This window comes from Copadichromis virginalis, linkage group LG2 (assembly GCF_057382275.1).
Source record: "Copadichromis virginalis isolate Kocher_CV1m ecotype Utaka linkage group LG2, C_Virginalis_male_GT1.1, whole genome shotgun sequence".
NCBI classification, from domain to species: Eukaryota; Metazoa; Chordata; class Actinopteri; order Cichliformes; family Cichlidae; genus Copadichromis; species Copadichromis virginalis.
This window is the reverse complement of record NC_140619.1, coordinates 22,341,957-22,630,314: the sequence shown is the minus strand read 5'-3', so window position 1 is coordinate 22,630,314 and position 288,358 is coordinate 22,341,957. Positions and strand designations below refer to the sequence as shown.

At 42.1% G+C, this 288,358-nt stretch overlaps 10 protein-coding genes and 1 long non-coding RNA gene across 19 annotated transcripts in view; 4 read left to right on the top strand and 7 right to left on the bottom strand.

The window, feature by feature from the left end:
* Positions 1 to 2,120, bottom strand: part of pabir2 (PABIR family member 2) — an 8,763-nt gene extending 6,643 nt beyond the window's left edge. Inside the window, exons 1-5 of one of the 2 annotated variants that reach the window (XM_085473909.1) lie at positions 1,206 to 2,120; positions 932 to 1,100; positions 735 to 813; positions 586 to 639; positions 17 to 60 (exon numbers count right to left, since the gene is read on the bottom strand). In XM_085473909.1, the coding sequence (XP_085330035.1) occupies positions 17 to 60; positions 586 to 639; positions 735 to 813; positions 932 to 1,056 (302 nt within the window). In that variant the 5' untranslated portion in view covers positions 1,057 to 1,100; positions 1,206 to 2,120. Of the gene's footprint in view, positions 1 to 16; positions 61 to 585; positions 640 to 734; positions 814 to 931 lie in introns of both variants that reach the window. The other variant, XM_085473900.1, reaches the window with a different exon arrangement.
* A 1,394-nt stretch (positions 2,121 to 3,514) lies between these two features.
* On the bottom strand, positions 3,515 to 12,645 carry hprt1 (hypoxanthine phosphoribosyltransferase 1). The gene is made up of 9 exons (XM_085473887.1): positions 12,412 to 12,645; positions 9,064 to 9,170; positions 8,640 to 8,823; positions 7,423 to 7,488; positions 7,034 to 7,051; positions 6,867 to 6,949; positions 6,693 to 6,739; positions 6,484 to 6,560; positions 3,515 to 4,520 (listed from the first exon to the last, which is right to left on the bottom strand). The coding sequence occupies exons 1-9, from the start codon at positions 12,436 to 12,438 to the stop codon at positions 4,473 to 4,475; spliced, it is 657 nt and encodes a 218-aa protein (XP_085330013.1). The 5' UTR covers positions 12,439 to 12,645; the 3' UTR covers positions 3,515 to 4,472.
* A 5,585-nt stretch (positions 12,646 to 18,230) lies between these two features.
* phf6 (PHD finger protein 6) lies at positions 18,231 to 28,984 on the bottom strand. 3 transcript variants are annotated; one of them, XM_085473834.1, is made up of 11 exons: positions 28,747 to 28,851; positions 23,636 to 23,799; positions 23,221 to 23,322; positions 21,745 to 21,878; positions 21,531 to 21,577; positions 21,158 to 21,318; positions 20,913 to 21,056; positions 20,725 to 20,829; positions 20,500 to 20,633; positions 19,175 to 19,301; positions 18,231 to 19,077 (listed from the first exon to the last, which is right to left on the bottom strand). In XM_085473834.1, the coding sequence occupies exons 1-10, from the start codon at positions 28,787 to 28,789 to the stop codon at positions 19,175 to 19,177; spliced, it is 1,161 nt and encodes a 386-aa protein (XP_085329960.1). In that variant the 5' UTR covers positions 28,790 to 28,851; the 3' UTR covers positions 18,231 to 19,077. The 3 variants fall into 3 exon arrangements, with proteins under 3 accessions (XP_085329960.1, XP_085329944.1, XP_085329953.1); XM_085473818.1 differs by lacking the exons at positions 18,231 to 19,077; positions 19,175 to 19,301 and adding an exon at positions 19,636 to 20,017 and having other exon boundaries at positions 28,747 to 28,984; XM_085473827.1 differs by lacking the exons at positions 18,231 to 19,077; positions 19,175 to 19,301; positions 28,747 to 28,851 and adding exons at positions 19,636 to 20,017; positions 25,648 to 25,815.
* cab39l1 (calcium binding protein 39, like 1) lies at positions 28,355 to 37,421 on the top strand. 4 transcript variants are annotated; one of them, XM_085473855.1, is made up of 9 exons: positions 28,355 to 28,792; positions 29,353 to 29,500; positions 29,601 to 29,765; positions 29,947 to 30,065; positions 33,155 to 33,323; positions 33,460 to 33,519; positions 33,602 to 33,667; positions 33,749 to 33,892; positions 34,416 to 37,421. In XM_085473855.1, the coding sequence occupies exons 2-9, from the start codon at positions 29,384 to 29,386 to the stop codon at positions 34,605 to 34,607; spliced, it is 1,032 nt and encodes a 343-aa protein (XP_085329981.1). In that variant the 5' UTR covers positions 28,355 to 28,792; positions 29,353 to 29,383; the 3' UTR covers positions 34,608 to 37,421. The 4 variants fall into 4 exon arrangements, with proteins under 4 accessions (XP_085329981.1, XP_085330000.1, XP_085329991.1 ...); XM_085473874.1 differs by lacking the exon at positions 28,355 to 28,792 and adding an exon at positions 29,030 to 29,110; XM_085473865.1 differs by lacking the exon at positions 28,355 to 28,792 and adding an exon at positions 29,048 to 29,157.
* A 9,874-nt stretch (positions 37,422 to 47,295) lies between these two features.
* On the top strand, positions 47,296 to 202,830 carry gpc3 (glypican 3). Its single transcript, XM_085473790.1, has 8 exons — positions 47,296 to 47,766; positions 57,056 to 57,217; positions 137,000 to 137,685; positions 157,905 to 158,044; positions 158,525 to 158,650; positions 170,292 to 170,403; positions 186,157 to 186,343; positions 201,163 to 202,830. Exons 1-8 carry the CDS (start codon positions 47,610 to 47,612, stop codon positions 201,336 to 201,338), a joined length of 1,746 nt encoding a protein of 581 aa, XP_085329916.1. The 5' UTR covers positions 47,296 to 47,609; the 3' UTR covers positions 201,339 to 202,830.
* LOC146717267 (uncharacterized) lies at positions 159,937 to 166,429 on the bottom strand. 2 transcript variants are annotated; one of them, XR_014923038.1, is made up of 2 exons: positions 160,138 to 166,429; positions 159,937 to 160,036 (listed from the first exon to the last, which is right to left on the bottom strand). XR_014923038.1 is itself a non-coding variant. In XM_085473774.1 (2 exons), the coding sequence occupies exon 2, from the start codon at positions 165,386 to 165,388 to the stop codon at positions 160,541 to 160,543; it is 4,848 nt and encodes a 1,615-aa protein (XP_085329900.1). In that variant the 5' UTR covers positions 165,389 to 166,009; positions 166,111 to 166,429; the 3' UTR covers positions 159,937 to 160,540. The 2 variants fall into 2 exon arrangements, 1 of the variants encoding a protein (XP_085329900.1); XM_085473774.1 differs by having other exon boundaries at positions 159,937 to 166,009; positions 166,111 to 166,429.
* A 2,089-nt stretch (positions 202,831 to 204,919) lies between the features above and the next one.
* Positions 204,920 to 207,444, bottom strand: LOC146717265 (uncharacterized). Its single transcript, XR_014923043.1, has 3 exons — positions 207,380 to 207,444; positions 206,860 to 207,133; positions 204,920 to 205,141 (listed from the first exon to the last, which is right to left on the bottom strand). It is a non-coding gene; the product is annotated as an uncharacterized LOC146717265 (long non-coding RNA).
* Positions 206,946 to 239,314, top strand: gpc4 (glypican 4). Its single transcript, XM_085473801.1, has 9 exons — positions 206,946 to 207,776; positions 227,927 to 228,085; positions 232,452 to 232,849; positions 233,180 to 233,345; positions 234,162 to 234,292; positions 235,546 to 235,692; positions 235,780 to 235,904; positions 236,003 to 236,175; positions 236,261 to 239,314. The coding sequence occupies exons 1-9, from the start codon at positions 207,626 to 207,628 to the stop codon at positions 236,506 to 236,508; spliced, it is 1,698 nt and encodes a 565-aa protein (XP_085329927.1). The 5' UTR covers positions 206,946 to 207,625; the 3' UTR covers positions 236,509 to 239,314.
* A 5,811-nt stretch (positions 239,315 to 245,125) lies between these two features.
* brd8b (bromodomain containing 8b) lies at positions 245,126 to 260,790 on the top strand. Of its 2 annotated transcripts, XM_085473737.1 has the most exons (19): positions 245,126 to 245,207; positions 246,862 to 246,958; positions 247,558 to 247,627; positions 247,774 to 247,823; positions 247,940 to 248,062; positions 248,151 to 248,231; positions 248,781 to 248,845; positions 249,852 to 250,021; positions 250,307 to 250,498; positions 250,888 to 250,981; positions 251,406 to 251,548; positions 252,837 to 253,272; positions 253,361 to 253,398; positions 253,484 to 253,683; positions 253,970 to 254,062; positions 254,386 to 254,454; positions 254,573 to 254,858; positions 256,942 to 256,986; positions 259,006 to 260,790. In XM_085473737.1, the coding sequence occupies exons 1-19, from the start codon at positions 245,189 to 245,191 to the stop codon at positions 259,063 to 259,065; spliced, it is 2,331 nt and encodes a 776-aa protein (XP_085329863.1). In that variant the 5' UTR covers positions 245,126 to 245,188; the 3' UTR covers positions 259,066 to 260,790. The 2 variants fall into 2 exon arrangements, with proteins under 2 accessions (XP_085329863.1, XP_085329873.1); XM_085473747.1 differs by lacking the exon at positions 256,942 to 256,986.
* On the bottom strand, positions 260,583 to 262,180 carry LOC146717262 (DNA damage-inducible transcript 4-like protein). Its single transcript, XM_085473760.1, has 2 exons — positions 261,912 to 262,180; positions 260,583 to 261,366 (listed from the first exon to the last, which is right to left on the bottom strand). Exons 1-2 carry the CDS (start codon positions 262,078 to 262,080, stop codon positions 260,924 to 260,926), a joined length of 612 nt encoding a protein of 203 aa, XP_085329886.1. The 5' UTR covers positions 262,081 to 262,180; the 3' UTR covers positions 260,583 to 260,923.
* Positions 262,181 to 277,472: 15,292 nt separating this feature from the next.
* On the bottom strand, positions 277,473 to 286,207 carry sting1 (stimulator of interferon response cGAMP interactor 1). The gene is made up of 7 exons (XM_085465655.1): positions 285,976 to 286,207; positions 285,076 to 285,302; positions 284,400 to 284,592; positions 280,237 to 280,345; positions 279,570 to 279,814; positions 278,253 to 278,439; positions 277,473 to 277,888 (listed from the first exon to the last, which is right to left on the bottom strand). The coding sequence occupies exons 2-7, from the start codon at positions 285,300 to 285,302 to the stop codon at positions 277,659 to 277,661; spliced, it is 1,191 nt and encodes a 396-aa protein (XP_085321781.1). The 5' UTR covers positions 285,976 to 286,207; the 3' UTR covers positions 277,473 to 277,658.
* Positions 286,208 to 288,358: the final 2,151 nt, after the last annotated feature.

Genomic DNA, 288,358 nt, shown 5'->3' with positions numbered 1-288,358 from the left:
TAAATGGATAGCTTACCGTTCATGTGCAGTTTCTCTGTTCATCACATCTATGCCCTCTTCCTGCAAGAGAACAAAAGAGACCCAAAGGTTTAAAAAATAAATAAATAAATTTAAAAAAAAAAAATCACATTAGCTACCATCACATCATTTTAACTTTTCTGAGTTATGTTCTTTAAAGTGGACCCATTACATTTTCCCCCTGGATAAAAATGATATGTACTCTTATTAAAATATTATTAAATATGGCAGAGAGAGAGAAAGACATCTTTTTTTGATGGGGGTCAAGAAGAAGCGCTTCAGTTCACAGTACAAGATTAACAAGCCCATTTCAGGCTCAGTCTTATCTCAGATGCTACAACTGAACCACTCCCCACCACCAACATCCATGTGTTTTCTTATGGAAATCAAGACTTGCTCTGCAGGAGTGTGATACTAAGAGTTGATTGGCTTGTTAAGATCAAGGACCCTGTGAATGCCTAAAGAGGTTGCTCTTGCATGTCTCTTACTACAGCCGACGTAGACATTGGTCTGAAGAGCTCAACTTCCACAGGAATTACTTTTACTGCAACCACCTCAATTCCTTACTTGTTTAATTTGATGAAGTCTGGTACTCGGGACCCGAATGGGCGATGAAGGAACCTGTAAGAGGAGGACATGGCTGATAATGAGTAAACACTCATTACAGTAACTCAGGCATCTCAATCAAGTTAGAATATGTTTATGAACCACTATACCATGTTGGGCCTGTTCACAACTGTAGTGCTATTTCTCCGGCACCGTAGGACCTCCTTCTGGAACACCTGGGAGTTATCACTGCAAAGACGAATTATGAACGCCTTTAACCATCATGTCAATGCAAATGAACTTATTTCAATGTGTGAATAAGGAAAGAGTTTTAACTTTGCAGTAAATTAAAGTCAGATTGCCCTACCTTAATCCATTTATCATGGGTGCACTGTTGGATCTTCTCAGGTGTCCATCACTTGGAAGTATGGAAGCTGGGATTTCCAGATCCAGTTCCATCTTTTCTTGTGGCATGACTCCTGAGCTGTTCATTTCGCTAAACAACGCTTCACCACCACCCCTCACCGATTCAGCAACTTAAAATGGCGAACCGACTCAGTAAAGTTACATTACTGATCTTCAACCTGTGCAAACTTTACATGTTCTTGAAGCAATATGAGTAAACAGGCAGTTGAGCTCACCTAAGACAAGCCAACACAGTGTAGGTAACTCTCGGCAATCTGCAAGGCCCCGTGCCCAGGGTGACTCCGGTGCTGAAGCAAACTAACGCTGTATATGTACCATAACGGCGTCCAGTCCACAAAGCAGCCGTGTGTTCACCGAAGCTGCCCCTCATCAACCCTGTCTGTAACCGGTCACCAACTTTCCTGATGGATTGTTAGAGAGCCATGGCTATACACACCGCACAATGCCTACTAACAGTTGGTCTGCTGGTGCAAGGCAGCAGTTTGTGACGAGTGGATCCAAACTACCGCTGCATGTTAGCGCCTTAAATGAGCTAGCCGTAGTTAAACTAGCCAAATGGTCGCTCTGTCCACCAACTGAACGCTCGTCTTTCAGTCTACTACAAACGACATTAAAATAGCAGAGCTACATGTAGTGATGCTGATCAGCATACCCCGTAGCTAACACCGCACAGCTAGCTAATGGAAGCCAGTTGGCTCAGCGACAACAAGAGTCCAGCTACCTAGCCCGATAAGCTAACTAGCTAAGTTAACCACAATGCCATTTTCAGAAAGAGAGAGGCCGGGTCACCGTCTCACTTCACGTTTTGTCCATCAGCCCGACAGCTACAACTGCACGCAAGACGAATTAATCCGTGTCAGCTTGAAATATTGTCCACAGACTATCAAAAAAAGAAACGCTTCTGCTGGGCACCGCCAAGAATGAACCAGATCCCCCAGATGATCACACAAGAGCGAAAAGCTAGCAGCGAAGTTCACGCCCCCTTTTTTTTAGCATTAGCAGGCCTGTCCAATAAAAGCGCTCCATTAGCCGGCGTGCTCAGGCGGAAAGTATTATGCTCCATCCGTGCGTTTGTTCCCCTCCAATTTCCATACATGCAAACGGTTTCACGGCAAGCCCCGGTATTCACCAGTTCCACAAAGAAATCAAAATTTACTCTGGCACACAAAGACGGCTAACGACGCGATAGTTTGTTAGAGACAGCTATGTTTGTCTTATTCCGGATATTGTTTATATCCTTCCTTGCGATCAAAAAAGATTAATTGAAAAAGAAAGGCATACAATTTATGAAGTATAGTCTCAATGTTTTCTGTAAGGACACTTTTTTTCAGATCTATAAAATAATTATGGCTAAAAGATTTCAGTAAGGTTTTACGGCAGTAAAATTTTACTGGAAAACAAACACCTCAACAGGTCTTGAGACAACGACAAGAGGCCCTGTACAGGATGGACTGGCCTTACTGTTTTCACGGGTTGCTTACTACCTGCAGATAACCATGTTTATTATGGTGCCAGTTTTGTGGTCATAAATGAAGTGAAGCTTGCAGTGAGGAGGCGAACTAGGCAGAGAAAAGTGGTTAATTTAAGGCTGGGTCTTGATAAGCATCATGAAACACAGCTGGTTATGGTTAAGATTAGTCTCAGTTTGAGGTAAGAGGAAACACACAGTTTCCATTAGACTTGACACATGAAATTGGAATATAATCTAGTGCCTAGAGTTAAATAACATCCAGTCAGTATGAAAACAAATGTGAGCGGTGCATCTGCAAACATGAGTGGCTTTTCATCAACAGCACAAATTAAAAACCACAGTAATTATTAATTAGTGGTTGGCACTCTTGCCTCAGAGCAAGAAGGTTGCTGGTTAGCTGGAGCCTTCCTGTGTAGGCTTCCCCCCACAGTCTAAAGACACCGAGGTGTAATGTCCAGGGGGGTTATGACCCCCCCCCCAATAATCAGACCCAACCAATATAACCCCCTCAATAAAATTATGAATTATCTTGCATAAATAGGCTGTTGATTTTCTTTACTCATTTCAGGTATTACCAGCAAAATAGTTGCATGTTTAATGATCTGGGAATTTACCCAGATTTATTTATTTACATAGGCAGGGGTTTCTCCACCAAATACTGAGTCATCAAATGCTTATTTCAGTCAGTGACATGGAAACAGTGTATGACTTTTAGGTAACGTGTTGGGCTTTTTCTGGATATTTGGTTAATATTCTGTCTCTCTCCATTAAAATGCAACTGCTATAAAATTACAGATTTTTTGCAAGAGAGCAAACTTAAAAATCTTACAAATCATCAGGGGACCAAATAATTATCCCCCAATGTTAGCTTCAATTTCCAAATGACGATCAGACAACAGGAGCTCAAATGTTCATGATCTTAACGAGCAAAGATGGAAGACCAAATCTTGGCAGCATCATTCTGTCTCTGTCACTATTTATATTTTTTGGCACTTCGTGTTTCAATATATCAATAACTTGCTGTAATAGTAAAATGAAAAACTTTCTTTCAGGTTTGGTGTGGAAAATTTTAATGGCTGGTGCTGCAACACTGACGATTACAGAACATTTAATTTAGCGAAACTGCAAACAAAAAGGATATTTTTTAAAAAGGGGCCTTTAATTAAATTATGTGTGAATAAAACATGTAGATACAGATTAGGAATTTCAAATATTCAAATGAAAGATTCTTAACCATTAACAGTTTGTGATTGAATATCTGCAGCGTTAAAAGGATCACCTTTTATGTTACACAAAGGAAGTGCATGTCTAAAGCTTTGATTTCATTCATTTTCATAAATTTCTTCTCAGGTTTACCAATGTCTACATAATTTAATCAGGGACAGCAGCAATTTACTTTTCTACCTAATGTTTCTTCAGCGTTACAAAACAGTACCGTAGAAAAGTGAAGTATTCTTCCAAAATATACACACACTTCAATAAAATTTTACTTCCTCTTAAGGTGTCCCATAAAACAAAAAAACAAGCACATTTTAATAGTTTCAGGTAGAATTACACAAACACAAAATAATAATATTAATAATAATAACAATAATCATTTTACACAAAATACAAAATATGAAAGAGGAGGTTGTAAATCTTATGGCAGCACAACAATTACGCGACTGCACTTGAAGCTAGCAGCATTTCCCTAAAATGCTCTCAATTAAAAAATAAAAAAGGAATAAAAGTGGGGACCATAAAAGCAATATTCTAATTCAAGGTGAAGCTGGGATCCATTCTATTAAACCCAGACGTGATTCTTTCTCAAGCAATCGAATGCAAAAAAATTGAAACCTTTGCGTGTCCATGCGTGGTGATTCAAACACGGGATTATCACGTTGGGTGTATCCTCAGGGACCCTGAGCAAGCCGATTATATTCTCATGACACAATACAAAGCAATGAAATATAACATCAATGCTAAATGGAAATGAAATAACCAAATGTTGAAAACTGTTACGAGGTGCTCTTCATGCTTTGTACTTCTCCTTCCCTGTTTCACTAATGACGCAGATATGCTGGAACAGAAAAGAAAAGAAAAAAAAATACACTTAATTCTGTCAGAGATGTATAAAGAGAAAAATAGTTTTAAAATATGAGTTACAGTACTAGGAAAAAGTCTTGAGCCACTTCTTATATTTTGCTAGGAAATTAGGAAACGGCTGTAGCGATTGACAGAAACGAAAACAGAAATGGAACTACAGAGAGCAAAAACAGAGTTTGTACAAATGCAACAAACTTGAAAGTCAATATTTGTTATGACCACGTTTGTTCTTCCACACAGCCTGAATTCTTATGCTGAAAAGTTAAGCTATTCTTGGTATTGTATACTGGATCAAAATCTGACTTTTCTAGGTTCATAATAATGTCCATTAGTTTCCCATCCCCCTGAGCCATGGATTGCATTTATATAGCGCTTTTCAAGGCACCCAAAGCGCTTTACAATTCCACTTCATTCACACACTAGTGGAGACAGCTACAGTTGTAGCCACAGCTGCCCTGGGGCAGACTGACAGAAGCGAGGCTGCCATATCACGCCATCGGCCCCTCTGGCCAACACCAGTAGGCGGTAGGGTAAAGTGTCTTGCCCAAGGACACAACGACCAGGACAGAGAGCCCGGGGATCGAACCGTTGACCTTCCGGTTACAGGTTCCCATCCCCCTGAGCCACGGGGCGACCTTTTCAATATACAGATCAACTACCTGGGAACTGGGCAACACGGTGGTTAGCACTGTTGCCGCACAGCAAGAAGGTCCTGAGTTCAATTCCACCATCAGGCCGGGATCTTTCTGTGTGGAGTTTGTTCTCCCCGTGTTTGCGTGGGTTCCCTCCGGGCACTCCGGCTTCCTCCCACCGTCCAAAGACATGCAGTTTGTGGGGATAGGTTAATTGATTAGTCTAAATTGCCCACAGGTGTGAATGTGAGCGCTAATGGTTGTCTGTCTCTCTGTGTTAGCCCTGCAACAGACTGGCGACCTGCCCAGGGTGTACCCTGCCTCTCGCCCTATGACAGCTGGGATAGGCTCCAACACCCCCGGCGACCCTGAAAAGGACAAGCGGAAGCGAATGGATGGATAGATGGATGAACTGCCTGGGAAATGGAATCAGTTCTTGACCCTGACAGGCCGGTCAGCTCTGACTACCAGATGATCTGTTTCGTGTATGTACAACACATACGCACACGCACACAGTGGTGCTGGGAAATAGTTGTGCAAAATCTTACTGCCACATGCTAATATGTTGCTTAAGCTCTTCACTGTGAGATCAATTGAAACAAAAGCATCAATAGAATTCATAACAAATCCAATAATACACTTAAAATCACCCAGCTGAACGTGGACATTTTAAAGAATCTGACAAAGTCAAAGTGCCTAAAGCTCAAACCATCCAGAACTCAGAGCCAGCCACAAGCCAGCGGCCTCAGTATGAGCACAGGGCCGAGGCAGTTATGAAGAAAATTATAAAGACAAGTGGAAAAAACAAAGACTTGAAACTGATATAAGAACAAAACTGATATTTGTTTTGTTCCCGTTTTGTTTGGTAAGGTAAAATGTGTCAGGTGTTTCTGCGACAGGTTCCCATAAAGATATAATTTAAAATCAGTTCTTTGCCAAGTCGCCTGCAATGTGAAGAGTCAGCACTGGTTCATCCCTTGAGTTGGGTGCGTTTTTATGCTTGATTTATTCATAGGTTAGTGTTAAATGGCTGGTTAAACTGGGTCAAACTGTTAATGAATACCTTTTGAGACAGGCTGCTAGTAACAAAGTGTCTAAAGACAACCTCTGGAATGAAAATGAGTGAAAAAGAAGCCAATGTCTAAAGAAAATCTTTGAGAGACCTTCAGAAAACCTGGAGAACTATGGCCCAAGACCATTTTAAAAACTTACAATAAAGTCTAAAAGGCTTGCAAGCAAAAGAAATGAAATATTAGAGGGCTCAAGACTTTTACACGATACTGTTTATCTCTTTCAAATACTTACGTTTAGATCTCTAAAGTACTCGTTGTAGTCTAGTGCATAACCCACCACAAATTTGTCAGGGACCTCAAACCCTACATCTGGGAGAAAAAGAAAAAGAACACGTGAAGCTTTTCTTACATCTTCATTGTTGCAGTTTAACAAACTGTTCTATGAGCTGAACTTCAACCAAAGTCTGTTAGGAATTCACAAGTTACAAATAATCAACTCACAATCCGGTCGGTAGCCAACACTTCTTGGTGTTCTCTTCACCAGCAAACTGAAGACACAAACCAAAATGACAATAAAAATCTGCTCTAGCTGCTTAAAACCCCTCAGCCTGAAACATACCAGTCTGAAGCAGCTTTCCAGTAAAACTCCAGCAGTTCAGTGAAGCCATGAATTACCTCGCTACTTTGACCATTTTAGGATTGTACTGTTTGAGGAGCTGCAATAGCGTCTTCATCGTCTTCCCTGTGTCGATAATATCCTAGAAGCACAAAAGAGGAGCACAGATAAGCACTACTGGAAATAACAGCTGCCTACTTTAATACAGATGAAAAACAGTACGTACCTCCACAATCAAGACATTCTGTGTGCAAGAAAAAAGAAAAAGCCATTAATCAAGTGAAAAACAAGTCATCTTAAAATGCAACTGAGCTGAGTAGGAGAGCTGTGGTCTCCTGATTACACAGGGAATGCTTGCAACAGTGCAAAAGGCTGTAACTATGTGGGAGCTGTTTTACTTACAACCACATAAACAGGCCTGTTTTAAATTAATGTAAGATATTTGGGAAATGATTACATGAAAACAATAGCTTTGCTTAAATGTGGATATATTTCTTTCAAATATCTGCTCATCCTGACTGCTAGCAACTTTAGATTGGAGAAAAAACAAGGGGGTAAAAACCAGCCTTTAATATTTTTAATCATGTCAGTAGCGTTTTAGCTAGCTGTCTTTACCTTGCCTGTCAGAGTAGACAGGTCGTCTCCACCGATTACTTTGATTTCACCCGTCGACTGGTCATTCTGTGCAGACAAAAATAGGAAAAGAATAAAGGAAACCTTCAGACTGGCAAGAAAGAGTCTTTCACAGGGCGGCACAGAGTCGTGCAAAAGACCAGACAAAAGCCTGTTCTAACGTTTGAGTCTAAGGTTTATTTTTTAGCATCTGGCGGCTCTTTTTTACTTCTCATCCGTAATATAATCTGCTCTTTCACGTGGTTCAGTTTATTTTGAAAAGTCTAAACAGGATCTTGAGCTTTATTGTGAAAGGTTTATGTGGAACATAAACAAGTGGACACACAATGGTGTTACCGTCGTTATTGCTAACCACAACGCATAAAAACAGGCGCTTGTCTGTCCGTAGTGTGGTTATATAAACTATAAGAGAAATAGAGAACTTTAAGAAATTAATATAGCCACTACAGTGACCATCAAAACAGTGAAAAAATATTGTCGTAAACAGTTTATTTTGCGACACCACGAAACAAACGATAGCGTAAAATGAAACGATAGACGTTTTTATATCGTCATCCGATATATATCGTTATATCGAACAGTATTCTGGAGTCAAATATGAGCCCAACTGTATGACAGCTAAAGCTTGCATGATGCAATGGGACAATGATTCCAAGCACAGCAGCAAAACTACAACAGAATGGCTGAAAAAGAAAAATCAACGGCTCAGTCAAAGTGCAGACCTCAACCTGACTGCAATGCTGTGGCAGGAGCCTAAGAGAGCTGTGCATAAACAAATGGACTGATGCAACAAGAAGGTCAAAGACAGAAAGTCCAACCATGAAGTCTGAGGCTGAAAATGATTAGAAACAACATTTATGGGTTGTTTTGCGTTCATGCAGTTTCTTCATTGCTCTAGACAGACTTCATATTTTTTGTTTATTTTATTTTAATAATTTAATTGATGTTAAGGCTTTATATTTCCAGGCATCCCCAGTGGGCTGACTGAAAGACACCAGCATGGCCTCATACGACCATCATTTATTTGCCGAATCCTTTCCCTACTGTGCTGTTTTGCATTTTACTTTTATAATTTAAGCAACTTTTAATCATCAGCCAAACTTTTTAGTTTATTTCCACTTTTTTTAAGTGTATACTCTAAGAAAAAGTTCCAAGAGGCTTTGGTGATTTAAAGAAAAACTATAAGACAGATCAATTACATAGTAGCTCTTGAGGCGTATGAAGTCGACCGTCATTGGGATGGAGCGGTCGCTGTTCCTGTTCAGAGCCTTGATGTAGTCGAGCAGGTCTGCGAAAAACTTGTAGCCCCCTTTCAGCACACAGAGAGCCACGATGTGGTGTCCACCCATTTCCTTCATGATCTCTCTGGCCAGCCTCTCAGTCCTGATATCACACAGTTTGGGGAGCAAGAAATAGAGGATAGTGACCTCAGTGTTCTGCAACAGTCAGCAGAAGTTGTCATTTCTTTTCAGTTTGTGTCAGCAAGCAAATGTTTCTGAAAGATTTCTGATTGCTGTAAGTTTGTCTGCATTAATCAGTGAATCCAGGTTTAACAGAGCACTTTCATCCACCACTTGCAGGAAATCTCTGGCAAGTCATAGCTGTATGAATGGGACCACCCACCTGTCCAAAATGAGTCCATGTGGGATATAGACCCTCTCCAGGTCAGCAGCATAATGCTTTGGTATGCAGAAAAGGTCCAAGTCATAACCCTGCTCCTCATCACTGATCTGAAAATAATAATAAGAAAAAACATTAGCACAAAAGAATTGAAAGAAAAATCTCAGGGGGGGATTACCAAACAAGGAGCATGGGGGGGGGGGCTCACCTGACACAGGGCAACCAAGGTGAAAGAGATCAGGTTAATGGAAGTCTACTTTCCCACGAATTTTGCTGCCACACTAGTTTATCTGCCTCATTTTACCACCTAGGGCCACACTGAGCCGTCTCAAGAAAAAAACCCTGGATTCTCAGAAAGAGGAAGTTTTCCAATTTGGACATCATTAAAGCATCAATGAATCATTCCTTTGTTGCTGCTGAAGGTCTCCTCACAAACATTTTGTCCAGCAAGATACTGCCATCTGATCTCCTTCCAGAAGTGTATGCCTCTTCCTAAGGAGGTACTTGGTAATTTGTAAAATTACATTTTATGCTGCAGGTCAAACAGCAGACCACAGGAAACCAAACAACATGACTGGCATCATGTGACAGCCGCAGCACAGAGTTCGAGGAGTCGTGGGAGGGATGAGAAAAACTGAGAAAGGGACGGTGCAGAATTTGAATCAAATACAGGAATGAACGCACCAAAACTCTGGATAACACGGTTCCCATTCTCGTGCCACATGCAGCTACACTGAAATAAAGCCTTTCCCTTTAGTCCTGCTGACATGTGGGTCAGTTTGTGAACTCTTGATAAAGGCTGATACAAAGCAGATGTCATCACAGTCACATGATTAGAAAGAGTATGTTCCACTGTTACTCACAGACTTGCCGTTTGTTTTAAAGACGTATTCGGTTCATTTCCTGCTTCGTATATTCAAGAACTCAGAAATCTATCATACCAAACAAAAACAATAGAACAAGGAAAAACAAATCAAGAAAACATAGTTGTATTTGCTTTATTTGTGGGCATTTTACCCTTTATTGGAATGGGCGGTGGAGAGAAGAGACAGGAAAGTATGGAGAGAGGAATGGGGATGAAATGCAGGAAATAAGTCAGCAGCAGGCTTGAAACCAGTACTCTAAAAGTACTCTAGCCTTCAGTAGGAGTCTCCTAGTCAACCATAATTTCCCTCTTGATTAGAAATGGCAGCTATTTTAAAACCCATATACATTTAAAGCCCAAAAATAATTCAGAAAATGACAGCAGACAGCACAATTATGTGCAACAAATAGTATTATCAGATATTCTAAAACAGTCATAGAAACACCTTAATAAATACGTACCCCTGTAAACACACAATGATTTGGAAATGTGCTTACAGACTAGCCCTGGTCAGGAACAAAGGTAATACAACTAGCAAAATGTCACTCTGCTGGTGCAACATCCTTTATCTATAGAGGACAAGGAGCAGATAACAGTGAAAAGAAACAAACTTCTTTCACATACATTTACCTAATATTTTAAACTTAAGCTATGTCTCATATAACTGCTGTTATAAAGCATCAACATTTATCAAAACGCAGAAAAACAAATCCAGTGATCCAGACTGTGGTCAAAGGAATGATGACCTTTGTGCTTGCATATTGGTCTATGTTTGACAACTTGTCAATTTTTCTTTCAATGTGATTAAGACAACAGCACAGTAAAAAGATACATTTTAGCCAAATGGACACTTTGCTTTATTATCTGTGTCTGCAAATGTTTTGGGAAATCTGTTTCCCAGAAAGGATCACAAGTACACTGGGCTTAAAATGCTGGCAACAGCCTGAAAAACAGCACACCGGTTATCTATTTACTGATCCTAGTGTAGGGGCCAGGGTAGCCTGTAGTACAGTGCACAACACAAAACACACACCAACAGATCCAGTAAGGTAGGACCTTGTATTTTGACTCAGAATGATGTAAGAAAAAGTAAATGTTACTTATCTTTTGTTAACAGCTATTTCAGTCCATCTGTGTGTCTTTTCTTTAATCTTAAAAAAGCTTAAAATTCAGTACAGCTTGGGACTTTTTCCAGAAGCAGAAGAGAACTTTTTCCATCTGTGACATCAGCTCTGCAGCGCAGACATCCACACCAACATATTTGATGTAATGTCACACATACTGGTGGTGAAATCGAATTTATTTCATTGCTGGGCCAATTTAATTTTCCACAATGCAATCACTGTACACCACCAAGCAGCTCTTCTACAGTTAGCTACTTTATATTTCAGACTGAAGTGGGCAAATCGAGCCAAATATCAGTAGCAATACTAGTATTGGTATGGGCTCAATACTAGCACAAAAGGATCTATACTTTGACTTGTGCTAAATTCATTGTTTATTTGGAAATGGGTATAAAATATTTATTTATAGCCTATAATACATTTAAACAACAGAACTACTTATGACGTTGATTACTTATGATGGAAGGTAAAAATCACAGTGATTTGGTTGTCATTAAAATGTATTTAGAATTGTCAAATTAATGATGACATCTCCACTACTCTCCTCTCCATCAGCTGCCTTTACGAGTGAAAAGTATCGGTATGTGTACTGGCCCTGTATTTACTTGGTGTCGGACCGATACCAAACTGCACGCACACTCGGGATCCTAAAGGGTTTAAAGACACCACATTCTCATACAAGTGTGGAAGCAAGATTTATACAGAGGTCTAAAGCCGCCCTAACATATTCGTATAGTACAGAAATACCACAATAGACCCATTTCTGTAATATACTTACATATCTATATTATTGCTAATATATATTGTAATATATCTATATCATGGCTAAAGCACTTCTGGATGGATGAAAACTGCATTTCGTTGCCCTGTACCTGTGACATGTGCAATGACAATAAAGTTGAATTCTATTCTATTCTATTCTACACCAACATAAACACAGTGCCGTGCACCGTTACTTAGGAGCCACACTTAAAGGGCGCGTGCTCTAACACGCCCCCTTCTTTACCCCCTCGTTCGTTTCGAGCACTTTGTTATTTTGTATAATGGTTCTGCTGACAGACGCATACACCCACACGTTAGTGGGTCCACCGCTTGCGTCACGTACGTAAGGCATATGTGGAGCGCGTGTCTATAGAGCGCCACAGGCCAAGCTGTATTGAATACAATATCCATGCAAAATAAATAAAGTAAAATACAACAAAAAGTTACCGATGTGTGAGTGGTGAAGAGTACTCAGTCCACACAGGTAGCTATCATCTAATAACTGCGGCTAACAGCCCGTCCACACACAGCGTGTTTGGCTGCATGCAGAGGTAACCTCCAACCACCTTCTGTCTCTTATTTCACTTGGGAAGAACTTACCACCACACAGGAGCTGGAAGTCGCCATGTCCGTGTCAGTCCCTGCCGTTAACAACGTGTGTACTCCAAGGTGCGGACTTCAGACAGAAAACGCTACAGCGTATCCTCAGCTTGATCTCGCGGACTCTTCACCCTCGCGACAGCGTACACATGGAGCAGATAGCTCCGCTGCTACCAGAGGTGTCTGTCTTCTTCCGGGTTCGCGCCTCTGCTGCTGTCCCGTTGCAAGCACGTGATCGTACGCACAAGGGCGGCGGGCAAATCGAAAAATGCGGAGAGGGGTCAACTCCTCCCATCGTACATAGGCTGTTGGAGAGCTGCCAATCAAAGAACAAAGCTCCGTCGAAATCCAGCGAACCCGAGTTTAAGAAGATTCTATTGGTCATAGATACACGATGTTGCACACACCCACCCAACACTTCAACCAATGACCTCGCTTAAAGTTGCACTAATGAAAGAGGCTACCTTTTTAGGCGAAGCTGATCATCATTCAGGACAGGGTGTTAACCGTTAACTTCTTCATCATCTTCTTTCGGCTGCTCCCCTTCTTCCATCTCACTCATCTCACTCCATCTCTAGCATCCTCATACCAGCCCTCTGCAAGTTCTCCTCCACTACATAATCTTCTCTGTGGTCTTCCTCTTTTCCTCCTGCCTGTCAGCTCCATCTTCAGCATCCTTTGTACAGTGTATCCACTATCTCTCCTCTGCACATGTCCAAACTGCCTCAGTTTTTCCTCTCTAACTTTGTCTCCAACCTAAGCTGTGCCTCTGATGTACTAAATTCTAATCCTGTGCATTCTGGTCACTCTCAATGAAAGTCTTAACACCTACAGCTCACTCTCCTGTCTTTAAGTCGGTGCCACCTTCTCCAAACCATAATTCAATTTTCAATTCAATTTTATTTATATAGCGCCACATCACAACAAAAGTCACCTCAAGGCGCTTCATAGATACAGAGAAAAACCCAACAATCATATGACCCCCTATGAGCAAGCACTTTGGCGACAGTGGGAAGGAAAAACTCCCTTTTAACAGGAAGAAACCTCCAGCAGAACCAGGCTCAGGGAGGAGCGGGGCCATCTGCTGCAACCGGTTGGGGTGAGAGAAGGAAAACAGGATGAAAGACATGCTGTGGAAGAGAGACAGAGGTTAATAACAGATATGATTCAATGCAGAGAGGTCTATTAACACATAGTGAGTGAGAAAGGTGACTGGAAAGGAAAAACTCAATGCATCATGGGAATCCTCCGGCAGCCTACGTCTATTGCAGTATAACTAAGGGAGGATTCAGGGTCACCTGGTCCAGCCCTAACTATATGCTTTAGCAAAAAGGAAAGTTTTAAGCCTAATCTTGAAAGTAGAGATAGTGTCTGACTCCCGAATCCAAACTGGAATCTGGTTCCACAGAAGAGGGGCCTGAAAACTGAAGGCTCTCCCTCCCATTCTACTTTTAAATACTCTAGGAACAACAAGTAGGCCTGCAGTGCAAGAGCGAAGTGCTCTAATAGGGTGATATGGTACTACAAGGTCATTAAGATAAGATGGGGCCTGATTATTTAAGACCTTGTGAGGAGCAGGATTTTGAATTCTGGATTTAACAGGAAGCCAATGAAGGGAAGCCAATACAGGAGAAATATGCTCTCTCTTTCTAGTCCCTGTCAGCACTCTTGCTGCAGCATTTTGGATTAGCTGAAGGCTTTTCAGGGAGTTTTTAGGACTTCCTGATAATAATGAATTGCAGTAGTCCAGCCTGGAAGTAATAAATGCATGAACTAGTTTTTCAGCGTCACTCTGAGACAGGATATTTCTAACTTTAGAGATGTTGCACAAATGGAAGAAAGCAGTCTTACATATTTGTTTAATATGTTCGTTGAAGGACATGTCCTGGTCAAAAATTACTCCAAGGTTCCTCACAGCATTACTGGAGGCCAATGTAATGCCATCCAGAGTAAGAATCTGGTTAGATACCATATTTCTAAGATTTTCAGGGCCGAGTACAATAACCTCAGTTTGATCTGAATTAAGAAGCAGGTTTCACAAATCACCTCTAACACTCGACTCCACCCACTCCTACCCTGCATGCACTCTGTTCTTCACCTCTTCTCTGCATGAGTGGGAGGCAGGTATAAACACGTGCATTGCTTTGACTTACGTTCATTCTTCTCCTCTCCAGTACAAACCTGCACCTCTTCAGGCTCTCCTCCACCCACCTTCTACTCTCACTATGGATTTGTATTCTCTGTGAAAATCATAGTCCGTGCAGACTCCTGCCTGACTGCATCTGTCTTCAGTACAAACAAGTAGGGGTCAGAGCTGATAATTGATTTAATCTCACCTCCCCACCTTGAACCCATCTGTCCTACTGCACATCTCACAACCGTCTTACTGTCCTCATACATGCCCTGCACCAGCCCTACATACTTCTCTGCCACTCTGGAATTCCTCACTGCACGCAGCAGTTCTATACTAAGAAAAAATGCAGTTTTATGCTGCAACTCCCCAAATGCACCCCCTGAAAGACATCTTTACCTAAGAATTATTTATTGGTGGCACTGCACTTAATTGGTTTAGGTCTTATTTGTCAAATAGAACTTTCTCTGTCAGCCTTCTTGGTTACGAATCGTCTTCTGCTCCTCTGTCATGCGGTGTCCCACAGGGCTCAATTTTAGGGCCACTGCTCTTTTTACTGTATCTATTGCCTCTGGGTTCCATCCTTAGAAGGCATGGGATCTCATTTCATTGTTATGCCGATGACTACCAAATTTATTTGCCATTAAAGTACAAGGATGGCATCTCCATAAAACCTCTTTTGACATGTCTAGATGACATTAAAGCTTGGTCGGCTCTAAACTTTTTAAATTTTAATTAAAAGAAAACAGAAGTGTTGGTGTTTGGACCCAGTGGTCCTTGCGAGTCGTCCTCTGTAGATTTGGGACTCCTGGAAGTCTATTTTAAACCTTACTGACCTTGGTTTTAAGTTGGACAGTGATTTTAAATTGGACAACCAAATCAGAGCAGTGGTGAAGTCCAGTTTTTATCATTTAAGGCGACTGGCAAGAGTAAAATCTTTTCTTTCGAGGCAGCACCTTGAAACAGTGATCCATGCTTTTATTTCTTCCTGCCTGGACTACTGTAACTCACTTTATGTGGGGGTCAGTCAGTCATTGCTCTCATGTCTGCAGCTTGTTCAAAATGCTGTTGTGATTTATGGTGACAACCGAACAAAACACCCATTGTTGTGTTACATTATTGTGAAACCTGTTTTTATGTGTAAGTCACAATGTCTGCACACCCTAAAATTCTGTATATAAGAATATAATGACAGGTCAAAATGTAAGTGGGAAGTAGTTGAGAATTACAGACATATTAAAACCGTTTCTTTCCGTGGTCATTTTGTCACAATGATGGAAGAAATCCTATAGTCACTTGTTGACTTTCACTATAATACTACAACTCAGTTTATTAAAGACCCATCAATGATTTTCTTAGGAACAAGTGTACATGACTGTTCTTCTGAATTAACTAGATCTTATAGTAAAGTAGTACAGCCACAAACTGAGAGAATACAACTGTGTTCATTTTTCATACAATTATGTCTGATGGTATATGGAGGGTGATGTGACTTTGGCTCTGTACGCGAACGTAATAGATTTTCCAATGAAGGAACTGAGATGCATTGGAAGCATAGCCTTTGGCTAAAACGTATTACATTTACCACAGTCCTCAATCAGCAGTGTCTGGAAATTCTGACCACCATCAAAGAACGTGTGCAGCCTTTACTGAAGCTGTGTTCAGTTGTTTGTTTCAGCGTTTAGTTTCAAGTGAACTACAGCTGGATTGGGCTGAGATTCATTGCAGAAATTCTTGTGTTGCTTTTTCATGATATTTTAAGTCACTGTCCATCTTTTCTGCAAACTACTGCCCAATAACCTTTGCTGAATTTGTCTATATTTGAGCAGACAGCTCAGGACTGATCAGGCTGCTTCTAACTTCTGTCAGATCATCAGTAAACACCACAGACCCAATCCATTAGAAGCCATCATGCTCATTCCTCACACTGCCATCATTTCTCTGTCCATTCCCTTACAGGCTGATTTGAGTTTCATTTGTGCTGTTTCAGAGCTGTTTGGGCGTCTTTAGTTGTTGTTTTTTTAGCCAAGTTTAATCTGGCTTTTCTAATCCTCAGACTGATGATTTGTTTGTAACTTGTGGCGAACACTGTGGATTTCCACTCATGGCAGTCTGTCTTTATGATACACTTTCCTCGTAGACACCGTTCTTTACTTGGCTTCCTATCAGGGGTTTTTATTTTCCATGGAAATGATCTTGTAATCACTCATTACTGGGTTCTTCAACAAGATTCAACAAGCAGCTGGAAACATTTCTTGAGAGATTTTGGTCCATGTTGACATGACGACAACACTGCTGCTGCAAATTTGTCAGTGGTGAATCTCTGAATGGTGTGAATCTCTGTTCCATCACACCCCAAAGGTGCTCTACTGGATTGATATCTGACTGCTATGGAGGCCATTTGCCTACAGTGAGCTCATTTTCATGTTCAAGAAACCAGTTAAAGCTTTGAGTTTTGTGACACGGTGTAATATCCTGCTGGAAACAGCCATCAGAAAAAGGCTACACTGTGCTCATAAAGAGATGCACAAGGTCTGCAATAATAGTAAGGTGGGCTGTGGCATTTAAATGATGCTCAGTTGGTACTAAGATGCCCACATTGTTACACCCTTACCCTGAACCGCTGTTACAAGGCAGGATGAATTCATGTTGGTTACACTAAACTCGGACCCTTCCAACAGATCGTCACAGCAGAAATCAACTCATCAGATCAGGCAACATTTTTCCCAAACTTCAGTCCAATTTTGGCGAGTCCATGTGAAGTGTAACGTCAGATTTGTGTTCTTAGCTGGTGTGGGATTCTGCTGCTGTAGCACATCTGCAATCAGCTCAAAGTAGTCTGACCTCTTGCATCAACACAGCATTTTTGCCAAGAGAACTGACTTTTTTTTCTTCCCCTTTTATGTCCTATTCACTGTAAACCTGAGAGATGCTTGTGTGAGAAAGTCCCAATAAATGAGCAGATTTTGAAAATACTCGGATCAGCCTGTCTGGCACTGAGAACCACACCATGTTTCAAGTCACTTTAATCACTTTTCTTCTGATAATTAGTTTGAACATCAGCAGATTGTCTCAACCATGTTGGCATGCCTAAATACACTGGCAAAGTTACTGCCTGTGATTGGTGATCTAGATATTTATGTTGAGCAGTCGAACAGGGGTACCTGTTGGCCTGTGAGTAATAGGCTATTGTAGCATAATGATGGCTATATTTCACTTGCACTGATGACTTTTTCAGCTCATGTTGATCCCAGAAACAACTCCAAATACAACAGCCCTTTCAGCAGCCTAACCTATGTAATCAGGGGACAGTCTGTGGAACAGCTTTGAATCAACAGTACAATAACTTTTGGCCTTTTGAAAAAGAGTGCACATCAATACAGCGTTTTTGGCAAATAGCTAAAGCAACAAATGTTGCATCACTCTGTAACAACATACAGGCCTGACTGTACCTGCATGTTCTCACAGCTAGCGTGTCACATTTAAACTTTTAAAACTCACTTTTGTATTTCTCTTGCCTCCTTTCTGGGTTGTTTTTGTTTTTTTCCTTTTTTCTCGTTGCTTGTTTGGTAAATAATAAGAGAGGAAAACCCTCACTTTTAATACTCTAACAGGCCACGTGTAGGGCTTCTAGTCTCTACTACCCTTAAGACTCACTTTTAAAACAAAAACTCGATTCACTCAGTAAAAGTGTAAAATAAAAATATTTTCTATTCCAATCATTCATGGATACATTTGTAGAGATACAAGTAACAGTACATCAAACAAAGTCAAGCCAACTCCTCTAAAGGGCTCTACTTGGCCCTTTAGCAGCTAAATAAAAAATGCCACCTTTAACAGTGGGAAAATCCAAGTGCATGCTGGCAAAACTTGTAATTGTGACTGTCTGAAATCCAGATATTCAAAAGTACTCATGATGATAATACAGTAGCAAAATATTACATATCAAGAAAGAAAGGCTAACATGAAAAGAGTATTCTTAAGACGCGATTACAGAAACAAGGTAATCAAACTGCACAACGTCATCGACACTAGTAACAAACAGACCCCTCTTAAAAGTGAGTCCTTTAGAAGCTAGGGAAGAGGAAACAACGCTTTGACGTTTAACAAGTGTGGGTCATGTCATTTGTGGCAACATGGGCAGTGAGTGACAATCAGAAGATCAGTTCATCATCTCCTTTCCCCGACATTAACATGTAGTTTTCAAAATTGGTTCAATAGCTGAAACTTGGGGAAGTCTTGGCTTGTTATGATGCTTTTGCAGTCCAGTGCACTGCCGAGTACCACCGGTCATCCTGTTCAACTCTTAAAAAAAGGGTTTCATGAAGAAGACATCTGGTGCACACTGGGGGCATCCTGTCCACGTGAAACACTTTGGGAGCTTGTAGACCACAACTTTGTGAGTAGGCTAAGGTTTAGTATAAAGAAAGGAAAAAAAAGAAAAGAAAAAGAATCTCTCTCCGAGGTCTTGCGCTCTTCGGGTTTTCTTCCTACGTCACACCGACTGGGCCAAACCTGTTAAAACTGAACCCACCCTAAAAAGCAAAAATCATAAGGAAAGTTTGGTTAATGATGGCAATCGGACATTTTTACACTAATTCTTTGTGCACAACCAGAGGAGCAGTTACGTACTTAGTTGCCATTCACTTGTGTTGGTGTTCCTGCGTGGTGGATTGCTGCCCTCTCTCTACTGCGATTCTCTCGTTCCTCATCCTCTTCATCTCTCTCCTCATTGCCACTGTGGTTCTTACAGTATAGCCTTAAAAAACAAAAAACACAAACAGTGTTTGTAAGTTATGGAAATGTGTTTGTTTTTTTAAGTGATGAATAACTCAGGAAAGTGGAAAACCACAGAGTGAGTGCTGAACACGCCGCCAACACTATGCTGATTTCATTACTGCAGAGCTCCAAACTTCCTCTCCCATTAACATCATCACAAACACTGTGGACACAAACACTGGGAGCTTCATAGCAGCTCCTGTAGGTGTAATGTGTAGATAGAGCAGTGCTTTGGTCCATATAATGTAGCAATCTCAGCTGCAAACCATGCACACCATTTATCAAACCTTAAAAAAGGACCATGTTGCTGCCTTAAGTCTTTAGTGTTTAATGGTTTGCAACCTCCGTCATGCTAACACTGCACTCTTCACCTCTGCTGGAGAGGAGAAAAATGAGGAGTCATTCAAAACAGCATGTGAATGGTGTTTATCAGAACAACCTGCATGAGCTCCAAAAAAACTGTAATGAATCATATTAACATTTTGTTTTCCAGGCTGACTGATAACAAACTCAGAAATTAGCCACCTGGCAACAGCCGCTTTGCTAACTGCATTGCAGAACCGGGGCAGCCTGCCAGCAGCTGACTGTCGTGGCTTGTTGCTCCTCAAATCGACCCTAACACAACTATCAAGGCACTCCGTCTGGCAGACCATCGGGTATGTACTGAACATCGTGAAAGAGGTGACTGTGTGCATCCTGCTGGATCAAAAGATGCATCTTCCTGAAACACACACACTTGTACTGAACGAGCAACAAAAACACTTTAAGGAGAAATAAGCAAGGAAGGAATTCTCCTTTCACGATACACTCGATGCTTTGTGACAACACTAAAAAATTAATAAAAAGTCTTAAGAGCACAATTTTTCTACCTCACTTCCATAGTCGTGATCACAAAATTGGGGCCGGGATTACGATAAACATAATATATACCAGAAGGTGTTCTTATTCAAATCCCTGCACATCACTGAGACAACCATTAATTATCTTTGTGATCCAGTATTCACGTCAGTAACTGAGTTACAAAATAATTGCAATGCTCTTGATGATCACACATAAAAACAAGTAATTGTGTGTTAACAATTACTGTCACTATAATGAGACCACAACTGTGCAATAAATATATAATTAAGCAGTTTAGGACACAAAAACAGAAGATAAAATAGAGAAGTTTTGCTCACTTGTAAATGCCACGCGCCATGTTTTCAATATACTTGGCTTTGTCCTGCAGGCCGCAGTGGTAGTGGTAGGTCTTCACACATGCTTTGATTTCACACCCAATGGTAGCACCCAACTGAGTACACAGCGTGCATTTCTGGGGGGGAAAAACCCAACACAATCCACAACTCTGTCAAAACGAATTTTAGATGCAAAACTTTAAACTGCTATTTGTTTCGTGTCCCCACCATTCTTTTGCCTCTTTTGATTTCCTGGATGACAGTTTTCACATCAAAGTTTCCAAATTCGGCCCGTGACGTGGTGGTCAGCTGTACCGTCCCCGATGAAAAAAGCTGAAACAGATCAGAGATTAAATGCAGGCCGGCGGTACTTTAAAAGCACATCCACAGATTACCCTCCGAACGGGAATTCTCACCATGCACTTGTAGTGTGCGGCCACTTTTTTGGAGTTATCCGTATGAAGCATGCCTCTTGTTTCATTCTCTTCCTCACCAGCATGGCAAAAGCCGCAGCGCTGGCCGCTGTCTCCAGGGCTGGTCCGGAGAGGTGACCTGTCCCGCTAAATAAACAAAAAGGGCACATCAGCTAAAATTCACACCCAGCACAGACACCATTCAAGGGAATCTCGTATTGTTTTATGGACTCTGAGCGCTGCCGTACGTGAGAGGAGCTCTCCTCATCTGCAGCCTGTGACGAGGTAGAGCGTGTGTCTTCTGACTGGCCGCGAGATCCCGCCTTGGCTCTCCCCTTCTCGAACCTTCCCCTGCCCCTGCTTTGTGGAGGCGACGAGTCTGAATCCTCGGCCACAGCTCCCTCTTCATCTAATGACAAAGAAATAAATCGGGTTTCACAAATTTCAGCTTCACAACAACACAAAGACACATGCAAGTGGAAGTGTTTTGACAATAAAACAGATTACAGTTTTAAATCAGAATACTGCTAACAATGGCTGTTGTTGCACAGGTTCAATGATAAATGTCACAGGCTTGTGGTTAAGTAGTAGCAGTGTAACTGATGTTAAAGTAAACTTTACCTTGAATGCCATCCTGGGAAGCATCCCTGTGTTTGCGGCAGTAAACGCTACAATCAGAAATAAAAGAGTTCAGTTAAAAGACGCCAGGACTGAATATGAGTGACAAATGGTTGAGATTAATGACCAGCTGTGCAGCTATAGTTAATAAATGCCTGGGTGTATGACTGTTTATTGTACAGTAATGCTCAGCAGAATCCAAATGTAAGAGTCTTACAGGTAAATCCCTTGCGAGGGATTCTCTTTGATCTGGGCTTTGTCCTTAACAGCACAGTAATAGTGATACGTCCTCCGGCACGTCTTCACATCGCAACCGATGGTCGCACCCGGTCGGTGACAAGAAGAACACATCTACAACAACAGCAGATGCAGCGACATTATTTTGTACGCCGATTCAAAACAGTCATCCATTAGTAACGCATTCATACGTGGATCTGAGAAATGATCGCTCCAAGTATTATGGGTCTGGTGTGTCATATGAAAATATTAAAAACATGTCCCAGTGGGACACCGCTGATTGATTCAAGAGAAGAACAAATTAAAATCAGCAGGGAAGGTTAAACCAAAAGGAAAACAATGTGATACAATTTAAAAGAAAACCAGCACAGGAAGCTTAGAGCGGCTGATAACATACCGTCTGTAGATGAACACTGAACTGATCAGAGAGCGTTATTTTTAAAAACTGATGAATATTTTTAATTATTTTTTCCCCAAAATGTAAGGATGCTTTGTTGTTTATGATCATACACCAAACGTGTAGTTACTGGTCAAATAGGACCTGCCTTTTAAAGGAAGGGATTTAACGTTTTATAGGCAGAAATATGAGCCGATTCATCAACATAATATCCAAAAGATGAATCAGTGACAATCTGCAGAAAGGTTTGGGAAACAAATTAAAATGTTTGCAAACGCACAACTTTAAAGGCTACATTTTTTACTCTTTACTAAGTAATGATGTAACAAAAACAATTATTAAATAAGTCAAATACAACATGTGCAACTTATTAATGCACAGCTCTGCAGATCAATTCTCATTTTGAAATAAGCTGCATTTCAGTGTGACACCCCTCTCACACTTATATACAGGAAATACAGAATAGTGCAAGCACACACTTACAGACCACTGCAGTGCATCCCATTAGCATTCAGTGGCACACTGACACACACACAACCAGTTTTGAAAGCATCCTGGAAAAGCCATCTTTTTATTTAACAGTGTGTCAGATTGAGGCAAGAAGAACCAGCAGCTTTAGATCTTTTATTGGATGAGAACAGCTGACATTTCCCACTTAAAGATGCCAAGAAAGAGGATATAATGTAATAATAGTAGCTGGTATCAACCCCAGTCCTCTGTAGCAAACTTGCATAGTTACATAAACACACACACACAGCTTAAAAGGTGAGACACCATTATTATAATGATGATGATGATTATAGCAAAAGCAGTAAAAACTATGAGTACATTTTGGCATTAGTAACTATTACTTAGAAGCAGGCATTGTACAGCCACAGATGTGCAATTTCCTCAAAGAGAAATGCGCTCAGGGTCATTCCCTTGAATGATTCCACGACTGCTTTCAGATGCTAAACAGTCTCTGAACTGAAAATTTGGGCCTTTAACACTAATTTGGCAGCGGTGCTAACCCATGGATGCAGCCTATCTGCTGACCTGAGCACAACAGTAGGTACTCACCAGTTTATTTCCCCTCTTGATCTCTTTTTTCACATCCTCAATGGAAAATCCTCCAATGTTTTCACTGTCTGAATGTGATGTGACGAGGGCTGAAGAGAAAAGCTGAAGAGGACAGAAAAAGAAGCAATAAAATAATGAGAAATTTATTTACGTAGCATTAATATAAGGATGAATTTGATATACAGAACATCTCTGGGATTATTTCTCTTAACTATTGCTGATGTACAGTTTTCCACAAAGGCATTAGATCATTTATGGGAGAAGAATCATTTCATTTCACAACTGCATGAAGAAATAAAAACAAAAACAGACGTGAGCTGTTCACTATTCTGCTCATGTGGCAGAGGGCTGCAAAGTAGGCAGCTTGGATGACGGATCCCGGGCTGAAAAACTGAGAACAACGCGGCTTCCTCACCATGCACTTATGGTGGGCTGCCACCTTCTGGCTGTCAGACATCAGCAGCTGCCCACACTCCTTGTCCCGGTTGGTTCTGCAGAAGGCACATTTGGGTAGCCGTGCTGCTGCTGCGGCTCCTTTCCTCTGTCCTGACATGGCCAAAGGCTTTTTTGTTTGTGAATCTAATTTAGAAAAGGAAAAAAAAAAAAAAAAAGTAAGAAAAACAAGATAAATTTCACTTGCAAAAGCTTGTAGACTCTTTTAGCAGGGATGGAATCAAAGGAAATGTTCACTATGATGCATTGGTCTACATGGAGTTTAATCACCGCTCATAAACTAGAAACTACAAGACAGTACTCACCGCTAACGTAGGCAAAGAGTGAGTGATGAATAGAAACATCACTTACAGTTTGGATATTTAAGCATAAACCACGTTCTTGGACTCACACACCCCCAACCCCACGCCCTCACTTAAGTGAAATAACACATAAGTTGCTTTGGAAAGGAGCCACGAGAAACTCTTTTCCAGAAACAGCAGGAAACAAAAACTTTCAACTACTCGCAGACAAGTAACTTCAAAACAGAGGGGGAAAGTCACAACAGAGCAGCTCGTGCCTGCTTTAAGTGCTGCTTGGCAAAGCCAGGAATGGATCACACTTTTTTTTTTTTTTTTTGGGGGGGGGGATTTCCCATTTCACTTCAGTTTTTCCAACTTCAGAATCTCATAAAGTTTATTCTAACAGAGCATGTGGGGTTTTTTTTTCTAGATGCTGAATGGAGAGGGAAAAAAAGTAACAACCACCTACAGTTTTTGTGTGAAGAAGGCAGTCAAATATAAAATCCTGTTGTAAAGTGTCATGGCTGAAGGCCATATTGTGAGGATACAGGGAACCTTTACCAGTCATCCAAAGCCTAGATAAGATTAAAAAGGAAGGGAAATCAGCAGAAGCTGGTGGAGCACATCTGATGCAACCCGGAGTACTTTTAATTATAATGTCCTCCATAGCAGTTTTATTTGTGATGACTAGTTAGTACACAGGCATTACCTGGAGTTTGAATGATTTCAAGTTTCATATTGTTTTTGATTCAATGCCAGCTAAATTTTAAATGCACATCTTATTTATGTATTAATCTAAATTTTATTAAAATTCAAACAAATCCGTTAGTGTATTCTTCAGAGTGCATAGGTGGATCAAACCCCCAAACGCGTGCTGTTATTCTCACATAGTCCGCTGTCATAGTGCTCTGCACACATTCTTTAAAGGAAAATAACCCAAAAAGCAAAGGAAAACTTAAAAGATATAATCAATCCACAAACGAAACTGGGTGATTTTATGTAGATATTAGAGAAAGAAAGAAAAAGAATCACAATAGCAGTGCGCTGCGACGCCTTGATAGAGCCATTACAGCCATGACAGCAGGGCCAGGATTTCACTGCGGCGGCTCCAGCAACAGAGCTCAGCGTGCAAACACACAATACTGGCCGAGCAAATAACACCAAAAAGACTATATTTCAACATCTGCTGCTCTCTGAATCGCTCTCACATCACAATCTTGCACTACAAGACGATAGTTGTGGGGGGATTTTTGACGAGAAGGGGCGAAACATAAGAAGCGACTGAAATTGCTCCCACAAACTTTTGAATTAAAGGGGGTGTGTGACTCTTTCTCCACCAAACTAGTTATAACTGAAAACATTTTTACTACGAACATCTCAGCGCCGCGAAATGTTCCTCCCAAGGCCTTTTCATGCAGAGAAATAAAGGTCGGTTGCAGGAAAATGTGACTCTTCGACATTATGATTTCACTGGAAGTCGAAAAACTGCGAATATTTCCCTTTAAATGTGGGAAATTATCATGACAGGCGCGGGTCTTTGCGAACCGTTTCGAAGTAAAGAGCGCCATACGTGATGTATCCCTGTGAAAAGCGAGCAGCTCGGCTTGTACGCAAGCAATACGGCCTGAAACGACAACAGGCCATAAAACACAGCGGGTATCATCCAGCCGTGGATTCACAGCTCGTAGCTTACCTGTTAATGTAATCTTATCGCGCCGAAACGCTACAAAAGAAGGAAAAGTGCTCCGGCCAGCGGCTGTGTTTCTTTCCGTCCTTCAGAAGTGATCGTGTGCTTTTCGCAATAGCACCAAGCTAGCTAAAATGTCCACGGCGCTAGGACTTCCGGGTCTGGCTTTCACAATAAAAGTCATGACGACAAACTTACGTGTCAGGCGTAAAAAAAAAGTAAAACTGTTTTTTAAAAAAGACCTAAATGAAATGGCTTTAATGAAGTGTATCTTTCCTAAAAGCAGAGCAGAACAATGGCCGGACATGCAGGTTTAGTAAAAGCTAGTACTGATTTTAATTTAAATATAAGTTGTTGCTGCTGTTATAGCTAAAATCAGCCCATGTTGTCATGTTTTGGGGATTTTTGTTTTAAATTATCAAAAATAAAGGTCTCTTCTAAGAAAAAATCCATTTGATTTAATTTATTTTCTTTCATGTTGTAATATTGCTACAAAGATAAGTGTGTCTAAACCTTGTACGTTATCACATTTTTATCACATATCATCGGGCCACATGAGACCATCAAAGAAGGACTTGTAAATAAATGCCATTTACACTGTGTAATGTAATGTAATTACAGATGGATCTAAGTTTGGTCCCCGTGACACACATTAAAAGATAGATAGATAGATCAACCTCCTCATCATACAAAACAGTTGTCTTAATAATACTGTCTGTTTTGTGGCCCGTTTGAGTTTGCTGGGTATATGCAGAGTCAGGTATTTGACTATGGTCACCACAGCTTTTCCTCTAATGAGGAGGGATTGAAGGATGTGAGGTCTCCTCCTACCACCACAATCTCTTTTATGTTCCCCAAATTTCCCACAAATTGTTTGCATCACACCAGCCAACAAGTTCTTCCACGTCTCTCCTCTACATTGACTCATCATTAATTGCAACAGCTGCATCATCTGTAAAAGTCACAATATGATTGCCCGGATACTTTGCTGAGCAATCACGTGTGAGTAGTGTGCACAGTAAGGGGCTCAATACAAGCTTAATCACAGCTGAGTTTTTATGCACTGGGACAATAATGGACCTCTAAGGCACCACAGTCTGGGATATGTTAAAAAATGCATGTCAACACCATGGTGGGGCCCTGAGTAGGAAAAGTTTAAACCAGTGATGTCAAACTTATTTTATGTCATGAGACACGTGCATCCTACTTTGATCTTAAGCCGGGCGGTCCTGTAAAACACCCCTTTCTGTCACTCTAAAGAAATGTAACTTGCATTTAAACCCTGAGATATCTTAATATAAAAAAGTACAATTTCAAGAGAATGCCTCAGTTTTTCTACATGACCTGAACGGTGATAAACAAAATAATGAAGTAATAAATGTGTAAAATTACAGAAAAAGTTCTATAAAAAATCCCAGAAATTTCCACAGTATTTCATTTAATTACTTACGTATTACTTTATTATTTTAGTGTGATATGAATGTCAAGGACACCCTTATCAGTAGGAAAAGTAAAACTTACACTTGCATGGTCTAAATTTATGCCCTTCATTTACTGTTTTCAAAGCCATCCAGTGGGCTGAATTTGGAGTCTTTGCCAGCTCAATTCTGGATCCCCTCATGTTTGACACCTGTGGTTTAAACTATTCTAAAAACATACAGCATTGTGCAAAAGTCTTGAGCTGCCACTCCGTTCTTTGTATTTTGCTTCCAAGGAGCCAGACTTTCTTTTAGTAATAGTTTTGCATGCTTTCATCGTTCTCTTTCAGCTAATTCCTTTATGGATCTCTTCCATTATCCCACCCTATACCTAGAATCCACCTCTCTCACTCCAACCATCTTTCCTTTTTCTCTCTCTCCTCTGTTCGTGTGTGTGGGTTCCTGCCTGTGTTCCAGAGGTGGAGTGTTTCCTGGGCGTCGGCCCTGCCCACACACCTGAAATTCAGAAGCAGTTGTGTTGATTATTACATGGACTGTTAATCCAGTCATGAATTGGCCTCCGCAAAGCCTGGACGTCAACAATATTATTATATAACATTACTAAGACAATGTGGGATCACCCCGGCAGAGCATGGAGCAAAACGCAGCCACCTCCCGAAGAAGAGCTTTGAAGGTGAAGTGTCCATATGTTCCCTTAAATGACATTCAAAGTTTCACTAATGCAAGTAAAAAGCTTATATGCAGGGTTTGTTAATGTAGTGTGGTTATTATCGCAAATTTGGACAACATGTAGTTGGAGAATACAGAGGAGAGTCAACTCATTATGCCTGTCATCCGTTATTAAGTGATGGTAAGTGGACATACATTAAAGAAAGACTTTGGTAACTATTCACGTTGAGGAACTTTTTGTGGTCCATATGTGTTCTAGAAATTGCTTGCTTTGATAATATCTAGTGAAATGTGTTTTATAGATGTTGCTATTGGATACTGAATTTTCTTGTGACTCAACAAAGAAATCACCAAAAGGCGATTAGATGAAAGAAAGAAAAAAAAACAACTAATCCTGTTTCTTATTCTGGCCGATTTTTACAACGTTTAGATTTCATAACCACAGATAAAACACGAGCTATTTCTCAACTAATGGCTCATCTCTTCCCGAGAATTTAGATGCACTTGATTTCTATTAACGGGATGTCCGGTAGAGTGGCTTCCTCTGCAACATACTCCCCCTCATTAGTATGTAACTTTGTGAAACATGCGCTCCCATAGTGGGGTAGAGGGCGTGCCCACATCACGCAAAAGTGATAGGATAAAATTGGTGTCAGTCATATTACATAGCAAAACATGACCGCCCATTGTCCCCGGGATGAGAAGAGGACGGGTGTTTCGGCAGAAAAGAACAGGGAAATGAAGTTGACAGACGGGCAAGCCCAGCAGCAAGTCACTCTGTAATAACTAGGAAGCTAGCAAGTTCGATGACAGGGGTCACTAGAAGTGAAATTTACGTCAAATATCACTGCTATGAATGTCTCTAGTTTGAGGAAGTTGTAGCTACAGTTAGGGGACGTTAGGTAGCTACAGCTGTCAGACAACGTTACAGACTTTTTCAAAGTAACGTTACAGTGGATATTGAAAGTGGAGACGACTCGCTAGCCCGCTAGCTCACCTTTGGTCACCGAGCGTCTTTGAAGTTCAAAGCTACCCTTCATTCGGTGAGTGTACACAGCCTGAAGTAAATATTTCAGCAGGGTGTTTTGTGCGTGTGTGCTTCCCCACAACCGTCCTTCTCTAACTGCGTCCTGTTGGTAGTTGCCTTGTTTCTAGCTATAGCTAACTAGGTCACAAGCTAGCTCAACTTTTCCGATGAGCATGCTGCAACGTTGACATTTTGACGTCCTGTTCTCCGTTACATCCTTGTTTTGGTTTGAAAGCTTGGCTTCTACTGTTCAGCTGACCCCGCTTAGTTTGAAAGTGGACTAATATAGACTAATATAATGAATACACCCTAAACTCGACGTAAGAAACGTTAAGTACGAAAAGTTGCTAGCCTTTTTTTCGACTAACGTGAAGTAGCGTTGTGAGTTACTTTAAACTTTAGTCTCTTCCTTATGAGCTTCTGTCTTTAGCCAAACGCCATAACTCACTCATGTCTAGCTCATCAGGTGAAGTTTTTTTTGTTGTTTTTTTGTTAGCGATTTCCTGATGCAAAGCGGTGCAGGAAGTCGAATAGGTTTATTTGCACAATTTAAAAACCCGTGTTATGTTTCATCAGCGATCTGGTCTTAGATTACCTGTCTTCAGCCATGCCTTTTCCTTTTGGAAAGTCTCAGAAGAACCCAGCTGAGATAGTGAAGAGTCTGAAGGACCATGTTGCATATATGGAAAAGCTGGATGCTGGTGACAGCAAGAAGTGTGAAAAGGTCAGCTGTGGATTTCTCTGAGGATGGCATGAATGTTAAAAATTACAGTAACGCTGAGCAGCAGCTGATCATACTCTTTTTACCCCCTCATGTTATTAAGGTTGCAGAGGAGGTGTCCAAAAATCTTGCCTCACTGAAGGAAGTACTTTGTGGAACAGGTGACAAGGAGCCCCAAACTGAAGCAGTGGCTCAGCTTGCACAGGAGCTGTACAACACCAACCTTCTAATTTCTCTCATTGCAAACCTACAGAAGATTGATTTTGAGGTAGGAGAAAAAATGCCTTCTTTCTGCACTGACTTTATGAGTTTAAAGTATTGATTGCTTGGTGCACACATTGAATGATCAGGGGGAGTGCGTGTTTGCATGCCTGATTTGAACGTCTATGCCCAAAGCAAAAAAACCCTGTGTATATCAGCACCCAGTCTGAGTGGTTGTTACTGTGCAGGGGAAGAAGGATGTGGTCCATTTGTTCAGCAATATCGTGAGACGTCAGATTGGCACCCGCACGCCCACGGTAGAATACATTTCTACACACCCACAGATCCTCTTCATGCTTCTCAAAGGGTAAGTTCATATTTTCAGTGTACAGAAACTCAGTGTTTGGTCATTTGATCTTCAATCTGACTGCTCGTTGTCCATTTATATGCATTAACAACAAATCCACCCTCAGAGCCTCATAAACAAACAAACAAATCCTTAGCATGAAATAAAAAGCATTTGGTTTTTGCTTTTTAGGTACAAATACCTTCCTTTAACATGCCTTGCAGTCTTCTGCATTAGCCAGTATGAGTTTCAACAACTCCCAAAGGAACAAGCATGAACTTGCTCACATGTGGGCTACACATGTAGATGATGGATAAAGCAAAAAGTACAGTGCTAGTTTTACAGCTCTGAAAAACTGAGTCATCCTGCTCACTCACTCAGAGACCAGCTGCATGCTCCGGCTGCTGTTTGGTGGATCGAATGCCATCTTATCCGGTTAAATGTCACAACTATAAAGTGGAAGATTTGGTTTGTTTATGAGAGGCAGACATCAAAACCTGACATTTAACGTTGATGTCTCGGTTTGTTACACTGCTAATGAACTCCCTTGTTGTGCGTGGGGAAATTGTGTACTTTTTTGCACAGGAAAAAAATACCTCTCTGTGGAAAATGAGATCTAGAAATGGCACGTTCAACCCAAAATTATACCAAACAACTTCATTGATCCCACTAGGAGCGATTTGTTGTACACAAAACAGGAACATTCATACAAACGGATGGGCAATAATGTGGAAGGAGATGGATTAAAATAGAAATGTATATGAATTAAAAAAATACTAATAGAATATAAACTACACAGAGCATTTTGTACTATGATTGCAGAGGGAAAGATTGTCCAAAGAGGTAAAACATTACGACACTCTGATGGCTGCAGAGGCAGCTCACTTACAAGACCACATTCAGCCAAAACACTTCCTGCTTTCATTAAAAAAAAAAAAAAAAATCTTTTTTTGGTTCACTGTTGAGCTTGTGAACAACTTTTATTAATAATGCTGTTCAGGCTGTTTCTACTATTTACCATTAAACCAATAGATAAAAGGAAAAAACTGTGTAGACTCACAAAAAGTGGACAGTGGGTAACAGGACTGGCAAAAAAAAAAAATTAGGTGTGGAGAAACTGATTTTTTTTTTTTGTTGTTGTTGTTGCCCTCTGTGGTCATAATAAACCTGGGGATCATGAAAAATGCCACCAAAATATTTGTATAACGGTTCCCACACATCACCTTTTCAAAGCCTCTTTCAGACGTCCAGTCCTCTCTGCTCATCAGAGACATCTGAATATGTCAGCTGAATGGCCCCCCGGCTACTTTTCCATGGAAAAAGTCACAGCTTTTAATACTGCAAGAATCTGAATGCAGATAGGCTCACATGTCTCGCGCCAGTATCTTGCGTTGCCCTGCTTTTGTTAAGAAACATGAGAATGCTTTAAAGAGCAACAACATGAGGGGGCGAAGAAAAAGAAGTTTGTATGAGACACCTGCTTTCCTTCTGTTTCACAGTCTTGCGCTGCCCAAGCTCATTAAGACCTCAAAACAGATTGTTCTTTAAATAAATTGTTGTACATGTCACAGAGGACAAAGCATGAACATCTAGGTTGTTCCACATTTTAGCACAAAATTCGAAAGGCACATTTTGTGTACATTTAATGGCCCGATGAGTGCACAGACCTCTCGAAAATCACAAAATGCCTTTCACATCTGTGTTAACGTTGTTCACTTTGCGTCATTTGTATCATTTCACATCTATTACAGATTGAAATGTTTATAAAATCCAAGTTTACGTAAGTTTCTGCCAGGTCTCTGTCTGAAGAAGTCTGCGACAGGTTGGATTAATCAAAGTCAGCAGTGACGGTAGTTTGTGTTCCAGCTGTTTGTACAAGTCTTCTGAGTTCATAACTAACCTGCAGCAGCAGAGAGCAGTGCGATAACATATGCTATTACAGGGTCCATCGTGATCGAACTACAAAATCCTTACCTTCAGACTGGTAGGTGTTTTTTATAAACTGGACTTTAACGTTTTCTCAGCTCCATATGGGACGTTGCGTTTCTAATTATCAAAGCGACCAGAAGCTTTTGACGTTTCTTGATGTGCTGTCAAATATCTGGCAGAGCTTAAGGGACACTGTCTAGCATAAGAGGGTTATGGCTCATTCTGTCATAGTTGTGAGGATATAGGGATGAAACCTGGATGGGCATTAACTTAATTGACCTTTATCTGAATACTGTCTCTTTAAAAGATTGATGAGAGGGCTTATAATGCATTCTTTGCAGCTCCTTGATTTAAGCCAAAGAATATATCACACTAAGAAATAGTACAGCGTCCACTACTGTAAATAATAAAGACTGAGAGTGTTAATGAGACCCTTTGAAAGCAAACGGCAGCCTTTTTATTAAAAGTTACTATTGTGACGTTGTATAAACAGTTCTCAAACAAAAGCTTGGTGTACTCCTTGCCATTTTTCTACCTGCTTGAATGAGTATAACAAGCTTTGCATCCTGTGCTCCTCTCCCTGCCAAGTAAGCAAATTTCATTGGTTCAGACTTTCCATTCACACTTAACAAAACATAGTTTTCTCCCAAAGTTTTTCATAATTAATGAGCACAACTGATCTAAAATCACTGCTTATTGGTCATCTTTAGATGAGTACATAAGTGCTCCAAAATGCGAAGATCTGGTTTCAGGGTAGTGACCTATGGAGGATGCTGCCATTCAGCAGACTTGTTTTGGACCAGATGTAACACTTTTTATTTATGTATTTGTTTTAAGGATCGCTTACACATTCTTCAGGCTCTTTGAAAAATATAAAAAATATTTTGGCGATTTACAGAATCTGTTCCATAAGTTTTACCCTAGTTTAAATTCTCAGCGTCACTGAGTGATTGACGACTTCTCTGCGTGTAGATTGCTGCTGCTGTACTCACGTTCTGCCTTAGTTTAATCCATTTGTTTATTTTTTGCGAGGATCTCGTTCCTTCGTCATTGGAAACACAGAGTTGATGTCAAACTAAGAGTGACAGTGTTTAGGATGTGATTATACATCTCGAGTGAAAATTGTATAACTTGTGATGAGTTCACCATCACTTGGACCTGACATGTATGAACCTGTGCAGATACGAGGCTCCAGAAGTGGCTCTTAACTGTGGGATGATGCTGAGAGAGTGCCTGCGTCACGAGCCTTTGGCCAGGATAGTGCTCTTCTCTGAAGACTTCTTCTGCTTCTTCCATTATGTGGAGCTGTCAACCTTTGACATCGCCTCAGATGCTTTTGCCTCGTTCAAGGTACACTTTTATTTATATATATATATATATATATATATATATATATATATATATATATATATAATTTTTTTAAATGGCAAGATTAACATCCTGACTGTTCCTAGTTGATATCTTGACCTCTTCTATTCCCCATCAGGATCTTCTCACGAGACACAAGATTATGTGTGCAGACTTCCTGGAGAATAATTATGACAGGGTGAGCTTTCTTGAGTGGTTTTGATATTTAATTGGAAAAACTGCTCATTCTTTACCCAACTTACTTTTGACATTTTTATCAGGTGTTTACAGAGTATGAAAAACTTCTGCACTCTGAGAACTACGTCACAAAACGGCAGTCTTTGAAGGTACATCCTCCTGCTCAGTCTTAAGTTTAACTGACAAGTTTGTGGACTGATTCTGTAAACTCATGTATATTTATTTGTTAGCTGCTAGGTGAACTTCTCCTGGATAGGCACAACTTCACTGTCATGACGAGGTACATCAGTCGGGCAGAGAACTTGAAGCTGATGATGAACCTGCTGAGAGATAACAGCCGAAACATCCAGTTTGAAGCATTCCACGTCTTCAAGGTGCGCAAAAAATTTCTCAAAATCCACTCTTAAATCTGAATTGTGTCATGAAAACCCCACATACCTGCTACCTTAAGTTGGTCTAATATTGAATGTGGGTTTTTGTTTAGTCAGGCTGAGTCATTGTGATTTCTCTTATTTAAAAGTTTGGTTGCTGCTAACAGCTTCACCTCTCGTTTTTACTGCTAGCTGGATATTTGTCCAGCTTTCTGTTATGCCAGTCTTTAGTATCATTCAGCTGCTTCTCCTTGGAGTCCTCCTGTCTAGCAGTTGGTCAGTCAGGAGGACTCAAACTCCGTCTTGTTGGACTACAGCTGGCGAAGGTGTCCTTGATCTGCTCTGAAGATGGGATCACTGAACCTAATCAGAACCTGCAGCAGGAAGAGAACTGGTTCATGATCAAAGCAGAACAAGAACTACCATCACAGCTGCAGTGCAAGACTTTGGCTAAAAGTAGATTCACTGGACTCTGTGCATTGCATCCACAAATGGTACTTAAACTTTTTACATAATCTTTCCAAAGGTATTTGTTGCAAACCCCAACAAGACTCAGCCCGTGATGGACATCCTTCTGAAGAACCAGACCAAGCTCGTGGAGTTCCTTGGCAACTTCCAGACGGATAGATCTGAGGACGAGCAGTTCTGCGATGAGAAAAACTATCTGATCAAGCAAATCAAAGACCTGAAGAGACCCACAGCGTCCGAGGAAGCTTAATGCAGTCGTCCCATTCTAATAATGGGACGACTGCTCTGTCAGGTGGTAGATTTTAGAGGTGGTGGTTCAAGAGGAAAAAACAAAACAAAATAAAAACATGCATAATTAAAAGTTCATACTAAGTATAAAAAATAGGAAACGTTAAGTTTACTTCCTTCACTTTCTGGCTTAGTGTGGATGTGGAGGTTCTTTCCATCCAGCAACCTGAGTGGGCCAAGAACTGTTATTTAAACCGCAGTGCTTCTTATTTAGTTATAACCAAATGCCTTTTGGTTCCTTCTTCTAATGTTGGACCTTACGCTGTTACTTTTCCATATACATGGAAATTCGCAACCAGCTCGAGCACTGAGGTCATTTTCCAGAACTTGTACATGCTTTAGAGATTGAAAGGTTGAGAGGTAAATATATTATTTTTCTAATGTATCTTTTATGCTAAAACATTTAAAGCCTCCAGTAACTCTTCTTTCTGAATGATGCTTATTCTCATTGCTTAGGTTTGGTTTGTTGCGTCTTTTGTTTTTTGGAAAGCTGTTCTTTGTACAGGGACTGTCTTTAGAAATCCAGCTTTAGAAGAGTGGCACGTCGGCTCATATTGGGCAGGTCAGCTCGTAGTAGTAACATTTGGCAATTATTGCGCAGTTTTCAGGCTTTCGTTGGAGTGCACGCGATTATGCTGGTCAGAAACGACTCCGCAGTGCTGCACTAGCCAATGCATTAGCTGTCACAGGAAGAGAAAATCAAAACTATAGAGGAATCAATTAATTGTACTGTGATTTTTCAGGCTGTGCTCAGCGATGCTTACATGACTGAAATAGAAACAAGGCATCAGATAACGCTGCAGGCTACCAGCCCATCCGTTCACAGCTAACGCGGACAGCCAGGATACACCGATTGATCTCGCTGGATGCGCTTCATTTCTTCTTCACGTTCTAAAACTGATGGCAACAAATTAACAAAAAATCATAAAAATGTTACACTGTTATATTCATATCGGAGCACGGTGTGTTATTGAACCACAGACTTTTATAATAATTTTAATCAGGGTCGTGTTTTTCCCCTGATTAATTTCACTGCTACACTGGACTTGATTAGTCTGAAGACTGAAATATTACTAAAACAAAATGACATTTCACCTCAGAAACCACACAAATGCAAACTCCTAACCACACCATCATTCACTTTAATACAGAAGAGACAAACTGCTTAAGGAAAAGGTAAATTGTTAGGTTAGCTCTCTTTTCTGATATGATTATAACAGTGACACAGTGCAACAACATGCCTGCAAAGCATCAGAACAGTAGGTCCCATCTCATGTCACAATATTGTCAGGATAACCACATGCACTGTTCCACATGAGATTTTTGGATGATGAGCACTGACTTTACTCCTCACGTGCATCACCAGAGCTCAGTTGAAATAATTACCCTATTTCTGCTGTTGTTGTTGTTATAGTGGCTGAAATTACAGCGTTTCAGAATGCGTTGTCTGTGCAGACTGTTAGTGTATATACCTCATGGGATTTGAGTTTGCGGATGCTGGTTTTTATTTTTTTTATTTTATTTCCTTGACAAGATATTTAATTTGACATTTGACCAAAACAAAAGCACACAGCAGTGGTTTGAATGGATGCCGACATGTGATACATTTGTTCCGACTTGAGCAGGAACCGCAGCCTGGTTTTCACAATGGAAAACTGGATCCTTTTTTAAAACTTAAACTTTTCATTGTGTGGTACCTCATAAATGTTAATTCATAATGAATTGCAGTGTGGTACCTTGTAATGAATTTTTGCCTTATTTAAAGACATTTCATGGATCATGATTGATTCTTTCAATTTCTAATTTGTTTTAAACCAAAGCTGATATGAAAAAAGGGTTTAAAAATGTAAAAAATTAATTTAAAAAAATGTTAATTTCAGGTCCCAAATACATTAGCAGTTAATTTCTCATGTTCATGCGTAGACCAGGTTTATTACTAACTGCGATACTTGCTTATATGTAAACCCTGGGAGTGTAAATATATTTTAAGAGATCTGTAGTAGGCATCACACAGTGTAGTTTTCAGTTGGGTTGATTTGGCTTGATCATTCTTTGGTCCACTTCATGAGACCGTCACAAAGAGTGAGGACTTTCAGGAGCCATTAAATAATTTGATAAACTTGCTGTGAATGTGGTACACGATGCATAGATAAACTGAAGTCCTACACACCGTGCATTGTCATGTCATCAGTTTAGAAACTATAAAACAAATGAAAACTGTGAGAATACGTTGGGAATAATCCGTATACACAGTGGTCATTACTGATGTCTCCATGCAGCTGACTATAGATTTACTGAGGACAAAAAGTCTGTTATCAGTAATAATTAATGGAAGGAGGAAAAAAAATTATTGCCCGTATGAATTTGTATGCAGACTTTGAAATTTGGCCCCAGTCTTGACATGCACTTTTAGAAGGATGTGTTGTGCGCAGCCATCCCACTAGGGGGTGCTGTTAGCAACAGTGTTAGCACTTGTGTTAGTTGTACAAACAAAGCATTTCAAGTTTCTTTAACCCTACCTCCTGTTATGAATATACGAGTCACTGGCAATATGTAGTCACAAATTTAAATTCCTTAAAATCAATAATATGTATGAAATGAATTTAACTTTTCTGGGTTATTGTGCTTTACGTTTTTTGACTCTGTTGCCTTCTTTTCTTTCTTTACCTTTCCACACTGGATATTTTATTTTCTTCGGGAGGAAATTATGTGTACATAACTTTATAAAGGATAAGTGAAGTGTGAGAGCATTCATGAAAATAAAATGTCATTGCAATGTTTTGTTTTGCATTGTTTTTGTTGCCTAAACAATTATTACACATGAACGTGTAGGGTGATACAGAGTGTGGTAGTCACTTATTAGTTTATCTCTCACAGCAAAGCTTTAATCATCTTAGTAAATAAATAAATAAAACTCATGAAATTACGCCAGACTTTTAGGAAACTACCACAAATGAATGTATGATATTTATAATAAGGGTGCAAATCAATAAAACCTCAGGACTAATAACTTTGTAGCAAACAGTTAATTATTTATGCATAAAGTTAAGGAGCAGCCTCATAATAAATTTTTGCTGATGTCTCAGAACACAGAGAATGCTTGAGTGATATGGCCTCCAGTTTTGTGATAATGTTTGAAGGAAACTGGTTATTGACACAAATTTCTAATCACCCAATCACATGAGAGCAACTCATTAGCATATTGACATGGTCAAGACAACCTGCTGAAGTTCAAAGTGGGAAAGGAACTCTGAACATGGCAATGTTGTGGTACCAAACAGGGTGGTCTGAGTATTTCAGAAATTGGTGATCTGCTGGAATCTTCCTACAAACATTGTTAGGGTTCAGAGAGAATGTCCTGAAAAAGAGGAAATATCCAGTGGGCAGCAGTTCTCTGTGTGAAAATGTCTTGTTGACACCAGAGGTCAGCAGAGATTGGACAGGCTGCTCTGAGCTGATTGGAGGGCAACAGTAACTAAACCAATGGATCATTACATACCAACATATGCAGAAGAGCATCTCTAAATGCGCAAAGCAAGCAGATGGGCTACAGCAGCAGAAGACCGCACTGGGTGTCACTCCTCTCAGCTCCTAGGACAAAAGAGGGCAGCTTCCACCCAGAGCTTGTTGCCTGTTTTGTATTAGTATTTCTCAAGTGCTGCTACACAGAGCAAATTTTTAACACAGCTTTTCAAAACATCGTATCCTGAACAATTCCAGCTCATTCTCCTTCAAAGAATCTCTCAAGCTCCTCCAGATTTCATGATCTTCCAGCATAGATCCTGGTCTTCAGTTCAACACAGAGATTTTCAGTGGGATTCAAGTCAGGGATTTGTGCCGGCCAGTCAGGAATTTTACTTTGGTCTTCTGGAGGTAGTTCTTCACCAGGAGCGACAGATTTTGGGTCGTTGTTGTGTTTGAAAATAAAGAGACGACCCAGACCCAGGATTGTTTCTGACTCCTTGAGGTTTCCTTCCACCTTGATGAGATAAAGAAAAGAAAACTAGTTTGTTTCAAAATGCTATTTTCTGTTTTTCTGTTTTTCTGTTCTTTGATAAAAACTTTAAAATTCATAGCAGGGCTAATAATTTTGTCCACGTCTGCATGCGTTCTTCAAGCTGGCTCTAAGTAAAAGAGCAGGGTGTATCGCAAGCGGAGTGGGCAGTAGTATCGTGATTTATGAGATGAATCATCATCAGTTTGCAAATTCTGATTCAGAATGACTGACACTGATTCTGAGGATAGAAACAAAGTATGTATCCGATACCAATACCATCGTTGGTATCAATACTATCGATATTTTGATTGATCCTCTCATGTGTAGCAGGCAGTGCGACGGCAGGAGGAGCAACTTGATCTGTGCTGGAGTTGGGCGCAGTTTCGATGGCGGGGGTAACCCCGAGCCACCTACAGGCACCAATGTAAACCACTGAGCCACCCTGCTGCTGCCACCAATGCACACAATGGACTCTGCATTTTTTTTTCACTGGTGTCAAGCCAGCCTCCAATTCGAGACTTGCAGTCAAGCCAGCCTCCAGTTTGTTTTACGTTCCCTGTGTATTCAAAGTATTACGGGAATGGATGTGGAAACCGGATTTCAAAATAAAAGCCAACTTCGAGTGAATTAACAGATATGTTAAGAACATAATAACATATAATTTAGGCTTTTTTTTTTTTACAAACTCTAATGTTAGATCTATATGACACAGCCTTGTACCCTAATTGTGCCCTGTCACTATCAAGGCCATCTTATTTTGGATTTCAAAGTAAAAGCCCTGTGAATCTTCATTTTTGAACTACTCTTTCAATGACTTAATAATGCTCTTAAAAGCAAAAGTCGTATTTCCAAATACTATTTGAACTTTATATCAACACTTTCCAACCACAGTCTTTTTACAGTGATACCATATCAATATCAAGTCAGTCTGATTTTGCCTTTCATAGTAATGGCCCTTTGAAATTGTCCATAATTGACTTAATCTTCTAACGATTCAAAATGCTCTAGAATGAAAAATTCTTGTTTCCACAGGGTAATTCCACCTTAGATCAACAGTATACAGCCCCACAGTGATACCATATCAATATCAAGTCATTCTGATTTTGCTCTCAAAAATAAAAGCCTTTTCAAATTGTCCATAATTGACCTAACTTTCAGTGATTTCAAAATGCTCTAAAAAGGAAAATTCCTGTTTCCACAGGGTAATTCCACCTTAGATCAACTGTATACAGCCCCACAGTGATACCATATCAATATCAAGTCATTCTGATTATGCCTTCCAAAATAAAAGCCTTTTTAAATTGTCCATAATTGACCTAACTTTCAGTGATTTCAAAATGCTCTAAAATGGAAATTTCCTGTTTCCACAGGGTAATTCCACTTTAGATCAACAGTATACAGCCCCACAGTGATACCATATCAATGTCAAGTCATTCTGATTTTGCCTTCCAAAGTAAAAGCCTTTTCAAATTGTCCACAATTGACCTAACTTTCAGTGATTTCAAAATGCTCTAAAATGGAAATTTCCTGTTTCCACAGGGTAATTCCACCTTAGATCAACAGTATACAACCTCACGATGTTACCATATCAATATCAAGTCATTCTGATTTTGCTTTCAAAAATAAAAGCATTTTCAAACTGCCCATATCTGACTTGATCCTGGAACAATTTCAAAATGCTCTAAAATGGAAAATTCCTGTTTCCACAGGGTAATTCCACCTTAGATCAACAGTATACAGCCCCACAGTGATATCATATCAATATCAAGTCATTCTGATTATGCCTTCCAAAATAAATGCCCTTTCAAATTGAGCATATATACGACCTACTTTTTTAACGATTTCAAAATGTTCTTAAAAAGAATTTTGCTGTTTCCACAGGATAATTTCACTTTAGGTCAACAGTATACAACCTCACGATGTTACCATATCAATATCAAGTCATTCTGATTATGCCTTCCAAAATAAAAGACTTTTTAAATTGCCAAGATACGACCTACTCTTTTAAAGATTTCAAAATGCTCTAAAAGTGAAAATTGCTGTTTCCACAGGATAATTTCACTTTAGGTCAACAGTATACAACCTCACGATGTTACCATATCAATTTCAAGTCATTCTGATTATGCCTTCCAAAATAATGGCCTGTTGAAAATGCCCATAATTTACCTAACTTTCAGTGATTTCAGAATGCTCTAAAAAGGAAGATTTCAGTTTCCACAGGGTAATTCCACTTTAGATCAACAGTATACAACCTCACGATGTTACCATGTCAATTTCAAGTCAGTCTGATTTTGCTTTTCAAAATAAAAGTATTTTCAATTTGCCCATATATGACTTACTCTTGGAGCGAATTCAAAATGCTCTAAGATGGAAAATTGCTGTTTCCACAGCATAATTCCACTTTAGATCAATAGTATCCAACCCCACAGTGATACCATATCAATATCAAATCAGTCTGATGTTGCCTTCCAAAATAAAAGACTTTTCAAATTGCTGATATACGACCTACTCTTTTAAAGAATTCAGAACGCTCTAAAAATGAAACTTGCTCTTTCCACAGGATGAATCCATGTTAGATCAAAAGTGTACATCCACACCATGGTACTACTTCAATTTCAAGTCATTCTGATTTTGCCTTCCAAAATAATGGCCTGTTGAAAATGCCAATAACTTACCTAACTTTCAGTGATTTCGGAATGCTCTAAAAAGGAAATTTTCTGTTTCCACAGAATAATTTCACTTTAAATCAACAGTATACAACCCCACAGAGATACGATGTTAAGATCAAGTCACTCTGATTTTGCCTTCCAAAATAAAAGTATTTTCAAATTGCCCGTAGACGACCTACTCGTTTAACGATTTCAAAATGCTCTTAAATTGAAAGATGCTGTTTCCACAGGATAATTCCACTTTAGATCAACAGTATCCAACCCGACAGTAAAACCATGTAAATTTCATGTTGGTCTGATTTTGCCTTTCAAATTAATGGCCCGTCGAATTTGTCCATATGTGATATACTCTTTCAATTATTTCAGAATGTTTTAAAAATGAAAATTGCTGTTTCAACACATATTGGGTTTTCATTTTGAAAAGCAAAATCAGACTCAATTGATTATGACAGAATTGAATCATAAAGATGATGTAAAAGGAAGCTGAAATTGCCACTAGGTTGTAATTGATAGTACGTTTATATTTTAAGTCTGTGGAAAGATGTCATTCTAAATAAAGAAATTACAAAACAGCTTGCAAACCAACCATGACATCTTTCCACAGACTTAAAATATAAACGTACTATCAATTACAACCTAGTGGCAATTTCAGCTTCCTTTTACATCATCTTTATGATTCAATTCTGTCATAATCAATTGAGTCTGATTTTGCTTTTCAAAATGAAAACCCAATATGTGTTGAAACAGCAATTTTCATTTTTAAAACATTCTGAAATAATTGAAAGAGTATATCACATATGGACAAATTCGACGGGCCATTAATTTGAAAGGCAAAATCAGACCAACATGAAATTTACATGGTTTTACTGTCGGGTTGGATACTGTTGATCTAAAGTGGAATTATCCTGTGGAAACAGCATCTTTCAATTTAAGAGCATTTTGAAATCGTTAAACGAGTAGGTCGTCTACGGGCAATTTGAAAATACTTTTATTTTGAAAAGCAAAATCAGACTGACTTGAAATTGACATGGTAACATCGTGAGGTTGTATACTGTTGATCTAAAGTGGAATTACCCTGTGGAAACTGAAATCTTCCTTTTTAGAGCATTCTGAAATCACTGAAAGTTAGGTAAATTATGGGCATTTTCAACAGGCCATTATTTTGGAAGGCATAATCAGAATGACTTGAAATTGATATGGTAACATCGTGAGGTTGTATACTGTTGACCTAAAGTGAAATTATCCTGTGGAAACAGCAAAATTCTTTTTAAGAACATTTTGAAATCGTTAAAAAAGTAGGTCGTATATATGCTCAATTTGAAAGGGCATTTATTTTGGAAGGCATAATCAGAATGACTTGATATTGATATGGTATCACTATGGGGCTGTATACTGTTGATCTAAGGTGGAATTACCCTGTGGAAACAGGAAATTTCCATTTTAGAGCATTTTGAAATCACTGAAAGTTAGGTCAATTATGGACAATTTGAAAAGGCTTTTATTTTTGAGAGCAAAATCAGAATGACTTGATATTGATATGGTATCACTGTGGGGCTGTATACTGTTGATCTAAAGTGGAATTACCCTGTGGAAACAGGAATGTGCCATTTTAGAGCATTTTGAAATTGTTCCAGGAGCAACTCAGATATGGGCAGTTTGAAAATGCTTTTATTTTTTAAAGCAATATCAGAATGTTTTGATATTTATATGGTAACATCGTGAGGTTGTATACTGTTGATCTGGAGTGGAATTACCCTGTGGAAACAGGAAATTTCCATTTTAAAACATTTTGAAATCACTGAAAGTTAGGTCAATTATGGACAATTTAAAAAGGCTTTTATTTTGGAAGGCATAATCAGAATGACTTGATATTGATATGGTATCACTGTGGGGCTGTATACTGTTGATCTAAGGTGGAATTACCCTGTGGAAACAGCAATTTTCACTTTTAGAGCATTTTGAATCGTTAGAAGATTAAGTCAATTATGGACAATTTCAAAGGGCCATTACTATGAAAGGCAAAATCAGACTGACTTGATATTGATATGGTATCACTGTAAAAAGACTGTGGTTGGAAAGTGTTGATATAAAGTTCAAATAGTATTTGGAAATACGACTTTTGCTTTTAAGAGCATTATTAAGTCATTGAAAGAGTAGTTCAAAAATGAAGATTCACAGGGCTTTTACTTTGAAATCCAAAATAAGATGGCCTTGATAGTGACAGGGCACAATTAGGGTACAAGGCTGTGTCATATAGATCTAACATTAGAGTTTGTAAAAAAAAAAAAGCCTAAATTATATGTTATTATGTTCTTAACATATCTGTTAATTCACTCGAAGTTGGCTTTTATTTTGAAATCCGGTTTCCACATCCATTCCCGTAATACTTTGAATACACAGGGAACGTAAAACAAACTGGAGGCTGGCTTGACTGCAAGTCTCGAATTGGAGGCTGGCTTGACACAAGTTTTTTTTCTGTGTTTCTATGATGATCCCTTTTCTTGTGTCTGTGCAGACATCAATCACGTATTGCAGATGAGTTAAATAAAATGGCAGCTGGGGGCCTTCTTTCTCTTTATGCAGCCAATCACAGGCTTTCTAACACACATACAGCCTGGGAAACTAGGTCAAAGTTCAACCAGAGAAGACGGAAAGTAAGGCAACACTGCAGCTCGGCTCCACGGTGGAGAGGGGAGTGCCGCCGTGCTTTGGAAAGGCCGTGCATCCCTCTGCTTGACAGCTGAAAACAGAGTTTTATTAAATGGTGTTTTGTGTGGGACTGCAGAGGAGGGACATCCTGGCTGCGGACAGCACAGAAGGCTATGTGGGGGCAGGGTTTTACTGGGGTTATAGGTCACAAGCTTCCTGGGTTTCTTTGGCCAGCACGGCAGTGAATGGATGAGTGAGGTGGGTCAATAAAACTGATCTCACTTCAGGTTTCATATTCAGATTGTTTTTTTCTTCCCCAGCGGATGTCGCTTCAGAGGAAAGCTTGTAGATATATGATACCAAATATCTACAAGTGCATTGATTATGAGTGGATTTAAGGACGCACATCCGCCTGCGCTCCTGCCCCCACCCCCACAAAGAGGAAGAAATACAGAAAGAGAAAAAGATGCTGTTACAATTTGATGAATGACAAAAGTTTTTTTGTTGTTGTTGTTGTTTTTTTGCGCTGAAGGGTGGTAAAAGGAATACACTGAGATGGAAAATCCACAGAGATACTGCGAGATTTCTGCTTTATGGGAAGCCCCCGTTGGTTTGACTACACCCATTAAACTGAATGAAGCTCAACACGATCAGAGGTAAGCCGTGTGCTGACAACTGCGCTAATAGAAACGTTTGATTGGCAAGGTCTGGACATAAAGTCTGATGCGGCTGTTGATTAGTTTGTCGGCGCCACCTGCGCATTAATCTGAACGCTGTGTGAGGCAGTATTGAATCTATCGGATTATTCAGTCTTGGTGTAATCTGCACACGAAGGCTGACAATAGCTTGTTAAAGTGCATTTGCTCAGGTCGCAAATGAAGGCCGATCTCTTTATTAATCCGCGAACACCTAAACATGAACCCGCTTACTGCTCAGCAGCCGGCACTGATTGTCTTAATTGCGTCATTAGATTGATTGAGTGCTATTCTTTAATTGAGGGACTCCATGCGCTCATCAGGGCAGCACCAGACGCCGCTGGCGCCGCTTCGTGAAAGCAGAGCAGAGCAGGGCAGGGCTCGGCTCTCCGGCCTTCTGAAACTTTTAGTTCAGGGATAAAAAGCGAACAAAGATGACCTCCGATGTTGTATCCTGAAATATGGTTTTGGAAAATGGAGCGTCGTAAGTTTAAACTTCCTCCTGCTTCTCCAAACTTTAGTGAAACACGTGGGCCGTGCTGATACCGTGGAGAGAAACCTCTAGAACTGGTGTGGCTCGATCGAAGATTAAGGCTTGATTGTAACCTTTGGGTAATGTGGAGTACCAAAGCTGGCCTGCACTCATGCAAAACTCGGGGTACGTCGGATCATTTGTGAGGCGTTTTCACGGTTTTATTTCTGAAAAATGAGACTTCACATTGGTGCAAAGGGAAACTTCTCCATGTTTTCTCCACGCTGCAGAACAGCTTCGGCAGCCCGTTGTAACTCAGTTATAGGATTTCCTCGGTGCATCAGCTGGTTAAATCTGATGCAGTGTTTAATTGCACAGGTTAATCGGATTTTTAAATGAGCAGACGGAATAATTTCCTTTAATGTGAAGGAGTGTGTGCACGTGTAACATATCAGAATCTCTTGGACTGTAACTTTTGCGTGTCAGTGCAGGGCTAATGGCAACGTGACCATCCTTTTTGCAATGTCGTGCCTGTAAACCGCCGTTTATCGTGTTTAACTTCTTTTTAACTCTAATATAGAGCACGTTGGTGTTAATGAGTTTCCTATACCACTTAAAGGCAACACATGTATCCAGTCTTAATATTGGAATCCGTTTAAGTAATTATTCATGTTCTGTTTGATTTCCTTGCAGATCGTGCAGACTGGCGGTGTGTGGAAGTGATCCAGTTTATCACTTCCCTCCATTTTTGCCTCATGGTCCTCCAGCTAAGGTGCATCTAGTGTAGTTGGTGAAGTATTCAAAGTCTACTGCCCTAGTTGCCCCTTCTGTCTGGAGGGCTTGTTTTTCAGTTCACTTCAATTGTGTAGCGCCCAATCAACAAGATGGCGTACGGCGCTTTATATTGCCCCCCCCCCCCCCCCCCCCCCAACGAACACTTGGCGACAGTGGTAAGAAAAAACTCAATGGACAAATATCTAGATTGATAAATGGATGCTTTAAAGTTGCCCAGGGAGTTGTCCCCCCCCACGGCCCACCCATCAATTTGTATTTTTAAAATCGAAAAATATAACACATGCCACTGGAACATAGAAGCAATGGTTGCTGGCCATTTAAAAAAAATTAAAAAAATCATCTTGTATAAGTGTGACAGTAAAAGCAGTCTGTGTCTGTCACATGTGCTTCTTTACAGGTCTTTCCTCTGACATCTTCCCTCATGACTTCTCATTCCTTGAGATGAACACACTGTTGTCCCGGCAGTTCCAAAGTGCTCACAGTGCAGGTAGTAAACGTTCATCTACTGCAGTTTGTGCACTTGGGGTATTGCTGGTCACCTTTCCGCCTGTTCATAGCACTTAAACTCAGCTGGGCTTACAGTGAGTTTTGATGGTTTGTTCTCAGCTTCTGAAAGACTCTGCTGTGCAAATCCATGCAAAGCTCTCTGTTTCTCAGAAATGCGACACGCGTGTGTTTTGTCTGTCCTGAGCAACACTTGAAAGACTGAAAGCCTTTCACAGCAGGCACGAGATGAGCTGCTGCTGTTTCTACTTCTGCTGTGATTCTGGTGTTGTGACACTTGCTGTTTTTAAGATGGATGATTTAAATTTCAACACTTAACATTGTGAATAGATGAGAAATTAAACTCCCAAAACAACTTTTCTGACTTGATGAACTGTTCGGTCTGCGGAGTTTAATATCTTGTCCTTGTCTGTTGGGCAACGTTTTTGCTGTTGACATCCACACTGAACACTAGATGGCACCATCTCAACTTTAATGCTTGTAGATCTGAGTGAAAGTAAGACTCATTTTAAACTGACATGAAGAAATCTGTATAATGTAACAGTGAGTTTTGTGCTTCGTGCACAACCAGCTGTCTGTATGAACAATCTCCATGTGAATGAAAAATAAACTGCCGCTCATACATGTCTTTGGTGTTTTGTGTGCAGCTCCTGGTAAACACGGGTTTAAATGTATAGTGAAACGCACGAGTGATGTGCCCCAGTTAAATCCCGTACGGTTAATCTAAAGCGGCTCGTGCAGCGCATTAAGCCCCTCATATTTCCACTCGAGCGCCCACACAGGGCCACTGTGTCAGCGCATCACTGAGAGGAGCTCTCTGTAAGCGCAGCTAGCTTCACGCCGTGGCGCGCGCTTTTTAATGAGCGCGCACATGGAATCGGGGGGGGGCGTTCATCCATCTGTGCGGAGAGATGACGCTCGCTGCTGCAAATGAACAGGGAGTCATAAGTTCTCGGCATCCGTGTAGCTCCAAGAAGCCCGAGAAAGCAGCTTTGCAGAGTGCACGGACTCTGAGAGGAGGAGAAGAGGAAAGCGGAAGGATGCTGATCCGAGCCGAGCCGGGAGCTGCAGCTTCACCTCATCAGCGCAAACGCTGGCTCCTTCTGTAACTTTTAGCGCGCTGAACTTTACCGCTGCTTCTTCTACTCTGTCCGCTTTGGTTGAGTGCTGCTGCCCGTCAGCCATGGCTTCCTCACCGGTCCACAGTGCGCTCTTTCTGTGCGCCTTCCTCCAGCTGTTCTCCCTTCCCGGCGGACACGTGCCAAACTGCCAGGAGGTGCGCACAGTATTTCAGTCTCTGCACCCGGGCTCCAAGTGGGTCCCCGAAACCCCAGTGTCAGGTAACTGTCATTAATAAAGCTCGTAGATACGGGACGTTAATGTTTTACGTACTCCTGATAATGTTGTGGGATAGAGCACGTTTCTAACAATCGGCACCAACGCATTAAGTCAAATATAGATTTGTAAATATATATTTTTTCCTAGCGGATAGTACCGCTATAGCGCTTCTGTGTTTTGTTTTAAATGCTGACCTTTTCAGTGAGAGCCAACCCACACACTCTCCATCCCTCTGGCTGAACGTTTACTAACCTGCTCTGAGAATTTTATTTTATTTAAAAAAAAAAAAAAAAATAAAATCTGGCCGCATTAAGCGGAATATCCTGTTACAAATACGAAACTGAAACTTGTAAAATTTGTTCTTGTATTGATCTGAACATGGAGTAACCTTGCCTTGCACCTCACTTTGATTCTGTTGGTGCTGAAACATTGCAAGATTTGAGTTAGGATATTGACAGCCTCCTTAAAACACTAACTTTGGTGCTTGTTTAAATACATGACGACGGGGTAAAAGCTGAGGGAATGAAAGAGGATTAATAGTCAAAATGTACACAGCCACTCCTGTTACATTGTCAGCAAATATCAATTATGTGTGTGATCTGAGCTGCAAGCAAACTGGAAGTTATTTTGTAAATGATGCAATGATCCAAACTCATCTTTATTGTTTTTGTTCCATGGAGCTCAACTGTCACTGACTTCTATCTTCTCTAATGAAGAAGGAATAGATCTGGAGAAGTGAGTTGGCAAAAAACAGAAAAGGTTAATGGTGAAATGATTCGGGTCTTTGTGGACAGAAGTCCATATTTTTGTCCTCTTTTGCAGAATGCAGCATGTTGGTGCACTGGAGCCTGTTGCGTGCATTCTGATTCACTATGGAAATGGTAAAAGCCTCTCATGTGTCTGCATCACAGCCAGCCGCAAATGTTAATTAGGTGTTTTAGTGTCATGTCAGCACAGGGAAGTGCTCCAGGTTATCTGTTTTCTCTCCGTTCGCAGCATGCAATACTCCCACCTGATTCAAAGAGGGGTGTTTTTTTTTTTTCTTTCTTTTTTTTCTTTTTGAATAACACTAAATGTTTTGTAAACATGAAAGAGTGTGGCGAATCGCAAAATACTTCAAATCAAACAGCAGGAGAGAGAGAGCGCGATGCACTTTGAAGCATATTTTGTCATGCTCCTTCTGCCATATATTAAGCTCCCATCGTGTAAGGTGCATGCAGCCCTAACCGCTGAGCCCTACATTTCTCCAAGCATCCATGTTTAATCACACACCTTGCACCTAGGCCATCAGGCGTTTTATCTGCCAGCCAAAGGGGAAGCTAAATATTTCTCTTGGCAGGCAATGAGAAATATTTAGCCTTCCCAAATCTGAGGCTAGGCAGACCAGCTGTCTGTGCACCATCTCTAAGGAATCAGTCTGAGCTGGACACTAACAGTTCATAACCATTACTTTCACTGGAATCAATTCACCAATCAGCCATAGAACAATCCATCACGGCCAGCGAAGGCATGGTTTGGTTTACTCATCCTCGCTGCAGGTCTGTTGCAGATTAATTGCTTGGTTTATGGCTTATACAGTTCTGCAGAAAAGGTGTTCACAAGCGTGTTAAACCTAATGTTCTGCTTTGGCTCCCTGAAGTCTGCTGATTGACTAAATGTTATGTCGGATATAAAAAAAAAAATGTTTGTATCCCCTGTATCTATGATAGAGGTTAACAGTACCCTCAGTGATGCTACACACAACTGATGCTCCTGGCAATTTGTTAAAAATACCTTGTGCATGGAGGAAACATCTAGAAGTTTTATTTGGCCTTGAGCATTTTGGCAAATGGAAAAATATACTGTACATTAGGTCCTAAATATTCAATAATACTCTATAAATACCCTCTTCTCAGCAAAACAATAGCACTTTAAGTATTTTCTCCCGTTAATCAACTGTGCAAGCTGAATTTTCTGAATGCGTTCTGCATTATATTGTTTCAATGCAAAACAGCAAGAGATAAAAAAAAAAAAAATAAAAAAAATAAAAATAAAAAAAAAATAAAATAAAAAAAAAGAAATCAATCACTTTCAGCAAAGCAAATATCAGACAAACTCCAGGGTTAATATACCCAGTTAGAGTTCTTTCTCCAACATTTAGATTTAAACGTTAGAAAAATAAGAGTGTACTGTAACACAGCTCCCAATAAAGTATCTATAGTACATCCCTCAAGCTAGATTTACCAGCATGAAACTGTTATTTTGACAGCTACTGTAAACTACAACAACAACAACTGTAAAACATCACTGTACTGATGCAAAGACTGTAACACAGCATTACACTTGCAGCACTTTATTCTGTCTTCATTCTGTCTTCAACATTTAAGCACCGGCCCTGCAGATAAATGTTTGTGATTTATCGCTGTTAACCGCTTGGCCCATTGCTAATCAAACTCTAAATACCATTCTCAGTTTTCAGGAAAACACACCAGTCAAAGTCAGAGTGGAAAATAACTAATAGAACCATCACAAAGCTGCTGAATTAATGATTTCCTCATAAACACCCATGAGTCACTGCTGTAGACAGGTTGGAAATGACCATGCTTCAAGTCTTTGTCACTTACTTCTTCAGTTCTTTAACACTGACTGAGCACGTTGCCGTACATCATTTCATCAGTTTTTACAGCATTTGTATTAAAGAGTAGGCCTCTGTGAGTGCGCCCCAGGGTGGCTGTGGCTACAATGTAGCTTGCCATCACCAGTGTGTGAATGGGTGGATGACTGGATCTTTGGGGTCCTTAGGGACTAGTAAAGCGCTATATAAATACAGGCCATTTACCATTTACTTATGACTAATGAAGAATTATGTAACTGTACCTGTATGGTGACAGGTGTCTCTCACGTTCACTTCATGTCTTTTGAAAAGAAACTGAAGTAATATAGGAAATTAAAAATCCCAGATGTCCTGAAATATCTGCAGTCCCGCTGTATCACAGATACTGGGACGGATGGGATTTGATTTTGGGCTCGCGGTAGTGACGCTGAATGGCCCCACAATGCTTTATGTGCAGTGACCAGTGCTGGTCCTTAACAGATTTTAAGCACTCTGTAAAGATTTCAGAATGAGCGGCTTATTGGGCATGCTCGAGCTTTTGGTGGAATTTCCATAACTCTCAAATCTTCCACTTTTGTCCTAATGAGCTGACTTTATTATTATTAGTATTATTTTTGGGGAGGACATGAAATCGGCAGTCACTTTTCACACATTTAGTACATTTTTGACCTATTTTTTATGCATTTTTGGTCATGTCTCATCTATAATATATACTCACCATTAATTCATGCTGAATAAGTTGGAGTCACAGCTACAGCTGCTTGTCATGCAGGCTGATATAACACGAGTTCTCCGATGAGGCGCACAGTAAATGAAAGATTGATGAAATTACTTGTTGAGGGTGGCTAGTTGTGATCCGACTGAGGGAAGTATAACTTTCTGCGTGCGTGCGTGTGTGTGTGTGTGTGTGTGTGTGTGTATGAGTGAAATGTGAAGTGGACTGTATCGATATTGAGTATAGTGTAGGGGAGGTGGCTGATTCAGAAACATGTCCGCAGGAAGGCAGAGCAGAATTTCTAATAATGCTGCATGTGGTGCCGGAGGGGGCAAAAAAAGCACCAAAAGACTAAAGTTTTTCTTTCCAAAAGTGTGATTCAAAAGAAGTGAGTGCAGAGGAAGATTACAGCAGGCATATAGAGGGGAAAAAATCAAAGCTTGGCACATCTGTAGGAGTAGTACCACTCGTGTCTTTGTTGCGGCTGTTGCTGTGGGTGGTTGGATTGGCTGAAGGTGAAATGGAGGCTGGGTGTCGGTTCACTCCATCGTGTCATCACATATGTGTGAGGCGAGGCGCACAGGCAGCGCTGAACACTCACCCCGGGACATGAGCGAGAAAGCGGCTCCACTAGTGACGGCGCTGGCTTGATGATGGGAAGACCTTTTGGATCTCCGACAGCGGCGGTGGGACCTGATTCATGAGAGCAGCATCAGATACTCACGAAATATAAGAGTAACACTTGTGTGCTGGAGGCTGAGATCCAACTAGTTTCAGCAGAAAATCCTGCAAAGAGGTCCTGCAAAGGAGTTTTTTCCTCCTCCTCCTTTTGCTGTGAGCTAAAACAATTATAGCTTTGTGTTGCTTTATAGTTCTCAGCAGGATGCCATGCAAAAAGGTCCCAAATGCCCCTGTTTTAGAAATGACAGCGAATGACTAATAGGTGGATGAGTCTGATTTGAAGCGAGAAGCCTTTCCAGCTGGTTAAACACCGATTCATACTTGGTTTTATTCAGTTCTTCCTTTTTGAACGGTCCCACTTTAAAGACAGGAGCCTTTTGTTTACTGCCTCATTGTTATGTGCAAAACAAAAAGGAAAAAGCAGAGAACAATGTTGGGCACTTTCACATTCCTGCTTCCAGCTTTCAAACCATTGCTTCGTCAAATGGTTTAAAGTGGAGCAGCTCTAAAAATACTTAAAGCCACTTTAATCCCCAGTAGTTAATGATATTATCACTCCTTAGGTTGGTTGTAAATGGCTCTATCTTTAAAAAGTGACACTGGCTTATTTTGCCCCGGAGAGGTAGCCACGGAGTCCCACGCGCTTCCACTCGAAACTAGCTGTTGTATAATTTATGCTCATAATGAACGGCTTTTAGCATATTCTATATTTTAGTACAACTTGTTTTTTCCCCCATGGTCGCCATCATTAAGCTTGCATAGTGATAGCTTTCTAATTGGTGCCGAGAAACTTAGACACATAATGCACTGTATCTGTTCCCCTGACTCTGATTTCCTGGGCTTGTTAAAGATGTGAGGACTCCTCCAGTGTTTGTGTGTGTTAGTGTGAGGACAGGGCCATCGTTTCCAGCAGTGGCCTTTCAAAGGAAACTTTCTGTGAGGGGTAGAGCAGCGAGGATGGTTAGATGAGGCTGTGACAATCTGAAGGGCGATCAATGTGTTTATAAAAGGCATTCAGAGACACTCATAAAAACAGCAGCTGTCCTGCACGTCGAATTACCCGGCCTCCTTTCACAGTATTGATTGAAAGCACGCAGTAATTTAAAGGCGCCACCTTGGACCGAGATTGCATGCTGGGGAAATTTACATGTAAATTGCTACCTTGTCTTTCTTCATTTTGCGATAGAGAATTGGCCATAAGGACGCCCAAAATTGACCAATTAACCAATAACAGGCTGATTTTAAAGTTGCTCACAGTGCCCAGGAGCTGTTAAGCTCAAGGTAGGTGAAGGAAAACGAGCTCGGAACAAAAGTGCGCGCAGATGAAAAGGAGTAAAAGAGGAAAAATAAGAAAGCAGAGGGGCGAGAAACAGGGATGGAGCCTAAAGCAAAGGGGAGCAGGAGGAAGCTCGTTCCCCAGTGATGTGTCAGTCAGAAAGAAAGCTTTATTTAGACGGTACGATTTTGTTATTTCTGAAACTCTACGGGGGAATCATCTCCCTCCCGAATCCTTCGCTTATTCCCTCAGTGCTGTGGAACTCGTGTAATGAAACACATTTATCATCTGCAAAACGACAAACGGTGCAGATGAATCTGCCTGTTTCGCCGGAGATAATTGCTAAATCCCCGTCTCTTCTCCGCTCAGGCCGCGCTCGCCTCACCTACGGCGCTATTGACAGCTTAATAATTTTGCCCCTGCAGTCTGAAATTAACTTGATCTTATCCGTCAGGAGTCTTTTGTCCGCATTGATTTAAGATATTAAGCCTGTCAGTATGCACACAAAAAGGTGCTGGGTGACAGCTTTATTGCCTCTTTTGCTCATTAGACTGTACACCCTAAACCCTGCTGGGAGTCAGGGGTGAGCTGGGAGTTAGCAGAAGCTGTTCTCTGTTTAATTCTGCAGCGATTCTTAATTATCAAGACTGTCGCTCTGTTGCATCTCCCGGTAGTTTAATGTGCACCGTGTCTGTGTCTGCATTGTTGCAGCCCGAGCCCGCTACTAAAGATCTATTCTTTTGAAGATCTCACAGAGAAAGAGCCCCGATCCAATAGAGACACTCACTTTTGTTATTAAGATAAACCCTCTGCCTCCACAAAAGCCTTTCCTCCGTCTTTTGACACGCCAGCTATCAAGACTTTTCTGATTCGCAATCCTAGCAGCCCCCCCTTCCTCCAAATTAATCTCACTGCTTCCGCCTCCTTATATCCTCGCATCCAAAGCAGCGGCAGCCAAAGCTGGCAGGCTCCCCTGACATTTGTGTACCGTGGCATCAATCAGGCCCTTGTCACCGATGCCTCTCAGGGAGGCAGATCCTGGAGACAACTCCTCAACGAGGCTTTGGCACGTTACCACTGCAGCCTCCACTGAGCTCTCAGCAGCCATGTGGGACAGAGAGGCTGAGAGGGGGAAGCACCGAGGAAAGGGGTTTTCACTGGAGCTGCTCTTTGTATCTAAACACTGGATGGTTGTGTCCTACTTATGTCTGACTGTCCATCATTTTCAAGCAGAGATAAGGTGGAAATCTTTAAACTTTGTAAGTATTTGGACAATTATGCAGATTTGTAATTTTGCAATGTTGCCTCTCTACACGACAACAGGGGATTTTAAACCAGTCAGTTAGTTTCAGCTTTAATTAGGAATTAAAGCCTGTTTTTATACACAATCTCCCATTTTCAGAGGCTCAAAAGTTTTTAGAAAATTGGCGGAAACCGATATTACTCTCCTTTATGTGGACAAACGTTCTGATCTCTACAAATTTTCAACATGAAGGTTTTGGTTTCACATAGGAATCTTAAATTTTATTTAATTTTATGATCAAATTCTAACTTGAAATGGGGTTTCTGCGGCCGAACTAATCTCCTACTCACTCGAACTCCTCCACTGCCTCTTTTTGTCTTTATAATTGTTTATGTTGTTGTTTTTGTCTTGTTCTTACTGTTTTGATTACTATGTAATGTTCTTTAAGTATTTGCAAAAAAAAAGTAATCAGAAAATTGACTGACAGGGAGTTTCATGGCCTGATGAGGCCCTTTCCTTCATTATTTTATGACAAGATAAACAGATACACTTCCAGTGCTGAACTTGCATATGACCGCTGTCGAGAGGCCATCATTTGGTCGAAAGATCAAAAGAAACAAGAGAGATGGCAAAAACATGTCCAAGTCAAAAATCTGGTGCTTTAAAAGAAGGAATTCACCACCCAGCTCAGCAACATCAAACGTGAAGTGAAAAAGGTGAATGATCACAGAATTATTTCTATGATGAACAGCTTCACAACATCTAACCAACTGAAGAACCCTCTCAAGGAGGTGGGTTAACTATTCTCAAAGTTTGCAATCAAGAATGGAGCAAATTATTAGACGACTCAAAATGCAGAGGATTTACAACAAGGTGCAAACCACCGATTACATTCAAGAACATGAAAGCCAGATTAGATTTTATCAGAAAACATTTAAAAGAGTCTGCACAGTCCTGGAAAAACATCTTTGAACAGGTGAAACCAAGATTAAATTGTAGCACAATGAAGGGAAGAGAAAAGTATGGAGACTGACAGGCTCATGATCTGAAACACAACACATCATCTGACAAACACGGTGGAGGCAGTGTTATTGCATGAGTGTGTATGGGTGCCAGTGGAAGCAAGGTCACTAGTGTTTATTGATTATGATACTGCTGATATGACGTATCAGGATGAATCGTAGCGCATGCAGGGCCGTAGTCTCCAATCAGATTCAGCCAAATGCTGCAAAACTGATCAACCAGTGCTTCACAGTTCAAATGGATAACGACCCAAAGCATCCTGCAAATGCAACAGAGCAGCTTTTCAGTTATTAAATGCAAAAGATAGGCAGAAAGACTCACAGACAAACAGCAACTGAAAGACAGTAAAGGTCTGGCAGAGCATTTGGTGATGTTTATGGGTTCTACACTCCAGGCTGTCACTGACTGCACCGGATTTTCATCCAAGCACTAAAAACAGTCCTTATATTTGCTCCTTATGTTGGCTCCACAGTGTGGTGGTTAACACATTTTACTGGCAAGCAAAAGATTGCCGGTTGCAGGTGGAGACACAAATCTACTTTGGGGCTGAATCAGGAAGGCCACCCGGTGTGGAGACCACTTGTGACAGCTGAAAATAGCACGCATCAAAAAGAATCCTTAAATTTAAAACGATGCCACGTTGTCCAGTTACTTTTGAAGCTCTGAAAATGTGGAACTAAAAAAATTAAAAACACTGTAATTCATATAAAAATGTCTGTAATTTCCAAACAGTTATTTCAATATTTTTTAGGCCCTCCCCAAATTAACCCGATCTTCTGTATTTGTGTCACATCTTGACTGTTCAGGCTAAAATCCACTGTGGGTACACTGAACTTTAGCTCAGAAAATATGATGCAAAGCATTTATTTAAAGACACAGATATTGTGTTGTTTCCTCTTTATTAATGTGAACTCTTTTTATCTAAAAAAACAAAAACAAACAAACAGATTTCACACTCCTTTTAGCATGACCATGACTCGAAGTTTACTGAGTTTCACAGTGGCGGCAGGCTCTTGTTTATCTTTCCTGCTTTCCTCCTGTGTGCGATTAATTGAATTAATTTCTTCGACGTGTTTGCTCTTTGATCAGGTCGTGTCTGGCTACATCGCCCCTCTGAAACATCCCTGACACCCCAGTTTTGCTTTCGCAGGCTTGAATGCGTCGCTCAAAAAGGAGCTCGGGGAATCCAATTATTTCTCATAGGTGTAAACAACCTTTAGTGTCCACAGCCAGGTGAACGAATGTTGTTTCACTGCCTTCAATCTTACTCGTGGCTGTTTTTTTTTTATGTGTATCCATAATGAAAGCATGCTGGAACCTAGGTTTATTTGTCTGCATGATGCACTGCTCCTGGCTCTCATCTTAAGTCTAAAAACACAAAAAAAACATACTTTTTTTGATCCTCGGAGTGAAAAGTGTAGCCTTGAGTGGAGGAAAAGTTTCTGTTGACCAAATTGATCTCTGAGGAGAACTACACAGCTTTAGTGTTTTGCGCGAATGTGGATCAAAATGACTTATTTTTAAGCAGCAATTTATTTTTGACTTGAGCCCGGCTACATAACACAGCCTCTACATAATAATCATACGCTCATTAAGGCTGCGGACTCTGCTGGAGATATTTCTTAGTTTTTGCATTCGGAAAATGCTGCTGAATCTATTTGTGTGTCTTTTTTTTCTTGAAAATTAAACACCAGTGGCTTCGCAGCTACTTCCCTCTGTTCATCCAGACTACCATCCTGTCCCTGCTGATTTCCTGCCAGGTGCAGATCTGCAGGTTTGCCAAACCAAAGGCCCGACCTGCTGTTCCAAGAAGATGGAGGAGCGGTATCAGGTAGCGGCGCGCAGCAATATGGAGTCTGGTCTGCAGGTTGTCAGCGCACAACTCAAACGTCTCATCATCCAGAACGCCGCGATATTCCAAGGTAAGCAGTCTGCACAGTTCATCCAAGACCTGCCTCGAAGAAAGACGAGATAATTTCATCTGGCACGCACAACAAAAAAACAACCCAGTGTCACAAATGCACACATTTAAACACATAAATCAACAGTGTTCACTTTCTTGGCTACAATTTTTTTTTCACATCGGCAGCTCACTCCTCCAGGCAGGGAGTCACGTATAAATAAAGCTGTAGCAAAATGCATACAGACAGGAGGCTGCTGTTCAACTAAATGTTGGAATGGCAGCGACGCGTTGTTTAAGTGACTTTAGATGTAGTGTGGTTGTCTGTGCCAGACATGTTGCTCCAGAAAGTGACAGCCTCCTGAGATTTGGCGCACTGCAGTTGGCGATGACTGTTATTCACAGGGAAAGAGAGAGAAAATCCCCCACGACAGTCAGCAGCCTTCCTGGAAACCTGGATGAGAGCGGTCAGAGGAGGCGCGCTGCTAGGACTAACTCAAGCGAACAGTCGCATGCAAAATAACAACTCGGGGAAACGGTGACGCGAAAAAAAGACGTAGATTTTGTCGAAGGTGCAGGAAGCAGGTGAGTGACTGAACAGTGAAATGAAATACCTGGTGTAGCAGGTGCTACTCAGGTGTGCAAAGACTATTACAGTGTCCGAATCATTCTGTTAAAGAAAATGTACGATGCTTCTGTGTTTTCCTGTTGAAAATTAGATGAAAAGAAAAACACTCTTGGAAAGTAAATGCAAAGTTATAACCTGCAGTAGGTAAAGGTGTTTCCTCCTGCTTCTAGTGTATGCATGGTTCAGTAGTCCAAAATAGTCCAAACTATGACATTTGTCATGCTAAAGCCAATATGTACAGATAAGATCTTCACTCTGAGAATAAAGCTTAAAATACGACTGTTATCCAAGTATTCCTCTCAGCCGGACTGGACCAGTGAAATTATGAGTTAAACGGGTAAAATTACAGAAAAGGTTATGATAGTTCACTGTCCAGATTATCCTGTAATTATAAAGTTTTTACTGTGAACTCACTGACCTATTAACCGCCCTCAAAACCCCCCAAACCCAGACATTTTGATATACATGGCAGAAAAACTGAAATTTTTTTGTTATCGTTTAGCTATTATTTAATTACTCTGGTGAAGTATGAATTTTAATGCCTCTTTATGAATAGAATAAGCTGTAAAAGTTACAAAAATACAGGCAAAAATCTATGCACTCCTTCACATTTTCCGGAGCTGCCCAGCTGGCCAGATTGGACTCTTCACTTGGCTGATTCTGGCCCCTGGGCCATATGTTTGACACCACTGCTCTACATGGATGCTTTCAGGTGACCTGGGAGAGAAAAAACAGGCAGTGAAAAGACACTGCTTCTGGTTTGTAAGATCCTGGGCATCGGTTAAGAACTCCTGTCACCAGTCAAAAAGAAGGGAAATTAAAATCTCAATACGGCCACGTCTCAAGAATGACAAGTTTGACAAAGACCACTCTCCAGGGGAGAGGAAGAAAAAGCGGACAGCAAAAGAAGTGGCTGGATAACATCAAAGGAACTATTAGGGCTGATGCAACACAAGTCCAGGCTAAGAAATGAGACAGACATAGAGAGAGCTGGCCGGTCGTGTGACTGCTGTGGTGTCTCCACAGTACGTGGGATCATTGGACACATGCATCGTAAGAATCCTCCAGAAGCCTAGATTATCCACAGCACACTCATTGGCTAATGACTTGTGATTGACAGGTAATCACAATACGTCTTCTAGTAAGGCAATAAAGCAGAGGTGTCAAACTCCAGGCCTCGAGGGCCGGTGTCCTGCAGGTTTTAGATCTCACCCTGGGTCAACACACCTGAATCAAGTGATCAGTTCATTACCAGGCCTCTGGGGAACTTCAGGACATGTTGAGGAGGTAAATCAGCTGTGTTGGATCGGGGAAACATCTAAAACCTGCAGGACACCGGGCCTTGAGGCCTGGAGTTCGACACCAGTGCAATAAAGTAACGTGTTAGTGTACTACATGCAGTAATTACATTACAATTGTAATCAGATAAAAAGGAAAAAAAAACATGAAACATGTTTTTTCTTTAATCAACTGATTTCAGTTGAGTGGAGATGCGGACATTGTTTTTATTTTTATTGCACTGCAGGAAAGAGCACAAAGTTCAATCGGCACCCAGGACAGAAAAAGAACTTGTTGTGCTGCAAACAGACTCTTTGCAAACATCTGCAGAAACAGCATGCTAACACAAAGCTAGCAAAAAAAGCTGAGTGACTCCCAACCCCAGTGACGAGCAGTCAGGCTGTAGGCTCTGTTTCTACCTGCTCATGTTTCTAAAGTAGAGTCTCTGTGATGATTACTTTGAAGTCTCTCTGCGCTGGTTTTCAGCTTTGCTTTGCGTTCATACACGAACAATGAAAGAAAGATCACACGTGTCCTTGGCAGGACGGCGATTTTGATCAGTGTGTGGAACTGTAGCCTAACTGGTAATTAGGTTACAGTGTGTATCAGGTCATTTTACCAGACAGTAATGTACTGAGTAGTGTGATGAATCTTCCAGGGAATAATGAAGTCACGTACTTCGTTACTGTCAAGAAATGTGATGTGTGCTACATAACATTTTCATTTAGTTACAATCCCAACACTGCCAGTGAGCGAGTGGTTTCACAGTCAGAGTTGTTGTTTTAAAAAAAGAAAAAACCAAGATGGCGACGGCAGAAATGACACAATCTCACTTTGAATGAAAACTTTACAAAGTGGTTTCAAATGAGCTGGACGGCAACAAAGAAACACACAGCTCGTTTCTCTCTGTCGCCACGCTATCGACAGCTCTTTCGAAGTATCCCTTTCACTTTTAATGTTGAGCTTTTGTTATCGTGCTATGCAGGCCTTTTCAACCCAGCAAAGCAGCACTGTTTACTGTCTCGGGGTTTCCAGTTGAAGAGGGACTCACTGGGCCAACTTTTTTGAGAGTACACACTTATGGGCTGTGAAATGCGGCACCATCCTGACACGGCAATTAAAACTTGAGGTTTAATGGGGACCGTGGGGTTTGCTTGACTTGGTTGTTTCACACTAACAATGTTAGAGATTGCCGCTGTGGTTTGGCTGCTCTTTCCTAGAAGGGGTTCAATACTAATTGCTTTAGCATAGGGCTGGAGAGAACTCCCCAAACAGCCCACGGACTGAAATCCTTTTAACATCCTGGTCTTATCTGTTTCCCTCAACTTCATTTTCATCCTCTCTGTCTTCTCCTCCTTTCTTCTCTATCTCTCTGCGACCCTGCCATTCTCTTTCGCCCTCTCCTTTCTGTCTCGTTCAATCTGCTCAACTTTTCTCTCTCCTTCTGTCTTCCCCTCTTTTTCTATCTTCCTTTCGCGTTGGTGCGACTATTGGGAATTGAGTGCATGCCTTGTTTGCAGTCTTCTTTGCAGCTCTCTGTCTCTTCTCTTCAGCATCCACTTCTGCCAGAGATCAAAGGGCTCCCCCTCTTCACTCCTCTGTCTCCAATCTCTCCATCCCTGCATCCTCCTCTCCTTCCAGCTCCACCTGCCTGCTCTGCTTTCCCAAGCCTCAGACTACACCAGAGTTTTCACCCTTTTGAAGTGAACTTCTGCAAACAATGGAAAAGTAATGGCTCTGTCTATCTTTGTCTTTTAAGTAGTAAGATGACAGGCCGCCTTAACTTTAGCTTTCTTTAGGATCAATACCAGGAAATAGGTAAGGCATTAGGAATTGTGCTTTGCGCATGTTTCAAATGCCAGTTCACAATCTAATGAGCCTTAGCTGATCTCTTTATAGCATAGCAGGAAAATACAACATAATGGATAAAACACCGTATCCTCTCTAATATGACAGATGATTGGATTTCACTTTGATTCGCATTAGCGCGATCATACGGCCGTGTTCGCCGAGATTGCCTCACGTTCAGCGTCTTGATGATGTCAGTTTAGTTTCAAAATGAGAATCTGTACCCTGCGCAGGATGCACAGCTTTAAATCTAATCTTTGTAACGAGAGTCTGATCTCAGAATTTAATTTGGTAAATAAATCATGGAGTTCAATATTTCTGACGAGTGCATTAGTATGTGATGTTGCACATCGGTGAACATGTTTTTTATTGCAGAGTTTGGAGTGGTGAGAGTAGATGATAGTGATTAGGGTAATTTGAGAGTCTTTAAAGGGGCATTGCATAGATTTTAAACATAGAGCTTGATCTATGCTTTTCACTAGTAATAACACATCTGGTGAAAGTTCTCATATACGGTCCCACGTGGCTTTTTAGCCTGTCCTCAAATAAACATATAAATAAATAAACACGTGACATCACAAGCTTTGGGACCACAGACTGTATATAAAAGATAGACAAGCCTGGACTTCAGCATAGTCGCTATTACAAAATTGGACTTTTGAAACTGGGTGTGATGAATGTAACCACGACTGAAAACATACCCTGCTTTATCATTTCTTGTACTAACTATACTAATAATAATATTAAATAATATTAATAATATTAAAAAAGACTAAACAACAATCAGTGAGATCATAGGTTCGACTGCAAGTCTTTACTTAGGTCATGAGTCGATCAAATGAATAAATCGCATTTATACAATTGGGCTGCTTTTAGTTTTTTGCAACTGCCCCCTGCTGGCCATTAGAAAGAATGCAGGTGTAAGGAACTTACAGGAATTGGCCATGCTTTTTACACAGTGTGCAAAAAAAAATGGTATTTAAATTTTTCAGTTGTATCTTTTTATTAGATTCGATTGAAATAAAGAATTGTATACTGGTAATACTTTTGATAATTTACATTTTAAAAACTTAATTCTAAGACACTCTGCAATTAAGTGAAATGGGCGTGTTCATAGTTTAAAGTAGATACGCCCCAGGAGAAGGAGGAGGGACTCCCAGTTGCTGGGAACTGGGTGATAGTCGGCCACCAGCCAATTGGGACATGTGGAGGCCACACCAATCTTTAATCTACAGTCTGTGTTGAAGACTTCAAATTAAACAGACCACCCATAAGTCGACTATCTGGGTTATAGAGTTACAAAAACGTGGTCTCAAGGTCCTATCTCTATAAGTCTCTCATCAACACAGGCATGTAAACACTAAACTGTTGCATAAGCCCTTTGAGTGCCCTGTTTTCTGACTGCTTGTGCAATCATACAGTCTAGACAATTTTGAAAAATAGTGAGAAGATAATGACGGCTTCTCACAGCTCAAGCTGGCAACCTTTTAATTGCTTGATTTGTGTGACTAACACTCGAAAGCCCCTGGAGTGCTCGAATCACGATTCAAAATAGACAAAAGAAGAGAACCATCAGATTTGAGGAGCTGGAATTAGGAAGAATATCTGAAAAACTAAAACACTTAGTGTGGGTTTGATTTTATAGCATCCAGCTGACAGTGACCAAACACTAATGTTGTGAGTGCTGCCCGGGGCAGTGAATTTATCATTTTGGTTAGCTGCTTCAGCACTAAAGTTCTTAAGTGGACTGTCAGCACTAATTAGAATGAACTTTCAGGTGTGATTTTGAGTTGCACATGTGCGGTAAACGGTCTGCTCTGAAGAACAAGTCCAAAAATGACGTCTTTATGTTGAGGCTTAGCGAAGTAAGCCACAGATTTGTGTTTGTGATGTGATTACACTTCACACCTCATCTCATCCCCTCTGACTCACCCATCCTCCCTGTCGTCTGTGTAACTGCCCGACAAAGCAGAAATTCATCCAAAACTGTCTTCTGGCATTTTGGGTGATTGGCAGCTCTAATTGATGTTATTTCCCCAGTGTTGTCCTTCAGAGCTGCGCTGCCACTGTTGCGACGACACTCAGCCTGAGCCCGCAGATTAAAAATGAAATTATACTTCTCTGTTAATGAGAGACGCGTTTATTTAACTTTAACTAACTTTTATTGGAGTGATCTCTTTTTGCATTAGTGCTGAAAGCCGCTGTAGCTGATTGGCACTGCGGGCTGGATAGGGCTGCTTTCTTGTGCGGCGCTTGTGTAAAAAATGACATATCAGAAAATGACCACAGTGCTGTCTCGCTCAGTTTCAGCACAGCTTGGCGTTCCCGAGGAATAGTCTTCACCCAGAAGGGAGTCAGATTCAAGTCCAAGAGCAAGCCTAATTAATAAACATGAGAGGACAGGATTGGCCCGATTGCTTATAAAGTGGAATGTGTGGGGAGGAAAGTTGTGCAGTGCAAGCGTGCGCGCGCGTAGATATCAGAGAGTCTGTGTGATATCTGTTGAAAAAAGTGGGACAGCCAGCCTGGCGCTCCTGGAATGACTCAATGAGAAGGCTGGCTCAGTGGGGTGTTCGAAAACAGGTCTGACTTGGACTACTTTCAGGCAGCATGAGGGCGATCTGCGTGTGGCTTCACTCGTTGCCGCGAGGCAGGGGAGCTTTCTCCACTTTACTCTGAACTCACAGGGGTGATGCTCTGTAAATTATCAGGAGTTTGGAAAGAGTTTGAAAGGATGCTCGTATCTTTTTATCAAACATAAAGACACCGGGAGTCCTGCCGTGTGTATTGCTCAACAAACTTGGCAAATGTTTTAGTGAAGAAGAAGACACACACACGCACACACCATCATTTTAAAAGGGAATAAATCTTTTGTGTCCTTGAGATCCTCATGCCTCGTTCCTAGCGGGCCAACAAATTAGCATCTCATTAGCAGTCTCAAAAAATTCCATCGACTTCCCCCGCTTCTTCTGGACGAGTTTTAATTACTCTGAGTGTATAAGGAATTACAATGGCAGACCCCCTGTGGCCGTAGTGGAGGTGGTTGTTGACCTTGACAGGAGTTTGCCCTCATTTGTCTCTGATAGTGCTGAATGGACATTTGCTGTGGCAGTAACCCAAACGAGATGTGGCAGGAGGCGGATGATGCAGAAACCTGGCAGACTCGAGCTGCCTCTCCTTCCAGCAGCCAATAATCAAAACCAGACCTCGCTGCCCTCTGTATCCCTTCCCTGTCTCCTGCTTGTTAGCCATCCGCTCGATCCTAAGTGCTCCGGGCGTCTGGCCTGAGCAGGCCTTTCCTCTGCTCTTCCCATCATCTGCTTTCCAATAATCATCCCGTAGCTCGCTCGCTCCATGGAGTCATTTTGTCTTCTGGAAAAGTTTCCCTGAGTAATCCAATAACGGTGAGGGCTGGTGGGATGTATGCCTGCAGTGAGATGTCTGAAGTTGTTTACTTGCTGCCCCGGGCTAATCTAATAACTTAATGATGGGGAGAGGCAGTGTTGCTATGTCCAATGGGCTCCTTCGAGCATCGTTTACCAGACACGATGAGATATACCAGCCATTACCACATCTTCTTTTATCAACTGGTAACTTGGTTTTAAACTAATTGCTGCTGTTTTATCATTGTGCGTCACTTATTAGTTTTCCCGTAATGAGATTTTCAGTACTTTTTTGATCCCTCTGCTGGGCCGGCAAACTGTTGTACAGATTGATACTTAATAAAGCACTGTAATTCTGAAGGGTGTGCTGTCTGTCTGACTTCTGAGGTTTCTCTTGGAGCTCTGGAGCCACAGAGGAAAAAGCGTGTCTCTTTGCTGTGAGCCCGAGAGAACATAGTGAGCTAGATGAAGAAACAGCAGCAGCAGCAGATACAAAGGAGCACCCAAACATCCAGGTACAGCAAATGTACGAAGCCTCCTTATTGTTTCTGTCGCTGTTTTGTGGAGAAAGCCTAATGTGATTTACTAGTGGCAAACGGATGTTTGGGTGCCACTGAAATTAAACTCTAACATGTGTGTTTTTCTTTTGTGTGTCATCCTTTTCTGCACGACAAAGGCAGAAGCTGAGAAGTACTGCAGACAGAAATGTATTAATCTTGCTTCTTCGCATATTCTTTTAGATTGAAGTGGAAAAATTGGAAGAACATACATGAATGTGTTAACAAAGTTGTGTTGTGAATCACATTACCTTTAGTAATGGTGTAAAAACACATTTGCAGTCTTGTAAGAACCAAAAAATCAATATGTGTTTTATGCCAGCAGTGCTTTGAATTCAATGAACTGATGTCAGAATTCTCAGAAACTCTTGTTATTATAACGGCGCTTCAGCTATTTGGAATTCTCTTTTAGTAGGACTTTGAGTACATGTCACCTTTTTTCATTTCCTTGAAAGAAGGCACAAAATAGGCAAACTGAATTGAAAACAGTTTCTCAGAGTGATGAAAAAGTTGTGCAAGTTTGTGGCTTCCTGGACTAAGTAATGTGAGTGAGTATGTGAGTAGTATAGCCTGGTGGTCATTTGTTTGGCCAGCTACACCCTCGCTCGCTGCCTCCACTATCTGAACTTGATCTTTGGCTCAGTGCTGAATTCACCATTTTCCTTTCATGTAGCATAAATGGTCAACACTGTTTCCACAGGAGGTCGGTAAGTCTTTTTTTCCCTAGCCTTTAGGTGGGTACACTTGTGATGTGGCATGGGTCTGAATGTCTTTCATCAGATTTTGCTTTGCTGAGTCACACCATTGGTCACAAATTGCTTTTAGTCATGTCTCAGATTGTTATCATAATTATGCATTTAGGTTCACCCTCTAGTTCTCTCCATATTATATAGAGGAAAATGGTGCAACAGGGGATACAGTATCCTGTCCCACGCTAGGCTACTTAATACACTGAAAATATATTATTAATACAGGCTCTGTCAAAAAGAATTATCCAGTTTCAAAGTGCTTTAATTCCACAGCCATTCACTGGTAACAACTGAAACTACATTAAAAAGAGCGGATTCGTGACTTAAATGTGGTTTCTGGTAGTTAGCATAACAACAGCAATGGCTAAAGTGATTCCAGACATGCTAACAAAAATAAGGGACAAGTCTGACTGTCGTATGGACATGTGCTGTGTGTCCAAGGGGGACCCTTTAGCACGTGTGAGAATTGTAAGTTTTGTATGTAAAACTATATTATAATGACGTCAGATCAACCTCAAACTCTGCAGATGCAGCTAAAAGGTTTGCTGTGTGTTTGGCTTCCATACTGTGTACTTCCATACTTGTGTTATTTTGAGTGTGTTCACACTATCAGGTGTGATCCTGAATACTTTTCTGGATGGTGTGTGGACTATGTGTTGCATACTTTGCTCCCATAATGGTGGGAAATGGAAGGAGAACCAAACAAGGCAATGCTTGATATCTAGCTAACTGTTAGCTAGATTAACAGTGAGGTTGTTATTGTAATTACCTAAAATAAAAAAAGCAAAGCAAAAAGAATTAAGCGTGAAAAAACATTTTTAATTGACCTAAGTAAAACAAAATAAAACAATCCTGTTAAAAAAGTAAAATAAAAAAAATATTTAAATACTAAGTAACAAACAGAAAGAAAAAATACCCATAATGCCTCAAGCAATGTATAAGAATAAAATACTTCATGCAGTTATTTAGGTATATATCAGATTTATTCACCTTATGAACTCCAATGTGCCACATAAATTATCTAGTATATAAAAAGTTCTATAACATTGACACACTATACTATCAAAAGAGAAACATTCTTCAATAAAACTCAATAAAAGGTCTTGTGTAAGACCTTTTATTGAGTTTTTCTTTTCTGGGCATTAAATTTTTATGCTTCTGCCAGGAGGAAATGTAATTTATTTCAACTTTATATCAGCTGTTTGCTCTAAGTATTACTGTCATCATTTGTGGTCATGGGACCAATCATAGGTGATTTAAGGTGGTAGTGCCTGTGTTTCATTCTCTGATGAAGAACAGGTGTGCGCTAAACGTCACACACTACTTAAGATGATACTCATAAAGTAAACTGGAGTTCTGCAGCGTGTGAGCTGTTAATTCCTTTGTTGTAATTATTTGATTTTTTTTGTAACTAAATAAAGGGTAATGATTTGAAAAGTAAAAAATTTTAAATAAATGTCTTTTCATACAACTCAAATATCTAACATAAATTAGCCGTATTAGGCATTAGGATTTGTTTATTGAGATTTAGAGTGTACGCCAGAATCGTGATGTTCTGGAAGAAAAAATTGTATTCATGTTCTCCAGAGGATTTTGATTGTGAGCCATAGGGGGTGTCCAAATTCACAGGCTGCATCCTCCTGAGGCCGCATTTGTAGTCCAATTATGTCACAGTGACGCGATGAAGGCTGTCCAAATTTGTAGACTCCTCCAAATGCGGCCGACAAATGCGTCCTCCTTTTCCCCAGATTTGAAGCATGGGTCAGTGTCACTACCCGATCCGTACCGGAAACCCGATCGGTACCCCGCATGCGCAAATCTTACGTCACTTCCTCTCTTTGCCAACATTGCGACATTCAATATATTTGAATGATACGGTTAGCGCCCAGTTAGCTCCTAGCATTTCTCAACAGCTCTGCCTCCTTTTCGACTGCCCGGGACATTTAAACAATGGATAATCCGTATACAAAGAAATCATGCTTTTCTCCTCAACAGAGAGCGTCCCCGATTGAGCAACAGCGCTGTAAAATAAGAAGAATGGCGCCTAATTACAGAGTTAATAATGCAGACTTTGTAATATCTCACGTGTAGATTCATCAGCCAGATTAAGTGTTTACTGACAATTGACAGTGATAGCGCACATCATCATCACTATTCCAACAATCCTCTCCTCACAGACAAGCATAAACACACTCGACTATCGCTAAATCAGATTTAACACACGTTTGTAATGACGATAATTCAGTTTATAATAGGGTTTATTCGCTCGGTCAGCAGGTGGCGGTATCCTCGTACACTGGGGAGTAAACTGCCATTAAACGAACAGAAGAAGAAGAAAACATCTGCACATGCGCGGTACGGATCGGGTAGACCCGATTTGTACAGTCAGACTTTACACATGCGCAGTAAGGATCGGAGAGTCCTGATCCGTAACTTTCTTTTTATTTTTCGTTTTTGTCTACATTGTACTGAAATGCTTCATTATTGCAAACATTTTAAGATATACTTGTTATTCTTAACATCTTAACTCTTACTCTGACCCAGAACTATCGTAAAACGCTACGACCGGAAGTAGAAACCTTTCGCGCATGCGGGGTACCGATCGGGTTTCCGGTATGGATCGGGTAGTGACAGTCAGGTGTATACTTCGTGGCCCAAAATATCCCAGAATTCATAGCGCGGCCAGTAGGGATGGGTATCAAAAACCGGTTCTTGTTGAGAACTGGTTCCCACTGTTTCAATTCCTTGGAATTGTTTGCCATTTTTGCAAACGATTCCCTTATCGATTCCAGTCGCCCCGAATGACGTCACCACGTTGCGGAGCATCATTTACCTGGCAGGAAACACGGCGCCTAAGCGGCTCAAACGCTCAAAAGTTTGGTTATACTTTACGAGAACGGATGACAACAGGGCAACTTGCAATACTTGCAAAGTAGATATTTCATTTAAGGGAGGAAACGCTACGAATATGCAAAAGCATTTGCTCACAAAACACACGATGACCTTAAATGAATGTCGTGTTTTTAATTCTGCTCCGGACTCGTGAATCTCAACCCAGCAGCAGCGGTAACGTTTGCACGTCCTCTCCCGTTAATGCGGCAGGTAAATAATCAACTAACAGTGCATATTATGTTAGCAGAGTCTGGCCGGCTCAGATGCTGGCAGTTCTCGCTGCAGTCTATCGGTAGCGTCTCCTTTCAGGCCAGGATAGACGAATGTCACCGAGCAGTGACTAAGTTTGTGGTAAAAGGCTTGCACCCATTTGCCACAGCAGATGCCCAAGATTTTCGGAATGTGTTTAATTGTAGGCAGGGACATTACTGGATATTCTTGTGTAATTGCTACAGAATAATTTATGTTATACTTTGTTATTGCTACAGAAGAATATTTATTTTATTATTTTACATTTACAATTTTTTTTCCTGGGGGCCCTGTGACACCCCATTGAAGAGCCGTAGGCTGGATCTCTTAAGATCTCACTGTTGGGTTTGTAAGGCCATGTTACTCCTAAATTTCTACCTTGTTCAAAGAGAAAATGTAAAACAAAGTTCTAAGCTAATCGAACTTAGTGTTCTCCTTTAAAAAAAAAAAAAAAGAATCGATAAGAGAATTGATAAAGAATCGAATCGTTAAACAAAATCGAAAATGGAATCGGAATCGTGAAAATCTTATCAATACCCATCCCTAGCGGCCAGCCAATTCCAGTTTCCAACAATGGCGGCAGCTGCTTAGTTTTAATATTACTCTTATTAATCTTTCTGGATCACAAAATAAACTTTCAAGATGTTTTCAGGTGAGAATATAGCTGTGTAAACTTCAAATATCTGCTCGGTTTATCAAGACATCACATATTTGCAAAAGTGCTCCGACGTTTTCTAAGACATCTGTTACCCACCAGCTCGATAGCTAGCCCGGGGTTCAAGGCTCACTAGAGCCGGCGAGAGCAGCGAACTCCCGGCACATCGTTTTCAAACCCCCCGCAGTCTTTCACTACTCAGGTTAAACATGATTTATAAGTCACTTAGATAACTTAAAGATGTTATTGTTTGTCTTTTTTCAGTGTTTTACTTGTTTGTGAGTAAATCGGTTTGGCTGAGATTACAGCTGAATAAACGTCAAACGGAAAACTGATTAAAGTGTGAGATGATCGAGAATTTACGGCAGTGTCCTGATATATTTTAGATAGCAAGGAGCAGATGCTGAGTTTATTAATCTCCACCGAGACAGCTCAGTGGAGTTTAATAACTGAAGGCTAGAGCATCCCATTTCACAGCCGCTCACTTCGGGCCTACCCAGCCTTCAGAGGACCCGGCCCACGTAGACCGCAAAGGCCGGGTCCTCAGGAGGATGCAGCCTATGAATTTGGACACGGCTATATTCTTATGATTACTATTACTTTCTATGTGCTACAAGATTGTGACATGATGGTACATGCTCCTTTAGAAACTGCAAGTCTGTATGATACCAAACTTATTTCAACAATAAGGTAATTTATTTATGATATGTTGCAAAAGAACTACTGTACCCACAATTCTAAATAGAAATGACAGCGTGTGATCGGTAGAGCTCACTGTGACTACGGAAACGTCACAAACTGCTGAGTGGTTATTGCAGTCAGGAACACATCATTGTGTCATTACAAAACATATTTAAAACTCTTATTATACAACACTATGATGATGAAACGGATTCAACTGGAAAAGGGATTTACAGTGCATTATTCTTAGCAAATTCCAAATAATGATAGAAGAATTGGTTTAACCGCCACTTTCAAACCTCAAACAAGTGGACAGGTGTTCTGTTTGACTTGAAGTAAAGTAAGCCTGTCAAAAACGGGTACAGAGTACATATAGTGGATATAAAATGGTACTGAAAGACATCTATAAATTAGAAACACTTTACTTTTATACAGAGACAACAGCAGGTTTATTGAGGTTTGCTTCACTGGTCCTCTAACCCGGGCTAACTCACATCATACTAACTAATCAATGGCTTTGTTTATTGGTGGAGAGTCTGTAGAAACAATTTCATATCATTCTTTTTATTCCCCCAGATACAGTTTTTTTTTCTTTCTTTTTTTACATTCTTTTATTTTTCCATTGTTTGGCTTTCCAAAGTGTTCGCCTTATCTCTGCAGGCTTTTGTGTTGGCTGCTAGTCGCTCCTGTCTCCACAGGAAGCCTCAGCCTCCTATTCCCAACAGGGTTGGCATCCTGTTTAAAGTGCTCCTGTAGTCTTGTGCGCGTCGCAGTACACCTTTTTAATCGGGCCTCTGTCTTTTGATTTGACCACGCTCAAGCCCCCCTCAAAAAATGCAGCGTCTGTCTCTCTGCTGATAATATGTCAGCCAGTCAGCACCCCATGGGGTACTTATTTGCATATTATTTCAACTGTGACTCTGGAAATCTTCAATAGGAGAATTATCACCCCAGGAAGAAATGAGCCAACTCCCTCAGACAAACTCTTTGGGCTGTTCGTCTTATTCACTCCCACCATTATTTTTTAAACAAAGGCTCATTCCTCCGTTGAGATTAGGAGCCGGTGTAGTATGTTCATATTAAATTTGGAAAAACCTGTGAAAGATTGGTTAGCTTTGCTTCTGAGCTTTTAGAATTAAATCTTTAGAAATAAAAAGAATTTAAAAAAGAAGAAATTGCTTTAAAAGTTGCAGGTCCATTTTTTTTGTTTGTTCCGATCTAGCTTGTGTCCTTGAATGTTTTCTCGTGAAAAGCAACATCTTACTCAACATAAATGAGCCTTTCATGGTTCTGAAGTGAAGCTTTTACTTGTAGTTGCGTCTGCAAATGCACTCATCCTCCTCCTTGAGCTGGGACGCAGGCGTTTGGGCTTCAGCTCCCACCAGATCAGAGACAACACTTAGCTCTGGCAGATCTGCCTCATTAGATTTATTTATTCTAGAGAGTTTTGACTGAGCTTTGGCGTCACCTCAGCGGAGCGTTATCTGTGGGGTGAACGCGTGGTCCCGTTCAGTTCTACGGTTGCGACATCACCTACCCTGTTGTGTTCTGTAAGCCGACGCGGAAAGACAAAATTGTCATGGGTGGTTTCTAGGGACGAGCCTGGCTCTCAGTGTTTGAGCCACGTTTGAATGATGTGCCCTGTTGCACGCCTCTCGAGCCGAATTTCATCATAGAGGAAAAAACAAACAGTGTGGAGTGGGGATCAAAGTGTCATTTGAAATGCTATCATCAAAAAGCGCTGTAGGGACTGACAGCTCCTCCCAGCTCCAACTGAGGGAAGCAGCCTTTGTTTCTTTCCAAGTCTGATGACTAGTGCATCAGCTGGGAAGGGAAAGGGAAGAGCTCGGATTAAAAAAAGGAATAGAGAAAATGAAGAGTAAGTAGCAGAAATGCAAAGTAAAGAGAAAAGGATGAAAAGCAGCATATTGATATGTACACATCGCCTACCGAGCTAATAAGCTCCTTTAAATGAATCACCCAGTGTCTCCATACATCATGTGAGACTTTTTTCTCCCGCTTAATGGATGATACAGATCTGCTTTTCAGAAATGCCTACAGTTCTTTTTAATCAAAGCCTGCTCTGCCAGCGAAATCAATGCAAATGTAAGCTCACATCTGAACAGCCACATCTATTAACAAGGCGCACTTTAGAAGGCACACATTTGTCTTCACATTAACCCAAATGGAGTCTATTTTTAGATGTCACTTTGTTTGCATCCTTGCACCAGGGCGGGCACGTTTGGTCTTGATCTGGAGGCTGAATGATTCTTTATAGCTGATACACTGTGGCTCCAAAAGTTCCCTTTTGCTCAAAGCTCTCACTCCCTCAGTCTGAAGTTATTTGAGCGCAGCTCTGTGGGGGCAACCCAAGCAAGACCTGAAGGTGTTTGCCTGTCAATCTTTTTCTTTGTGCACCACGTTTGGCAGGTCGTGGCATGGGACCCCTGTTCCAGAATTAATCTTCAAGGTTGCGTTGTTTGTGAAAAGCCGCCTCTGCTTTGCCGAAATGCACTCCGCAGTCGGTTCGCGCATGTCTGACATGTTTAAGTGTAATTCAGGTTACTATTTCATGGTATCAGCAAAGCGTTTGCATGAATAGGAAGATTGTAGGACTGTTACGGCAGCCAGGAGTGAGCCATTTATCTCTGCTCATCTATTTTTCCGCAGTTCATACTTCACCTCCCGACCCCACCAGGTTGCCCTGCAATCGTGCACTTATAGTTCAAAGAGATGCATTTTTCATTTCGGCCTATGAAATATTGAAAAACTTACGCAATGTGTGCTCAGCCATGCGAACATAACAAGCATGTCAGGTCAGAGTGGAGCAGGGCAGAGGGGCTTATCTCCCATCTTTGGGATCTCATTGCCTATTTCCAACAATATAACAACATTTATTCAAATTCAACTTCCTCTTGAGGAAGAAGACTCGCTGTTTCTCAACCAACACTATCATGGAGACAGTTCAAATGACTTATGGCTGTTATTGCAGTGAGACTATACGGATTTCTAAGTTGCAAAGATAAAGTAATATGATATTTACAACATGTATAACCTTAGAACTTAGCCCAGATTAGTTGTCTAAACTGATTTTATCTATATGGAGCCAGAGTGAAACTGGGATTTCCTAGTTTTGTTAATTCAAACTACACATGCAGTTATGCAAATGACATAGAAGAATATGAGACTGTGGCTCAGGGAGAAATGCTTTGAGTTTAATTGCTTATGTTAGCATAAAGCCATGTTAGCATATGTTAGCATAAAGCTAAGCAAAATAAAAATGCTATAATGGAAATGTAACTTAATCTCCAAAAATATAGCATAGAGTCCCATGACCAACATGGAACTGGCAAAAACTGCTGCTTCTCTCTGCTTCTCCCAGTACACAGGTTTAATGTTTAAATGTCCACCACTACAGCACTGAAAGCATGTTAAAAGCCCAACAAAGTTAGCTGGAGTAGATCATCTGCTAGGCCTCTTCCACTATTTTTAGTCTTAAACTGTGCTGCTTTGCTGTGTGTGCTGTTAGCTAACATGATTAACACCATGGCTTATTGTGAGGTAGAGACTATCACACAAGCTTGTAGTTGTGTTTTGGGGAATGAAATTCTAGTTTATTTGGCTGTTTCTGTGTGTTGCAACAGTGCGATTAATGAATACAGCTTGCTAACCGAGCTAGCTAGCATTAAGTGATAAATTACCACGCCACCCTTTAATCCATATAGAGGTTTTTTTCAGGTCATTACTTGGCATAGTTTGGGAGTTTTCCCACCATGTTGAGCATTAAACAACCACTGGTTGCTAAGGAAAAATGTGTACTTCCTGTTTGGTTGGTAAATGGTCGCCCTAAAAACTTCCTTGCAATTACTTTGGTAGCTAGCAAATTTCTGTGGCTTCTTGTAGTTTGAAGACTGAAGACAAGACGGTTTTCATTGTGATTGGTGCTTACCAGATGACTGGAGACTGGTGTATAGGCCTGTATGACTGAGGTCTTATTTAGTTGACCCAACATTGTCACACATCCAAAGTGGGAGACAGGTATATGTCATGTGATTAGTGGTCATATGAATGCAAAACCTCATTAAGCTAACATATGTACAATCTCCAAAATGACAAAATAACACTGGACCATATTAGTTAATTTCTCTTTTCATAACAGCAGTGGCAGCCATGCACGCACAGAAACAAGTTAGTGGCATGTTCACTTTAGCTGGATGACAAGCGGCTGTGTGTTGGTTTTAGCTTAGCTAATTTAAGTCAGTGGACTAGACCTCTGGACTGTTTGTGGTAAAGGTGCCTTCTGGAGCATTTTTGATACAGTTGTCTGACAGACATGACCTGCCTTGTGGTTTAATTGTACTAACTGTACTTTTGGCTCTAGGAACGCTCAACTTTAATTGAATCAAAGCAGGACTTTGCACACCAGCGGGTGATAGTACTTCCTAAGCCAATAAAGCAGTTTTTTTGGTCCTACATTAAAACTCTTTTCTTAAGAGAATATCTAGTGTGTAGTCTTCCATACAGTAATGATTGACCCTAGAAATTATTGATGAATTGGAACACTGTGTTCACCCAGCAGGAGTGTGTGAAGAGGGCACTGTAGCCCAAGGACGTGCCAAGACGGAGCAGCTTAACGAAGGAAAGAAAGAGAGGTGGAAGTGATGGTGGTGGGGAGCTGCTGTACACTTCCGTGTCTGTATGGCGTGACTGATGTGAAGAGAAATGTTTGGGTGGTGAAGAGTCTGCTGTGAGTCCCGGTGGAGCTTCATCAGTGGACCCACCCTACCACCCCTCCCATGACTGGACTAGAGGCTAAGTGGTGTGAAGCAGGGAGCTCTCCGACAAGCTCCATTACTCCTCCTCAGCCAATTCCCCTGGTCTGCCTGTCAGTGAAGAGGTGATGGGGTGGGTGCTGGGGAGTGGTGGGTCGATCAAAGGAGGTAGAATGGAGTGGAGTCTTGTTCATTTACCAGCTCCCTCATCAGCTATGTGTGCTTTTTAGCAACTTCCAAATGAAGCCTCTAAAAGTAGTTAATTCTGCCTTGTTAGGCGGACTTTTTAGCATGCACCGAGAGATCGTCTCTCTCCTCCTAAGAGCCAGCGAGACTGAGAAGTGGCGGGAAGAGGGGAGGAACAAACAAAGATGGAGAACTGTGTCACGGCTAACTTGAACCTCGTTAGTATCGATCCTCTCAGATCGAGCACCCTTTCATTTATAATTCATCTCTGCCTGATGGACACAGATGGAGGCTGGAGAGGGTGGGTGCAAGCTGTGTTTTAGTGCGTTTTCATTAGCAGTCTGAGATGTTTGCCTTTGATGGCGGCAATCATAATGAGCCACCAGGGGCCTGTGTTGCAGCTTGGGTGTCCGAGGGTTCAGCCTTGCTCTGTCAGGTCTGATGGGAGCTGCAGGCGACCCTGGTGGCCTCTGGTGCATTACAGGGGGCCGGGATGTTTGCTCTCTACTGGAGTGCTGTTGTCCCAATTCAGGGAACGTCAGTTTGAACAAGGCTAGCGGAGGGGATCGCTCCCTATTAATATTTGAGGAGCTCTCGTCGCTGCAGCTGTTTACTTAACAGAACACGCTCCGGGGCTCCCCTGAAGAGCGCGCCGCAGAGGAGCTGGCAGTGTCACCCTGTCACTCACTCCTCTTGTCCTCACCCTCCCACACCCCTCCTTGTCTCTCATGGGTGCTGCAGTGCTACCTGTCTCTTTTCCCTCGAGCTCCTTCCCTCCACCCTCACCCCCATCCATCACAGCCCTCATCGCGCTGCTTTTCCTACCTGACAGCTTCTGCTGGGACTGTCATTATTTTTCATTTCTGCAGCCATGTCACAAAAGCGTGTGCTCCCTCAGTGAATGCTGCGCCATCTGCGTTCTCCGCTTCAATTTGTAAACACATCCGTACACGTGTGATCTGCTCAGTCGGGATTGTGCCGACGTGTGACGGCGCTCTGAGCAGCCTGGGTGGATTAATGGCTGCTACAGTCAAACTCTGCCCTCCCTCTCTACCAATCTAAAGATAATAACAAGCATTCACCCGTGCAGGCCTTCCTGGTCCCGGCCTCATTTGGCTGAAGTGCATATCACCGCTCTGAAGTCAGACAGAGTTCAGGCTTTCATGCAGCTTTAATAACCGAGATTTTCCTCCCTAATTTCTCTCTGTCCTGCCTGTGCAGATATGACACAGATCACGCTGCTGAAAGGAGCATTCAGGGCTTTATGAATTATGCCCGTTTGCTTTCCTGCGTCCTTCAAAAGTGACGATCAATGCAGCACTTGTGTTTATATGCTAACAATGAAGCTATTATATACGTATAACAGTAATGTGATCTAAAAGTGGTACTGATCTTTACATCTGTCTTATGAGTAAAGCCCTGCCTTTGTGCAGGCTCCAGAACAAATACTACCAAAGTACTAAAAGATGCAGGATTTTAAATGTCCTCTTTCTGCTCTTTTAGGCCCACTGTTCTTTTTTTAAATCTCTGTCTTTGTCATGGTTGCAGCTGTGTGCAGGCTGGATGAGGACCCAATCGCAAACTCACGGAGGCAGGAATTAACTCAAAATTCACAGCTTTATTGCTGGACAGAAAAACCATACAAACTAAACTGGAAACTATAACATGTTACTGTCATGGTCCTGAGTCTGAGGACTCAGTGTTTTGTGTTCCTTATGCTTTTGTTCATTCAGAGTGTGTATTCTGTTGTGATTTTGCCATTTGTTAGGTTTCTGTTCTTTGCCTGCCTGCTTCCACTTCTGTGTTCCCTCTGTCTGTCCATGGTGTTATTGTGTCTGCTCATGAGTCTGCCTGTCAAGTTCAGTGTCCGGTCTGGTTCTCTGTCTGTTAGTTTCCTGTTTTATTCTGAAAGTTCATGTCTCATGTCAGTGTGTTCAGTTTTACCTCTCCCCTGTCTCGTTAGCCTTATTGCTCCCAGCTGTGTCTCCCTCCTGTGGCCCATTCCCTGATTACTCCCCGTGTATTTAAGCCCTGTGTTTTCCTGTGCTCTCTGTCGCGTCGTCTGTTTAACTCCATGTCAGTCTGCATTATTCTGTTACCTGGTATTCATTCTGCGTTTCTCTGTGAACCTCTCGTGTAGTCTGCTCTGTTCCATGTTTCTTCGTGTCTCTCTGCCCCTCGCCTCGTGTCCTCCATTTTGCATTAGTTTTCCCAGTTTAGGTTTATGTTCGGTTCTGTCCACACCTTGGTTTTCTGCACTGTAAATAAAACCCACTTGCACCTCCGCCATTGTCTGCTATTGGATCCTCCTTTCTCACCCTCCACACGACTGCCGCCCCAGCCGTGACAGTACGACGCGACCACAAGATGGATCCAGCAGCTTTGTCCGGAGAGAGTGACCTCGCACGCATCCAACGCCTGATGGACTGGGTAACCCACACCACCAACGCACGGGCAAAAGTGGTGGGGTTAAACGCCATCGAGGCAATTCTGGAGGGAAATCCCTACCTCTGCCAGCTTAAGGGAGTGTCAGCCTTCGTTTGCGACCTGCATAAAGCCCGGGGGGTGGTGCAAGCTCGGGGATCCACAGGCTTTGTCCAGCAGCAGCGGGCTACAGCCGCCCCGGAACGGCCACGTCAGCTTCGCCCGCCGGAGGAGTTACCCGGCCCGCTGGAGGAGACTTTGCCCAGCCCGTCGGAGCCGTCGGCAGGGAGGAGGCGACGATCGCGGCGTCAGCGCGTCACCCCGCAGCCGGATATCAGGACTTCAGAGCCACCGGCTGTGGTTAGTGGGAAGGACCCCTTGTCTGTTTTGGACTGTGGGACAGTTTATTCAGGGGCTTTGTTTGGTGCGGCAGATGACAATGAGAACTGTTTGTTGCCTGTTCATTCTCCTGCTCGGCTGTCTTTGCCTTGTTTAGCTGCACTGCCGCAAGCTCGTGTAGATGCACTACAGCATTCAACTCGGCCCCCGGCATCCCCGCTAGCCCGGTCATCTATGCCGTCTCCGTCTTCACCGACTCCCTCTGTACGGGAGGCTGTGCCTGTGCCTCCCATTTTGGACTCTTTTTCTAGTACGCATTATTCGCAGAGAGTCAAGCACGTTAAAAATGCAATCGTCCCTCAACAGCTGGCTAGTTTAGAGACTGTTACTTGCTCCAGGGCCTCACCAGAAGCTAAGTTACAGCCCTCAGCTGACTCTGGACCCCTGGAGGCTAAGAACCCAGCTCAGGACTGCACCCGGCTGTCGCTGCCTGAGCAGGGTCGGTGCTCCGCGCAGCCACTATCCGATCTGTTCCTGCCAGAGGTCCCCGCGCCTGCTGGTTCTGTTCTGTCCCTGCCAGAGGTCCCCGCGCCTGCTGGTTCTGATCTGTCCCTGCCAGTGGCCCGTGTGCCTGCTGGTTCTGTTGCGTTCCTGCCAGAGGCCCGTGTGCCTGCTGGTTCTGATCTGTCTCTGCCAGAGGTCCCCGCGCCTGCTGGTTCTGTTGCGTTCCTGCCAGAGGCCCGTGTGCCTGCTGGTTCTGTTGCGTTCCTGCCAGAGGCCCGTGTGCCTGCTGGTTCTGTTCAGTCTCTGCCAGAGGTCTCCGCACCTGCTGGTTCTGTTCTGTGTGTGCCAGGGGCTCCAGTGCCCACTGGTTCTGAGACTGTTTTTGCTGGGGGGCCCGAGGAGCCCGTCCAGCCATCCGCCTCGTCAGCTGGGGGGCCCGAGGAGCCCGTCCAGCCTTCTGCCTGGTCAGCTGGGGGGCCCGAGGAGCCCGTCCAGCCCTCAGCTGCAGTCTCATCACCAGCTGCAGTCTCATCACCAGCTGCAGTCTCATTACTCTCGCCTGGTCCAGCTTCCGCTTCCTCATCAGCTGCTTCGTCCGGTCCAGCATCCTCATCAGCTGCTTCGTCCGGTCCAGCATCCTCATCAGCTGCTTCGTCCGGTCCAGCATCCTCATCAGCTGCTTCGTCCGGTCCAGCCTCGCCTGGTCCGGCCTCCGCGTCCTCGTCAGCCTCCGCTTCGCCTGGGGCTGCAGGGGCCACGCAGCCTTCGGGTCCCCTACTACCACCTCCACATCGTCGGTCATCTGCCAGGCCGCTTGTTGGGCATCTCCCCCACCGTGGACGCCCTCCTGAACGTCCTCCTGAACGCCGCCACTGCCTTCCGCGTGGCCGGCCTCCGGACTTGTTTCCACGCCGCTGTTGCCGTCCGCACAGCCGGCCCCCAGAACTGTTTCCGCGCCACTGCCTACTGCGTGGCCAGCCTCCGGACCTGCCCCACTGCTGCTGCCTTTCACGCGGTCGGCCCCCGGAACTGAACTGTTTTGGCCTCCGGGTCGGCCCCCTGACCTTGTCCGTCTGGGCCTTTTCGGACTATGTCCCTCCGTCCTGGACCCCCACCGCCCGCCCTGGTCGGGTCGTTTTCTGTTTTTTGGTTCGTGGAGTTTTTTTTTGGCTTTGGTCCGTTTTTGTGTTTCTGTTGGGCTGTCTGGTGCCAGCCCTTGAGGGGGGGGGTACTGTCATGGTCCTGAGTCTGAGGACTCAGTGTTTTGTGTTCCTTATGCTTTTGTTCATTCAGAGTGTGTATTCTGTTGTGATTTTGCCATTTGTTAGGTTTCTGTTCTTTGCCTGCCTGCTTCCACTTCTGTGTTCCCTCTGTCTGTCCATGGTGTTATTGTGTCTGCTCATGAGTCTGCCTGTCAAGTTCAGTGTCCGGTCTGGTTCTCTGTCTGTTAGTTTCCTGTTTTATTCTGAAAGTTCATGTCTCATGTCAGTGTGTTCAGTTTTACCTCTCCCCTGTCTCGTTAGCCTTATTGCTCCCAGCTGTGTCTCCCTCCTGTGGCCCATTCCCTGATTACTCCCCGTGTATTTAAGCCCTGTGTTTTCCTGTGCTCTCTGTCGCGTCGTCTGTTTAACTCCATGTCAGTCTGCATTATTCTGTTACCTGGTATTCATTCTGCGTTTCTCTGTGAACCTCTCGTGTAGTCTGCTCTGTTCCATGTTTCTTCGTGTCTCTCTGCCCCTCGCCTCGTGTCCTCCATTTTGCATTAGTTTTCCCAGTTTAGGTTTATGTTCGGTTCTGTCCACACCTTGGTTTTCTGCACTGTAAATAAAACCCACTTGCACCTCCGCCATTGTCTGCTATTGGATCCTCCTTTCTCACCCTCCACACGACTGCCGCCCCAGCCGTGACAGTTACACGGAAAAACACACGGCCAATGAATGAGGGAGAACACGACACAGAACTGAGGGAGACGCAGACATACACAGAGGGTTAACGAGGGAAGTGGGAGCACACGGGGAACACAGGTGACACTGATAATCATAACAAGACACGGCGGGAGTAAACGCAACACTGACGTGAGACTGTCAAAGTAAAACAGGAAGTACGCAGAGGTTCAGACAGGATGAGAGAGAGCACGGGGAGAGCACAGACATAACGGGCTGGGGAAAACATGGAATAAAACACAAGGAGGGGAAACGAGGGCTCACAGATACACAGAGGGTAATCAAATAAGGAACATCTTTACAGAACCTAGGAACCACGGCATAAATAAAGAACAAAATACAAAACACACGAAAACCAAGAATACTGGGCCAACATGGCCCAGGACCATGACAGTCTTTGTTTTTCCAGTATTCTTCTCCCAACTGTCTTCCTTTCTGAAGGCTTCCTGTTCTCCTCAGTAGACCAGGATTTGTCACAGGTGTTAGCAGGAAGCTCTCGTTCTCATTATGCCATAAAGTCTTTTCTGTCCTGCTTTGAACTCTGCTTCATTTTGGCGATTTCAGCATCGAAAAGCAGACTCGATACGCCTGAGTAGATTGCATAATCTTAATGACCAGGCCCACATCAGGCTGAGAGAAAAGGTGTGTGTGTGTGTGTGTGTGTGTGTGTGTGTGTGTGTGTGTGTGTGTGTGTGTGTGTGTGTGTGTGTGTGTGTGTGTGAAACGCCCCATTAATTGAAGCAACAAGAGCCTCCCTGAGCCGATGCAGATTTCCCCCTCATGTTGAGCTTTGTCTTTCGCAGCTTAATTTGCACACCTTACACCACGCTGGTATCTCTTATGTTGTGTTATTGTTTGATTCCAGGCCGTGTTTTCTCCTAGTGGGCTTGTTTGTCGAGCAAAACTGCACAGTCAAATGCACCTGGGAAAGTATAGAAGCTGCTCATGTGTCTGTCTGCACGCAACACGTTCACATACTTCTCTACGCTTTTATTTCCTCTCCTTCAACTACAAATACACAGTCATATAAACCACTCTTTGTGTGATGAGGCTTAACATCTTGTATAGGTGTATAAGGGAAAAAATATCTCTTGCTTCTGAAGGTTGGCGGAATTTCTTTAAAAACGAGGTTACTAAAGGATGGAGTATTTTATTTTTCTTTAGAACGGATTCTTTTAATTTGGCGGGGAACACAAAGACAGAAAAATGACTCGATGTATAGTTAATTGATTACTCATCAGTACTTGAGTAACTTTAATTACAGTTACAGTCATGATTAACTCAATCTTTTACTTAACTTTTCTGTCACCTTCACAACTGTCACCATCCATTACATAATGATTTCAATCCCATACTGCTTCTGTATTTGTCTGAACACTAAGCAAAATCTATGCAAAATAACCGATAAATAGCTTCTAACACCTGAAAAACTCTCATATGCTAACGTTGGTCAACAAAGCAGACAGGGGCTGATGCCTATGTTTGTCCCCTATATCAATACCTATTACCATATGATGTTTTATAGATTAGAAAAACCTCAGATTTTATTTTTTCCCCATCTGGATTGACATTATGACACCAAGTGAGCTTCACGTGCTCAAGATAAGCAATTGGTAAAACCCTAAGACTAGTCAGCAAAAGATCGAAGTTAGACTTACTGTATTTTCCACACTATAAGGCGCACTTAAAATCCTTTAATTTTCTCAAAATTAACAGTGCGCTTTATTATCTGGTGCGTCTTATGTATGAATTCTGGTTGTGCTTACTGACCTCGAACCAATTTTATGTGGTACACGGCGCTCAAAACTCTGTCAAAAAATGTTTTAGTACGACTTTGCTAAGCTACGAAGCCGCACCGCTCGATGGATTGTTGGAGCATTACGGCTACCGTAGGCAGGAGCCTCACGGAGGAATCTGGGTCCAAAACTGTGAAGCTGGAGGATGAACGCTAACTTTTTTCCACTGGATAAAAGTTAACATGAGGGTTCCCGATGGTTAGGGACAAATGCAATCACATGGCAGGATGCTGTAAACGGACCAAACTTCAGTCAGGAGAACAACTGAGATAATCCATCCACAATACCAGGTTAAACATTAATATACTGCAACAACATGGGAATAGAGCAGCTGTGAGAGAATTCAACATTAATGAATCAATGTTACGGAAGTGGAGGAAGCAAGAAGAATGAATGACTAAAGTTTGATTTAACTGTTTTGTTTTGCTTAATGCGCCTTATAATCTGGTGCACCTCATGTATGAAAACAGACCCGTTCACCGATGGTGCGCCTTATAGTCCGACAAATACGGTACAAACCTCACTATGTACCTTTTGTATACATTCATATTTCACACTCTTTTATGTGGAAAGGTTACGCACACCTGTGAAAACCTAAAAACACGCTATGATTCAATAGGTTGCAGAACTACTGAATCTTTAGCAGCAATAACCTCAAGTAAGTTTTCTGTATGAATTTATCAGTCTCTCACAGCTCTCTTAAGGTCCTGACAGCATTTCAATCAGGTTGAGGTTCTGGACTTCACAACTCCTGTTGTTTTTCTTGATTACATTAAACATTAAGGGTAAATATCACCATCCTAATTTGAGCATTTCGTGCAGTTACATTAGAGATATTTCAGTATTAATGTTAAAATATCTGCAATGCAGTTATGTGGTTAAAACACTGGTTAGAGGTACACCATGAAAACAGTAGGAGCAGTTTGTTCAGATGACTCACACATGCAGTAAAAGTGTCCAAACCCTGATGAAACCCCAAGAGAGGTGTTGGGTTTAACCGCGACATTTCAGAGCAAACTGTAGACAAGACCCAAGGGTGCACTGATGACTGGATCTCCTTACAACACTCCAGTACGTATACAGATGCCCTCGTGAGGTTAAGAGAGTAAAAATGAGAAGAGAGCCCGTGAAGGCTAATGACCATCTCAGGGGAAAACATGGTCAGCAGCAACGCAGAGAGGAAGAAGAAGCCAGATGGCCCTAAAGGAACAGACAAAATATTATAAGATTTTCCCCTTTGCTTCCAGTTCTAAATATTTATGTTAATTTCATGCAAATCTCTTTCCAAGAAATTTGAATGCCGTGTAAAATGTTAATGAAAACAGAATTCATTGACTTGTAAATCTTTTAAAACCCTATATTATTAGGTGAAAATATACCAAAATAACATATCAAATGTGTCTCTTACGGCGGGGAAAACAAGTGTTGAGCGCATCAACATATTTTTCACTGAATATTCTTTAATAGGAATATTGACATTAAATTTCCACCAAATCCTGAAGGTTCCGGGGGCCTCGTATGCCTCACTCCATGATGTTTCTACCTCCAAACAACACTGCTGGTGTGGTGTTTTGGGGGTGATGTGCAATGACATCCAAGGAGTTCAGTTCTAGTCTGACACGATTTTTCTCCCAGTAGTTTATTGGTCTCTCCAAATGTTGTGCAGCAAACTTTAAGTGAGCTAAACATGGCTTTTCTTCAGCAGAGGAGGTTTGCACGATAGTCCTGATTAGTCTTTTGAATAGTCTGCCAGAAATCTGCTTGTGGCTGGTTTATGGTGGAATTTCCACATTCCTGGATGCCCCCAGCAGTGCTCACGGGTACATTCAGAAGTTAAGAAATATGTCTACAACCACTGACAGCAGTGTGTTTTGCAACACTAAGGTTGCGATGGGCTTGAGAGAGCTCTTTGCTTTTACCCATCATGAGAGGCTTCTTCTGTGAGACCCTGGTTGAAGCCTTTTTTATAAGCCATCAGTTACGACTGAATCAGCTGATACTAAACTGCACTGACAGGGGGAAGGATTGCTTTCAAAACAGACAGATATTTTAGCTGGTTTCTTGGTTTTCCATGTATTTTTGCATCTCCTTTTCATCATATGTTTAACCCACGTTCATTCCGTGTCATTCCGCTTTATTATTATATGGACTTGTTTATTTTGATTTCTTTGCATGTGTGGATTCCCTGGGTTGTCACTGACATCTGGTGAAAATTTCCCATCAATAGCCCCATTAAAAATATATTTACTGAAAAAAAAGGAAAAGAATGTTGACATGTTCAATACTTATTTTCACTACATGTTACACTTGATGACCCCCCCCCCCCAAAAAAAAGGGCTGGAATAGTTGCGTAGAAACTGGTGAAAAATCTAGTTTCATCCATTTTCTCAACTGTTCATCCAGCTGAGGGTGGTGCAGGGCTGCAGCCTGTTCCAGCTGTCACTGGGCGAGAATGGACAGGTTGCCGGTCTTTAGCAGGGTTAATCTCACAGCTAATTATGTTCATTAGTGACATGACTGGGTATTAAAGGAGCATCTAAAGAGCCTTTTAGTTGTAAAGATTTTAAAGAGTACATCACTCTCTGTAAGATTGCAAGGGCAAGACGTTTAATAATTCAAGAATGGTTCCTCAATGTAAATTTGCAGAGGGACTTCTTTCTTTACAACATTAAAGGTTTAGAGAATCTGGAGAAATCCCTGTATGCAAAGAAGAGCGCTGAAGCCATTATTGAATAGCCATCATCTTCTCCATTGAAAACAGACACATTTGTGTAGTGGGAATTGTTACACAGGCTTAAGAAGATTTCTGAAAACCAGTGCGCGTGAACGCTGGACACAGTTCATCTCTGCATCCATGGATACAAGTTAAACCACTCGCATACGAAGGAGAAGAAAAACATTTCAATTAGTGAAGCTGTAGCCTTCTGTGCCAAAACTTGGGCAACACAGCGGTGGAGTGGTTGCACTGATGGATGGATAGACAATACAGTCTCCTGGTGGATGTTTCCTTTGCACTTTTTCCAGTGAAATGTAGGCTTTAAATGACTTGCAGGTGAATGCATCATGGCTTTATGTTCATAACGGGGGCATGAGATCACTAGTATAAAATGTGCACTAAACAGCTTGAGCTTGAGCACTAATGAGTACTCTGTTACTAACTTACCATTAACACTTTTTATTAACTGTGTCAGCTGGAGTCTTTCTGTGTGGAGTTCATGTGCACGTCACGGTCCCTGTGTGGGTTTCCTCCAGGTAATCCAGCTTCCTCCCACAGTCCAAAGACATGCACGTTAGCATCATTTAGAATTTCATATTGGCTGTGGATGCAAAGAAGATAAACTGCTTTGCGAATACACGTGCAAAAGATAAATATTGCCAAGTCGTTCCACCTTAGGCTCCTTGAGAAAACCATCACCCAGTTTCACATCCCCCACCCGCCGATTGTTCTGGTTTTACGGCCCACAGATTTTTCCTTTTTAACTTTTTTTTTTAAGGCAAACCCTTTTCAGAGAAAAAAGCTACTGCACACACCAGAGAAAAGAACAAACCTATACAGTTACCTATAGTGACCTAAAAATGTCGGCTTAGAAAAGAAAGCAATCCAAACAGTACTGAAAACAGGGCCATATTTAAAGTTCACCGCAATTAACTTAATAAACTTAATAATGGGAATGAGAATCAGCACCTCCAAATCTGAGACCATGGTCCTCAGCTGGAAAAGGGTGGAGTGCCCACTCCGGGTCGGGGACGAGACCCTGCCCCAAGTGGAGGAGTTTAAGTATCTCAGGGTCTTGTTCACGAGTGATGGGAGAAGGGAGCAGAGATTGACAGACGGATTGGTGCAGCGGCCGCAGTGATGCAGACGCTGTACCGGTCCGTTGTGGTGAAGAGGGAGCTGAGTGTAAAAGCGAAGCTCTCAATTTACCGGTCGATCTACGTCCCTACCCTCACCTATGATCACAAGCTGTGGGTAGTGACCGAAAGAACGATACAAGTGGTGGAAATGAGTTTCCTCCGAAGGGTGGCTGGCCTCTCCCTTAGAGATAGGGAGAGAAGTTTGGCCATTCGGGAGGGGCTCAGAGTAGAGCCGCTGCTCCTCCACATCGAAAGGAGCCAGTTGAGGTGGTTTGGGCATCTGACAAGGATGCCCCCTGGGCGCGTCCTGGGTGAGGTGTTCCAGGCATGTCCCACCGGGAGGAGGCCCCGGGGCAGACCCAGGACACGCTGGAGAGATTATATCTCTCAGCTGGCCTGGGAACGCCTTGGTGTTCCCCTGGATAAGCTGGAGGAGGTGGCTGGGGAGAGAGAGGTCTGGGCTTCTCTGCTTAGGCTGCTGCCCCCGGTTATTATAGTTATTATAAAACTATAATAACCAGTGCTGTGTAAGGAGTTTAAAACTTCTGACAGTTCCTGTCAATGACTTGTGTCTAAATACTTATTCGCTGGTTATTGAATTTAATTCCCCATAGTAAATTAGCTGAAGAAAATAAGCAGACTTTTTGCACACCACAGTGAGATACCCAGACTAAAATATGCTGGCTGCTATTGTCCATTTTAATAACCTGTATAGAAAATTTGCTGTCAGAGCCACAGCACACAGATGGAGCGGGCTGTAAAGGTGTCATCTCTGTTTAGTGTTTAGCAAAAGAACGTAATGATATAATAGCTGATTAACGAGGTTCACGCTAAATTAAAGTGCCAGGTTTGTAAAGGCTGATTATTCAGACGAGCTTTGAAGTTTGGCTTGAGGTTTTCAGTGTGATTGCTGTGCGATCAGCGATATAAACATTTAACAATGAATTTGTACACATAAAAAAGTTCATAGCCCGAGAACCTTCCGTTCTTGGCTGCTGCAAACAAGGCTTTTGTGCTGCTGATTTGTAGATAGTGACTCCAGCCAGAAATTCTTTGTATGTCTTTGGTTCATCTGGCAGAAAGCTCCCCTGTTCTTTGAAAAATAATAGGCAGCCTTGGGAATGTACTGAAATGAAAGGACAAGACAAGGCATGTCAGGAAATTACTTTCTCACTAAATGATTATTTCTTAAAGAAACTGAGTTCTCTAAAATAATGCCTTCCATTGACCATTTTCCTGAAGGTGTCTTTTTTTACTCTCTTTGTGTTCGACAGTGAAAAATAAGAAAAACACAAATTGAATGAAATTTCAATTAAATGTGTTTCCTTAAAAAAAAAACCTTACAATCGATAGCTGTAGTTGCCATTTGTGTCGCAGGAATGGACAAAAGAAACGTTGACTGTGAATGTCATTTGAAAGTCTGCACACTTTGAATGGCAGCTGCTTTGAGTCTCACAGCGAGACACTGAAGTGAGGAACACAGAGAAATTAAATCTAAGACACAGAGTTGCAGTCTGACTGACGACGGCTGTCACTTCGTCTCTGACTCTCACAGCCGCTGTGACAGTGCACATGCACTGCAGAGCCATCCGCAGAAAGTTCAAACTGGATTAGCCGTGACTATGACATGAAATAAATAGGAGCGTTAGTGGAGACAAATGCTTTGTATGCGTATGTGTGCTGCTGCTGGTGCACGTGTGTCCTTGCTCCTGCGGTTGTGGGTCTAATTATCGGGCCTCAGACAAGAGCCAGAGGCCAACAGGTGCCTAGAAGAGACTGCTCTGGATCAAAGCCAGTGAAAATAATTACACAGCCCGACTCTCCGTCTCTTAGATAAGACTAACTGCCTGCTGCCTCGCACTCGGACACACTCTAACCGCAGACCACATATCCGCAGCCCTTTTACTTGAAGGCAAAACAGCACAGTCAGTTACATTTATAACCCACGGTGTTGTGACGACAAGTCGACAGACGGACGGACACCCTTGCTTTCTGTTTGCTCGCGCACATGCCTGCATATGCAGCAAGCTGAGAGGGGAGCACAGACAGGCAGACAGACAGCAGAGCGGTGCCACCCGGTTGAATTTTTTATCTGCTCATCATTAACACGCAGCCAGGAAGCCAGGAGCAGACTTTAAAGGACAGACGCACACGCTCCACCAGTGCTCTGGCATTTTCATGGCCTCATTTCAAAGCACCCTTTGAAGTCTCTTAACTCACTACATTTGAGCCACATTTATCTAAAACTACTGTAATATGATAGAAGTGATCAGTTCATCAAAAAAAGAGGAGCTTGTGGTTCAATTCGACGCCACCGGACTCGCCCCACGGTGACGTGACTAACCTGGGCTGATTAGATTTTTACTCAAAAACAGATATGCGTGTTAAAAGATTTCCTACTGCGAGGAGAAAATAGCAGGTGGAGTTTTTTTAAATACAGAATTAAAGATAATGTTAAATCTGATTCTTTTATACTGAAAAAAGATGGGATTTAAATGACTTCTGTTCAGTGTCACAAGCAGACAGACTGTTCTGAAAACAAATGCCTCTACATCCATCATGTATGACACATCAGAGATAAATAAATCTGAGCTAAATCTGCAGTTTAAATTGACTTCATCTGCAGCTGTGAAATCACGTCACTCTATATGCACAGCGGCGTTTTACCTGGATGGAACGATGTAACTGACACCAACAGCTTTGATTAAATGGGCTCTAACGCAGTTTTATCAGCTGGATGTTAAGCAGACGTTTATATATTGGAAAATGTTATAGATTATCTCATCAGCTCTGCACAACAATGCTCAAGTGATATTTTATATTCATGCCCCACAGTAATATTAGTTCAAACCCTGCAGTTACACACAGGGATATCGTGCCTCTGGCAAGATGCACACTGGATGTGACGAGTATGTAAATGAAGTCTGACTTTACGTTGTGATCCTGCGATTCTGACTTTGCCTGCCGTCCTTGCAAAAGTGTCTTTCTCTCTCTTCACTCACAGAATAAATTTACATTTACCTCAGGTTCACCAAAGCTATATCCAAAATACCTGATCATCCATGCTATCTGTATATGCTGTTCACAACAGACTTGAACAGGACTAGATGACATTACTCATAAGGCCTCTTGTGTTCCTCTAGAAGGAAAAATCTGTGTGATTTTCCTTCCAGGTGAAAGGCACTGCTCAGTGACCACAACCACAGATAACATCTGCCACTGATGGACATTGTTCTCATTGATTCTCAACAACAGAATATGTTTCTCAGTTGACTGCAATACACTGTGTAACCTGATCAAGGACAAATTTTGCCCCCGATTATAAATATAGCAAAGAACCATGGGAGTGCAATGGTAATGGGTAGGAGGAGAAAGGGGCTGATGTCCTTGAATGTTTATTTTGTACCATACAGCTGTTTTCACACATGAACTTTGGAAAATGTCATAAAATGCCAGGAAACAGGACAACCGCTCGCTTGCTGTGAATTCACCCAAACAGTATCTGGGCTGTCATCGCGCTGGACTGAAATAGCTAGCAGGTTAAAGACATTCTAATGACCGATCAGACTGTATTTGTGTTCTGCACCTAGTGGGTAAAGTATGAAAAGCTTATGTGTAAAAACAGCTTAAAGTTAGTCCGTAAAATCTGAACAGTAGATGTCAGTAGATTGCAGTCAACTGAAGTTTGTTTTCTTACCCATCCCAAGTTCGAGTGCATTAACCTAGCTAACGCTGTGGCCACCGTTCATCTGTAGTGAGTGCAGCCTGTTTACGTCAGGTGGTGTCCATGTCTGTTTACTCAGAGGAGGAAGTGAAAGGAGTCTGAAATGAGTCAGTGAAGCTCACTTCTGTGTGATGATAGCCATACTGAGGTAAGCTGTTGAGGAAATGCTGCTGTTAGCATGTGTTAGCTGCTGTTAGCCTCTTATAGCTACTGTTCGCCTATGTTAGCTGCTGTTAGTCAGCATTAATAAAATTTTCTTTGATGTCCATCTAAGATTGTTGGAGTTGGACGTTCAGTGAAAAACTCTGATATAATGTGAGAATATAATCAAACTGTTTATCAGAAGGAAAGTGTGACTACTAGGACACTCAAGCTTAACATTAGCGGGCATAATGTTAGGTTATAACCAGCTGTTGTTGTTTAGCCTGCTTGCTTCAGCTGTCTAGAGACATGTCCCATGTCTAATCTGCAGACATTAAGTAATTGTGACAAGATTTGGAAATGTTTATGCACATTTCTGTGTGTTGGAGCTCTGACTTTGACTTAAAACACTTGAGGTGAAGAGGTAGAGGATGACGTTTCATTAAGATGCTGGTCGTGTTGTCTTTTTCCTTCTTGTTTTCTTTTTTTGGTGAATTGGACCATTTCTCAGATGATAAAACATAGATATGATCCCCCACATGTTGAGTCTGAAGGTGCAGCAATGAATTAAAATTTGCCTCCATGATTCTTGAACTTCTACGAGTTCTCGGCTCCTCTCCTTTTGATGAATTATGCATGTGGCTGGTCTCGATGTAATGTCCACCTTGGCCACTGTATCCAGGATGGTGAGGCAACATGGCTGCTTCCCCAAACTCCTATGTATTTTTAATGGATTCATTCTAAGTTCATGAGACCGTATCAATTTGTTGGAAGAACCTCAAAAAATGACTCACTATACCTTCAAATCTTTAATTGAACAAACCATCCAAGAAGCTTCTTCTTCTGTATTGGTGAATGAAATTCTGGTATTTTGTTGGTCTGTTATTTAGAATTAAAACGGATGTGTGTGCGTCTGTTCTTTGTACCTGCATAGTTAATGGAGACTTCCTTCTAACTAGCTAGTTAGTCTTTTCTGATACTTTAGTACTTTTAGTAATAGCTGTTTGGGTGTTAGAAACCCCAAATAAAGCTAGAGCGCTAAGGTTGAAGCCTCAGACTGGGGAGTATGAAGCCACGATTTATGTGATGCGCGTGATATCAGGATTCTCAATGGTTTTTATTTTTAATGGTTATCAGTGTATTTATTTTTTATCACAACCTTGAGTGGAATTTATTCAAAACAGATCAACATTTCTTTCTGTATAGTAAATATTTATTCTCTTATTTCAAGAGGCTTATTGACGGCACTGTGTGATGTTGTTGCTTCCTTGAGTTAGCGCTGACCTTAGAAAGACAGATTTTACATTTTGTGCTCCACATACCTGGAACAAATTAGAGCCTGATGCTGTGAGAGCAGCGGGACATTCACCCTTGATTAACTCTGAATATAAAGGATGTAATTTGTTTGTTTGAATCAATCCAAGGATTTTGTTTCTTCATTTCAGGACACATACTTGTGTGTGTGTGTTTTTTTTAGTTTGTGCTAAAATACACGTGTTGGGGATGTTAGCTAAAGTGAAACACAGCCGCCCTCACCTCGCAGCTCTGATTTCACAGATTGGCAGGGCTGTGTCATGGTGAGATCAGGCGTCACTTGAGGCTTGAACTTGGCTGCCTCATCTGCCCGTGAGCGAGAATTCCTCCCTGGAGCCGTACTGCCAGGCTCGGCACAGACTGTGTGACAGACAAACCGCCGTCTGTGGCAGACCACAGTGGACCCGAGCAATAGAAGAGCAAGGCCCAATAGGAAAGGAGGAAGTGTCCGTCTTAAGCTCATGTATGTGTGTGGGCACGCGTGTGTGTGTATGTGTGCGGGAGCACATATATGCATATAGTCCAGACACTGCCTGAGCTACTTAACGCAGGCAGAAATGTGACGGGACCCCCCAGTGAGACTTGAACTTCGGCTCTTGTGGCTAAGGCCCAGAGGCTGTCAGACTCTTAAGTCTGCTCTGTGAGCCTGTGATCAGAGCTGGAAAGAGTGCTATTGAATTCTGGCCAGGTGGAAATATACTGCTTCCAATGAAGTGTTATTAAAGTGGATGAAAATATAGTGGTTCGAGGTGGTTTGTTTTTAAATAGGAGTAATATGTATATGACCAGATCAGTAGAGGAAGTAAATCATCAAATACATTTGAATGTGTGTTTTTGAAATGAAACGAGGATGTAAATGACCACGGCAGACCCTATGGCATGAACATGCTTTGCAGCATATTGGCTTACCAAACTGGTTGCCACTCATGTCAGCTAAGAGCAGGAAACTGAAGCTACACTTCACATGGGCGCACCATAGTTGGGTAATAGAAAATACCTGCTGCAACATTCAGATGGTGGGGTCAGAATCTCGAAGCGTGGATCCATTCTGTCTTGCAGCAGAAGTTCAGGCTGCTGCTGGTGCAGCACACCAGGATTACACACCATGTGATCAACCTCAGATCTTCTCAAAGTGCATACTTAAAAATGACAATGAGTCCATTGTACTCTAATGGCCTCCACAGTCACCAGATCTAAATCCAATAGAGTACTTTTGGGCTGTGGCGTAATTGGAGAGTGGATGGATGTGCGTCTGATAAATCTCTGATATTTCCAGCACCTTGCTGAATGTGTGCTATGAAAAATGAAGGCTGTTCTGAAGGAAAAAGGGGGAACTAGGGAGTGGGAAGTCTAGTAAAGTGACTGTCGAGCTTAGATTAAAATGGTCTGTAGCTCCGGTACAGAAGGTAACCTCTGAGCCTGGAAAATGAAGCCAAGGAGATATTACATGGCATAACAAACAGAATTAAGTCTGGCACAAACTCTCACTTGTCTGGATTGGAAGCAAAACAGAGAGAAAAGAAAAGTTTACTTCGCTGACACCATATCAATATTCCTATTTTAGCTGGTAGGATTCAGAGCTGACATACAAGATGTTTTATACCAAGAACAAGAACGTGTTTATGTGTTAGCCTGTGAAAAGAAAACCTTGTTGCTATGCTGTGAGCTAAATGCAAAGCTGACAGTGCTGGAGGTATTTTCAGCACGTAGACTCTGCCACTTTACTATGGCTGGATTTACAGTGTCTCCAACACTAACATCCTTTAGTCATCAGTCAGAACTTTAGTTTGACTCTGGCCTCCAGGTTTCATAGTGTCATCAGGCTCATAGGGGATTAAAGACTCTGTGATCTTGCACAGCCACGGGCCAAGTCTGGATTTATCTTAAAACATCATTTTTAAACACAAACCACCTCTCTGTCCACCCTGGAAGAGGGAGCCCAGCTTCATGTCTTTCCTTTTTTTTCTGTTAAATGATTCTGGGAGATTTTATCCAGGTTACAAAACCCCAGAGACAAATGTATTATTAGTAATCAGTTTTTGTAATTATTACTAATTATTCTTAAAGAATATTTAAATAACCTTTTAAAAACTTTGAAATTAAAAAGCATGTTTAATCTTAAATGAAGCAGCTTTGGCTCAGGAGGCAGAGCAGGCTGCTAACTGGAAAGTTGGTAGTTCGATCCCCGGCTTCTCCAGTCTGCACATCAGTCCCTAAACACTAACCCCAATCTGTCACTGGTGTGTGATGCCTGCTTCTTTTTCTGTGTGGCACATCACTGTAGGCGTTTCAATGTGTGCTTTATTAGAAACATACGGAGCAAATGCGTGAAGGGCCTCAAAGAGCTTTAGAAAAAAAATCAAGACACAGCAGTGTGATGGTTTCAGCTCAGCAGTACACAAACAGATTTGTAACAGTGATGTAATTCATGCACTCCAATCCTGTTTTAATTAAAGAAAAATGCAATAAAGCGTAAGCTTAAATTCTAAACTCATTCATCCTGCTCTGCTACTTGTGCTGGAATCACATAATGCTTTGGTGTCAGAATTACTTCTATTTACAGGTGTTTGGATTATCTTGTCGCTTGAAATTTCCACAGCAACACAGAAAGCGCAGCACAAAGGCGTCTGTCTGTGCCTGCGTGTTTGCGAGTCATTGTCCAGCGGATGTATTTACAGCATGCTTTCGTTGTTGCGTATGCTCACTGGGATTGGGAAAAACACAAAGCAGATGAGCGGGGCACAGCGTATTCTTACAGCGTCCTATCCCCTCTGTTGAAACAGGAGACTGTCGTTTCAATAAAAGTATGTGTAACGTGATGGTACACTCCATATCCTTATATTTTCAAACTATACTGTCCATCCATCCGTCTGTTTTCTTTTGTATATCCAGTGCAGGGTCGTGATGAGGACGGAGCCATTCAGTCTATTGCAGTAGCCACTCACACTCACATTCACTACTTACAGCCGACTACTCCAATATACAAGAGACTGTAGACCCCGACTCATATATCTTTGGGTCCATATTACAGGAGCTATTTGACGATATATTAGCATTTTGAATATATCGGCTGGCAGATAAATGAAAAAAATTACAGAAGAAACAGCCATGTCATGAGTGTAGACTTTACATAGTTCGTCCACTGTCACTCTGCAACGCCACAAAAACAACAACAAGCTAATGATGTTTTTATGCTCGCCTTTCATCCCGTGTCAGTCGGTGTTGTGCGACGAAACCGACGTGTTATCTGCTGTACTGAGGGTGTAAACGAGTGAGCCACGACTTGTTGTGATAATAAAACAAGTTTAAATTTTTTTAAATTGCACTGTTGTTTTAACGGTGGCACGGTGTTTAGCACTGTTGCCTCACAGCAAGAATGTCCTGATCCACCATCAGGCCGGGGTCTTTTTGTGTGGACTTTGCATGTTCTCCCTGTGCTTGCGTGGGTCGCTGATAATCACACATAAGGCATATTCGGGAAATCTGCTTATGTTGCATGTTTCTGAAAGAAACAAAAAATCTGCCAATATATTTGATTTTGAATTCACAAATATAGGCATTAGTGTTAAAAACCCTAAACTGGTAGCCACTGCAGGCCCACCCATTTGTCTGTAGACATTTTAAAGCCTGAACATTAGCATTTTGGTTGCTGCCATATTTGTTTTTTTTGTTTTGAGCCAGATGATTGCATTTGGACAAGTTATCAGCTAACAGCACTTCCTGTTGGCTTCATTTTTTAGCCATGGAAGTTGCAGTGTATTGAGTTGTTTACCATCAGAAATGACCAGTCGGGTTACCACAAGTGTGCTAATTACTCTCATTATTAAGGTAAAATTGTACAAACCCTTAATAAAAAACCTTACAGCTCAGTCAGACTGCTGAGTTGTGAAAGATGCACCGAGCGTGTTAAGCACAGCACATTTGTTGTGTTTCTCTCTCTGTTGGAGTCGTTTCCTTTGATGATTTCTTAAAAAGTCAATTGACTGGTGTGTGAGACGAAGCTGTCTACGTGAGGAGCAGTGAATGTCTTTCTATTCTATTCGTTCACGGGGCCGAATCTGCTCTGGCTGACTTCAATGACACACTATTTATTTATCCTTGACTTTTGTACTTTCAGCATTTGTACTTTCACAGTGTTTGTTCCGTAACACAACACGCTCAGTAAAATTGCATCACACTTATTTGTCTTTCATATTTTCATATTCAGCGTGATGCGGCCGTAGTTCATTAGAGACCAGACTTCAAGGAACAGATGGGAGCGCTCTTAATGACCAGGTGGACAAACATTGATTTACATAATCAGCACCTGATCTGTCAGGCTGTGATGCTGTGAAGTTTTTTCTTCTCTTGGATTATTTGTTTTTATTCGACTAAGCATTATATCAACCCAATTAAACAGCTTTACCAAAAACTGTGTTCAAATTGATAAAACACATGGCATAGATGTGTAAAAAAAATAAATTAAACAAAATTGCTGGCTTGTGAAAACCAAGTAGCTCCATGTTTGAATTTGATTTGAGTTGCCTTTAAAACCGCGATAAATCTCCAGCTTCTCCTAAAACATTAACAAGAACAGCAGATAAGCTGAAAATAATGACTCCAAAACTGAAGACATTACCTTCCTAACTTGTTAAAAGCTGACACCTTAGTTTCACACAACAGCAGCACTAAGCAGAAACCCACCAGATATTATCAACTTAATTGCAGTCTGCACAGAGCAACAACATGACAGCGTAAAACAACTGTTTTACATATTTATTTATGTGATGCTCCAATCACGTTTTATATTTAGGAACTGAAATATAAGAAGACAAAAAGATGTGAAGAGCCAGGCTGTAGTCCTGTGTACATCCTTAGTACATCATTAGTGTATTCACAGGAAGTAAGAGGGTTACTAGCAGCTAGGTGTTTCTAATCAAATGCAATTGATTAACTGAAGATTGTAGCATTGTGGGTTAACACACAGTATTTGTTTGGAGGGTTTGCCAGGCAGCACAGGTTAGGTTGCAAATGTGTCCCTGAACAAACCACAAGACTTCTGAAACAACGCCCAAACAAGATCAGAGTGCACATGTTCGGCCTTAATGCACGTGCAACCTTATTTGGTAAAAGCAATGCTGCAGAGCAACACAAACACCCACAGCAGCTATAAGGACAGTGGTGCAGGGGTGATGATTTGGGCTTTGCAGACAAAGGACCTGGGGACCCTGCAGTTATGGAGTCCACCATGAACTCGTCTGTATATTAAAGTATTCTAGAATCAGATCTGAGACTGCTAAAACTTTAAATTGGGTCATGCAACAGGACAACAGCCCCAAACACAGCAGCAAATCTGCAACAGAATGACTGAAAAACCAAATAATCAAAGTGTTGACACCTGAACGCGATTGAAATGCTGTGGTGAAACCTGGAGAGAGCTGTGCCAAAGTGAACACCTCGGTAAAGTAAAGCAACATTGTAAAGACGAGTGAGCCAGAAATCCTTCACAACGATGTGAAGTTATTGCTGCTAATGGTGGTTTTACTAGCCACTGAATCTTGAGGTGTAGTTAGGTTTTGACAGAATTACATAGAAAAAAATATCTGTAGCTATTTCTCCAGCTTACCTCAGAGCATGATGACTCTGTCTTTACAGACAGAAGAAATCAGTCTAGCTATAACTGTAAGTGAATGTCAGTACTTCTGCTGGCTTTACACTGTGCGATCTTTGGCCCATTTTGAGCCGATTTTTCAGCCTTGCGACCGTTTTGGGGATTGGCCCGAGTTTCGCCTTCATCGTGTGTCGTGCATCGTGTAGTATACGTTGAGAAGCGATTAACACCTCACGACCAGCTCCCGATCATCAGTCGTTTGGTCGTAAGAAAATCAAACCTGTTTGAAATCCTGTCGACCGTCGTGAGGGTGTAACCGCAGCCTCTCACACTGCGCAAAGTGAAAAACGGAGTAGCACAGCAGTGCAGCGCGTGATCTGGACACAAGCGATGAAGGCACAACTTGTAGAACTTTGGCTCACCTGAGCCTTTTCGATGTGGCCTCACAAAATGATCGCGACTGCAACAACCGTGAAAATAGTTGGATCTACATTGCTGCTCAATCACAGCTGTCTGATCAATGTTTTTCATTAGCAATTTAGCAAAGTTGATGGTGGTGGTGTGCGTGTCTGTGTGAGTGAAAGACAGGTTTTGTGTTATAACCTTCATGTTATGGACGCATAGTGTGAGCACTCAGGTCGCATCAGAGCATCGAGCCGTTTAGTGTGAGACCCTGCATCGTGACCTACGAACTTCTAACCTCTGCAAGTCAATCGTACAGTTTGAGCAGGAGCTGAATAACGCGACTGAAAAAAATTGCACAGTGTTTGCCCAACTTATCAAATCCCAAAATGTCAAACTGTAACTGTAACCTTTGGTAACACAATATGTAACCAAATAACTGAAGCTCAAATATCCGCTCTAGCTTTAAGCCTAATATATGAAACATCAAGCTTTGTTCTTTCTCTTTGATGTTTTTTCTTTCGTTTTGAAAAGCAAAGTTCATCTGGTGTCAGCAGGCCTTTCATACCTGTAATAAGTGACAGCAAGTACGTGTACGTGTCGCTCTTCAGCAGTGAGCAACACATGTACTGCAGGAGTGTGCGCAACAACCTGACATAGATGCTGTGATCACTTTTCACGATAACAGGAAATAATACGAGCGTTGACACTCAGGTGAACTGATTTTATTTTATAAGTGACACTCTGCATGCACACTGTACTGCTGCTAATCAGTATGTTTAGTCTTTCTCGTGTGGGGTTGTAGTGAGATTTGTTTGTGTGAAACACCTTCAGAATTGTGTGGCTGAGGACAAATCTTTTGGCTTGTTTGTGTTCAGTCTGCTCATCTGTTTGTTCAGCTGATTGAGAACATCCACGAGGTTTCTCTTACACCGTCACATTTCATTTTCATTAATTCCTCGGTCTGTTTTCTGCCTCTTTGTCGGCTTCGCTTTTATTTTTACGTCTCTGCATAATTTTTTTTTTTTAATTTCTCTGTCAGCTACTCGCTGTCTTCCCTTCTCATTGCCACTTCAGACGCATTTTTCAGGGAAGACAAGCACTTAAACTAAATCCACAAACATTTCTTTAATAAGCTCAGACTTTTACAATCATTCTTTGTGAACTAGAACAGCTTGTTTTCAGAACTGTAAATCAAAGAAAAGCATATGGAGAAAAAAGTCCACATTTCTGTGTGTCAGACAAGTTTCAGGGAATGATCAGTGGCTCCATGTCAGTGTGACTTACAAAACAACACCTCCCAATTGTTACCTTTTTTATGGTTACATTTAATAAACCATCCAATGAAAACAGACCAAGAACAGTTGATAAAAGTAGCTGCTGTCTTAACTTAGACAGTAGCACAAATGTGAGTTTTTTTATATGTGTAGTGTGGGAGGCATGTCTGCAGTGGGCTGATTCTAGCCCATAGTTATATATGTTAGCACTATAAAGAACTGTAAAAGATGACCGTGGCTAAGTGTTATCAGCTGGCTAGCTAGCTTGGTTTGTAAGGTGCATCTGTGATTCACATAGACCAGGGGTGGGCAACTCCAGGCCTCGAGGGCCGGTGTCCTGCAGGTTTTAGATCTCACCCTGGGTCAACACACCTGAATCAAATGATTAGTTCATTACCAGGCCTCTGGAGAACTTCAAGACATGTTGGGGAGGTCATTTAGCCATTTAAATCAGCTGTGTTGGATCAAGGACACATCTAAAACCTGCAGGACACCGGGCCTCGAGGCCTGGAGTTGCCCACCGCTGACATAGACTGTATATAATAATAATAATAATGCATTTTATTTGAGGTCGCCTTTCAGAAACCCAAGGTCACCTTACAAAGAACAAAATTAATAAAAGGAACAATAATCGTAAAATACATAAAATAAGTTAAAATTGCAAAACAGAGCTTGACAACAGATAAAATCAGCACTAAAGTGAATAAACCAGTTTAAACAGATGTGTTTTGAGCTGTGACTTAAATACGGAAAGGGAGTCAATATTTCTTATGGCTGGAGGAAGAGAGTTCCAGAGCCGAGGAGCAGAGCGACTGAAAGCTCTGTTCCCCATAGTGACAAGGCGTGAGGACGGAACAGTAAGATGAATAGCAGATGATGATCTGAGAGGGCGGGAAACAGTGGTGATATGGAGCAGGTCACACAAATATGAAGGAGCAGATTTATAGATACACTTGTATGTAAGAAGTACGATTTTAAAATTTATCCTGTCTTCTACAGGCAACCAGTGAAGCTGCTGAAGAACTGAGGTAATATGAGCTCTTGACGGAGTGCAAGTTATGACCCGAGCTGCAGAATTTTGAAGAAGTTGGAGTTTATGAAGGGACCTTTTAGGGAGGGAATTACAGTAATCAATACGGGACATAATAAGACTATGGACAAGGATGGCAGCAGCATGGGGAGTAAGGAAGGGACGGAGTCGGTTAATATTACGTAAATGGAAGTAAGCAGACCGGGTTATGTAATTAATGTGAGACTGGAATGAAAGAGCATTATCAAGTAGGACACCCAAACTCTTAACCTGAGGGGAGGGAAGGGTAGGAGAATTTTCAATGTTAATGGAAAAGCTGTTGGATTTGGTTAAGATAGATGGTGTAGCAACAAGTAAAACTTCAGTTTTATTACTGTTAAGTTTGAGAAAATTGGAGGAGAACCAGGATCTAATCTCAATAAGACAGTTTGAGAGGGAGGTAGGTGGGAGGGATGCATTGGGTTTAGAAGAAATGTAGAGCTGGGTGTCATCGGCATAACAGTAATGCCAATGGATGCTATCCATGGTATCAAACGCTGCACTAAGCTCAAGAAGGATGAGGATGGATAGGAGACCAGAATCAGCTGCCATCAGAAGGTCATTGGTAATCCTTAACAGAGCAGTTTCTGTGCTATGATTGGGGCGGAAACCAGATTGAAATTGTTCATAGAGATTATGGTTATTAAGATGTAAATGAAGCTGGGCGGCGACAACTTTTTCGAGAATTTTTGAAATAAAGGGGAGATTTGATATAGGGCGAAGATTATCAAAGTTATTGGGGTCTGCACCAGGCTTTTTGAGAATTGGAATAACAGAAGCATTTTTCAGTGCTTCAGGAACAATTCCAGTGTTCAGGGAGGAATGAATAATAATGGTTATGAGTGGTGCTAACAAGGGAAGACAGACTTTAACTAACACAGTGAGGAGAGGGTCAAGTTGACAGGGGGATGACTTAGATTTTTTAATAAGATTAGATACATCAGTTATGGAGGGAAGAGTATAGCTGACAATAAAATAACTGACAGGAAGACAGTGGGGGAAACAGGAAGTGTACTTCAGAGTCAGAAGCTCCTAAAAAGTTAAGTTGACGGTGAATATCAGAGATTTTACAAGTGAAAAAAGAGATAAGAGAATTGCAAAAATCAACAGAATACATGTGGGAGGGGAATGTGTCTGGAGGTTTTGTAGTTTTACTGAACAATGAAAAGAGAGACCTGGCGTTAACTTCATTAGAACTATAAGGTTCTAATATAAATGGTGTTGCCTTAAACCTGATTTCCTTTTGATGGTCAGCAGGGGGCGACTTGTCTGGTTGCAGAAAGATTTTTTGTAGCCTTTGCTACTCTTGCATGTGAACATCAGTAAACATTTTTCCTGATTACTTCATGGGCCCAAATGCTAGTTATTTTTCAGAAAGAAGGATAATACAAGTTGAGCTCTTTGGCTAACGATGTGTCAATCAAGCTGTTTGGTAACTTCAGAGCCTTTTTCTAACAGGACTTCAATAACGAGTAGGTAAATAACTGTGGCTACATCCATCTTTTATATACAGACTGTGGTAATTCACATGGATATTAAATGGAAGTGAACAACATGGAAACCTGGATAGTGGAGCACTTTTTGTTACTTGGTTAAAAACAATGAATAGCAAAAGAATAAAAAAATGCACGCCAAATTTATGAATTAATTAAATTTATTAGTATTTCACCCCAAGTTTGTGTTGGAACAAAAAAAAAGAGGTTCTTTTAATCATTTGCAGGCCTGTGGATCCTTCCTTTCAAGCTTTTGGACTCAAATGTTTGTAGATTTAAGTTTGGTGTCTCTTTGTCAGAGCTCCTGCTCATCTTTAGACTCTGTGTAATGCAACCCTTTTAGCTTCCACTGTTATCTGCCACTTACTTCCTGTCACACCTGTACCTCTGATTTCTTGTCCCCTGCCTCCCTGAGCCCCGACACTACTCCATCTTTCACCACCATCATCCACTCTGGGAATCCTTCTCTCTCACGCTTTCTTTTCAACTTTCTCTTCCTCTTTTCCGCTCTTTAATGTCTTTGACATTAAAGCTCTTTCCTGGAATGATAAATGTTTTATTAGGTCTCACTCTCTTTTTTTGAAGGGTAAATACAAAGAGGAAGTGAAGGAAAAGTTCGTGTCTCTGTCTCCCTCTTGACTTAATTTCCATATCTGTCAGTGTGCTCTCCTCCGCTGTGACCTCTCATCTCCATTCATCCTCGCTCCACTCTCCTCTTTCATCCAGTCTCTCCATTTGACGCTCTCATCTCGCTTTACTAGAAACCAGCAGCTATGTATTCGCTACGCAGAAGTCCGGTAATTGCAGATGGAATAGAAGTCTCAAGACAGATTAAACCCAAGGAAAATCCTCAATTCTGCAGCTATAATATTTTGTGATGCATCAACAATTCCTCTCAATAGGTGTACAAGTATCTTTGATGAAATTTTCCAGCAGCTCAAACACATTTAGAAGTGAGTGGGGGGTTTGCTGGTTGGACTTTAAAAGGACTTAACTCCTCTGCTGCACTGTTGCTGAATCTTACATTTAGCCTCTAGGCTCATGGATGATTGTATTTCCTGTGCTGTATCGCTGTCTGTCTTCTGGGACTGCATGTGTGCTCCCTGTCTCTGGCACCCCTCGGCTATGCTGCTGATTGCTCCTCCTTTTGGAAAAAAATGGGTCACGTTATGTGGGCTGCAGCTCGACACCTACTTCTACCTGATTTCAGGACAGCCAGCAAGCAATGCTTGATGAATCCCGCTGCTGACTAACTGCCTCATGTTGCGAGAATTGAAGAAAATGGCAGAAACGGTTTTTAGCCATGCTGGCAATGTTTGTTTGTTGGTGAGTCCTTCTGTCCACCATTTACCAGTCTCTCTACTGTTGGACAGCGTTCCATGAAATTTGGCACATCCATTGTTCCCAGAGCATAAATCCCACTGACTCTGGCAAGTGTTTCATATATTGTTGGGGGAAAACTCTGTAAAAGACCCAGGAGAAATAAAGACACAATGAGACAAAGTTACTTTCTTTATCAAACGTGTACACGGGTGAGCTGCTAAGAACAACTCACCCCATGCACAGTGGCTTGGTAATTTTTATAGGCACAGAGCACAGAGACAGTGAGAACAGGATAACAAATAATAAACAGATAAAATAAAACAACTCCATATATGGTGCTAGTCTCGTCAGCAGAGAGCTAGGGAAGATAAAACAATCTAAAACAATATGTCCCAGAAACAAGATGTGTTTGCTGGGAAAGTCTAAAAAGATAATTCTAAACTAATCTAACCATAGGGAGAGGGCAGACAAAAGGCATCTTTGTACATTTAAAAGAAGGTAAAGAAACATAGAATCATTTTTCCTGTAACATTCCCTCCTGTTTTAACTTATTTTAAATGTATACAACAATTGTCTGTGAAGGTTATTTATTAAGTATCTTAAGCAATTTTTTAATTTTCAAAATGTCAGCATAGCAGAAATGGAAGTCATTTGGTCTAAAGAATAAAACAAAAGAAAATAATAAAAAGAAAAACATAGTAAATGAAAATCATAGTAATTGAAATAACAAGTGGAATAAACAAGAAAAAATAATAAAACTAAAACTACAAAAAATAAAAGATAAAAACCTTATATTTTAAAACGAAAACTACAAAAAATAAAAGGATGAAAACTAAAATGAAAACTTTGTATTTAAAAATGATGAAAACTTCATATGTAAAATGAAAACTTCAAAAAAAATACAAGGATGAAAACCTTATACTTAAAATGATGCAAACCTTAAATTGAAAACTTTATATGTAAAATAATGAAAACTTCATATTTAAAATGAAAACTTCAAAAAATAAAGGATGAGAACTTCAAAAAATAAAAGGGTGAAAACCTTATATTGTACCTGCATAAACTACTAATGTGTTAATCAGTGCATGATCACTTGACAAGTCATTTTTAATCACCACGTCATTCATTAGCAGTTATTACAAGTTCTCCTCTAACAGAATTGCAACGGGATGCTGTTCTTCTTTAGGCACGGCAACATAAGCAGTCATTGTAGTTGTTATCATCTTTGAAATCATTACTCTTAGACATGGCGGTGTAGCTGCTCCAGATGTGTGGTCAGTGACATATTTTTGCAGAATGGACAAATTCTGCAAAGTTTCATAAATGTCTCCTCCAGTTTCGTATCCATCAGGGATAAAAGTGCAACATGTTTCCCCGATCAGCTTGCAAACTCCTCCTTGTGATGCTGTTAGCAGGTCTAGTGTCAGTCTGTTCTGCAGCACCATCGTTCTGATGGCCTGCTGTTCTCCTGCTAAGGCGGTTCCCAGGGTCTTAGTCAAGTTGATGTGTCGTAGCAGAGCATATCGGTTGATTTCCACATGATCCCGCACCTCGGCAACTCCAATGCCGGGGATCAAGCTCTGTAAGAATTTCACTCCTCCTCAGATGCGAAACTCTGGTTCCTTTACTGCTTGGTGCCGTCCGTGCACATCCTGTCTGGTAATGAGTCTTTGTTTGTAGTATCATTCGGTAGCTGTAGTTGGAGCGACAGTTGAGGCTCATCAGTGTCGCGTTACTGGCACAGGTTTCGTTGAGTGAACAGTCCATACACTTCCTCTCGTTCCTCGGTGGGCAGAAAGTGTATATGTATTTGCATAGCAGTCAGTTTTATTATTCAAGTAAGCTGTAGTGTTCATAAACTGCCACCAGAAATTAGTGGCATAGCCATGGGGAAACTTGGTGTACTTTCCTTTGTCATACAGTGTCTGCCTTTTCTCCATATAACGTGACTTGTTGTCCCTCACGGAAGCAAAGGTGAGGAGCCCGGCCATGGTCAGGGCCGCTGCAGTTGTTAAGAGCCACCACCTCATGACGACGGGACACACCCTCCTGTCGCGAGTAGACCCCCCGGCCAGGAAAGCTGACCCCTCCACCGGGCGAGATCACAACAAGTGGGCAAGCCTGCCGTCAGCTGTGTTTAGATGGCTTCACTTACTGGCTCTGATGGATGCAAGATGGTCGTTCCGCTATTTTGCAAGCTCCAGTTTTTCCTTTGGAGCACTTTGATCAGAACCCAGTCACCGGGCTGTGATCTGCAAGACACTTGATAGACATCATTACATTCTTCGTCATTTACAATCATCTCTTTATTTTCCTACAACTTAGACATACATTTTGCTACTGAAATTGTATCTGCCTTTTTCACTGGGTAGATTTCTGGCCACTTTGAGAATACATCTATAACCACTAGGGTGTATTTTTACCCTTGGCATTCATTTAGCTCAATAAAGTCCATATGGATTGTGTGGTCTCAGGTTTCCCTGAGCATTACATTTTTGACACGTCATGCATGTTCTGACAAATTGTTTTGCTGAGGTTTCAAAATTTACAGTGTAGAATTTACAGTGTAGAAATGAGAGTATTGTGTAGAATTTACAGTGTAGAAATGAGAGTTGACAATACTGGTCAGTCCCCCCGTTGACAAATGCGTACAGCCATGAGTCACTAATGCCGCCATTTGTGGAGGAATTTTGGCAACACTGGCTTGCCATAACACATCATTAAGTCGTTTGTCAGAACTGCACCGTGTTTTAGCCATTTTGCCTGCTCTGCTGTGCTTGCTGCTTTTTGTTCATTTTTCAACACATCCAGTGGAATCTGATGTGTGTTTACTGCCATCAATGTGATGTTTGCCTGTTGTGCCGCCTATTTTGCTGCTCTGTCAGCAAAATTGTTGCCTGTAGTAATGAAAGAGTCAGTAGGCGTTGTAAGAGGTTGGCATGCTGGTTTGCCAGTTGGTGTAATCATTCCTCTGGTTTTCCAGATTTTTTGCAAAATGATGCACAGCAGAGAAAACATACTGGCTGTCTATATAAATGGTTATTTGTTTATCTTTGTGTATTTCACATGCGCAACAATCTCGTGTGAAGTGACCTTCCTCTCCACGGTTCTAGCAGGCGTTGTCTCTATGTTATCTGCTGTTTCTGCGTGGCTGTCTGCGGCCTTGGTGTTTGTGACTTTGCTCGCCTCTCTGTTCCTGATAGCCACCTGCGAATTAGTGTTTTAGTCTGTTGTCAACAGTCAGCCTTATTTTTAAGTTACAGAATGCTTCTCCCTTTTTTTGTTTTTTGTTTTTTTGTTTGGGAGAATAGATGCAACTCTACATTTTCACTTAAGGCAGTTTTAGATAATTTCTAGTTCTTCAAACAATGCATGGATCTCACACATTTCAAACTTTCAAGTTAGGGTTGTTTCCCATTTATACAAATATATATATTTAACTTTGCATTGCTCACAGCTCATAGCTCACAGCTCTAAACCTAGGCATTTTTCAATCATATGCCTAATCACTATGTGTCACTGTGATTCTCAAGTATGGTCACAAGTTCGTTTAAATTCGTTTCCAAAACCAACAAAATAATCAAACAAAACCAAAAAACATAAACGTGTCAGGACACAAAAGAAAAAAGAAAAATGCTGCCACCCGAACAAGGCAGAAGTCTGCATATGTTGGGTTGTAATAGCATGCAGCTTGTAACATGGTAGACTAATGTGCCTGTGTTAATTCAGCTCCATATTATTGTGTGAAGTTGCACTGGGTTGGGAGTGGTTTTGTGTGTGTCACATTTTTGGTGAGCCAATGGCTGGAATGGGGTTGGACTAATTAGAGGCAGGTGTACTTAATTGCACTGATACACTGGTCTACTTATAACACTGCTGTGTTGTTTTGTCTCTCTGTGCAGGTATGTAATGTGATGAAATCAGATATGTTTGGGATGGACGGGTTTTGCGCTATGAATTTTATATTAAGTGTGTCGTTTTGTCTCTCTGTGCAGTCCAGGGCCTATTATATGCCACAGCCTAAAGGCAGCAGGGTTGCAGAGGCTTGAGTGACCACTGACTATATGCTTGCAGGGTGGTGGGTCTCCAAGGACAACTTCTAACCCTGTTAAAGGCAACATGTGGAGTGCAACTTGGCTGTGTGGCATAGCTGGCTCTGGCCTTGGGACTGTGTGTTTTTATACAATTCATAAGTGGGACACTGGACTGTTTTATTTTTTTATCTCTTGATATATTTTTTGTCAACAAATTATCTTTTAGAATTTTATTGACTGACATCTTTTTGCCCATGACTGAGACGGTTGGTCAGACCTAGAGTCTTTTTTTGGGTGTGTTACAGCAGCTTCTGCTCTAAAAGAAACAAATAAATAAAAAGAAAAGAAAATGTGTAACATGCTCATCAGCTTAGCAGTGTCTACATATTTAATTCAGCTTCTCAATCCTGTAGTTTTAGCTGTTGTCTACAGGGTTTTGCTTATTGGTTGTTATTATAGGTGTGCTCTATCTCAGCAATGTGTCATTCTAGAATGATAAGTTTCAAGCTGGTCAAGTGCCTCTATGCACCTTCATTAGTTTAGTTATTCTCCGTATTGTCTTCATCTCACATGTCATTACACTGAGTTTCAGCAAACCTTAAGCTTGATGCAGACTACTGCTTAACAATTATCCACCTCACATCATAACCGATTAAGGTGCCTCTTCATATTAATATTATGTCATTGTTAATATTATCCTCTTTGTCTTATATAACAGCAATAGCATATTATAATATTTTATCAGTGTGTACCACTATACTACTCCTGAGCCAATTTGATAGTTAGGATCATCTTATTCAGCAAACAGATAATTTTGAATTCATCCAATCTGCGGTCACATTTGTTCTCTCTGTTGCATGGCGGACCAGGCAGTTCTATTATAATGTATTATTTATATTTTATTTTGTATCCATCAAGGGCTTCAGATGACCTGCAGAATCATCCTTTTCCCAAGCTGGAGACAGTTACCTTTTCACACACTGTCCTTGGCTGAACAGTGACACAGCCTTAATATACTTTATTTATGTTATTAAAATATTTTCGTGTGAATTATTTGCTTTATATTCATTTTATACATTGTGGGCATGGTCATCATGCCAACTGTGTTTCATTGTTAATATCACTTTACAGGTTGTTATCCTTGCTATTATTAATTTCAAATACTCTAAAGATAATTTCTACTGTAATTTTCCCTTTGTTTATCTTTATTTCGTACTTTTTATATTTATATCTACTCAGTGGGGTCTGTTTTCAACCCTTTTAAACTACTTCAAACTACTTTGATCTCTAGTTTTCACCTAATAAGGGATTATTATGTTCTTCCTGATATGGGTGTTGCTGCAGATGCGGCTGCAGGAATGGGTGATGGTTTACTAAAAGGATTGTGGGAACTGCACAGTGTCTCGTCTTCTGGTTTTACTAAACTGGCAGTTGGATTCTGTTCTCCCGACTGTTTATATTTTGTTTTCTTAAATCTCTCAGTTTACAGACACTGTTTTTGTCCGGCGTCTGGACTTTTCTTTTCTCACCACTGCTCGTCAGCAGGAGTGAGTTTTAATTTCACTTGCTTGATTACCCATCTTATTTATGTATTTACTTATTTTTGTTTAAGTAATATATACACAATACAGCTGCTATCACCTTCGCTGGTATTAGAGACGAGAGTGGTTGCTCACACGCCCTTCTACTTTCGGACTATTTCCAAAAGCGGTGTGAACTTTACGAGACGGAACTCGACCGTTCTCTCAACTCACCAGCACGTCAGTGAATAGCAGTAAAAGAAAAACACAGTAGGAGCAGCTCAGTCTCTTATCGGACCGTGAAAATTCAGCTTGCTCCGTTAGTTACAACAATACACACGCATACATTCACATTCACACTTATTCGCGCGATCGGAACCCTTATAATAAAGGGGAGCTGCCAGTCTTTCTGTAGACGAGCTACTTTAAACCCACAGAAGTGGGGAGCTTCCAGTCGCGACGAGCTACTTTCGCTATTTTAAATTCCCTGAATTTAAAATACGTTTTTACGCAAGATTGTGTCAGTGTGTCTGTATCTACCTGGTCAGTGTCGCCGGGTCTGGTCCACCTCGATCGGGTCCCACCACCGTGGGTCGCTTTCTAAGAACGTTGGCCAAGACTCGAATTTAACGCCCTTGGTCTTTGACCACACACCTAGTGTGTGGGCTGTCGACAGACGAACAACGTGGACTGGTCACGGAGATGGGACACGATGGAGGCGCTCCGGCTCGAAGGACCAAGAAATGTTGGGGGAAAACTCTGTAAAAGACCCAGGAGAAATAAAGACACAATGAGACAAAGTTACTTTCTTTATCAAACGTGTACACGGGTGAGCTGCTAAGAACAACTCACACCATGCACAGTGGCTTGGTAATTTTTATAGGCACAGAGCACAGAGACAGTGAGAACAGGATAACAAATAATAAACAGATAAAATAAAACAACTCCATATATGGTGCTAGTCTCGTCAGCAGAGAGCTAGGGAAGATAAAACAATCTAAAACAATATGTCCCAGAAACAAGATGTGTTTGCTGGGAAAGTCTAAAAAGATAATTCTAAACTAATCTAACCATAGGGAGAGGGCAGACAAAAGGCATCTTTGTACATTTAAAAGAAGGTAAAGAAACATAGAATCATTTTTCCTGTAACATATATGTAATTCCATAATTAGGTCATTTTATAAATGTGTTCAGCTTTGTGTGCTAAAATAAAAATCATTCTAAAGTGGTCTTTAACAATAGTTCTCCAGGCTTTTCTTTGGACTACACTGGCTGCTTTTTGACTCATTTTCAGTCCAGTCCATGTATCTGACTATTTTCAGAGGATAGTGGAAAGGTGGCTGTCAAGAAATCATTCATAAGGAAAGGAAACATGGAGAAGGGTTGAGGTGATGCCAAATTACACAAGAACTAGATTTAAAATCCAGGCAACAGGTCTGATGGAGTGATGAATCCAGATTTCAAGATTACGGTTCAAGTTGCTGTCAGAGGAAAGGGACGACAGCAAGTGTGTGCAGCCATCTGTAAAACATGGTGGAGGCTCTGTCATGGTTTGGGCTGCATTTCAGTCAGTGGTGTTGGAGATCTTGTCAAAATTGATGCAATTATGAATGCCGAAAAAGTACCATCAGACTTTAAATCATTCCAGCGTTAGAACCTGAGTTACAATGTTCTAAAAGTAACTAATTACTAGAAAGAGTAACTATTGCATTACTAAAACGTTTAACCCTCTGGGGTCCACTGTATAATTGGCCATTTTTGACTACTTTTGATTTTATCTCTGCATTTCACCTTTAACAACTATTTATCTTGCCTTGTTTGGTATCATTCTTTTCAGCACAACCTCACATGTCTGAATTTACATCTATTTTTTCATTTCGACATACTGTATTAACACAATTGATATAAAATCAGACAAAAAACATAAAATCTGAGTAGAAAAAGGTTAGATTTTTTACTGTAACAACCACAAACATGTTTAACGAATCATTTTCATAACTTGAAATGCAAATATAAATTGTAAATTTTAAAAACCTATGCACAACTTTTGCAAACCACAAAGTTATTTGCAGCTATTTACCTAAAAATGCAGCCAAGGTGTTTTTTTATAACCATTTCAAACTATTTACAGAACAATCAGGTGTTCCTGCATCAAATAAGTTGAAACACAAATTATTTGTGCCGCTCCAAAAAGTAGTTCCTGTCCACTATAAGACAAAGGAGAACATTGAAAACCTGATAACTGCAGGCCTGACAGCACGAGGTGTATCATCCTGTTTTCTACCTGGAGACAGAGTTTACGCTGTAATCTGCCTTTGGTTGCTTTTTGGCAGCGACTGTGACATTCACCAGTCCCCTCATTGTTCTGACACACAACACTAAACTATCCACTACACAACACACTAGCTACACACTCCAGACATGCTAAACGTCACAAATCTCGTGGACTTTCAACACAATTTGAAAACTGGTTTATAGCATCTTGTTGCTATGACAGCTTAAATTGGTCATGTGATTGGTTTACCATGACTACTTTATGCTTCCTCAGCCAATTAGCAGGACTCGTGCGATTGTTTCGCCCCACTAGCTCCCGGTAAGAAGAAGACAGCTTCAACCCTCTGTGTGTTGAAAAACAGTGACGCATTTTCATGTTAGCAATGATAACAGCGTTGTAACGATAGAAATTATTCCCATCACTGTTGCTGACACAAGTGGAGACTGACAAAAGGTGGTTTGAAGAAGCTGTTCAATAAGTTGTGTGTGGATTGGATCACTAGACAGACAGTTGCCTCTTAACCTTCAGCAGACAGCCACCTCATCACTCTCCGTGCCTCCTCTGCACCCACCACAGAGCCAGCAGTTAGTTTGCCAGATGATTTTGAGTGTTTGTGCAAGAAGCCTGATTAGAAGTTAAAAAATAAATCTTGAGAGCTAAGTTGGTTATTTTGCCCTCTGTGCTGTTAGCTGAGAGCTTTTTGCAGTAGTAATTCGTAAGTACATTTACGCTGTACATACTGAGCACCTTGTGATAGTTTAGTAGGAGTTAGAAGGCATTTTTTTATAAATCAGTTTTCTCCTATTTTGTGGTTGGAAGTAAAGCTTAGAGAATTGTGATTTGCTTGCCTTTTATTTTCTGTTAGAGAGAAATAAGGATCACTAGAGGTTTTTTTGTTTGTTGTTTGGGGAACTGCTCAACTCTGAAGTCAGCCAAATGCTGTTTAGCATCTTGAAGTGTTCTCACTTTCTTGGGAGTGGGAAGAATTGTGCATCAAATTATGTCCAGGTTTAAAATCTGAATCATGTGCACACCATCTTAAAACCTTAGAGGCATTTTCCAAACCACCAATTTTTATTACTTCTTTCCAAGCAGATATCATTATTTGTAGTATAGGTTTATCTGCCATATGTATTTTATTCTGCAATTTTATGTCCGATATTAAAGCTGAAACTGGTATTTCTTTTACTATTGTTCCTTCAACATCTTTCCATCCGGCGGTGTAGTCTGGACAACAGAGACAAATCAGTGGTCTTAGCTGAGCTGCACAATAATATTCTCGTAGACAGGGAAGCCCACGACCTCCCTTTTCTTTCTTTAATTGGAGCGTTTTATATTTAACTCTAGCTTTTTTCCCGTTCCAGATGTATTTTGACAATGTTCTATCCCATGCCGCAAACTGTTTTTGTGGTATGGCAATCGGTAAAGACTGAAACAAATACAGCAGTCGGGGAAGAATATTTAATCTGACTGATTCAATCCTGGAGTGTAGGTCCAGAAACGGAATAGTGTTCCATCTTTGTATGTCTGATTTTATAGATTCATTTAGCGGGGCATAGTTGGCATTGAGCGTTTTGGTGAAGTCACGATGTATTACCACCCCTAAATACCTAATGCTATCTGCATCCCATTTCCATTTATAGCGATTCTTAATTTCGACTGGTGGTTTATAGTTTAAATTTAATACCTGCATTTTATTTACATTGACCTTATATCCCGATAAAGAACCATACTCTGATAGTGCTTCCATGATTTGGGGGAGTGCCTGTGAGGGGTAGGATAATGTTAAAAGTAAGTCGTCAGCAAATAATGCTAATTTCTGTTCCCCTCCTGGCGTTCTTACTCCTGTTATATCCTGTCTCTGCCTGATCCACTGACTTAATGGTTCTATAAACAAAGCAAAAAGCAGCGGTGAAATGCAGCAACCCTGTCGTGTCCCTCATTCCAATATAAATGGTTCGGTGAGGTCTCCACTGATTTTGATTTTAGCTGTTGGTTTGTTGTACAGCCCTGAAATAATATCAATTATAGATTTATCAAAATTAAACTTCTCAAGCACTTTGTATAAAAAGGACCATCTCACTGATAATATCATTTCTAGTCTCTTAGAGATAATAGATGTAAACAACTTGTATTCAATATTCAATACACTGATTGGGCGATAGTTACTATATTCTAGTTTATCTTTTCCTTCTTTTGGTATAATGGAAATTATTGCTTCCCTCCATGAAGAAGGGATAGTTTTCTTTTCCATTACCCAATTAAATGTCTTTATCATGGTGGGAGTCAAACGATCCTGCATTATTTTATACCATTCTGGGCCGAACCATCTGGCCCTGCCATTTTCCCTCCCTTTAGTCTTTTAATTGCCAAGTAAATTTCTTCTTTAGTTATTGTGGACAACAGCATTTTATTTTGTTCCTCTGTCACACCTTGCAACTTTAGACCAGACAGGAAAGTATTGACAATAGAGTTGTTATCTACAAAGGGTTGGGAGTAAAGTTTTCTGTTGTAATTCTGGAAGCATAGTTAAATTTTCCCCAGTTCTGTTTCTATTTGTCCATTAAGAGGATTCTTTATTTTATGTATAGTCCTCTCTGCTTGTTGCTTTCAAATCCTCAAAATCAATATGATAATAGATTCAAAAACTGGATTTCAAAAGGTATAACTAATTATTATTCATTTGTCCATAAGGGAGCATTTCAAAGCTTTGAATCTTTAAGGAGTAAACATGACTTAGGGTCAGATGACTTTTTTAGATATCTACAGGTCAGAAATTATTTTAATCAAAACTTAAAAGTGAGTGATTGAGTTCCGGTGAATATGGTAGGCTAGAAGACGTGCTTTCACTGTGCTCCCGCTCCCACCTGTACTTATCACAGTGTAATGCGCACTACTGTCTATATTTTTACCTAAACTAGTGACTGAGAGCTTTGGGAATACTCAGCAGTCCTAAATACGCTTTTTGGAAGTTAAATAATGTCGAAGCAGACGAAGATACAATCTCGAAAGACCACGGCCGTCGTGATGAACAATGCTAGCCAAACTGACATGCTAGTAGCAATGGGCGACCAGCCCTCGCCCCCGGTGGACACCGCAACTCTCGTCCGTGAGGTGACCGATAGCATCAGTGAGGTAATTGACCAAAAACTGTCTGCACTGTCGGGGACACTGGAGAAAATTTCGTCCTCGCTGGAAAACGTCTCCAAACGCGTCACGGAGGCAGAGCAGAGAATCTCAGATATGGAAGATGGGGTGACTGACCTCGCGGGGAGGCTGGCTGAAGCGGAGGGGAGGATTAAGGTTATGGCAAAAGGTTTGGACGACTTAGAGAACCGCAGCAGGCGCGACAATATTCGCATCATTAACCTGAAAGAAGGTGCGGAGGGTGAGAGCCCTACTCAGTTTTTCGAGGCTTGGCTGCCTGCCACACTCGGGCTGGGACACAGCTCCGCGGGTAAAGCCCGCATTAAAATTGACCGCGCACACCGGGGCCTCGGCCCGCGGGGTGCTCACCCCAGGCCGGTGATCATCAAGCTCCACAACTCCGGAGATAAACAGCGGATTATGGCTGCAGTGAAAGCGGCCCCCGAACTCCGCCACGACGGGCAGCGGATCTTCATACATCAGGATTTCTCCTACGCGATCCGTGAGAAACGACGGGGATTTAATGCTTCTTGCCGTGCCTTAATCGACAAGGGCATCCGCTTTAGGATGCGCTATCCAGCGACGCTTGTGCTGACTTACAATGGCAATGAGCACAAGTTTGAATCGCCTAAAGATGCACAACGTTTCATCAATGCGCTGGATTAATAGATGCTTGCCCCGTACAAACTGTGGCACTGCCGGACTTAACTGGGACCGTGTCATTGGACGCCTGAGTCCGCAGCGTTTAACGCAGTTTGAGGAGGCAGAGACGGTTTAACGGGGAAAATAGCCTAATTGTTTACTCAGTCTCTAATTTTGATTCATAACTGACAGTAACCCGATTCCATTCAGGTTTGGGGAGCGGGGGCGGGGTTTTGCTTTGTTCCTTTTTTTTCTTTGTCTTGTCTTCTCTCTCCTTCTCTCCCGTGGAGTGAAACTTCTTTTGGCTGCACTGGGCTTGTGACACCACCCGGTGGGTGGCATTTTCATTTTTGTTTGTTTCTTGTTTGTCTGTTCTTAGTTCGTGATACCTTGACGTTTATCTTAATTCTGTTATTGTATGCAATTTGTTGTGTGGGTGAAGGTTCCTTTGCCATCTTTTTGTGATGGTTTTGTTCATGTCAGCACGGCCGGTTCAGGCCATGGGTTAAGTCTTTCACATGTCTTTTATTATGATGGCTCTTTCTGTTTGCCTTGGGTTGACGATTCTTGTCCAATGACAGATTACTTTTGCAATGAGTAACACTAAAATTATTACTCTCAATGTCAAGGGAATTAACCACGTCATTAAGAGGCGCAAGATAATTTCCTTACTCAAAAAAGATAGAGTGCAGATTGCATTACTGCAAGAGACTCACCTCACAGATTCCGAACACCTAAAACTCAAACGTGATTGGGTGGGACAAATTTATTATTCCTCCTTTAACTCTAAAAGTAGAGGCGTCGCAATATTGGTCCATAAAAATCTACCATTCACGCTACATACTATTGTAAGGGATACGGACGGACGATTTATTTTGATTACTGGGCTTCTATATGGGGAATTAATTCTATTGGGAAGTGTTTATGCACCAAATACTTTTGATAGATCGTTCTATTCAAATTTTCTGGCAAAAACCTCCCCTGTGTGTCCGAACCACGTAATAATTGGTGGGGATTTTAACTGTGGCTTGAATCCTGAAACTGATTATAATCCACCAAAATCTCAACCATCTTCAAAAATGGCAAAGGCTACAACGGACCTCTGTTCAGATCTTGGTCTCTTTGATGCTTGGAGAGTTTGTAATCCACATGTGAAGGACTTCACATTTTTCTCACGCCCCCATTTTTCCTTTTCCAGAATTGACTACATGTTTGTTTCTGGATCTGTCCTTGACAGAACTCGGGGCTGTTTGATCCACACATGTGCGCTTTCGGACCACTCATCAGTTTCAATGGAGCTATCACCACCTTATTATGACCCTTCGTCTAGACATTGGCGGCTAAACCCAGCTCTCCTTAGTGACCCTAAATTTGTAAAGTATTTAGAAGATCAGTGGGAACTCTATCTTTCTACAAATGACTTACCGGGGGTTAGTGCTTCTACTCTATGGGAGGCGGGTAAGGCATTTCTCAGGGGCTCCGTTATCTCTTTTACCTCGGCAAAAAAGAAGAGCAACTTAGCCAAACAATTAGTGCTTGAACGCGATATCACTGACTTGGAGAGGGAGTTTAAGAAATCCTCGTCTATTTCTGTGCTTCGGAAGTTGGATGCAGCTAGATCGGCCCTGGACCAACTGTTAACTCAGAAAGCGGAAACTGCAATATTCTATGCGAAGCATAGATTATTTGAATCAGGCAACAAACCTGGACGCTTGCTCGCCCGACTTGCCCAAGGGAAACGGGGCTCTTATGCAATACCCTCTCTAAAAGATAAGGCAGGTGTCTTACAGTTTGAGGCTAAACTTATCAGCAAAATAATGAAAGAGTTCTATCAAGACTTATATTCCCCTGAGTGTCAAAATACTGTAGACGCCAGGAAACTGTTTCTTGACACTGTTAACCTCCCTATACTGTCAGAGGAAAGTCGATTGGATCTATGCAGCCCTATCAGGGTGCAGGAGGTCTTGGATGCAATTAAATCCTTACAGAGTGGGAAGGCTCCGGGCCCTGATGGGTTTGGGCCAGAGTTTTATAAAAAAATGGCCAAACATGTGGCGGGTCCTTTGTTGGGAATGTATACAGAATCTCTTGAGAGGGGCGTGCTTCCACCCACCCTAAACCTTGCCCATATATCCCTGATCTTAAAGAAGGATAAACCCGCGGATCTGTGTACATCCTACAGACCTATAAGTCTACTTAGTGTGGATTGTAAGATTCTGTCCAAAATTTTATCCAGACGTTTGGAGGAGGTTCTGCCGGTTCTGATAAAGCCTGACCAGACGGGATTCGTCAAGAATAGATACTCCCGCTCCAATGTCCACCGACTCATAAATGTTGCGCAGTTCTCTCAGAACACCAATTATAGGGCTCTTGCGATCTCTTTGGATGCTGAGAAAGCATTTGATCGGGTGGAGTGGGAGTATCTATTTGATGTTTTGGACAGGTTTGGTTTGGGATCTGAATTTGTCAAGTGGGTCAAGCTGCTGTATGGGGCCCCAGCTGCAAGGGTCTTGGTTAATGGCTCGGTCTCGGATGTCTTCCCACTGGGTAGGGGAACGCGGCAAGGATGCCCCCTCTCTCCCCTGTTGTTTGCACTTGCTTTGGAGCCACTGGCAGAGGCTATAAGAACTGATCCTGAGATCTGTGGGGTGACCTTGTCGAATACTGAATACAGGATTTCCCTTTATGCAGATGACGTGTTGCTCTTTCTCACTAAGCCAGAAACTTCTATTCCTGCACTGACACATATCATCAACCAATTCGGCCTCTTCTCAGGGTATAAGATAAATTATGATAAATCTGAAGCTTTGCCACTGGGTGACGGGGGGAGGTGGGACGCTCCTCCTAATTTCCCTTTCAGGTGGTCGACCACAGGTTTCACATATTTAGGTATCAGGGTGTCCGCAGACACAGCGGAGTTGTACAAGTTGAACTTCAAGCCGATTGTGGCCTCAATCAAGAATGACCTCAATAGGTGGTTTGACCTCCCCCTGTCTTGGACGGGTAGAATAAGTTTAATCAAGATGAATGTGCTACCCAGAATATTATACCCCATTCAAATGTTGCCTCTCAGGATCAACAGAAAAACATTCATAGAGATTGAGGGATGTCTTTCTAAATTCATATGGCGTGGGAAGAAATCTAGACTAAAGATACAGATTTTACAACTGCCCACGGATGAGGGGGGTCAGGCACTGCCTAACTTTTTATATTACTACTGGGCTTGCCATGCACAAATAATCTCAGGGTGGTTACATTCCTTCCTTCACCGGGGCGAACCATCGGTAGATGCCTGGTGCTGTGACCCTCTCTCACCTCTTAGTCTCTTATCCACTGACCTGGCGGACCTCCCTCTTGGTGTCAGAACTAATTCCGTCTTGATGCCCACTTTAAAGGTTTGGCGTAATATTACTGCCCACGTCGGAAGAAGAGGTTTCTCTAGTGCACTGCAGCCTCTAACTAGGAATAAAGCTTTCCCCCCGGGTATTGGCATTAATATATTTGATGATTGGTATTCTAAAAGTATAAGGTTTATTTGTGATCTGTTCGAAAGGGGTAGTTTTATGGCCTTTAATCAAGTTCAAGTTAAGTATAATTTACCACAGAAACACTTCTTTGGATTCCTGCAAGTAAGGCATTATGTGAACTCCCTTAAATTTCCAGCCAATCAACCAGTTTTGAACCCTGTTGAAAGCTTTCTTCTCAAAGTTAACGAGGAAATGACTACAAAAAAGAAATTTATTTCTCTTTGTTATGGGAAATTGTTGTCTTTGAACTTTATAACCACTGATAAGGCCAGGGTTCGGTGGGAAACCGACCTCGAAGCTCAGGTTGGTGCGGAAGCATGGTCCAAAACTTTCAGATCTGCCATGAAATTGTTTCCCTGTAACAGACTAAAGGAAAGCCAGTACAGAATCTTACATAGACTACAGCGTACGCCGGAGTTCCTAAATAAAATTCACCCCCAGATTTCTGCTCTTTGTGTGAAGTGCAACACGGCTGTAGGGACCTATTATCACTGCATATGGCAATGTCCTTTAATTACTAGATTTTGGAAGAATATTGCTATAGAGCTTTGCTCTATTTTCCACCGAACGATCCCACTGAACCCTATGCTGTTTGTTCTGGGTCTATCTATAGAAGGGCTCTCTCTGTCTTCTGTACAGATGCTTTTGTTAAGTAAACTTCTACATTTGGCGAGGCGATGTGTACTGTTTCAATGGATTCAGAGACGGCCCCCTACTGTTACACAGTGGTACAGAGAACTGCTCAGGGTGCTGCCGATGGAGCGCCTCAGTGCCATCATAAAGGGCAATTGTAATGCATTCTGTAGCATATGGCAGCCTCTGCTTGATCACCTACCTCATGACCTTACTGTGCTATTACATAAAGGGGACTCGCAGTTTGTTTTTAAACACACTGATTAATGTCTGTGTTTTCCCCCCCTTTTTTTTTTTTTTTTTTTTTTAAATTTATTGTTTCCCTTGACTTCGAATGTGAAACGCTTTACATATTTTGTCCCAAGCGTGTGTACTGGTAACTCATATACCTGCATTTGCTTTGTTTTCTTTTTTCTTTTTGTGCTTGGCTGTGCTGACTTGTTGCTGTTCGTGTTGTTCTGACAAAATCAATAAATCATCGTTTCAAAAAAAAACTTAAAAGTGAACCTAAACGAATTACAATATGTAGAAACATTATTATTACTAACCAAATCTGGAGCGCAAAGTAAAATTATTTCCAAATTATATCCCAGCATCCTGCGGTGTAAAAACGACAGCACTGTGTATATTAAAGCGAAGTGGGAAAAGGAGGGTAATTTGTCAATTACAGAGAAGTGTTGGGCTCACGCATGCAAGATACAGTGGGCTACCACTGGGTCTAATGTTTGGCAGGAATTTTGCTGGAAAAGCATCATGAGATTTTTCATTACCCCTGCTCAACAAAGATATCGAGGACTTGGTGATAAATGTTGGAGATGTGGGGGAGACGCAGCCAACCGTTTCCACATCTTTTGGGACTGTAAAGTTATTCGCCAGTATTGGTCTCTAATCCATGATCATTTACAAAATGTTTTTTCATTTGTTTTTCCTTCAACTTTTGACTGCACTTTTTTTGTGCAATGTACCAGTGGATAAACTGAATTCCAACGACAGAAGACTCCTGTATATCCTACTGGCCGCAAGTAAAAAGCCTCTTACGAGAAGATGGCTTAAGCCTGAACCACCAACGATGGAAGACTGGATACATTCTGTGCAAGAGATCTATACGATGGAAAAAGTGTCATTTTCTCTTAAACTTCAGAGGGATTCCTTCTACGGAATATGGTCTAAATGGACAGACTATGTTAAGCCTGTGAGGTGTGATTTTGTATAAGAGTATTATGTAAGCCTCCCTGCCCTGCTGCCTCCTAACCCAAGTTCCTTTTTTTCTTTTTTTTTCTCCCTCTTCTTTTTTTCTTTATTTTTTAATTATAAGTTAAAAATGTGACAGCAAAGAAAGTGTCAAAGGGCATAGTTATGTTCAACTGCTGTCTCAATGAAAGAGATAATAATAAAAAAAATTTATGTCCAGGTTATCCCCAGGCCAGGGATGTAACAACTGCCAAAGCAGTAAAAGCAAAACAATAGAGCTCAATCGGTCATAGACTGACTTCCTGGCAGCTCGGACCACAACGTCATTGAACCAGTGTGCGATCTTATCTTGACAGAGAACGGAACAAAGGGCTGCCAATATCTAAAGAAGGGCATTTCTATTAGAGCCATCCTGAAATCTACTTAAAGAAATGACAAGAAAGTTGCCAAAGAGAGCTCAGGCTGTGCTGAAGAAAGTGGTCACATCACATTGACTTTAAAGCTCACTGGAACTGTAAAAACTCTGTTTTTGCCCCTCATATACTATGTGCTTAAACATTTCAATAAATCATTGCACTTATTTCCTATTTTCTTAGCAAAAAAACAAAAGTGGAGTGGCTGACGACTTCTGCACAGGCTTGAACATCTAAAAAGAGCAGCTTGTGCCGGCTCTTAAATTTGACTTTCATTTTCTTTAACAGAAGATGTTGCGTCTCTTACTGACTGAGCGGCTGTGTGCTGCCCAACAGTTGAAAGCCTGACAGGAAGCATCTGAGTCGTTTCCATTCCCTACAAACACCTGTGCTGTCACTGACCCCTCCCTCCCCTTTGTGCCCTCACACACCCACTACGTGTTTGTCATGTTTCCTGCAAAATCTAACATTTCCCGCTTTGTTCCTTTTGAGAGTCATTTGTGCCGTAATCGCGCCAGGCTCAGCCATAGCTGCACGCAAAAACCTGAGAGACCGCACACTAAGAGAGCAGCTCTACAGCACTCCATTTCCCCTCAGTTATCTCATTAGGCTATGGGGACATGTGATCGGTATGCCGGCTAGCCTAGGACTAATGATGCATGGAGCTGTAGCCTCTGGTTAGACGCCATGGACCAGAGGAAACCAGCCAGGCGCCCGTGTACAGTGCTCTGCGCTGCCCTAATCGGTCATCCCCCGAAACATTAAGCATGTCAAAGCGGGTAATGGATTGGCCCAATTAACATGGATCTTTGACGGAGAACACACCTGTTTATACGTCCAGCCCTGACACATTTTTCTTTTACCTTGCGGTTTGTCTCTGAGACTCTCTTATCAAGGTAAATGCAATTTAATTTGGGAGCTGAGTCCTCTCTCGCGTCTGCAGACAATTAGTGTTTAGTGATTATTCTGAGAAGCGGCACAGACAATGGATTTATTCAAACAAAGGAGCTGAAATAATGGTTCGCAGCCACCCCCCCCCTTCACAGTTGTAGAAAAGCTCCCCGCAGCTCCATCCTCGCTGATGTTGAATGTCATTGTAGACGTGGTTTGTGTTGGTGTTTTCGTCTGTGTGTGTGTGTGTGTGTGTGTGTGTGTGTGTGTGTGTGTGTGTGTGTGTGTGTGTGTTCGTTTTAGTATGTTTGACCCCGCAGTTCAAGGACAGTCTTGTATGTGCCGCCTCTGGCTCCTCCAGTCTGCACCCAAGTGGTGTTTATTTAGGGAGCTCATCTACCCACAAACACACAAACGCACACCAGCCTAACCTTGTTCTCTGAAACACATCACCCCGAGTTCTACACATATATCAGAAAACAAAAACTCTGGAGTTTCTATCCTCTGTTTCCAATAATTTACGTTGAAACACACACACACACATGAACACACACACACAGTGTCCTGAAGCTCGCAGTATGTCCTGCAACCCTGCCTCCCATCCTACTGGATTAATTACTCTCCTCGCTGCCTGTGATCCCCGAGAGCGTCTGAGCCGCGTTAGCCGGCCTCTACCTCTTGCTGGTGGGCACAGAGATGGCAGCGCTTGCCCATTCATCACCGTGACTTTGGGAGGAGAGACACGAGGGACGGGGCGCGTAGGCGAGCACGAGTAAGAGAGAGGGCAGAAGTGAAGGTGAGACTAAGGTGGTGGGAGAAGGGGAGCGTAAAAGAGCCCGGTCCCTGCTGACTGAGGCCCTGATTAAAAATTAAAAGTGTTGCAGTTTCGCCGGTTTCAGAGGTTCAGAGTGTAACGCGTGGATTGCTGAGGTGATTCTCAGAGGAGGAGACGGAGGTAGTGAGGTGGCTGAAGAGGAGCTCTGGGGCTGTGGGAGTATAGGATTAGGAATGGGGGAGGAATAGTAGGGAAGAGACACATCTTTACCTGGAGATAAATAACCTAACATTGCTCAGCCTGGGGACTCTCCCCATTGTTTCTGCCCCAAGAATATTGTCACATTCATTTTTTTACCCTGCTGCAGACATCTTTTTTACTGTAGATGGATGAGGGCTGGTGTAGGAGGGGCTGGGAGGGATGTGGAGGGGGGTGGTTGGCCAGGTGGAGATTGGTGCAGAAGGTTAGCGCAGCTCTACGTAATGGAGACAAGAAGGAAAGCAAAGACAGACAGAGGAGAAAACTGCACAGCGTGGATGCATGCATGTGTGTGTGTATGCGTCGGCCTTTGATCAAACCACTTGTCAGGCTGCTTGTGAGTGTTTGTGAGCCCTATTTGTGCCTCCGCGTGTCTCATTTGTGTGCTGGTGGCTGAGGCATGCACCGTGCAAAACTGGGATCAGCCTTAACAAGTGTGTGTGTGTGTGTGTGTGTGTGTGAGGGCACAGACAAGGGAGTCCTGTTCTGCTTGTGGGATGAGAAAGCTGCATGTGTGAGGAAGCAGTGAAGAAGAGGAGGGGAGACTGGGGAGGATCGAGGAGGGTGAGGTGTGTCTCAGCCATTCAGGCGGCGTAGGCGTATGTCTTTCATCTCGTTTCTCACACAAACAACAAAGAGGCTCTGCAAGTTTTCCCCCGGTCATGTACAATACCCTTTCCTAACTCTCACCTATTTATAGTAGCACAGGTTGAGAAGTACCGTACACCGTTGCAGCATCACTTAATTAGGTGCTTGTTTACCAATAAACTCAGCGTGGCAAACGCAACTCAGAAACTACAGTGTATGAGACTCAAGTCTCTTATATGACAGGTAGGAGAGGGAAACTGGCTTATAGTCAGCCTGGAGTGTTACTCTAGTCCTGGTAAAGGAGGAAAAGGACATTTTTAGTAGGTTTTTTAGGATTGCTCTTTCGTATAGTTAAGCCACATCACTAAGACAAGGAAAAACGTAAGCAGTCACAGATGCAAATTCAAGCACCGCTTGGTGCAAAGTCACAAAATTGTGGGAGGAAGTGGCGGAGGCTTATTTACATAATGTTTGCCAACAATCACATTGACGGTTTACACAGCAGCAAGACTCGCAGAGCAGCTGTGATGACGTAACCCGTAACCCAGACAGTGAAATGTAAGTCCATGTTTTTAAGAAGAGCTGTCGGATTTTTCTTCAGCGTTACTTTCTGAGAGGGAGCGCGTTAGTACCAAGCCTCACGTCGGAAGTTATTACCCTAGCTTTGCAGAAATGACTGCGAGTCCTTAGAAACAGCTGGCTTATTTCACGCAACAGTGTTTCCCACCCAGGTGGGCTATTGGTTCTTTAATGGGGCATGTAAAAAAAATATTTAGGCAGATAGTTGTAATATAAAATAAAATACAGATTATATTCCAAATGGGAATAAACTATAATGGAGCTTGGGGCGATTCATTTAGGAGCAAACAGGAGCTGCTAATTGCATGTTTTCCTGCAAGAGATGCTTTATAATGTTTATGGCACATAATTACCAAAAAATAATAAAATTAGGTTCAGAAGAATATTCTGGTGTTATTTATGTTTATACAGATTCTATCTATGTTTACAGTTTTCACAGGACTCTATGCAGTCCTGTGAAAAACTCATTATACCCCACGATTCAGTAGCGTACCAGCTTTTTCTGTATGACTTTATTGGTCTCTCACATCTGTTTGGAGGAATTTTGGCCGGCTACTCTTTCCAACATTGCTTCAGTTCATTAAAGTTTTCCGGTATTTAGTCATTCACTGCTCTCTTAAGGTCCGGCCACAGCATTTCAGTCGGGTTGAAGTCTGGACTTTGACTGGAACATTGCAATTGTTGCATGACCCACCTGTTGGACGCATGGCCTCACATGTGAGGAGTTCATGGTCAACTCAGTGGCTGTAAGGTGCACAGGTCCTGTGGCTACAAAGCAAGCCCCTCCACCACCGTTTTTGAGCAGAGTCTGATATTGTTGTAAATTTGCTGGGACGTCCTGTTACAAAGATTGTGGCATTTTGATTACACCAGACCAGCAAACTGCAAAAACTTCTGCTTTAATGGAGATGCTTGCACTTGCTGATGATCAGTTAATCAAGTGCAATGGACTAGCAGCACGTAGCTGCTAATCTTTCCCGGCGACGTCTCTGAACGTCACCAGCCTCAGTCCACCGCTTCTGAAGCTCTAAAAAGTCCTTGATGAACTTTTCTTGAAAATCCTCCCAGGTCTGCAGTTATTCCCGCTGCTTGTGCATCTTTTTCCTCCCACATTTTCACGTTTTTAATTTCGCAGTAATATGCAGCACTCTGTAAACAGCCAGCCTTCACAGCAATGACCTTCTGTGCCTTTCCTTCTTTGTGAAGGGGGTGTCGATGAGCATCATTTGGACAACTGTCAAGTCTGCAGTTATCCCGACGACGGTGGTTGTGTGCAGTGACCTAGACTTCACTGTGAGATCTGTGATGTTTGAGTATTATTATAAAGTGAGATACTGCATTTTAGCTATCAGCCATCATCAAGAATAGGACAGAAAAGGTTTTAAAATATTTCACTTTGTCTGTAATATGATTTATAGAATGAAAGTAAAACATGAAAGTTTACCTTTTTGAATTAAATTACAAAAAAATGAACTTTTTCTCCTAATGTAACTGTTTAAAATGCTCAAGTGCACATCAAATAAAACTGCAGGAATATTGTTTAGACTATAAACTCAGGATAGTCATCAATACATTAACAGTTTACAGGTTTCCACAGTTCAGTCTCAATGTGAAACTTGAATCAACATCACTGACCAGCGTCTGACTGAAGGACTACCAGACATCAAAGCGGACCCTATTTTCCTGCTATCACCGCCACATTGGTTCCAGCTGCTGTGCTGTTTGACGTGATGCAACAACGTATTTATTTTCCATTACCGCTTTACCACAGCACATCAAAAATATTGACACGGCATGATTCCCAATAAATGAGCTTAAAAAAAAGCCCCTGCAGTCTCCTCCTACGAGTGCACCAGATGTCCTGAGATTTGGGGATTATGCCAGTTTGTGAAACAAGAGACAGAAACAATTAATCTCTTGACCAAAGAGGAAGAAGGATTCGGATCTCAAACAGTCGGATTGTTGCCTATAAGCCCTTTTTAATCTGAAGCAATTATTTTCTTAAGCACGATGACACGGCGGTTTGCAAATTATAATAAACCATCACATTCGGATTGATAAAGGGCATAAAAGCCTCTCTGGGTTATTAAAACTAATAAGCATAATTGGCACTAAATCAGGAAAACAACAGAGCAGAGACCCCTGAGTTGTGTTTTAACATCTGAAATATGCATTAGGCTTAGTACCCCAAACATCATTTCAGCAACAGACATCACAATCTGGTTAAAGCCTTTTTCCGGGACGTTCAAATGTGTTTTGCTGCCGTAATTGACTACAACATTGCATCTGGTGAAAATCGTCATTCATGGTGTGTGGCGTGCAATGTTCCTTTTAAATTTAGCAAGGTGATGAGAAGGATATATTTGGAAAAATATCAGCAGAAAGGATAAACAACAGACCTCAGACAACCGAGAAAACTGGCTCCTCTCATCTTCTAGAGATTGTGTGTGTGTGTGTGTGTGTGTGTGTGTGTGTGTGTGTGTGTGTGTGTGTGTGGTCTCCAGAAAGTTTTATTACCAGGGCTAAAGAGAACTTTGAATTTTGGAAATGGTCAATGCTCAGATTCTGGAGGAAGAGTGAAAAGTATCAGGAGTATCAAGAATCTGAGGTCTTTGAAGTCCAGTGAAGTTTCTGAAGTCGGCCATGTCCTCTACTAGTGTCCACTTTGCTTTATCGAGCCTAAAGTCAGCCCAGTCACCTACCCAAAGAGTGTAGAGCAGGTCAAGCTTCCATCTGCTGACAGAGTTTATACTGATTTTCTTTTCCAGCAGGATTTAGCATCTGCCCAAAACTACTGCTAGCCAAATCGACTGACCCAAAGCCCACAGAGACTCCATAGAGTGAAGGAGAAGCACCTGACCCAATAATACAGACGAGCTCAATGAGTGTTGGTGTCTTGAAGAAAATCCCATACTTTATCTTTAGTGAAGGCTTAGCTGAAAATTTGGGAAACATGAGCGTCCAAGGTTAGCTTGCCTGCTGTTATTTCACAACAATCAAAGTTCTGTAAAGTCAGGCGTTTCTCCACCAGGATGAAATGGCCAGAGTCCAGTGGGAGAAGGTTGTGGTGCTGGAAACAAAGCTGTTGGCAGATTGTTTCTATCTCTCCATCTTTTCTGCTTCCACGGTTTTCAGCAGCAACCAAACAAAAGCCTGGCTTCTTGCCTCTGAACTGCCTGTGTGGGATGAAAAACATTGAAGCACACTTGTTGCGAGTTGTGTTCACATTTTGACATATAACCTGGTTTGTTCTCTCGCTGACACATTCAGCAGACAAAGCTCAACAGAATTTCACTTATTTCACTAAAAACTTTATTATCATCATGTTTGCCGACGGCTGATGCTGCACCGATGCTGTGAGCGCTGCAGTGCTGCTGAGAATCATCGTTTAGTTTTCGAACAGGTGCAGAGACCTGTTCGATTGGCCACCGCGTAGCAACCACCTGTCGCTGGGGAAAAATTTGTGTTGTCCCACTGGTTGCGAGTGGTTGCTGTGAAATTGATCGCTAGGTCAGTCACGCCAGCCTAAGCGTGTATTCGCCGACCGAGGCCCCGACACATTCACCTGTACTTTGGATTTTTCAAATAAAAGCATAACCGACTGATTCTCCTGCCCTGCTTTGTTCTCTTGGTATTTCTATACTGTATTTTTTAACAGCTTGCTTTAGCAACTTCTTTTTAGATTACACTGTTAACTTGGTTCTTGCATCACAGTTTCTCTAAAGGGTTAAATATGTCACTTTTCCATCAAGTAAGAAGAAAACACCCGAAGAACATGAGTATTTTCTTAGAATTGAAAGCAGGCAGCTAAATGTGTGCATATACTGCCAAAAACATGGGCTGCGAAGAGAATGAATGTCGTGAACTCTATTGAGACTGCGTGTAAACCGAATTTGTCTCAGAGCAGGAGAATAAGCAGCGGCTTTATGATTTTTAAATGAGCCTCTCAAAATGCTGTCTTAGCTCATTCACCTTCCTTTGTTTTTCCTGGCATCCATTGTTGTCGTCACCACGATCTGGAGTTCCTCCAGTTTACACATGAAACAGCGATGCACTGATGCATTCTCTGTCATCCTCTGAAGTCTGGCTTTGTGAGGCGTCGTCTTCTTTGCTCTTTGACTTGTTGCCGCTCCCAAACATTTCTTTTGACACAGCTGCCTCCTTTTTTCTCAAAACTCTTTATCTTTCCTCTGAAAGCTATCTCAATTTTAGTGGAAGCTTCTCAGCGGATCTTTCAAACACTGTTGTTAAATCAGCATAAATCTGTAGCCTTTGGCTATTTCCTGCTGATATTTTCTCTGCACTTCCATGACCTCTGCGCACCCCACCGTCGACTGTGTATTTTAGCTGTGATACCTCCCACCTCGGTGACAACTATATCGATAAGCTGAGCTGCTGTTTCTGAGCTGCAGGGTCCAACATTTCCTTTCCTTCTTGAATGTGAAGACCTGCAAGAAGCCCAGCTTGTGCCTTTTCTTCCTCCACCACTTTTTTGTGCTAAATTGTTTCTGCTAAAAAGCTCCATAATTCCATGTCCTACATCAAAGTCTGTCAGCATGTTCCTTATCCTCGAGGCCACCCATCTTCTCTCAAAAGTGAGATTTTACACTCCTCCTGCAAAAAAAAAAAATGTTGCAGCCATTTTTCCCTCAAAGTTAATCATTGTTGGGCAATCAAACACACCTCACACTGATTCAGTGTTTTGAGTCACATCTGAACCCACGTTGACAAACCGGGAGAAGAAACACTCCTCACACTGCACTCTGCGGCTCTGTAATGAAACTGTCATCGGTGTCCTTCAACCCACATGGCTTGAGGCAGTCAATTACAAACACGATCACACGCTAACACACACACTCAAAGTCCATTTGATCTCATGACAAAGGATGGGAATAAGTCGTCTTCAGGCAGTCCTGACACTATAATAGTGGCATCGTGCAAGGTGCATCATTATTTTCAGGAAGAATGTTCCACATATAGACGAGCCACAATTAATTATTAAAGTGGCAATGACCTGGCCTTTAATCTTTTATTAAATTCAGCTTGTAATAATTAAAAAAACCTCATCTCATTTGTTCACACACACATACAGAAGGTTAGAGTGGGACTTCATGATAGCTCGAGCAACAGGACTGTAAAGTGTCAGAGCCTCCAACACGTGTCAGGTTAAAACCTGACGTGTTTTAACTTTATTATTATTATTTTTAATCCACCGAAAGTTATTAGTCTGGGTTTTATAATTAAGGAAGCCTCCTCTCATGCAGCCTCACTATTTCCCCTCACACTGTGTACCCATCTGCTTCAGAACTTCAAAAACACTTGCTGCTTCTCCTCATAAGTTCTCTTCACTTCAGTCCGCTTCTCCTTTTATGTGTCATAAGCCCGACTTCAAAAAAAAAGAAAAAGGGGATCACGAATCTCATCTTTTATTACTGCGAGCGCATCGTGAAATGGCAACGCAAATATTCCCTCTATAACATTTGTCTCTGTTTGAAATTGAGCTGTTCAGCATTAAGCCGATGCATGGGCGTAATGCGGCGCAAGCATGAAAACTAGCATGAGGGTGAATGAGTAGGAGTGCATTCATCACGAACCACAGGATCTACTTAGAGATGCATATTGGATTAATAGAGCTCGGATGCTTAATTTGGAGTGGAGTGCTCGCGCTGCGTTAGTCGTGACCTCTCTCATCTTCGATCAGATGTGGACGGACGGGCTGCGGGCTTTTTATCCGCGGCCTTGAACGGCAGCCCCAGAGAGCAATAACGCCTATGTTTGTGTGTTGGGTTGTGTATGTGTGTCCTGTCTCTGCGTCTCGGTCTGTGCGCTGGAAATGAATCCATTATTGGAATAGCCTTTCACTCAAGTATCACTTTTCTGAGTGGTAGGATTCCTCGGGGTCCGATGTGTATTTTGTCTGCGAGGCGAGCGTTTGATTGGGGTGTCAGGTCTCTCTCACCCGTGGCTGAGTTTTGGCGAGAGGAGTGCGACGTGTCTCACAGCTCTGGCACTGCTTGAATCCAGATGCCTTTGAATGGAGCTTCAAAGCTCGCCTCGCTGAATGTTTCTCTCCACACGTTCTGGCACCATTCACTGAACCCCCTCCTCCTCCTCCTCCTCTACCTCCCCTCCAGCTCTCAGTTGTGTTTTTCCACTTCACTTTTGCCCTCGCGTCCTTCCCACCTCGCCGTGTCCTCTATTCTGCTGCACACCGTGTCCTCTGACAGCGCCTGTTTGCCAGTTAGAGATACAGCACGGCTCAACTTTGACCTCTGCATTGGAGGCCAGTGCCAGAGATCAATGGAGTCAATGGTGACAAGCAGAAATATGGAAGCACGGGAGGAAAGAAAAACTGGCTGCTGGCGTATCTGTATCACCCAGGAACAGCAATTTCTATCTCTGTGTGTCTAATGCTTCCTGTTTTAGATTTTGATGGTATAAGAAGAAGTAATCGTGGATGTGGTTTATTGCTCTTGGATATGTTTTCCAGTCAATGAGATGATGTGTTTCTTATACTTGGATAGTTCTAATGATATTTGGCTGAGCTGTCAAAAAGGAGGCAGGCACAAAGCACACACAGATGCTACTTTTATTGCAGATTTTTTTATGGCATTGGCCCCACTTCTGAAGGTGGAAAACAGTCTACGCTCCACGACCCACGTTTAAAAAAAAACAACCCACGATGAATGGAGAAAAAACGCTCCAAATTGAATTCGAAACACATTTCACGTTTTAACCGTTGTCGTCTGCACCCATCAGCCGCGGCTTTATTCCCCAGCAGTGGCACCTGTGGGGAATAAAGCCAACAGGTATGATAAACTGAGTGGGAATATACACTCATCTTAATCCTTCACAACTGCTTTCTTTTTGTAGCTGTCACAGTAAGTAAATAGTTTTCCACTAATTATCCCAAAGCCGCTTTAGATATTTGTCCTTTTTTGCAATAAAGTTGATATTCTTAGCAAATTAACCAGAGCTTAAATGGAACTTGGTAAGTGTGGAAAAAATCTTTTGCATTAAAAATTATTAAAATATTTTGTGCTCTGAGCTCCAGTGAATCAGTTTTCTTTGTTGTTGTGCTGTTTGATGAGCAGACCTCTGCTGCTCTTTGTGAATTCAGGCAATTGCATTTTACAATGTATTAAAAAACCGTGGCTGCCATACATCACCATGGCTGCTTTCCAACTCTCAGCCAACCAGGTAAAAATAAAGTCTGATACTTGCCAGCTTATTTTCAAACCAGTGACTTCTATGCCTGACCTAGCTTGGTGGTTCTCAAACTGTGAGACCTGTTTAATAGAGGACAAAGTCTTTGCAGGTGGGCGTGGAGAAAAATACTGAATGTACACTAAGTAAGCAAACATGGCTGGTAATTATGAACAAAAATTTGGGGATGTAGAGTCTATGCATATCATATGTACATATGCATATATGTACATAAACATCAAGCTTTACATTTCTTCATGCTTGTGAACGTTTTCATCCTTCATTGTGCTCATCATCTGAACTCTATTAGCGTAGCTTGGCAGGCTTCACTGTTTAAAGTGATTATTATTTATCTTATACTGAGCCACTGTGAAGCCCCTGCAGTTCCTCTGTCTGAAACAAGCCAGTATGGCTCTCCTGCCTTTTAGTCATCTTCTTTCTGATTGTCAGCCCCTTGCAAATACACATGCTGCTATAAACCGAATGCTATAAACAGTCTGCATCCTGTGCTGTGGATACATCAATGGAAAGTACAGTATGTTAGGCCCAAACAGAGTTGGCCCTGCTGTATGGTGGAAAACTTCATTTCATCTATTCATACAATGTCACCTTCAGCTTTTCAAACCAGCCACCCTGTGAGAGGCACATGGATCTGTTTTCTCTAGTGGCTCATACCCAGTGTTACATTGCAGCAGAAGGACGGCACACAAAGATGAGCTATGCAGTGCGCCCCGACTGTGACAGCAGCAGCAGAAGCTTGGAAGTCAATATTTGGTATGACCACCTTTATTCTTCAACACAGCCTGAGCTCTCCTAGCTTTCTTTCGCCCTGTCTGAGTTTTCGTGTATTTTGTATTTTGCTTGAGTTCAGCAGTAAAGCTGCTGTTTAGTTCAAATCCTGTTCTGTGTGTCCTAACCTGCCTGGCCCACAGAACCACATGCGTAATTTTAATTTTGAAATAGTCGTCAGTATGAATGGAGGAAGTCAGAAGAGAGGTCTGTAAAACACAGCAGAGGCTCTGTCATGGTTTGGGCTGCACTTCTGCACTGATCTTGTCAAAACTGATAGAATTATGAACACAGAAAAGTGATCGACCAGATTTTGATCGACCATGTTATAAAATCTGGAAAGCATCAGATTGGCAACGGCTTCATTTTTTAGCATGGTAATGATCCCAAACTCACTGACAATGCAATAAGTGTAATCCTGGAACACTATCAGTCAGTCAAAAAGGAGCCAACATCCAAAGAAAAACTTGGAAAGAGCGTCAGAAACCCTGGAGAACTATTGCTGGCTGAAGCTCAGGCTCCTCAAATAAATAACAAAAAAGAAATGAGAGATGACAAATTTTGCCAATTTTTTTTACTGAAATAGAAATATTTGAGAACTATTTTTTCATTAATGCATCAAATTATGAAAAATATCTTTTAACTGTCTCAGAACTTTAGAAGTAAAGTTCTGTTTGTGTGTTTTTATCCAGCGCAGCTTGGGACTGCTACCTAGATTTTAACCTTCAATTAATGTAGAACAGATAACGACTTGAAGATTATCCTGAAATAATAAACCACATTTTCAAAAAATATACACAGAAGTAAAAGTGCTGTATATTTTTTTCAGTGGATCCGAGTGGACTGTATGAGTTTTTGGAGAAAAAAAACCCCCCAAAACAAACCTCTCGAGTTGTTTTCTTATTAGAAACAGACTACGAGTAATAAAAGCAGTGTATGAATTTTGTTTATTTTACTGCCTAGCTGGGAGGAAACATTAGCTGGACGCTCACAGGGCAGCAGTTAAATGAACACAAAGAAAAATCTGTTAGCGTGTGTGTGTATGAGTGTCCTTACACCTGACTTACACCTTGCCATCCCACCATGGTCCGCCAAATGTTCGCCCTCGCTGTCACCACCTGGCTGCTGCTGAGTGCTCTGATTGCATTGTGCGCGGCTGCGTGTGGGCACGTGCGTGTGTGTGTTTGTGTGTTCGATGAGGTGCTCCCTAACAGATGGAGTAACCTAATACACCTCTCATTTCTACCCCGCTGTCCATTGGCCCTCATGGTCTGCTGGTGATGTTATCAAGGCCTTACCAGCATCCTGCCTGCTTTGTTCCTGGAATCAGCCGGCCCCGCCCCGCTCTGCCTCTCTGCCGCCGTCCCGTAAAGCCCCGAGCAGATGCAAACGTACAACAATCCCGCAAGGGGGAAAAAAGGGCTGTCAGGTGGAGCAGGTCTCAGGTTACCTGAGTGCAGAGTGCTCTGAGTGAAACGTGCCTGGAAAATGCAGCGCACTGTTTACAGTCAGTGAACAGATGCTGCTTTGTTGTAGCTCATAAAATCACGACTGAACGTCGACGCTGCTGGGAGGTGTCTGTTAGAGTCAGCCTGCGCACGTGCTTGGTGCACCCACAGACACATGATAAGACAGTTGGATCATCACCGGCCCCCTTTAGAAGCCCAATCACCTTACATCAAAAGTGTCACCGTGGCACCCCCGCCAGTCCTCTGTCTGCGTCCCGGACAGGTACGGCTTTGTTAACGGGACCAGGTGGCAGCGACTCCTCCATCCGTCTCCATGGCAGCTAGAGGTGAAACTCCATCAGCCAAATGGATTAGTCTCATTGGCTGGGTAATTTATTGATGTTTTCCTCTCAGGGGATAATGGGTGTATGGCCGCTGATTGATGAGGCAGCACGGTGCATGTCTTTGCCTTCGCAGCGTGTCAACCACAGGCAACGGTCAGCCAAGCCTGGTACGTTATGAGCCGCAGATTTATGTACTTATACGTAACGTGGAGACTGATGGGCTCCTGAACATCAAATATGCTTATTTGACAGGCCCTTCATAGATTACGGGAGCGCCTGTTTTATGTCAGAGCTGCAGTCACTTAAAGGCTTTAGATGTCAGAAAGAATTTACCTCATTGTGCCGCAGATTTATCAGACTTATTTTACTAATAACATGAAATGTGTGATACTTGATCGCTGCTTAATTTGGGATTAATGGCTTGAAATGCACAGAAACCAGATATTATGAGAAATTCGCATAGTAGAGGTTTACTGGACCGCATTTAGTCAATCCGACATGAGCATTTCAAGGCCTGAGAAAGATGAGATGCCCAGATGCCTTGGAGTAAACAGGTGGTCTGTCAGTAAAAGGCCTTCAGTCTCAGGAGAAACAGCTTTCCAGCAGCCTTCTGCCTCCATCCCTGACGCTCACAAAATGAATGTTACTGCTAATTTTAAGCGTGACCTAATATGCTGCTCTGGGCTCCTGCTCTTGTAATGCGTGCTCTTGACCTCGTACACTTGTATCCGGCGTGTCACAGGTCCCCGACATACGGCCCCATTCCCCTCCATTAAAGGATACCTGATCCCGTCCAGGCTTTCACCGCTGAAAGAACGTGAGGAGCATTTGCAGGAAATGGGCTCGCAATGGTTCATGCTATGACCCCGGCTACTCAGAGCCATTGAATTGCATTTATGAAGAGCCCTCTAGTATTTCTCTTTACCATCGCAAAGTGGCTCTCCTCTTTACGGCGTGAGAGATGCTACAGGTAGCGGCTGAATTTCAGGGTTTGATGTGGGTGGATTTTTTTTAGAAACCGCTTTGTGAGCTGGATACATTTTCTCACTGCCTCCACTTTTCAATCGATAACCAAATATCTGCTTGTTGAAAACTTTCTGTGCTCATCTGCGAGTTCTGTGTGTAACCGTGTGTGTGTGTGTGTGGGTGGGTTTGTTTTCCCTCCTTTCAGTCTGTCTCCTTGTCTCAGCTGGCAATCTGCACATCTGCCTCTTCACTGATCACAGAGGGAAGTGCTTCACAGACACAGCAGGACAGCCGTAGAGTGAAAAACCAAACAGATGTGCGCTGCTCCTGAACATCCTCCAATGCTTTTCTTAACCTTTAGGCAGCCAGCGACTGTTCTGCTGAGCGAGCAGGCTGCTTACATACACATTAGACCCTAAAGCTGCAGTTTACTCCAGCCTATGATAAAGTTTGCTTAAACAGGTTCAGTATTTTATTAACTAAAGCTGGCTACTTACAGGGTCGTTACTTCACAGGATTCTCTTTAGCCAGTTAAGGCAGCATATTTCAACACTTTCAGCATTTTAAAGTTGAAAACCAACTTTTAAACTCAGGCTTACAACCTTGAAACATGGCAGTGAAGCTATGCAACATCAAAAAATGTTCTAATATTTCCTGTTATTTCCAGAGCTGAGCTTAATTTTCCCCGTACAAAGGCAAATACCTTGTGCCGCAATGAACACGATAAACCGGGACCAGAAAGATTAAAATGATTCAGCAGCAATTCAACAACACAAAAAGGTGGATTTAGTGTCAAATTATTAATAATAATATGCTCTGATCTGCCTGCTAGTGTGCAGTTTGGTTGCCATAAAAGGGCAAATAAGTGCGCTGCAGACATTCATTCGTGCTAGCAAGTAAACCACAATCTGGTTGTGCTATATTTTAGGGGTGGGTTTTTATAATCGATTCATCGATTAAAATCGATTCTGGCTTGGATAACGTAAAATCGATTCATTAAAATCCTGAATCGATTTTTTAATATAAATTTATTTTGTCCGAAATGCCAGAATCTCTGGTGACATCTCACAAAATTTCAAGAACCACCAAACAGTAAATGAGAGCAGGTACAGGGATTCTGCACATAGACTTAAAGACACAGCGCGACCTGCGGATCAGAATCAGTTAGATGTCGCCTTTCTCACAGTCAGGGCTGAAAGCCGACAGCTCGCTGATCCGGGTCCGCGCTTTGTGTTCACGCCCTTTATGCGCCGATTCTAAAGCTGTTAGTTTGATCTCTCTCCAAACAATATTGACCGAACCAGCAGCAAAAGAAGATCCAAACGCTTCACATAAACATCGTCATGAATTCACTCTTTTACTGTTTTGCTTCCATTGCGATGTGCAGCTCTCTCTCTCTCTCGAACAGTTTCCCTTTCTTCATTATTCGCTTGCTTGTTACACAAGTCTACTGTTGTTTACAGCGCTGTCGGCCGCTGTTTTTTTCCCTTTTACATTCTTCCGAAAAGAAAGCCTCATTTCTGCTGTTCAATACTGAACAAATTTAAACTTTTTAATATTATTCAAAATGCAAAATGCTTAACGTGTCTCTAATAAAACCGCTGTAACGTCAGAGGTAATGTTCATTAATTAATGGTTTTCTTTCGTTTTTGATGTACTGCAGAATATTTTTATAAAATCCCAGGCCAGGAAAATCACCTTCATGTTTTTCTGTGTTTTATCTTCAGCTACTTTGACACAAAGGCATCTGCTGTGATGCTCACACCTTGGATAAAGTCTTGCGAGTGTCAGCTTCCTTTTTATAGATACAAAAATATGTAAATGTTCTGATCTGAATTATACTTCTGACTGTCAAAATTTCCCAGATTTAAATCGAATCGAATCGAATTAAATCGAATCGTGGATCGAATCGATTTGGGACCTTGTGAATCGGAATTGAATCGATTCTAGAAATCAGTGACGATACCCAGCCCTAGTTGTATTTGTTTATCCTTTGATCTGAGACTTTGACAGAGAATCAATTTCTTCTTGTTTTTTTCTTCAAAATAAGTTTCTGTAAATTAATAAATTGAAATCGCTGAGCCTCAAAATGAGTTGAAACATTTGCAGCTCATATCAGTGTGTTTTCACCTCACTTCACACCACAAATAGCAAAGCTGGATCACTTCGGGCCTGCTTGCATTTATGCATTAGCTGCTGTGTTTCGAGTCCTACTAAACATGGGAAGAAGAAATTGCACTCGTTTCTAAGGTTTTACATATCGGATGATAATAAAAATCTTAAAACGAGGTAAATATAACCTCAGATGAACAAAAACACTGTGAATGTTTAATTTGAGGAACGAATGTGTTTATTCCTCTGTGAGAGTTTACTTAGTTTACAGAATTCATTTCAATCATAGTGAAACATCTCATATATATGTATTTATATCCTCATGTGGATTTGTTTACGCATACACAGAAAGTCACATTATGTCCTAAAAACAGAGGAGTTAAATTGTTTCTCAACGCCAAAGCTCCGCATAGGCTTCACTGACCTCAGAGAGGCATGAAGAAAAACAAATTAAACTATCCAAGCAGGGAAAAACGAATAACAAAGATGAAATGGCTATTTGTTGTAGCACATAAACCAATAACTTCCTCTAATGTTCCCTAAACCACTGTTTTTCCTCTGCTCCTCACAAAGCATTTGCGGCAGTCACTCCCAACAAAGTGATATAGTGGACTAGCCGTGGTATAAATGGGATTTCGGGATCTCACGCTATTCTCCCGTCCAAAGCTTCATTTCACTGAGTCCCGGCTCCCCTGCTAAGTTCAGTAATGGAGCTTTAAATCCCCTCTGTTGTCGGGTCCTCACTCATTTTGCAACTGGGTCGATGATGGAGCTCCCGCTTCTTGTGCCACCTTGTTGATAAGACTTCACTTTGTGCCTTGAAACGCCACTGATTATTTTCTCTTCTCACAGTGGCCCCTGCTCCACTCCCTCCTGCAGGTTTTGAATGCTTTTCTCCTCACAGACATCCTTACGGCCATGCCTCTCACACTTGACTAATATATTGACGTTACTGGTGTCTTTTTACGATTCTGTGAGCTTTTTACAGACCGTTGCTTTGTACTGTGGAAAGGTCAAAGCCAGAATCTCACTGTTTATCTATTGGAGAAGCTCGTTTGAAGCCATCACCCGTTACTGTAATAACACGCATGTGTTCGTGCTTTTCCTCAGAGTGTGTGTGAGCACATTAGAGGAAAACAACAAATGGAGAAAAAGTGGGAAAAAGGGAACGCGAGGCTGCGCGTGGGAAGTTTTCCCTGGCTTTGATCGTTAAGGATAGGATCTTTGTTTGGGGGAAAGCTTCTGTTTGCGTGTTTCATGTTTTTGAGTTAAGCTGATGCCTGTTTGCTGAGAACTTTGAGGTAATTGTAGTGATTATTAAGGCGTGACTGAATGAAATTTTTGAGCTTTCAGAAGATGGCCTGACTGTCACCCTGTCTCACTCTTTCTTGCAGAGGCCTTTGACCTGGTGCTGCGCCACGGACGTAACTCCACCCTGACGATGCTGAAGTCAGAGTTCCCGACTCTTGCGAGCGGTGCCCAGAGCTATGTGGGGCAGCTGTTCCTGGACATGTCGCTTTACATCCTTGGCTCGGACTCCACAGTTGACCACATGGTGGCGGTGCTATACGGCCGCCTCTTTCCGCTCACGTACCGCCGCCTGCTGGGAGGCAGTGGCACCTCAGTGTCCGAGGAGTGTGTAAGAGGAGCTTGGAAGGACTCGGGAGCATTTGGTCCTTATCCTAAACTGATGATGACTCGACTCTCTCGCTCCCTCCTGGCCACACGAGTCTTCCTGCAGGCGCTGAACCTGGGCATCGAGGTCGTCAACACCACAGACCATCTGCGGCCCGGCCGAGAGTGCAGCCGGTCCCTGCTGAGGCTGTGGTACTGCCCGCACTGCCAGGGCATGCTGGGGCCGCCGGCCTGCAGAGGCTTCTGTCAAGCAGTGATGCACAACTGCCTGGGGGGAGCTGCAGAAGTGCAGCCTCATTGGAGGAGCTATATAGATGGACTGGGGAAGTTGGCTGGTGCCATGAGGGGAGAGCAGGATATGGAGGCTGTTGTTCTTAGACTGCCCACAATGATTAAACTGGCTCTCAAACACGCCGTGAATACCCGCAGCCACCTGAACACCCTGGTGAGTCCCGTACACTAACACACGTACACACTGTAAGATGTGCTTTTAAACTGAAGAGGAATAAATCCAGAGCGATGTCACAACTTGGACCTGCTTTATGGTCATCAAATGTGATTTGAGCTTGGTATTTATCATCCCTCTGCAAATGCAATGTTACTTTCTCCGTCTGCATTTGTTTGTATTCCCAATAAAACTTTCTTCGAGTCATCACTCGAATATGAAATTTGCTGCAGGCCTGATAAAAACCACGCACAGGGCCTTTTATTTATTTTTTCGCTTGTTGGTTTAGCTTTCCAGCCCCGCATGCTGCTGCCTATTTAAATGTTAAAGGTCTGCAGTATGGGGGCTCTGTTGTTGAAGTTACAACCTGCTAGAAGTCTGGTCTTTCATCTGAAACCCTACCAGAAAGGTCCCAGCAGCTTACAATACTTGCTGCTAGGGCTGCTCAATTAATCGAATTTTAATCACGATTACGATCTGGGCTTTCAACGATCATTAAAAATGACTGAGCCGATTATTAGCCCCTCCCTCCTGCTTTACTCTCGCACTGCTCCGTGTGGCAAATCGAGCGCACACAACAATTAAGAGCAGCGGTCCCCAGCCTTTTTTGCGCCACGGACCGGTTTATGCCCGACAATATTTTCATGGACCGGCCTTTAAGGTGTTGCGGATAAATACAACAAAATAATACTAGTACCGGTACCGAAAAAAATGAGATTTATTCATAACACATGTGAAAATACCGAGGAAAACTGAGTTAACGATAAAAACGATAACAAAATAACGCTGAAAACCGATAAAAACCCTGAAAACTATACATTTCACACCTGAGCCTCAACTCTCGCGGCCCGGTACCAAACGAGGTAAAAAAAACTTCAGTGGTGTGGAAACATTATGGGTTCGCGGAGTCAAACGTGGATCAAGTAGACATAGAGTGTAAACTTTGCTACAGTGTCGTAGCTGCACCACAGAGCAACACTGCAAAGTTCACTAAACATAGATGTTTACATTTTTCATTTATTTTTTATATTGCGAACATTTGCACTGTTATCAGTATTTGCACACTATTTTATATTATTTTTTGACAGTCTTTAAAGTCATTATTCAATACATTGTTATTGTTAAATAAATATCGTCAAATAATCGAGATCTCAATTTCAGTGAAAATAATCGTGATTATCATTTTTGCCATAATCGAGCAGCCCTAGTTGCTGCTTTGAACACTACGAGATGAGATGTTGCTAATCAAGGCAGCAATCATCTCATTTTGATCTCAGCAGGTTGGAAGAGAACACAGCTACAAATATCACCTCAGTTGTGGCCATGAGACGAAAACACTTGATAACCTTGTTTATCTGGATTTTCAGTTTCGAGATGATTTGAATAAATTTCTCTGAATGTTGTTTATTTGCTTGTTTTCTGGCCTATAGCGCATAATCACTGCAGTCCTCTCACTGAGCCGACCCACTTTCCTTCTGCGCACATTAAAAGACTGCAAATGATTCATTTATATTATTCTATAGTGTTTTAATTTTACCTGAACTCTTGGTATACCTATAGCAGTAATGTGAGAGTCTACATATTTTTTTCACCTTTGATTTCACTAAATCTCTAATCGTGCGAGCAGAGATTTGGTGACACCTCCCGCTGTAGTATCACACTGATAGTATGTATGCTTGTAACCACATTAGACCCGCTGAGTCACATCCTTTTTCAGCGTTCGGTGCTGAAGAAGACAGGCTGAGACGTTTCTTCTGCCTAAGACAGCAGGCTGCAACACATTACTTCTCCACATCCAAAGCAAAAATGCACTTTGGGTGGAACTGCATTAAAAGGAGAAGCAACAAGCAGGCAAGAGAGGGATGAAGACTAGCACGTATCAGACAGATGCTCCCAGCACGTCTCTCTGAAACTTGTCTCTCACTTCTCAGCAGCGGTGACCCGTTATGTGTAGCGTTAACTGCAATAAAACCATCAAGTTGGTTCTTAGCCCACATGCGAAGTCAGACAGAACTGCTTATGAAATATGAAAGGCCCTTTCTGCTGGGGTTACAGAGCTGGATGTGCTTTTTCTCCTGGATATCTGCTGAACTTTTCACTCTCACACCCTGAATCCCCACAGTGACCAGGTTTTCACTCTGAACCCATCATTTATTAACGCACAGGTTGACCTCACTTACTCTGCAGTGTGAGGGTGTGGCTGCATCTATGAATCACTGACTTGTGGGGGAAAGCTCACTTTCTTCTGTGTGTGTGTTTGAGATGGATTTTTTTATTTTTTTATTCTTGTCTGTGGTACTTAAGACTCCAATTCAAATCATCATGACGTTACATTGTGTTTATGAGTCTGTGTCCTGTATATGAGGCAGAACGGGGCTGCTGTGACAGTGTATTCACTGACTCGGTGAAAAAGTGTGTGTGTGTGAGAGACAGAGGATGTGAACGTCATCTCGCTCCTTTCTTAGTGTCACAGAAGGGACAGAGCTATTGTCTCTCTCAGGGCTAATTGTGTCACACTAAAGAGCCTCACCCAGAGTTAAACACCTAAATGAAGGACCACTAACTACAGTGGTGTCAGGGTTTTTTCACCTGTATAGACGACCTGCTGAGCTTAAAATTAACTGACTTTAAGCATAGCATGGTTGTTGGTGCCATAAACAGCTGATCCACTGGGTTTTTTCTTGCACTACCATCTCTAGGGCTTACAGCGAAAGATCTGAAACAGAGAAAACATTCGCTGAGCAGCAGATCTCTGGGTGAAAGTTTTTCATGCAGAAGTCAGAGGAGAATGGCCAGATTGCTTCAAGCTGAGAGGAACAGTAGCTGAGTTACCACCTTGTTTGTAGGCTCTTCTACATACTACCAAGGTGTGCAGAAGAGCATCTCTGAACACACAAAACACTGAACCTTGAATGAGAAGAAGACCAAACTGGGTGTCAACTAAGAACAGGAAACTGAGGCTACCATTCACACAGACTCATCAAAATTGGGCAATAAAAGTCTGATGAGTCTCGATTTCTGTTGCTACATCCGGGTGGTAGGGTCAAACTTTGGCATGAAACATAAAAGCATGGATCTATCCTGCCTTGTATCAGCGGTTCAGCCTTCGCCTGGTGGTTTAATAGCGCAGGCGATATTTTCTTGGCATACTTTGGCTGCCTTAGTATCAGTTAAGCACCATTAAAATACCACATTCTTCCTGATTATTGTTGCTGACCTCGTCCATCCTTTTATGACGTCAGTGTACCCATCTTCTGATGGGCCTATGCACCATATCACAAAACTCAAACAATCCCAAACTGGTTTCTTGAACATGAAAATGAGCCCTATGGTGAAAAAGCTCCCTCCCAACAACCAACAAGCAGCTTTATAGTTTATCCTGTTTGGTAACATGTAGAACATCAGCTATAAGAAGAATGATAAGAGAAAAAGCGAAAAGCAGTAAAAAAGTTTTTTAAATGAGAAGAATATACAGAATTGCAGGCAGGTGACAAACATGGTGACACCCAGAGACAGCTGTGGCTGCAGGGACTGGTTTCATGTTGTCTAACCAGCTGTGCGGTTCTTTTTAAAATCTTGATGGAATTTCTTCAAGGTAGTTAAAGATGACCGTTTTGTGGTCATTACACTAACTTTTTTATTGTCACCCCACAAAACAAAAACAAATGCATGCACTATTTCTTTAATTACAAATTTTGCCACAAGATCACATGATGACGAGGTGACAGCAATTTAAAAGGTTGAAAGTAAATCGTGGACATAAAGCGTGGATGTAAACGGCAACATGATTGTTTGGATGGATTTTCAGATATGATGTACCTTTGAAGCCCAGTTTTCACTATAAATGAAACAGATGGAAAAATTTGAATTTTCAGAAATGTTTATTCGTCATGGAAACTAAAACTGTTGGCAGAGCTGTCAAAAATGTAACCTGAATTAAATGGTGACTTGTTGGGGATAGATTGATTGTCCACCACAGCCTATCAAAATCATTTGCAGGGATACCAAACAGGAAGTGAGTTCATATCACAGTAATGCTTTGATCTGTGGGTCATGGATTTGGGCGCTTACAGCTTACAGCCATGTTTTTAACATGATCAAATAAAACTCGCTGCAGCTGCGTTATCAAATAACTTTGATTTCTAATCTTTTTAAAAAAATCACAGCCGTGGTGATTTTTTCACTAAGAGGAACCCTTAAGTAATATTCTCGTGATACAATATTTTGTACAACAGCCTAATGGATCTACCGTGCCTTGTTTTGGGGTTTCATGTGATTCTACATGTGGTGCAGTTGTCGTAGCGATCTCACACTTAACCTTCCCGCCAGTCAGAGTGCAGACCCCTGTTACTAAGGGCGACAGACGGATCGACCCTATCTGAGTAAGAGAGTCCTCAAGGTGCGAGAGAGACATCTCTTCTCCGCTCTGCGAGCTTGAAACATGTAACTCTGCTGGCGAGATGACCACTCATCGTCCGCCAGCCCACTCCTTGGCATGTTAACATTCATTTCCTCCAACTCCAGCGTGAATCAGCCAATGTTCAGAGAGACGGAGAGGGCAGCCAAGAGCCCTGCAGCTCCAATCTATTCCCCTGTCAACTTCCCACCCTTCTCCTGGAGTTTGATGTCATCCACCTCCGTCTCCACATCTCATCCTCAACATCCCCCCCCCCCCCCCCCCCATTTATTTCTTTTCCTCTCTTTTATTTTTTACGCACTGCTGTGAAAGACGATGCATGATTTATGAAGCTCTATTTTTACCAGTTACCGAGGAGAAAGAAAGGAGAGAAAGAGGGGACAAAGAGACGGAGAGACGAAAGAATAGAGTGGGAGGGGGGAAGTGTGTGAAGAGCAAGCCCAAGGGGAAGGAGGACAGGAGAGTGTGGAGGAGACATCCATCACCCCTCGACCCCTCGGCTGAAAATGAAGACGGGAAGTAGGTTGAGACAGAAATATGATGGATCTGACCAAGATTAGAGGAGATATACTGCGGAGTACATGACTTATGTGTTGTTATACACTCAATGCAGCTGGGTGCTTAGTTTTAAGTCTAATATCAAATAGCTCTTTGTGTGCCTGTTGCAGTTTTTGTCAATAACACACTCTTTTCATCAGCTGTCTTTATTTGGTGGCTTTCCCATTGTGCTCACACATATCAGAGGCAGATCAAATCACATCCAAACTGTTGCTTCAGCGAGAAAACAAGAAAACTAATTAAATCTTCGCTGCATTTTTATTGCCTATTAATCCGTTCGAACAAGTGCGAAACTACTGCAGAGAAACGGGAAGCGCAGCCAGCTCTGAAACCGTTGATACCATCAGAGCCAGCATCCAGCCAATCAGATTTCCAAACGCTCCAACATATTTCTAATTTATCAGCTATTTCTTAGTTATTTATCTAGTCGTGTTTAAATATTTAATTGATGCATAATTAATAAAAGTCATGTTTAACTGTTCAATGCAAATTATAGAAGATGATTTGGGATGTTTAAAGGTCCCAGAGGGATCATTCTGTAGCTTAACACTGTAAATTATGATAGATTTTTATCACTCACCAGCCCCTTCTTTAGATACATCTTACTAATACCAGGGTTGCTTTAAATCTTCACACCACAGGTGGTGGATTTTGGTCCATACTAACATGACAGCATCACACTGCAGATTTGTCAGCTGCACGTTCACGATGCAAATCTCCTGTTCCACCACATCCCAAAGGTGCTCTGTTGGCTTGAGATCTGTGACTGTGGAGGCCATCTGAGTACAGTGAAGTCACCGTAATGCTGAAGCCAGCAGGCCACAGCCAGGCTCCACCATCAGCCAGCAGGCCACAGCCAGCAGACCCAGCCAGGCTCCACCATCAGCCAGCAGGCCTAGCCAGGCGCCATCATCAGAAATTCCGCTTCCGGGTCCTTCGTGGTGGCCGCCTCGTGCTCTCGCTTCAGTATGCCACCCAAGAAAGGCCCAACACCAGAGGAGGTTGAGGACATTAAAACCTCCCTCGGAGCGCTGTGCGGAGACGTGGCCGCAGTCAGGGCACAGCAGGAGCTGCTTCTGGGGCTTCTGGAGGAGGTAAAACAGCTACGCCTCCAAAATGCCGAGAAGGACAGACGGATCATGGATCTCGAGCGGCGGGTGGATGAGATGGAGCAGTACACCCGTACGAACGACGTGGTCATCAGCGGTATTAAAATCAAGCCGCGCTCGTACGCGCGCGCGGTGGCCGGGAACGTCGGGGAGCCCAGCGACGAGGAGACCCGCTCGGTGGAGCAACAGGTGGCGTCCTTCCTCCAAAGCAAGGGGATAGAGATGGACCTGGAGCACATAGAAGCATGTCACTCACTGCCCAGGAGGAGTGACAGACCGCCGGCCGTCGTTATGAGATTTGTCAATCGGAAGAACAAGGTCGCACTGCTGAAACAAGGACGCAAACTGAAAGGCACGGACGTTTTCATTAATGAGCATCTGACACGAAAAAACGCAGACATCGCGAGGAAGGCAAGGCAACTGAAGAAGAACGGTAAAATACAACATACATGGGTAACAAACTGTAAGATTTTCATTAAGCTAAACGGGACACCAGAAGAGGCAAAAGTACTGATAGTGAGGAACATGGAGGATCTGGACAAGTATAACTGACACCAATGTATCAATTACTCCAGGAAATGACATGGACACGTTGAAATTAGTTCTTCAACAGAAAGTAATTGATCTAGATTGTGAATATAAGGAGCATAATATAATAGATCCAGAAATAGATTCTGAAAGTAACTTTCTCTCTTCTTTTGTTAAAAATTGTAATTATTTCACTCAGGAACAATATGAAAAAGAAATTAACCTAGACGGGAAGCTCTCATTAATTCACTTTAACAGCAGAAGTATGTACTCTAATTTTGATTTCATTAAGGACTATTTGCAACAATTTTCTCGCCCCTTTAGTGTTATAGCCATCACTGAAACTTGGTTCAATGTCGATAAAGGAATAGATTTTTGTTTGAATGGATATGATTTAAAATACATGAATAGATTAAATAAGGCGGGCGGCGGGGTTGCTATATATGTTCATAACTCTATAAAATATAATGTTGTAACAACTATGTCTATGGCTATTGATGGAACTTTGGAATGTTTGACTATTGAGATTATGAATGAAAAAAAGAGAAATGTTATAATAAGTTGCATATATCGGACACCCAGTTCAAGTATTGACACTTTTAATGAATGGATAGAAAAAACGTTTGCTTCGGTGAACCAAAAATTACTATTTATCTGTGGTGATTTTAACATTGATTTGCTAAATCCAACAAGGTTAAAAGCCATTGATGACTTTACTGACACAATGTACAGCTTATCACTATATCCAACAATAACAAAGCCAAGCAGAATAACATCACATAGCGCCACTATTATTGACAATATTTTTACTAATGTCATGGATTTCCAAATTAATAGTGGCCTGCTTGTCTGTGATATAACTGACCACTTACCAGTTTTTACTTTGTGTGACTGTGATTTAAAAAAAATAGGTACCAAGATCATGATAGCAAAGCGAACAATAAATGAAGAAGCAATTCATGCCTTCAATTTCGATTTAGCACAACAAGATTGGAGTTCGGTGTATGAAGAGTCAGATGTGGACGAGGCTTATGATAATTTTCTAGATATTTTTACTATGTGGTACAATAAACATTGTCCTGTAAACGAACACATGACAAAGAAAAAAAAGATAAAAAGTCCTTGGCTCACAAAAGGAATTATTAATGCTTGCAAAAAGAAAAACAATCTGTATAAACAGTTCATCAAAGTAAAAACAAAAGAAGTGGAACAAAGATATAAAGCATATAGAAATAAATTGACTGATATTATAAGAACGAGCAAACAACTTTATTATAGAAGAAGATTATATGAAAATAAAAACAATATAAAAGGAACTTGGGATGTGTTAAACAACTTAATTAAACAAGGATCTTCTGGAACATCATATCCTGAATATTTTACTGATGCAAATGGTGAAAATCACAACATGAGTAATATTGTCGATGGGTTCAATAAATTCTTCATAAATGTTGGCCCTGAACTAGCAGCGGACATCCCGTGTCATAAAAATGAAAATATCAGTAATATAAAATCAAATCCCTTTTCACTGTTCCTCTCAGCTACAAATGAGCAAGAAGTAATAAATATCACATTAAAATGTAAAAGTAAGTCTTCAATGGATTATCATGACATAAATATGTCTGTAGTTAAACAGGTTATTCTGAATATTGCTAGTCCCTTAACATATATATGTAATTTATCATTTCAGTCCGGTTGTTTTCCAAAAAAAATGAAAATTGCGAAAGTAATACCACTATATAAAAGTAATGACAAACACAGTTTTACCAATTATAGGCCTATTTCTCTACTGCCTCAATTCTCAAAAGTTCTAGAAAAACTTTTTAATTCAAGATTAGAAAAATTCCTTGAAAAACATCAAATAATAAATGTTGGTCAGTATGGTTTCAGAACACAAAGAACCACTTCAATGGCGATAATTGAGGCAGTAGAAGAAATTACTGATACACTGGATAAAAATAAATATGCAGTTGGTATTTTTGTTGATCTCAAAAAGGCCTTCGACACAATCAATCACTCAATTTTACTGGATAAATTGGAAAGATATGGTATTCGAGGGAAAGCTGGTAACTGGTTAAAAAGTTACCTAACGGGTCGGGAACAATATGTTAGCATAGGGCATTACCATTCAGAGAAACTTGGTATTACATGTGGTGTTCCCCAAGGGTCAGTGTTGGGACCAAAACTTTTCAATGTATACATAAATGATATTTTTGATGTTTCTCAAGTACTTAAACTCATACTGTTCGCAGATGACACCAACATATTTTTCAGTAGCGATGATTATACTGATCTTGTAATGACCGTAAACAGGGAGCTAAAATTAATAAAAAAATGGATGGACATAAATAAATTATCATTAAATATAAATAAAACTAAAGCAATGTTTTTTGGTAATTTAAAATATAATATAGAATTACCAATTATCATTGAAGGTGTACCAATTGATAATGTGAGTGAAAACAAATTTTTGGGAGTTATAATTGATAACAAAATTTCATGGAAACCCCACATCAGACACATAAAAACCAGTTTTGAACAAAGTGAAACAATTCCTTGATAAAGATGCACTTCGTACTCTGTACTGTACCCTGGTTCTTCCATATCTTACATATTGTGTGGAAGTGTGGGGAAATACATATAAAAATACAACTAATCCATTAGTCACAGTACAGAAACGAGCACTGCGTATTATTCACAAGGCTGGTTATCTAGATCATACTCACAAATTCTTTCTTCAGGCAAAGTTACTTAAATTCCAGGATCTGGTTAATTACAATACATCCATAAGTTTGTATAAAGCTTTTACTAAACTTTTACCGGCAAATTTACAAACTAGATTTGAAATTCGAGAAAAGGTTTATAATGTGAGAGGCTTTGGAGAATTCAAATTACCCAGAACTCGAACAACCCGTAAAGGCTTTTGTGTGTCTGTATGTGGTGTGAAAATCTGGAACAGTCTGAGTTTACAATTGAAACAATGCAAAAATATTCATAGATTTAAATTTCTCTACAAACAGTTGGTCTGGTCACAGTATACTCAATGATGGGTTTTAGTGTGCTCTGTAATGTCTGTCCTCTTACCATTGCTGGTATGGATTCCAAAATAAAAAAAAAATAAAATAAAGTGTGCGTATGTATGTACATATATGTACTTGTGTGTGTAGATATATATGTATGTATATGTATGTGTGTTTGTTACTTGTAGTTATTACTGCCTGTTACCTGTGGTAATGCAATTTATAATTTATATATTCTGTATTCAGTTATGAAGGCTCTAATTGTTGGTTGCGAGCTGCCGCTTAGATGCTTGTATGTGCCCGGAGCTGTTGATGGGTCTGTATGCAATGATGGGCGTAGCTGCGGGAAGTTTATTGTTTTTTTTGTTGATGAGTGAGTATAGGGGTGGGATTTAATAAGTTTTCTTCGTCCCACTACTTTTTCAGGCAATTTTTGTTTTTTGTTTTGTGTATTTTATGTTCAATATAGGTATTTGTTGTGCCTGAAAATGAATAAATAAATGAAATGAATGAATGAAATGAAATGAAGAAACCAGGTTGATATGATTTGAGTTTTGTGATATGCTGTGAAATCCTGCTGGGAGCAGCCATCAGGAGATACTATGCATAACGACAAGATCAGCAACAATACTGTAGTAGGCTGTGGCATTTAAAAGATGGTCAGCTGGTACTACGGGACTTAAAGTCTGCCATGAAAATGTGGCCCACACCATTATACCTCTACCAACCTGAACATTAACACAAGGTAGGATGGATCCATGCTTTTATGCTGTTTGCATAAAAGATGTTGCAGTGTTTTCCCAGTCTTCTGTTGTTTGGTGAGCCTGTGTGAACTATACTCTTAGTTTCCTGTTCTTAGCTGAAACGATTGGCATCTGCTGTGGTCCTCTGCAGCTGAAGCCCATCTGCTTCAAAGTTTGTTGTTTAGAAGCTCTTCTGCATACAGCAGGGAATGCAGAAGAGCATACAAGCCTCACCGCATTCTATCTATTCTCCTCTGAGCTCTGACATCAACAAGACATTTTCAGCCAGAAACTGCGGCTCACTGGAAATTTTGTTTTTCAGACCATTGTCTGTAAACGCTTCTGATGCTCAGTTTGAACTTCAGCAGGTCATCTTAAATCCACTGATGTGCTCTCATGTTATTGGCTGATTAGATCTTTGTATTAATAAGCAGTCAAACAGGCATACCTAATAAAGAGGCTAGAGAGTGTGTATCTGTAAGCCATGATAAGGAAGCCCAGCAGTTGAACTAAAATTCTTCTTGTGCTACTGGTCAGCCATGTTGGAACATGTCTGAACTATTTTGAGCTGTTTTAACTACTAGTTGAATTAAATGAATTGTGTGCAGAGTACCAGTCAAGTTTGACAAACATTAAAATGTTCCACTGACTTTCATTAAAACAATGTTTTTTCCACACAAGTTGAACTTGTAGATTGCATCAGACCGAAGCCGTGGCTGGAAGCTCTGATAGGAAATCTTCTGTGTGTTCTTGCTTATTGCAATGACCTGAGCAGTGGTCAGATTATGCAGAAGTGCCTATAGACACTGCGTTTAGGGTTAAAACATCAAATCTCATATTCTGTTTGGAGGCTCATCTGTTGTCATTGATTGGCTGTAACAGATAAATGGCTTTGAAAATCTAAAATCCGTCTGATAGTTTTTGTGAGACTTAAAGATCAGTTGTTAAAAAATTGTGGCCTTTTTGATTCAAAGGGGAGGTCACATCAATCAATTTGACCAGATACAAAAATTACTTCCAGCTAATTAACACCTTTCCAGTTATTGCAGCACCCTCCAAGTAGTGACGTTTTTTGTTTTTTTGATCTAGCAATACAAAGTTTGCTTTTGCTAAACTGCAGAACGGCTTTGATTGTGACCTCATTTCATGTCTGCCACTTTTCACTGTGATTGTGATTGGCTGTGTGTGGCTCAAAAATCGATTTGATAACTTTAATGAGACATTTATGAGGCTTGCTCTGAAGATCTCTGTGCTGGTTTTTCTAAAGATTGGGAAGAAAAATTATGATTTTTTTTTCTTTTTTCATGAGATAAAATGTGATGGAAATGCTTTGAACTCTGCTTGATCCAAGGAGTCCAACAGTACCTCGTTTTTGAAAACTAGGCACATGGTTCAATAGTTTAACTCCAACCGAATGGTGATGCCGGGGTGCTTGATGTGCATACATGAAAAGAATTAAGAGACTGTCCACAGTTAATACTCTTTATTTTCAAAACTCTTTATTATATGACTCTGGGTGGCTGGATTTCAGAGAAATAAAAAGGAGGAAGAAGATAAAGATGAATAAGAAATGACAGAAACAGCGGCGGGTCCTGTGCAGGCTTTTGTTTGTTTAGCTGAGCTTTAATAACAAATGACTAATTCTCTAATTTAAAAATTAATCAAAACCAACTCGGCTTTTAAGTCTAATTCCCTTTCTGGTCATCACTTGTATGTTATATAATTATTTATAATATGGATACAAATTTCAATTTGAACAACATCCTTCTCACTAAAGAGCCATTTATCAAATGCTTTCCCCATGCAGGCAATTAGCTCCTCGTTGCAGGGGGCATCTATCACATTTCTTGGACTTGTTTTCCATCTTACTTGAATAAAACATCAGGATTTACACCCACCCCCCCCCCCACCCCCCACCCCCTTGATCTGCATTGGGACAGTGTTGATAAAATCAAAAATACATCATGCTTTAATAGCTTTTCACAGTCTCCGAATGCTTCAGGAATAGTAGCACCGTGAGTCAGGAGTGTGAAATCCATTTTTCCAAAGAGTGTCTCCATACGCGTGATTCACAAACAAGTTTCATTTTAAATTAAACTGTCAGCTGTACATTATCTGTTTTAGACATTAACATCCTCCTTTCAGCTCAGCGTTTAGTCACTTGTGTGTTTTTAGCACTGATAGTTTTGCTACGGGATTTCTGTGTTCACTGGTCCATGTGCGCTTTACATTACTGCTCACATTTCCCACACTTCACCTCTGGCTCAGAAAGTCCCAACCAGAGGGTACATGTACCCCCTGGGGTACCTCTGGAACTGCCAGAGGGTAGACTGTGGAGTAGCTCAGCTAATTTGAAAAAAAGTTTAAAAAAAATGCAACACAGACAGTATATGTGGGCAATTTCACCAATAGGTCAGCATGCTGGAACTTTTAAAATGATGCTTCACCTTTGAAAGATATCTGTAGATATTTATACGGCACACATTACAGTGAGAGCGAGAAACAGGAGTCAGGAGCAGGAGTGATGCTAAGATAGCACGAGTGTAGATGTCACAGGGCGTGCGGGAGATTTATGAGCTCAGTTAGCTTTAGAGCATCTCCTCTGGTATAATGGCTGGTAACCATTAAGGAGAGAAAAAATAAGAAGAGGTTCAATAGTAGGATGCTTTCTCTTCTCAGAAATCTCAAAATGGATCATGTTTTAAGTGGTTAAGGTTTTGCTGTGCTAGCGAATCAAGCTAATAAGTCAGCCTCGGGCATACAGCGGAGCTTTATGTAATTCCTAACATTGATCACTACAACAGAGAAACACGGACCTGTGACATGTTTTTGAAAATTATTTTGAATGTGATCATAACATTTTCTGGAAACACACGTGAGCTACTGAAATCCTCCTGAGATCACAACAGTGATATCAGACAGAAATGAGAAAATCTGACAATAATAAAGAATAATTAATAATAATAGAAAAGTGATGATTTTTTTTATACATTTCCACTATAAAATAATGTCAAAATCTACGTACTAACAGTTCACTGTAAATTAATAAAAGTTCATCAAAATGCAAGAAATTAAGTAGAGCCCGACCAATATATCAGTCTAATATTAGACATTTGCTGATATGTCCGTATCGTACAGTGGCCCTGAGAGTCCAAACGGACTGCAACTTAAGAAAACACCAGCATTAAGAAAAACGCTGCAAAAGCACACAAAACACAACGGAAATAGGAAAAAAGAGATTTCCAAAAGCACAAGGGAAGTGTTTCTGGGGAGACAATAACCTGACGGACCAGTTGCAGGAACCAAAACATGCTAGGTAAGTATTTTTTAATCTGATGATTCATATAATACTGATGACGGATTTTTAGGCTAATAGTTAGGCTAACACACTTACCTCTCATCTTTTCTTTCCTCACAAAACCGATAGATCCTCCACTTCTGTGTCTCCCAGCGCAACTCTTAGCACATTTTGGTTCCTGCAACTGGTCCGTCGGGTTATTTTCTCCCCAGAAACACTTCCCTTGCGCTTTTGGAAATCTTTTTTCCTATTTCTGTTTTCTTTTTTTCTATTTCTGTTTTACTTTTCCTGTTTCCATTTTTGTTTTTTGTTTTCCTATGTGGTGTTTTCTTAAGTTGCAGTGCATTTGGCCTCTCAGGGCCACCATAGTATCGGCATTTATATTGACCAATAAGCAAAAAAACTAAAAAGTTAAAGTAAGACAGGAGAAATACTCTTCAACCATGTATTAGTGACAATAAAACAAAATTAATTTTAAAATGAATTGTTGTATTATTCTAGTAAATAATTACACATAACAAATGTTAGGGGAAATCTGCTTATATTTCACGTGTCTACAAGAAAGCATATCAGAAAATTGTTATTGGTCTGAAAAAATCCAATGTCAGTTGAGCTCTAAAGTGGAGTGTCTAATCACCATTTAATATGTCGAATGAAACCTACACTCACATAAAACTACGCAACGTTAGCTCAAGAGAGAGGGAGAAAATGACACCAGCTGGCAGGACGGGTTAAACGATGCCCCTCTCTAACAGTTCATGCAAGCACAGGGTCAACATGGGCATGCTTATGCTGTGAAGGATTTGCTTGCTCACGTCTGTTGTAATTGTAACTTGAACATGTTTGACAAAAATACGTTTTTTTCTGTGCTGGAAAGAAACCAGATCAGTTAAAGGACGATCTCAGGTGTGACTGCAGTGTAAAGAGGAAAAGCTTCGTTCCTGACAAATCTGTTAAAAAAAGCCTCAGTACATGTTTTTCCTAAATAAAATGCAAGCATAACAATACATTTCCCCCCCGAAGCCATTAGGTTGCTTCTGTCATACTCATTTCAAACACAGAGCCTGATAAACATCAGCGTTACCGTGTGAGCAATTGCTTCACTGTAAAGCTCTTCCTTCATAAAATCCAAGCCTCTGACCAGATATATACAGATAAGAACCAATGTGAGCTGACGGGCTGTTTTCATTCTCAGAAAAAAAAAACAGGCACCTAATAAGCTCTCAATCGTTGAATTTTGTGCACGTTAGCACGTTATGGTTGTGATATGGTCTGGGAACATGTGGGTAATAGTCACAAACTAAGGCTACGTTCACACTGCAGGTCTTAATGCTCAATTCCGATTTTTTGATCAAATCCGATTTTTTGTCTGCGTGTTCACACTACAAATAAAATGCGAAAGCAAACGCGCTCTAGTGTGAACGCTCAAAGCGGCCGCATGCGCAAAAGAAGACGTCACACACAACGCGGTGTGTTTAGACCCAGAGCAAACAATATTGTTTGACAGATGGCCGTTAATATGAAGACTTCGGACTTTACGTTTCCCAATTTTTGCTTTAAGTTATTTTGTTATTTACATAATAATGTAGATAACCTAATAATGATCCTTATTGCTGTTTAAGAGAGGAGCGGTGCTTCAAAGGATGGTTGCAGATTTCTGTCAGAATCTGCAGATTATACAGTACAAATAAAATGTTCACGTTTCTCCAACGTTGTCTTCCCAACAGTTTCACTGACATCTACACTGGATGGCCAGGAAGCGTTCGCGATGTCTTCTCTGGCGCTGATAATTGGCTTCAGTCTTGTGTCGGTGACGTAAAAGGCGGATTTAATGCGACCTGACCGTTCACACAGCAGTCGCTTTCTAAAACATCGGATATGTATCGGATTCAGTACCACATACGAAAGTGACCCAGATCGGATTTGAAAATATCGGATTTGCGCCGTTCACACTGTCATAGCATGATCGGATATGGGTCGCATAGGGTCAAAAAAGTCGGATTTGATGCGCTTTCACCTGCAGTGTGAACGTAGCCTTAAAGACACCTAATCCTACAACCTTGTAGCCATGAATTTATTAAGAGAGACCTCACAGTTATAAAAGATACGTCAATTGGTTTATAATGTGCCAATGAAAAATGAGTTATCTTATTTGAAGTCTGTTGTCTGTGTATAAACCAAGGTCGGGGCCAGTGAAAGAAACACTAACGTGCATGTGTAGTGAGCTGCACTCATGGTTCAGGAGCCACAATTAATATTGTAACACCTGAACTCCACAAGTTGAAATAGTTTGCTAAGAGAAAAGGATTTTAAATGCGCTCTAATAGTAACCACAGCTACGGTTAATCACAGCCACTTTAAATCACAGCGACTTCAGATCTTTGGCTGTGGTTGTGAGTCAGCCAGCAAAGACTGACGCAAGCAAAACTTTTGAATCAAACCCAAGTCCGACAATATCTTTCAGCCCGAAAGACTCGATGACGGTAAAAATAATAATAAAAATTGATTAAATAAGATTAAAATAGAGAGGAAATAGTTTTCTTGTTAATCTGGAAACATTTGTTATGATAACTCAGATGATAGCGATGATGATCTCGCAGCCTGAGATCATCTAATCAAAGGCTGTTGGGAGTCCCACAAACTCGTTTTAAGACCAGAGGTGATAGATCTTTTAGAGCGGTGGCCCCCAGGTTGTGGGATGCTCTCCCTCCATCATTACGTTGCCTTGATTGTATTTATTCTTTTAAAAATCAGCTTAAGACTCATTTATTTAGATTGGCTAAATAAATGACACAGCACAGCACAAATAAACACACAGCACAGACTTGTGCTGTGTGTTTGATTATTAATTTATTTTATGCATTTCTGTTTTATATTACTGTGAAGCACTTTGTGGTATTTATCCTGTGAAAAGTGCTATATAAATAAATTGATTTGATTTGATGATGTGTTCACTGAGCACGCATGATTTCCTCTGTGTTGAACAAAAGGAGATTCATTTGAAACCAGATATTTTCATGTAAAGACATAAATTAAATTGACAACAAAGCATGTTTAGCACTGTTGGCTCGCAGTGAGAGGTTCCTAGGGTTAAAAGAAAGTTAATGTTATTTGTCTCTGACATTCTTAATCTAAAAAAGTTTACTTCCTTAAATTAAAAACAAAAAACTGCTAATTTCAGCTCCTTTCCAGATGCCCTTCCTGACATAATTCCAAAGGAATTTGTGTTTCCTCCTGGCATCAAACCAGGAATCTTTTACTTAGGTTGGATAAAAGTGTAAACCACTATTGTGACAGTATGGAGTGACGAAGAGGACCCAAAATGCAGACACTAAGGAACGTGGAAGAAAACTTAACAGAAAGCGAGCCATTTATTAAGGCTGGGAAAAGATTACAAAACAAAAGTCAGAGGTGAAGCTAAACAATAACCTAAACTGGGGAAACTGAAGATAAACATAAAAATACCAAACCATGAAACTTGGTGTGGATACAAAGATACATGGAACATGGACAAGGGGAAGCAAAACTAGACACACTGCACATAGGACAAGGACTTTCACAATAAAACAGGAAACAGAGTGGAATGCAGACATGACAACACGAATGTGATAACATAGGACACACAGCATGAAACACATAAAGGGTGAGGGAAGCTTAAATACAGGGGTAGAAAACACAAGGGGAAATCTAATAAACAAATGAAGCTAACTTAAGGAACTTAAACATAAACATCAACATCCAAAAAAACTAAAACTTGAAACGCTGGGTCAACAGACGCAGGAACGTGACAGCTACACTATTTAGCCAATTTCTTCATAAAGTTTATACAAAAATAGAAATGAATTATTAAAAATGAAAATTTGCATATCAATTTAAAAAGCCCATGCAAGTGTAACATATAAAAATCAATGTGACTCCCTAATAATGAATAAAAAGTTGAACAAACAAAAACAAAGGTAAGCTGAGCATGTCAAGGACATAAAATCTATCATCAAATTTATGAGAAGGCCCTGCATTATAAATGGGTTTCTAATAGTGATTTAAAAGAAGCCACTGACCAAGTAGGCCAGAGTGAGTCTGGCAGGTCGTTCAACAATCGAGGAGCCCAAACAGAAAACGCTCGATCGCCATTTATCTTTAAACGTGAGGCTGGAACAGTTAGCGGGATCTCAGGCTGCACACAGGTCGGCACAAGAACAGCAGCTCTAGTGTGCACTCTGGAGCCAGGCCGTGAAGGGCTTTAAAAGGAGTCAGTAAAATCTTAAAATCAATTCTGAAACAAACGAGCAGCCATCGTAGACTCGTTAAAACTGACCTTGACGCCGCATCCTGAACAGTTTGAAGTCTATTCATTGATTTATGATTGATACCTCTTTAAAAAGGGCATTACAATAATGCAAAGATGACATAAAAGCATGAATTTATAGACAATCCAGATTTTTTTTTTTCTGTGTACAGTGTGTATTTCAGCAAAAGTTAGTTTCTATGCTGGTGACAGGAGGAGGATGGGGGCTGAGTGCTGACTCAGTCTGTCCCCTGAGCCTTGACTTCTCTGGAGCACGAGCATTACTCACTAAATTTTCTCCAGTATGTTGTTACAGCTGTGCGTGGCATCGTGCCATCCTATAACACTGATAGTATCGTCTTTGCTCCTGAAACCGTTTGCTTATTAAAAACTCCTCGCGATCATAATGAAAGCAAAAGCCCGATCTCACATTAGTCCCAGCGCTGTGTGCAATTCCATTGATTTGTTTGCGGTGCATCTCTACACCATGTTTGCACATGCTGAGACCAAAATGCAGGTGTGCCAGTGCAACCAAGTGTGGGCTGCGAGGTTTGTGTGACTCGTACTACTGGCCGCCAGCACCCCTCTCTTCCTCTGAGAGAAAGGCACAGGCTGCCCGGTGCAGATAAAAGTGTGCAGATATTTCTGAGCTGTCCCGCTGAGGCAGACTTTATCTGCAGACTCTCCTGTTGGTTGTGTTAGTCGAGCCCTGGGTAATATTAATACCCCACTAATGAGCCCCTTCCTTGAAGAATCCGGAAAACAATCGGCGGGGATGGGGTGGGGCTGTGTTGGCGTGCGTGCTGAATCAGTCCTCTCCCTTGTGCCACAACTTCCCTACGGCTTCCCGAGAATGCTCAAACAAAAAGGAGAAACGCAGCTCCGATCACATTAATCATGGCCCGTGGAAGCACCGGCAATTGCTCCAGGCGCACGAGAACAAAAGTATCGCACGAGGGGAAGATGTGGAAGGAGAGAGTGGGGTGGGAGAAGCAATGAGCTCAAATAGGTGTGTGTGTGTGTGTGTGTGTGTGTGTGTGTGTGTTATATCCCCTTAAGCACACGGTAGGGAAGATGGCTAGTCAGGGAAGCTGTGTAAATGCCTAGTGCAGGAGAACTCAGCCATCTGTGACTGTCAGGAGTGTGTGTGTGTGTGTGTGTGTGTGTGTGTGTGTGTGTGTGTGTGTGTGTGTGTGTGTGTGTGTGTGTGAGTCTCTAACACCATCCTTGGATGACAAGGCTGTATTGATTAACCCTGATGGTTCCGTGTTGCAGCCGATCAGCATTTCAGTGTGTCAGCACGCGTGCGATAAATGAGCGTATGCGCTGTTGTAAGATATGCAAGTGCTTGCAAAGAGTATATTATGTAGGCGTGTGTGTTTATCATGTTAATGGGATTAGGTGCATTATGCAAAAATGAATCATTGCATGAAATGATTCATTTTTGTTTATGCTGAAAAGATCTGTGTGCATGCATGCATTTCTCTGTGTGTGTGTGTGTGTGTGTGTGTGTGTGTGTGTGTGTGTGTGTGTGTGTGTGTGTGTGTGTGTGTGTGTGTGTGTTATGTGGCCTCGGTTAGCTCCAGATGAAGATGTCCGTCGCTGCTCTATCGGATCCCATCAGTATTCAGCGGCAGTGATGCCAGCCTTTTCACTTAAAGGGGAGCTGGGCACAATTAGCTGTTAACATTACATGGCAGAATTAAGCCCTGCCAGTATTCCCCAGGGAAATTAAACCACCGGCAAATCATTAAACCACAAGCTAAACATTAACAGGCCATTTGCATTTTTATTGCACCTGAAAAGAATGTGCCAGGTCCGTTATCTCTGAGAGACAGAGAAGGACTCCTTATTTATTATTGTTATGTTGTCTCTCGTGTGAAACACAATGGCATTTATACAGGAAAGAAGCAGCAAAATGAGAGGCTGGAGGGTTTTTTTTTTTTTTTTTGGAGTGTTATGATTACAAATTCGAACATGGCTGGCAGAGGATACAATGACTTGTTTGTTATGCAAATCCCGGTGCTTTCATCCCTCCCAAAAATAAACAATTCCAAACAGATGACAATTTGCAGAGGCGCTCAGCTGAGTAAGGCCGGCAGTTTGGTACTGACAGGCTCGTACCGTCTGCAGTGTCACCGCTGCTTGAATGAAGAGGCTTTTAGGAGCAGGAAGTGGATACAGTGCCACATAAGTGGTGATGAAGAGGTTCTGGGGAGAAGTGAGATCTTCCTTTCTAATCCCCTCTCTCTCTTGGGCAGGTGAGCGGGATGTGCGGACAAACTCCTCAGCGGGCCTCTCGCTCTGTCGGATCCCCTCCGTCCCAGCCTCCGGCCGCCGCAGCCCGTGGGGCTCAGCCGTCATCCTCGGACCCCGACGAGACGTTGGCAGACCTCCGCAGGTGAGGAAATCGGGCGCCAGGACAAGACCTCTTCCTATGATGAAGCGATTCTCTGTCTCTCCAGGGTGCCATGGGGGCAATATTTTTCCCTGACAGACAAATATTGCCCCTGACGCTGTCGACAGGTCCGCTCCTGCTTGCGCGCGATGCTTTGGCTCGGTCTCTCTCCGCTTGAGTATTTTTTTTTAGCACTTCTGATGCAGTAACAGGCTTAAATGAACAGTGTAATGACGCCCAGCGGGGGCTGCTGGCCTCAGCAGCACAATGGCCAGATTAATGTCAATTAGGAATAGAGACACTGCTCATTTTGGCCTCTTTTATTCTCTCCTTCTCCAGGGGGATCTAATCGAGTTGCTTTCGCTGCTATCAAGCTGAATTCCCTCTCTTTCACTTTCCCTGCCTCCTTTCGCTGCTGTTTTCTTCTCCGCTCACTAACAATGGTGTTAACTGACGTTTGTATTCTTTGCCTTTGTGTTTCAGGGACTTCATAACCAGCCTGAGAGGCTTCAGCTCCTTTTATAGTGGTCTCGGGGAGGCCTTATGCAGCCGCGAGCCTGCTCCAGTGAACCACTCCCTCTGCTGGAACGGGCAGGAGATGACAGACAGGTAAGGCGGGGGTCTGGTTTTTGTTTGCAGACTGCGAATCAGCACTTCACAGTTTATTGGCTCTCTCTAAATGATCGCTTATGCAAACACTTTGCTCCCATTCTTGAATTCCCAGCCCTCTAGCTTCACATCTAGGAGTGTAGGTGAACTGAAGGGCAAGTTTTCCCAGAGCTGATGAGCTTCCCACAAGGCCCCCCCACTCCCACCGTCTCACCCACTGAGTGCGAGTGTAAATCTTGACTTTGGCTCTATGGGATGTTATTAATGTCAGGAACACTGTCACCTTCTTCTCGCTTAGTTAATTGCCGTTTCGATCGCTCTCTCCTCCTTCATCCAGCGTCTCCTGTGCACCCCGCAGAACAGCATTCGGTTTCCACAATATTTTATTTCACCCCTGTCCTTTGGCTTCACACATCACAACTCTCAGCGCTCTTTCCGCCTGCACCGTCAGCTGGCCCCGATTTCAATTTGGCTCACATAGTTACAGATATCATAGGATTTTTAGGCTTTTAAATCATGTGTGGAATTAAATCAGTGTAGATGCACAAATTCTAGTATAAAAGCACTGGGGGATGTTTTAAGTTCCCAAGGATGAAGGAGAATAAGTTCAGTACTTCTTGCACAAAGATATAAAAAAAAAAGAACCCGAGTCTGAGGAGGAGATATCAGGCTGGCAAGGGGGCAGAGCTGTCCTGAGGGGATGATTACAAGCTGGACCAAGCAGTGCGACAGGAAGGTGCAGGGGAGGCAGGAACAGGAGACAAAATGATGGAGAGATTACAGTGTCTCGCGGCAAGCAATTCTCCATGTCACCTGCGAGGGCATATGTCTGCAGATTCACTCTGGTGCATTTTCACTTCGAGATTTGTTCTGGATCATCTTCCATTATCTCCTGAGATAGGACCTTCTTCAGAGCCAAATGTGGCATTCATTCAGTGCATTGTCTCATGCAGATAAATTTAGACCGGGTGGGTGGGGAGGATAAGCACTGGAGGGGTCGGGTGCTGAATGTCTCTGATACTTGAGGAGTGATCTGTGGAGCTAAATGAGGCGCCTGTTATCGGGCTCTGTTTACCATCACACCTGGAAGCCAGATCAGAGGAGGAACACTTTTCACCACATCAAAGAGTGTTACCGTGCTAACTGTGATAAAAACGTAACGCCGTATCAACTCAAAACATTCCTCTTTTGGATCTACTGACAGTGTAAATTCATGTGTGTGTGATAATTGATTCAAAGATAAGATTCGGTGTCGACCGTGAATGTTTCATTTTGGGGATTATCACTCCCTCCAGTTAATACACGACACCACGGTTCTTCATTCACAGATGGATTTATTCTTCTGTCACACTTCTCCTCAGAAACACCATAAAATCCACCGTCAAACTGTTATTACATAAAAGTACAGAATGACCAACATAAATATTACAAATAAACATTTAAACCCAAGTTAACATATACGCGATAAACAAACACAGTTAACGTACCTCGCTGGCTGCACGTAACCGTGAGGGAATGAGTCCGCTTCAGGAACAAAACTTAACAAAAATAATTCCCAATTTCTTCTTCTTTGCAGCTTTCTTTTACTTTAAACTGCTTATTTATTCCTTCTTCTGCCTTAGTTAACTTATTAACTTAGCTTCTTGCACATGCTTTTTACTTCCCTTTACGTCACTTAAAAAGGCCTGTGTGCAACACAGAATGAACCTTAGTTCCTACCCCAAAAGGAACAATAAATAAAGAAAATAAATAACATAAATGAACACAATAAATTAAACAAACTGACATAATTTACATTTATGGCAGTTAAACTCCCACCAAATCTCAACTTGAGATTTCTTCACAGATTTGCATCTTCAAGTTATAAGCATTTAGTTTAACACATGCTTATTATTTGTCTTTGGATTTTACGTCCTTGGATTGCTGTAAATTCTTGATTTCACTGCTGAATACTTCTGTTTGGACCAATCTGATTAGGAAAAGTTCAGCTTGTTGTCTTTCCTCAACACTTGTACTTCCATTGAGTTTGGGACTAAGACCCTTAACTTGCTTAGCATGACGTTTAAGACAAGCAATAGCCTTAACAACTCTTTTCCAGTCAGAAAACTTAGTCAGGCGGTCCAACAATGTTCTATTTATCCTTGCGCTGGTGTTGAGCACCTGAGCCCTTCGAAGTTCTGGATCAGTATCACTAACCTCTCCCACCTTAGCATCTCTTGTGGGTAGCTCCCTTTCCCACAGAAAGTCTGGGCCAGTGAACCAATTTGAAGCAACGAGCCGATCTGCCGATAACCCTCTCGAAGCATGGTCCGCCGAATTGTCTTCGGACTGCACATGATACCACTGGTTGACATCTGTGGTGGCTTTGATTCTCTGGATCCTATTTGCCACGAAAACATGAAAGCGTCTGGCATCATTATTAATGTACCCGAGAACAACCTTTGAATCAGTCCAATAATATTCCTTAAGGTTGTCTATTTCGAGCTCATGTTTTAAGATGGCACCCATCTTCGCAGCAACCACTGCTGCAGACAACTCAAGCCTTGGAACTGTTGTGACCTTAGTGGGGGCAACACGTGCTTTCCCCATGACAAGTGAGCAGTGTACGCTGCCATTAGAGTCCACTGCTCTTAGATAAGTGCACTCCCCATAACCTGTGAAGCTAGCATCTGAGAAGTGATGTAACTCGTACTGCTTGACATCTATGAAGCTTGCTGGTATGTAGCACCTCTTAATCTTTACTTGACACAAGTTATGGAGATCTTGTAACCATGACTGCCACTGTGATCTGCACTCCTCTGAAAGTGGTTCATCCCAACTAGCTTTCTCTCGACTCAACTGTTGCAAGATCAACTTCCCACGCAAAACAAACGGTGCTACGAAACCCAAAGGATCGTAGATGGAAGCTACTGTGGATAGCACTCCCCTTCTCGTCATTGGGTGTTTCTTGACAGTTACTCTGAACTGAAAGTCATCAGAGGATACGCACCATTGCACGCCCAGTGCTCTTTCTAGGAGTGGCTCCCCTAAATCTATGTCCAGTTCTTTGACACTGTCTGCACACTCTTCCTTTGGTATTGACTCCAATACCTTCTTGCTGCTGGAAATGAACTTGTGTAGTCTAAGCTTGCCTGTGCTGCAAAGCTCTCTTGCTTCCTTGATCAGCTTGATTGCCTCAGCATCAGACCTTACACTCACCAGTCCATCATCAACATAAAAATTTCTTCGGATGAACTTGACAGTGCTTTGGTTAAATCGATCTTGACCTTCTGTGGCTAGATGTTTAAGTCCAAAATTGGCACAGCCAGGTGAGGAAGCTGCTCCAAACAAATGGACTTTCATCCGAAAAACTGATGGCGGAGACTCAAGATCACCATTCTCCCACCATAAGAACCTCAAGTAGTCTTGGTCTTCAGGCTTTACATGGAATTGATGAAACATTCGTTCCACATCACACATAATAGCGACTGGGCCCTTTCGAAATCTACAAAGAACTCCCACCAAGGTGTTTGTGAGCTCTGGCCCTGTAAGAAGGTAGTCATTCAATGACATGTCTTGAAATCTTGCCGAGCAATCAAAGACCACTCGCAGTTTCTCTGGCTTTTGAGGGTGGTATACGCCATGGTGGGGAATATACCAAGCTGATCGTTTATCAAGCTCTTTTTCTGGGACCTTTTCTGCTTCACCACGACTGATAATGTCTTCCATGAAGTTCATGTAGTCTCTCCGATATTTCTGGTCTCTCTTGAGCTTCTTTTCCAAGCACATGAGGCGTTGAACAGCACTTGGCTTGTTATTTGGTAGCTCTGGCCTGCTCTGTTTAAAAGGCAGAGGCATTTCAAGATGTCCGTCTTCTTTGTGCTTAATTTCTTCTTTCATTTTAGTCAAAAACCGGAGATCTTCTTGCGAGAGATTTGTCTCTTCTCCAAGCCTTTCACTGAAGTCAGATTCCAGCACCTTAAGTATGTCTTCTGGAGCAGTCATCTCCTTAATTCTTGTTTTGCAAACATAATGAACTTCGCTCTTCAACTTACTTGTTACTTTGGGTTCAGGGGTCACTTGCTTTACAATGATGCGGTGACTTACTCCTATTGCATCACTGTAGTGTTCACCTGGATCACCATAGCTCACTATGCTCCAGCCTACGTCAGTTTTCTGTGCGAAGGGCTGGTTGTCCTCACCACATACAACTTCTCTAGGCATTAGTGCTTGTGGACAGTTATACCCGATAAGAAGACCGATTTCACATTTCTTCGGCGGGGCAATGTGTTCCGCAAGATGCTCTAAATGAGGCCATGCCTTTGCAGTCTCTGGTGTTGGAATGTGTGTACGATTGGCAGGTATGAATTCACGAGTGTAGACCGTTGGCACTGTGATCTTCTTAGAAGAAGATAACCCTCTTATTTGTAGACCTTTGAGTCTTTTGCATGGTACAACTGTCTCCTTGGAAGACATTGTAGACAGCTTCAACTTGACTGGCTCTGCATTAACATCAAGAGCATCTACCACTTCTTCAAGAATGAATGAAGAATCACTTTGTGAATCTAACAGAGCATAGACAAGGACTTCTTTGTTTGAATCACTTGGCATTGATGCATAAACAGGAACTATTGCTGAAGTCTGAGCACTGTTACCATCATGCACAACTCTATTGGATGTGGTTTCGTGAGTGGTGTCTTGCGGCGATTGCGGCTTTCTTTCTTTACTGCAACTTGTCTCGTCATTTTCCTTTTGCTTTGAGCGACCCTCATGTAAGCATGTGGGGTGGCGCTTTGAGCAGGTGTCGCAGACCATCCGGTTGCTGCAATGCTTCGATTGATGGCCAGGACTCAAACAGCCAAAGCACAGTTTCTCACCTTGTATGAACTTCACTCTGTCAGCAACTGGCCTTGCAGTTAGTCTACGGCACTTGTGCAAGACATGCCCTGTTTTCTTACAAAACGTACATGTGCTTATGCTCTTCTCAGTGGTGTTAGTTGTAAAAATCCTTGCATTTGCTGCTTGGTTCTTAGAGGTCACTACATTCTGAGGTTTAGATCTTGTCCTTTCTGGCTCCCCTTGCCGCAAAGCATAGTAAGATGTAACAGGGTTACAAGCAATACTAGCCTCCAAAGTCAGGAAAGTTACGAAATACTTGAAATCTGGGAACCTTCCATGCTCCAGCTGATACTGTGTGGCTTTTCGGTTCCATCTGCTGCTTAACCAATCAGGCAACTTGGCTGTCAGTTTTTGGTTTTCAATGCCATCATCAAGAATACGCAGACTCTCATTGTGAGCCATGGCACATTCACAACTGCGTAAAAAGTCCACAAATTTCCTTAAGTCAGCGCTCTCTCTTGATGCTATCTTTGGCCAGGCATGTAATTTGTCTCGGCAGGCTTTGGCAATCATAAAAGGCTGGCCGTATCGCTCATTGAGGAGTTCCCATGCAGCAACATATGCAGTATCTGAACCAATCAGAAAATAACCTTCTAATGCCTCTCTAGCTGCTCCTCCAACATATTTCTGGAGGAAGAATATTTTCTCCGAGCTTGGAATGTTTTTCTTTTCAATAAGAGTTTGGAAGGATGACTTCCAATGATTAAACTTGAGTGGATCACCACTAAAAACTGTGGGCTCTGGAATGGGTAGCCTATTTGCTGATATAGCCTCAGCTAAGACCTTCACGAGCTCTCCTGTGCTATCGTGGAGCACATGTGTTAGCACTGCATCCTTTGGTGGTTGTGAGTGCTGGTCCTCAGTCTTCACCTGATTGAGTGGCTGCATAACCTTATGTAGATTCAGGCTCTGTGCAGCATTCCCTTGGGCTGGACTGAGCTCACTCTCATCATATACTTGAAGCCTTGCTTTGGCTGCATTCAGCCTTTTCAAATTTTCCAAACGCTCAAGTTCTCTCTTTAGGTTTTCTACAGACCTTCTTCTTGCAGCATTCTCTTCTTGCTGTTTCTTTAAGAGAGCAGCCTCTTGTTTCTCTCTTTCTAGCCTACGTTCAGTTTCTTCCCTTTCTCCTTCAAGACGACGAGCTAATGCTGCTGCTTCTTGGTCTGCAATGATCAACCTCTCTTCAGCTTCAAGGTTTTGCAGTTTCTCTTCGTGGCCCTCTTGTTCAGCCATAATCTGCAGTACAGCCTGTGTAGCTGCATACTCGGCAGCAGCTTCTTGTCTTCTAAGTGAAGATACGTTTGAGTGAATAGAAGAAGCTTTAGAACCATTAGAGGCAGGAAGTGAAACACTGGAGGCTGACGATGAGAATACAGAACTATTATCTGGCCAAATCAACTCCTCCGCTGTTCCCTGCATTTCAGATTGAGCATTTTGTACTACAGTCTTTGTGATCGAGATGCAGTTATCCATCTTGCGACGCATGTCATGGGCTGGTTGATCAATTCTTCTGTAATCATCATAAGCAATGTTCAACTCAGATAATTCCCTTTGAATACTGGTGATGTGTTCTTGTAGGATGTCACTAGGATCCTGTTTTAATACAGATCTTTTAGCTACCTTAATCAGAGCTTTCCATCGTTCATATTTGCTGTCAAAGCGAAGCAAAAGCCCTTTGATTTGCTCTTTCTGAAACTCTTTTCCTTTTTCTGTTAATGTTCGGGCTCTTTCACTTCTACGAGGCTCTTCAGGTGGTGCTATATTTTGCCCGATATTTGATTCACCTGTCTGTTCTAACTCAGTCTCTTCTTCCGGAGCAGCTACTGCACCCTGAGCTTCTTTACTTGTATGTGACATTTTGATTATTTAGACACAAATATACACAGGCAGCATAGAAGAGCAAGCTGCAACAACATTTGTGAATACTGAAAGAATGAGCTTAACTAAATGAAGTCACTCTCATTCAAATTAGCCCATACATGTAGAATATTACAGAGTAAGTACACTTAACAGAGTTCTTAAAAGACACTGAACCATAAATACAAACTGAATTTCTGTCAAAATGTACAAAGTTTACTTCTGCCCTTTCAGAGCCAACTATAATTATTCAGCTGAACATGAATTTACATCTCTTACGTAAATGCACATTCATATACGTGAAACAGCGTGGCTGCCAGGCTATACACAGTTCCTTTTAGTTTCCAACTCTTGTGTTACTTTTCAGACCAAAAACTTTAGAGTCTGGCTTATAGACTTCTTCATGAAAACCTTATGAACCTGTGTGTCCTAAACAGTGGCTTATCTGTGTTCCCGTCTTGATGAGCTGTCGAATTTGCGCTGATAGGGCGAGTCTGGGCAGGTCCGAGTTTGACTATCACTCCCTCCAGTTAATACACGACACCACGGTTCTTCATTCACAGATGGATTTATTCTTCTGTCACACTTCTCCTCAGAAACACCATAAAATCCACCGTCAAACTGTTATTACATAAAAGTACAGAATGACCAACATAAATATTACAAATAAACATTTAAACCCAAGTTAACATATACGCGATAAACAAACACAGTTAACGTACCTCGCTGGCTGCACGTAACCGTGAGGGAATGAGTCCGCTTCAGGAACAAAACTTAACAAAAATAATTCCCAATTTCTTCTTCTTTGCAGCTTTCTTTTACTTTAAACTGCTTATTTATTCCTTCTTCTGCCTTAGTTAACTTATTAACTTAGCTTCTTGCACATGCTTTTTACTTCCCTTTACGTCACTTAAAAAGGCCTGTGTGCAACACAGAATGAACCTTAGTTCCTACCCCAAAAGGAACAATAAATAAAGAAAATAAATAACATAAATGAACACAATAAATTAAACAAACTGACATAATTTACATTTATGGCAGTTAAAGGGATTGTGACGATGGAGACTGAGAGGAGGTCAGCAGATATCATATTTAAAGAGTTTCAGCTGCTGCCATGTTGATTTTTGCAGCCAGAAATAAGCAAATGTGGTCCAGAAGGATAGCAGCAAGACTGAAAGTTAAGGTTTACCAGGTGGTAGTGAGACCTGATGCAATGTATGGTTTGGAGATGGGAGTGACCAGAATGGACAGCAGTAGAAATGAGACTATCAAGCTGGGAAGGTTTGAACATGTGCAGAGGAGGGATATACTGGAGAAAAGGTGTTGAAGATGGAGCTTCCAGACAGGAGGAAAAGAAGAAGACCTCAGAGAAGATTCATGGATGTAGTGAAGGAGGTAGAGTGAGATGAAAACAGGAGAAAGGACATAAAGATAGAGTGCTAAGTTAGCGAGTTAGCTGTCCCTAGCCAGCTTAGCTAGCAAGCTGCACCCGTGAAGCACAGACACTTGCTGCAACAGGCACCAGCAGTATAACACAGATAGGTGGAGTCGAGTTCTAGGTCACAGCCCAACTGTAAGCCTAAATCCACATGGATGGGAGCCGGATTCAAGTGGCCACTAAAGGAACTGCAGTTTTTGGGGCTTCAACTCTGTTTTCAGCCTCAGTGGCTGCCACATGCTCCGTGCCCACTGTCATCCTTTAGCATTGTGTTAAATTATAGTTGTCTGAGAGCCTACAGCACATGCTATGCTAAATGTCTTGTGAGGCCTTGAGTTGAGTCAGATACGACTCTTTATGCTAACACTCTGCCAGCGGCAATGCTATTTAGATATATAGACACTTAAAGAATAACAGAGCCTAATGGGAAAGTTCAGAGTTTTAAGCTTGTATCAAATTTATTTTTAAAAACTGGTTCTACTTAAAGAGGTGAAGAAAGTTGAAGCATCACCAAAGGTATTTCCATTCTTTCTGAGGAAAACATGAATTCCCTCAGCAGATTTAATCTAATTGTGTAATCAGAGTCCCCAACTTTTCTTTACAAGGAAGAAATGCCATTAGTGCCAAACTGGGTCAATAAAAAGCAGAAATGGTTTGTCACACTCTGACAGACTCGACTGAATTCATGACAGCTGATGTGATGTGGTACATGTAAGAATTACTGTGGCCCCAAAGACATCATACACAATAATGCATATCTGTATATATGTTTTTTCAGTCACAGTTGATTTAAAGCAAATGATTTAGTACCTCCGTCAGCTAGAACAATTTCACCCCACCCTCAAACATTAACCTCATGGTCTAAAGTTAAGGTAACGCGAGCTTCATAGTCAGTGTCATGTTTCGTCTTTGCATGTAGGGTAGCAAAACCAAATTTTACGGCAATCCATCAACAATTTCTGAGAAAGTTCAACCTGGACCAGTGCAGACTGGCCAAGAATCGAGATAAGTCGTTTCAAGGAGCCATTAAAAGGGAACCATTATCCTCTCCCTTAGAGTCTCCCATGTGAATATGCTGTTACTGAGGTGGATGCTCATATTACAAATGGTCAGTGGTTCAATGATTTCAGCATATGTACAATAAAAGCTAAGGCTTTAAGAACGTTTGTACCTGCCATGTGAACGGCACCGTATGACAAAGTTAACGTCAGACTGTCGCTTGCAGCACTTTCTGCCGGTCGTGCACCGCTTTTTGAAACCTGCTGCGTTGTACTGTTGCTACGGCAGCTAGGATGAATAAAACGAGTGCATAATTGTGTCAGTTTTTACCACCATTTTAATGATACATTAGTACAGAAGAGCGGAGCTACTGATGATGTAAAGTAAGCAACTCCGCCCACCTGCTGTTCAAACTTGACATTTACAAGGGGTCAGCCAGTTGGAAGAAATCTGGCTTAATTTAGTTTAAAGGAAAGGGAAGGATTGAGTATTAAAGAATAATGAGGATTATGTTGAAGTTAGAATCATGCAGCGCTCCAAAAATAAAAGTATAGAGCATAATGCGCCCACTTTAATGAGACTTAAGTTCACCCACCTGCTGCTCCATCACAGCTGTTTGTATGAACTCTGAATTTTGTGTTTTCTCAGTGCGACATTAAAACAAAGGAACAGTGTCAATAATCACGTGTGTGTCTGTGTTTGTGTGTGTTAGACAAGATTCTTAGGCACAGAAAAAGGTGTTTGTATAAACGTGTGTGTGTGAATGTGGCTTGTAGTAGGACGTGTTCTTCTACTTCTGCGGGTTATTTTGCTGCGAGAGATGGCAGCCTCACACTGGACCTAATGGCAGCGTGGTAATTGGTGTTACATTAGATTAAGTTATCGCAAGCATGAGGCGATGTGATCAGCTCTGCTGGCAGCGAACAATAACACAAGCAGGATTGGATAACGAGCCGAGAGTCGACAACTGAGACTATCGGCGGTGAAAAACGGTTTAACGGTGAGACACGCTAAATTATATTGTGGTAAAATTATCTGACAGGCACTTATCATGTGAAACACTAACCTGCCTCGGCTTCTTATCGTCACTCAAAATCTCCCTGTCCTAATCCTCCCTCCTCTTAACCATATTTCCTCTTTTCCTCTGCTTAAGTGATCACACGTTTTTCCATTATTCATGTGATAATTAGCAGCGAAGAAGGGATGAGATCATGGATAATAAGAAGAATAAATAACTGGGGAAATGTAATTTGAGCTTAATGAAAAGTCTGACTTGGAGGAGAATGAAAGACTGATGAAAAGAGACGGCAGCTCATAGGTGTGTGTGTGTGAGTGTGTGAGTGTGTGTGTGAGTGTGTGTTGGGGGAGTGTGCCCACAGGGCTGTTTAAAAGAGAGAGAACAAAGGATGACCTCATACTTTACACACAAACACACACATGTGCACAGATTCTTTTTTCAAGGCCCCTTTTTCGCTCTCGCTAATCTACTTCCTCTAAAATAGTTCGTCCTTCATCTTTTCAAACATTTACAACAACACGGCAGACGACATTTACGCTGCAGCGTGACATCCACTGCGGCACCTGAGAGAGATGTCTGATTCAGGTTCACCTAAACGTGCTCGTCTCAGTCAAGCAGAATTAGCCGGTCTCATCCTTCCGAGCGTGCGGTGAGGAAGGGGTTAAACCCTTGGGACTGTCAGAAGTGAAAAAAAAAAACACACCTGCAGGAAAGTCTCAACATGAAAGAACAGCTGTGAAGAAATCTACCTTTCAGACATCCCAGCTCCTCCTCTTCATAGTGTACACAAGTGTAAACAGAGCAGCACTTCCTCAGTCGTACATTTATGCATGTAAGAGCCTGCCCGTGTGCTACTTCTACCTAAATATACCCTCACAGCTAAAGCAGGGCAAAAATACATCTCTGCTAATGTTCTCTCATTAACTTCAGATGATTAAAAAGCTACTAACTGAGCAGATAATGTGCATGAAATTAATCAGCAGCCAAACTTTACATGATAGTTCAAGATCTTTGGGGATGTTGTCGGCACCCTTGAAACACTTAAAAATGTCAAAGAAGGTGGTAATGTAACAGCCTGCCTCTTAAAGGCAGATGTTCAGAGTTAGCGTGTGATGAGTGATGAATTGCAGCCTTTATAACTTCATTAACAGCATTAAGCTGTCTTTAAACAGCAGATCTTGGATAAATATCAACCCGCCTCTGGTTTTGTAGCTGTAGCTTCTCCATTGAGGGAAAAGTTGGTTCTTTGGTCAGAGCTCATTGACAAATGAGTTTTTTAGCTCAGGAAACTAAAATCCAGAAGACCTGAGATTCCTCTTATCAACACTAGATGGTGATAAATCCCTGTTTGTGTCTTCCACAAAGGTAGCTTGGCCTGAAGTCACTGAAGCTCTTCAGAGTTTCATAAACATAAGGCTTATTTAAGCATTTTCTTCCCGTCCTTTCAGATATCCTGGGCCCGGCCTAAAACGACTGCACCCCAGCTCCGAGTCCAGGAGCAACAAGCCGCCTGAGCCGGTCATCAGCCAGATCATAGACAAACTCAAACACATCAACCAGGTGAGCTGTGCTCTTTTATTTCCTTCATGGTTATAGCTCCGGCTCTGCAGAGGTGGGATAGTCCACTCTCCCATTAGCTCTGCTTCTTGGCTCACAGTTGGACACTGATTCCCAAGCTGCTGGAGGCCCTGCTCTGCAGCTCCTGTGGGGGTCAGCACAAGCCAAGTAAAGATTTTAAATAAGGATGTTTTGTTTACTATTTTGCCCTTTTAAAACACAGCAAAACACTTGTGACTGGAAACTGTTTTTAAAAAAAGCTCTTCCTGGACACAAATTCTCCCGCATGGCAGCCAGAATATGAAAGGATGCGTGTCCTCCATCCACAAAAGGCCCAGCTGTCATCAAGGCCGAAGCCCTTGTTTTTTTCCCACCACTTCCGCTGGCATGTAAACCACGGTCGGGGCAGGCTGGCTTTGTTCAGAGATGCAGGATCGAACTCACGTATCAGCCCACAGATCTGCCGGCACTTCCTGATTCTTGGTGGTTGCATTTGTAGCTGTCAACACTTCTAGCTGACTACCCCTCGCCCCCTCCCGCATGCATACACACATATGTGTGCATGTTAACACGAGTCTGTTTGAGCTTTAGGATGTTGTAGCCCTGTCAAGGTGGATTCCCCTGTTTAAAAGGGAACCTGGGAGATCTAAGAAGTAGCTCCGGACCCTTCTGCACTCCCCGCTGACAACCAGAGAGCCTCAAGAAAAAACAAAATTGAGAGGGCTGTGGGTTGAAACGAATTCTATCATTTACTTCCACAGTATTACTTCATTCATATGTGTCAGACGCCTCCTGCTGCCTTCAAACGCCACCATACCTGATTCATCCTGGCTCTACATACGTTGGGCAGTTTAAACGCTCATTCCTAAAAATGTGGGTCTTATTTTTTTTATAGCTTTGGCCATCTTTTCTGTGAGCTGTGAAGACGTTGGACTCACCAGAGAAAGTTCCTGACATTCACTGGGGAAAGAAAAACTGTTTAACCATTTTATTTGGTGCTAAAACGCAAAGAAAGCATAAAATGTCAATAATAATCCCTGAGTGCAGAGACCAGGATGGATGTTTTGTGTAATAATTTCAGTGTAAAATCAGTGTGATCACCTGACTGTGCATTTTTTGCCCTTTCAGCCTTCTTTGGAGGAATTTTGTACACTATTATTATAAGTAGGAGTGAGAGCCAAAATGACCAAAATAAAAGCCAAGCTGTAATAAACCTGAATTATCCTGTAAGCTTAAAAACACAGGACATACCCTTTAATGTAATAAGTCTTTCAAAACTTCCTGCATCGGCACAGATAAACAATTGTAGCCATATGATTACAAGCAGAGCTGCTGCAGTGCAGACTGTTTACCATCCTGATAGGCTTTTGATGAGATTTTGCAAGAAAATGCAGTTTAGTGAAATGACTGAGCTCATTGTGTTATAGATATTGAGACAATCCCTTGGAAGCATGAACTCAGTCAAGTCATATGTTCTCAGTAACCTAATTTCCATTTCTAATTGGCTCGCATGTTGCACTGATGATGTGGCAAACATGTGGACATTTATGGGGTTTTTCTTCTGTTTACACAATCGGTTAATATTTATGCAGATTGACCATTCGCAAGGGAGCTTTTAGTCTCATATCTGATGACCGTGCAGCAGAGTCAAGCGTGTTTCTGCTTCGGCTCCCCTTCCCTTCAGATCTTAACTTCAATGGCCTGGATTAACATCTGACAAAAGAATGACTGCACTTGATTGCATATTTCATGTGCAGTAAAACTGTTCATGGCTCACAGCCATGCTTTCCCTCCCCCCTTTTGTTGCAGAAATTGGTTTTAAAAATATTAGTGTAATCCTATCACCATTATACTTGGGCGTGCAAAATGACAGGAACACCTTGTAATGTTGTGCAATCTGCTGCAACAGTCCTGCTGTAAATCAGCCCACTGAGAAGTTTAAAGTATTGGAATTTTAGGGGAAGATGACTCACCGAGTTTATCTTGATAGTAATTTGTAATTTTCTTGTAACATCTCTTATCAAAACATATGAAACTAATTCGTTTTCATAAAAATAAAATTACTTTTGCTTTAGTTGGAGCTCTGAGACACAATAAAACTGCTAATCTGCACAATGTCCATTTACCTGACGTTGTTGTTAACATGGTAATAGATCTAATGTTTATTATTGCCACTGTGGGGGGGGTGGCATGTTAGTATGGGAGCTCAACCAATAAACTGGTAGAGTGATGTTAATAATGGGCTTAATTTCTAGAATACTGTGGCTGCAAACCCAGCACAAACTCTGACCCCTCCACCACTGTTCTTGACAGTTGGTAAGAGATGTGCTCTGTTCGCTTTTCTCCAAACATGGCGCTGTGCACTACGGTCAAACATCTGCACTTTGGTCTCGTGTGTCCAAACAACATTGTTCCAGAAGTCCTGTGTTTTGTTCAGATGGAGCTTTGCAAATATAAACCATGCTGTCATGCTCTTTTTGGAGAGAGGAGGCTTTCTCCTGGCAACCCTTCCAAACAGGCCAGACTTGTTCAGGGGTGAATTTGCTGGACTGTCCACATATCTGAACGCTTCAGACCAGGAAACTGCAAAAACCAAACTGCTCACACTTGCTGATTATCAGTTAATGATCAATGATTAGCAATGCCTGGCTGCTACTTGCAATGTATTCAAGTTTTCACAGACTGCATAGAATTGTCCGTCCATTAGGGGCCAGACTTTACTCCCAGCCACAAATGTTAACCCCCTGGTTGAGCTAGAAGAAAAAGAAGGGGATCGTCAAAGTCCTTCGACATACCTAACGAAACACATGAATGCATACATACTTTTACCTGCTAATTAAAAACAGTTGCCAGACTCAGTGGGATCCTTCCTTTGGGAAGCCAAGAATAACAATTTGCCAAATTTCAAATCTGAAACCAAGTTGTGTACCAAGTGACTTGGCAGCATAACCATACCCAGAGCTACAATGCTAATATGTTTGAAAGGATACCTGCCAACAGGGAAGGATCAAGTCGCTCTTCAACAGAGAGGCACAGCCCTAAACATACTTTCTAATCCTGCTAAATGTTTATTGAGTATACACCGCATTTCATGGTCCTGCTCTCCGCTTGCATATTGTAAACAACCACCGAGGGCACTGGAGAAAGTGATGTTGTTCAGTTAAAAGCAGTTTTACAAGGTCTCCGCCTCCCCGCCAGTTGAAAGATCGACAGTTCCAGATGATGCAGGGCTAAAAGCAACTAATTAACCATGTGATATGAAAGAGTGGGGCCATGGCTCACAGATAATTACTTTCATCTGCCCTGTTTATATGCAAAGTGTATGAGGACAGGCCAACGGTGAGATAGTAATGTTGCGTAATGGTCCAGGAAGGCAAACAGCGGAGTGCCATGTTGATTAAAACCTGCAGTATTCACAGACGATCGTGCTCAGATGAATGTGCACATGTAAGTCCTGGATATGCATTCAGCTCTGCATGCTGGACAGGGGTCGCTTGCATACAGTCCTCTGCAAATCCTATAAGGCTCTTTTTCTCCTGTGCACATTTTCCATTTGAATGAACATTATTCTCCTTTTGGCTGGAGCAGCGAACATGATCAGCGGTTCTTCCAGGTCTTACTGACCCACTTTCAAGCAGTGAATCGGTCCCAGACCATAGTATGTAAGACTGTGTCGTAAAATATACATTCTCCAAGAGCGAGAGGGAACGTGGGACCCCTCAAAAAATCGACTTCCTTCCAACTTTAATCCCTCTGATGTTTCATTCCTCGACTCTTAAGTGCTCCGTGACGATGGCCCCGTGAAATGCAACTATGCGGCGGAAATGTGTCATTTCTCACGTTGTCAGTGTTGATCAAAGTATCAGCAGATACAGAGACAGTTTGGCAGGGGACCCCTTGCCTTTGTGCCTCTGTGAGGCTAAACTAAACACAATAAGAAGAGGAAAAAATTCAGAGCCGGTCGCCTCAGCTTATAAAACAGCGTTTTCTCACGCCTGAACCAGTTGATGTCATGACTGAGCCGTAGCCAAGTTTAAAGTGAGCCGCACACTATAAATGGATGAGGAGAAATGGCTTTCTCCTTCAGTTATTGCTTCCCGACTTGGAATCTTTAAACAGTGCGGGACTGTGAGGAGCCACGGACATTTTTGTGCATGCAAACACTGTGTGTAACAAATTCCCGTGTGAGGTCCTGTCTGTATATGCAATATGAGCTGATAAAGACGAGAGTGCTCGAGCTCGCTCTCTCCCCGGCTCTGACGTCAGGTTTGAGATATTCTTTTGATGCCAGACTGGCGATTCTTCCTGGTTTTCTTGCTGAGAAGTGGACTGTGTGAACGTGACTCCGCATTAACACTTTCGTTTTTCGTGAAGTTCTTGCGCGCAGGGGACGTAGGGGCGTTAGCGCTCCTAAATTAGAACATATTATATTGATGATGTGTTCTTGTTCTGGGGGGATTAGTTTGTTTTTTTTGTTGTTTTTTCTGAACATCTGTTTAACTTCCCAGAGTATCAAGTTTCTCCTCTGAACAACTAATCTGGCAGGAGATGGTTGAGCTAGTGGCAAAATAGAGCAATTATGTGATTGGTCTTTGATTACAGAGCGTTTCATTTGTCAGATGAGTTTGCCATTTGGAGGGTCAGACCTCCTGGGATTCTTCTGACAGCCCCCCTTTTCTGGCTACACGACACTCTTTGGAGAGCTTAAATTTGGAATGCATCTTTTATGAGTCAGTTTCATTAAAACACAGCTGTTTGATCTGACACTGTTATAATTGCTCTGTAATTTGAAAAATAACTTCTTCACATTGCCAGCCAAAGCTTTCATTTTCAGCTATTTGAACATTTTAGCTTTTACTTCCATCCGTCTCTATCCCTCTCTGTTCGTTTCACTTCTTTCCATCTCCCCAGCTGTGCTGAGTTGTGTGTGACAGACTGCAGCGCTGTCGCCCTTCGCTCCTCCAGCCCCCACCTTCTATCCCCCCCCTAAAACCCCAAGACCCCCCCCCTCCCTCTTCCCCACACCCACCTCTCTTCTGCTCGCAGCTTCCCAGACTAATTGAAGCCAGAACCTGGGAAAATCCTGCAGGTAGGACAGGAATCCAGGGTGGAAAATGAACCAGATCCCAAGCGCCACAAATTCCATCACGCAGTCTCACTTCCTCCGAGCCACCAGAGCCTGGGCGGCGTGCGCTTGACACCTAGTGCATGTTTGCGCAGAATGTACTCTTTAATATCATAACTCACAGAAACACTCGTCCTGAGTCACTGTGCACAGTGGTAGTAATTAATTACGGACACGTCGAAGCTCATATAGCAGGAATATATAAATAAGAAACCCTTTACTGAATACTACTGTAGAGATGTGTGCAGTGGCCTTTAACTTAGGACTAATGCACACTATGAGTGTCTACTAGGCCTGCTGTTTTGTAAACTTGCTAACCTAGTCATTACACGTACTCCAGTCAAAGAGACTGACTTCTGTTTGATGTTATTGACTGAGAGGGTTTTGAAGCGGGGGGTTTTTTTTTTTTTATGTATCCCCTCAGGGCTTTGTCCTCTCGCCCTCCTCGTCTTTTTTTATTTTCTTTTTTTTCATGTACAGCAGAGAGGAAAGAGGGGATGCTAATATTTGTGAGTGGGTACGAGCTCACGAGGGGTGCTTTAAATGATGTGTGACACCTGGTGTAAACCTCTGAAGGGGCTGCAGGGCGTTTGTGTACCCCTGTTAGCGCACCGTACATGCGTGTTATCCTTTCGTTTTCCGGAGACTTAGGAATTCATGGTAAGTTTAGGATTTGAGCAGTTGTGGTTCCTTAACTTGACAAATCCAACCAACAGATTACACACACACTCACACACCATTCTCCCACCCCAGGCTTTCTCCCCTGCTGACTGTGAGGTCAGACAGAGCATGTGAGGGGCCTTTTCCTCCCAATTAGTCTGCCTGCTAATGAGTCCCAACCATCCTTTCTACCACTGCCACCCGTTCCTCCTTACCTCCATACCTCCACCTCTCCCTCCATCTTTGCCCCCTCCCCAAACCCTCAATCAATCCTGAGGCCCATGCCACCCCCTTCGCTCCCACACTACTACCACCCCAGTGGGTGTAATTATCACACAGCCGGCTTATAAAAACCCCGCAGCACAAGGCGGGCACTCGCCTTGCTGAGCAGGAACACCGGTGAGGGGTATTTTCCTATTTTTTACCTGTGACTCTGAGCTGAGGGCTTGCTTGCTTGTTTGTTTGTTTGTTTGTTTGTCTTTTTCGTGCTAACTTTTCTTTGCTGATTCTTGACTTTTCGTTGAACTGTCAGGGAATCGGACAGCTGAGTCTTCCTGCTGCGTTCTCACACTCTCTGTCGCTGGGCACAGTCATATGTTGCTGTGTAACAGGATACCTCCCCGTAGAGGTCACGGGTCACACTTCCTGTTTCCTGTTTCTGCTAGGTCATCATAGGGTCTTATCCGCGAGGGTCATAGACCTCCCCGTTCATCCTGCGCCTTTTGTTTGGGACAGCAGTGCTCAGGGCGGAGTGGGTGGTTACAGCTCAGTTGAGGCTCCTCTCTAGACCCGTCAAAATGTCAGCACTCCCAAATTTTATCATCCCCTCTCATGCTCCCCGTCTTCTCATATCGCAAGACCCCTATTTATCTCTGTGGTTAGCGGTTTTTACGTTTCTCTTTCATTCTTTCCAGCACCTTCAGTTCTCTATGTGCTTAGGCTAGAAGCTAAGCTAAGCCTACAGCACATCAGCTGATTGCCGCTCACACACAAGCATAGCTCCTCCACTCTTTCTTACCCACTTGCCCCAGTGATCATCCACCGATTCCCACTAGGTGTGATCATGGAACATGCAGTGACAGTCTGCTGATGTTGAAATGGAGGATTTCTGAGCAACACATGACTCTGGAAAGCACTGGACAAAAAGAGATTGTCTGACGGGGTGTAATCAGATTTAGCAACCAGCAGCCTGAGCAGGAATGAGACTTTTTAAACTATTAAACCCCATAGAGACAATCAGGCACATTCACAGACATAAGTCGATATTTTCATTTGGTTACCCTCAAAAAAAGATTGAAAATTGCTGTCATACCAGATATATTTAATACTAAAGGGAGTTAACCCCCTGCGTTCATGCGCCGCCTCGATCTGAGCCCAGCGTGTTGGAAAACAACATTCTTCTATTCTTAAACACCAACAGTTTAAGCTCCCTCTGCAACATCATCTAAACATGCGTTCAGGATTCAGTCCAAACTGAGAGGTCTGGAAATAGAGTTACGGGCTAAGGTGGAGCACAAACACTCCCAGTTTCATGCCGGACCGGAGAGCCGCTTCTTTTTTTTTCCTCCTGCGTGTTCTGTGTCCGACTGGAATGAACATCAGGAAATTAATTTTGTCTGCATTAACCGTCTGAGGCTGAGCTCCTGTTGCGTGACACGCTCGAGCGTGGACAGATAGGGAAAGACAGGAGGGTGAGGGGAGAAGAAACAGAGGAGAATGAGACAGCGCTGGTCCTCCTCCTCCTCCTCTCTTTACATTTCACATTCAATAAAAGTTGAGTAACGACTCGAGGAGAGCGGGTGGGAATGCGAGGCAGGCTGCGCTGACCCAAACGCCGCTCCGCCCCGCTGAGGAGCTATCCATGACTCACTCTGTGGAAAGTGCCTCCTGTCATTCCTCCATCTGTCTGTCTATCTGTCTCTACTCTCCCATGATGTGCCTCATTTATTTCCACTCTCATGCCGTTTCTCCCCAGGCTACGAGCTCCGAACAGGGATATCTGCCAGCGTGACAGAAACACAGCAGCTCACGGGACATGTGCACATTAAATGCAAGGAAAGTCCATTTCCTTCGTTTATCAAGAAAAACCTTTTTTGTGCTAGAGGCGCTCTGATATCAATACCAGAGTGTCGCAAACTATTTTTAACCAGGGTCTGGAAGGTACAGGAGAAATGTCTTGTAATCTGGGTCTGATTTTCTTAGTTCAGGACACTATTTCTGTTAGTTATAACAGAATTATACTCCTCAAGCCACTTCTATGGCAAGCATCGCTTAGAAGGAGGCTGAGAGGCTAACACATGCATACAATCTGACAATTAGACAGGCTGTAAACAGAACTTCAGGTTAGTCAGAGAAACAAAGGCATGATGCAAACATCCGTTTTTGTAGCTTTGTGCAGTGGAAGAAGGGGTTATTACCGACACTTGAGGTTCACTCTGAGGTTGGTTTCACTTCTAAATAAAGATGGGAAAGTTTAGAACATGTGGCCAGACTGCTTGAAAGCATTCCACATGTCCATCAAAACAATTGTTTCCAACCTGAGGAGAATTGTGGGTAATATTTTAGCAAATATTTTCCAACTCACACACTCAGCAGACATGGGGCAACATCAGCATCAGTTTGGAGCATGTGTGTGAGTCAGACTCCACATCAAAGGGTTGTGACATGTACCAAAGATGTTTTGGTCTTCAAAGACAAATCAGCAGCATTGTGTGGAAAATACAGGGCCGTGCAAAGGTCTCGAGCCACCACTCATTTCTTTCTATCTTGCTAGAGAAATGCGAGGTTGAATGATTTATCAAAACATGCAGCATAAAAAACAGAGTTTGTGAAGTTTGAATGAGCTTCACGTGACCACCTTTATTCTTTAACACAGCCTCAACTTTCTTATGTAGCTCTGTGATCAGTTCTCCAGGCTTCTTAAAGGACATTCAAATCTGTTCTTTGGATGTTTCAGCCGTTTGTTCCATCCTCTGTCAAAATGATCCCACACTGCTTCAATGATGCTGAGGTCTGGGATCTGGGGAGGCCAATCCATGGCTGATAGTGTTTCATTCGGTGTCTTTAGGCCCTTGTGGTGGAATTAAGGCACGACGGGACCACAGATCCATGTTTTGAGCCATCTTTATTTAATATTTGCATCACACCACCACAACCCCCCACCAACCCCTGAGTCCCCGTGTTTTAACACGGCGGGCGTGATTGCGGATGCCGTGCAGGTGCGTATGCACGGCACCGCAGACCACGCCCCACCACAGCCCTCTCTCAGGTCCTTCCTGATTTTTTTTCCTGTTTCTTAAAGACATGAGTCTCAGATACTGTTCATCTGCTGTACTTGTTTTTTAGGCCTGTCACTTCTTTTGTACTCCACTTGTTCTTTTTCCTCATAGCCTTTACGGATACACTGCACACCGTGCTGAGATATGCATGTACATTTACAATAAATGGCTCTTTGGGAATCGCCTTTTTTGGTTCGTGCCACTTTGTCTGTTAAACTGCGTGATTTTTTTAATCTTTGTAAAGAAATGGGAACGCATTATTTATTTTTGTGACACTAGTAACAAAGTGCCTAAAGATTCAATTTAAAATTAGTTATTTGTAAATTGTCTGCTATATGTGCATACAGGACTTCTTAGGTGCCATTTTTCATGCTTGAATGATTTATAGGTCACTGTTAAGCAGCTAAACAGAAAAGTCCTGGTTAGGTGCAAGGACTGGACTGAAAATGTGTGAAATAAAGCTGCCAGTGTCCAAAGGAACAACTAGAAAGCCTGGATGAGAATTACATCACATGAGGAGTGGCTCAAGACTTTTGCACACTACTGCATTTGTGACCATTTTTATTATTTGTTAATTATAGGTCTGTTTTATTCCAGGAAAACCTCTGCTTCAGTACCCAGCACGTCCTCATTCCTGTGAACTTAGCCTTCTACCAGCGCTGCTTATTGATGAAATACTTTTCCTGCAGCTCATCAGACACTGAAAAGCTTTGTAAGGTGGAGGAGGACGACAGAGTCTGTGGAGCAAAAAGCTCCCACAAAGGGAGAGGAGCTAAAACTGTTTGTTTCACACAGGTATCAGGTAAATAAGGATTATTTTTAATTGTGAGTCATGCAAAGCTACTTTAAAAAAGCAGGACTGAAACCCCTTAAATCAGGTCAGCTAATTTCATCACTGTGTCACTGTTTTCCTTCAGGTCAGAACAATTAAACACTGAGGAACTTTCTTTTTTTAACTTATGGGAGGTAGTCTGTTTGGAAACCGAATCCTTGAATTCTGTAGATTAGATTTGCAGGCGTGATGTAAATGTGTTGAAGCACTGATAGAAACATTCAGTCCTACAGATTCCATCTGGGCCGAGTCACATAGCAGCATGTCCAGACAAGTCCTGTGCATGTAGAGGAGGACATAACACAGGCCCAGATCCCAATCACAGACACTGATAAAAAAAATTCCATGCACTTTTCCTTTTTTACTCATCCTCTCCATTTTTGACTATCACCCATTCAACCAGGCTCTTCCTACATTCTGAAAATTTCTGTGACTTATGGGAAAATGTGATCCAAGATCTCGGTGCCAGCTCGAGCAGACCACAGCTGATGATCAGCGAGCGCAGGTTGATTTCTATCAGCGGAGGTCAGCCAGAGGCTCTGAGGCTCAGCTGCAGCTGTCGTGTCGAGCAGTGACCCTGTGTGGAGTTCATGTCATGTGTGGGAGGCAGTGACAGACTTGTGGTTTCTGTGTCTCTGTCTGGGCTGGCCTGCATTGAGCAATCTGCCACATGTTTGGGCTTTGTGTGCAGCCTTTGAGCCCATGTTTCCTTGGTGTGACTTGCACTTTTGTGTTAAAGGGAGGTGAACCCTGTGGCGTGCGGGATGCCTATGGTCGAGCTGATTACATGTTCCCTGTGTCCAGCTGTCTGTGGGAGCCAGCTCCCGATGCTACTCGTGAAACAGAGAAGAGGAGAGCGAGAGATTTCCTCTCGTAATGGAAAACATGCCGAACATTTCTCGAAAAAAAAAAGTCCCTTTTATTTGCTTCCTCCCTGCTTCCTCTTGCTTTGGTTTTTCTTTTCTCTTTTTTTATAATTGCAGAAGATTCCAGTTCAGAGCTGCTTGAGGTTTCTCCTCTTGTGGTAAATCTGGATGCTCTTGGCGTATCACGCAGCGGCTTTGCCATGCCAAAAGCGCAGCGTCACTTTCGATACAAACATCCACCCCACCCCTACATGCTACCGCAGCCGCGGCAGAGGCGGGTAGCCAGTGGGCAGAATCCACAGCGCCCTGCCACAGAGCTACTGCCCTGTCATCCTCCCCTCTGTACCGCAGTGGAGAAGGGTCAGTGCCATGCCTGTATATACAGTTTCTTTTTTTAATTCTCCAAAACCGTTTTCATGCGTTCTCCATGTACAGCTCATATGCTCTTCACTCAAATGTGTGCATGAAACTAGATTTTAATCAACATCTTAAAAAAAAAGATTAGCTCTGAGACAATGTTGGTCGGTTAGTTGGTTTGTCTACTACTTTATCTTAACAGTTATCAAACTGTCATGAAGGTTAGCAGTAATACCCGTGAGAACTATTCCTGTAAACTGCCTCTGGTGTCACTGGCAGGTTTCTCGTGCTCGGCAAAATATTTCTAGACTTACTTGGTCGGCTGGCATATTTGTGGTCTCTAAATATTTAATCCACAGTGACTTTTGTGGTGCCCTCTAGCTGTACAATGACAATAACAGCATTCATGTCTTCATCAGAATGAATTGTTATTTCTTTGACATTTTAATTGTGCTCCATGACCAGGGCTAAATATTGATTTATCCAATACAGTGGTTTAAGACAAAACAATTAATCCTAGAATGTCAATCGTTGTGATGTGCACAGCACTTTTTTCTGTTCAAAATCCAGAGAAATGTTTTAATTAAAATAATTCCTCAGAAAAATAACAGTGTTCTCTGAACTGATCAGAGCTCTGAAGCTGAGGTGAATCATAAATGCCTTATTGTTTCAAGGTTCAAAATGTACATTTATCGTGTGTTCAGCAAACAAATGTACGATGTTCCCTCAGTTTTCATGCTGCAGCTGCACCGCACATTTTACAGTGTAATCCATCGGTTGCCATGAGGATGATGATTTTTTGCTGGAAGTTGTGACTTGTGTGTGTGTGATTTGGGTTAAAGTGAGGGGGACTTCTGGATCCAGTGCCAGGATATATTTGGAACGGCGGGAGGATGCAGGAGCTTCCTGACAGTGACAAGAAAGTCATCCAACCAACTTTGAGACTCCATTCTGGATTTTGGTCTTTGTCACTCCCGACACAACCACAAGGCAGTGGTGCTAACTACCCATAGCTGGGGATCTGGTTCGCGGCCATGAGGGCATGTTCACGCACCACTGCCAGGGGTCAGATCTCCTCCAATCCCCCTGTAGCTCCGCCTGAGTCCAAAGGGTGCTCTGTTGATGTGTGGCGCTACAAAGACACTATGTACTAGCAGGAAGGGACTTACAGACTCAGGTCAGCTTTTCATTGATCCACAAGCAGCGGCGGTTGCTGGTGGTGTAGGCGCGCACTAGATGGGTCACACCCACCAGATGACACACCAGGTTTAAACTGCTATTGATTTTGTGTTTTAAAATTTTTACATGTGTTGCTTTGCATATATCCAGCTAGCATGTTTACATGTTTTTCATTATATTTATTACTCGTCCAATAGCAGCCACTGGCCTCGTTGGCACCTGGTGAAAGGAGTCCAATGTAGGTTGATGAGTCTGAGAAGCTCACATCTGTCTGATGACAGCGATACTGAGGTGATTTAGTGAGGATGCTACTTTTTTTCCTGAATTTCTTTGTTGTGGATTGTTGGATACTGGTGTGTTAGAGCTCTAACTTCAGTTCGGGGCATAATGCTTGAAGACGAGGATGACATTTTATTAAGTTGCTTGTTGTCTCTTTCGTTCGCATTTTTGCTTGATTGGTGAAGGGGACCCATTTCAGATTATAACACACCATGTCTGAGTCTGAAGGTCCAGGCATGAATTAAAACTTGCCTCCACTGAGTGCAAGCATCTATAAGTTGGTCGTTCTCCTGCCACAAACATAAAACGAGGTTGGGGGAACGGTGATATCCATCTCAGCCATGGCATTCAAGATGGCAGGGCAACATGGCGGCGCCCTGCAGTCTATGAGACTTCATCAGTTTGTTGGAAGATAATAATTACACACTAATCAATGTATATTTATGAGTCCCACATTTTTTTCCATTGAATAAACTTTAAAAAATGACTAAATGTATCTTTACGAAGGAGAAAACTGGGTATAAGACAAAAATATTTATTCTTTATAGCAGGCTGTAAACATTTTAAATTCTGCTGTAAAGTTGACCATTTCATCTAAGAGATCGGTGGGATCGTCTGACTTTTTCACAACATTAAACTTGAAGGTGCGTGTTTGCTTTTGTGTGGTTTTCTGTTTGAGGAAGCAGGCCATTGATTGTATAGCGTTAACTCCCAGCTACCTCCGTGTTAGGATAATGAACTGAATTACTCATTCAGTGACTGAATATATCCCGCATGTTTGCTCGCAGCTGACTAAGAGCTTTTAAGTGATTCAACTCGGTCATTCACCCAAAACATTTATTCTTTTAAACAAATTGATTGTGACATTAGCTGACATGCCAAACTAAGATGGTAAACATGAAACCTGACAAACACCGGTGTGTCAGCACTGTTATTGTGAGGATATTAGCCTGCCGACACATTAGCGCTGAGCTCAAAGCCCCACCAAGCTGCAGATCCTGCACGACTGTAAACACTTAGCCCTGTGTCATCTACCGTCAGGATGTAGTAAAGCAGACGTCAGAGTGTCTGTTTATGCGAGTTTGTATGTATACTGGAAGGTGAAGATCTGCTCATGGCAGTAAACTCCAAACACGGCTGTTGACATCAGTGGTTTTCCCTCCTCTCCTCATTCCTTTTTTTAGGTTTTGCTCTAAAATACCCCGAGCCACCTCATTCTCTCCCTGCTTTACAAGTGTCTGTTTGCCTTTTAACAAGGTTTGCCCCTCCCGTGCCTGAGTCTGGACAAGTTGCCAGGATACAAGTCGTTAGAAGGAATTTCGGGCCCAGCTCGGTAAATCTGTGGAGGGCTCTGCAGGCAAACACATATGTCTCTTTAACACAGTTCAGTACATTAAAGTTCCATTCACGATGTGGAGAGTGTACTTGTGGAAGATAACGGGGTGTTTTCATGAGAGCTCAGCTTTGTCAGCAGGTGGTGCTTCGCTGCACAGCCTCAAAAAGAAGCTAAAATATTCCTGTGGATCCGATGTCTGTGAGTTACTGTTTGTCCGTCCCTCGGTCCAAGTGACCAGGCTTTTAAAAATGTTGTGGTCATCATCAGTGTATGGCCTCAATGTTGCTAAATGAATGGAGGTTTGTTGGTTGGCTGTGCTGGGAACAGGGTAATGTGTGTTCCCGCTCCAAAATTTAGAGTTTATGTCACTTGTAAAAGCCAGATTGACTGGCTTGTATATGGAGCCGAAGGGAAAAGGGTTGTTTATCTTCCGACTGACGTAATTCTGTGATTAGCTTGGGCTTTTTATACCTCCGCTCTCTATCGCGCGCACACAAACTCACACACACGAGTCTGGGCCCAGACAGACGTCGCAGCTGACCTGAGACGAGGCCCATATGAACCCAATTTTCTCCCAAAGACAACTAGAAACAACAGCAAAATATGCATGCTGACGCACACAAATAGGAAGGAAATCAATAAAAAACAAACAAGGAGGAGCTTGAGCGGCGAGATGAGAGGACACTGCCAGAGAGGGCAGGCGGCTGGAATTTAGCACATCTGTTCCTCTGGCGAGGCTCTCAATCACGTGTGATGTCATGAAGCCTGAACGATGGTCAGAGTGCGACCGTGTACGTTGTCTCCAAGCTCTCACACGCATTTTTTTTCACGCACGAATGTAAGATGGGAACTGAATGAGGTTTTTCAAGGATGTTTCATTCAGTTTAAGTTATTAAACGTGTAAAACTTGATGTATTTTTATTATACTAGGTCGACTGGAATTTAAACATCGTTAATGAAATAGCTTAACAGCTCCAGGGTATTTTTTTTTATATGATTTATGAGTTGATGAGTTTCCCACATTTCTCCCAAACAAAGGAAGAAGTTAAGGAATGTGTTGCAGAACTCATTATGAGCTTCTGTAAATTGTCTAAGTCACACAGCCACTGCTTTTCCAGCCCAGAGGCCAAACTGGATAAAGGCTATGCTGAAAATCACATTTCTGTCGCACACTTACTCGAGCTTGTGGTGCATGTTTGTCTTTTACCATCTTGCTTTGATGTCGTATTGATCCATCTGCTGGATTTTATCTTCTTTTCAAGCTAAAATGCTCCAAAAATATTGCAAACATCATTTCTCCTAATCTCACATCTAGCTGTGTATTTTTAGTTGCCGGGGGAGGGGGGGGCCTTGATGTCCACCCGGGTGGAGTGTGTTATGTGGTGTTATCCTTGTTGCCCTGAGACAACCACTCAAGACAATGATGTTTGCCAGTAACAACACAATCACACCAGTCTGCTTACCCCAGTTTCTTTTTCGACCGGCAAATTACATGGAGCAAAAGCCGCAGCCCTTTGAATGAATCACGTTTGGACAAAAATAACAAAACTGGCACCGATAACAAAACTGTTTTTCCTGCCTGGTGATTGTCATACACGTTTGGTAAATACCAACCTTTTTTAGATCTCGCCGACTTTTTTCTTTTTTCCCTGGAATTCCCCTCACCCTGTTATAATCACATGCTACACACTCAGATCAAGAGACACCCCTTATTTATTTTCACAGCTTTGTTAAACTTTTAATGTGCGCAGGCCCACTCCGCAGCCGCAGAGTGACTCACGGAGAGGCTGAGGGTGCATTTTTTTCACATGATTACCTTTAACCGCTTCCTGTTTGTCCCACAGTTGCTGCAGATTGTGACGGTGTCTGAGAAGCGCTGGAGAGCCCGGTCTCGTGGAGCAGGAGCGAACGGGTGGAGCGAAGAGGGGGAGGAGGAATTTGAGAGTGGCGACTGCGACGACGAGGACGAGTGCGCGGGGGTGTCTGGGCTGGGCCCGCCGCCACGACGCAAGCGATTACGCATCTTTGCAGGTTAGACGCACACGATATGGACTTTAATTTGTGTGGTTTTAAGTGATGCTGTATCCATGCTCACGAATCAAAATCAGCTTAACTTGTATTTATGAGCCAGGCTGTAAAAGGAAGAAGAAAAAGGTTGTTTAGTTGTTTATGTTTGTGCCCGCTAACCAGATTAACAGATCTGGCCTCTTTTGCAGCGAGTCAGAGCGATCGCAGTCCAAAGCAGAGAGGTGGTTTACGTGACTGCTGTGCATGTTGACACCAACGTGACACTATGTGGCAGGAGACATGAGACTTCCGCAGGTAGCTGCCTCACCTCCACCTCGTGACCTGCCGTCAATCTTGTGAAAAACGTCAGATGCACGCTGTGAAAGACAAACAGAGAACAAAAAAAAGGCCACAAACAGTTGGAAGAAAAAAAACCAAACAGAAGAAGAGGGAGAAAACACCCAGGGAGCAGAAACAAGAGGGTTCGATACACTGATACAAAGCCAGCGCAGCTGAGCAAACACAGCAGTGGGAGTAGTCCTCCTGTCTGGGATGTTGTGGCAGAGATTTGGGTTTGCCGGGCAGGGAGCGAGAGCAGGAACCCAGGGTTCACACAGGAATCCTGCAGGGCCATCGCTTCCAGCGTGAGAGCCTGATGCCCTCTCTTAAACACTCCTGTCAGCCTCTCTGTGCAGCTCTGCTTCACTGCAGTATATTTCTAGATTAGGTATGTGTGCATCAGTGTGTGTTTGCAACCACCTGAAAGCCTGTTTGCACCGGCCTCTATGCAAGTCAGTAATGTTTGTAGACCTTGAGAAGTCGGTGCTTATTGGCAGATGCGCAGATAGCTGCTGATAGCCTGTGATGACCTAGCAAAATGCTGACCCCACACGGCCTCTCAGTCCATTCTGGTCAAATGGGGGACTGGAGTTCAAAGGTTAACCTGCAGAGCAGAGGGGCCTAATGGCCTGCTTGTCTGTGCTCTGCTGGTCTGAGATGGACGAGGCAGATCGGATTTCACAAAGCCTGGTAAGCGATCAGTGGTGTGACACACACGCATACCCACACAGGCCGTGGGGAAAGGTGACCGAAGCCACAACAACAAGGTGCAGACAGGCAGGGCTAAGCCACCAACGTAGTCAGCTGTCAGCCTGGTGACCAGAGCGAGGCTGTTACCAAACGGTAACGACGGATCTCTCCTCACCGACTCTCTGCGCAGATTCCATAACCTTCTGACAACACATACGCAGACCGACACGCTTCTGCTCCCGAGCCAATCAAACCTTCGCGCTACACATTCCCCAGAACATTCCAGTCCCGGAGCTATTCCAGGACAGGGACACCCCACCACCACCTGCCCCACCTCCATACCTCCTGAACCAAACTGGTTGCAAATTACACACCAAAGAATCTCTATGCCATGACCTGAGGTGGTGTTAAAAAAAGAAAACAGCATTAAATTTGCTAATCATTTAATGATGCAAATGTTGCATTAGCGGGGTTGTGGATACATTTTTATGATCACTGGATTTACAGGGAGATTTATTGAAATGTGGTTGGTAAATAGACTCATTCTTATAGCGCTTTTCTACTCTCCTGGAGTACTCAAAGCGCTGTATACAACACATTCACCCATGACACAAGCACTGTTATCTATACTTTCAGTGCTTTCTGTCATTCATACGCATTCATACTCCGATGGGTGCATCGGAGTTCAACTCAGAGTTAGTATCTTTGGCATGCAAACTGGGGGAGCCAGGGATCGAACCACCAACCTCCCAATCTGAGCAACAGCAACCAGGTTCTGGGCCTTAAGTAGGCTGTATCGTGACAGAGCCTCCACCGTGCTTTACCACAAAGTAAGATATTAAGTTCTGCCATAACTACCTAATGTTTTACTACAAGGACTGGATCCATCTCTCACATCCTGTGTCATATGTGTTCAGATACTTTTTATAGGCTGCAGACAGTTTTTAGGCCTGATACTACTTCTTTTATCCTCCACTTGTCCTGTTTCCTCAAACTTTTGAAGGACAAACTGCACAACACCATGAAGTTTTCAGCTAATAGCTCTTTAGAAATATAGTTTTATACTGTTATGTGTAGACATTAAGCTGGTTCATCTCTTGAGTTAAGCTCCTTTTTTATGCTTGACTGAATCCTAAGTCAGTGTAAAGTGTCTTAACAACCAAGCAAAACAAAACAAAACAAAAGTCATTCTTCTGAAAATGGTCAGGTACAAGTAACGGACTGAAGAAATGTTGAAAGACGACTTTAAAATGACTAGAAAGAGGCTCCTTGGAAGGAAAATATGAAGGAACGATGGAAGTCTTTGCACAGTACTGTACCTATGAATAGATGTGTGTTTGTGAACAGATGGAGTTGTCTCTAGCTTTGTTGTAGTCCAGTAAAATGTGATTCTATATGGCGTGTCTTTACCTTTATGATGAGGGCTCACCTGTGTTTCTGTGCTTTCATGCACACCTGGCCTCTGACTGTATGGCCTCTATGAGAAACAAAGGATGTGCCGCCATCTCTGCAAAAACCTGCTCACAGATTCCTCTCAAAGCCTCTCTTCATTGCCTGAGCCACACATTTTTTTCTCCTGTTTCCACCTGGTGCTAAAAAACTTCACAAAAACATCTGCTAATACACACTCATTTACTGCATAAAGTCTTAAAATTTGAAGAAAAAATTTAATTGTGAAAAGCTGGCAGTGAGGGAATCATCTGTTTCCAGCTTAGTGTGGAAGCCCAGTGAAATACAGCAGATAACTCCCAGTAGGATCAAGGTAATATTTCATGGTCCAGTCAGTACACAGTGGGAAAATGAGTGATTAATCCAGAGAAGTGGCTAAGATAATCACACAATTTTAATTCCCTTTAATAAAAGGGTTGTTTTTTGTTTTTTTTGTGGCGCTAAGTGGACTACTACTAAACAACCTGCGAAAATGGCTTTTTGATGCAGTTTGGAAACATTCGGTAGTCTGCAAGCAAACAGTGTGCTCTGCTTTGGCTCAGCAGCTCAGATCCCTGCCTCGTGTGTTTTCTTGCTGAGCTGGACGGGCTTTTGCTCGCTATGCTCATCAGCAGCCACGTGAATAGACCTCTTGTTATGTTCCTGAGCTCAGACATTCGCTCACTATAAGCGCCCCGAAGGAAAGCCGTTCCTTTGGGAGCTCTGGATCTTTTTTATCAGCGCCAGAGGTTAGCAAAATACAAAGTGGAAATATTCCTGTAATGTGAAACACGCGGCTTACGATGAGAGGCTGGGCTCGGCTCACCTTTCAGGTCTGCTACAAATTTTGCGGCTGGAACAAAGGAGTGAGTAAAAGAGCGAAGAAGGTGATGAGAGAATGTGGGGAACGAACACAAAGAGACAAAAACACCTTTGATAACTGTAAAGGCTGATACACTGGGAAACCTAAACATTCTTTATTCTGTATGTGGGTCAAATTAACAGCCTAACGTGCTGTCAGTGCTCCAGCATGGTATGTTAATTAACTGCAGCTGTGACCTCTGACCCTTCTGCACCTGATAGGTGAGTCACACGGTGCCTGTCTTCCACAACAGTGTTTGCACATGTCTTCATCACAGCGGACACAGTTTACATTAACAGCACCGGATGCATCCACCGTATAGGCAATTTCCTTCTTCTTCAAGCTTCGTGTAATTTCATAGAGCTGATCGTCAGCGCTACTGTACTCATGAAGAGTCATCAACATATGGTTGCCAGCCAGGGAGGCTCGGTGCCACAGGCCAGGATGAGAAAGAGACGGGCTCAGACGGTGCACATGTGAGAGGAAGCGTGCAGGTGCCTGCATGCCCACGTGGCAGGCAGAAAAAACACACTTCACTCCTTGGCCCGTGCATCGATCAGCATTAAGTTGTCTTTTTACACATTTCATTCAACGTTTTTCTTTCTAAAATTATTTTTTGAAAAAAAAAATTGTAAAAACATGTTGGGTAACAGGAGGTGAAAAACGATTAAAGAAAAACATTGAAATGAAGTCAAATACTGTGAGCTCTGTGTGGTGATTGGACAAACTATTAGATGCCGAGACTAGTTTGAATTTGAGTGCCAAATGTGCCAACAGTTATTACCCAGGTTATCAATACGATGCCAGATCTGAAGTGTTTACCTCTATAAGGAGTTCAGAACTAATTAAGTACGAAGAAAATGTGATAATATATCTGTCAGTGAACCACAAAGTTGCTGTTAAAGGAGGTGGTTACTGTAATGTTTTGGACATTTCATTATTAGCACTGTATTCTCTAAAAGTGATACTCGTAATCTCTCAACCTTGCAAATGGTTTGTTTCCTTTTTCAAATACCTGCAAAGGTATTTAGATAGATCACAGGTGGTCAATCCAGGCCTCGACGGCCAGTGTCCTGCAGGTTTTAGATGTGTCCTTAATCCAACACAGCTGATTTAAATGGCTAAATGACCTCCCCAACATGTCTTGAAGTTCTCCAGAGGCCTGCTAATGAACTAATCATTTGATTCAGGTGTGTTGACCCAGGGTGAGATCTAAAACCTGCAGGACGCCGGCCCTCGAGGCCTGGAGTTGCTCACCCCTGAGATAGATAAATGGGTCAGTTGGTGGTTACACTGTGGAGCTTTTGTCCGTATTAAAATACATAATGACATCAGAGTTCCTGCAAATTTGTTTGCGGCACATCAATGACGTGAATCTCCCATTCTCACACGACATGAGTACATGTCAAGAAACCAGTTTGAGGTGATTTCAGCTTTGTGACATGATGAGTAGCCTGGTGGAAGCAGTCATCAGCAGATGGGTGCACTGTGGTCATAAAGGGATGGACATGGTCAGCAACAATACTCAGGAAGGCTGTTGCGTTTCGTTGATACTCAGTCGGTACTAATGGTCCCAAAGTAGGACATTAAAGTAATCGCCACAGCTTCACACACAGCAGGATGGATCCATCTTTTCATGTTTACAACAAATTCTGCAGTGGCACCCAGTGCGGTCACGTTGTGCATTCAGAGGTGCTCTTCTGCACACCTTTGTTTTAATGAGCAGAGATTTGAGCTTCTGTTGCCTTCCTGTCATATCAAAGTAGTCTGGCCATTCTCCTCTGACCTCTTGCATCAACAAAGCATTTCACCCTGACAACTGCAGCTAGCTGGATGTTTTCTTTATTTACAACTGTTCTCTGAAACCCTAGAGATGGAGATAAAATCCCAGTAGATCAGTAGATTCTGAAATACTCAGAGCAGCTTCACCTGGCACCAACAACCATGGACTGTCCAAAGTGTCACTTTTCCTCCCCATTCTAATGCTCACTTTGAACTTCAGCAGGTTGTTTTGACCACGTATGTACCTAAAATATATGTATTTAAATAAATACATATAAATAAAATGCATAGATTAAAATGATGTGATCTGCAGGATTACTGCAAATCAAAATCTTCATTCAGAAAAGAGATTTGGACAGAGTGCCTGCTGCTTTCATCCTTGTCTGACACAATGATGACTGTTTACCAGCCCAAATCTGTGTAGGCTTCACATGATAAATGATTTCAAAGTACTAACTGTTTGCCGGAGTGGGTATATAAAATTTCTGGAGAAGTCTTAAACTGATGACAGCGTGAAATCCTTGGGGTAGAGGAATTGTTGAAAGGCTGTGTAGTTGAGGGGGCTGATAATGTGCAACACACTGGAAATGTTCTGACCCAATGTTCTCCGTGTCCATCCCTCTTTGAGCTTATAAACAACCTCTGTAAATTCAGCCAATCCTCCTCCTTCCACACCCCTCACAAAAATAATGAAGCTTGCCACCATCTGTGTAAACAGGCTTGGCTAGTAAGAGTCATAGTTTCCCAGTCTTGTTCTTCTTGGGGCTGATCACAAGGCCTTGTGTGTCCCCAGTTCCTGAGCTGAATGAGGTGGCAGTAAGAGGGGAAGATGGAAATGGAGCAGAAAAAGAGGGGGGAGAGGAACAGGGGGATGATGTTGTCTTCTTATTGTCGTTGGGCTTCTGTCATGGTGTTATCTCAGATCAGTTCAGGGATAAAACACTCCAAATTAGCCAGAAGGCAGGAAGAAGAGTCCTGGTTTTAATTTATGTGGATACAAGGGCTCAGAGCTGGGTTCTCATCATGTACTTGAAGGGGGCCCACCAGCATTTGATTCATTTTGTAGGCCTTTTGCATTTCTCCGTGTTTGTGTGTGCCTCTTGGAAAAGCGTTTGTTTGCTCAAGAGCTTTATTTACATTCACAGGCACTTTCTGGACGCACTAAATTGATTCCAGGCCTGTTCCTGGGTCGTGTCCATCAGCTCAGCCACAGTCCACAAACACTCTGCACACAGCGGGACCATTCTCGAGGTCCGCAGCTCTGCTGCTCGCCGCCACAGTGACACACAGAAGCCATTTTGTGGGGAATGTCTTAAAAGCTCGGCTGAGAGTTTGGGAGGTTTGCAATTCACACGTTAACCCTCTAATCTCACCTGCGTTTTTTAAATTTTCCCTCCATCCATTCCCCTCCCTCTGGCCTGCTCTCACTCTCTCCTTCCAGGCTGTTCGTGAAAGTAACTCGACGACACAGTGAACAGTCCTGCTGTCACTACACTCGGAGCTGCTGCAGGAAACCGCAGGCTAACCACTAAAAAGGGCTCAGACAGTTAGTGAAACTGCGCTGCAGGAGCTCTCTGTGTGTGCAGTCAGACCAGCCAAGTTGTCACTCCTGGCTGTATTTGTAGTCTGGCTTTTTTCTATGACAGGAATGTGGGGACAATTCGGCTGGTTAGTCAGTGAGGACATCTAAACAACAAACATATCAGAATCTACCAGCACCATTTCCATTACTGATTGCCGGACCCAGGAAAAGAATGTAAACATGTTTTTGTCGGCTTCCTTTATTATAAGAAGATAAAGACAGAATCCAAAAAATGTGCTTGTTGGAGGCAGCTTGACCAGGACGAGGCCCAGGATGCCCCTTGGGTCAAATGCTGACCCATCAGCTACCCACTAACTTGATTCTCTCTCTCGTGTCTCTGTCGTTCTATGCCAGTCTCTCGCTTGTTCCAATAAGAACTGCCATTGTCCAGTCTTTTCAGAAGCAGTCTCAAATGGTGCACCCTGCCAACCTCTGACCCCGCCTCAGGACTGACCTCTTAGAGGGTTCACAGCCCTTCTCTGTACACAGAAGCGCTTCCCCCCCCCCTGCCCTGAATGAGCTCTTCGCCCTGAGTACAGAATCAACTCTTTGTATTCAAAGGAGCTTGCAAAGAAAAGCGTCTGGACTTCTTTAAGTTGCTTGAAGACGTTTCACCTCTCATCCGAGAAGCTTCTTCAGTTCTAAGGTCAAATGGTGGAAAGTCTCGGATGAGAGGTGAAACGTCTTCAAGCAACTTAAAGAAGTCCAGACGCTTTTCTTTGCAAGCTCCTTTGACTACGATGACCTGGATGACTGAGAACCTTCACAGACACCTCTTTGTATGTTTGATTTGTTATGGTTTTTACCTCTCTCGCTAGTGCGCACACTTTCCGCCCTCGCAGCGTCAGCACTGCAAGGAATTCTCGGTTAAAATTTACGTCCCTGCTCAAAGCTTTTATTTCTATTCAAGCTAGGTCTTTTACTCCTTTCTGTGATCATATTAGCTGCTTCGGGAGGCGGAGACTATAAATACACTGGAGTAAATTTAATTTGGATGGTGCAGGGGAGAGGGTAATGGGTGCAGCATGCTGGTCATTCCCTCGGTGACAGCACCGCCCTTCGTTGACCATGTTAATTAATAACTGTTGACTTGCATTTGTTCCACAAGCCGCAGTTGAGAGAGTGCCTGTGATGGGTCGGTTTTCCCCGGTCAACAGGAGGGTGTATTCCTCTCCCATCGGAGCAACGGGGAACTTTTGCAGATTCACTCAAGCAACGTCTTCTCGCATTTTTTAATCAATTGTGCACCTTTGTTTTTCAAAAGCAATTAAAACGCCATCATCTGTGTTTTCATGTCCCCGGCCCTCTTTGGCATCGTGTCTCTCTGTCTTGCTCTCTTGCCCTTTGTGTGGGAGGGTCCCTCTGTCTAGAATAACAGAGTTGTGGAAGTTGGGAGGCCGGAGTAGCTCAGAGAGCAGCGCCGTTGCAAAGGCCAGCGCCAGGGCCGCCTCTGGGCGTCCCGTTTTTCTTGGCCCGACATTCCCAGCCTCTCCGAGCGCCCCTGTGGTCGGCCTGTGGGTGTGGAGGCAGACGGCCACATTCCCAGCCCATCGACAGAGGCATCCCGGACCGCTCCCTCATTTCACTCCCGGCTCTCAGTCAAGCAGTGTCCCAGGACTCAGCGCCCTGGCCAAGTGTCGGAGTTTGAGAATGTGACCAAGGAGCCGATAATCACAGTGCACTGTCTTATCAGTTAATCTCTTCCAGATAAGCCAAACGAATGAGCAGCTCCTATTATGTTTTTATAGAACCCATGTCTTTGCAGCTGTAAGGGCGGCTACTGAAAGAAGACTACACACACACACACACACACACACATACATATATACATGCTGGCCATTCAATTTCTAAATTTGCTGAGTTTAATATCCAAGCGAGTAGTTTGCTCTGCTGCAATGGGACAAGGGATAAAATATTTGCTTTATCTTGGAAACCAAAATATCACTTAATCTGTTGAATCTTCAAAACCCAGATCAAATTTGAGCAGCTTAGATGTGTTATGCGCACACATCGTCTGCCAATGTAGCAGCAATCTAAACCATCTCCTCCATTTCATAAGAAGCACCTGTGTTTGGAGACTTAACATTCCACATACTTATCTGACCAAAAAAGGCCTTTGTGCATAGCACACATGTACTGAATAAACTGTACTGCACCATGAAGGCACACACTCTCACAGTAACGCTTCAGCCACTGGTGTGCACCCACTCCGTTAAGATGAGTTAAATTAAGAAAACGTTTTTACCGACAGCATTTCGTGTGATTTATTTATTTTTTCTCCAACCTGTACTCTTCACCTGTGCTGGGAAATGCGTCTCTCTCTGCTCGCCGTTGCAATTTTTCTACATAGTTTGCTTGTTGTGACAACTGCAAAGCGTAAAGGACGAGCCTCGGGCACCGAGCGCTGCTGAAAACAACGCTCCAGACTCCCCTCCCTCTCTGTCTTCCCCCTGTCCTCCTTTTGCACAGACAGAGACAACAGACACACTTAATGCACATGCACGCACACACACACACTGCAGCCACCGTTTGACCTGTGAGGAGAATCCAAACAAACATCCGCTCCCACGCTAAAATACTGCAGCGCCTGGATATATTGGTCTGTCCTCCCAGGGACCGGTCACTAAAGAAAACATAAAGCTAAACCCTGAATGCGACCTCGTTTGTTAACTTGCATGTGACTACCGTGCTTGCTTCGCAGCCCAGAGCCTTTACCGTTACCAATCAATGGTTGGACTGTTGACCTCTCCCCTGGGTCGTAACTCAAGCTCATAAGGCCACGATAAAGGTAGCAGGGGTACGCTAGCAAGGTGGCGTCTTTTTGCAGAGGCTCTGAATGGATGAGCAGGAGGGGGGCTGTGTTCTGCCGAAAGCCACCAGGGCCCACATTGGTCACATTAATCACAGTCTGGACTGTGGCTCTATTTATATCCAGGAGTTATTCATCTATTTGCCTAATTGTCCCTGTCTGTCCGCTGTCCAGGTTCCTCCTCAAAAGGGGGAAAAGAATCTGGATTACTTGTGTCTGTGTTCTCCTCTCAGTCACTTTCACTTACTTGCTGCACACAGGCACAGGTGTTCATCACTAATTATACCAGGATATTATTAGTCCCAGCCCTGCGCAGGAGTGTAAGGGATCTAAGTTTGCATAGTGTTCAGTCCCCGTTGGGTTGTTTTTAAATCCTGCAGAACAAGGCCCCTCTGTGGTGCTGCTCATGTCAAAGTGTTTAAACTAGCAAGAAAAGGCCCACTCTCTCCCCTCCCTCCCTGGCTTTAGGGATTTTTTTCAGAGCCTGAGATTTTTCCCTTTTTTTCCACTCGCATTATTGCCGCTGTAAAGCAACACCAACACAATGCTCTCCCACTTTGTCTCCAGCTTTTTCACAACCACACATAGGGACGGGCGTGCGCACACACCCCACTCAATCATCCCCGCACAACTCCACAAATGCAAACGCGCATGCAAACGGCCCCCCCACCACCCCCGCCCGAGACCCCGCCCGAGACCCTGCCCTCCCTCTTACCCACAGTGTATATAAAAGCTGTATCAAATTGCACCTTGAGCTTAATTGGCTCGGCAGTACAGTGCGCCGCTGTCGACAGTGACAAATCGTTCTTTCAGAGCCCCAGAGAATGCCTGCCCACTGCCATGTCAGAGGACACAGGAGGAGGAAAAAAAGTCAATTGTCCCCTGGCCGCCATTCAAATGATGTTGTAACGGCAAAGAAATTTGTAGGAGATGCATTTCGAAGCTCTGGAGTGCATTTACAGTGCTGTGCAAAAATCTTGAGCCACTCATTTCTTTGCATTTTGCTAGAACAATAGGAAGTGTGCAAACATACATGGAAGTAGACTATATGTAAAGCGCCAACAGAGTTTATTCAATTCTAATGAGCTTGAAAGTTTATTCTTCAACACAGCCAGGACTCTCTTAGTCAGGGTTTCTTCTCATTTCCTTCAGGACACAAAGTGCGTAATGTCAAGATATGCCAAGGTGTCAGCTAATAGCTCTTTGGGAATCACCTTGTTGATGTAAAAAAAAAAAAAAGATTTTGCCACAGGCTGCTAATAACGAAGTGGCTAAAGGTGCAGTTTGAAACGGGTTATTTGTAAGTTGTCTGCTGAGTTAGGAGTCGTTTTTATGCTTGAACTGGAGTGTATTTCTCTGTTCAAGATGGTGCCTGAGTGTGTAGGAGCCTGAGGCGCTACACAGTTAGGCGGTTTGTTGTGTTTTTACTCAAGTAAAGCAGGGCGAAGCTTTCATCAGATTCCTGACTGCTCCCTGTGATCACACAGCGGCTCAGATCAGCCACTTCCTCCTGCTGGATCGCTGCCGTGAGGGGGAACAGTACACAGATCAGATGAGACAGCTAATTCAATTAGGAGCAATGTGTTATTTTTAGGAGCTCAGATGTGACCGTGCGGTATGAGTGTGTGTCAGGATGAGAATGTATGCACAACCATCAGGAGTGTGTGGGAGGAAGCTATGTCAGAAGTCCACCTGCGCACATGTGTGTGTGTTTGTGTCTGGTTTAACAGAGGGCGGCTCAACTCATAGCTCGCATTCCTAACTGTAGTGCTGCTTTATTACTGATATCCTCCTGGCCTCCCTAATAGCTCACCCTTTATATTTCAGCCTTTCTCACAGCTTTTTGCCAGACAAAGTAACACAGAATATTTCACACAAAGGGAGGGTGATCTGCTCGGTGTCAGGGGGGAAACAGATGTGGATGCAGTGCAGCAAGAGAGCAGTAAGCAACATCAGAGCAGCAGGTAGCCCAAGGAGTCACTGCAGCACGCAAAACAGATGGAGAAAAATAGGAAAAGAGATTATCTTTCTCTGACTCACATCCACAAAATAGTGACACTAAGCCCCAAGCAGCCCCATTGGAGCAAATGAGTTACCTGCGTTGCCTCAGGGCATCATTACAGTATCTGCAGAGGGAGAGATGAAAGTGAAAAATAACAGTATGCCTTAAATGGAAGCTTTCACCAGAGGCAAACAGTGCATAAACCTCGCACAACTCTAATTTTCTCCATATTATCCCTGGTGCGCTCGCAGCGCATGTGCGATACAATAAACCCTGAGCGTTAGCTGATTCTGATGGACTCCAAGGTCCAAGCCACATCAGATGTGTTTTAGAAGCCGGATCCATCAGTTAATGAACACTGATCCCCGCTGGCTCGATGGCTTTTTCACTTGACTGCCCACTGGTGCGTTATCTGTTCTTTTTTTAACTTTTTTCTTTCAAACATTTATGCTTGGTTGCAGACCTGTAAAAATTATGAAAATTAATAGCATACTTTCTACCACTTCCTCACCCTAATCACTTATTTAACAGCAATAACAGCACATTAACTTATTGTTGCTCAAGTGTGTAAGCAGGTATTTCCTAGGCTAAACCGCTAACAGATGTGTTTCTGCCCCAGTAAACATGTAAATACAGGTTAGCTTAGCAATGACAAATACAGCGGCAACAATCCTGTGATGGCACCCTGGTACTGAGAAAACAGCAGGGACAAAAAGTCTTTTTTCAAGGTCAAAATGAACCTAGATATTCTTTTTTTATATTATTTTATTTTTAATCTCACATGAGAAATAATGAAATAAATAAAAAGATTCCAGTTTATCTCCACAAATGTTTTTCTCCTAAATATGCCAACTCTCTCCTTTATATATGTGTGTGTATATACGTATATATATATAATATGTGTGTGTGTGTGTATGAATTCTCATAGCAACAACATAGCAACCATACTTCCTGTGCTCTCATCAGCACTACGTTCATATACAGTGCTGAGCACAAAACTGCTACTTGGCAATGACAGTGCATCTTCAAGGGAAAAAATGCACAGTCTGCATGAAAGAGTTAATGCAGCAATAAGAAAAGGTGACAACTTTCCACCTTTTTCTGCTTACTGGAAACAAAAGTTTGCATTTCCAGAACAAAAAGCTGAATGAAAAACAAAGCAGCACTCAATAACGGGAGAGATTACATTTCAATATACCTTTGTAAAAAAACAAAACAACCAAAAGGGCATATCAGATGGTTAAAATGGTAACTGATACACAATAATAACATTTCACGATCTGTTAAAAAAAAAAAAAAAAAAAAAAGGGGGGGGGGAGCAGACCATTTGACAGAAGATTAACATAATCATAGAAGAAGAATGATGAGAGGAAAACATTACAGCTCATTTGGTTGCCACATGATACTGATGAGACAATCTAATTACAGGTTGTATTCTGTGTCTTCATCTGTGTGATTTCTCTCTGACAGTACTGAATATTGACTGTCTGAATACAGCAATTGTTTGTTCTGTGTGGCAGAGAATTTTGGGATATATTAAATTTAGTAAACATGTAAAAGTTAAACCATTTTATGAGATTTTTGAGATGCATTTTATACTCACATGACTGTCATATGTGCTTCTGATGATGGCTCATTTTGCTTTTTTGGGTAGGAATATTTAAGCTATATATAACTTTTTTTCTCATGTAAAGCACTCAGTCATTTTTACATGTAGTAAGTAGAAATATGCAACTTCCTTGAAGATAATAAGTAATTACCTTTGGAAGAAAGGGGAGAAAAAAAACATCACTGTAGATTTATTTGATGAAAAGTATGTTTTTATTCTTTTGGCTAGAATTAGTAACACTGGTGCTGACTTCAACTGGGGATAGTTGGTCAGCAGAAGGAACGATCTGAGGATTGTGTCCATCCCATTGGCACGCCTCCCATAGAGAAAGCACAGACGGATGACCAGCCCGTTTTCACTCCCGAGGCGTAATATACTGACGATTTCTCAAGTCCTGAGGCGGAAGGTCTCCACTTTGGTGGCTGCAGGATTTCGTCTCTGCATTTTGCAGATGTGGTTCTGTTGGCTTCATTAGTGGATAATCTCAACCTTGCACTTGTACAGTTTGCTGCCAAGTGTGAAGCAGCAGAAACAGCTGAATTAGCAACTCAAACTCTATGCCGCAGATATTTTGGTCCATCTTGACATGGTAGCCTCACACAATTGCTGCAGAATTTTTTAAGCTGCACATCCATGATGCAAATCTCCCATTCCACCACATCCAAAAGATGCTCTATTGGACTGAGATCTAGTGACTGTGAAGGCCATTTGGATACAGTGAGCTAACTGTCATGTTCAACAGACCGGTTTGAGATTACTTGATTTTTATGATGTGCATTATCCTGCTGGAAGAATCCAACAGAAAATACTGAACCTAACTGAGTACTGATACTGACATAAACAGTTGATACACGGCAGGATGGATCCATGTGTTCATGTCCTTTACACCAAATTCTGACCCTACCATCCAAATATCACAGCATTAATCGAGATTCATCAGACCGACAACATTTTTCCAACCTTTCATCGTTTGGTTTTTGTGAATCTGTGTAAATTGTAGCCTCGTTTTCCTGTCAGGAAATGACAGGAAAGTGAGACCAGTGTGGTCTTCTGCTTGAAGTGTTGTGATGTGTTCTGTGTTCAGAGATGCCCTTCTGCATACCTTGGTTGTAACAAGTGGATATTTGAGTTACTGTTGACTTCCTATCAGCCTGAAGCAGTCTGCTCATTCTCCTCTGACACCCAGAACACCCAGAGAGCTGCTGCTCACTGGGTGTTATCTCCTTTTTACTGTTTACAGTAAACCCTAGAGATGGTTGTGAGGGAAAATACCAGTATATATGAAGAACAACAATATGAAGGGTTGTTGCCGTAGTCTTGTTTTAACTAAAATGTCAGTTAAATTGTGACAGATGATTCACATTAAGTTTTCGACATGACCTTAGGCGGCTTTTGTGGTTTTTCACTTTAATTTTTTGTTTTTCAGCATCTCACCACATTTCAGCACTTGCTATCAGCAAAATTTATGTCTGTATGATTCAGCACGTGTTTACAACAATAACATGCAACATCTGGTTATATGAGCAGCTTGGGTTTCTCCCAATGTAACATTGTTTTTACAGCTGTGTCAGACATCATGCAGAAAGATGACAGACATGTGTTTTTCAGCTTTTGTGGCAGCCTTTATTTCTAATTGCCTCTTCTTTTTCCTGCTTCGCTCATATTTTTCATTCTTTCACCTTCCTTCATTATCTTCTGTCCATCTCCTCCGTCTCTGACTCCGTCTGTCTCCCTCCTTAGACCTTTCTGATAACCTGGCAATGGATGACTTCACCTTCCAGGAGCAGCTGTTAACCCCTCGTTTGGCTACAGCTGGGATGGGAGGCGTCTCCTCACTCGCGGCTCCACTGTGGAGGAGCTACCTAGTTCCAATCCTCTCCTTGATGCTCAGTCTGTTCCCGGTCTATCCCCACTGACCCATGCATTCCCATCACCTCTTCCCTCTAGGATTCAGTACAAAATGTGTGGAATGTGACAAACCTTTTTTTGGAATTCTTGTTCCTGATATAAAGTTTAGTGGCTCAGCAGAGGACGCATGAACAACAGAAAATGCTACATTTCTCTTTATCTGTCTGAACAAGAACCTGTTCAACCTGTGTTCTTAACAAACCTATTAAAGCACATTAGACGCCATTGTGTAAATAAGAAAGTTGCCCACTGGTCCGCTGCCACAATGGTTATTTCAACTTTTGCGTCCTGTTGCCTAACCTCTGTTCTCACACTCACTTCTTATGTAATGTAACAAAGTGATGGAGAGACTCATTTTTAGACATATAAAGGACCTAGCACACAACGGGCCTTTTAAAAAAATAAATAAATAAATGCTCCCGCTCAGTCTGTACTGAGTCACAGCCCAGCAGGTACAAACTGGAAGAAGACGAAATCAGCTGCTGTCATTTTCCTTCGTGGCAGAGCATGACCTCCTGCCAGGGCTGGACTTTATCTGGTCAGTTTTAGTGAGCTCCTTCCCCCTGAATGATGCAATGAATCACTTATTTAAACATGCACTGTTCCTTAAAATGCTCTGCTACTACTCACCCTTCTCTCTGATTGTTTATGTCGTAGTGATAGCTAAATTATTACCGACTGCTTCCTTCACACGCCCACCATCACTGTTTGCTCTGTTTTGTAAAGCTGGTGCACTTTTTTTTAGAAACAGTAACAGCCCTATAATTTAAAAAAAAAGGATCCAAGGGCTATCATTCGAATATAAGTCTCCAAAGTCAGCCTGATAACTGTACAGGTGTATGTTTCTCTGTGTTGGTGACATGTTTACATTAACGTGTTTATTTACAATACTGGCATTTTGGTTTTTTCTGGACTAATTATTGGCCGGATTGTGAAGCCTTGCTGCAGTTTCTAGCTTACTCTTTAGCACTGTGCATAAAGCGATCATTAATGTGAAATATAAATATGTATAAAAACGTGTACATTAATTTTGTTATGTTGCACTGGTCTCATACATTTCCAAGGATGGCCTCTGTATTTAATCTTTTTTTCTGTGCTTTTTGGGTTAAAAGCAAAAGTGAGATTCTTATTGTTTCATTTGTTTGGTTTTTTAACATGGTGCTGCTGCTACCACACAGCTGACTCCACAGCTGCAAGTGCTGAGTCTGCCCATGGCCCACTGTTTGACTTGTCATGTCAGGAAAAGCACAGGTGTACAGCTAAGTCATATCAGCGATCGAGCATGCCGACTACCAGGGTCCTGGCAGTGGAATGCCTAAACAAAGTGCAGGCCTAAATTATTTGACTAGCGCCACCTGATTTTTGTCTCCTATGGCCAGTTACAAGACCCCTGGCCAGTGTCCCACCTAGGAGTCATAAGAAATAATGATGTGTTTGTTTTTCTCTCAATTGAATGTTGATGGGGAAAATACATTGTAAAATAAACTCAATCTGTTTTGATGTTTTGTGCCTGTGGCAATGTGTTTTTAAGCTAAGATATTAGCATCACAATTAGCATTAGCGTATTCAGCTAAGCATTTAGCAATGAAGCAAGAAATGAAGTTTAAGACACGAAGGGGGTGGAAATATGCTTAGCTGCTAACACTAAGCATATTTCAGTGGTATGAGTGTAACAGGAAAAGTACTACACACTAGTTTAGTATAAAAAGTGCTGAATGAATGTGTGGGCACTTTAAGTGCTTTGAACAATGGATAGAGCTACTACAAGGATAAGAAGTAGAGCTAGCAAAAATGCTGACTGTGTAAGCTAGCAGACTTTTTAGTGTCACAGCTCTATCATTAAGACCCAAGAATCTGATGGATTTGCTATTCCATCCGTCTGCACAGTCACAATATGCTAACCTCCAGTTCTACTCTAGCTTCTATGAATGTGTGTGAATGTTAGATAGGTAAAGAATGCAGCAAGATGTAAAAAGTGCTTGGTGTGGTCAGGTAGAGTAGAAAAGCACTATATAAGAACCACTTGCTGTGTGGACAAGCATGGATGAACTTGATGGATGTTAGTTTGCTACTGTTAATAAACTCAAATAACATTAAAAAGTGTATTTCTGCTCCAGGCGAGCACTCCCATGACTTCTTTGTTGACTGAACATTATGTTGGCAGGTCAAAAGTCATTCACTTGTGATTAGTTGAGGCAAAAGAAAACACCCCCTTCCAGGAATAAACTGATTGACATGGATGTAGTGTCAGGCTGAATGAATTAAGTAAAATTAAGTTGCAGATTAACTTGGTTGTCAGGCTTGTTTTACGTGAGAGTAATGGCAGAATGAGCAAATGTTTGGACTAAAAGCTACCAACAGCTCAATGCTAAGTTGTTGGAGGAAAGTGGAAAAACAACCCCAAAAACATGAAGTGAAAGATTCCAACTCACAGATTTGGCTTTTTGGGTATGGAATAATCCTTAAAATGCCATGGAAAAACAAGGATTAAATGGATGGCACGCTGCTGCGATTACAAATTGCACACACAATGTTCCAGGCATATATATTACTTTCTGTGCTTTTCGCTACTGATCCACTTCAAAGCGAGTCATGAATCATGAAATTTATGTGTTTCTGGACTGCACTCGTTGCTCTGAGTCCTAAAGCAGCACGTGGATTATGTGTTTTTTCTTTGGATCTGTATTTTTTCACTCCCAGCAGATTATGAACTACTGTCCTCGCTGTCCCTCTCTGTGGGGCTTCTCTCTATTGACCCAGTCTGTTAACCTCCTGAGCTTAACTTAACCAGGTAGCTATACTCATCCACAACCCAGCAGTGAACCAGGGTTCATTAGTCCCAAGTGTTTGTGTTTCGTCTCCATTATTAAAGCCTGTCTTCTTCCCTAACAAGGCCAATCACTCACAGCTCCGCAGATAACACGCCTGTCACAGCAAACGCACTTCAAAATCCCATTTCTGTGTGCCCGATTCTCTGCTGTAACTTTTCACACTCACACACCCTCTGCTCGGCAGTGCTAGATAAAAACGCCATTATTATCCAGCTGTGCCTTTCTCTCCTGAGCTGCAGCTTTTAAGATGTAAACGGGAGGCTGATTATAAGGAGATGAGCAAACGCCGGCTGCAGAGAGAGCAGCAGCTAGCCCGGGATGGAGGGGGAGGGGGGGGGAGTATACTCTGAATGCTAATGTGAGGCTGGAGAATGGGCATACAGGCCCATTGAGATGCAGAGTCCATGTGTTTTCTTAGGGTAATATTGGGGCAATGTTGGAACAGCCTGCATTATGAGAGTGAAAGGTCAATGTGATGTTAGTCAGCAGGAACAGTGAGAATTGCTGACTATTAGGAATTGTTGCATTTTCTGCCTGAGTGATTGACTCCCCTATGAATATGTATTTCAGCCCTTTTTTCATGGCCACACAAAGATGTTCGGGCTTGTGTACCTTCACGAGCCAGAGGGGTCATTAAACACTGCATATAAATTAAAATAACAATGTAATTCAGGTGCTCAAAAGTGCACGGCCACATCCCCGCCCACCCCCCAAAGTCCAGTCCAATTTTTACCAAGCTGGATGTTGAAATTCCTTCGCTGCAGAGAAAGGCCCGAGACATGTCATGTTGCTCAAAGCTCATTCACGTCTAATTACCATGGCACTGGACCATTTTCTTACCTTTTGTTGGCCCGCTGAGAGGAGCGCTGGGCCCACGCTCTCCCATGCACACACAGCTCCAGCATCCTCCTCCTCCTGCTCCTCAGCAGCCCCTGGCTTCCCCTGCAGCAGCCGCAGTCACACAGAATGAGTGGAGCCGCCTGAGGAATGTGGACACAAAAGGAGGAATGTCATTTTGCTGATCGCTAACCCCCCCGCACCCTCCCCAAACCAACGGACATGTGCACAAGTCCGGGCATTTTTAAATGCAGGGGGTACAAAAATCTTGTCAATGCTACTTTTGGCATAAAAAAGACTGTAGTGCACCTCATCCTTGCTGAAAATGAGCAAATAGTGCAGCTTCTGATTGTGAATTGAATTATTTTTCTCCTTTTTTGACGGTTCTGGTGTTTTAAGAGGTTGACACTTTGAATTTTTCACATGCTTAATCTTTTCAGTGCTAAATGGCCTATAAAGCTCTGAATGGTTTAGGACCAAAATACATCAATGACCTCCTGACCCAGTATGAACCATCCAGATCCCTCAGGTCATCTGGATCCGGTCTTTTATCAGTTCCCAGAGTCAGAACCAGACACGGAGAAGCTGCATTCAGCTTTTATGCTCCTTATATCTGGAACAAACTCCCAGAAAGCCTCAGATCAGCTAAAACACTCAGTTTATTTAAATCCAGGTTGAAGACTCACCTGTTCTCAGCTGCATTTGAATAAAGCACCAAATCCACACTTTAAGCTTAAATTTCAAAGCTTACATTTAACTACTGATTTTATCTACTGTTCTGATTTCATCTGTTTTGATTTTATATACTGGTTTGTTTGTTTGTTTGTTTGTTAATTAGTTAGTTAGTTTATTTGCTTGTTTTAATCAATTTTAAATCATGCTTTTTATTTGTTCTTGTTTCTAATGTCTCTGTAAAGCACTTTGAATCACCTTGTTGTTGAATTGTGCTATACAAATAAACTTGCCTTGCCTTGCCTAAATAAACTCAGATTGTTTTTTTCTTTCCTCTTTTCTTGCCGGCGTTGCGAGATGGACAAAGGTCAGAGGCAAAGAACAGCATGACAACACCAGCAGACAGACGCCAACAAAGTGCAGCTTAAAAAACTAAAACATGACAGGAGGACGCATCATTTCAAGCATGTCCAGCAGCTTTTTGTCTAAACAAAAAAAGCATTCTTCCTCATTTCATCTCAGTGAGCATCTGCTTTTCACTGATTTATACATCTCCCATTAGATGCGAGTGCAATCTCAGTCCACCTCTACAGCCTGCTACCATGCTTCCAGCAAGCTGCTTACTGTTGTTTACAGCACTATATGACAGGCAGCTGGATGTGCGAAGCACAGCTGCCCCATTGCTAACACAGGACAGCCTGATCGTGTTTGTGTAAGGAGCGGGCCCTGTCATTTTTTTTGACTCCTTGTTACAGAAACACTGGCCACGGTTTCACCCACCCATTTTAAACAAACTCTAATGTACTGGACTCAAATAAAAGCATCTGGGTGAAGACTTAAAAGACTTCACACTGGTCTCTGTTTCCCCACCTTGGATAAGATGTGGTTACAAAATGTCCTGGTTATCATTCAAGTCCTTGGGGTGGCCTAGAAACAGAGATAAAAATGGTTTATTGTCACTAATATCTGTTAAGACTGTGTGTGTAAGCCTGTTTGACTCCAAGGACTTTTATCTACTCTTATCTCAACACTAACAGCAAAAAAGAAAAAAAACTGATAAGAAATCCCTGCTCAAAGCAGAGGTCAGACTTGGATCTTCTGTGAAAGAGATCTGTGATTTTGAGCACTTTTGCATATCTAAATGAGTCTTTTCTTTATGTCATGTGGGCCAGTAATAGGTCATACCCACATGTTATGCCACCGTGTAGCTCCACCCTCAGCTCCAGTCCTGATTTTCAAGCGCGGCTTCCTCCAGTCTAAACATTAAAGTGGGAGAGAGCTCCTGGGTTGGTTGGAAGCCCCTGCTCCACGCTCCACCCCTGGTGTTCCTGATCTCCAGGTCTTTGTCCCCCGGAACTTGCTCTCACTCCTGGGTGTCCACCAGGGCTTTTTCTGCTCGCATCTGGATCCCAGTACAACCTGCAAGCGGTCCAGCGTCCTCTCCCACTGAAACCCTCGGCCTCCTCCGATTCGGAAAAGAAAAGAGAAGAAGACTGAAGAAACCCAAATTTTTCCCGATAACTTTCCACAGCCTGCTCTCCTCCCGTGGTTTTTACTTTTCGTCGAAACTCTGAAGCAGTAGTGAGACTGTGATTGTTGCTTTCAGTCTCAAAGAAAAAAAAAGTTTTTTCATGTTTTAACCCCGTTGTTTTGTCGCGTCTTTGTGTGTTTTTCATTTGAGTCTGGAACTCGACACTTAACCCACGTACCTGTAGTTGTGAAACGTCCGACGTGAATGGTGTTTTTTCGGTGTCTTTTCTGCTCTCCCGGCCTCTGCTGCTGTGAATGAAGTATCTGTTGAGCCGAAGAAATCAGCGCGTCTCCATGAGGAAACTCGACCGTGGACTCGCTGAAACTTTGTCCTAGCCGTGCACACACTCACACCTGAGCGACTTTAACATTTTTGCGGTTTTCGCTGTTAGGCTTCTTATTTTTCTGTCTTCGCCTGGCCCAAAATGAAGAGTTTGTTGGCGCTGTGTGTCGTGTGGACGGTGGCTGTGGTGTCGGGGACTGAGGAGCAAAAGTTGAACAACTGTAATGAAGTTCGTGCTGCCTACAGCTCCAAAGGCTTCAACGTTAACGACGTCCCCAGCAAAGGAGTCAACGGTGAGACCCATTTTTATTTATATGTGTATATACAAATATATCTCAAGTTTAACCTTAAAACCCAATGGGTTCTAAAGTAGGGAGCGGGGACCCCCGGTGGGTCTTGCAGAGGTTTCCGGGTGGTCCTAGCTAAGAGAACTTTTTAAGCTAGCAAAGTTAGCTTGAAGAGAGTTTAGCTTCAAATCTGTGAAATTAACTCCAATATTTCAATCCAAACCTGACATTTAGACATCTTTTAATCACACCCATGTTTTCCATTTTAGCCAAAAACTACCTAACTGCTTTTTGACACTGCCACAAATAACAACCTCTACAGCAAATGATTAAACGGTCACTTTTGTAAATGGACATTTAGTGCTTATTCCAGATTTGATATAGAGGCGTTGTTAATCATACTGACATGCTGCTTTTTTCATTTTCTTTTGGTCTGTGTTTTTCCTCAATTATTAAGTAGCAATGAAACATTTGGGAATGCATTCTTCTGGCTTAGTGCTGCTGGCAACACTTCACTGCTCCAGTGTGTAAACAGAGTCATCATTTAGGAAATACTTGTAGGTAATTCATAACAATAAAGAGCTATAATCAACACACAGGCTCTGTTCCACACAGAAAGAACCCAGGCCCATGTTTATTTCCAAGCTTCCTCAGTAGAGACCCCCATGGCTGTGAAGCACAGGCCGCCGGCAGCGATTTAGTAAGCATTCCTCTGCATTATGGAAAAAAGAGCTTATGGATTTTTCTTTCTCTCCAGGCTTGGCTGAATTATTATTTTTTTATTTGTTTATCTCCCAAATCCACCTCCAGACCAGTCACAGGATGCAGAGTGCTAAGTAATAATGGAAGCAGACATGTTAATAATCAGAGAGGCAAAAAGGCAAATCAATGATGCTAATCATGAGATAAGCCCAAGCAATGGAAACTTTCCTTGAAGGAGGGGGGTGGGGGCGTTTACAGTAAATCCTTGAGGGCAACAAGGGGAGGGGTTGGGGGGTTGAAATTCCTATGTGCCCTGCATACTTTCACCCACCCCTCACTGCCACTCATTTCCTTTTAATTTTAATGGCACTTAAAATAAATACGCAACATTTGGTGAAGTTAGGTTTGCCAGTTTTGGAGTGGCTTCAGCATGGTGTATGACAGTATAGAAGTAAGTCATCTGGGGGGAAGCTTAGGTCTTGTTTCCCACTTGGGAAAAAAAATACATATGTAGGTTTTGGCCCTCATAAAGAGCTTAATTAGCAGAAAAGCTATTTTTACAACTTGGATAACTGTTTTTGGCGAAGTGCTCACAGCATTATTCCATCTGACTACGTGAGCCAATGTGCATATGTTCTCTTTATTATCATAAAGCCCTTTATGAGTTCTCGTTTGCATACTAAGAGGATGTTCAGATCAGCTTTTTTATTTTGGGGCCACAATGGCTCATTAGAATTTGAGTTGGGTGTAGCTGTCAAAGAGACAGAAATTTGATCCCAAGTTTCACACAAGTCTCAGTCTTTTTTAAATAAGGTTTGTGTGGGGTTTTTGCTTCTGTCTTTGTGATAGTAAATGTCATTAGGAGTACCGCAACACGTCTGTCTCGGTCAGATTTTATTGTCTTGCATCCCTGGGTTTGAAAGGATGTGAATGAAAGCTTGTCCAGGTTTGTGTGCTACATACACACATGTGGCTTTTCCTTACAATAGTTTGCTGGTGTATGTCTGGGTTTTTAGGCAGGGCTGACCTCAATGAGCGGCTTTTTGTCGCTGATAGAGACTGAGATGATAGAGACCCCCCCCCCCCCACACACACACCACACTGAATCTGAATAAAGCAACTGTTTTACTATTACTGTGTGGCAAAGTTGACATGCTTTAAAAATGATGCACAATCTCAGCCAGTTGTCACAGGACAAGTTCTTGAAATGTTTACGTCCTCCGATATGTGCATCACAAATCAGTTTCGTGGAATATGAGTCTTATAGAGATTGACAGACCACGTGACTTTCGCGCATTGCATGCCGGTAACTCGTGGCAAAACAATCCATGTACCTACATCAAATGCAAGCATTTGCAGCACCGCAAACGTCCATTCTTCGGTTCCAATAAATTCTTGCTTTTTCTTTGTCCCCCAAAAAGGTATGTACAAAACGAAGGAGAACAATGCCGGTCCGTACAAAGACAGACTTAATGAAAAGTCAAAGAAAAGATACGAGGAAAAAAAATCAAACCAGTGAAAGTGTTAGATCCTTACGAGCACACAGAGGGACAAAATACGTTAGCGTGCTGCCCAACTTTCACCACGCTCATATTTATAATCATACGGTTCGTGAAGTTTAGTAACTTCAGGTCACTGCAACAAGCCCAGGTACAGTTTACCGACGGATGGGTACAGGACCTTGAAATGCACCGTGTAGAAAGTAAAGACCATCGTACATATCATAAGTTTACCAGTCTCACAAATCGTCTTCATAAATACACATTTGTTAACCGTTTATTAATAGGACCTTTGAGCTCAATGGTAATTAATTAGTAGTAGAAATAATTTCTGGTACCCATCACAGAAATGTAGCAGTGACAATAATATTGTATGCTGTAATCGCACTGGGCAATTAGTGATACAAAACAACTATTTTATCCTGTGAATAAAAGTATATGTTTTTGTCAGTGTACCATGGCAATAACAGAAGCGAAACGCAATATTGTGTCAGGACAATTTACTATTTTGTCTTTGAATGGCTGCAATCCAGGCCACCCGTCGCCTCTTTGTTACTTCGGAAACATGGCTCGAACAATTTCTCTTCAACGACGTAATCCAATAACAACCGATCTCTTTACCCGTCGGCTTTCCGTGGCTGTCATGCGACCGGCTATTGCAGTTAATAATACAACAGCTTCTTGCCATTTTTTGTTTCTTTTTATCGCTGTGTAACTGATTTCAATTGAAAGCCTGCGTGCGCTAGTACCTCTTGCCACGAGTTCCCAGAATTCTTTGCGGGTTTACCCCTGAGTGACGTCACATTTTCAATCTCTATTGGTGGGATTCAAAACTTGCCTTTTGTAACCGCAAGTATCTTGTGTTATTGTTGGCAGCACGGAGATATGAATGTTTGTTGCCATTAAAATTACTGTCAGCCTGAGCTGAAGCCAGACTTGAGATTCAGTAAAGATGTTTTAATGCCGTAAAACTGAAATGGAAACCCTGCTTTGCTGTAGACAGAATTAAGTGGTGCAGAGGAAGAGCAGGCTCACTCGGTAAATTCCTTTCTGATCCCATAGTATCAGTCGTTTACCACTCACGTGAAAACAGTTCAAGCCCCATTTCCAAGGTTCCTGTCTTATGAATGATGATTTGTTTATGTCCCGTGGTTGGATACTTCACTGAAATGGGAAATAAATTCGATTTACTCCCTTAATGATGACAGATAAATAATGCTGGTAATCGCACAGGATGTAAATGGTGGTTTTGCTGTCTGACTATATCTGCTAATAATAGTTTAGTTCCCTTTACAGTTGTATTTGATACTGTGATAAATTGTTAACAGCATTTCCTGCAAAGCTGTAACAGGACCATCTCTTTAGTGGTTTGGGCCATGTCAAAGGCTACCCAAAGCAGGGTCAGACTTCATGCTTCATTTAAAAGAGTGGGGGGGGGGTAAATCTGTTTTGATTTACTCTGGCTGTCAGGCTTCATATCATGCTTCAGGTATGAGACAATAGCAGAGTTCAAAGAAAGGAGGGTCGTTTTCCCTCCTTTCAGTGCGCGGAACATCCTCTGCTCATAATCAGCTCAGTGCATTATGGCTGAAACTTAAGGCGTGCATGACCTCAGTGCGTTGGCCTCTCAGTAAGCTCGAGACATTCTGCAGTCTCACATTGTAAGGGCTACCCCCCTCCCTTAGCTGGTGGCAGCACGCCCCACATCATTACAGTTTGGGGAAATGGCAGGTTGTGCTGCTGCAGCGACATTCTGCAGATAAGATAAGAGCAGGAAACTGTGGCGCACACACACGGTCTGCAAGTTTTTATGGTGCAACAACCAATATTGGAGTGGCTCTGCTCACTAGAGTAGTGCCCCAGCATTTTGCGCTTGTAATAATTAACCAATAACGAACCCATCAAGTGTCTCAAGGTCAGACTCGTAAAACCAACTGGCAAGTGTTGTCATTAAGAATCACTTCCACAGTTTTATAAAGTGTTATTGCTTCCAAGAAAAAGAAACTGTGGGAAACGTCAGTGCAAAAGTTTTGTTGGCACTGTCAAATATAACACCCACCCACCCCCTAAAAAATAAAGGTTCCTGCTTATACTTTTGTCTTCTATGGTTAAAATCACATGCCACAGTGTGCATTGCCAAAAGTCAACAAACCTGACTTCTCATAGCAAAGTGTTACCAGTCCAAACATCAAAAATGCTTGTAGAAACCGACCTTGCATCTCTTGCATGGCAAAGAGTTGGAGGAATGCAACATCAAGGGTCCCACAGGGACACAAGACATTGAGTTAATGAATTAATTGGTTTTAAAATGTAAGACATAGGAAGTTGGATTTTTCTAAACATTGTTAGAAAACATTGTTAAAAAATCAGAACACATATTTTATATTGTGGTCTGGATGCTAGTTGGCAATGACGCAGGGAAGGGCGAATTCAAAGAAAATTGGCTATGCAACAAATATTCTGTGGCATGGCTGCAAAATGTGAAACATTAAAACAAATGTGAAACACGAAGTTTTGTTTGAGGCTCTGCAGGCTGGGAGTGAAGACAAGGCGGCTCACAGCAAGTTTACATTAGCATCATTAGCTAAGAAGGAGGTGTTTGTCTTAATGTTCTTTTTTTAATCCTTAATCTTTGCTTTGTTAGATTTTCAGACCCTTCCCCCCCCAGAGGCAACATGTTTTTTTGTTTACTTTGAGAATATTGTAGGTCCCCAACTGATTGAAATGTAGTCTACTTAATTAAAGGTTTTTCCTCCAATGGCAGAAGAAGCTCAGGCAGGCCGTATAAATACATAGCTATTTGGCTTTCAGGTCTCACATATGGAACTGCAGGCTGCATCCTTTGAAAGATGCATTTGCTGTGAAATGCTTCATTTGTTCTTTTCTGAATGGTACATTAGAGAAGTACATGTTTTTAAGTCTCAGTTATTTATTTATATATATTTTTAAATCGGGTATGGAGGGATCAGATGGATTCAGGTGGTGTGCCAATCAAGTAACTGTCTGTAGGCCCACCCATAGGTGTGGTTACAGCCAACAGAAAATTCACACATCTAAGTCTGACTCATAGCATTTACGAAGAACCACTTATAGCTCTTTAAAGCCACATTCTTGCTTGGATCTAGACTTGGTGAGCCTAAAAAGTAATTTAAATGCATTATACACCTATCTAGGTGTGAGTCTAATAAAAACCTTATGTTAAGTGTGCTGTTTTGCCCCCCCCCCCCGAATATTAACCCTGCTTAGTTAAGGGCTAATATTTGTAAAATGAATTGCATTCATCCGGCTTCATTACTGACGTGTGTTGCCTTCATTTGGTTGCATGAGGATGTAAAGATCTTCTGTATTTGTGACTAATCGTTGATGCTGAACACAAGAGTTCCAAATCATGTGGGCTCAAGTTCATGACAGCAGCTTTTGGTTGCTGCTGATCAAATGCAGTCATAATATTGCTGTCTGCAGTGAATTTGTAACATCTTTTGCCTTACTGTTTGACTCGCCTTGGGGATAATTGAGTTTATATATCATGAGGATGAGGTCTTGTGAATCGGTGAGGGGTTTGGGGGGGAAGTGTTATCCCGGCTGTGAGTTTGAGCACCCAGATGGGGCCAAAGGAGGAAGGGAGGGTGGCTACAGGTGCCTGCCAGCTCTTATCAGTTTCCTGCTATCGCGGTGTGGCAGCTCTGAGATCAGGGGTTCTCATGGTATCCCGTTCCTAAGCACATCAGCATATCACAGTGTATAAAAATATTCAGGCTGAGCACAGAAGCGGCTTGGGAGTGCTGACGAAAGTACCTGGTTTTGTTGTTGCGTGGATCTTGGGAATTCAGGCCTGTTTTAGTCTTTGGGTAAGAACCACCTTCAACAACTCTGGAATGTTAAGTTTGTCTCTTATGCTCATTTAGTATGCTGCAAGTGTAGCATCAGTGTGTGTGTGCGCGTCGACTCGACGTCCTTAATTCCAACGCTTTGCATCCTTTGCTTTGGTCCCCACAACCCCCAAATGGCCAAGTGAGCGACAGATCAGTGGGGGGTGGATGCTCTGTGTGGGAACAATTGATTACCCCCTTTTTGGGCCGGCCTGCCTCCCCCCTCCTCACCACATTCCACACCGGACCACCAAGACCTGCACACAGGAGTCCCGGAGCTGGGAACACACGGCAACAAAGAGAGCACTGGAGGGACTGACTGAGGCATGCAGAGAAAGGGAGAGATTTGACTGACAGGACAGTTTTGTACCCGAGTCCACTTGAATATCCACAAGTGGTGGGCTAGACGGGAGCCAGAGAGTGGTTGGGAATGTGTGACACAGGCTCATTGAATCCAGGGAGGCAACTGGATGCATGTGAATCATCCTCGGTTGGCCATATAGGCCGTGTACAAGTCGACATCTAGCCTGCTCCGCTTAGTAAATCCCTCTGAGTGCACGTGCCTGTCAAGCACAATACAAGGTTTTAAACAAGCGCCTCACAGTACATTTTTGGCACTGCAGGCCACAGTTGAACACAACTGTATCATTTGGCGGCTCTTGCCCTCATGCAAACTGTGGGGAATCCTGATCTGGCCTTGCGGTTTTCCGTATTTTGATTTGAGAGAGATGACACCCCCCCCCCCCCCCCCCCCCCAAAAAAAAAGAAAAAAAAACCCTCCTTGTTAACACATCCTGTTTGCTCGCTGTTTAAAAAGAAAAAAAACGAAAGAGTCGACTGTGCCTCTTCTCTCCCGACTGACACATCAGATCATTTTCTTCTCCCACCGCTCGCTGTTTTGCAGCTCCTCTGGGAGGTTTTGTTTCACTGCTAGTCTTTCCCTTTTCTCCCCTTCCTGTTCTTTCTCTTCAGTCAGTCTTTTTCTTCAGTCAGAAGTGGTTCACTGGCACTTTCCTGCCTTGCAGCCCACCTAGCTCCTGTCTAGTCTCCTTTTACCACTGTTGTTCACTTGACCTGAAAGGGTTTGATTATGTGAACGCCAAAAGTAAGCCACATTTCTTGTTATAGCTTTGCACACGCTTCTGATGGTTAGGGAGGCACCAGTAAGACGTCTCCCAGTATGAAAATATGTTTAAAAATTTGGCTTTGACATGAAATGATGCTTTTAAACCCACAAGCTGAGGAAGTATCTGCTCTGAAACACACAAAAATGTTGTCTGTGTATCAAGACAAGCACTTTAGGCTAGTTTTGGTGTGCTGTCAGATCACGTGAATACCTGCTCTGTATGCTTTTGGGTTGTTTTATCACAGCTACTCCCTCACCACCTCAGCCTGTCTCTGCCAGTTGACTCCAGGCTTCTAAGCTGCTGCTTCTGCCACTTTTTTTGTCCTGATATTTGAGCTGCCGTTTTGCTGACCACTTGGTGACACCCGGCCAGCTGTGAGGAGTGTGGTACAGGGTCGCTAGCGCTGATCTCAAACTGCAGGGGTGGAGTGTGACACCCCCCACCTCCTTGCCTGTTGCATCGTGTCTCCAATCACTCACTCAAGTCATCTCACCACGTAGCATGGAGTGTGGTTAAGATGTAGGTGTAACTCGACCAAGGTTAATTGATTTCCTCTGAAGCCCCAGCGGGCTTGATGCCCCGTGTTGATAGTCATGATCGTCATTAGGATTTGTGTGACCACCAGAGGCCTGTGCGGTTGGGGAAAGCTGTGAGGGAGCGAAGCCAGGGACTTGCCTGGGTGTTTGGGCTGAAACCCCAGTGCTGGGTGCAGGCCAGAGGAGCTGTAATCCTTGCTAATTACTCCCAAGGCCTGCATCAAGACTCCCACTGACATGGCAGTCAGTCACTTAGCTCAACTTTCCAAACTGCAGTTAGCTTAATAGGTTTCCTAATATTTACCCATTCTCTCTCCTTGTGCGCTGCTCACTCTTGGATTTATTTTCATATAAATTATATTGTTTGAGATCAAAAAGCTCTCTTGTTTTTCTTGCGTAAACATCCCCCAAAAAAAGCAATAGTCAGATTTTTGGCTGCTCGACATAGCTTTGTGAACTTGATAAGTTTGCACCACGATAAAAGTAGGTTTTGAAAAGATGAAGGAGACAGCGGCAGATGTTCTTCTGGTTGAGGCCGGGTAAAGGAGCGTGATAAAAAACATACACATAAAAGGATCGAATGCTTTGCTAAGTGATGGCTGCAAATCATTTGGTCAGTGTGTGGTTTGTGGGCAGAAAAATTACTCGTTATGTGGGAATGCGAGACGGCGCGCCAGTGGTTGAAATATTGTGAATGACTGAAACAGCAAGTAGCTTTGATTTATCGACCCATTCGGTGCACATCGTCGTGAACAGACTGAGCCATCCATGACTGAGAACCATTAAAGCATTGTACCCCAAGGTTTAGTCTTTCCGCTCCTTTTGACAGTCGGCAGTGAGTGCTTCTCTTCCCAACGCCTCTGTTGGGTGTCCAGTTTCGTAAGGCCCAACAGGTATATCAGAATCTTTGTTGCCCCCCCCCCCCCCTTGTAGCTTTGAGCTTCCAGAAACGTGATCTCGTACCTGACCTCATTCTGCCTGGGGGGGCTTCGCCGGGCCCCGTCCTGCCTCAACATCTGGTGGACTTCAGCTGCTTTTTGAGGTCTGTTATAAACATTGTCAAAGAGCTCCCAGTCCTTAGGAGTGGTTCGTTGGGTTTTACTACCAACAATGAAATGTATTGTTTGCATGTCAGGTCTTTTAAGAGCCCTCGTATGTTTCGAAAAATTAGAATTTTTTTGAGTGGCAGGGTGTTAATTTGGGTTTTGCGACTTGCACAGGGCACACATAAAGGCCACAAACTGGTTTAAGCTTTCTCCATATATTCTACTGCATAGCTCTCATGCGTTGTGTGTGAAGCACATCTATTTGCAAGCTTAACGGTAGTCCATTTCTCTGACAGCACAACAGTGTTTGCGCAGGGTCCCCTGGTAAAGCACTTGGCGTTAAGTAAAGAGTGTTTTTCATCTTCTCCTTTAAAGTCTGTTTTCATTTGTGTGCCATGAGTCAGTGGAAAGATGGAGGGCTGGTGTATAGGGACAAGCCAGGAACGTCTTTTGTGCCTCCTCCCCCCCCTCTTGCTCTTCCCTTGTGATAATCACACTGTGCTGTAACTTGTTCTCTCCATTTGTCTGCAAACTCTGTCTGCTTGTCTCTGCAAATCTTCAGCGTAACAGTCTCGCTCTCTCTCGCTGTAACTGCGTCACATTTCCTCGCACGCGTGTACACGCAAACACTGAAAGACTAAAGCGGCAAGGTGGAATCTGTAGTTGAAGCCATGGGTCTAATACTTCAAATCTGCGGCTCATCAAAGGCAGCATCACCTGAGAGATAGATGTGGGGAAGGTTAAAAGATTAGACCAGTTGTTAACGTGAATCCAACGCGTGCTGATAGATGGTGCAGTTGTTGAGGAAGATTCCCAGCAGAGTGATGGTAGGAAGGAACGTTTCTTGATTTACTTGCAAGTGTTTAGTGTTGTCTTTTCTTTTATGTACGAATCTGTTCTCTGTGCATTACTTGACACAGATGCGTCAAAAACCAGCTGGCTAAGCGGAGCTGAGTAGCAGTCACCCCACTGAACCGGGGCTGATTTATGGACGGGAGGTTTTCAGAAAGTAAAACATGTTGCAGAAAGTTTGTGCGGCGCACACTATGAAAGTACCCCAAGCTAAATCATATCCTGAACCAAACCACTTCTGTTTGAACTATGAATTCCCCATAACTATGTTAATATGAATTATGGCTTCAAGCGCCCTCGTGGTTGGAGGCTAAACTCGCAGTTGTGTTGGAGGCCTGACCTTTCTGTCTATAATCTAATTTCAGGGCAGTTATGACCGTGGTTTGACCTGCTTCTTTCTGGGCCGAATGTTGAACCGTTTTATTCTAATTTAAGAGCATTTAATTTAAAATGGGCATTTTAAGCACTAATGCCTGAACCCGTTGAATCCACATGCACAGTCTTTAATCAGAACATATAGCTGTTTTGCATGCATTGGTCAGGGATTCAAGTCCAGCAGGTGAACTTGCAGAGCAGTTGCGGAACAGTGGCTGGAATTTGGTTTGACTTGTTAAATGCACTTGGGGAAGTTAAGAAGCGAGCTGAAGTCCTGACAAAGCAGTGACCTGGGAAGTGGTGTAGGCAGGGAGCTTTTGTGTGGGGAGACAAAGCCGGAGATGCAGGGCTGGGATGGGAGAAGGGGGAGAAAAAAAAAAGGCCGAACCAGAGGCCAGGGCAGTGTTGAGGAATCTCCCCAGGGGCTTCTGGGTAAATGTTCATGGATGACAGCGTTTTGGAATGTTCACAAATGGAGAGTTTTAATTGGCCTGAGCCCCCGACTGGTTTAGTAATCAGAAATGGACTCTGGTGGCGAAGGGCTCCGATTTATGGATCCTAGTGTGAGGTTTGTTTGTTAGGTTGAGAGCCATTAAGAGAACAACTCGCAAGCTGGACAAAATCTTGCAGATTTTAGCGCAGATAAAGTCTTAAATGTGACATTTCTTCACTCTAAATTGGAGCTGGGCCGTGCTCTGTTTTTCTGCTGAGATGGCAGGAGGCATCTACTGCTTTTGTTTTTGTTTTCTTAAAAAAAAAAACAGTAGATGCACTTTAGGATTTTAATGATTTTTTTGCTCTTGCACCGCAGCAGTAGCCACATTTTTATTTTTTCCCCCTCCTCACACTGATGCCACGTGACAAGTACATTTTGGCAGTTTGGTGTTTTCACAGCTGTGCGGAAGAGATTTTAATTCTTGATTTATTTAAGGAAACATCATTTTGCACAGTTATTATCCAAAGCTCTGTGGCTGCCTGCATAGCTCTGAATATTCACTCCAGAGAGTACTCCGCTAAACCTCAACTTCCTCCCTCACAAATGGATGGTGAACATTGTTCTAAGTGGAGTAAATCTTTCACGTCACAGGCGGTGTTCGAGTTTCCCAAGCTCGACACTAGTGATCAACTTCCTCTGTGACTGTAGTCTGCATTAACCTCCAAGGCTGAAACAACATCGGTGCCTTGACTCATCATGTGAACGATGGTCGCTTTATGGTCAGCTGACTAACAGACTCAGAGTTGTCGTTACTTGACATCTTGTTAACCTGCTGTGAGTGAAATCAAAGCTTCCCAATAAGATGAACAAGAAGGCGGTCCTTCAGACGATGCTTGGCAACAATGAGCTAACCTGCAGTGTGATGCTGAGTGTTATGTCATGCGGTCAGCCTGAGATGGTTGTTGGGTTCTTTTCCTGCTATAAAGGTGAAAAACAAATCTCTAAAACTTACACGAATATTCCTCAAAGTTAAAAAATAATAATTGTTTACAGCCCTGCTATAGAGACAACTATCATTGTTATTGGACATATTCAGTAACGGATCAACAAAACGCAGTTTAGTGTATGGTCTAGAAGTATTGTAGCACATGCAGTTTTTGTCTAGGATGAAAAACTTCATGAAGATGGTGATCCTGCTGAGGGAAAACCTTTTGTTCCAGGCACGTTTTCTGTTTTTGCAGATGTTTGGATTTAAGTTTGAAATGACCGTCGTAAAAGATTTTACCGCTTAACTTAAATTTTTAAAGCCATTGCCCACTTCACTTGCATCCTTTACAAGCTAGAGGGTAGTTACGAGAGCTGTGTGTGTGTGAGTGTGAGTGAGTCATAGGTTAGCTGGAGCCTGTCTCCAAAAACTGCCACTCCCTGTGAGGAGCCACAGCTCTACAGCATGTGTTGTAGTGTCTTCTTTAGAGCAGATGTCCGGGTCAGTGGTGCTGTGCTGTGTTTGTAGAGCAGACGGGATTTCTGTGCAGACACTTGACTTGACACACAGCTTATGATCAGCTGTGTTTGTTAGCTTTGCTTCTATGCAGGCGCTGACGACACCGCTTGAGTAGAACCACGTTAAACAATCGTTTCTTGTCCATCAAGTGCAGAATTTGTTGGTTCGGTTATTCTTAACTTCACAAACAATGGATACAGGGCAGCATTTCTACCCACCATTTTGTTGAGGCTTGTGACTTCAGACTCAGAATTCCCCTCCCAGCACATTCAGAATCTCTTGGACGTCCCTAATGGTGCGGGACCCAAAAAGCATTATTGGTTTGGCCAAAGCTGCCATAAACTTGTCATTACTCTATTTTTGTAAGGGCTGAAGTGTAGAAAAGGAGTAGGTGGAAATATCGCCCTGCCCTGATGATCTCCATATGAACAGCCCAGTCTCTAATAATGGTTTCCGCTTACAGCATAATGTTGCTGAACATTTTCTCCCTTTGCGGTAATTCAGCTGAAGCTCAGTATGTATTCAAGATATTAGAGTGTGCATTTAACGTTGCTTTATTTCTTCTTCTTTTCTTCTTCTTCTTTGTTCTTCTTTTTCTTTCTTCTTCTTTTCCCAGTTGCTGAATGTGATGGTAGTGGTGTTTAAGCTTAAAAAGGGGGCACACTTTTCAAGTTGATATCTGAACAGTAATTACTTTAACGTAATGGTCACCTTGCAGACATGAGTAGGTTGACTCCTCAGAAGGGAGCAAGGAAAATGTGGATGTGGAAAGTGAACCAGAGACACTTCCCCCTCCCTCCCTGAACTAGTGCTGGCATGATGCCCTTCAGCAAGTCTGCGGTTGTACTGAGTAGCAGGCAGTGAATGTTTGTTATAACCCCCCCCCCCCCCCCCCCCCCCCTTCCAAGCTGTAAACAAGGTTTGAGTAAGGCTTGGTTAAAGAATTTCTTGAAAAGCACTTATCCTAGCTGTACTGTGAAAAATCACGGGATAAAGTAACACTAGACTGATGTCATGGCAGACACTGAATCGCTAAGCCCTGCACAGAGAGCATTCATTCCCTCATTTTGCATAGCTGTGAGGGTGTAATTTTGAAATACTCGCTTCCCAAAGTAATTAGTGAAAGCTGACTTAAAAAGCGAAGCATTTTTTAGTCTGTACTGAGTTATTTAGTTCTGCATTAAGCGCAGAATTATTAGAATTCTTTTGAACATTACATTAGCTGAGAAAACTAATGGATCAGTGACGAATGAGCGAATGAGTCAAAGGATTTCTTAAAACCCGGATACAGACGACAACTTTAGGCTTCTTGGAGATGAAAGGGAGGCAGAGAGGGAGACAAAAAGAACGGGCTGATTTGACAACATGTTGCAACAGGAAAGAATCTAAGAAGGGAATGAGTTGGAGGGGGGAATGCTATGATTTTATGTTTTTGGAAGGGATATGCGCAGCTGTTTGCTTATTTTTTCATCTCTTTCTCCTCATTTAAATCAATCCACAATTTATTCTGCCCTTAACGTCATGCTTGTGCGTAAAATATCACACCTTTTTTAAATGAGCGGTGACGTCGACCTGCTCCGCCGCAGGTTTGGTTCACGTGATTGTGCCTGACAGGATGTGGCGCAAGAAAAGAAAGTTGCCCAACAAATGGCACCAATCTCTTAACCCCCTCGGGAAAATTGCACCGCAGACAGAGGTGAGAAGCAAAAGGAGAATGTTATGGCTGAAGGGTGTGCAAATTTACAACAACGTGTGTGAGTAACGCTCAGCAGACTAGCAGCACTCTCCCTTTTACAGGACCGAGCATAATATGTGAATTAATAGTGAACCTTTGCATTCACGGGTGTTGTTTTTCATTTTTCTTTCTTGTACTTCACTCGGCTGGGAATGTTTGAATCTTTTGTTTTATATATTGAGCATTCACACATAAATCAGAGCGACTTGGAAGGCGCCCGCACATTTTTGGTGTTTCGAAGTGAGATTTCCCAGCTTTCGCCATCTCAAACGACCTGCATTCCACTGGGACTGAAGTGTGTGTTTGTGTATATACACGAGCTTTAAGCTGCATTTATCATTTTAATTATTTACAAATGTTGATGGTCGTGTGAAAGCTCGGTGTTATGGTTCAGTCACAGATGACTAGGCTCCAATTAGTAGTGTGTGCCCGTTAAGTAGTCCTTTTTATATGTTGTCTGTTTCTGTGTCTCTTAATTGCCTGTACTTGTGAGGATTTTTACAATTTTTGTTTGGGGGGGATATGTGTGTTGGCAGCGTTATTATTGGAGTGATTGGGGTTTGAGGCATGACTAACTGTGTGTGTGGTGGATGTGCTGGCTAGCGGACAGGGAGGGAGAGGAGGGGTCAGAGGACAGGACCTCTCTCAGAGGAGTCGCTGTTAACCCCTGACCTCGCTGGTTAAGCCTGCAGGGTGGTGGCGGGCGAGGCGGCAGCGGGGGGCACTTTGAGGTCCGTCTGGTTCAGGGGCACATGATGGCAGGCAGAGGGGGTGGCGAGGTGTCTAATCTGGTTTTTGTCTGTAAGGCGTTTTCACCTCCCCCACCATCCTTCCTCTGAGAACAAAGTTTGAGAGGCAGGACAATGTCAAAGGGAAGTGACTTATTTTATGAGCCATTTAAAGGGGATGGTGGTCGCTCCCCCCTCAACAGCCACAAAGGAAAGGCCAGAGAGGCAGCAAAGAGCCCATGAATGCCACGACACAGTCGCATGTTTGTTTACAAGATGCTACTCTCTCGTTTTCCCTGCCATAAATTGCAGTTTTCCTCTTCTAAGTGACACTTGAACAATGCTCTGTCACTGTGTCTTATTACATCTTAAAGTACTTGGGGAAACTGGAGGGGATGACGGAGGCCCCTCAAAGGAACTCCATCAGGCAACTCGTCGCACAAAGACTATTCATGCTAGTGCTGGTGGAGAAATGACTGATGCATCAACTGACAAAGCTTTTTCCTTTTTTCCCTGCAATGGTGAGGCAGAAACATGTCAGTGGGATGTTGATTTTTATAAGCTCTAACTGTTCGTTTTCGCTGCGCGCTCTTTTTGTTCCAGCGGGTGCCGTTTCTCTCCCAGCGGTTTGAGCAATTGGCTGCCAAAATGTTTTCACAAAGTATGCATTAGCTAAGATTCTTCAGTTTTCAGAGACCTAATCCTTTGAGCTAACAATGTGACATTTGTACAGACATTCCTGTGAAATATTGACCATCTCACTTTTATTTGTGTACTTTGGTAACTACGTCTATTTTCCACATGGATATAGCCCTTTTGATTGTACGCCTGCGCTGTGGGCAAGCAGGGGGCCCTGCTCGAGGAGAGACTGGATGGTTGTTTCACCTAAAAGTTCAGCCTGTGTGTGTGTGTTTGTGTGTGTCTGCGTACCTCCAATCAGGCTCCTCATACAAAGAGCCATGTGTTGAGCGGTGATGTGATGTGTGAATATGTTTAGGTATGGGGTGCCAACTGTGCCTGGGTATGTGTAAGAGGTAGGTGCATATGTTTAAAGGAACAAGGGGGATGAGTTTGAGGAGAAGGGGTGACTTGAGGCTTATTTGGACTCGATCCCAGACAGAGGCGTCCAGTTTATGGCGCCAGGGTGCATCCCTCCCTCTGGTGCCCCGTTTAGACCATTGCACTGCTGAGAGTCACGTCTGACCCTTAAGTTTCATTATTTTTAAGTTCTAGGTGCTTATTCAAACATGCTAGGAACTATGATATGTTTGATTCACTGTGCTGAAGAAAATCTTGGTGTGTGTGTGTGTGTGTGTGTGTGTGTGTGTGTGTGTGTGTGTGTGTGTGTGTGTGTGTGTGTGTGTGCGCGCGCGCGCGCGCAATCTTTTTATGCTGTGCTGCCAAGAAAAATCACCAAAAGTCGGGCCCTGTTTGCTAATAGAATTCAATGGGCGTCTTCTATTACATTTACAGCAGTAATGAAAGCAGCCTCAAGATGTCACAGAGAAACACATCCACATTGTCAGGGTTGTCATAGCAACGCATTAAACATTTGAAGATAACACAAGGCGGGGGAAAAATCCCAGTCATATGCTTTGATTTTAATGTAATCAAACCAGTTTCAACAGGCAGAACCTCAGCTGCAGCAGAGCAGCTTCCCTGAGTGTAACAGAAACGAGTAACACAAGGAAGTGAATAATAACTGATTATCAGCGCTGAAAGTGACGGGAACAAAAGATGAGCTTATGGTAGCTTTGCCAGGGTTATTCAGGACATGTTAGTGAATGGAATGGCCAGATGTGGTTTACATACGGTTCTTTTAGTGTCACTTAAAGGAAGTACAGGGTTTTGGGTTTTTTGTTTGTTTGTTTTTTTATGTTGAAAAGTCTCAACTTGTCATAAAATGTTTAAACCAATAATAACCTTTTTGAATAACTGTGAGGGTATAAAGTATTAATAGTGTGTCAGTAATGTGGGAACTTGGTGAAATCTGAAAACACTAATCCAGGATTTTTATGTATTTATTTTTTTGAATGAGTTGCTGATAATCCCAAAGCGTCAGTCCATGAATGACATGCTAGTCCTGCAAGTAGCAGGAACGTGTTCAGCACAAGCTGGTGGGGAAAACTAAACTGGCTGCTGGTGCTGGGATCCAGTGAAAGGATCCCTGTGTTCTCCCAGTTTCCAACAGCTACATTTAAAACAAAACATTATTGCAGCTGCGGCTTGCATACGTCCTCCATTGACCCTCCTTTTAATTGGATGGTAAACTGACTTATGGCAGTTCGCATTTTGTCAGACACAGTATTTGGGTTTTAACAGAGATGAACAGGCTGCTGTTTTGTTTTTGTTTTTAATCGAGTCAATCTTTCAGAGCCATGTCTGTCAGTTTTGTACCCCAGCTGTTCGTGCTGAGATTCTAGGGGAGAAGAACACCACTTGTCTAGTATAACGAGCCTTGAAGAAGGCATCACTTGGCACTTACTCTTGATGGAAATCTTATGCATATATACACTTTCAGTTCACACCAAAATAGGGCTGCCACGATTGGTCGACTAGTCACGATTACATCAACTATTAAAATCGTCGACGACTGATTTAATAGTCGATGCGTCGTTTGAAGCTTTGTAAGATCCCAAAAGACGCAGGAATAAGTAGTAGGATTTAAGAGTGTAATAACGGACTGAAACAGAAGATGGCAGCACTGCATGTACAAGGATGCCAGCTGCCATTAAACCCCGAAGAAGAAGCTGTGTCCCAGAATTCATAGCACGGCCCAGCGCAGTTGTCAACAATGGCGGCAGCTAGTTAGTTTTAATATTACTCTTATTATTCTTTCTGGGTCACAAAATAAACGTTTAACATATTTTCAGGCGAGAATGTAGCTGTGTAAACTTCAAATATCTGCTCAGTTTATCAAGACACCACATATTTTCAAAATCGCTCCGACGTTTTCGGAGACGTCTGTTACCCACTAGCTCGATAGCTAGCTGGGGGCAAGGCTCACTAGAGCCCGTGAGAACGCCGGACTCCCGGCAAATCGTTTTCAAACCCACCGCCATCTTTCGCTACTCAGGTTAAACATGTAATATAAGTCACTTAGATAACTTACAAATGTTATTGTTTGGCTTTTTGTAGTATTTTATTTGTTCCTGAGTAAATCAGTTTGGATTAGATTGAAGTTATAGTTTTTACACAGCTGAATAAACGTCAAGCAGACAGCTGATTATCAGAAGTGTGAGATGCTTGAGAATTTACTCCGGTGTCCTGTAGAGCTGGGCGATATAAGATTTTTTTCATATCACGATATGTTTTTTTCCCATTTCAGGCGATAACGATATCCATCACGATATAAGCCAAATAACTATATTTGTAAGATTTAAATGTGCCGTTGCTCACAAGTAAAATGTGAAATAATCAGCAGCTTGTTTTTATTTAAATATTTATTTCCCATAATAAGTTCAACAGGGTAGATGTACTCAAGGAACATGAGACTTTTTCAGATAAATAAAGGCAAATAATGCAAACTACACAAAAGGCAGCTGCTAAAGCGTTTAAGTTTCAAAATAGAACAAACGAAACAGACTAAATTGTCAATTCCACTTAGAAACAAAATATTAATTCTAAAAATAAATCTTAGTTTGTTTTACAGAAAAACAGACAAAACTGACTAACTTTTGTCAATATCAAATAAACTGAGAACTAAAAGGAAATTCTCAATCTCTCCTTGTTGTATAGCTGAGCTTTTCAAACAGTTTTAACAGTTACTTTAGTCTGACAAAAGCCGAATGATGAATTAGCGCTTCCAGTCAGAGACTGAGGCTACGTCCACACGTACACGGGTGTTTTTGAAAACTGAGATTTTCCGTTTTCGTTTTTAAAAAAATAATCCCGTCCACACATAAAGGCAGAAATGAAGGAAAACGCTGCTATGAACATGCCAAAGCAGCAGGTGGCGCTAGATTCCTAACCGTGCAGAAATGTTGGCCAATCAGAAGTCTAGAAGCCTCGGTGGGAAAAAGTAAACAAAGCTGCGGCATAGAAGCAGAACCGAGTCGTACGTGTGGAGGGACAGTAACTGTGTGTGTGTATGTAAGCATTTAAACACTGCAGAGAGTAGAATTAACAGTAACAGTATTGTAGGAATTCATTTCACCGAAACAATAACGTGGCGCACAGTGTGACGTCAAAAAATGCGCACACCTCTGACGCTGCGTTTTCTCCGTTTTTCTAGTCCACACGTAAATGCAAAAACGAAGTTTTCAAAAATATCCACCCTGGCCGGAGTTTTTGAAAATCTTCGTTTTCAGTGACCAAAAACGCCGTTTACGTGTGGACGAAAGGTGCAAACGCATAGAAAAATCTGCGTTTTCAAGAATGCCCGGGTACATGTGGACGTAGCGCATGCACCAGTTTATTGTATTTCCAGACTTGCTTTCGGCACAATTTACAGTGCACGCTACTCTGTTTTTTTTGTCAGACTTGAAATATCCGAAATACCTTCACACTACGGAACTTCTCTGGCTCTTCCGTTCGACAATCTCTCCGGCATTGGAACCATCATCTGTTTTCTCTTCGGTCACGCTCGGTTGATTTTTCTAGTCGGCACACTCATTTCCTCCATTACCCGGGCGGTACGGTGGCTGGCTGCTTCCCAAACAAATACACATGTGCGGCTTGGCACTTGTGCTGTACGTAACAAATCACGTGACGTGACGCTGCGGCTGTGATTGGTTCGGCTCTGCGCTACTTAATTTGGATTGGCTGTTCTTTTTTTTTTTTCTTTTTTTTCTTTTTTTTAAGAGGACAAGAGCGGCGAGGTCTATCGCGATAGTTTAATTTTTCTATCGAGAAAAAGTTATATCGCGATACATATCATTATCGTTCTATCGCCCGGCTCTAGTGTCCTGTTATATTTTAGATAGCAAGGAGCAGACAGATGAGTTTATTAAACTTCACTGAAACAACCTGCAGATTTCATTAAAATTTAATAAACTATCATCTTGTCTTTATTTTTAGTTAGCACATACCTTAAACACTTCAAGCTGTAAGCTAATGATAGTTATATAAGAGCAGATGTGTGCTGGTGCAATAAGCTGTACGTTTTACGTTCAATGGATGCATGATCTGATTAGTCGACTAATCGCAAAAATAATCGATGACTAGTCGACTATCAAAATAATCGTTTGTGGCAGCCCTACACCGAAATAAGGAGTCCAAAACCTTCTAATTTACATTACTTGGAGAGCATTTTCAGACTCCTCAGCCCAGCATGCTTGCACATATGTTTATCTCCATTCATGTGCTTGTGGTTGACGTCAGCGCACTTACCTGCAGTGTGGGCGAAAAGTTAATCGTTTCCTCTTAAACACTGTTTAGGAGGGACAGCACTCAGAGAAAGCTTTGGCACTGAACTATCCATCAAGACAGGGGAGTGTCGGGATAAGAGCGGGGCTCTATAAAGCGGCCAGCTAAAGGCTCCTCTGAGCTGCAATTAAGTGCATTTAAGGGGGCTTTAACAGCCAGGGTGCGTTTGATTTGGTGAGAGGTGAACCTGTTATTTCTCAGCATAAGGTCTGAATCCCAGGGAAGAAATCAATGACTGATCTGCATTACTTGCTGCTACAGTGACATTAACAGCATCATAATCGAATCTTAAATTTTGTTCCTCGAGTTAATTTGTGTTGACTTGCATGTTTCTCAGATGACGTGGAAATTTAACGCACGTTCTCCCTCGTCTGTTCCAGGAGTCCCCCTGAAAGTGTGTCCGCAGGGCTACTCCTGCTGCACTGTGGAGATGGAGGAGAAGCTAAGCCAGCAGAGCCACACGGAGATCAAAGCTCCCGTCTCCAAGCTTAGCACCAGCCTACAATCCACCTTCAAACAGAGGCATGACCACTTTGACAGTAAGCAAACACACTGGCTCACAAACACATGCAGCTTTTCAGGTTATGTTGTAAGACTGGCTTTGGTTTCCTCATCACAGCATTTGTGCTACACTTTTATTTATTTTTATTTTTTTCCCTTTTGATGGACACTCCCACCTGCCAGCGCACTGCTCATAGCAGAGACAGCCAGTCTGTGTCTTCTGGCCTGTCCACCTGTCTCCCAATGTCTCTGCTCCCTGTCTCATCGTCCCCCTGAAGGAAATGTAAAAAAATAAAATAAAAGAAATACAGGCTTCCCTTTCTCCAGAGAGACACGCGTGCTTCCAGACGGACCACACACATCTTCAGATTTAGTCGTCTCTATACTTCCTGTTCCTCTGTGTGTGAGCACATGTGTGTATGCCTGTAAATATTGGGATCAGGTTTCCCCTGCTGAGGGCCAGAGCGCATGGGAACATGCAACAGTGCTGACTCACAGAGGAAGCAGGGCAGCTCTGAATACCTTCAACCACCAAACCATGCCACCACTGCAGCCCTGCGATGATAGGATAGAGGGGAGGATGAGGATTCCCAAACAGGCTGAGTGGAAAAACATGGGAAGAAAAAATATTTTTAGTTTCCCGGTGCATTGGAATCTTGCTTGTTAAAGGAGGTTATGTGCATAGCTCTGCATTGGTGTGCACACATGTGGGTCAGATCTTATGTGTCTGTGAAAGGCAGCGAGGGATGGTGAGTAACAGGGAGCATGTGTATTGCAGCCAGATGTGAAGAGGAATGTGACGTGTTGGAATGCAGTGGCTGCTCGAGCTGTCCCGCCCATCTTTTTCTCCTTTCTTACTGCCCTTTGTCCCCTTCTTATGCCTCACTCTCCCAAAAACCCCTCTCTTTGCCGCTCTTTCTCGTTCCATCTTTCTTCACTGTGTCCAAGTCCTGCTTGTGATTCACTGCGCTCAGTTCTCACGCATGCATGTCCTCCACCCTGTTTGTCTTGCAGAACTCATCTGGCGCTTAGTGGCAATATTAAGGGCTGTTCTCATTACTGAGAAATCTATAAATTATTATTTTCTCGTTTAATCATCTCGTCCATAATATACAAAAACAGCCTGTAACAAATGGTCAGCTTCAGAAATGTCAGTGTCACGTTTAAGTAACGACCACAAACCAGGTTTAAAAACAACACCCGAGATGCGTGCGAGCAAATGAAGATGTTGTTTCCGTAACAGGGTTCAACTTTAGAGTGGAACGTTGAGATTAAAATAGTGTTCACGGTGTTTGATTTTAGAGGGACTGATACCAGAACCACAATTTCGTAAAAATAATCTTTCTGAACAATTGTGGCTTCGGCTCCTTATGTCAAGTTTATCCATCCAGAGCACCACCGATCAACTATTGCATAAATATTGTTTTGTTTAGGAATTTTTCCGATATTATTCAGCACGGAGTGTTTTTCTAACGGAGTCATAACAACTGGCTTGCGCAAAAATTCTAAAGCTTGGCAACGCCCAAAAAGAACGTCCAGTTTATCAGAAGGGCACAGCTCTACGGATGACCATGAACCTCTTCCCTGCGTGCTCCCTCCTCATCATCACTGTAGGCAGGTTGCTGCAGTCTCTCAACAGTTAGATGTGGGATCTCTTTACAAAGCCCTGCTGTGCTCTCTTCTACCTAAATCGCCAGGCCCTCTCTCTCTCTCACATCAAATGTGGTGACGGGCTCAGGCTGCCGGCCTATTATTTCCTTTTGTCACATCAAGACGCCACCGAAGGAAGCGCTTACAGCCAGTGAAATGGGAACAGGAAGTGCTCATTGGTCTGCTTACTGTTGCAGAGAAATGACAGCAGCGGCCGTGACATCACAAGGAGTGCGCACATGTGCACAAACGCAGCTGCACATGAAGGCGTTCGCTCGCGCACTAATAAACTCAGGAAGTAGTGTATGTGATTGGGCAGGCTCTCATCATGCGCCTGGAGCGAAGAGTCATGGCCAATTAAGACCAGAGCCAGAAATAGTTCTCTCTTTCTCTGTGTGTCTCGTCGCTGCGTGTTTATTCTGACCTCAGCCTGTCCTGCTGCAGTGACCCTGTCCAGCAGAGCAACTCCATGTCTGGGAATTAAGCGCTTGGATTATGGCCCCATTGCCTCCAGACACATACAAGCGACATCCATCTGAGCACCGAGCTCAGCAGCAGGAGGGACAGAATCCCATACCATAAGAAAAGGGAGAAGCTTGGCGACTAATTGGCACAAATAGGATGCAATTACCGCCTGGGCTGGGATTGGGAGGAGCATAGTTTATAGGGACACTAGTGGGGGGAGTTTTTGGAAGAGGAAGTGGGAGGAGATCGGTCAGTTCCTCTGTTCCTGTGATGGATTGGGCCCAGGATCGTTGTTCGTAATTTAGCGCTTTCTCTGCAGCACGTTGGAATAGTGACAAGCTGGGGGGGAGCGTGCAGGAAGGGAAAGACAGATAGTCGAGCAGGAGTCGTCCTTTTCCTTACATTTCCCTACAGCTGACACTCTCATGTGTAACCTTTCACCCAGATTCTCTCAGACCATTGGCTGAGTGACAGGTACATTTTTAATGGGGAAATCCAGAGGGAGCGTTCAGCTCCTCGGCCTGTTGGCAGACGACTGCGTGTCATAAATTGTTTTTAATGACAATGCAAGATGCCTGAGTAATGCTGCTCATACTTGGGCCCCTCAGCCTGGGCCAGAGAGCCTCCGTATCCCCGCCACCCCTGCCCCCACTGTGCCACCACCCCTCACACACCCTTCTTAAAAACCCGTGGGTTTGTCCAGACGCATAATGGAGCTTATCTGTTTAGCATATAGGAATTACTCCTCTAATTAACTGTAGAAAGGAAACGGAGAAGTTTAGGGTTGTCCTCGTGCTTCATGCCTCTCCCACCTCCTCCTCCTCCTCCTCTTCTTCACCTCCTCAGTATCCTTTCACTGACTTTCATGTCAGTGTGGCTACTATGACATTCCAGGGGTGGGGGTGGACCATTTTGTTTTAATCTCTGTCAATGGAGCGTGGAACTTGGTGCCCTCTCCCCTGGCTCTGTGTGTGTGTCTGTGTGTGCGCGTGCACTTGTGATGGCGAGGAGGTAAATGGAGGGGCTGCAGTGTTTCCGGTATCCTTGGCGACACAGTAGGGATTTGAAGTTCTTAAAAAAAGCCCTCAACTTAACCCGCCCCAAGCCACCCTTACCCCTCCTCTATCTCATTTTTTCTTTTAGTGTGTCAGTCTGAAGTGGAAGTGACAGCACTACTCGGGTCCTCTGTGTGAGTGTGAATGTGCGAGAGTGTGTTTGTGTGTGTACTGGTAGCAGAGAGCATTTAGTGACTCCCCCTGCGAGAGCATGGGAACTTTACATTTCAAAGCCACGCAGTGGGCACCCCGAGAAACTGCAACGGGACAGAAGGTCTGTGAGAGGGGGGTGGGGGGCACAGATAATGGATAAAAAGGGCGAGTGTGTGTGTGAGACTGAAGGTGAAACATGTTTCAGAGGCTCTGTGGAATTCTCATTTTATTCAGATTAAGAAAATTGGGCAAGGAGGGTGGTGTGGGGTCTGGGAGAAGGGGCTTGGATTATTTGGGGGGTGGTAGGGGGGTGATGGACATTCCTCAGGATGAAGTAGGTCATTGTTCCTCATCTCTAGTGAAGAGAGCTCTCTGAAGGAACTGATGAAGTGAAAGCAGGGGAGGGAGGCAGATGCAGGGCTGGTAGGATAGTAGTGGGAGGGGGGTGCATACAGGTCCATATACGGTAGCTGGGAGGGGCTGCTGCTGCTGGTGGTTGTGGGGTCGCATTATTCCGTAATCCTATTGAAAATGTCTCTGAAGGACAGTCCAAGAGAAGCTGGCAGAAAGGAAGGCGAATGGAATGTGACAACAGAAAAATGGCATTGATGGTGGTCAGTCTGAAGCACACTGATGTGGAGAGACATCTCTGCTGATGCTCCGCGCTCACCCCCTCGTCTCCAACTGTCCCCTAACACATTCCTTTTGCCTTTCATTAAAGATTTTATGCTTAAGCTCGTTCTAAGCGTGGGGCACAGTTGAATGGGAGTAACGTCAGTCTGATTTCAAATGGTGGCAGCAAAATTTTTAATGTACTGAAAGAAAACTTGGGCCTCTAAAGTCCTTTAAAATGTTGAGAGAGGAACACAACAGTAAGTTCAAAATGTCACAAAAAACAGGAAAAGTCCAACTGGGCAGATAGTCATAACTTTAGCCCTGAGCTCCTTTAGATGTTCTCTTCGTGACATCTTGAACTCTTCCCTGTAGACACTTAAATATAAACAATCTGACACTGTTTGTTCTTGCTCTTTGTCACCCGCAGGCTGTAGACTAACCCGGCCTTTCTTTCACATCTCCACAGAGTTTTTCCGCGAGCTTTTGAAAAACGCAGAGATCTCGCTGGACAGCATGTTTGTGAAAACATACGGGATGATGTATGTGCAGAACTCGGCACTTTTCAAGAACTTCTTCCAGTCCCTGACCCAGTACTACGTGTCCGGCAGCGCTGCCGTCAACTTGGACTCCATGCTGTCGGAATTCTGGGCCGACCTTTTGGAGAGGATGTTCCAGCTGGTCAACGTGCAATACGAGTTCAGCGACACCTACATGGACTGCGTCAGCCGACATACGGAGGAGCTGCAGCCGTTCGGCGACGTGCCCCGCAAGCTCCGCATCCAGTTAACGAGGTCCTTTATCGCCGCACGCACCTTTGTGCGTGGCCTGGCGCTCATGCCTGAGGTGGCCAATAAAGTTTCTACGGTAAGTGACGGAGCACAGTTTCAACAAAGAGAAAAACTAACAGCCGAGAACGAGACTTGTTTTCCTTGTAGTCCTGTACATCTCTGATCTGTAGTTCTCTTTCTCTCTGTCTGGTAACATAAACCACTCTGACTGTTCTGGTATGACTTGTTTTTCCACTGTACTGAGTGATTCATAGGCGATTAGATTAAACTGCTTTGTGGATCTGGCTTATGCAATTAATGGTCATGCTTTTTCAGAGTATGAGAATGTGTCTCTGGTGGTGTCGAGTGAGTGCTTCGGCTATGATGTAATGAAAACGGCCCACTAACTGCCCTCTGCCTACTCCAGGTCAGCGCCTCTCCCAGCTGTGTGCGAGCGGCCATGAAGATGTTGTACTGTCCCTACTGCTCGGGCCAAGTAGCCCTGAAACCCTGCCAGAATTACTGTCTGAATGTGATGCGTGGCTGTTTGGCTAACCAGGCAGACTTGGACACGGAGTGGAACAACTTCCTCGGTAAGCAGACGACATGCGAACAAGGGCACCTTTAGCAGCCACTGTTTAACAGAAACCTGCCCGTGATTACACCGCCTTATAACCATAATAGCTGAAAGTTTTTAATTTGGCAACAGAGTATATTTATGCAGCCTCCTGCTCCTGGGTTCATTGCCGCTTACTCATATTTCTTCAAAGATCATTAGTTTCATCGACTTTCTTATCTAAGCGTGCACCCCTTATTCTCCTTGTGAGCATGAAACCAGAGTGGCAATGGGATTTGTGACATGATAGACCCGGGGTAAATAAAGGAGGTAAACTGCAGTTCAGCTTTGGAAGAAAAACATTTAACATAGGAACGGTTTTATTGTTGAAAACCATGTACAAACATGTCCCTCATTCTTTAGTAGGTTGTTTAAGAAAAGGGGGAGGGAGGGGCTGTACATGCGGTGACCCTTGGAATGAATGCAGTCTTGTGCTGTGTACAAACAGACCCAGATCAGTTACATTACACTCAGGGTGGTGCACACATCCACAGTTCTTCACTGTGTGCTTTATATTTATCCTGCATGATGGATCTTGTGACCAGAAACATGGTTTCTGACTATATCACCGTTACATGTGTCGATCTCTGGCTGCTGGCACCGCTGCGGTCTGCAGAGGCATCTGGTTTCTGTTGCCCCCTTGCTGTGCTGCAGCTTGATCCTGCCCTACACTAATGGCTCATCTCACTGGTTAAAAATGTCTCACCCTAATGCGAGTGCTTCTCCCTAGTGGTAGGAGCGTGTAATTGCTTTCCCCTGTGTTGATTTCAACTTGTTATGTTTTGGTTTTCAGATGCCATGCATAGTCTCGCCGAGAGGCTCGAAGGTCCCTTTAATTTCGAGTCTGTCATGGATCCCATTGATGTGAAGATTTCAGACGCCATTATGAACATGCAGGAGAACAGCATGCAGGTGTCGCAGAAGGTGAGTCTCATTTCAGCGCCTTTCAAATTAAACAAAATAAAAAGAGATGAGGATGGAATTATTAGCCCTCCCTTCCAAGTGCAGAGGAAGGACTTTTTTTAGCACAGCTTGTCCGAACATCTTTGTTTTATTTTGAATGCTTAGATTATTTTTACTTTGCATATAGAAACAAAATGATTTCACAAAAACTACCAGGGTCAAAATAATTACCTCCTGGATGCTAATAGTCGTTTACTCTTTTTGCTGGATAACAGCTTGCAGTCGTTTATGGTAGTTTTCAGCCAGTCTCAAACGCGTCTCCTGAACAAACTTTTGTTTGCTCATTCTTCTTTGGAGAATGTCTGAAGCTCCTCCCATTTTCAGTGGGATTCAATTCAGGGCTTTGCACTGGCCGGTCAGTAACGTTCACTTTGGTCTTCTGGCGGTAGGTCTTCACCAGGAGCGACATGTTTTAGGTTGTTGTGTTTGAAGATAAAGAGACGACTCAGACCCAGGTTGGTTTCTGACTGCTCGAGGTTTTCTTTTAAAATCTTCACATAAACTTCTTTCTTCATGATTCCTTCCACCTTGATGAGATTCCCAGTTCCAGACACACTGAAGCATCAACCCATCATGATCCTCCCACCACTGTGTTCCTCTGTGGGGACGCTGTCCTCTGAGTTGTAGAACTCTCACTACTTTCTCCAAACATCAGCAAAGTGTCTGCAGCTAAAGAGCTGTAGTTTTATCTCCTCTGACCGAAGGACGCTCTTCTAGTCTGGATTATTTGTCTCCAGGTCGTTCTTAGCACACCTCAGTCTGGCTTGAAGGCGTTTCTTCTGCAGAAGTTTTTCCTGGTCTCTAACCTCGCAGCTCATTCCTGTGCAGGTCTATAGTGATTGTCTCCTTCAGACTACAATTTCAAACTTGACTAAGTCATTCACGGGTGTCTTGGCAGTTGTTCTCTCACCATTTTTCTTTCTAGTCTTTTGCTTCCCACTGCTGCCAGGCGTGTTCTGCGTTGTGTGTCTGTCTTTACATTTCTTGATGATTTTGTTTGTTTTTGTCTGAAATAATTCTTATATTGTGGGCAAATAGAAATAATTTATGCTTTCTGAAGAAACTAGTTTGTTTAGAAATGCTGTGTTGAAAATCCCTTCTATTGTTAAAAAAGCACTCAGGACATTTTTGACCAAAACGTAACATTTCACAGGGTGGCTAATCATTTTGTCTTCATCTGTAAAACATTTCTGTTCTTGTTCCTCCTCTGACAGGTTTTCCAAGGATGTGGAACGCCCAAAATAAGCGCCGGCTTTCGTTCCAAACGTTCTGTTAAAGAGTCCACCTTCACCAGCCGCTTCCGCCCTTACAGTCCTGAAGCAAGACCCACCACTGCTGCTGGAACCAGTTTAGATCGACTGGTGAGGACTAAGAAGGCAAAGAAGTGAATATCACATTTACTCTGAGTAATTGTTTTTGATCTTTTTCTTTTTGTGTGTTCTAAACAGACAATTGAAGTAAAAAAGAAATTGAAGCATGCCAAAAAGTTCTGGTCCACGTTGCCAGAGACTGTGTGTGTAAGCGAGGGGATTGCAGCTGGTGATGAGTGCTGGAATGGTACAGCGAAAAGCAGGTGAGAGGCGCAGACTTCACAAAGAGAGAATCTAAATTTTACTGCGTTGCTTGTAAATTATTGAATTTAAAGTCTAATGCCAGACTTGATTCCACCAGGTACGAATCAGATGTCATTGGCAGCGGGCTGGCCAATCAGATATCAAACCCGGACGTGGACGTGGACATAACAAAACCAGACATCGTCATCCGCAGTCAGATAGCAGTTTTGAAGGAAATGACGAGCCGGCTCAAAGCTGCACACAGCGGCGTCGACATTACTGTAGAGAGCGGTGAGAGCGGTTAATGAGCTTCACAGCTTTTGCGACTCGGTTTCCTAGCTGCACGTCTCACCTGCTTGTCTTTTTTTGCCCCCAGATGATGACGGCAGCGGAGATGAGAGTGGCAGCGGTTGCGACGGTCCGAACTGCGACATGTACTTCTCTGTTCCACCAACGTCTGATAAAGAACGGGGTGGAAAAGCAGCGGGTGGAAGTGAAGTGGCTGGATCACCACGGGTTAATCCAGTGCAAAGCAATAACTCAGCTGGGGTCACCTCACGGGGAAGCATGGCGCTGGCGCTCTGCGGGCTCGCCCTGGCCCTGTTAGTTTCCCGCTTGAGATAAAACTGGCTGGACAGGGAGAGGGAAGAGAACGACCAGGAGCAACAGCACGAAGGGGAAAACTGTCAGAGAGACTTTAAAAAACAAAAAGACTGCCTTCAGGACATTGGACTGTCCACTGTTGGGGTGGGAGGGGAAGAAACTTCTTAATATTACAATAACCTCACTATTAACTATTTGTTCGTATGTTGTTAAAGACATCAGTGTACAGCAGTATGATTTTTCTTCCCAAGAGATCCACCTTTGTCGCCCAGATAAACCTGCCCTCCGACAGCTCTCTCCGAGCTACTTTTTGGTTGTGCTTGCAGCATTTCACACTTACTTTGGCAGTTTAATCTCATGATTAACTTTGTGCCTTCTTCAATGACTGAAATCTGACATCTAAGCATTAAGAAAGATATTGGGTCAAACTCTGAGTGCCTGTGTTGGGACACATCTTTAAATTTCTGAGGCTGGTCTTTCTATCGGTCACAAAACACGACTAATAGAAACAGAACCCACGTGACGCTGTCTTATTACTAATTCAAAGCTTTTTTTTATTTTTTTGCACATTATAAAAGTGCATACTGTGAATATTTGTGCCTGTGTGCATTTATACTTTTACAAAGGCTAGAAATTCTGAAGCATTTTGAGACTTGTTTTGCTCGGTTTGCTTTGGAGGCAGCTCGTCTCAAAAATGCAGTGAGAGTTTACAGCACAGGTGCTCATGTTTGACCTGAAGATGGCGTCGTTCTGTGGAAGAGTCTGCGGGGTGCTCTGCAAGCCCCTAACACGCATAATGTACGTTTGCTGCGAGCATTTCGCATCTTAACTTTAAATTTCTTCATTATTATTTCACTGAACTTCTTTCAGCTTAAGCAATTCAATAGTAAGGTTATACCTCGTGCTTACTGAGTCAATGTGATCTAGACCATAAGGTTGAGTGTCTGATAGAGTTGGATATGTCCCCTGCCATTAAACCCCCTAGAAGGCAAAGCTGACATGTCCCAAATGCCCTCTTTTTTTCTTTTCTTTTCTTTTCTTTTTTTTTTTTGGTACTGTAAGCTCAGTTCGGCACAGAAGATCTGACTCTATACAGTCTTAACGTTTGGAAAGAAAAGAGGGCAACATGCACGTTTTGGGAGCATTTTAATTAAACAAGACAAGAGGAACAAAAGTCAGTGTTTTAACCAAATGGAAATCTAGAAAAGATTATTTTAATACAGGGTTTTATGTTGAGGAGGTGTTGAGATTTTTAGCTTTTTTTTTTTTGGTATGAAGATATATATTAGGTACTACAGTGGATTTTACTGGTAGTTGTAGGTGGTGGAAGAGGTCAGTGTGCACAGATAAGGGGTGCGCCCTGGTCAGTGTGCACAGGTTTTGGGGCCTTTGTTTTGTTTTTCTGGCCCCGTCCCACAGTACACGCTGTACCTCGTTAAATGGCCTGTGTCAGTATAAATGGACTCATTCTGAACGGTTCTCATCATTTCAACTCAAAGTTAAGTGTTTTCACAATTACTACCAAAATTAATGCAATGAAAGGTGCCTGATTATTTTTTTATGTTTGGTACATTACTAGCATCTTCTTACGTTTTTTTTGTTTTGTTTGTTTTTGGGAAAAGAAAAGAAAGTGGCTGTTGTTGATGATTTATGATCTATCTGCTCAGATTCCCTGAGGTGTTTGAGTATATTGTTACCAGCTGACAAGCACAATGTACGTTTTGGTTTTTTTTGTTTTGTTTTTTTTTGTTTTTTCTTGGAGCTTTTCATTTGATAATCGGGTCTGTTAAGTTGCATTACCTGAACATCTCATCTCTACAACGATGCCGACTCGTGCAGCATTGCTGCACTAATGTATTCCATGTATTTCAAACATGCATTTAGAACTTACACATTATCAAAAATGCAACATCTACAATGTTTCAGTGTGCAGATTAAGGTGGACAGAAATATACATTTTTGTAAAAGTATAGCGAAAAGATTTGCAGCTTTAATGCGAGTCTGCACGGATGAAGTGATTAGATGGGAGTTTATTCCTTTGCATGTTGTCTGGCTTTGACATTAACAGGTTGATCTTGAGCTTACGGGACATCTTCAGGTTATCAGTTATCATCCGCAATCATCAGACGAAGACGTCGTATCAAGATCTGACCTTGAAGGATTTGATGAAACATCTATGCAACCCGTATGAAATACTGAAGCCTTAATTTAAAATCAAAAAGCTGTGCTTGAGCAGCTCGATTTGGCATTACTTCTGCAGGTGACCAGTTTAATTCTAGGTTACTGTTTTTTCTCCCTTGTGTTCCACCAACATTTCCACAAGGGCTCGTGCACGTGTTCGTGTCATGTGTGAGGAGTGTGAAGAAGCCCGACTTTTGGAGAGACGGAAGAAATGTTTTAGGCTGACGACGGTGACAAAAATGTCTGTGCTTGCAGGCCAGGGCAGCAACGTTTCCAGCTGGCAGGAGTTGGTCCAGCTGCTGGAAGACGTCCATTCGGTCCACAGAGCGAGTTCAGTCTTGTGTCTTTTAAAGTTGGACTGTTGTTGAAACCTTTCCATGTATGCCTTTGGCCCACAAGAACAGAAAGGACTCTCTCTGAGGATGGAGTGAGTGACTGAAAAGAGTGGTGGGGGGGAGTGTAAATAAAAAGCAGCGGTTTTAGATGTCTCTAAAAGAGGCCCTACAAGTACACCAGATTTCTACTTGTCAGAGTATCTCCTAAATGTTATGGAAAAACAAGATGAGATAGATGTTAAAGTGTAAGAGAAAATGTATATTAAACAACATTTTTAGTCTTGTTGAAATAAAGACTGCCAATATTTAAATGTGGTGTGACTGCTTGCTTCTTGGATTTTAAGTTTTTGTGGTCAGTGTTTACATAAATGCATGCATAGTGTCTTGGTTTACAGTCGCTTGGTCGGAGATTGCTGCAGATCCAAATCCCCTTTGATTTATGTCTGGAAGGCCACCCGGCTTGATAACTGCCAAGTCGATCATGCACAGCTGTGGTGACCCCATGCAACAAGGAAGCAGCCAAAAGTAGCTTTCTACTGGTTACAATGCATGATGCGTGCACACACTGGGCAGAGGATTATAGGATACTATCATCATTGAGAAATGAGGCAACAAGCTATGAACTAGAGCACTTGTGTTTAATTGTCCTTTCTAATAAATGTGTGTTTGACCCCAATTTGAATTGTTTTTAAGGGCACGACAGAAGGTCCACCTCCAGCTGTTCAAACCATGTTATGGGAGACGGCCAATCAGGAGGAAGCTGACTTGGAAGTTATTTTTCAGGCAGTGGATGAATTGAGGGATTCTATCAAGAACCTGTTTACAATTTACTGTGATTTTTATAAATTATGAATCAAAGTAAATATTATAGAGAAAATATAAATTGCCGTCCTTTATTTAGAGAATATCCTGAGCCCCTTATATATAAGTCCCAGAGACCCATAGTCCCAGAGACCACCCTCATCTGCCTATAAGGCATACAAGGAAACAGGGCTACAGTCTACAGTCAACCACCCTCACTGAATAATGGAATTGATCAGTGGGGACCAGAGAGAAAGAAATTCACCCAGTTGGTTTTTTGGAGGCAGACATTCTCTCCAGACTAATGTGATCTAGAAGTAAAATTCTATATTGATTTGATTAATACAGAAACTGTGTTTTCTTAGTGATGCATAAGGAAGTAAGGAGTATATGTGATGTATCTGCTTCCATATCTAGTTCACTTATGCCACCTAAGATGCACAGCTTAGGTGAGCCTTGGATACAGCAACTAAACCATGTGTATAAGTCTTCACATATCCTCTGCCAGAACCTCTAAACAGCAGAATTGTCTTTGCAGTAGGTACATATGTTTGAGTGTGTAAAGCCCATTTGGAACAACCTTTGTCCTGTACAGTGTGTTCTACGAAGAATTTTGCATTGTATAAGATGTAAGTTGGGGCTTTTAGTCATTTTGAAGGCGTTTAAGCATAATTCAGGGTAGCGGAGGGGCTGGATCCTACCACAAGGTGAGAAAACCAATCTATTATCACCTATGGCCAATGTAAAATTAACGTAACCCCATGCAGATCTTTGAATAGGATACTGGCAGACACAGAGAAAGCATGTAAACACCACATAAAAAAGGATTGCTGGACTCAAACCCAGGACCTATTTGCTGTGAGACAACAGTGCCAACCACTACACTACCGTGCCACTCACACAAACTTTGCAAACCAACAGCTAGAAGGTTTTTCAATGCATTTGGAAAGAAAGTGTTTAATGTTAACTCAAAATTGTCAACCTCACAACATTTATTAAGAAGTCTTTTAACATCCACGATCGGATTATCATGACCATGATCATGACCTGGACAGGTTGACAGTGTGTCACAGGGCTTTTTTATTCCTGTATTCCATTATTTTTCTACCGAGAGAGCTAACACTAGTGATCATCACGGCTGTGTACATTCCACCCGATGCCAACGTAAACATGGCGCTCTCTATCCTGCTGAACACCATTAACGAACAGCAGCGGGCCCACCCGGACGGTGTTCACATAATTGCAGGTGACTTTAATAAGGCCAACATAAAGACTGTACTCCCAAAGTTCTATCAGCATGTCAAATGTCCCACCAGAGGAGAAAACACTCTAGATCATGTTTACTCCAACATCAAGCATGCATATAGAGCCATACCCCTCCCCCACCTCGGTCAGTCCGACCATCTCTCCCTCCTGCTCTCCCCAGCCTACACCCCCCTCAGGCGCAGTGCCAGGCCCACCACAAAGACTGTTACAACCTGGCCGGAAACTGCTCTCTCCAAACTACAGGACTGCTTCACAGAGACAGACTGGGACATATTTGAACACCAGGACCTAGAAACATTCACAGGATCAGTACTGGACTACATCAAGTTCTGTACTGCAAATGTGACAGTGGACAAAAGCATTCGGGTTTTCCCAAATCAAAAACCCTGGATGACCAGCGAGGTCCGCTCACTCCTCAAAGCCCGTGATGCTGCCTTCAGGTCAGGTGACAGAGCTCTGTACAGGGCTGCTCGAGCTGACCTGAAAAGGGGGATTAAAAAAGCCAAGTCAGACCACAAAAGGAACATCGAGTCCCACCTGTCCAGCAACAACACACGAGAGGTGTGGCAGGGAATGCAAGACATCATCAACCACAGAGGCAGTACTGCGAAAACAGAAAACCCGAGTGGGCAGCTGGCAGAGGAAATAAACAGCTTCTTCGCCCGCTTTGAAACACCACAACAGCAACACTCATCTGCTTCAGCCCTGCTCCCATCCTCATCCTCACCTGGTTCCTGCACCGCCCCACTCACTGTAACAGAGCACGATGTCAGACGTGTGCTCCTAGCAGTGAACCCCAGGAAGGCGGCCGGTCCAGATGGAGTACCTGGCAAGGTACTAAGAGCATGCGCACACCATCATCTTCACCAGACTCTTCAACCTCTCACTGGATCAGGCAGCCATCCCATCCTGTCTAAGATCAGCCACAATCATCCCAGTGCCGAAGAAGTCTCCCATCTCCAGCCTGAATGATTACCGCCCTGTGGCCCTCACACCGGTAATCATGAAATGCTTTGAGAGACTAGTCCTTCAGCACATCAAGGATTACCTCCCCCCAGAATTCGACCCCCACCAGTTTGCATACCGTGCAAACAGATCCACAGAAGACGCCATCGCCACAGCCCTCCACGCTGTGCTGAGTCACCTAGAGCACGGCAAAGCTACGTCCAAATGCTCTTTGTGGACTACAGCTCAGCCTTTAATACAATCATCCCGGACATCCTCATCACCAAACTGGTCACTCTTGGCCTCCCTCCTCTCACATGTGCCTGGATAAAGGATTTCCTCACAAACCGGCCCCAGACTGTAAGACTCGGCCCTCATCTCTCCTCCACTCGCACACTGAGCACCGGCTCCCCACAGGGCTGTGTGCTGAGCCCCCTCCTGTATTCTCTCTACACCCACGACTGCAGTTCGACCCACAACAACACTCTCATCATCAAGTTTGCTGATGACACCACGGTAGTCGGACTCATCTCGAAGGGAGACGAGGCAGAGTACAGAGAGGAAGTCCTGAAGCTGGCAGCATGGTGTTCAGAAAACAACCTGGCACTGAACACTAAGAAAACCAAAGAGCTCATTGTTGACTTCAGGAGACACAGCACCGACTTGGCCCCCCTCTACATCAACGGGGAGTGTGTGGAGAGGGTCCACACTTTCCGGTTCCTTGGTGTCCTCATCTCTGCTGACATCTCCTGGACAGGAAACATCTCAGCGGTCATCAAGAAGGCCCAACAGCGGCTGCACTTCCTGAGAGTCCTCAGGAAGTACAAGCTGAACTCCAACCTGCTGCTGACCTTCTACCGCTCGTCCATTGAGAGCCTGCTAACCTACTGCATCATGGTATGGTACGGCAGCTGCACCAAAGCAGATAGAGTGAGGCTTCAGAGTGTGGTCACGACAGCACAAAAGATCATCGGCTGCCCTCTCCCCTCCCTGATGGACATTTATTCCTCCCGCTGCCACTACGCTATATGAATTTAGAAAACAAGATTACATCATAACATGGGAACACATTTGTTAAAAGATCCTTATTTATGTCTCTAAAATGTAAAATCTAGACTTAAAATGTGGACTTAAAGTGAGATGTCTGGAACACTACTCCTTTGGTTAAAATAATAAAAAAAAAAAAAAATAATAAATAAAAAAAAAGGTGTAGTTCATAAAAACTCATGAAAAATCCTCATTCATACCTCTGGGGTACAGACGCTTAAAACGGAATATCCAAAATGCTTCTCTTTTTTTCCGGATAAAATTTATATTGCCACCTTTTTAGTGGTTTAGTTTAATGGCTTCAATGCCTAGGAAAAATAATGGTGAATTTGGATGTTTATTATTGAAGTGTCTTGCAACAGGGCTGGTTAAATCATTCCTCTTGATCGAGCTTCTGTGTTCGTTAATTCGATCTTTAAGAGGGCGGGATGTTTCTCCTATATATATTTTATTGCATGGGCACTGTATCATGTAGATTACATTTTTAGTTCTGCATGTGATAAAGCCCTTTATGGCAATGGTTTTGTCACCTATAGGGTCTTTGAATGATTTAACATTTTTGGTGTATTGACAATTAATGCATGCCCCACACTTGAAATTGCCATGTAGGTTATGGGTTATCAGGGTTTTATCTGGAGTAATAGGGTCCTGGTAAGCTCTAACAAGCCTATCTTTGATATTCCTTCCTCTCCTGTAGGTTATCATTGGTGGTTCTTTGAAGGTACCTAATAAGTTTGGGTCATTCTGAAGGATATGCCAATGTTTTAGAATTATTTCTTTAATTGTTCTGGTTTTTGGCGTAAAGGTTGTGCAGAAGATAAGGTTGGGTTTATGTTTTGGAGATTTCTTGGTTGTTAAATAGACATCCCTACTTACTGAACTCACCTTCTCTTCTGCAGAACTTCAACAGTTCTCTTTATACTTTCTTTCTTTGAATTTGTTCAACATCTCTTCTTTACTCTCATTATATTCATCATGAGTCTCACAGATACGCTTGAGTCTAATCAACTGGCTTACAGGGAGGCTCTTTTTGAGGTGGTTCGGATGGAAACTTGCAGCATGTAATAATGTATTCCGATCAGTGGGTTTAGAATACAGAGATGTGGACAGAGATTTGTCTTTTTTTGTTACTTTCATGTCCAGAAAGTTAATTTCTTCAGTACTGTAATTGAGGGTGAAACGTAAGCCTGCAAAGTGTCCATTAAGGAATTCTACAAACTCTAGTAATATAGAGACTGGTCCTTTCCAGAGTAGAAATACGTCATCTATATAACGTTTCCAAGATACAATGAATGGTAAATAAGGGTTATTTTGGTGATTATATAGAATTTGTTCTTCCAGATGACCAACAAAAAGACAGGCAAAACTGGGGGCCATTTGGGTTCCCATTGCAGTGCCAGAGATCTGAAAGTATGGCTAAAATTTGGCATGAACTTTTAGTTTTTCAAAGAGAAAAATATTTCGATTAGTAAATTTACGTATTTCACAAGCACCTTTTATACATCTTAATTGCTTTCTATCTAACATTCACACTCTGATAATCACGCTGGAAATAACTTAGATTCAGTATCTTGGCCAAGAACACTTTGGGGATATAGGCTAAAGCAGCCAGGGATCAAACTCCCAATCAGTAGTTACATTTATTTGAATTATGCAGGGGTAGTTAGGTTAGCCACAACAACCATCAAGTAACAAATGACAATTGTGTGTGTGTGTGTGTGTGTGTGTGTGTGTGTGTATTATGTACATGGTTCTGTGCTATACCATGCATTATGCATTGGTTCTGTGTGTCTGAATATGTCTAACTACTCTGTATGTAACAAGAGTTACGAGATTAAAAAGTTGTCAGAAAAAAAAACGACTCAAGTAAAGTACTGATACCTGATAATTGTACGTAAGTACAGTAACGGAGTATTTGTATTTCGTTACAGTAACGAAGTATTTCCAACTCTGCTTAAGTGTAATGAAACAGCTCCTAGTATCCCTCACTGTTTTTAAAGCTTCGTTTATTTATTTATTTATTTAATCAAATTTCCATTTGTTCCGCTCGCTTGGGTTGACTTTACTGTGTGTTCCGTTGAAACCTGTCCGGCGGAAGTTGTGATCAAGGCCTCGTCACAAAAGCAATGGCGAGCGGTATCGGCAGTGAGTAATATATTTCAAGTCTTTCTGTTTTTCCTCGTCATTTATAGACAGTAGTAATAGCAAACAAACTCCAAGCCTTGCAGCTAGATTATTTTAGCCAGAACCTGTAGCCCCTTACCTTGCTAAAACGTTGCACCGTGTTTACCTGTGTGTGTGTGTCTCACGAATGTGTCCCCCTTAATCGACTATGCTAAGCTAACGCTATAAATTAAATATTAGCAATGCGTATGTTGTTGTTTTTTTCTAGAAATGTATGTGATACGTCTCTTGATAGGGTTGTGTGTTTTAACTTATATTCACGCCCCAGTAAACGTGAGGAATGCTTTGCTGTAATCATATTAGCATACCCAAGCTAATATCAATAGTGTAGCATTAGCTAGCTACCTTGGCTAAATAACGAAAGACGTTTAAATCATTCATTTGACGCCGTTGCCCTTGGTTTTTTTTATATTTTTAAACTTAAAATAACGTTTTCAACATATTACGATCTGAACGGTTTTTATTGACCGTACGAGAACAGGACCGTCGTATGTGTGGTACTTAGCGAAAAAACAATAACAAACCATTAAAAAAACTGAGACAGTCCGCAGAGACTGATTCGTCATCTGACTGATGATGGTGTTCTTCTTAGAAAAATACTAGTTTTTTTTAACATGTTTTTGTGTGTATTTGACCAAGTAAGCAGGGATAGAAAGTTCCGTAAAATAGCACTCAATTAAAAATAATGTTAATTGGGATTTTACTCAATTAAAATTGTCAAAACGCAGTCAGATAATATTGCTAGTAATAACAAAGCCATAACGTTACAATCTAATGTGGCAGAACTACTACTACACGTAACCATAAGCCCCATATATTTTATGTTCAGTTACTGAGATTACCCTCAGATGCTTTTGCAATTTGGATGGAAGCTTGTGTGGCAGAATGAAGTTAACTGAGTTGTTTCGGAATGTCTCATATTTTATGTGGCTCTTTTTGAGCCATTGCTTTTGCCCTAAAATACAGGTTTTCAATTAGCTTCTTTCAGCTGTGCCTTTTAGGGGTCACCACAGTGGATCATCTGGACCATCTGCCTCTATCTCACCCAACCCCTAACATCCTCTTCTGTCGCACCACCCTCTGCATAGTCCTCCTCCACTGCATCCACGAATCTTCCCTCTGTTCTTCCCCTTTTCTTTCTGTCTTGTAGCTCCATCTTCAGCGTCCTTTGTTCAGTATATCTATTATCTTTCCTCTGGTCATATCCAATCAGTCAGCTATCTCCCTTTCCCAGTCCCTGCTCTGTCCTCCACGCTCCAAAATTTCTCTGTTACTGACTCTAGCCACACTAACCTTGGCCTTCTTCTAATCTGTCTTCACTCATCAGTGGCATAGTTTCCACTGGTACTCTGCTTGCCAGCAGCACTGGTTGCAGTTTGTGGGCTCCTGACCAGTCCAGTATGCAGATCTTACTAATGAGCCACATGATTGGATTGGTGATGATTTTAAGTCAGATCCTCTTCCTGATGCACCCCTCTCCATTATTCATTTGGGTTTGGGGCAAGCCAGTACACTGTGTACTGGCTTGTGGCACCCTGTGGCTTGTTAGCTAGTAGCAACAAAGTAGCAGGAAAAACAGTCAATCGTGTAATAAATTCTTCTTTCCCCCCAACAGAACACAAGATACTGAATGTGGGGCCGACGGAGCCCTGGTCAGTCAGGGAGAAATTGTGCCTGGCCTCCTCTGTTATGAGGAGCGGAGACCAAAACTGGTAAAAAGAAATATGCTCAGCTACTTTTGTGTGTGTGTGTGTGTGTGTGTGTGTGTGTGTGTGTGTGTGTGTGTGTGTGTGTGTGAGAGAGAGAGAGAGATTTAGTTTGCCCATGGGACCTCATATTCATATTTTAAATGTGTTGGAGAAATGCTGTAAGGAGAAGATATGTAAAATGATTTAAGGATCTTGTTTGATAAATATAACTGTAATTGTATTTACTATCATTATATACCACTATTTTTCTGCAGTTCTCCTAAAAATGAGCCATATAATATGAAATTTATCTTCAGAGGGTTTTGTACCATTTCTTTTAAGATATCAGTGTTTGCAAACAGTTTGTGCTTTCCCTAAGATTACCAGTTTTTGTCTAAATGAACCATCGAACTAGAATATATCAGATTGAGTGTCTTAACAATGATCCTTATGGTGGTTATTGTTCTGTGCTCATAATCTGTTTCAAACACTGGCAGTAGGTGAGTGCAAGGCAGTTCGTAAGACAAAATAATATTATTTTATTTTATTTTTAAAATGCTTGTTATTGTTAGATTATCTGCTTAATGCTTGAGTTTAGTCTGAGGAGACTCTCTGTGTTCCAGGGTAAGTGTAAGTAGAGCCATCAAGCCTTTCGCAGAGCCTGGGCGTCCACCAGACTGGTTCTCACAAAAGGTGAGAGCATAACAAATATTCCTTTTGTGAATTTATCTCACACTTCACTTCCATAAGTCTTCAGGAAAATTGTCTTTTGAGTGTAACTGCAGTTGGACTGATCTCCTCTGCTCACCTATAAGAATAATTTGTTCTCTGTTTCTCAGCACTGTGCCTCACAATATTCAGAACTGCTGGAAGCTACTGAAGCCCCTAAGTCAGTATTACAGTGTGTACACATATCTGTGTGCAGATATAAAAAGTAAACAATATTATTATGCATTTTAAAAATAATTTGAGAGTTGACTCAAAATGTGTGTTTTCCTGTTCCAGGCGTAAGCGCGGTGAGAAGGGCGAGGTGGTCGAGACCATCGAAGATGTCATCGTTCGTAGGCTGACCACTGAGAGAATAGAGGAGTTAAAAAAACTTATACGAGATACACAAGAGCAGTACAGGTACATAAACTCTTAAAGGGAAAACATTTGACAACTTTGATATCTGAACTTTAACCCCTTTTTGCTTTGTTTGTTTTAATCACAACAGGAAGTTGAAGAAGGAGGTGGATCTGATACAGATGGGTCACATGGACTCCCAGCTGAAAGAGCTTTGGGGAGAGATCACACTGTAAGCATCTTATCTGTGGGATAGTGCTTCCACCTAATGGGTGGATTACCATGATAGCTGTTTCACACAACCAACTCCAGTGTGTTAAAGATCTTGCAGAACGCTGCCAGTAAAACTTTGCTCTGTTTGCCAGTAACCAACAACTATACATGTTTTGTACACTGTTCTTTTATTTATATATATATATATATATACATATATATATATATATATATATATATATATATATATATATATATATATATATATATATATATATATATATATATATATATATATATATATATATATACACATGTGTGTATGTGTGTGTGTGTGTGTGTGTGTTTTCTAATATATCTCTTATTCACATTTTTCTTCTGTCTGTGCTGCTGTAACAAGTAAATTTCCCCAATGTGGGATTAAAAAAGTATATGTCTGTATCTCTGTAGATGAGTGGGTTATTTAGATAAATGAGGGCGTTCTCTCATTTAGTTTTGTATACAAACTGTTATATTGTCATAAAATGCTCATTTTTTTTGTTTGTTTTTTTAAATTTGTCTTACCTAGAAAGAAGAAGCAGGACGAGGAGGAAGCAGAGCAGAAGAGGAAAGCCACAGAAATGGCGTACCAAGGTAGTTTAGGTTCACTTTCACTCTACGAAGGCTGGTGCATGTATTTCTTAGGAAAAGGCGAAGAATTAGTTGCAAACTTGTTGCTCTGTGGTGGGTGTTGCCATTGTCATTGTCTGTATGTTATGGTAAGATCTGTCAGAGTTTGAAGTTAAGTATATATGACATACTATTAAAATTCGAGTGAGTCATTTGATATAAAAACAAAGTTCCCATATGAAGCTGAAACCTGTGATCTTGGTAAACTAAGGGACAGATTTGTGAAGGTAGAACTTCATTTTGTACCTACAGGTTTTTTTAGCATAAAGATTTCCCTTGTTGGCACGAACTCTAAGCTAAGATTAAAGACGACCATCTCTCACATCCACGTACAACCAGGAAGATTCAAATCACACGTCGAACCTCGGCCCACACATGTAGCCGACCTGTTGCAAAGCCCTTGTGGTTTTGGCTATGTGGACAATACTAGAAGGGAATTAGGATGTCTGAAAACAATAGCACTCTAAAAAATGATGAGAGGTCCTCTGTAGCCAGGCATTTTATTTCTCCTGGACTATTGCACTCTACATTTTATGGCTATTTGAGGTTGTTGGATAGAGGAAACGTTTTGAAAATAGAGTTTAGACCATCTGCAAACCGAGAATCATGAAGATGAAGTAGAAAAATTCTTTGCTGTAATTTATAGTTTGATATTTTTAGGAAGGGGAGGGAAGCTTAATAAAAACCTTAGGGGTAACATAGATGTGAGATCAGAATCAACTGAGAGGATGTAATAAAGCAGGAGTATATGCATCTATATCTCAGAAGATTGCAACTTCTCGTCCTTCTTGGAATGTTTCTCAGCTTCTCCTAAGACAAGAGCATCTTTCACTCAAGTGCTTGGGTTGGAGTGATGATCCTCTCACATGATGTTCAGGATTTCTCTGCTGCTTTTTTTCAGATTTGTTTTTAAGGAGAGTTTGAAAATTGTCATGCTCACCTCCACTCTGGTCTTCTGTCTGTATCGCAGCTCGCCAGGCAGTGAAAAACACACCCAAGCGTCTGCCCAGTGTGACTTTACGGTCTCCCCTGGGTGCCAGCCCGCCAAACCTGGATTCTCAGACTGACTCTTCAGTGCCCACTCCACCCATGGATACAGGAGCCGGTGTCTCTGAAGATACAACCACCACCCACTCAGTTGTAAGAACACTTAGTTTGCCATATATACTTGTTTAGCTCACAGGATAGAAGAATGATGGTGAAGGGAAATGAGTTTATAAGAGTCCCAGTTTTCTGTTAAGAGATAAATTTCAGCCAAGCTCACAGCAACATAAACCATTTTTCACTGCAGTGAATATGGAGACGTCTACAGTAACATTAAACATGAGTATATTCGGCCCCAGGGGTTATAGTTTTTGCCTCATTACAAGTCAGAGGAATAAGATCATCTCGCTCCGTCTCAATGACTTCTCTGCTGTCTGTCAGGCTCAGGGGGTAGGAGTGTTTCTGCCAGCAGCAGACCCTCCAGGACCTGGGCCCAAAGATGGTGGACTTGCTGTTCTAGTCGATGACTCGCCACAGAAAAGGCTCCTAGCCCAGAAGGCCACACCGCCACCCTCACCTCTACTGTCAGAACTGCTGAAAAAAGGCAACCTCATCTCAGCCAGCCCTCGCCTGGTGAGAGGCAACTTAGCATGGCTCATAACATCCAGAAACGATGTGATTACAATGAAAGCCTTTGTGCGAGTCTTGCTCAAAGGCTTTAGACTCAGTTCTGTAAAATACCTGAAAACCAGCAATGTGTGAAAACAAATCATTTAAATGCATCTGTAAAGTGCAAATCGATTTGGAGTATTTTTAAATTCCTGGCTAAGCCACTGAGTTTTGATACCTATTCTAATACTAACATTCAAAGAATGAAAGTAGGACTTGATCCACTCAGTGGGCAATAAAGCCTTATTGTGATATTCTAACATCAGTATTCTTTTAAATCTTCTTTTATGCTCTGATATTTTTTATTAAACCTCACTTTGGTGTTTTTGTTGTTGTGTTTTTTCTGATGTCAGGTTGCAGAGGGCGACTCCACTGGAAGCCTAACTAATGGCGTACAGACTGCTACGGCAGCCACTGCCTTACCACCTGGCCATGACATCATCACAGGTAAACACACCTAACTAAGTTTCACATTACACAGGAGCTACTTTCTTTACAGCTTGCCTGGTTGCTGTCCTGGGAAATGATTGCATTCATGGGGCTCCTAAAAATGTCCTGATTTTAAAAAGCAGGTTAAACAAAACCTAACTGGGCATCGTGACTCCTGGTTACTTGTAATTAAGATAGACAGAGCATGTTCAAAGTAACACTAAATGTCTTGGGGGTGTCTGGGGGAACGTTTTTGCTTGTCTCTCCTCCTCCTTTTTTTCCTGTTTTTCTACAGTCTGTTTCTAAATAAAGTCACACGTCTGCGTTGTTGCATTTTAGTCATTGTTTCCTGGTTCAAAGAGGGAGATACGGGTCTTAACTTTGCAGTAAGATTCTTGTTGCATGCTTGTGTTCTTATTTCGTCACCTGCACGGGTTTACAGAGGGGGAAGCGGAGGCCGCAGTGAAGGCAGAGCTCGGTGAGGACACGGGATTAGTAGAAGAAGACCTCGTGGCTGTATCTTACATTGGTGATGAACTGGACCTGGAGACAGTGGGAGACATCATTGCCATCATTGAAGAGAAGGTACGTACTGTGTAGGGGCTGCATTCGTTTGAGATTAATATGACCAGGAGCAGAGTTTATTTTGTAGGTTTAATATCAAGTATTTTAGTCGTTGATTAAGGCAATGACACTAAAAACAAACTAATACAAAGAAAATATGATTTAGAAAATATTTAGTGTTAATTGGAAAACAAAGAATGAAATTTTCCATATTTTATGTTCCCATTGTCAGACTTGGACTAAACATTTAGCTAAGAGTGGCCCTGAAGAATCTCTAGAGCAGAACAAGGACTGCCTGTAGATGGCACAACTACACTGAGGATTGTCACAGCAGCAACCTGAACAGACTGCCTACAGGAGAGCACTAGACAGGAAGTACTGACAATCGCTCGTTAACAGCAACTGAATTTTCACAATAAGAAAAAGGGGATTTTTTCCAGTAGTATATTGGTTTCTTTATTCCTTTGGATGGGGGGAAAAAATGTAAAATCTCAAAATTCACTTGGCCCACCCAACCCCTAGAGCCGGTGCCAAACATAAAGTCTGCGGCCAGGCAAAGACTCCAGTCCGGCCCACTGGACAGCTTTGGAAAATGTGAAGGAGGGCGTAAATTAAAGAGGCCTTTCACACTGCACCAAAGTACTTAAGTAATAGCTTAGCAATTAAATAAGAGAAAAGTTCCTGTGTTTTCACTGTAGAGGTTTCTGTGGTTTTTAGTGGTTCCACAGTTAAAACATATTTTCTGTGACTTAACAAAAACTTTGCCAGAACTTTCTGGAATTTTACACATTTTTTTCTTACAATTTAAACCCAAAGAGTCGCGTTAATACATTTTTCTCATTTGCTACATCAGCGTTTCTTTAAGACATGCTGTTGAAATTGCACTTCCTTTTCAAATATTAAGACATCTCAGAAAGGTGAGTTTCACAGCTGTCTCAAGATCAAAGTAGGCTGGATGTGGCCCATGATGTAACGATCACAACCATAGTGTGGTCAATGAACTCCTACCAGTATGAGAGCCATACTGGAAGGAGCCTAGTGATCCCAGTAAGGTCACATGTGTCTGACAGGTCAGGAGGAAGAGGCCACAGTTATCGCTGGTGGTTTCGGTAGGTTGGGGTTTAGCTTAAGAACTCCTCTTGTTTTTTTTGTTTGTTTGTTGTTTTTTAATTGGAGACACTTCATTGCTGCTCTGACAGTCAGCAGGTCTAATACCCGCTCTTTCACTAACCTGGCTCCCCATGTAAAGTTCATGTGTGGGGAAACACTGAAACAACATAATGGTTTATCTTTTTGATCATCATCCCAGGACGATGACCCTGTGGCTTTGGATGCAGCTGCGGTGGAAGCAGCTCTCTCTCTGTGCGAAGAGGCCGTGTCAGAAGGTCACACCCTACCTGGCCCCTGGGAGACCCAAGAGCTGAAAGCTTCAGAGCCCACACCCACCATCCAAGAGTCAGCCCCCCCACAGACACCTCAGGATATGGTCGCAACATTAGCCCCGACACCTGCCAGCCAGGAGACACAAAACCAGCCAGATACTAACAGGGAAGAACCGCTTAAGGGAAACTATGAAGGACCTGAGGTGACGGGAAGTGATGTCACTTCTTCTGTCACCTCTGATGATGGTGTAGCAGCAAGTGAAGTCGCAGAGGAGGGGCCCGTGGTCAAAGAAGTCACTGAAGCTACAGTGAAGAGTGAAGGAGAGGAGTGGAGTCAGCCTGAGCCCAACCCACCTTGCTTAGGTGCGTGGATTACACACCGATCTATACCCACAGTGGAAATGCTCACACATTTCTGTTTTCTCATTGTCTCCTCGTTTCTGTCCCACAGACTCTGAGGACAGCTCTGTGTCCGGGAAAGAGTCCAAGGTAACACATTTAAGGCTACGTACATGTGTGGACGGCATATGATAACAAGAATAACCGTTATTTTACTCTGTGTGCTTGAATCCAGGAGGTGAAGGAGGAGGAGGCAGGGAGCGAGGGCGACCCCGAAGAAGCGATGGAGCTGAAGGACGAGTGTGGAGAGGGGGAGGGTCCATATTTATCTGAGGTGGATCGGGCAGCAAGTGAGAGTGAGGATGGATACGGCCCGCCCTCCCAGCGCTACACTGCTGATTCACTAGCCAGCAGCCCGGCCTCTTCTTCCCAGCTGTAAGTGTCCAGGTGCTTATTCTTCCAGAAAGGGCGTAGGCAAAAATATTCACCCTGTCCCTGGTTTTACCAGTAATAGTAAAACCAGGAGTCTGTTTCTCCTGAAATAACCCCTGCTATTCTTCTTAACAAAAATATTAGGGGAAATCTTTCTTTGAAAATGGATCAAACTTAGCTGACTTTTGTCATTTTCATTGGGCTAACAGTCTAACAGTATATGCTTTTGTTTTTTTTGCTTTTCTCTCCCACTCTGCTCCGACTGCCTCTCTCTTCTTTCCTGCGTCAGCTCTACATGTGGCGAAGACCAGGAGGCGGTCCAGGCGCAGAAGATCTGGAAGAAAGCCATTATGCTGGTGTGGAGAGCTGCAGCCAATCACAGGTAGAGCTTTGTACCAGAGCTCAACAATAAATTGTTCAAGTCTTGTTTTTTTTGGTCAGTAAGTTCAAATCAATTTCATTTGATTTATTTATTTTTGTCTTATTATTGTGAGTTTCATCAATTTCCAGCTTTTTGTATCGAGCTGGTGTGACTGAATGAGTAACTACATTGTTGGACATGCTGCAGCGCGTTTGCATGAAACCATTTGACTTTTTCCAGTCAGTTAAAGAAGTTAGAGATTCGCTTGAATCCTACAGATTAACCCGGGTCACGTTGTTGAGAGGAAACAGGTGTTTTACTTTTGCTAATATTGTGTTTCTCAGGTACGCCAGCGTCTTCCTACAGCCTGTGTCAGATGACATCGCTCCAGGTTACCACAGCATTGTACACAGGTCAGACCGCACACACACACCCTTCATTTTTGAAACAAGCTCAGCTAAAAATCGTTGCAGCCTAACTGTTCAACTAAAGTACCAAAACAAACTAACTGCTGCTGCTTTCTTGCTGCAGACCCATGGACCTGTCCGCCATAAAGAAGAACATTGAGTCCGGTGTTATCCGTACCACCGCTGAGTTCCAGCGCGACATCATGCTGATGTTTCAGAATGCCGTCATGTACAACTCGTCGGACCACGACGTGTACCACATGGCGCTGGAGATGCAGCGCGACGTCCTGGAGCACGTCCAGCAGTTCCTGGCCACCCAGCTCATCATGCAGACCTCAGAGAGCGCCATCTCTGCCAAGAGCCTCCGAGGCAGGGAGGGAAATCGTAAACCAGGAGAGCCAGCCGAGAAGGTGGGTTGAGCAGCAGACAAGTCTGATTGTGATGAAGCAGAGTTCTTTATTAAAAGCAAAAGAAAGTTTCCACACATGCCAGTGCTGATGTTTTGTAACTACACTGTAAACTCTTGCCTCTCTCCAACACTGAGTGCTGTGACTCCTGTTAGATCGGTGCAATAAATGTTCTTCCAGGTATTTAGAGTTTTATGATGCCTGCAAAGCTACTGCGAACAGTCCCTCTGCCCGCCTCCAAGAGAAGGTGGAGAAATCTAATCTAAGTTTAATGCATTTTAATTATTTACAGGAAGTGCACAGTCCCAGAACTGGCTGTTTCTTGTAAACCACAGATAGCACTTCCAGTTTATGGAGTCATAAAGTTTTTTTTTATTAAGGGCATTTTATATTGGTGTAGATAAATGTGTTTGGTATATCAGGACCATAATTTCAGTGTGCCATCATGCTGTGGTTGGCAGTCATTTCAAAACTGGATGAAAATACACGCTTATGTGGAAGAAACATAAATAGTGGATTCATTAAATGTTTTTGACGTGTCAGTTATGCTCTGTGAAATGTCACAGACAGACATGCTGTTTTATTTACTGTCAGCATATGAAACCTGAGGAAGCTGTGGGTTCAGCACACATTTCAGTGACCATGCAGTCAGTGTAGTTCTGATTTATGTCACATACAATATGACAAATGGACTAGTTTTCTAAAAGAACTTATTGAAGAATTGACCTCGATACACCTCACCCTGTCTCCACATTACGATCCCAGAGTGATGCTACTGTACTGTGTCAGTGTGGTGTGAAGTACCAGAAACCAGTGGTGTGATTAGGACACAAGGAGTTAAGAGTGCCAATGTATTAAAGGGTCGGCACTGATGTGCATCATACAAGTTAGGCATGCTCACTTTGTTACACAGCACTGTCACTTCTAATTGCTGTAAGTGCACTTTCTTAATCTTGACTTCCCAGCTGCTTCACATCCTGCATGCTGGCTGCACCGGTGCTGTCTCTCTAGTCTATCTCTGACCCTCTGCTCTGTTTCCTGTTTCTCTCTCTGCATCTCCTACTGTGTGTGTGTGTGTGTGTGTGTGTGTGTGTGTGTGTGTGTGTGTGTGTGTTATTTTCTCCCATACATTGCATATAAAAAATGGATGTAACTTCATCCTAGCTAACCTTTTTCTTCCACTCTTGTTCTCAAACATGGAGTCATTGTGGAAGTGCCTTAAACATTAATTTCTTCTTATCGCCAGCAGGGGGTGACAAAAGGTTGTCTGTGGAAAAATGACACTTCAGCTCCTTTGATCTATTACCTCAGTAAACACTTTTCTGATGACTGTCTTAATAAAACATGAGGTTCATTTTATGAAGAGTGAAAAACAGGATAAAGCTGTAGCGTGGCACGCAGCGTCCCTGAATGTGTCAGTCAGATCCAATCCTCGCTCGTCATGTTTGGTTTCAAAATAATAAAATGACGCCGTAAAAGCTCCGCTTGAGGCTTTACAACTGGGCTTTGCATTCACAGTTGTCACAGTGGCTACATCCATCTTTTATCTGCACCCTGCTTTCTCCTGTTTGAACGCTTGAGTGTGTGTCTAATAGGATATGGTGGAAATTTGAAACATTCAGACAACACATTTTGGGAAGATGTCATGTTTTCTTGGAAAGTCCACACTTAAAGATACATTTTGCAGAATAGATTTAACAAATATTTCTACAGATGTAGTAAACTTTTAGTGTTTTGTTTAACTGCTACACAGCAAAGTCCAACTTCTCCGTTTTAGAACTTTAACAAGTTGTGCAAACTGTGGTGCGGTGCTTGTGAGAGGTCCTCACACCTCTGCGTTGCTTCTGTTTGTGCCTGCTTGTGTCCTCTTGAGTCTTAATATTTCCAGACTGCATTCAGAGACTGTGTGTGTGTGTCTTGATGTTGTGTAGAAATGTGCGTTTGTGTATGTGCAGCTCTGAAGTCAACAGGACCCCCATCTCCTGAGCGTGTCTCTGTGTTTGACGCAGACTTGTATGACACTTGCTTTCTCACGCCTGTGTGTGCTTTCTCTCTCTTTCTCACTCCGATGTTTGTCCTCCTACAGGACAGTGTCCCAATGGCCTCTCCTGCTTTCCTTCTCTCTCTTTTTGTAAGTATTCAGGTTCTCGCTCAAGTTTCACCAGAGTCAGGCCAAGCTCCGTACACGCTTGTCTCAAAGCTAACATGTACACACATACACAGTGTTACACACTGCACACACCTGTCTGTACCTCTGATCTTTCTCTTTATTTCTACTGAAGCGGCTTTGGAGGACAGTAAGGATTCAAGACGCCATGAAGGTCATTAAAGGTGGACTAATACGACCAGTCAGAAAATAAAAACTATATAGATTGATAGGAGCAAAAGTCAGCTTGCAAACTATATTACAAACCTAAACTGGCCAATTTTAGTTGAACTCACTCGCACTTCAGACTGGTGGGAAATACTCAATAAAATAAAAAACAAATATAAAATCAAATGTTAAATGTAAAATAACCAAGCAACATCCTGTGGCTCTCACAAATAAATGGGGAAAGAGACACAACCTTCAGTTCTTTTAAGAGCCACTTGAGACTGGCTTTAAAAGTGAGTCAATCCTCATTGACTCCCATGTTAAAATAACCAACTCTACATCAGATAATCAGATATCACTTTTCAGCCCAATAGAAAAAAATATTTTTGGTGTCTCTGATATAATATTTACCCTGTCTGAAAGACCGTGTTTAAGTAAAAGTGGGTGTGGACTCTTTGATAGACAGCCAGTCGCCAGCAGAGACAACTGTAGCAGCTCGGTCTCTGTTAGGCCTCAGCATGGATAATTCAAGTCATCTGCATTTATAGTGTTGGTGCCTTTTAGAGTCTTTTAATTTAATTATCCATAAAATTGGCTTCAGTTTTTAACATAGTATTTATAAGTAGGTATTTCTGTGATGCAGTTTTATGGGAGCAGCTTTAGTTTTAGCTTGTAACTTGGCGCACTGCCCTCAGGATGGTTATTCTTTTTTTGTGTATTTTTATTGGCTGATAAGTTAAGATTTAAAAAGAGATTGGAGAAACGCCCTACAGCCATGAGTGTGAATGTTACATAGTTTGTCCAACAGAGGGCATGCTTCAACCACCCTGTTAGCATAGCACCACAAACACAACAACTGGCTGATTTAGAAGAGTAAAAACATACAACACATAGCAAATGTGAGGAAATTGTTTGGGTTTTATGTGTCAAAAAATGCTGATATAAGAATATCAGATTGCTTCATAGTGGTTGTTTGTAAACAAGTGGTTAATGTAAAATGACCATCTTTTATATACAGCATGTTGAAATAACCATTCCTCATAGTGGCGATCCAATCTAATCGGTCAGGTTTTCCAAGACTTATGACGGCAGATTCAAAGAGATTGTTGCTCTAAACCACTGAGCTATTAAAGTGGTGTCAACTACTCAGCAGTGTAGAAGTGATTAAATGCAGAAGAGATGGGCCGTGAGCCTACGCCCATCCTGTGCTCTATAGATGTGCCATACAGATGATATAGAAATGAAAGACTTCTTCCTCTACCTTGCAGTTTCTCTCTCTCTCTCCCACTCACACTCTCTCACTCACACTCTCTCTCACTCACACACACACACACACACACACACACACACACACACACACACACAAACAGACACTCTCATATACTGTCTGTATCACCCTCATAAACGTTTACATTTTTGTTTGCACCAAAGATTTTTCCCATCCCGCACTCACACTCACACTCTCTCTCTCACTCTCTCACACACACACACACACACACACACACACACACACACACACACACAGGTAACTTTCATCACCCAAGCTTCCGTCGACCTTCGGTTAATGCCAGTTTCCTGTGTTTTTCCGTTAATGTGCGTTAGCATCTCTGCATGTTCCAGTTTCTTTTCTCCTTGTTTTCTTTTTATTTTGCTCATGATTATTTTCTGTTCATCATTTGGGGAACGATTCCTTCCAGGGTGGATTGTGCTGTTTTTGTACGGAGCTCAATGACACAAGGAGGCCTGCCACAGGGCCTGCCTGACCTTTGACCTGTACACCTTTACGTTAAGCGTGCTCTTTCTCTCTCTCCACGTTTCTTTGTGTCTCTGCTGCAGGATGGAGGCACTAGGGGGCGGCGGAGTGCCATGGAGGCCGACCTCAAGATGAAGAAGTAGTGCAAGAGGGGGCTGAGAGCCGCTCTTCGAATCTTGCAGCTGATTGCTTTCTGGTCACTTTGGTCGTTTTCTGAAGAGGACTGTGCCGTCTCCATGTGCCTGGTTTTTGTGTGCACACACACACACACCCCTACTAAGGGCCATAAGTGTGTGTGTGTCTGAGAGAGCTGTACAGTGTTTTCTTCGCTCCCATTCATGGGGCGCCATGGGATGTTGCACCAATTTTCCCAAGAATAATTTCACCAGCACGGGTAGCGGGGGTCATAATTTGCCCCTGCTGCAACACAAGGTCTTTGTGGATAGAGAACAATACTTTCACCAGCAACAGTTTGTTTGGGATCAGATGGGAACGGGCCAGATGAGTTCTACTTGGCAGATTTGATCACTTTGAGTCGTGCATACGTCCGGCACCCGATTATGCTCAGCCCCTTTGGGCTGAACAGACGTCAACAACGAAGATGGCCACATGAGCAACCATGATGTATAGTTCCACAAATTCAAAGCGAGTCTTCTAGTTCTGCATGTTGGGCTGACACCACCTCGAGCAAAGAAATCTGTTAGTTTGATCACTGCTAAAGCATAATGGTAAAATAAGAGTTACTTAAAATATTTCATAAAATAGATTTCTGATCTTCTTTTTGGTTGCAAAATTGTGGTTTGTGTCTTCTATTAATAGTAATTTAATTAATTTGATTCAATCTATTGGCCATTGTCTACCAGTGCATGTTTCAGCCCATTAAACTGCAGATCCTTCACTTTTCTACTGATCGTACTTCTGAGTACAATTGATAATAAGGGTAATTATATAAATATAGATAAAATTCAGCCACAGGTTAAACTCAGTGTAACACTTTCAGCACTGAGCAGGGCTGCCACTGATGTTTGGCAACAAGCTCTTAACCTGAGGTATCAACAACACCAAAAAAAGGCTTTCAAAACATTACCCGGCTCTACAAAATATTTAATTAGGTTGACCTCAAATGTCAAAGCCCTTCTTTTACAAGGAAATATACACTAAGGCCCAAAGTTGCCCTTGAAGCAGCTTTAAATACCAGTGGTTTGACAAAACAGTTGTTTTTTAATGGGCTTTAACAGATTGTTGCTGAATCATTGCCACTTATTACTTAGGATGTAGGCTGTGCATAGAGCACAGGAAAGATTTTTGTAATGCGTGTCAAGGAGTGAAGTTTTGTACTGGAAAAGGTTCATGTAGTTGTGTTTGGGTAGCTGATACATTTGTGTAAATTTGTTAATAAAGATTTGATCTAAACGTGTAAGGGATCAGTTTGGGATTTAAGCAGCATTTCACTTTGAATTTGAGTAATGATTAACTTGACAAGGGGAATTCATTCTGTGGGAACAGTTTCCTGGTAACTGCATTTTGTGCCCTCAGGCTTATTGTAATCAGGAACGGGATTATTTACAGTTTCTATTACCTGTAAATGGGTCTGTAATTATGATGGTATCACAGGGTCTGTGTGATCCCAGTGTTCAAAAGAAACATGCAAACACAGCACTGAAGTTGTGCAAAAAGTTTATTTTGCATTCTGTATATTAAGAGGCATCTTTCAGGAATGAGGCCTGCCCAATCCTGTACTGACACACTTCCAGTGTACACATCTTTACATTCAAATACTGGTGCAAAAATACTGTCACCAACTACAGAATAGAGGAAAGCGAAAAATAAATATAAAAAAGAAGAAAAATAGTGGGCCTCCTGTCAGACTTTCATACAGAAAAATAAATAACTCACTTTAAAAACTACAGGAAGGCAATCAGGTTCCAGTGCATGGCAGACTACATGTAGCTGATGGTTAAAACCACACACGGGTAATGGTTTAGCGTCTCATCTTCACCCCTAGTTGAAGTCGTGAACAACAGGACTGGCAGAGGAGTAGAGCTTCCTCTTGACCAGCCGGTACTCTGGTCTCAGCTTCAAAACTTTGTTGCCATCGAAGATGTTCTTGAATGACGGCCAGCCGTCACTTTCTGCCTTGAAGACCACAGATAGCTCGAAAGTCGGTGTGACGCTGGAATCGGGGAAGATGCTCCCGATGTACTTCAGGCCATCTTTGCCATCGATGTAGAGCTTGATGGAGGCCCCCCGGAGCCCACAGGGCTCATCAGCAGAGGCACGCACCACATCCTGACTAATCCTGGTGGTCATGTGGCGAGGCAGCAGGAGCACCTGGCAGTTGAGGATGGAAGCCTTGGCCTCAGTGAGGCGACGCTCCATCTGCTGAGTCACAACCTGCTGGAAAAGCCGCTGTTCGTGCTCCAGACCGGCGTCCAGGTCAGCAACTGAATAAAGAGACAAAGCAGCGTCAGAATGAGAAACAAGTCACACCATCTCATTAGAGTTTAATATCCACGTCAAAGGGTCCCTCTTTTCTCTACACTAGCAACGTTGAGTGTCAGACCCTTGAATCAATTCACTTTAGACAGATTTTAAATCACGTGAAAGCTGCAATTAATATAGTACGTCACCAGAATAAAGGCTTTGCATCAGCAGCGAACAAGGAAGCGCTCTGAAAAGCTCAGCAAGTGATCAGCTGATCCAAAAGCTGAAGGGCTTGCATCAGACGAGTGTCCTGTGAACGAGCACTGCCAGTTCAATGCCCCATTGTTCTAGCGCGAAGGTTTAGTTACTTCCAACCGGTTCCATGGTTTACTTTGGACCATTGATATTTATTAAATAGCATTAGCTGTGTTTGAAGGCTCTGCCAGCCAGAGAGAGAGGAGTCCTTAGACTAGGAGCCCTTAAGGAAGAACCTTCGCCTTTTTTTAAAAACACTGGATAAAAGTATATAAAAAAAAACAAAACACTAACTTTATGAACAACTTACAGGATGAAATGCTCTCGCTTTCTTCGTAGCTCTCGACGCTTCCCCGCCGGGATGAACTCATCTTTTGTCCTGTTGTCTTTAGCGGACAAAAGCACTTTCCTATCATCTCTACGACGTTTTCTTCCTCCGACAAGAGGTGTCCAAAGACCAGAGCCGAGCTATAGACCATCCTGATTCCTGTTTGTGAAGCACCGGTATCTCCTCCGAGCGTTTGGTCTGTGTCTTCTCCATGTATCGAGTTGGTTGAGCTGAGCGGCTGCTGTCTGTGAGCGCGGAGGTCTTATACCCGAGCTGTCAGTTGCGTCAGCTGAGCAATCGCACGTGTGGGCGGGGCTTGGTGGATTGAGCCAGAAATTTCCGGATCACGCAACGCACGAGGAGATTGCAGAAAGTTGGTGTAAAAGCTCAGTAGTTATGTGTAATATTTAGTTTTATTATTCTTTTTTTTTAATGGAGATATTTACTTATGTATCGTCCTACCTTGTAATATTTTGTGCCTTGTACACGTCTGTTGTTTTTAACTATATATATTTATGAAAGTTTCAGCCTACAAAATAATATTAATAAAAGACTAAATAGATTTTAAAAAAGATAAATGACACATTAAAACAATTATGACATTAAAAGCACCAAAATATATCAAATAATGGACAAAATTAGTAAAATGACTTAAATTAACATTGTGTTTTTACTACCTGTTTTTACCTTTGTTTTTCCATTTTAAATTTTCCTTTCAGTTTACCTCATGAAAAACATTCCATTTTTGATGTATTTGTGTTCATTTTCTAACTCCATTCCCACACATTTTAAGCGTATTTTCTTAAAACATTTTATGACATTTTCTAACATTTATTTTTATAACCCTGTAATATACAAAAATTTTAGATTTCCTGGAGAAAGGTTTGTAAATTTATATTTTTTCAAGTAGCAAATAATAAAATAAAAAAAAAATAGTGGGCAGGCAACCATTCATTATAGTAAATAAGCTGAATAAGGTTTACAGTCAGTTGATACATGATTTTTGAAAACTCAAGATCAAAACAGAGAATATTTGGATTTTCCACATAATTTATATTTCCCTATTTTTCCAGAAAACCATATGGGAAGTAACATTTATTATCTATAAAAATTTTAAGTCATATAATGTAGAAAACACACAAAGTTCACTTTTCTTCAGTCATGCTCCAGGACCTTTATTTGTAGTAGAATATTTGTATTAGCATGTGTCTGTAAATGAAGGCTCTAAATACCTGATTTAAAAAACTACTAGTACTAAAAAAAATACTAATAAATGAACATGGCATACAGGCTGCCATGGAAATATACTAGCCTGTGACGAAAATATAGGTCAGTACAGTGGGTGTTTGTGGTGTCAAGTACCACATCAGCTTTCACACAGAAATCTTCCATTGGGCTAATAGGTTTGTGGTAGTTTATTATTCATATGCAGTAAAATTACCTTTTTTGTCAGATACATATTTAACACATCTGGGCTTCTGGGTTTGGATTGTTCTCATGAATTTATCTAAAAGTGGCCTGCTGCAGATCCAAAGGTTTAAGCAATCCATCTAACTCTTATAACTGCACACAAGATTCCTCTGAATCCCACAGTGTTGTTTTCAAGTCCAGACACGATGGCGTCATAAATCATGCATTGCTCACAAATGACTAACTGTCTAATACACACCAGTCATTTAAATTCACATTCATCTGGCGAGGGAAAGGAGCTTTATCCTCCAATCAAAGGACAGTGTTTCCATGACACCAAATAGCTCCTTGCTTTAAGTCCAACCTACTTAGGTTACGTGAGAGCAGATAACAGTAGGTTACAGGTTAAAGACTCACACCTGAGTCATGGTCTTGGGAAATCTCCCTGCTGTGAAACGTCACAGCTGGCAGCCAGTCACGTTCAGACTAGCTGCTGTCGTCAAGTCAGAGGCTCGCCACTAAGAAGGAAGCGTCTTTCTGTGGAAATGCAGGGGAACTACACTGTGAGGTGACAAGGAAATGCAATGTATAGTGACAGTGCTGTAAAACCAACACTCACTGTTTAAGACATCCAGTGTGGTGTGTGTGTGTGTTTTAATTACACAACTATTCAGAATAAGCTTTCTGTGTTTTGTCACTTCCAAAGTAAACTTCACACATGTAGTGTGTGAGGCGAGGGGTTTAATAACAGAGACTCAGATTAAGTTGTCAAACTAACACAATTTTAAATGCATAGATTATTTTTGATACGCAAGTCTGATATGGCCTCATGCAACCGGTGATTTGCACCTGTTTTAAACCCTCTGCACTTACATTCACCAAGGCATCTCTTGATGACAGTGTCCTCCAGAGTGTTGTCAGGACTTGGCTGGTTGTTGCTTTTAATAGCCAGAGAAATAATTCTGTGATCACCCTCTTCAGTTTCAGGCATTTCCAGTGCCCCTACTGTTTAGCTTCTGAAAATGCAGGAAAATGTTCAAAATTCCCAAAAAGTCCAACTTTTGTTTTCCTTGAATGAAAGCTAAGTCCACTGTGGTGGTGCAGAGAAGCACAAAGACAAGATTTGGATCACTGTCTATAAATGTATGGACCTTAATGTAAAGCATAACAATAATACAATATGTAATTCATTAAACTTAAAATAAAGTTTATTAGTGAACTCTATTATGAAGTGTTACCTTTGGTTCTTTTATTAAGATATTAAGAAAAGCTGCAAGGTGTGAGTACATGTGACACTAAATGATTCATATAACATATCCTTCTCAAAGTGAACAACACTTACTGACTCACTGCTGTAATTATAAAACGTCCTGTGAGCATTCAGAAATGTGAGCAGAGGAAAAATCATGTGCAAACAGAGCACCTTTCATTTAGTGCTAAGGAAGTGTTGCTACGTAAATGTAAATGTGACTTTTCTTATTCTTTTCTTATTTGTTTATTTATTATACTTTTATTATTGCTGCCATGGTTCTTAAATGTTTTACCTGCTGCACTTTTTAACTTATTAACTTCTGGATTAAATGTGTGACCTCTAAAACGATCACTGTCTGTGGCATATTTATTATCAGCAGTGGGGAAAGAAGGCTACATATAAATGAGGGAAAAGAGAAAAACTGGAAAAGTATAAAATTCAAAAGAGTTCATGTAAAGTCATGGTATTTAGTAAAGAAGAGGGAAGAGGAGGAAGATGTGTTCAATGACTGTATAAACAAAAGAAGCGGTCACAAGATGTCTGGCACCAAGCCTGTTTATCTGCATTTCACATGCACTCACAAACACCTCATGACTGAGAGCGCAGCCGGTGAAACTGCTCCGCGAGGTTGCATCAGATCAGTCGACAGCCACGGGGATCTGATCCAATTGTGCTGCATTATGAACACAGAACAGTTGTGGGGTTTGTAATATTTAGATCGATAAAAGAGCAGAAAATGGAGATGAAACCGTGCATCAAGTGGACTCGACAGGCAAACACAAGTTATTGTTCCACAACCCATAAAAGTAACAAAGTGGAATTTTTTTTTCCTTTTGGCCTTCAGATGAAAAAATCTGCAAAGGAAAGCAGTCGTCTTTGGTTGCTCTCATGTGAATTAATCTCCACATTAAGGCCTAATGCTCATAACAATGAAAATACATGTTTAAGGGAAACATAATTCAGATGTTATTATATGAAAAAAGACTTGAATTCAGTGTTGAAGATGATAAGCATTCAACATAATAGGAACTAGTGAATTATGATGTTATTAGCTGATTTTGTAATATTTAGCTGGAGTTAAAAACAAGACAAAATGTGTGTTTTATGGAAGTTCATACGATGTACACCACTTCATATGAAGACGCTTCTGCTTTGGAGAAAAGAAATCACTTTTAGCTGAAGATACTTTTAACAAGTTGTTTCATTCAGCAGTGCATACTGTGTATGCTAATATTTAATGATTATAATTCTTTGTTCGATTAAAACAGACGCATGAGGCAAGTCCAACCTGTTTTCCTGAGAGGAGCAAAACAACACAACATCCCACACAGCTAACATCAGCTGACACACTGATGGATAGATAGGAATGAGCGCATTGTGGCAAAGCAAACACACAGAGCAGGCTGTTTACTAAATGTGAAGTTAAAAGTTAATATTAGTGAATTGACTTCGTGTGAAAATATTTCAGCTCGTGGCACAGCTGTTATTAAACCCCTCGCCTCACACGCCTCGGTACACCACCATCAAAATGCTGGACTGTGAATAAAGATGTGTGGAACTTTTTGTAAACCCTCTTAAATCGAAGCTGAAAGTTGGCACTTGAAGTGCCAACTTTGATGGTGGTGTACCGAGGCACAATTATAAAGACTTTGTTAATTTCCAAATACCAGTGGACCTACCTGTGCTGATTATGAACATAATAATAATAATATCTACAAATGTGGCAGCTTTTATAGTGTTTTTGCACAGCATTCAAATGCTGTGCTTGTAATCGAGGCTTCATCACTGATCCATGAGCCAGTCTTCATTCTCAAGACTTTAAAGTATTCAGAGTTCCCCAGTAGTCCTTTTGGTCATGTGATACACATATTACAAGTATAATGCAACCCTGTGATGGAGCGAGTTGAAAAAAGCAGGAGTCACAGAAATTATTAGAAAAATAGGGTTTCCATTTATTTAACCCCAAAATTACATTTACAAAAGTAATAAATGTTGAGCTCAAGAGGTCAAAGAAACAAAACTAAACTCAGGCAAAGAACTGAGCAAATGAATGCCCAGACAAACATAACTGACCTAAACAGGAAATGCCTCACAAGGGTATAGATAATGGCTGATCAGACCACTATGACACACGAGGGGTAACTAAACAAAACATAATCATAAAGTACAAAAACACCAACTCCCAGGCACCATGGCAGGTTAGTCAGAAGAAGCAATGGTTAGTCAAAGATCAAACAAAATAATGAACTGGTATGAATACATAAGTAAAGTAAATGTGTGCGCTTAAAAATAGAACAAATGTATCCAAACCAATCAATAAACTTATTGGAAACTAAAGTGTGTTATTGTGTTCAGATAAAAAAAAATACATAGGGGTTACGGACTTTTAGAGTGTGGCCATGGGTTTGATCATCACAATCCCAAATTTGACTTAACTCTAATTTTACTTCACAATAATAACTTTCCTGCGTTAACAAAGCTAAACCGACAGCAAAGGCAGAAGGAAAGCTGACGGGAAAACTAAACTAAACAATAAAATAAAAAAGAAGAAAAGCTGCAGTTTCAGTCTTGTGACTTCCAGCAACATTGTCCACAATCGTACTGCACGCATGTTAACTGGAATTATAAACATCGGTTAAACCGTAATAACTTTATAATAGCAATCCAAATAAAGTTTACAGATTTATCATTTTACAGACATCATTTGCACCTTTACAAAAACCTTTTTAAACCTTTATTAAAAACCATTTATGAAATAGTACATTCATTATTGTTACATTCATTGTTTACTGTGTTGATTCACAGTTGATTAACTATCAGTGTCCATTTATGATAGTTATTCCAGAATATCACCTAACAAAAATCTTGTAAAGCTGTATTGATTAAATATTGAGTTTAGTACATAGACATGAACAGGTTGCACAAGCATGTTTTAGTGTAAATGAATGAATGTAATTAAAATTTCAGCTTAAAAAACTGCAGGGATTTATTCCATAAACTAGCATCTTTGAAATAAATTAAGAAGGCTGATAGATGATTCTAGTTCTTTTTGATGCGCCACCTGACTTTTGCAACTACTATTCACTTTGAACTTTTACTCGGACACCTACATTAACCTTTGTGTTTGGTTGTGAGAGCACGGATATAATTTTCTAAATGAAAGAAAGATTTTGATGATAAATCAACGTTTTCCTAGTTTTACAGATCGTTCATGGAAGGCGTAGCAGCCCACAGATGAGCTGAATTTGGCTGTTTTTAGCCATATTTAAGGGAGAGCTGCTGACCTTTTCCTACTGCTTTAAAGAACACCTTTGGATCCTTTGTATGCTGAAATATCCTTTTTACAATGTTAATTTTTAACTTCACAATAAAAGTCTCATGTTTACGGCTGTGCTAGCCTGACATTTGAGAACACGCTAGTTGTTTTAATTATCTCAACATGTTTCAAATTATTATTAATTATACATTTTAATTAACAGTTTTAACAGCTGGAACAAATGAATCATGCCAGACTGGTTTATTTTGAATGATCATTTAATCACCATTTGTCTTTGCATTGGGTGGTGGAGGTTAGCGCTGTCGCCCCACAGCCAGACTTGTGTGCGAGTTTGCACGTTCTCCCTCTCTCCTCCCACAGTCCACAGACGACACTTTGACTGGTGAGTCCAAATTAGCCCCTGAGTGTGATTGGTTATCTGTCTCTGTGTGATAGCCCCGCAACAGGCTGCTGCCGATTCTTGGAGAATTTGAATTATTCTATAATGTGGATGCACAAAAAGTACTTTCAAAATAAAATGTAAAAAAAAGAAAAAAGAATCTATATAACTCCAACAAGCTATAAATTGAATCCGTTATTTTAAATAATATATGAATATCCTATACGTATATTCGTATGGGAATATACGAAATGATCATTTTGCAGAGTTAGCACACAGTGACGGAGGTTGAGCCTCATGGAGGACCCGAAGAGCCACGAGCATCGAAATAAAGGATTTTGTGCTTCAGTAATGAATTGTGCAATAAAATATGCATTAGGAAATCCATTTAATATGTTTTTTATTTCGTTAAACATTACTAAAGTAATTTGTGATTTAATAATTTCATTTAAAATAAAGGTACAAGAATAAAATTGCATAATTAAGATTAAGGAACTGACCTCGTAGCCCAGGGTTTTGGAGCGTGATGTCACGGGGGTGGGTGTGGAAAGGATTTTGGCCCGAACCGCCATTTTGGGGGTCTAAGTGAAAAAGGAGCGAAAGCATAGCCATGGTTCGTTCTTGCTGTATGGTCGGCTGCAATGTTTGATCGCACGACCGGCAAGAGAATAAGCTTGAAAAGGGTTTGTCTTTTCATTCTTTCCCAACCTGGAAGCGACATGAGGCAGCTCGTGTATCGATGTTAGCAAAGGAAGGCGTCTAGCCTGGAGAGCAGCTGTGAGACCAGCTGATATCAGTTCTCTTCCATCTCCAAATATCTGTTGGTGCTCCAGACATTTTCATTCCGGTAAGTTCTAAATATGTTCACATCACTCTTTATAGCCTATTAGTTTTATTTTCGATGCGCTCTGAGCTCATAGCAAATTAGAACAAACATCCTACTGAGTGATTTTGCAGAACTACCTTCTATTTATAGAGTTGCTAATTATTTGGCATTATTGCAGCAAACCAGCCAATGAAATGGATGAAACATCGTGACTGGGTTCCAGCGCTACACAAGGGACCTGCTGCAAACATACCACCATGCCAATCAGATTACTTCTTCCATGTGAGGGTGAAGAGGTGACCCTCCTGGATAAGATGGTGAAGGTTTGGTGCGTTTGGTGAACAGTGTGATAATAAAACCAGTGAAAAATGAAACCTGCTCCTGTTAAATATTCTTAAGTCTTTTGCTGTATAAATAGTGGTATATTTTTTCAAAAGATACAGTAAATAAAGTAATGTTAGTAGTGGGTGATATCATGTAAACACTCGTGATTTTGTGTAAACATTTTGTCATTTGTAAACTATAAATGACATGGATTCTACACTGTAACTGATGTGATGTTCCATAAGGTGGTTTTAATAAAAAAAGAGGCAAAAATTAGTTTTTCTTTATTCAACTTTTGAACAGTGGGACTCAGTCAGTACATCTTCAGTAAATGCAAATTATTTACACGGCAGTGCACAACAGGCATAAATCTAGACCCCTAGATAAAACATTAAGCATTATAGCAGTGACAACTCCTCCACAGTAGCAGGTGGGATTTTTCTGTTTTGAGGACAGCTCCTTTTACCTGTCACTACAGATGGTCTGTTTATGTTTTGATCAAGAGCCTTTTTTTGGGCAGCTGAAGAGGAGAAGTCTATCTTATGGCCAACCTCTGGCTGTATCTTGGTCATATTACCAGGCAAAACCCAGTATGCAGGTTCATCTGTAACAGCCCTTGTGCCACAGATCCGCTGCAGGTCTCTGCGACTCCGGCCATACAGGTGCAGTGGGCAGCTTCAACCTTCCCTGTGGTGCTCACAATGACCTGTTGCTGCAATGCTGGTTCATTCAGTCTTTGAGAGTGCAGGACCTGAAACACACACAGACAAATTTCATTTAAAGACAAGAACTAACGAGCCATGGCCGACGTAAATGTGTTTTATCTACTTTATCATAAATGTAACAAAGTGTCTAGAAAGTCAGCACATACATGTAATTTTTCATTTCTTTATGTGTCCATCTATAGAACGCTGCATGTTATAGTGTAAATCTGCCTGATCTGTCAGAAACCTGCCTGCAGAAAATGAACCTAAAGCATGTAATGCAAGGATGTCATCAATTTCAAGATGGAGAAAGCATAAAGTGACAATTATGAATCACTTAATATGATAAGGAGATTCTGCAGGTCATTGATCAAAGTATAAAATTAAAATAAACTGTATTTTTAGTGACACAAGATACAAATATGGAAGCAAGATGTATAATTAGAATTATTTATAATAAACATTAATATTGCAATTTCTTTAACCATAGAGAATAACTAAATCCTTCAGGACAATGTCACATCAATGCACTGAACTCACTCCACCTAACAGCCTCCACATGTTCTCACTGTAATTTCCCCTCATGAATGAATTTATGCTGCACTAATCTGACTGTTTGCAGGGAAATCAAACGCATTTCACACGCAGTACTCGAGCTGACTTACCTTTGTTTGAATGAAGACTTGTACGCGCTGACTCCACAGATAAGGTATGAAATAGGGCTGGGCGATATGACCCAAAATTCATATCTCGATATTTTTTAGCTGCATGGCGATATAAGATATATATCTCAATATTTTTTTTTAAAAAGCCATAAGTTAAGAACAAAAAGAGAGTTCTTAGTCACACTGTGTCCCAGATGTCACACGGGCATTTTCTTTACATACAGCGTAGATGTACATGAAGAAATTACTCATAAATAAATTATCAGCATTTATTAAATAATCATGGTCCATAAATAAAAGAAAACAATGTTGTTTTTGTGCATAACAAAAAGCTCACAATTGTGCAGTCAAAATGTAAACTAATAGAAGCTGAGCATAATAACAAAGAGACAGATTTCACAGCTGCACCACGTCTCTGAACAGGTGCCATTTGTGGTCCTTATACACACACAGTACGGTAATATTACGTTGAAGCACAGTACGTATCACTCCGCGAGGCGGCTCCATCAAGCGGTGCAGCTCCTTAGCTTAGCAAAGTCATATTAAAACATTTTTTGACAGATTGCTGAGCGCTGTGCACCACATAAAATCGGTTCGCGGTCAGTAAGCACAACCAGAATTCATACATAAGGCGCACTGTCGAGTTTTGAGAAAATGAAAGGATTTTAGGCCGTGCAGCCCCTTCGGGCTGCATGTCGTTAGCGCGGTTAGCTCGCTAACACGTTGACGCCGTCCAGCCCCACGCACGGGGCGATCCGCGGTAACTCGCTAACGGAGATTTTCCGCTTTCATCTTGTCATTGCCTGCAGGTGAAGCTATGGGGGAGGCGGAGTTGTGTTCAGTGAAGGAGAGGCGAGGCCGAGTAACGTTTCGTAGAGACAAAAGTGGACGAAAGAGAGGCAAACCTGCGGCTCCACAACGTAACATAGACTATATCGATATAAACGATATTGTCACATCTTATATCTCGTATGAAAATATATCGATATTTTTAAAAAACTCGATATATCGCCCAGCCCTAGTATGAAATATATCAGGCTACGTCAATAGCGGTTGGTCTTCAGGGTTTCTACTCCACGGCTGTATTTCATACGGGTCCACATTTCCAATGCACGCTATTTTCTGCAAGTACAGCTGCTTTGCCTCTGGACGCAATCGGTCTCTATACAGTCCATTCTCTTTTGAGCTGCTTTAAAGCGTCTTGTAATCGTCGTTCCAACACACTGTGTTTGTTTTGATTCGTAGACCCCGAAAATGGTGCCGCGCTCCCACAATGCATTGCGGCGTGACGTCAACTCCAAAGCCTCCAAAGTTCCCTCAGTGGGCTGGTTTCAGTCATTATGCAAATGTACTGTTTATAAGATTGTGGAAACTTGCAGTCAGCTGAGACTGAAGAAGTCACTTGGATGAGTGACGAAATGTTTCTCCCACAAAACGCTACGTCCAGATGAACAGAATCAACTTTTGGAGATTTAAAATAAAAATCAATATTTCAAAATGAATCCTTTAATAAATACTTAATAAAAACTCCCAATAAAAAACTCATTTCAAAAACCATTTTCAATTTCCACATTAAAAAAGAGAATTTTAAAATGCAATTTAAATAAGACAGATTTATTTCTGACATTTTCCATTTCCTGCATTTTTCCCGTTCCTGTTAGCTCGTGAATTCGCTATTTTATTAGCAAATTACGGTGGCTGGGAAGTGCAAAGCGCAACAAATTAAAAAACGGCAACAAATTAAAAATCCACAACAAATTAAAAAACCGCAACAAATTAAAAAACCGCAACAAATTAAAAATCCACAACAAATTAAAAAACCGCAACAAATTAAAAATTCGCAACAAATTAAAAATTCGCAACAAATTAAAAAACCACAACAAATTAAAAATCCACAACAAATTAATAAACCGCAACAAATTAAAAATTCGCAACAAATTAAAAATTCGCAACAAATTAAAAAACCACAACAAATTAAAAATCCACAACAAATTAAAAAACCGCAACAAATTAAAAATTCACAACAAATTAAAAATTCACAACAAATTAAAAAACCACAACAAATTAAAAATCCACAACAAATTAAAAAACCGCAACAAATTAAAAATCCACAAATTAAAAATCCACAACAAATTAAAAAACCACAACAAATTAAAAAACCGCAACAAATTAAAAATCCTTGACGGAAAGGGATTGTCTGAAATACCGGAAGTGGAGAGTGATGTCACGAGAGGGGGCGTGGCCAGAATTTTTGGTTGAGGCGCCATGTTTCTGGGCCGAACAAAGCGCTAGCGAAAGAGGAGCGAAAGTACACGGATAACACCAGTTATGGTTCGTACTTGCTGTGCGGTCGGTTGTAAAGTTAGATCGCACGACCGGCAAGGGAATAAGGTTGAAAATGGTTTATCTTTTCATTCTTTCCCCACCTGGAAGCAACATGAGGCAGCTCATGTATCGGATGTTACCAAAAGAAGGCGTCTAGTCTGGATAGCAGCTGTGAGACCAGCTGATATCCAGTTCGATTCCATCTCCAAATATCTGTTGGTGTGCTCCAGACATTTTCATTCCGGTAAGTTATAGATATGTTCATATCACTCTTTATCGGTCTTTTAAGTCTGACATCACTAGCCGTGTCTTGGCTCAAACTCCCAAGAGCACCTGCAGGTCCATAAATCACACGATCACTGTGGCATCACTGAGTGTTGAAAAACTATCTAAAGTCTTTCATCTGTAATAAAATGATCAGCGTTCTGCTCTACCATGTGTAACAATTGAGTTTATCATCCAGGCATCCATGAAGACGAAATTAGCAGGAAGTTAGCTCGCTAGATTCCATCTAAATACAATATAGCATGTCCTAACTGAGGGATTTTGGAAACAAAGTCAAACGTACAGCTCTGCTATCACTTCCAACATAAATGAAGACAGAAAACTAAACAGCAGTGACGTTTGTAGGGTACTGAAGTTTGGCTAGCTGGTGTAAAACGATGTGCTACGTGACCGTTAGCGGCACAGCTATGTTAGCATAATATAAACACTAACTTTTTCCACTTAATAAAAGTTATCGTGAGGATTCTCGGTGGTCAGGAACAACGGCGCTTCGTGTCCATCCCGTGTAGATGTTAGTGAAACTGTTGGGAAGACAACATGAACATTTTACTTATACTGTATAATCTGCAGATTCTGACAGAAATCTGCATATCCTTTGAAGCACCGCTCCTCTCTAAAATGGCAATAAGGATAATTATTAGGCCATATGTAAATAACAAAATAATTTAAAGCAAAGTCTGAAACAAATCTTTATATTTAAGGGGCATCAGTCAAACAATACTGTTTGGTCTGGGTCTAAACAGAGCGTGTTGTGTGTGACATCTGCTTTTGCATATGTGGGCCACTTTGAGGGTTCACAAAGGAGCGTGTTTGCTGTCACATTTTATTTGTAGTGTGAACAAGCAGACAAAAAAATCGGAATTGAGCATTAAGACCTGTAGTGTGAACGTAGCCATAGTGAGTAGAGTGCATTGATGTGACATTGTTCTGAAGGATTTAGTTATTCTCAGTGGTTAAAGAAATTGCAATTATTTATTCATATTTATTAGAAATAATCCTAATTACATATCTTGCTTCCGTGTTTGTGTCCTGTGTCACAAAAATACATTTTTTACTATAATACATTGATTAATGACCTGCAGAATCTCCTTATCATATTACGTGTCCATAATTGTCACCTAAAGTCAAACTTTATGCTTTCTCCATAAAGTGATTACATACTTTAGTTTCATTTTCTGAAGTCAGGTTTCTGAAAGAGAACAGGCAGATTTGGAATATAACATGCAGCGTTCTATAGATGGATACATAAAAAAATGGAAAATTACATGTATGTGCTAACTTTCTAAACACTTTGTTACATTTATGATAAATGGATTTGAAAGTAGATAAAACACATTTATGTTGGCCTTGGCTCATTAGTCTTTGTCTTTAAATTAACTTGTAACTTGTATGTTTCAGGTACTGCACTCTCAAAGACTGAATGAACCAGCATTGCAGCCATGGGTCATTGTGAGCATCACAGGGAAGGTTGAAGCCGCCCACTGCACCTGTATGGCCGGAGTCGTGGAGACCTGCAGCCATGTCGCTGTTCTTCTTTTTAAAGTAGAAGCAACAATGCGGATCTGTGGCACAAGGGCTGTTACAGATGAACCTGCATACTGGGTTTTGCTGGGTAATATGACCAAGATACAGCCAGAGGTTGGCCATAAGATAGACTTCTCCTCTTCAGCTGCCCAAAAACTGCTCTGGATCAAAACATAAACAGACCATCCGTATTGAAAGGTAAAAGGAGCCGTCCTCAAAACAGAAAAATCCCACCTGCTACTGTGGAGGAGTTGTCACTGCTATTGGATACTTTGCTGGAGCACAGTAAAGCTGTGGGTTGTGGGAATGACCCATAATGTTTTATATAAGGGTCTAGATTTATGCCTGAAGTGCACTGCCATGTAAATAATTTGCATTTACTGAATATGTACTGACTGAGTACCACTGTTCAAAAGTTCAATAAAGAAACAAACTAATTTTTGCCTCTTTTTTATTATAGAATATCACATCAGTTACAATGTAGAATCCATGTCATTTATAGTTTATAAAAGACAAAATGTTTACACAAAATCATGACAGCATTTACACGATATCACCCACTACTAACACTACTTAATTTACTATCAATTACTTCAATTTATCTTCTGAAAAATTACCGCTATTTATACAGCACAAGACTTAAGAATATTTAACAGGAGCAAGTTTCATTTTCCCCTGGTTTTACTACCACACTGTTCATCAAAACGGCAGCAAACCTTCACCATCTTATCCAGAAGGGTCACCTCTTCACCCTCACATGGAAGAAGTATTGGCATGGTGGTATGTTTGAAGCAGGTCCCTTGTGTAGCGCTGGAACCCAGTCACGATGTTTCATCCATTTCATTGGCTGGTCTGCTGCAATAATGCCAAATAATTAGCAAGTCTATAAATAGCACGTAGTTCTGCAAAATCACTCATTAGGATGTTTTTTTTTTCTAATTTGCTATGACCTCAGAGTGCATCGAAAAGAAAACTAATAGGCTATCTGGTCTTTAAGTGGTGGCGTGACAAATCCTGCTTCCAGGCCTAAAGTAGTCTGCGTTTAATATGGATTTTGTGTTGTTAACATGTTTAATGTTTTGTATTGTCTTCTATTTAATCTCAAAAAACTCCTAAAAACAGTCAGTGATCACTGTTGGCTTCCCACTGCTTCTATCACCACTAATCATTTGAAAGCTCAGTTTTTAAAACCTTACGATGTAGCTACAGCCCAGCCCATGCAGCAGTATATGAATGACTAATCCTATTCATCCTTGTGGATGGATTATCTCAGTTGTTCTCCTGGCTGGAGTTTGGTCCGTTTACAGCATCCTGCGATGCGATTACATTTGTTTCTGACCACCGAGAATCCTCACGATAACTTTTATTAAGTGGAAAAAGTTAGTGTTTATATTATGCTAACATAGCTGTGCCGCTAACGGTCACGTAGCACATCGTTTTACACCAGCTAGCCAAACTTCAGTACCCTACAAACGTCACTGCTGTTTAGTTTTCTGTCTTCATTTATGTTGGAAGTGATAGCAGAGCTGTACGTTTGACTTTGTTTCCAAAATCCCTCAGTTAGGACATGCTATATTGTATTTAGATGGAATCTAGCGAGCTAACTTCCTGCTAATTTCGTCTTCATGGATGCCTGGATGATAAACTCAATTGTTACACATGGTAGAGCAGAACGCTGATCATTTTATTACAGATGAAAGACTTTAGATAGTTTTTCAACACTCAGTGATGCCACAGTGATCGTGTGATTTATGGACCTGCAGGTGCTCTTGGGAGTTTGAGCCAAGACACGGCTAGTGATGTCAGACTTAAAAGACCGATAAAGAGTGATATGAACATATCTATAACTTACCGGAATGAAAATGTCTGGAGCACACCAACAGATATTTGGAGATGGAATCGAACTGGATATCAGCTGGTCTCACAGCTGCTATCCAGACTAGACGCCTTCTTTTGGTAACATCCGATACATGAGCTGCCTCATGTTGCTTCCAGGTGGGGAAAGAATGAAAAGATAAACCATTTTCAACCTTATTCCCTTGCCGGTCGTGCGATCTAACTTTACAACCGACCGCACAGCAAGTACGAACCATAACTGGTGTTATCCGTGTACTTTCGCTCCTCTTTCGCTAGCGCTTTGTTCGGCCCAGAAACATGGCGCCTCAACCAAAAATTCTGGCCACGCCCCCTCTCGTGACATCACTCTCCACTTCCGGTATTTCAGACAATCCCTTTCCGTCAAGGATTTTTAATTTGTTGCGGTTTTTTAATTTGTTGTGGATTTTTAATTTGTTGCGGTTTTTTAATTTGTTGCGGTTTTTTAATTTGTTGTGGTTTTTTAATTTGTTGTGGATTTTTTATTTGTTGCGGTTTTTTAATTTGTTGCGGTTTTTTAATTTGTTGTGAATTTTTTATTTGTTGCCGTTTTTTAATTTGTTGCGGTTTTTTAATTTGTTGTGGATTTTTAATTTGTTGCCGTTTTTTAATTTGTTGTGCTTTGCACTTCCCAGCCACCGTAGCAAATAGATTAGATTTGGGATTTTGAAATAATGATTTATAAATAGTGTTTTTATTTTAAATGAAATGATTGAATAATAAATTATTTTAGTAATTTTAAAATTACTAAAATAATTAAAAAATTAAATATAAAATGCATATTATTTGGACAAATTTATTATTGAAGCACAAAATTCTTTATTTTGATGCACGTGGCCCTTCTGGTCCTCCATAGCGCTGGTCTTCATCTTTGTCTGCTGACTTAGTAAGTGTCCTCCGTGGGTACCCTCAGAGGCTGAGGTTGCTCCAGGCTGATCATGAGCGTGGGGTCTCTGCTCATCACATCACCGTTATTAGAATGTGCATTGCCCACAAATGGGTGTGCCCTCTCTTGCTGAGGATTTGGTGTAAGACAGAACTCCTCTCTCTCCTGCTGCTCCAAGTGTCTGAGGATGGCCTTGGACAGGAAGTGAGGATCATCCTCCTGCTCATCTAGAAAATGATGAAGACGAAGAAGAAGATTATCTGGTTGTTAATTCCATGTTTTCAGCTTTATAACAATCGAAGAACTACACAGTGAAAGATAAATATGAGTTCACATGAGGCCAGAGTTGAAACTGATCCTCTGACCTACATATTTCATTTCAGCTTCATACTGTGTCACATTTAGACTCCAGTGTAGCAACAAAACCCCTTTAAAAACAGCCACAACATCTTTGTGGGAAAGTGGATAAGCTGAAAGCTAAAATCCTCCTAAAAGCAGCCTGTGTCATGCTGGGAGTACAAAGTCCCCCCCCCCTCTCTCTCTCTCTCTCTCACACACACACACACACACACACACACACACACACACTACCATTGAGCAGGATGAGCTTGTAGCGGTTGCGACACTCCAGCGAATGCTCCAGGATGTCCTGCAGGGTCCTGAAGAAGAGCAGAACCTGCTGTCTGCGCTCAGGCTCCCCAAAACCAGCGCTGCTCTCCTGGGACATGTTGTACAGCGTCAGCAGAGGCGTCGCATACTCCACCACACACTCATGGACCTGTTGACACACAAACACACATAGACATGAACAAAAAACAGACACTCAGGGAAAGATATATTTCCCGGACAGATAATCCTTTAAAAGCTTGCAGCACTCTCCTCTCAGATATGTTTGATTCTCGTGTTTTACAGCTAGATGGTGCTGTTACTACGCTTTCACAAACTAGCTCTCCACCGGTGGATTCTTTGGTTTAACCAGGAGGTCGTATCAATGCTGTGCTATTGAAGGGAAATAGTCAAAGGTGAGGTAGATTATTTTACTTCTTTATTTCAAAGTATAAGAAATATCAGATGATAAGGAGTCTGTTTTATAGTATGTCGTAATCCAGAAATAAATATTCAGTGAAATAATGTCACAATGATCAGATCAGCTCAGCAGACAGTGTAAAGGTGTTAGGATTTCCTGGCTTCACTGAGGAAGATCATGATGTTAAAGCTACAGCAAAAGTAACATAAAGAGCAACTTTAGCGCTTGGCCACTCAGCATGGACGGTTCGCAGCACGGATCCCTTCACACTCATAAAAGCATACACCAAACACGTCCTGCAAGTTTACGTTTATTTGAATATTAAATATGCACTAAACTGAATATATATGCATATATATGTAAAAATAACATGATTCCATGTAATGTCTGCAGCAGTAAATTAAAGCCATTCACTTTGAGCTATCTGTGGCTATTTTTAGTCCTAAATGAAACCCCAAATGCTTTCATGTCGCCCCAAACTTCCTTTCTTTTGACTGAACTATTGCTTGTGAGTACAGTCAGTGTTAGATTTGCATCAAACACGTTGGATACACAGCACGCTGATGTTCTCTAAGATACTGAAGCAAATTATGAGATAAAGGCCCTTGAGTCTGTCACTTTGCTGTGACTCTCATTGTCTGTCGTATTTAAACTGTGCAATCTTTGCAAATCTGATCAAAGGAGAAAAATATGAGCATGAGTCTTTCAACCCACACTTGCAGCAAAAAACCCCGATGCTGAGTTCATTTCCTGCACGAGATGTTTACAGCTGTTTAATACTGACCAAACATTTTTAATATGGACTTCAGTCCAGTCGGACGCACATTAATCAAGTAAAAAAACAAACAAAACTATGCCTGGGTTACTTTATGCTTGCATACCTTCCTATTCTCATCCATTATGCGGTACACACTGTGCTTGTAGACCCGCCCCCGGACTCCTGCCCTGTCAATCTCGTTGTTTGGTAGGTTGTCATAGAATTGGATGTTTTCATCCTCATCCTCCAGCTTATGGGAAATGTTGGCATTGAGAGGGATGAGGATGAGGAGCTTCCTGGAGCCACGACCCCAACTGGTGTTGTTTAACTGGTGTGTGGCACAAAACCCTGCGATGGACTGCTCCAAATCTGAATAGACACGCAAACACAGAAACAGATCTCTTCATTCACATTCATCCTCCATCTCTAGAATAGAGCAGAAAGTGTAGCAATGTGACCCTGTGAGCCAAAAAGAACAGGCGGCAGAGTCTAGCAGCTTAATAGATTCAACTTGAACTGGTTAATAAATTTATTTAAATCAATTCACTTGTATTTATATAAATCACAACAACAGTTGCCTCAAGGCTCTTTATATTGTAAGCTGAAGACAGAGAAAACGGAGAAATCCCCAACATTCACGTGACCCCTTTAGAGCAAGGTCTGTGGCAACAGTGGGAAGGAAAAACTCCCTTTTAACAGGGAGAAACCTCTTCACACATGGACACACACTGAATTTAACAGCACATGAGGGCAAAACATGATTTGTTTGTAGATGTTGTCATGTTACTGACGTGGCAGCACCAGTCGCAGGTATCCCAGGTAGAAGGACCAGGCAAGGCCGTGGGCTACGTTCTTCTTCCTCCCCTCGCAGATGTCTGACACCTCCACCGCCGACGGACCCTGCATGCCAACCACAGAAACAGCCGCAACAATGTCACAACACTTCACCTATGCTCAGGAGCCACCTGACACCCTGCTGAAGGTGCCAGGCGAAAGAAAAGGGCATCCTCTCACCCAAGCTGCCCTTTTCCATGTGGAACAAATATATTTTTAGGTTGAATTCAGCATGAGGGACACAGTCAGCTGGACCAAAAGAGATCTGTGCAAAACGCAGTGGTCATTGTTGCTAATGAAGACATGTTTAGAGTCTATTTTTACTCAAGAAATGCCATTTCAGTTTTAATCAGGTAAAGCCCCGGGGAGGGACTGGTCTTTCTGTAGTGTAGTCCTTTAAAGCTGGTTTTTTTTGTGAGCCACAAACACACACCGAGCTCTGACTGAGATCAAATTGTCAGGTTGGTGAATTCTCCTCAGTAAAGGCTTTAACTACTAAAATGTAATCAAATACCCTGCCAGTCAAACGTTTGGACACACTTTCTCATTTAATGGTTTTTCTTTGTCTTTACTACTTTCTACATTGTAGATACAAACTGAAGACATCAAATATATGAAACAAGATATATTGATATATGTAGCAAAGAGAAGAATTATTGATAATTCTCCTGAAAGTATTTAAGTTAAGATAACTCTTTATTATCATTGCTCATTCATACTTAGTACAATACTACAACAAAATTGGAAAGTAGCCAGCCTTTGCTTTGTTGACAGCGCTGCAAACATTTGGCCTTCTCTCAATGAGCTTCATGATGTATTCACCTAAAATGGTTTTCACTTCACATGTGCACCTTGTGAGGGTCCATTTGTGGAATTTCTTGCCTTCTTGATGGGGTTGGGACCATCAGGTGTGTTCTGCAGAAGTCAGGCTGGTACACATCTGACAGCCCTATTTGACAACTGTTAGAGTTCATATTATGAGTTCTAACAGTAGTTAGAACTAAGAACCAACCAGCTAAGTAAAGAGAAACAACAGTCCATCATTACTTTAAGGACTGGAGGTCAGTCAGTCCGGAAAATTGCTAAAACTTTGAATGTGTCCCCAAGTGCAGTCGCAAAAACCATCAAGCACTATGATGAAACTGGACCACCCCAGGAAAGGAAGACCAAGTGACCAAGAGGATAAATTCATCCGAGTCACCAGCCTCAGAAATCTCAAGTTAACACCGCCTCAGATTAAAGCCCAGATAAATGCCGCACAGAGCTCCAGTAGGAGACACATCTCTACATCAACTGTTCAGAGGAGACTTTATGGTCAAATAGCTGCTAAGAAACCATGACTAAGGAAAAGCAACAAGCAGAAGAGATGTGTTTGGACCAAGAAACACAAGGAATGGACATTAGACCAGTGGACATTTGTGCTTTGGTCTGATGAGTCCAAAATTCAAATCTTTGGTTCCAGCCGCCGTGAGATGCAGAAAAGGTGAACGGATGGTCTCTACATACACGGTTCCTACCGTGAACTACTGGTGACACCGTTGATGATTTAAATGGACCACAGAGCGAAGGCAAAAAGGCCAACAAGTGCTCAGCATGCCTTTGAACTCCTTCATGATTGTTGGAAAATTTTTCAGTTGACGACCTCATGGAGCTCATCGAGAGAATGCCAAGAATGTGCAAAATCAAAGCAAAGGGCAGATATTTTTAAGAATCTAACATTTAAAACATGTTTGGAGTTATTTCAGACTTTTTTGTTTACTACATAATTCCTTATGTGCTCATTCATAGTTTTGATGCCTTCAGTGAGAATGTACAACGTAAAGAGTCACGAAAATAAAGAAAAAGCATCAAATGAGAAGGTGTGTCGAAACTTGGGACTGGTAGTTTATGTTTGAGATCCCACACTGTCTGAGTGCATGTAAAGACAGACTGCTGCTGGGACGATTGCATGCACTGTTGAGCATGGCGAGTGCAGACCTGCCTGTAGCTCCGTGTTTATGTTCATAGTGAAAGTCTTCTAGTATAGACAGGCTGGTGGACATTCCAGAAGTGCTGCTAATTAATGACTGTGTGCAATGTAAGTTTAGCTCTGGGTGCAACAGTGGCAGCTGGATCAAGAGGAGAGAACATTCATCATCATGAGAACTCGATTTCTTTGGAAGGATGAATTACTTTACTGAGGAGTGCTGTGTGAACAACATTTGAAATGAGGTAGCAGCACTTGTGTAGTGCATCCTCAACTTCCTCGACATGTTAATGTGGTAAAGAGTTGTGCTGCTGTATTTGTGTTGCAGCCTGTTTACGACTTTTTCTTGATTTTCCATTCCCAGATGTTCCACTTGTTCAGCGTCTTTTTGGGATGTCCCAAGTGTTGCTTTATTTCTACATGATGTGAACAGCAGCAACATCTGTGTCCACTATGATTTCTATGACTATGTCCTATGAACGACCCTCTTTGAACAGAGGCGTGGTTTACGACACCAAATGTCTGCCATCTATAATCCAGTTTTGAGATCCCTTCCCAGACGCCTTAATGCCCACTCACATCCTGGGCCAGGTTTCACAATGAGTTCACCTGAAACCTTGGCTGATTGTGATCTACAACCGTTTTCACACCTTGGCTCGTGTGATTTTAGTAGAGGATCATTAGGGGGTCCTTTGTCCCTCTTGGGGGGGGGACACTCCCACAGGGCTTAAGGCTACGTCCACACTAGCCCGGATAAATTTGAAAACGGCATTATCGAATGAAAATTCTCCGCGTCCACACTATCGTTTTCAGTCATTTTCACAGAGTTGTGCGTCCACATTGAAACGGACGAAATCGCTTACGTTTCAGTACTGCGCATGTGTGAAGCGCAAGAAGAGAAATCTGCCTCATTTCTGTGTGCTGCTTATTTACTTTCCGGCTCTCTGAAACGTCGCGGCAAAATGTCGAGGAAAAGCACCGAGTTTTTTAAATGGAATAACAATGAGGTGGAGTTGTTGCTGCGAGTAACACAAAACTACAAAGTTGCAAAAGCGAGTGAGAATTAAAGAATTTGAAGAAAAGCTATCCGGAGCATGTACAGACTGATATTAATCTTTAATAGGGCTGTCAAAATCCAGAGCAAACAAAACAAACGCTGTATAATGCCCTCCGCTATCTTTGTTTAATTGGTCACATGACTGCATCACATGACTAAAATGTGTCATCGTTTTCATCACTGTCTACACTGCAACGCGAAAATGGCGTTTTCAAATGTATCTGCTTAGGAGAGTTTCCTTGAATGACAATGGCGTCTCAGTGTGGATGGGAGGCCAAAACGGAAGAAGACGATGCATTTTCAAATGAAAACGTATTAGTGTGGACATAGGCTAAATCTGGGACTCCCCAACATTTGACCTTAGAACTGAGGAAGCTTCTTGGATGAGAGGATAAACATCTTCAAGCAACTTAAAGAAGTCCAGACGGTTTTCTTTCTAACCTCAAGTATTTAAACTCCTTTACTCTGTTTTTTCTTTTCAGTCATCTTCTCTCCAGTGCACACCTCCACCTCAGTAGGTTCTCTTCCACCTGCCTCCCACTCTAGACCAGTAATATGTTTAAACCTCACAGTCCACAGAAACTCCTGCCTAACCTCGTCTCTCAACCTGTCCATCACCACTGCAAACAAGAAGGGGCTCAGAGCCAATAACTAATAAAATCCCAGCTCCCAACCTAGAACCCATCTACCATTCCTGCCCCACACCTCACCACACGTCACCACCCACTCCTGACGTCCTCCACACTTTCAGTCTGTATAAGCTGTACTGCTGCTCGCTGATTGTCACCTCTCTTCTTAACCTAGTTTTCCCATCGCCTCATCAATTCTATCCCTGTGTAATTACAGCTCTGCACCTCACCCTTGTTTGTTCAAAAACTGCACCATCTTGTGGTAAATTTCGGTATTACACAAACACATTGCTTTAATTGATATTGCTTCAACAAAATACTTGTTTTAGACATGAATTCATGGTGGTTCTTCTTCACATTTTGGTGACAGTTTTATATTTGTCATAATATACTTAATAATTAGTAAAGGCTGAAAGCCCTGTAAGAGAAAGACAGTGATGTGCAATGAAGACGTGTCTGTAACCTCACCAGGACTCCAGAGACTTTCAACAGTGGGTAAAGGACAAACACAAGGACAAGGAGTTCCCAGATGTTGCATTTGTGTGGTAGATGATGTCCAGCCAGGTACAGCATTAGGCTTGCCACACCAGCAGCGAGCAGGGTCTTGCCCCCCAAACCACAGGCAGGGAGCATGTGGCTTAGCATCCCTTGTCCTCGATATCTGGTCAGAACATGGAAGGAAGAAGGGCAAATTTGGCCCCGTTAACACGTGTTGCTGCTATACAGAGTAATTATTACTTTAAAAAAGCTGTCTCGGTATCTCTAACAATAATTTGGCAGCAAACATGTTTTTTGTCAGTTTTAAGCTCCACCAGTTGTGGAAAGAAATATCTTTACTAAAAAATCATCCTAAGAAGTGACACAGTACTCACGAACAGTAAAGTCTCAGCTTGTGGAAATAAATCAATGAACTCGGAGATACTAAGTTGTTACTGTGATCCAAGCCTCTTGTTTTATATATAGTGATAGTAAGCATACTGAATGGTTTTAAACTGCTTTAATCAGTTGTAACTTCTGACGCTGAAAATGAAGCAAAGTCAAAAACTGCAGTTCCTTCAGTGGCCACTTGAGGCTAACAGTAATGTTATGGAGCTACTGCCATCTTTCATATACAGTTAATGTATTACAACACCTTTCCTCTCACCTTGTGTTTGAATGATATATCAGCTCCTCTGCCAGCAGACAGAGCCCATGTAGCAAAGGGCCACCAGTCAGCATGAGTACTGCCATGGCAATCCAGCCAAGCAACTTCTCAGGAGAGAATAAAAGCATGCCTCCTATAGTTACGGCAGCTGTAACCGCAGCACAGAGTTTAGGTAAATCCCCACGGGGCCGAGGGATTAGAGCATCCTGTTCTCGAGGACACTGCATCTGTCAGGAAGGAAAAGATAGAGCTTACAGAAAAGTAGATACTGTAGAGCCAGTTCACCCAAGCTTTTATTGAAGTCTAACTTCTGGTCTGGAATATTAAAGTTTATCATCAGGAGTAACAAATTGCATGGTTGTGGATGTTTGGAGGTTTGAACCCTTTTAACACAAATTTGTTTAACTTCTATAACTTTAAAAGACGTGAGCACCATCAGCTGTTACACAAAAGCTTGAATCTACCTACAGAAGAAGTGAACAGGTGGACTGTAGTCATTCAGCATAAACAAATCAGACCAACAGGGTGGGGTGGGGTTCATTTTTCCACAGGAACCCTCTGCAGCTGAAACCTGCTTATTGAAAAACTGGTTATGCGCAGGTTTTCTATATTGCCGTGTGACAATATAGATTCTCACCAAAACACTTCAGTGTTACAGGTGTTACTGAAGAGTGTTAAAGCACAATGAGGTACACTTAATATGCCCGCTAGCTGGCTGATTTGATGTAGTCCCTCTAAACAGAAGCTGCAGCCTTTTACTTTAACGTTACACGTGTCTGTAATCACGTTTCATTGCAGTGTGAACACTGAAGACAGCTGTGGTAAGTAACAGAGTGCAGTTTGTCTGTTAGTATGTTATAAAACTACAACAGAGACAAAGATGCAGATGAAGGGACTCACCTTGATGTGCCTGCTGTGATCCAGACTGGAGAGATTTCCTCTGTCTGCTCTATTTGTGCCTCTCCTCTCTCTCTGTCTCCACCCCTCATGCTATAACAGGAATTTCAGTTTTCATTTCACGTAAATATTCTCACTACCACAGTAAAAGAGAGGTAAAGAGTGAGTGGCAAAGAAAGAGAGAGAGAAAGTGAAAAAATAGAGACGGGTAGAGAGCTAATACGCTCAAGGAAGTTCTGGCTCTGCACCAATAAAACTTTCATTGTGTTTCCTTCGTTCAGCTGCTGGGAGGGTGAAGCAAAGACCTACCGTATACATGAGAGAGAGGGAGGGAGAGGTAACTTGAGCTTGAACTGAATGTGTGAACGTTAACTCCTATTTAGTCCATAAAAGTCTCAAAGCTTGGAAGCATTTTATATGACTCAAATGTTGCAACAGCATTGAATTGAACTGAATTGATTTACCTTTATTAGTCCAACAAGGCAAGCATGCTGCACACAGTGGTTGCTGTTATCACTGTTTGCTGTCACTTCCTATAAAGTACTTGTAGATGAGTACTGAAGTGCTCATCCTGCTATCTGTACCTGAGCTGTGGTAACGCACAAATTTTCCTGCTGTGGGATCAAAAAAAGTCTTGCTTGGCTTTTTAATGTCCGTTCGTTCTTTCTTTTAAACCAGTGCACATTATATTGTTCTTCTTCCTAAAGCAGAGTCATAGTCAGCATGGCTTGGTTAGTTGGGTGCTTTACTTTGGTTATTCCCAGTAAATTGGAACTGATTGTCTTTAATGCTCTTCGGCTTGGCGTACTCGTTGTGATACAGCGTGTGGTGTTGGTGCATTTTTTAGTAGAATATGATATTTTTCATATATTGTGGGACTTTGTAAGCAGCTAACTCTACTAACTAATCTTTCCGTGATGTTTGAGCTTTGAGGAAGGAAATTCAAGTGTTTTTTATTTGTGTGTTAATTAGACTTGATCAGCTGGTGTCTGTGTAAGTGTATGGGTGCACTTTGCTGACTTCCTGTCTTTAGCTGGTAACTTTGCACTCTACTTTTTCACAAGAATGGCCACATTCATCTTCAAAGGGTTTAGGGTAACAATGTTAAAAATGAAAACGGGTTTTCACAGACCAGTGGTTGGGAATCACTTCTCTTTACAAACAGGAAGCATGTAAACGTGTATCATAAATGTATGATTAGCTACAGAGATGTGGAAATACTTTTGATAGTATTAGTGAATTTTGTCATACAGAATCATAAAACTGAAAGAAGAACAAAGAGTGCTGTGTAAGACGCATCGAAGAGTTTAACTGCTGCACAGTGCATGCTGGAAACTCTGCTCATATGCAAATTTTTATTTAATTAAGTTTGCATTTGGGAGAGTTTCAGTTCGGATGTGGCCTAAACATAAATTACTAGACATTTTAAGCAGGAGTAATCTTTACCAGTAACAGTTTCTTAGTCGGATATGTGTGTGCAATTCATTCACACTCTCTGTCTTTAAAGCAAAGTGAGCTGCTTTCTGTCACAACTGATCAGCTGCTACTTAGCACAAATATCTTATGGACAATGGTGGGCATCCTCTGCATACGGCCATAAGGAACCAGAAGAGTCTGTTCAGCGACAGGTTGCTTCTCCCAAAGTCTAAGACCAACAGACTTAAAAACTCCTTTGTCCCACATGCCATCCAACTATTTAACTCCTCGCTGGAGGGCAGGGGGAGGGGAAACAGGAGGACAAAGGAGGGCGGGAACAACTAAGCTGTAGTGCTTTTTATTGTGCAATATTTTTTATAGTCGACTGTGCAATAATCACTGTGCAACAGACTCACAATAGTTGAAATGTGCAATAGACCTGTGCAATCTACATTTCATCATAGACTATATTTCACTGGTATTCATATTTATCCCTATTATATATTCTGTATTTATATATAAGTGTATATATGCTATATTTATGCTTATATTCAGTCTCTCTCGTTCCCCTTTATTTGGTATTCTACCTCTGCAACATGCGGAGAAACCCACCCGAGGGGTTAATAAAGTTTGTTTTAATCTAATTCACGCATGCAGACATGGTCATGGTGATCTCTGAAGTTCAAACTGAGCATCAGAATGAGGAAGAAAAGTGACTTCTGAGACGTTGTTGCCAGATGGGCTGGTCCAACTATTTCAGAAACTGTTGATCTGGGATTTTCTCACACAGCCATCTGTAGGGTTTCCAGAGTATGGTCTGCTTTGAGCTAATAGGAAAAATGCAGTAACTTAGATTTCATTCAATTAAACCAAGTTGTGCAGGAGAGCATCTCTGAATGCACAGCATGTAAAGCAGCAGACGACCACATAATATTTTATTAAAGGAATTAAAGACACTGCACTGCAATGA

Excerpts from the sequence above, each read along its gene's own strand:
- hprt1 (XM_085473887.1), bottom strand. The coding sequence starts at position 12,438 with ATGGCGACTTCCAGCTCCTGTGTGGTG. Across the intron at positions 6,740-6,866 it reads AAAATGGTCAAAGTAGCGAG|TTTGCTGGTGAAGAGAACAC; the intron begins GTAATTCATGGC and ends TTGTGTCTTCAG. Across the intron at positions 6,561-6,692 it reads TGTTGGCTACCGACCGGATT|ATGTAGGGTTTGAGGTCCCT; the intron begins GTGAGTTGATTA and ends TTTTTCTCCCAG.
- phf6 (XM_085473818.1), bottom strand. The coding sequence starts at position 28,789 with ATGAAGGGTAGCTTTGAACTTCAAAGACGCTCGGTGACCAAAG. Across the intron at positions 21,057-21,157 it reads ATGAGGAGAGCTCCTCTCAC|CGGGACAGGTCACCTCTCCG; the intron begins GTACGGCAGCGC and ends TTGTTTATTTAG. Across the intron at positions 20,018-20,499 it reads ATGGCGCGTGGCATTTACAA|GATGCACACAGTCACCTCTT; the intron begins GTGAGCAAAACT and ends TTGATCCAGCAG.
- cab39l1 (XM_085473855.1), top strand. The coding sequence starts at position 29,384 with ATGCCTTTTCCTTTTGGAAAGTCTCAGAAGAACCCAGCTGAGATAGTG. Across the intron at positions 29,501-29,600 it reads ACAGCAAGAAGTGTGAAAAG|GTTGCAGAGGAGGTGTCCAA; the intron begins GTCAGCTGTGGA and ends CATGTTATTAAG. Across the intron at positions 30,066-33,154 it reads CTCTTCATGCTTCTCAAAGG|ATACGAGGCTCCAGAAGTGG; the intron begins GTAAGTTCATAT and ends GAACCTGTGCAG.
- gpc3 (XM_085473790.1), top strand. The coding sequence starts at position 47,610 with ATGGCTTCCTCACCGGTCCACAGTGCGCTCTTTCTGTGCGCCTTCCTC. Across the intron at positions 137,686-157,904 it reads GCAGCCACCTGAACACCCTG|GTGAGCGGGATGTGCGGACA; the intron begins GTGAGTCCCGTA and ends TCTCTTGGGCAG. Across the intron at positions 186,344-201,162 it reads GCGATTACGCATCTTTGCAG|ACCTTTCTGATAACCTGGCA; the intron begins GTTAGACGCACA and ends CTCCCTCCTTAG.
- LOC146717267 (XM_085473774.1), bottom strand. The coding sequence starts at position 165,388 with ATGTCACATACAAGTAAAGAAGCTCAGGGTGCAGTAGCTGCTCCGGAA.
- gpc4 (XM_085473801.1), top strand. The coding sequence starts at position 207,626 with ATGAAGAGTTTGTTGGCGCTGTGTGTCGTGTGGACGGTGGCTGTGGTG. Across the intron at positions 228,086-232,451 it reads GAGGCATGACCACTTTGACA|AGTTTTTCCGCGAGCTTTTG; the intron begins GTAAGCAAACAC and ends ACATCTCCACAG. Across the intron at positions 232,850-233,179 it reads TGGCCAATAAAGTTTCTACG|GTCAGCGCCTCTCCCAGCTG; the intron begins GTAAGTGACGGA and ends TGCCTACTCCAG.
- brd8b (XM_085473737.1), top strand. Across the intron at positions 247,824-247,939 it reads GAAGCTACTGAAGCCCCTAA|GCGTAAGCGCGGTGAGAAGG; the intron begins GTCAGTATTACA and ends TTCCTGTTCCAG. Across the intron at positions 254,455-254,572 it reads TACCACAGCATTGTACACAG|ACCCATGGACCTGTCCGCCA; the intron begins GTCAGACCGCAC and ends TTCTTGCTGCAG.
- LOC146717262 (XM_085473760.1), bottom strand. The coding sequence starts at position 262,080 with ATGGTCTATAGCTCGGCTCTGGTCTTTGGACACCTCTTGTCGGAGGAA. Across the intron at positions 261,367-261,911 it reads AAGCGAGAGCATTTCATCCT|TTGCTGACCTGGACGCCGGT; the intron begins GTAAGTTGTTCA and ends CTCTTTATTCAG.
- sting1 (XM_085465655.1), bottom strand. The coding sequence starts at position 285,302 with ATGCAGTGTCCTCGAGAACAGGATGCTCTAATCCCTCGGCCCCGTGGG. Across the intron at positions 280,346-284,399 it reads TGAAAGTCTCTGGAGTCCTG|GGTCCGTCGGCGGTGGAGGT; the intron begins GTGAGGTTACAG and ends GTTGGCATGCAG. Across the intron at positions 277,889-278,252 it reads CAAGCTCATCCTGCTCAATG|ATGAGCAGGAGGATGATCCT; the intron begins GTAGTGTGTGTG and ends ATCATTTTCTAG.